Genomic DNA, 288,358 nt, shown 5'->3' with positions numbered 1-288,358 from the left:
CAGGAAAAAGCTTAGACAATTATACCCCTACAATCAAAGTCCCCATCCCCTCATGCATCACTCAAGGCCAATCGCAAAATTCGAGTCTGGAGTGTCCCAGTTCTTCAGTGAACATCTTCATTTTCATCAGGTAGGCTAACAATTAAAGCTCTGACTTTCAGTTGCTATTTTGCACCAGCGTCTGAAGAAAATAAGTTTTTGGTAGCAGCCAAAACATTCTTCTGTTTTGTCTTCTATTAGGTGCAGTTCTGTTCCTTTACTTATCTCCAGGGATACAGCTCTCATTATCTTCTAGCTTGAATATTCTCAGAATTTTTTTCACTTTACAAAGCAGAAAGTTTTGAAGTTTCACAGCTTGCAAAAGTTAAGCTAAGTAAACTTATTTACACTAAGCTAATTCTGAATTAGCAGTTTCTAAACAAGTTCTAAAAAAAGCAGTATACTAAGTCAATAATTTAAGGCTGAGACTCAAAATGGTGGACTGGATTGCTGTTATCTGGACTAGTGATGTCCATTTACCCTTTTTGTACTTATACCAAGGTTATATGAAGTTCTTTCTTAGTCCGAGCTTCACAGCTCAGCAAACTCTTATGTGTTTTTCAAAACTTCTTATTGACCTTTATTTGTATAATTAACCTATTACTTCTTCCTTTTCATATTCATTAAAACAAAAGCAGATTCTCAGAGATTCTCCTGCAAGATGGACAAAAAAAAATTATTTCTTAAAGCTAGTGAAAGAGTAAAAAAGAGTGTCTTTGTGTGTTTGGTTTTTTTTTTTTAATCTGTATGAAGCTAAAATGCCTTAAAATATGTCCAATTTAATTTTTTAAAAAAATTCTGAACATGTAATTGTTAACTGTGTCAAAACTCCTAAGTAAATAATGGCAAATATATATTGTTTCATTAATTTGACTTTGCAATGTCTCAATGATACCTTCAAAAAAACAATCTAAAGAAATTACTTTGTTATTTCTATACAAATATTTTTTACTTTAGTATCTACGTTTAAGGTTCTTCATCCTTGGCAGAAAAAAAATAATAAAACTGAAACAAGTATTTTAGCTTTGTATTCTGCTTAAATGGGACACAGAAAATGGCCACAGTGAGTATAAAAAGTTAGTCTTAAATCTTTCACGATTCTCTTTTGTAGAAGATAAAGAGAAAAAAAGAGAGAAATGAAATACAGAACTGACCTCTAGTTTTATCTATTTCAAGGTTCTCTGGTTCACTCTGGTCTGAAATATCTCTTAAATTTGCAAATTAAGACCTAATGGATCCAGAGATGTTCTCTATAAAGTACAGTAAAGCTCAAATAGCTTTATTCCTGTTATCAATGTCAAATCAAATAATCCACTGAGAGGTGGTATTCGTCTTAGCCAATTCTGTTCTTATTTTTTCAAGCATCTAGTGCATCAATTTGAATTAATTTGCATTCCAACCCAGGTATTGTTCACTGGACTTTATCTCAAAATCAACCATTTTATCTTTTGGATTAGATTAAACTAGAGGGTAATTTATATTTAATTATACCAAATACTATATTTTGGCATCTGTTGCTTTTGGCAAGCCATTAGTCTGGCATAGAGTTATTAGTTGACTTACAACATATTCCTCTGTGCAAAAGTGTCTTGTAATATGCAAAAATAGTTGAAGAGTATTCCCTCACTGAACATGCCAAGACGTCTGTTCCAAATGTCGGCAGTTCCAAAAGTTGCAGCAGGGCTGCAACTTTAGGAAGGGAACTGAACAGAGTCCATGAAAAATCTTTTTTTCTGTTGTCTTTCAACGATTCTAAGTTGTAACTGACATTTCCCACGTCGGCATGAAAACAGATACTTAAATGTATAATATTTGTAAGAGTACTCAGGAAGCACTTATAGGCAGAGTTCACAACCTTTCCACGTTACATTGACCTGTTTAGCATTAGGCTTTCACATCATATATTGACATCATCACATGTTTCTATAATTTCTCAGCCAGTGCTTTCACTTTTTCTCTTGCACAGGAAGAAAAGTGAAAAAAGCCTTATTCGACAACTGCAAGAGAAGGTAGTGTTTATGTTATGCTGCTATAGGGCAAGTTTCCATTTTACGATTTTCATGTAATAACCAAAAAATGAAGCAACCTGTATAAAACGAAAGCTGAGTAAAGAATGAGTGTAAGAAGTTTGCCTAAATATGATAATTGTAATGCTACAGTGACTTGATGCCTTGTGCAATTCTTGCAACTTGTCAAACACATTAATATTAACACTCAGGAGAGGTATACAGATTTAGTCTTGGAATAGCTTTTATAGAGACTAGAGAACAGTGTACCTTTGAGGTTTATAGATGGGTTATTACTTGAATATTAGACTAATTTTGACATTTCTTTGGCTCTGTAAATGTCTGCAGGAGTGGAAATGTCAGCCACATGAAAAGTATGATTCTAAAGAAGCAAAAAATTTTCTAAGTGTCATTCATCTAAGGATAGAACTCTCGCAGTTAGTAGTGAAATAATTTAATCACTCTGATGGTTGCATGAAGTGTTCCTAAGCATCTATACAGGTAACACCATGGTTCCTCATTGCATATGGCTTTTAATAATGATGATTATCACTGTGTTTTTTATATGCAGTTATTTTATTTTATAAAGTGCATTTTTAAACTTTTATTCTAAGGGAGAGATAATGCTTCTTACTTTAATTGAAATTTCTTTAGCTCAATATTTTTAAGATCAACACGTTGAATCAATATCTGCCTCCATATTTAGTAGGGTAGATGTAATTATTTAAACTGCGGTAGAACTTAAAAAATAGTGAAAAAAAGGAAGTATTTCTGTATTAGGAAAATATGTGTCTGGTCTAACTTTATGCCCCATAAACAACTGACAAGGTAAAAGGAGAAAAAAAATAAAGGTTCTTGACTGAGAGAAGATAAAACATTAAAAAGGTTATTGGCATATAATTGGAAAATAATTCCAATTATCTAAATGTCACTCATCTAAAAATTCACATTATCTGAAACAAATTTGTATTTTCCTCATATTTAGGAAAAAACCTGATACTTTTGCATGTAACACCAAATTTAGGTGACCCATGAGCATGTATACATGCACAAGAACTAATGAGAGGATGACGCGAGGGTACAAAGGGACTTCACGACACAACCAATATGATCATCATGAGCCCATTTATTATTAGTTACACAGAAGTATTTATACCTCTTCAACACAATTATGCACTATATCTATGTTACAATTTACAGGATTACGTATTACATCTATGTTTCTATTTGAACAATGAAGAGCATTGCTCAATTATTATTATCTATCACGAGAAAACAGAATCTTATCTTTTTGGCAAAAGTATGCGGTAACGGTCTTACCCATTTGGCAGAAGCAAATGGTTCAGGATGCGGCTTGCAGTTACATAATTGCGGTTATACAGAACTGGGTGCTTTCCTCCCTGCACCTGCATTAGGGAGTTTCTCTCCTCCTGCTGTTTCTACATGCCTGACCTGCAATACACAATGACTATCTTTGAAACACTGGGTTGTTCACATTCGGCTGACCAAAGTCCTGTAAAAACTCATCAACAAAAGGAGATCAAAATAGAGGGAGTCTTGGGAATGAAATAAGAGGCCAGAGGTATGAAAAAGCTCCTAGCATTGTATGTAAACTGAAACTAGTTCTTGTGTGCAGGTTTTCGCATCTAGAAGCTTAAGTGCACAAAGATCACTGTAAACATTTTAAAAGTCAATATGGGAGATCAACAGCTGCCTACCATGCTCACAACAGCCCAGCTGTTATGTTTGTACTCACATATATCCACTCCAAGTGGCAAACTTTGCAACTTCTTAAGAGTATTGAGTCTAAATTAAACTTATCACATGCATCTGGGTAGAGTATCATACAATAACTAGAAAGGCAACTGGCTTGGGACTGACAGCAGTCTTGCATCAGCATTACAGAACTTAGGGCAGGCCAATTTTTCTTGAATTGTTTGAGAGTCCACTGCTAGCTCTAGAATAATCTATAACCTTGAAATGGGTTCAACCTCTATCCGCAGCTGTGTCAGGTATTCCACCTGTGGAATTTGGTGCATTAGAAGTATTTGAATATTCAAACATTTGATATCACACTGCATCCAAGCTTTCTTGATTTCTTAGTCATCAAACTATGCAATAATAAAAACATAATGACAATGTAGAAAACTTCATTAAAAAAACTAGACAGACCCACTGACTATGTTGAAAAGTGTTTTGCAATGATAACAGCTTGTGAATAATGGGGTTACTGTGAATCCAGAAAGATCATTTATACCAAAAAATGTAACCAAAATTCCCATTCTCTTTTGAAGAACATTAAAGCTGATGAAATTATCAACAAAATTAACTACTAGATTTCTGATCCCAGGTAAAATAATCAAGGAAAATACAGGAGTGTCAAAAGCAGAGGAGAGAGAGGATGAAAGTGTGAGAAAAGGGAGCAAGAGAGTGATGGAACAAGGAATTGAGTAAAAAAGGTAGACAAAAACGTTAGATGTGGCAGTGTACTTGACTGAACAAGGACATTGCAACAATCTTATGGACTATCCACCGAGCCTTGCTGATTAGGTCCTGGTCCAAGGACACGATGTAAACAGCAAAAGCTGCTTGATGAGCATAAAAGCAAGAACTGGCAAGAAGCACTTAACTGCAAGAATGCAAACAGTTACCATGTTTGGGGATGCGTGATGTAGTAATAAGAGCCAATTAGCAATGTAGCTATGCATGTGAACAGCTCATGGACAAACTTTATATGCAATTAAATAAGAGCGTATCGCCTGTACAGAAATAAGATAGGTATAAATATAACTTTGTTAGAGCAATAAGGTGGCTTCAACTATGATCATATTGGTATGTCGTTGAGTCTGTTATTCTGGTCCCACAGTTAGACAGTGAAAACTATATTTCCTGAGATTTTTTAATATGTTTGGACGACTAAAAGTTAAGAAGTTTAATCTAGTTTGCATAAGAATTTCTGGTCTTATCTGAACCTCTTTTGTTGGGAAAGTGGGCTAAATACTATATGAAAACCAAGTATATTTGACAACATTTTCAGTATTTCTTAGATTTTTTTTTCACTCATTTTTTGCAGAATCACGGAGTCACAGAATGGTTAGGATTGGAAGGGACCTCTGGAGATCATTTAGTCCAACCCAGCTGCTAAAGCAGGTACATCTAGAATAGATTGCACAGGAATATGTCCAGGCGAGTCTTGAATGTTTCCAGAGAAGAAGACTCCATAGCCTCTCTGGGAAGCCAGTTCCAATGCTCTGGTGCCCTCAAAGTAAAGAAGTTTTTCCTCATATTCAGATGGAAACTCCTTCACTTCAGTCTGTGCTCATTGACTCTCATCTTATCTTTGGGCACCATTGAAAGAAGTCTGGTCACACTCTCTTGACATCCACCCTTGAGATATTTATAAACATTGATGAGATCCCTTCTCAGCATTCTCCAGGCTGAACAGACCCAGCTCTCTCAGTCTCTCTTCATAAGAAAGATGCTCCAGACCCCTAATCACCTTTGTAGCCCACCGCTGGACTCCTTCCGATAATTCCTTATCCTTCTTAAACTGAGGAGCCCAGAACTGGATGCAGTGCTCCAGATACGGCCTCACCAGGGCAGAGTAGAGGGAGATAACCTCCTTTGAGCTGCTGGTCACACTCAGTGCACCCCAGGACACCGTTAGCCTTCTTGGCCACAAGGGGACGTTATTGACTTATGGTCAGCTTGTTGGTGACCAGAACTCCCAAGTGCTTCTCTGCAATGCCGCTTTCCAACAGGTCAGCCCCTAACCTGTACTGGTGCCTGAGGTTGTTCCATCCCATGTGCAGGACCCCACACTTGCCACTGTTAAACTGCATTAGGTTCTTCTCTGCCCAGTCCTCCAGCCTGTCCAGGTCTCGCTGAATGGCAGCACAGCCTTCTGGTGTTTTCAAACTCTGGAGTTTTTCAAACTTTTTCCTTAATAGGAAAACTCAAATATTTATGTCAGAATATTACTCAATTTTCTTACTACTAATAAAAGTGTTGTGGTTGGTTTGAGTTCTGCACTGTGTTTTGGGTCAATTTTTATCTTTGTAACAGGTCACAGCTACCGAAAAAAAGGTAGAGATTAGTTTTACATGTTCTGTGCCTCTCTAAGGGAATGAAGTGCTTAGTGTCAAGCAATGAAGCAGTACATTTCCATGTCTGTTATGAATTAACCTCTCTATTATTCATAAGAAAAATGGATGTTTCACAAGTTTTATTTCTAGGTTTGGTAGATGCTAAAATGCAGCTCTTTATTTCCTGAACCATTGATAAATAAGGTTCTTCCTTCAATGATAATATAAACTGTGACATCAGAGAGTGCTTTATCATCACTGCTGGTAAAAGAAGGAAAACAATTTCATCACATACCGTTACCCATGGATCATTTCCCACTTCAGTGTGGAAACTGCCTGTTAGAAGGCAGGAGATTTCTTTAGGTAATGGAGTTCTGACAGCCACTAAAGGATACTTACTGTAGTGCATCTCTAAGTATTACTGATGATTAGCAATTTTTAATCAATACTTGCACAAATGATCAGTAATATGACTCTGCATTGCACAGCCACAGAGGTGAAACAGTGGAGAATGCCTCAGACCTTTGCTCCGTTGTGCACCTGCTTAGAACCATTATGAGTAGAATTAAAAAAAAAAGAAAAAAAAGAAAAAAAGAAAAAAAAAAAGAGCCTACTTTCAGCTGCTGTAATGTATTAGATTCAGCGGATATGTGTCACGGTTTCTCTTATCTTTCCCCATACGGTTTCTCTTTGTTTCCCCATACAGGCCACAGTCAAGGTTTAATTGAAAGGCAACAATAAACCGTGGCAGATGCTCTCTGTCCCTCCCTCACTCATCCTCCCCTTAGATAGGAAAAAGTGATAAGAAGGAAGGAAGAGACACTTTGCAGTTGGAAAGGTTTTAAAGGCTTTACTAATGCTACTAATAAATAGACAAAATGGTACAAAATATACAAAACCAATCTTGAATGTCCAGGGACAGAGCAGCCTTTAACCCCTCCTGCATGGAGTTGGTGTGTGTCCAGCAGCCATGGAGCTGAGAGCTGGCGTGGCTCCAGCAGCTGCAGGGCAGGCACCCAGAAGTCCTGGGCAGGACTTCGCAGCAAACCGGAACTGGATTCAGGGATGCAGGGTCTCAAGATCACAGGCTTGGGTGGCAGAGTCCTCTTTAGATGCCGGCCATGGTTGAAGACAGCGAGACCCTCCTGATCTCCCTCTTTTATAGGGTGTATGATGTGTAAGGGATGGAACACTCAGTTGATCAGTTTTAGTCACCTGTGCTGTCTGCCCCTCCTTGCAAATACACCCCTGTTGTGATGGGATGTGCGAAATCTTATCAGTCTTCTTGGTTGTTATAGCAATAAATCTAAACATGAGCTGCTTCTGCGTTCCATTGGTCATCTTATCAGTCCTGGAGTGAACAGTGTCTCAAAAATTATGCAGCTAACTTCAGGAAAGTGCAGTTACTTAGAAGAACTTAGCCGAAAGGAAAATTCACTACAAGAGAACTGGTCTTGTTTTTAACAAAACCAGGACAATATGAAAAGATGAATCTCAAAATTCTGGCTTAGAGTTTTGTGTCATCAATAAAATATATATTCTTCAAATTCAAATGATTTACAAGATGTTAGGAAATGTCTGCATTATTTAGGTCTCCCTGGGAAGATAAAGCATTTGACCATCATTTTAATGATGTAATGACATTTCAATCTGTGGCATTGTCCTTTTTTTGTTCACCGCGCTGCTACCAATATAATTATGTGAAGGTATGCAAATAACAAGGTTTCCTGACTCCCCACAGCAAATATAACTTTGGGTTTGCTCATTCCAAAACCTTCATGGGATTCCTTAAAATATCTTCTGTATGCATTTGGGTATTAAAAAAAAAAAAAAAAAAAAAAAAGCAGATGAGTGAAAGCCAGAGATGTTAGTGTGCCACCTAATAGCAAAAAAAAGCTTAGGTAACCTTTAGTGAAAGACACTTGAAACTCCTTAAATTTTAGCTGATAATGTCCCTTTCTTACTTTTGTAATTGCATTAGAGGAATATGGTGACATTTTGGTATAATTTTGTGCTTTGTTTTTACAGCTTTAGAAGTAAATGAGGTAAGAATGGCTTCAGCTGGTGGAAGTCGGTTCAGTTTCACTGTAGCTGGTGCAATGATGCCTACTAGATGAGAATCTAGCTTTTTTTTTTTTTAGGGTTGTATTTTCTTTTACAGTTAAGATTCTTGCTTTGCTCTAGTGTAGTGACTAGTCAGGATTCACAGGCTGAAAATGAAATGTCTCCACTGTTGGCGTACATCCCAGGTTAGAATCAATCCGCTGGAGTACAAGGAGGGTTGGGGTGGCCCTGTCAGTAGTTGCAGCAATTGAGTTGCATAGCTAGTGCAGAAGCAGCCTTGTTCTGTTACAGGCCATCTCAGATCTGCTGTCTCTCCTGTCCTCTGCTGGCCCACAGCTAGTCACTCTGCAGCATGTGCAGGCAAGCAGCTGTAGCTTGCACACAGAGGTGAGATACAGGATCATGTGCACCATGCCAAATCATTCTCACAAGCAAGGTGAGAAGATGGGCTGGAAACTGGCTGTGGAAAGAGATGAGTGAAATGGTGTGTGTCAGGGGAAGGGAGATGAGTTCAACAGCTTTGTTGATGGTCTGGAAGAGGGAGGATACCAGAAGACTATTCAATTTGTGAATGATACTAAATTTAGAGAAAGTACCGAGGACAAGAATATATTTCAGGAGGATTGTAAAATTATGGGCTGACAAGAAAAGAAGACTCAGCTTAGAAACTGTAACATAATGTATCAGAACAAGACACCAAGGAAACACAGGGACTTGTGGTGAAAACCTGGAAAAAAATTGGTACCAGGAGAGATGGGGGGATATAGGGAATGGTGAAGCAGTTACATTACTGACTTGATGAGTCTGAAAATTACAAATGAAGGCCGAATATTATTGCCCTAAATAAGCAACTGCAGACTTCTTTTTTTTTTTTTTTCAAATGAGTTTAAACTCATCTGTCTTTCTATTTGTAAATACACATTCAAATTAAAATCCGTATCTTTAACAGGAACAAAATTCAAGCCTTTCCTCTATTGCAACTTGCAGGAAAATTGTACCTAACCCACACTTCCCTTCATGACTGGTGGGAAAGGAAGATATTTAATTTTGTTTCACCACCACTCCCTCCTTCATCAGTTCCCTGTCTCTCTTGACATCTTCTTGGCCTGCTTGATCACTTCAGAGTATACTATTTACACATCATGATGTGGAAAGACTGGATATTTTGGCACCCGGAATGGGGGAGAGAACACTCACAACCACATGAAATTATCACAAGTAATTAGAAGGATTAAAAATAAGTATTTGAAGCCTATGATACTGCAAGTCCTGGTAGTTCAGTAAGCATTAGTTTATAAACAGAGGTATGAAGTACTACTATTTCAGATTTCTGAAACCACACATCACACCACAGAGCTGGAAGGCAAAGTCTCAGATTAAATATAAGAGAAGATGTAATGTCTTTGAATTACTCATACCTTACATCAGAAAATCAGAGGTCAAAATCTGTTTAAAAAGCCAGACATGAAATATACAACTAAAAATGAAACAGAGCTGTTATTCAGTGGTGGTGAATAAATAATTTAGAGTATTTTATTTTATGTATGAAAAATAATATTTCCACGTAATATAATAATGGATAGTGAAAAAAAAATACCGCAGAACCTTACTTTTCTTTTTCATGTAAAATATTCTGCTATTTTGTGCATATCAGTGATAATTACAGACTATGATTTAAGCATATATATAATGCTATGAGAAATAATCTTTACTTAGTCAATGAGAAAATTTAAACACTAACTCCTTAAAGCTTATATTTGCTACTATATATATGATTTAAAATTATATAAAGTAGAGGCTGTGTTACTCTGTGTTATTATGTTACTTTGATGAATGCATTGCTACTTATTTTTCTTAGAGATTTATCATAAGTATCATTAGAAAACATTGGAGACAGAAGATAATATTTCTTTTTTTTTACCACATGGATTTTCAGCATGCTTCCTTGTAAGAAGAAGAGCTATTTGTCAAATACCTCAGCAGGTGGAAGCTTCAAGAACTTATCTATAATTTTTATAGCCATTTATTCAGTATAATTGGAATCTTGTTGACATTAACTTTGTATCATTTGAATCTTTCTGCTTTACAAACAATTTATTCTTCAAGAGAGATTTGGTATGAACAAATCTGTACCTCTAATGAAGAGCTTCTGTTTCAGCTGGTTCATGCTATTACAGAACTTGTGTGACAAATTGTGATTGTCCTTCTCTACCATCTTTCCTTAAAAAAGAAAATCAATTAACTGGAGAACAAAAGTACAAGTAAATAAACAAAGAAACAAACAAAAAACCACCCCACCCTGTGGGAACAGCAGGACATGTGGTTCCAGCCACTGGGATGATAAAGGAAGATCAATACTAACCTGACCATCCAGATGGTCAAAGAAAAAATAATACTAACATGATTAAGTCAGAGCAATTATTCAAAACATAAGGGGCCATGGATAGGTTGTACAGAAGTATGTTTTTCGTGACTGTAAGGAGTGATAGCCCAGGCTGGTGAGAATGATATCTTGCGCCAGAACACTGCCCCCAAGGATGTCTGATGTATGAATGCTCTTGGACCTGGGCTGTGAATGAGTGGGCTTGAATAATATTTGCATGGGAAAGCGACTGAAAATAGTCACAAGGAATAACATTTTTTGAAAAAAACATCCTGTTTAACCTCTTGGTCCAGGCCTGTATCTCTAAAGCTTTAATTTGAGAAAGGCTAATTAAAGAAGGCTCAGCTTGGCTCAGCTTAGCTCTGCCTGGCTCTGCTCTCACTCCTAACAAGAACTCTGTGTCTGTGCGTCTCTGTCTGTATCTCCGTATGCGTCATTCTCATCACCACACCATCCCTCAGAAACAAAAATCTTATTTTATTTAAAAAAAAAAATGAAGCTTTCATTTACATTTTTTTTTCTTTTCAAAATTTTAAAATCAGACTCCATCACCTAACTGTACTGATTTCTGAAGTACTGACATCTGTAGCTCAATGATACCTGGGATATGCTGGACAATTTTGAAACTCTAGCAGCAAACTAGATTGCAATTTCCGTGTTTAAAAACCTTACTAATGTGAATTCATGTCATTTACTTTGCCTTTTGAATCTAAATTTTCATCATAGAAACTACTGTTCTTCAGGTTATGAATAAGACTGTCAGTTTACCTCCTCTCCCCCTCATTTGTCACTGATCTAATAATTGCAAGTTATTTTTCCTTAATATCTCTTAATTATATTATTTTTCGTCCTTTCTCATGTCCCTGCAGCTGTTGCCTGATAACATATCTGTCAAAGCAGGTGCTCTGCATTAATTTTCAACACAATTTGAGAAATTTCTTTTAGCATAACTTTGTAGGTAGGAAATTACTGATTATTATTGGCACTTGTATAAATCTGTTTCATACTCTTCTTGATGTTCTCCTGTAGTATTTATTATCAGACATTTAGAAAATTTTTTGTAACTTTGTTAGTTTTCCAGATTTATACCTATATGTTAAGATGATAATAGCACCTCTAAAAGAAGACTGCACTTGTCCTTTATATTTTAATGTTCATTAAATAACTTTATGCTAGAGAAAGCAACTCCTACATATCTATTTAGTTCCTTTTAGGTATTCCCACTGCCTTGCACACTGCTGGCAGAATTTTGTAAATAGATTAATTGTATACAATCTTTTGCATTCTAATAAAGTGTTCACATTTGGAATTCCCAGTAGTTAGTTCTATATCTGTTTTTTTCACAGTTGATTAGAAATCCATCAACACTATGCAAGCATTTTCTGCTTGCACATTGTTTGATCCATTAGCAGTACTTTGTCAGCAATATCTCAATTTAATTTCATTTTGAGCAGCATTAATACTATTATCTTTGTGCCTATCCATTAGTTCAGATGTGTTCTTTTACTTTTGCTGCAATTGCTGAAGATTAGAATTTATTTAGGTGATTAGAAGGCAAGACAGCCTGGGGCAGGACCATTTTCTGGGACATCCGAAGGCACTTTATATAGTGATCACATAGGAAGGAAAAAAAGCTCATAGTAAACTGGTTCTAATTTACCTCTATCTGCTAGTCATAGAACACAGCCGTAGCTTCTTGCCGTATAAATTGAATGCTGTTCCAATCCATAGTTTCTTTTCTAAGCACTGATTCCCAGTAGACTACTCATGGAACTAGTAAATCAGCTGGCAAGAAATGAAGAAAGAGACAAAATAATCACTCTGATGAGCATTAAGCATGGGAAACTTTAAAAGACTAGAAAGCATAAATGCATCTACAGCACCCTAGGTAACACAAGGCATTTTACTATTCAGAAGCAAATGTGTACATTCACAAAACTTTGGCCAAAAGCAAAACTTTTTATGTTCATTTACTAATTAAAATGAGGAGCAAGGTACGACTTTTAAGAAATTTCCCTGAAAGGGAAGAAAAATTTAATCTGCTTTGGGCCACTTTCTAAAGAGAGGGAAAAAAGGAAAGGTTCACTGAGGATGCCTTCTGGGATAATTTAGAATACCACTTTTAGATTCTGAATAGACTGATTTTACTTATCATTGTTAATAAAAGCAAGATCTTAAAATGGTAGAATTTTATAATATTCATAATTTTAATGTGTGTGAATAAATAGCGTGAGCATAATATTTAATACTTCTGTCTATAATTTGGCTTTACACTTCTAATATTTACTTACAGATCTTTGATGCGTACAAGCATTCAATTAGACACTGCATGTGTTATTTGGGAATGTCACAAAGAAGGCAAATGTTGGTTGGTTTTGCTTTTTAAGGGCTGAAAGAATCGTGTGCCTTTGAATTCTTGGGAAGAATAAATTTTCTCATAATGAGATCTGTAGTCTCACCACAGCCTTTAAATGTAACAGGGAAATGTAAGATCTGAATTTAAGGGCAGAAACTGACTATATCTATCTGGCTACCTATCTGATGTAGTGATCATTATCCCTAGATGTCACAGACTTAACTCTTAGATCTTTATTATTTCTGCTGTCTTTTAAAAATGTCCTGATATCAGATGAGTAAAATAATCTAAATATCCATTTTCAGGGAAAGTTTTGTTCATTAAACTTGCTGAGGATCATGTCCTGAAAACTGGATAAAACCTTGGATCCTTTCACAAGTGCTAAATATCATGATCTGGGAAAAACCCTTTTGTCAAAAGAAAGACAATGTATCTCTTCTTCCAGTATCTGGATTATCTAAATTCCCAACACTATTTCATTAACTATAAATATACGACATGTTATTAATGTTTATTCACTTAAGACCACCACTACAAAATCTCTGAGCTGTTCAGACATTACCACCTCTTCTAATTGTCCCACAGGAGAACTGAAGGAAATGCCAAAAAAAAAACCAACCCAAAACCCAAAAAACAAAAACGCAAATAATATAAAGAATATTAACCATGTATATGGGTGTTAAAGACTCTTTTTTTTCCCAAATGAACATTAAACATTTTGTTCTGATTACTTAATTCTGTTTGTCAAGTCACATCCGGAACAAAAGAACTAAGAAACTTGTGCAGAAGTCATTGTGAGTTTTTATAATAATGCTTTCACTATCTCAGATCAAAAATTTATGAGCTTGTAGACACCCATTTCTCTCCTGTGCTGTCAGTTCTATGTCCTTAGTCTGGTATCACAAAGTTAAATTGGTTAGCTGAGTGATATAGAAATGAGACATAGTTCTTGTTTGAAAGATTTGTAGACTTAAAATATCTCCAGAAAGAAGTAAGAGGAGGATGATTTCCAAAGACATATTTTATTGATAATCCATTTACTCATCGTTCCATAGCTGGTTTACTCAAGTAGCTTTTTTTTTGAATGTGAGCTTTAAAATAAAGTCTTTTTGTTCATACTCTGAACAGTTCTTCAACTTGAGAGCAGCAAAATCACATAGTACGGTGGTAAAACTTTGAAAAGGTTGCATCTTGATGGTAGCCCTTGGCTTCTTCACTATTACTTACCAAAATAGTGAATAATTGTTTAAGGATTAACATCACTGAAATGCTCATTCATACAGGAAGACAAGCAAATTTCAAGGAGTTTATGGGGCAACTAATGTTCAAGATAGTGAGAAGTTAGCATTTGATCGATAAGGAGTCATGTTACCTTTTAAAGTCAGAAGAGTATTAAGGCATTAGGAACATAAGTGAAACATCACAAATAACTTATAAATATAACCAGGACATATCATTTAAATATTCTATTGGTACTACCAGAAGGGAATTTTAATTGTATGTGTTGGTTTATATCATTATTTCAGAGTTGTGTATATAGCTTCAGTGATTCTAGGATCATACTCTTAAAGAATAGATTGCAGAAGGGAAAGAAAAAAAGGCAGTGTTTATTTTTTTTTTTTTTTCTGTAAAAAAACCCAACTTTGTGTTCAGGACATCCATAGCAATTTCATCTGCAAGTAAGTCTTTTTCAAAGATGAACATATGAAAGCATCTTAATGGCAATTCTGACCAGAACAGGTTAGACTAAGTGTAGCAAATTCACAGATAAGTTTATAGATGTTTATTGTACAGATAGCTGTAGCTATGCTGGTCATCTTTATAAACAGTGGAGACAAACAGGCACTTTGTGGATAGGAAAGATTTCATTTTAGGCTACTAGTTTAGGACAAGACAAATAATCTTATAGAAGCATCGGTTTCTTTTATCTGTGGAGCCTAGAGAGCTAATGCAGAGAGGACAATGCAGAATGTGGAGAACAAAGCTGCAAAATTAAAAAGTATAGAGGTACTTGAACCCTTCCTCACACAGAACTCAGTGACTATACTATGACCATGATTGTCAGATATTATTAAGGAGTTATTAAGAATTTGCTTTAAAACTCTAATAAAGTTTTGATTTTTTCACAAAAGTATTTCATATGTTGCTGCATACGATACAAAAGACAGAGCCTCGGGGAAGTTATTTAAGAAGATTAATAAGCTATTTTAGAACACTACTGCTTATTTTTTGAACTGCTAAATATCATCATATTTCTTATTATTTATTTTGTCCAAAAAATATTGTTTTATTATTTTTTATCTGCACATGTGAAAAGTATTAGCTGTAAACACAGCTTGAGGCTAGTACTATAAAAGAAAACATTTTATTTTCTATTAAAAATTACATGGTTGCATCTTTAGAATATGCAAGCAACTACTTTTCCAATATTTATATCCTTTAGATAAATTAGTGAATCTTAATTTGATCCTCATTTGCTTAGATAATGCCATTTCAAAGTTTAAAAATATATAATTTCTAATTGTTTTTACTTTAAATTTATAGCTAATAGAGCTTAATAAGCATTTAAAGATAACCTCTAAAAATATTAGAGTAGCTGTAGCTGATATGTCTGAATTGTAAAAGCTTAGAAAGGAAATTTTTAACATCACAAATGCCTCCTGGTATCTCTCTTCCAAGCTATTTCTGAGTCTAGATTAAGACCATTTATTAGGGCAATACCATTGATTATTCACATATCTGTGCTTTTCAAACATTGTTTCAGATAACTTTTGTATTTAGTTGCAAAGGAATTTTAACACTGTGTGGCAGTTGCACATCACCCTGAGATCCGAAGCCTTCAATAGGGCAGTTGATGTTTCCTTAGCACCTTTCATGCCCCACTATGCCTGTCCCCACTTACATACCTAGGGTGGTGCTGACAGCCACATCCTCCCCTACCCTGGGGCAAGGTGACTTCACCTCCACACAGCTGGAGGGGCAGGAGAGGTGGGACCCTCTGTCATTCAGCAGGGTGTCCAGAGGTGTCCAGAGAAGCTGAGAAGTTGCTGGACCATGTTGTAATGACGACAGCCAGATTTGACCAGGCTACAAAATGGGGTCCCTGCCAAAGACCCCCTTTGAGTGGTCTTCTCGGAGCAGTGGGTCTGTGAACCGGAGCCCTCCCCTTAGACTGGGATGCCATCTAAGGAGACTTCCTCGGATTGAGAGCACCTCACCTCATTTGGGTAACTGGTCATATATCCTTGAATGAGTCCTTGCCTAACCCAAGTGAGTGATTATTTCTTGTGGGTACCCTAGAGTGAGAGGCATCTGGTTTTGTTTCTTGTAAGTGAATGTGTGCATGTTGTGGATCCTCATTATTCTTAAGTTGTCTAACCCTAATAATCTCCTCAACTGATATCCAAACCTGTATTTTTTGTTGTCAGAGTTCTAAATAATTGTATAAACCCTGTTTATAGTTGGTTTGTTTGCTACACTTTTCCAGCTAGAATAAAGTCTGTTTTGGAACTTGTTGTCCACCTAAAGTTGACTTTTGAGTTGCCTCCATTACACACTGATTTCAGTGGGAGTGGGATTGAGGCCTTCTGAAAAGCGACTATAAAGACCATATAGGTACACTTGGATGACCTTTTTCAAAGTGTTCAAATAGTGACACCTGGCAGTTATAATGAAAATATTTGCTGACCTGTCTTATTTCTTGTGCTCTTTATAGTTTCACAATGAAGCTGATTTTAGTAAATTAAGAATCAGTTCTTAACTCCAAATATATTATGTAATTTAATCCTTACAATAATAATAATGGCAATAACAACAATATTAATAACAATAACAGTAATGATAGATAATTAGTGTCAAAAATTAATAATCTGGTAGTGGATTTTTTACTAAAGGTGTCATTACTTCATGTCCAAACTATCTCACCTGTGCTGGAACAGTATATTGCATTTTTCTTAAGTTCAGCGTGGCAAAATGCACTCCCACACTGGGGATCATATACTTGGCTATTTAACACAACAATCAGTTAAAATACTTGAAGTGTGAATATCACCTCCTTATCATACAATACCAGCTGCTGTAGGAAGACTTTGTATGCTCTGGCACAAAGGATGTTACGAAGTGAAAACTACCGCATTGTCGTTTAACCCGAGTTAGCAATACAACAACAATAGACACTCACTCACCCCCCACCCCATCCCCCCAATAGGGGAAAGAATCAAAAGGGAAGGGATTGAGATAAACAGAGTTGAATAAAATAACAAAATACTACTAGTAAACTAGTAAATATATATATAAAATAGAAAAAAAAATACTCAAGACAATTCCCCACAAACTCTATCCACACTAAGCAGCCAGTCCCAGGAAGTGATACCCCAGTCCTGAACAGCCAAACCAAAAGAGAGAAAAAACGAAAAAGGCAGAAAAGCCCAGAGGCGTCTGCAAAATGGCAAAAGGCCAGAGTAAACGTTCCAACCAAAAACTGCCTCGACTGCACCCCAGAGAGAGAGAGAACATCCCGAAGAGCCAGAAACCGGAAGGCCTGGACTCCTTAAACAATTAGCAGTCAGTTATTGTTCAGTCTGGATGTCAGTCAAGCTCTGCTCCATCCATGCCCTCCTTCCTTGATGCCTCACATCTGTGGGCAGAGCACTAAGGGTGTCCTTGACTCTCAGACCAGAGCAATTAAAAACATTAGCTCTGTGCTATTATCTCTTTTTCTCAAACTAGGTCCAAATAATGAGTGTGCTAGCTATGAAAAAGAAAGATTTCTAACTGCATGAAGAAAATTAAGTCATTTTCAGTCAAATCAGCACAGACACGTTCTATGTCCAGTGACAAAACCAGAAAGGGGCATAAATGTGAGCTGGTCCTTATGAGAGGATTTAAATACATATCTGAATTCAGTTCTAGGCAGTTGTCATAGAAGGGAACATACGGAACAGTGATGAATTGTGATGTCATGGAACTGTATGTTCAAAGCTGCAAGTCACAGAATGGAAAATACTAGATGTGTGCATGTATTGGATTTGATGGCAAGGTTTTGGTAGCATTGGAGCTAAAGGGTTGACTTCTGTGAGAAGCTCCTAGAAGCTTCCCCCATATCTTATGGAGTCAGTGACAGCTGCTTCCAAGATGGACCCATCGCTGGCCAAAGCTGAGTGCATTATCGATGGTGGTAGCATGTCTGTGACAATGTATTTAAGAAGGAGAAAATCTTCTGCCATCATCAGCTAGAAGAGAGGAGGAAGGACATCTGAGAAAGACAACTCTGTAGACACCAAGGTCAGTGAAGAAAGTGGGGGAGAAGGTGCTGCAAGTGCCAGAGCAGAGATTCACCTGCAGACTGTGGTGCAGACTATGGTGAGGCAGGTTGTCCTCCTGCAGCCCATAGAGTTCAGTATGACAAAACTTTTATGTGTCTTAAAGCTCCTCTGCTTTCCTCACTTGCTATGTTTTGCAGGCTGCCGGAGGTGACATGCTGCACAGATATTTCACTTGATGTGGTGCTGCATGACTAAATATCGCTAAGAAAATGTTAGCAGGTCATGTGGTATAGAAGGTCCATTCATCTAGTTTGAGTGGTAATCACCGACAGATTTTGTTTGGAGACATCTTTTGCTAAGCAAAGAGTGTTGTTTGTCTGAAAGCTTTCTAGAACAGAGAGCGCTCCCTAATGTGGGTCTGTACATAATTTTGCTTATAATTAATAATGATAACGGACAAGACAGTAAAATAGAAAGAGAAACAAGATAAACACAATCAAGAATGAGATAAAGCTTTGATAAGCTCGAGTACAATATATAAACAAACCAACAACAAAAAAAAACCCAACAACAACAATAAAAACCAGACCACTAAGAAAGAAGTAACATATAAGAAGAAAAAATTCAGAATGACAGAAATTTTAAAGTTCTTAAATCTTATGCGCATAGAAAGCAGCTAGGGTTCTTGGGACAGGATCATTCAGAAAAATAACAGATGTAATTCTGTAAACTGAAAAAAGTTAAAATATATGAAGTTTGTTCTCTCCCTGTGGACCAAGTCCTTCCTTTTTTGCCTTTTTTGTTTTGAGCAAATCCTTTAAATCTGTCACATAAAAAGTTCTCAGAAGAGCAACTCCTTCAATTCTTGATGTAAGTTTTTGCTCTTGTAGGTTTTTTTCCCTGATGTGTTAGTATTTTTTCTCAGTTCATTCCCTTAGTAGATCTTTGTGTTAAAAGTTTGTCCCTGCAGCTGTTACGTTCCTCTGCTGTTTGGTGTACAACTGTCCTAAGATAAATGGACAGTTGTATACCACTAGAAATAAACAACAGTAAATAATCATTTTGGGATAACAATGGGTTTTAGGTAGCTATACCAAACTTTCGGCCCTTGGAACATAGTAGTCAGTTAAACCAATATCATAAAGTCAGAAAGTATAATCTTAAGAACCTGTGGGATTAAACTATTTTTTTTCAGGACAATTTTAATTGTTTTCTAATAAACTTTTTAAACTATCAGATTATATATATTTTTCTGGAAAAGTATCATTTTTTTTCCTTTAAATGACTAACAGATGGTTCCCCTGTAATAGAAATTGGTTATCCCTGTGAATGGTAAAAGATATAAATTTTTAAGCATCCATCCTTGACAGTTTCACAGAAGTGCTCATATTATGCCTTTCAGAGTTTTTTCAGTGTACACTAAGATATCTCTGTCATTACCATAGACTTCTTAAATAAAGAAATAATACCATATATAGTCTTAGGAATTATTTCTTATTTTTTGTACATTGCAAACACTTCAAGCTACTGGACATTTTCGTGGGTGCCTTTGTTTTCTGTGGGGTTTTTCTGTGTGTTTTTGTTTGTTTGGTTGGTTTTTTGGTTCTGTTTTTTTGTTTCTTTTTTTCTTCAATATAGCTTCATTTACCTAGGGCTTTGCAGTTTTGTTTGGTTATTTTTGTTTGTTTGTTTTAATATTTATATTTAATATTTATTAGTAGTTCAAGCAGGCATTTTTTTAATAATGCTTTGGAAATTATTTACTTTTAAAACCCTAGTTGAGTGATTTATTTCATTTTTTCTTTACTATGTCTTTAATTCATTTGTTTGCAAATGGTAATATAGACAATCCCCTGATTTAAGTAAGATGACATAACTAAACCCCATGCATCCCTACTGAAATAGTGTAGAAAACTAAACAAAACAACTGTATAATAGTAAGCTTATTTCTCCATAAAGTATTTTAAATGTTTTAATGTGAGATGTTGATTAATGAATGTGTAAGCCTTTTGAGAATAAAGCTGAAAACTTAATACTGAGGATAAAGTGCATATGGAAATTCTACATATATCCGTGATCTGTTACATCTCATGGCACAGATTATGTGAACTAGCAGATATTAGACAAGTAGAGCTGGTATAAGGGAAAATCTGTCCAAATCAGTAAACTTGGAAAATTTGTGGAAGAACAAATCCTCCTACACAGTTTTAATTCTAGTACTCAACTTTTGAGTTTTCTCTGTGACCTGAGTACTTCTTTAAATTAATGAAGTGTGATAGACAGATGCCTGTATTTTAGTTATCTGCTTGATTTATACTTAATGTCCCAGAGTAAGCCAATTGGTATTAAAAAAAAAAAAAAAAAAAGCACCACAGCAATGAAATCATTGAAAATACGACAGATTCTATTTCTGGTTTTGATCTGAATTCAGGCTTTCTCAGGAATTATTTACATGACCCAATTAGGTCTAGTTTAAATATTAAGCTGAAACTGCCTCTAGATTCAACTTTTTCTGCTATTTATACATACCTTACTTTTCTCCTTCCCTGTTTCTGTTGTCAAACAAGTGTGTATTCTGGGAATAAGATATTGGTCTACAAAACAGCTGTAAGACCTGAATGAGTCAAAACAGTTTGAAGAGAAAGAGCAGAGGACAATATTCCACGTGGTTTTTTTTCCATCATAAATTCATACATTCTTCTTTTCTATTCTTAAGAATGCAATAAAAGATAAAAAAAAAATCATTCAAATGATAATCCTAGAAAAAAATGAAACAAGATTTTTGACTGTACACCTTATTAAAGACATAGCTTAGGAGGAAGCATTGATTTTGCCAGCAACAGTAAAACCTATATGCAACATTAGAGATTCTTTCCTCAATAATCTTTGCACTGAAAACCAAAAAGGAGAGTGAGAGAAGAGTCTACATAACGCAAGACACTTATGATTCTTCATGGAGTATACCAACACTCCTTTTTTAGATATAGCAAGAACAAAAACTGCATAGAACACGTAAAACAGGAAAAGAATTAGTTACATTTATGTTTACAGAGCTAAAAATATTTCTCTTCAAAGTTGAAACAAAAAATATTATTGAAATGTGCTTAACACATTATGTCATATTAGTTGAACTGTAAAAGCTGCACAATCTTACTCCACAGTAGAAGAAAAGTATTTTATGTTACTGCAGGTTACTGCTGGGTAAAATTGTACACACAGGCAATTACCAAGGACTAGCTGGTCCACGATAATTCCCTACATAGATGTAATGTTCATATGTCAGAACAAGAGGTTTGAGGAAAAACATTGATTTGCTTATTAAACCAAAACAAATTTCCTGTCCCTTGTGTAGGCCTGTTGAAACAATATTCATCAGGCCTTAAAAGATTTTCGTGGTTAAGATTCATCTCAGTGCAAAGCAAACTCACAACTAAGACATTTTCTGAAGTGTTGTATATCCACTGAGGAGAGTGTTACACTAGGCTTTTGATTTGAAGCTATTTGTATAATGGCAAATTAGAGGAGGGAAAGCAGTTTATTGTGGCTTTCAAATGCATTGCAATGGATAATAAATACATTGCTATCAGTGCTCTCTACTAAGGCAAATATGCATCTAACTCTAATAGTATGCTTTACCTTTTATACACTGCCCTGTTATTATGTACAAACCAGACTTAAAAAGAAAAGTTCACCTAGAAGTATGAAATCAATTCTGGAATAATGAGGTAGAGCTTCTGTAAATTTTATGCAATAATGTCCTTCTTTGACCCAACATTTAATAGTAGCCAAAATAAGTACGCTAGTAAGACTTGCCACCCAAATCTGGAACACAGAGGTATCGCAGAATCACAGAATGGTTGGGGTTGGAAAGGATCTCTGGAGATCATCTAGTCCAATCCACCTACTGAAGCAGGTTCACCTAGAGCATATTGCACAGGAGTGCTGTGAGTGGGTTTTGAAGGTCTCCAGAGAAGGAGTCTCCACAGTCTCTCTGGGCAGCCTGTTCCAGTGCTCAGTCACTCTCAAAGTAAAGAAGTTTTTCCTCATATACAGGTAGAGCTTCCCATGTTTCAGATTGTGTCCGTTGCCCTTCATCCTGTCACTGTGCACCACTGAAAGGAGTCTGATCCCACCCTCTTGACACCAGCCCTGAAGATATTTATAAGCACTGATAAGATCCCGTCTCAGCTGTCTCCAGGGTAAACAGACCCAGCTCTCTCAGCCTTTTCTTCTAAGACAGATGCTGCAGTCATCTTTGTAGCCCTCCACTGGGTTCTCACCAGTAGTTCTGTGTCTTTCTTGAACTGGGGAGCCACGAACTGGACACAGTACTCCAGTTGTGTCCTCACTAGGGCAGAGCAGAGAGGAAAGATAACCTCCTTCAGTCTGCTGACTATTCTTTTCCTAATGCACTCGAGGATACCATTTGCCTTCTTGGTCACAAGGACACATTGCTGGCTCATAGTTAACTTATTGTCCACCAGGTCTTTCTCCACAGAGCTGTTTTGCAGCAGGTCAATCCCTAACCCATATTGGTGCATGGCGTTACTTCTCCCTAGGTGCTGGACCCTACATTTGCCCTTGTTGAACTTCATTATGTTTCTCTCTGCCCACCTCTCTAGCCTGTCCAGGCCTTCTGGTCTATCAGACTCTCCTCCCAGTTTTGTGCCATAGACAACCTTGCTGACAGTACACTATGAGGATGTTGTGGAACACGATGTCAAAAGCCTTGCTCAAGTCAAGGTGAAGAACAACCACTGCTTCTCTCTCATCTACCCAGCCAATCATGATATCATAAAAGGCTCTCAGACTGGTCAAGCATCATTTCCCCTTCGTGAATCAATGTTGAATACTCCCAATAACCTTCTTTCCTCAACATGCTTGGAGATGACATCCAGAATGAGTTGTTCTATCACCTTTCCAGGGATGGAGATGACACTGACTGGCCGTAGTTTTCTGGGTCATCCTTCTTGCCCTGTCTGAAGACTGGAGTGACTTTGGCTTTTCTCCAGTCGTCAGGCACCTCTCCTGTTCTCCACAACCTTTCAAAGATGGTGGAGAGTGGCTTAGCCAAAACATCTATCAGCTCTCTCAGCATTTGTGGGTACATTTCATCAGGGCCCATGGATCTGTAGATATTCAGTATGCCTAAACGATCTCTAATACAATCCTCCTCAAACAAGGGAACGTCTTCCTTTCTCCAGACTGTCCCTCTTACCTCCAGGGTCTGGGATTCCTGAGGGCCAGACTGAAATAAAGAAACCATTCAGTAACTGCCTTCTCTGTATCCTCTGTCACCAGGGCTGATGTTTACTTTTCCTAGTCCTATAATCACATAGTTCTTTCCTCCTTTTAGATTCTTACTTTACTCACACTTCCTCTGCTGTTGATTCTGTGATCTTGTTACAATATTGATACTCTTTCCTTCCATCAGACCTTGATCAGTTTTTTCATGTTATTAAAAAATAAAAGAGACTCAACTAGATAAACCACATTGTCCAGTGGATAAACTTCTTACCAATGTCTAGTCTCCAACAGTAGATTTTTAATGGAGATCTGTATAAAACAAAGTAAGCAGTGCTTTAGCATATGCTCAAAGTCTGTAGGGATATACAATGAGAGATTAGAGCTATTACTAAAATGTGGATCCACAGTCAAATGTTAGGTACTTTGTTTAGCAGAAAAGGGGAATAAAACAGCTCCTTATGGAAAACATTTATTAAGTGAATAACCATTTTTTAAGAACAGTATTTTGTTTTCATTCACTTTCAATCTGGTTTTTATTACTATGTCCCTATTTTCACCACTGTCTAACTCTGTTCTTTCATGTTAAAAGGCCTATTTTCCACCATAAAATATTATGTTAGTGTACAGAAATATTTTTCACTTACTTTTAAAATAAATGACTCATTTTCTTACATCAGTTTTTGATAAATTTAAACCTTTAAGTAATGCAAATCCATTTATTTATTCACTGTCATATAAAAAGAATTAAATTATACTGGAGTAAGTTGCTATGACCACTGAATTTTTAGGGTATTCTAATAAGTTTGAAAGAATATATACATGTGGCATTCAAGAACATAATGAAACCATAAAACCATCATAAAAATACAACCAATCTACTGTGTGAATAAACAAGAATAAAAATAACAAAATGGGAAAAAATCCATTGCCGTAAACAGACTTAAGCTTTTTGACACTTATACTATAATGCATCATTGTTGTTGCAAAGCCTGAGACATCAGTAACACCATTTCCCAAATACCTTGTGTTTACAATGTACTTGTATAATCACCATTATACCTGTGATGATAACTTTCGTTTGTTTTTTTTTGTTTTATTTTTGTAGTTTAAAAAAAGGATTCAAAGTGATTTTAGTGGAATCAAGCATTTCACAGAAAATATCTTATTTTGGATTATATGATTGCTAGATATAGTTAAAAATTCTATCGTATTTCAGAATAAAGATGAAACAAAATGGAAATAATTATATTTTTTATTGATTTTTCAGCAGAAATTATTGGAATAAGGCAATTCAATAAACACAGAAAGCATTTAAAACATAGAATGTTAGTAAGAAAATATTTTGCCCTAACAATTCTGCTTACAAAATAAACATTTATTTAAAATACAATGCAATAAGGCATGAATTAATTTGGTCCCGAATTTTTAAATTGGTAAATGTTCTTAAGTTTTATTAAACTCATTTCTGGACTATATTTGTGCTTCAAATATATACAAATAGATATAACGTCTTGGACTTTTTTCCTTTCACTTGTGATCTGAAACATAACCTTATTGCTTACAGAAATCTCCAAGGACTACAGTTTAGGCTTACAAAGCAATCTGCACACAGAAACACCAAAAGTTTCACTTTAGCTAAATGTTTATCTTTTGACTGTTTCAAAATCACCCTCATTATCTGCCTGTTCATTAGAAAGGTGTCACTCAACAGCTGAATCCTCAAGCATGTTGACAGATGTCTACTTTGAAATACCTGCTGTATGGCCAATGCATCAGTGAGATGCTAAATTATGTTGTCGTCTGGAGAGAAGCACTAAGCTGCTGAACTATCTGCAAACACTGGCTGCCTAGTGACCTTTGCATAGAAATAGTGCTTCTACCCACAAACATTTTAAGGTCATGGGATTTATTCCTGTTCCTCACAAAGGCTGACATTTTGCAAAAGCCAGGAGCAACTCTCTACTGATTTTTGTTACCTAGGAAATATCTCCTTTTGGTATCCATTAGTATGGGTCAAACTAATTCAGACTGTAAGGCCATTAGACCTGTTAAAATTTCATAGCAGAAGGTTTTCTAGTGTTGCAGGTGGTGGAGTTGCACCAAGAACATTTTTCCCCTCGTTTTGTTTTATATAGCTGTTCATGAGAATTTATAGTCTGAATATTTTGGTAATCAAATTTCCTCAGTAATAGAATGGCACACAGAAAACTAATATTACCTTTGATGTTTTGCTCCTTGGGCAGTATCATGTTTCTCATGCAAGAAGAGATTGGTCAGAATCAAAATAGATGCTACAGAAAGGCCTGTATGTTGCCTTCTTCCTACTGCTCAGCACAAATCCTTCCCCACCAAACTCTTCCACCCTTTCAGTTTGTGTAAATTCCCTCAAACTTGTGCATAGTTATTAGAACACTGTGGTTTCCTGATGCATTCAGCTTTACAACCTGATGCATTAGATTATTTGGACTTTACTTTTTAATGACACAAATGGAACCTTTGCTTAAAGATCTCAAACACAGCTAAAAAACAGTGAGTCATGTATATAGTAATCCAAAAGAAAAAAGTGTATAGAACTTTTTGAAGTCTATAGAACCTAAACATTGTTTATTATTTTTTCATGTATCTTTGTCACTTTAAAAAATAATGCACCAGCTATTATTGGTGGAAGTTAATGTTGAAATGACAACCCAAGAGTGGTGGAGAAAAAAGCCAGTATTTTGATTTCTCAAAATCAAAATTAAGTTATGATCATAAACTTAAAATACTAACAAATTACTTATTAAAATATACAAATACAGAGAAACATACACACATACATTTGTATGCAAAGCAGTATATTTGAAATCAGCCTATGGCAGACTGCCTGAGAGAAGAGGACTTAATTCTGTAAAATCCTAAGAAAAAAAGCTTTTTTTACATTTTTTCTTTTTTTTCTCCTCATTTTCCTTTTTTTCATTTTTTTTTTTAGCTTATCATTCTCCGTTTTAGTTATTAAGCCAAATAATATGATGAAAGGTATAGAATTTTGTACAGTTAAAATGATTCTAATGAGTCTGACCCTGAGTTTTTTACTGTGTCTGAGTTCTGTAATCTTATTAATGAATTAAACTGTGGACCATAAAATAAACTCGTGCAACTGCAAGTTCATGTAGGGTGCTTTATAACTCACTTTGTAAAGATGAATGTTAACTGGGAGATGAATGTCATTGAATATCCTGGGATTAATATATCTAATATTCATAAAGATCTGATAAAAATGAATCTTGGACCCCACATTAGTCTAAGTGAAATGTGATGCTGAATGCCCAGAAGAAGATCTGACCCTCTGGAGTACAACTAATATAGTTACAAGTAATTTGTTAGGACACTGTATATCCTCAGAGTTGTTAATACATGGACTGAGATCACCTTTAAGCTTAATTAAAAAATATGAAGAGCCTCTTCAATATAAAAAATAAAACTCTCTATAATAAATATCTGTACAGATTTTTGCTGTGCACAAACCCCTCAAATACTTGAATGTTTAAATCTGGAGATTTATCTTGGACAAATTTGATAGATATTTTATCAGTAACCTATCTCTATTCCCTGTGAAATGCACTATTTCAATTTTTGAAATTGAAATGTGGCTGTAAAACACCATTATTAGATTTTGTCAGATAAGCCTTAACATTTCTTCTTTGTATATTTTCTGCATTTCTAGGTAAATTCTGTAATATACATTTGTGGTTCTAAAAATCAAATCTTCTTGGAAGTTGTTATAGAATATTAAGTATTTAAGATGGGTATCTGTACATTTAGACTAAATTAAACTAACATTCAGACTCTGTGGAAGTGGAAGAGCTCTTAAAGTCTTACTTCCTAGAAGTTCTGCATTGCAAAATTCACTTTGTAATGTGTTTTTCCTTTCTAGTAAAGTTATTTATGCAATAAAGTTGTTTGATTTTTTTTTAAATTGATGTTTAGAATAGACCCACATTTGATAACAAGAAAACACTGTACACATACGTATATGCATATTATGGTGTTAAGTATATAAATATGCATATATGTGGCCAAAAATATGGAGAAGTTTTGTTTTGTTTTGTTTTGTTTTGTTTTGTTTTGTTTTGGTTTGGTTTGGTTTGGTTTGGTTTGGTTTGGTTTGGTTGAGGCGCAGAAATTACTTTACAACCTGTGAGGTTATAAAGAAGGTATGTTTATTCAGCGCTGGGCACACGGTTGATAATTCCACCCAAGACATGTGCAGATTTCCAGCAGCTGCGAACTTGGTTAAATGCTGTAAAGTATTACATAGTCATGAACATTCCAGAAACAACTATACATATTCATAACCTGTCCCCAAGAAGGCGGTTCTTATTACAATGAGTTCTGGGAAATCATTTCCATAGTCCTCACCTCCGGCCTGTGCCGTGCAACCTGGTGGTTGTGGGCCGGAGTCTCCTGGATGAAGGCCCACAGTCTTCTTTGCTGTACACTTTTACCTCTGGCCTGGTGTGCTGAGTTGGCCGGGGCTCAAACTGATGAGCTGGTTAGAACTGGCTTATCTCCTGTCCTGTGCCCAAGATTCTCGTTATCTTGTTCACCCAAGGATGCAGCTAGGTTTTTTATCTTTGCAAGGCCTGTGAAGTTGTCAGAGAACTCCTGTTTCTCATACAATAAGTTACACAAAGCTCTAAGCTAGACAATTGCTATGTGGGTTAAGGATTAGCTCTTTCTTTAAGTGTTAGTTAGTTATTAACCCTGTATCATGGTTTGGTTTGGTACGGTTTACTTCTCTGCTCATACTCTAAAAAATGTCAAACCAGACAAGGAGAAGTTTCATTAATTCTGAGACCATAGACACAAATTCTTATGCTACAAATATAGATCTCTAATCTGTGAGAAGATTTAAGAAAAAACAGATGTTCAACTCTGTTGACCAGTTACAATTTCAGAAACTCAATATACTTTACAATGACTCTATTGCAAAGTATTTCTTCTAAAAAGCAGTTGTCACAAGATGGAGTATGTACGTATGGATGGAAATTTTAATATCTTTGGAAAGCATTGATTGGCACATTTAGAAATATTGAGGCCTGTACATCTAAAAATAACACTAATGAGGTCTTTTGGCTATTTTAAGTGTCATCACATAACCAGTAGGTTTTGGTCACCATTCTGCAAACTTCTTTATGCTAATGGAGAACTTCATGAAATTTCCTTGCTTTTTTGTAGACCTGACATGCATGTGGATACAAAATGTCGTCGTCATACATTAAAAGAGGTTTGCTAAGTAACTATTACCTGCTGCAGAAAATGTGATTCAGAACCTTGGAAAGCAATGGAAAAATTATTTCTCATTTTAAGCAATTTTTCCAGAGCATGACTTTAAGTCTGACATACATGAATTCTGGTAGGAAGGGAAGGAAAATTACTTCAGAAGCCTATGATGAAATGAAATTATTTGTATAACATATTACAATATAATATATCATCACATAATGTAATGTAAGAAATTAAACATCTGAATGGGATAAAAGCCTGTTAAAAGTGGAATAAAAGTATTTTTATTATGAGGATTTTTATTAAAGCTAGATAAACTTTAACATGTATATTATGTATTTTCATCTACAAATCATTAATAATATAAATATATTTGCCAAGATATAATCTCACTAAAATGAGGATCAGACTAAAAAAGACACTATCCTTAGTTAATCTACTTTGAATCAAACACAGTGGTTTATAAATACAATGCTAATTTTTGCTTCTTCCGGCTTAATCTTGTTCTGATAATGAAATTTCCTGTTTAGTCCAATAAGGTAGTCATATGCCTCATATCTCCTCTTATCAGCCTGTGCAATTCCTCTTTCTATTTTATATGGTTTCCAGTCTCTTTCTAAAAAGAAGATTCATGCTGAAATTTATTCCTCTTGCTAAATCCTCATTAATTTCCTTCCTTTTAATCCAGAGCCAGTACTGGAAATGTATGACTTGACTCTAATAGAGATTTATTCCTACTGTAGTTGCCAGACCTCTTCTGTTAGCTGTTCCCTATTCTTTATTTTTATCTTCTTCTTTCTGTCTTCTTCCTGCTCATTTATCAGACTTTTTATAACAATTAAATGTTAAAACTCTGTGGTTCAACTACTTCAATCCTGCAGGAATTAGACAGAAAAGAGAAAGCAAGATGGAGTGATTTTAAAACTAAATGGTTAGAGGAGCAATCTTCATACAAATTAAGCTTAGTCTAGCATGACACCTTAGAAGGTAAACTCACACTATCATATATATATTAATTTTGTATCTTGTTTTTCCCGTTTGTACCAACACTCATTGATCCCTTTTTGAGAACGAATCTCAAACAAAGAAGCAAAATGTTCTACTCCATCAATATTTATGCTTAAAAGAAAAACTTTACACTTTTTAAATTGCAGACATAAAAAGAAATTTACAATAGCAGTTGAAGTAAAAGATAAGAGAAGTGTCCTAAAATGCTACAGGGTATGGCAGAGAGCTGGTATGTCTTCACGAGTTCATAAGACCAAGAGAGAAGTGAATCATCAGGAACAAGAAGATTAATAATCACCCACAGGAAATATTATATGAGGAATTTCAGTTATTAGTGGAATTTATATATAAATTTGGCTAAGAATAGGCAGAGAACACAACTATTAATGAAAAGAAATTAAATGCAGAAGCCAAGGACTTTTTTTCTGCTGAAGTTTTTCTGCTATTTGTCTGATAAACACGCTTGGAAACAGACTCCAGAAGCAGCATATCTTAAAAAAGCCAGGGAAAAGTCCAGAAATCTTAATTCCTGACAGAATAAGGAGGAAGATCCCCTTTCTCCTGTCCTCTACATTATTTTAGGGCACATGAGTAGGGTGTCAGCAATAGCTTGAGGACTGATATTAGAGAAAAAATGTGTGCTGACTGAAGACGTTCGTAGTTATTGCTGTAGAGTATTGAAGAGAGACATTTTTGACAACCAAAGTTAAAGTCCATTTATTTAAGCCACTCTATCTTGTTTTCATTCCACCTTTTCCAGCATGAAGGAAAAACAAAATTGGAGGGATAAGCAAAAATGAAGCTAAAAATAGTGCAAAGATTCTGTGGTACTTAAATTGTCTTCCAAGTAGATGATATACAGTACAGAACAACAAAAGAATAGAGCATTGATTTATCTGAGACAGTCTCAAGCAAATCAGCTAGTCCTGTATGTCCTCCTGTAAAGTCAGACCCCAGATGATCTGAACTACAACTGAAAATGACACAGTTAACTTGCAACTATATTCCAAGCAGTGAGTGTAATGCCCAGATGTACTGCATGCATGTTGCATAAGTTCACGTTTCCATGTCTTTGACTATTAAAGATGTATGTTGCATTTCATATTACTTCAGGTTTAAGGTAATTGTTTTGTTCTTGGAACAGCAAAATCACACTAACTGAAGGATTCTCAGTGGGATAGAATTAGTAACTAATGACAAATTAGGGTAATGCAATTACAAAAGTGTTCTTGTTCAGTTGCCTTTGTTTTAATAGCAAACTGAAATTGAACAATGGAAAATAATCTTTATAGCAGTTCATTTTACTCATTTATAAAGCTTTGATGGTTTCTTTCTAATATTGCAACCTCAAATTTGAGAATTTGAAATATCCTGACATCTGACCTACTGATATTTTGCAGTCAGTTCTAGAAAGACAATAAAATGCTGGCAATCACAGACAACATCATTAGTGGTCATTAAAGACTTGCATATCTTAAAACTCACCTTTGATTACTACATAATTTCAGAAATATTTTCACTTTACAGTGAGGCACTGTCAAAAAAATTTTGTTATCTTCCTTTGAAATAAAGTTAAACCAAAGAAAATAAAGAAACATTAAGCTACTAAATTTGTGACACTTTTTCGAGAATCTCTCATTATTTTCTTTGGTATGGTTGTATATACCTGAATCTTTTCCAATTGCCTATCTTCTTCTTAATGGCACATGAAACTGTTTTCTAAAATTACAGCAAAAAAAAATAGTTACAATGTTGTAATAAGAAATAAGTGTATGATGGAAAGAAATTTTGCAACACTGAACATTATTGGAAGCTTGATTATCAAATTACTTTTTTAGTGTAGGAAATGAAAAATACAGTAAAGAGGAAGACAGCATTAGATATTAAAAACTGAGAAACTCCTAATATTAACTGAAGTTTCAGTGCTTCAGGAAACAGGCAAAATCTATGTCTAAAGATTTTAATCTGTAGCCATATACTGAATTGAAATGTTATCAAAAATACATATAATAAATAATATGATGAAAAATAAATACATACACATACAAAGATAAATTCATATTTTTATGGTCAAAAATATCAGTGAATGCTTATCTCTGAGTATTTAAGGTGTCTGTATCAGGTGCAAGATATTTAGCGTTTAAAAACCTGCACACAATGATACAGTAAAAGTGTTATGTAGACACGAGTACTTGTGGTAAAGTACCTGCACAGGCATGAGTGCACACATTCTAAGTTTTTTGCTTTAGATTTCCAAATAAGGATAAGAAAATTAAATACAGTTTTAATTTCTTAAACTAAAAGTTCATTTATTTCATGCACAGTTATTGTTGTACTTAAGTTGTACATTGCTCCCTGTAAAGTTAAGACCATATGTATTCATATAAAACTTTCTCATCAAAAGCAAGAAAATATTTTCTAGAGCTTGTTAAAATCACTGTCAGCATATGATGCCTAAAGACATCACAGGGAAAAACAAACAAACAAACAAACAAACCTGGATAAAAATAAAAGTTATATTAAATGTCAAAGTATGCAAATTAGTTCAGTCTTTTCTCATGTGGATATCTCCAAATGAGGTTTATAAAATACATTTGAAACTTTTGACAAATTTCATTTATTTTCCCGGTACTGTCATGAAATAACATGTCCCCTTGGTTTTAATTAATTTTCCATTAGTCTCTGTGCTTCTAGAACTTTGTTTTCTCCTTCTAGCTTGCAATTTAGGAATATAATATATATGTCTGAGGTTTTGTAATTAAAAATTCTGCACTCAGTCAGCAGTATTTTATTTCTCTAACATTTAAACTGGCCAGCCCAGTGGCATAGAAGAAATGCACTGAATTACTAATTGACAATCTAAAATTTAGAACAGGTGGCAAAATCCCACATTGTGCAACTCTGTACCTAGAAAGCATCTGTCATTTTTTTCATGGGTAAATTAAGATGACAAAATGTATACAAATTTTAACCCATACACTGAGGTTTGCTGACTGTGTATCACAGAATCACAGAATGTTAGGGATTGGAAGGGACCTCAAAAGATCATCTAGTCCAATCCCCTGGCCAGAGCAGGAACACCTAGATGAGGTTACACAGGAAGGCGCCCAGGCGGGTTTTGAATGTCTCCAGAGAAGGTGACTCCACAACCACCCTGGGGAGCCTGTTCCAGTATTCTGTCACTGTCACTGAGAAGAAGTTTCTTCTCAAATTTAAGTGGAACCTCCTGTGTTCCAGATTGAACCCATTACCCCTTGTCTTACTGTTGGTTGTCACTGAGAAGAGCCTGGCTCCATCCTCGTGACACCCACCCTTTATATATTTATAGACAATAATGAGGTCACCCCTCAGTCTCCTCTTCTCCAAACTAAAGAGACCCAGCTCCCTCAGCCTTTCCTCATAAGGAAGATGCTCCACTCCCTTAATCATCTTTGTGTCCCTGCGTTGGACTCTCTCCAGCAGTTCCCTGTCCTTCTTGAACTGAGGGGCCCAGAACTGGACACAATATTCCAGACGCGGTCTCACCAGGGCAGAGTAGAGGGGAAGGAGAACCTCTCTCGACATACTAACCAGCCCCCTTCTAATACACCCCAGGATGCCATTGGCCTTCTTGGCCACAAGGGCACAGTGCTGGCTCAAAGTCATCGTGCTGTCCACCAGGACCCCCAGGTCCCTTTCCCTTATACTGTATCTAACAGGTTGTTCCCCAACTTATACTGGAATCCAGGGTTGTTCCTACCCAGATGCAAGACTCTACACTTACCCTTATTATATTTCATTAAAATTTTCCCTGCCCAACACTCCAGCCTATCCACGTCTCACTGGATGGCAGCACAACCTTCTGGCGTGTCAGCCACTCCTCCCACCTTGTTGTCATCAGCAAACTTGCTAACAGTGCACTTTATTCCCTCATCCAAGTTGTTGATGAATATACTGAATAGCACTGGACCCAGTACTGACCCTTGAGGCACTCCACTAGATACAGGACTCCAACTAGACTCTGCCCCATTGACCATGACTCTCTGGCTTCTTTCCTTCAGCCAGTTCACAGTCCACCTCACTACCCGATTGTACAGACCACACTTCCTCAGTTTAGCTGCAAGGATGCTGTGGGAGATTGTGTCAAATGCTTTACTGAAGTCAAGGTAGACCACATCCACTGCTCTGCCATCCTCTATCCACCTCATTATGTCTTCATAAAAGGCTATGAGGTTGGTTAAGCATGACTTCCCCTTGGTGAAGACATGTTGACTGCCCCTGATGACCCTCTTATCCTTGATATGCTTTGAGAAGGCACCAAGGATAAGTTGTTCCATCACTTTCCCAGGGATGGCGGTGAGGCTGACCGGTCTATAGTTACCCGAGTCCTCCTTCTTGTCCTTTTTGAAGACTGGAGTGACATTTGCTTTCCTCCAGTCCTCAGGCACCTCTTCCATTTCCCAAGACTTAGCAAAGATGATGGAGGGTGTTCTAGCAATGACCTCAGCCAGCTCCCTCAGCACCCACAAGTGCAACCCATCAGGACCCATGGATTTATGGATGTCCAGATTGCTTAATTGCTCCCTAACCCAGTCCTCATCAACCGAGGCAGACTCCTCCATTATCCCGACTTCCTCTGGGGCCTCAGGGGAACAGGGCTTCTCAGGACAGCCTCCAGCAGAGTAGACAGAGACAAAGAAGGTATTTGATAACTCTGCCTTTTCTGTATCTTCTGTTACCAGAGCACCCATCCCATTCATCAGTGGGCCCACATTGCCTCTGGTGTTAGTTTTATCTGCCATGTATTTGAAGAAGCTCTTTCTGTTGTCCTTGACCCCTCTCGCCAGGTTTAACTCTAAGGAGGCCTTAGCTTTCCTAGTTGCCTCCCTACACCCTCTGACAACAACCTTATATTCTTCCCAAGTGGCCAGCCCCTCCTTCCATGATCTGTAAACTCTTCTATTCCACTTGAGCTTACCCAGCAGTTCCCTGTTTAACCACGCAGGTCTCCTGGCTCCCTTCCTTGACTTCCCACGTGTTGGGATGCTGTGATCTTGAGCTTGGTGGAAGCAGTCCCTGAATGCTAACCAACTATCTTGGGCCCCTTTACCTTCAAGCAGGCTTGCCCATGGGATTTCCCCTAGCAATTGTTTGAAAAGGCCAAATTTCACCCTGCGCAAGTCCAGGGTTGCAATTCTGCTTGATATTCTGCTCCTGCCACACAAGATCCTGAACTCCACCATTTCATGGTTGCTGCAATCGAGGCAGCCCTCAACCTTTACTGCTTCAACCAGACCCTCCTTGTTAGTGAGAATGAGATCCAGCAGTGCACCTCTCCTAGTTGGCTCATCCACCATTTGCATCAGAAAATTATAATCAATGCACTGAAGGAACTTCCTAGACTGTGGCTGGCTGGCTGTCTATTTTTTATTGAAAGTAGGAGTTGATAGTGCTATTTTTAAACTTTTTGATTTTATTGTAATTGGTTGTAATTAGCCTTTTCCCCAGAAATAAATACCCATATAGAATGTGTTTACAAAAGATTTTAAAGCTCTTTGTAATATTCTGCTCCTACTGTCTTGAGAAAAATCAGTTTAGTAGATTTGACTTGAAAAGTTGTAATTGGTTTTGTAGCAGTGACTACAGTCCTGGAATGATTTGCAGGCTGGAGTTACCTTTTTTTTTTTTTCTTCTCCTTTGAATATGCTCAATATGTAGATGCAAATAGCAATGCTCACATGTCTTAGTTCTCATGACACTTCAGAAAGGGTAGCATCATCTAGGATGCTGCAAGTCAAGAATGAGGTTAACCCGAATCAGAAGTTGTACTCCCCTGAAATCATTAACACATTTTAAACTTTCTTTGGCAAGGTATTATCCTCAAAATGTGTTAAAGCAGATATAATGTTATTTGAAGTGCTGCCAAGAGCTTGTTCCACATATATTCATGACATTGGAAAGTTGGATTGTAAGCTACTTATTGAAAATGTGACTCTTTGTATCTTGACTTTCTTATTCATCTCAAGGTCTTTTTTTTTCAAGTATCAAAGGATTTTTATGAAGGATGCTGTTTATGGCTGAGCTACTTTTATTTCTTTCAAAACCCTAAATGACTTAATCCTTAAAATCTTTCTCTTGGAATCTGTCAGCACTGGATCAATTTTATGTGCTAGTTTATTTAAATAAAAATAAAAACCTAAAACCCTTATGCAAAGATGAGTCTTTTTGCACTTCATTTTCCTCTGAATTGTTTATTTAAATCATGCCAAATCATTGTAGTGGTGAAATTTACTCCTATGTAAATTCTAAGTTCTATTGTTAGAATAAAAGCTCCTTTGTTCGCTGAGGTGGAGGAGGGAAGGGAGGAGAGCAGGGGGGAGGGTGGGGTGGGTGGAGAAAATAACAACAATAACATCTATCAGCAGAGTTCACAGAATCTGAAAGTTTGGTATTTTCTTAAAACTGACAGATCCTTGCAGCAGCATATAAATACTTTGCTCAGGAACATTTAAAGTCATCTAGTCACTTTTTAACACTTGCTCTTAGCTTTGGATGGTACAAATTCATAGGAATTTCATTTACTTTAGTGATAGAAACGAAAAGAGGCTTTATACTGTACAAAAAGAGGTTGAGGCAGTGAAGAAAGCCTTCCTCATTCAGAACAAAAGAGGACCAGGGAGAAAGCTTACTGCTGTGGTAAGGTTCAGAAAACTAAGAACCAGACTCATCCTGATGTCTCCAGATCAGGAGTAGTCAGCATGGATTCACCAAGGGGAAATCATATTTGATCAGCCTGATAGTCTATATGACTGGCTGAGTAGATGAGGAGAGAGCAGTGGATGTTGTCTACCTTGGCTTCAGCAAGGGTTTTGACACTGTCTCTCACAACATCCTCATAAGCAAGCTGAATAAGTGCAGGTTGAATGAGCGCACAGTGAGATGGATTGAGAACTGACTGGATGACAGAGCTCAGAGGGTTGTGGTCAATGGTGCAGAATCAGTTGGAGGCCTGCAGTTAGTGGTGTTCCCCAGGGTCAGTATTAGGTCCAGTCCTTTTCAACCTGTTCATCAATGACCTGGATGAAGGGACTGTGTGCATCCTCAGCAAGATTGCCGATGATACCAAACTGGAAGGAGTGGCTGATACACCAGAAGGCTGTGCTACTATCAGGCGAGACCTGGACAGGCTGGAGGACTGGGCAGAGAAGAACCTAATGAAGTTTAACAAAAGCAAGTGTAGGGTACTGCACCTAGTGACGGAATAACCCCAGGCATCAGTACAGGTTAGGGGCAGACCTGCTGGAAAGCAGCACTGCTGAGAAGGGCTTGGGAGTTCTGTTCGACAACAGGTTAACCATGAGTCAACAATGTGCCCTTGTGTCCAAGAAAGCCAGTGGTATCCTGGGGTCTAAAACATCTTTCTTGGAGGAGAGACTGAAAGAGCTGGGGCTGTTCAGCCTGGAGAAGAGAAGACTAAGAGGGGATCTTAGCAGTGCTTATTAAATATCTCAGGATGGGTGTCAAGAGGATGGGACCAGAATCTTTTCTGTGTGTCCAATGACAGCGTAAAGTGCAATGGGCACAGACTGAAGCATAGAAGGTTCCTTCTAAACATGAGGAAAAACTTATTTACTTTGAGGGTGCCAGAGCACTGGAACACGCTGCCCAGAGAGGTTGTGGAGCCTCCTTCTCTGGAGACATTCTGTTTAATCTCATTATCAATGATCTAGATGAGGGGATTGAGTGCACCCTTAGTAAGTTTGCAGATGATGCCGAATTAGGTGGGAGTGTTGATCTGCTGGAGGGTAGGATGACCATACAGAGGGATCTGGACCAGCTAGATCGTTGGGCTGAGGCCAATTGTATGAGGTTTAACAATGCCAAGTGCCAGGTCCTGCACCTGGATGATAATAACCCCAGGCAGCAACTCAGGCTTGGGGAAAAGCGGCTGGAAAGCTGCCTGGCAGAGAGGGATCTGGGGATGTTGATTGATAGCTGGCTGAATATGAGCCAGCAGTGTGCCCAGGTGGCCAAAATGGCCAACAGCATCCTGGCTTGTATCAGGAATAGTGTGGTCAGCAGGACTAGAGAAGTGATCGTGCCCCTGTACTCAGCACTGGTGAGGCCCCACCTTGAATCCTGTGTTCAGTTTTGGGCCCCTCATCATAAGAAGGACATTGAAATACTAGAGAGAGTTCAGAGGAGGGCGACGAAGCTGGTGAGGAGTCTGGAGCACAAGTCTGATGAGGAGCAGTTAAGGGAACTTGGGCTGTTTAGCCTGGAGAAAAGGAGGCTGAGAGGAGACCTTATCGCTGTCTACAACTACCCAAAATGAGGTTGTTGCATGGATGGTCTTGGTCTCTTCTCCCAAGTAGCAAGTGATAGGAGAAGAGGAATTGGCCTCGAATTGTGCCAGGGGAGTTTTAGGTTGGATATTAGGAAAAAATTATTCATTGAAAAGGGTTGTCAGGCTGCCCAGGGCAGTGGTGGAGTCACCATCCCTGGAAGTGTTTAAAAAGCATTTGGATGAGGTTGTTAGTGATGTGGTTTCGTGCTAGAGTTAGGTTAGGTTATGGTTGGACTTGATGATCCTGAGGGTCTCTTCCACGCTAAATGATTCCATGATTCTATAACACATTCTTGTGCAATCTCCTCTAGGTGAACCTGCCTTAGCAGGTGGGTTGGACTAGATGATCTCCAGAGGTCCCTTTCAACCCCAGCCACTCTAGGATTCTGTCATTTTGTGATTCTGTGATGTACACAGAGGCAGAAAGAGGGTCAAGGGCACAGGAAATTCCAGTTTGATATTAGAAATATCTCACAGTGATGCTACTCAAAGCACCGAAGGAGATTGCCTAGAGAGACTGAGATTCCCAGTCCTTGGAGATACTGAAACTCCAGCCAGATGAAGCCCCAAGTAACATGTCATTAGTTGGCCCTGCTCTACATGAGTAAGTAGATTCATGTGACCAGAAGTGTCTTTCTACCTAAATGACTGTATGATTCTAGGAACTACGTATATGCTTTATTTCCTGAAATCTGACTGTTCATTTTCAGGGAAGCATCATACAAATCCAATTCTATTCCCTCGCGATATCGAATTTAACAGAATCAAATTTCAGACCTGCTTTCACATGAAAAGGTACTGGTAGATTTGCCTTCAATTTTGAGCAGGGTATATACCAGAGACATTTCCTCAAAGTGTTATTCTAGGGAATCCAGTTAAATCCCAGGTAAAAGTGAAAATAGAATCTAATTAGCATAAGTCTTGCTACTCAGCCAATTGACAAAAATTATATTCTTCCCAAAAGAATGTAAACAATAATTAGCTATCTAAAATCCTCATCAATTTTTGTACTTGTCATTACATAAAGTTTACTTCCACTTTTATTTTAGATCACAAATGGAGATTTTATTTAGCAGTGAATGTTTTCTAAATATAAAAAACTGCAAATATGTTGTAATATTTACTCACAATTGCTATACTTCAACAAAACTATAGTTCAAATGCAGGTATGTATTGAAAAATTAAAAGCTGTAGTGTTAAAAATCCTCTGAGGTGGGTTCTTTTCTAAAGCCATATGCCTACTTCATCATGATTTTCTCTAGTTTCTTAGAAAAGACCTGTAGCTCAGGTCTGTAGCTATGATAGCGACAGAAGATAATCTCCGGGTCAAAGCTGAGATTCCTAGAGAAAAGTTCATCTTGTGGAACTGGTGAACTTTGGATAAATAAAGGAATTCATTCCTATTGCTTGCAGTGATCTCCACTTCTGTGGAGAACAATGTATGAAAAATGGGTAAAGTTCTGTTGTAACTTATCATATATGTCTTTGTTAGTGTATAGATATGTTACTATAGAAGTTATGATGCTATAGACTGTATGTTCTGTCTGAGCTTATCTAGCCAAGAAATTACCTTTGACTGCAAGTATTTTGTTGGAGGGTTACAGCAGGGCTGTATTTAGACTTTGTAATAGAGCCTTCTGCCTCTTTGGTGCTCATGGAACGGCAATGGACAGGGGCTAAAATACAGTAAGTTTATGAAAAGTCTTCAAAAAGTATCTCAGAAGTTTATGACCATGTATTGGTTTAAAGCACTATTTGTCAAAAATATCTCATCAGGGACTTAAGCTAGGAGATGGGCCCAAATTTCTATGTGGAACATTAAACAATCATGTGCTAGAAAGAACAAAGTTTGCAATGCCAAATAACTGAGATAACATTTGGCAATAATAGAGTGTATGCATACTGTATGCTCACTTTTTAATATTTATACTAATAATACATTGTCTTTAACAGTTTGGGTTTTTTTTCCATTTAAAATTGATTCACTAGGATATATTTAGACATAAATCTAAATATCCTTTATATAAATTCAGCTTCTGGATATTTAATTCTCAACTTGAAATAGTTTCAGTAAACAGATTTCCTTAATTCACTCTTTGTTCACAAAAAAGGAAACTCCTAAAATTTGTGAAAGCAGTGTGAGCTGAGATATTGTAGTTGTCTGTACCACACAAATCTCAAATCTCCCCTGTGCCTTGGGGTCATTCTCCCACTGACACATCTTCTTTCCTTGCCCCTCCCAAACCCTCTCTTGCTGCCTTAAAATAAATAGACATATCTGATTTATTCTTTTTTCAGGCAACGACACGAGATAAGAGTATCTAACTTCACAACTTATATACATGATAAGAGATGACAAAATACTCTCAAAGGACATGAAAAGGCCTAGGAGATCACAATATTCCCACCTATACTGAAAGTCTGGCCTCATGAACTCATTCCTCATGGAGGAATGAGCCATAAGCCTACTGATGGGTACAGTGTTTGGACACCAAGAGGCCAAGGACTACAGATTCATCTATGGTGAGGTCACCCCGATCAGGGTTAGAAGCAGGGTCCTATGGCCCAAGAAATGAGTGGGCCCCACAGTGCCAAGGTTGCAGGCATGTGATCAACCATGCCATGAAGGTGGAGAGCAAGAGCTTGAACTCTTCCCTGTCTCAGGGTAAAAGGAGGACCTGTGTATTAGCTTACATACTCCTTCTTCATGTCCTGGAATATCTAATTTAGAAATGCTGCATATATGCAGAAACAGAACATATAGCCAGACCCAGCACATGGACCTGGACCACAACAATGCCTACAGAAGTCAGATTAATATACCTTCCTAGGCACTGATCTTGCAACACATTTGAGGCAAATTTTTGCTTGTCATTTCTCATGATGTTTTTTCCATTTTACAGGATGGCAGAGTGGCTGAGTTCTGACAGGCTCATCTAGAGGCCATCTAGTCCAGCCCCTTGCTCAGAGCAGGGTGGGGCAGATCACGTTGCTCCAGATCGCACCCAGTCCAGTTTTGAATACCTCCAGAAGAGAAGACAACAGGCTCTCCCTGGGCAACCTGTGCTAACATTCAGTAACTCTCACAGTGAAAATATCTTCTCTATTTTCTTATACAGTTCTCCAAAGAATATTTTTGTTGGTGGTGGTCGGTTGTTTTTACACTTTGAGGAAGACGGTTTGACCTTGGGAATACAAAGAATGAAGACCTACTGAGTTTATTTTCCATTGATCTAGATATATGTAGTCATTAACTAAGTTCAAAGCACATGTATGATGGTACAAAATCAAGAAAATCCAAAGCTTCATTTTGAAACCAAAAGGAAATACAGAGTTTTGCTACTTATTGGCCTTAAAAAATTGAGAAAAAATTAGGAAGGATCTGTCACTGAAAATAGTGAAATGCAACATGGCTACAGCATAAGCTGACTATAATGAAAACACTGGAGACATACTATCCAGCTAGAGGGACCCTAGATATGACTCATTATTATAGATCTTTTGACAAATATGTTAAAGTAGAGATCTTACTTTTTTCATAAAGTTAGTTCAGATTTTTAAAGGTAAGAGGGCACCTGAAAATGAAGATAAGCACCTGTTTGGCTTTTCAGAAGTACTTAGATCAAAGTACTTAATAGTTTGGAAAAGTCCTACTTGGAATCTTTTCTATTTGAAAAACTGACCTTCAAGGCATGAAAAATCAGAGTAATCTCAGTCAACCACAAGTCACAAGTCCATTCAGGATGTGGTTTGTGATTATGCTAGTGGACCAAGAACACTTTCCACCTTCCAGTGTCCTGGAATGTCTGGGACATTATGGGGATGGTAAACATCTGGGCTACCACAAGTCATGGTTTCTGAAGGAAGGAAATACAGATGTTCTTCAGTCCTAATGCAAAAAAGCAAAACCCCAGGACTGCCTGATAGTACATCACCCAGTCATGTCAGATAAGTCCTACAAATAAAGAGAGAGAAGAATTTAGAGAAAGATTCTGTTACAAGTGTCAAAGTACAAAACTGAAAAGAGAAAATAGCACAAACTTTGTCTTAGTTTATCTAATCTGTTTATTTATGAAAGTCTTCTTCGGATAGAGAGGTGGACTGCGAACTGGCTGAAGGAAAGAAAGCAGAGAATTGTGGTCAATGGGGCGGAGTCTAGTTGGAGGCCTGTATCAAGTGGAGTGCCTCAAGGGTTGGTACTGGGGCCAGTATTATTCAATATATTCATCAATGACTTGGGTAAGGGAATTGAGTGTAAAGCAGCAAGTTTGCTGATGACACCAAACTGGGAAGAGTGGCTGACGTGCCAGAGGGCTGTGCTGCCATCCAGCGAGATCTGGACAGGCTGGAGAGTTGGGCAGGGAAAATTTTAATGAAATATAATAAGGGTAAGTGTAGAGTCTTGCATCTGGGTAGGAACAACCCCAGGTTCCAGTATAAGTTGGGGAACAACCTGTTAGATACAGTATAGGGGAAAAGGACCTGGAAGTCCTGGTGGACAGCACGATGACCATGAGCCAGCACTGTGCCCTTGTGGCCAAGAAGGCCAATGGCATCCTGGGGTGTATTAGAAGGGGGCTGGTTAGTAGGTCAAGAGAGGTTCTCCTTCCCCTCTACTCTGCCCTGGTGAGACCGCGTCTGGAATATTGTGTCCAGTTCTGGGCCCCTCAGTTCAAGAAGGACACGGAACTGCTAGAGAGAGTCCAACACAGGGCCACAAAGATGATGAAGGGAGTGGAGCATCTTCCTTATGAGGAAAGGCTGAGGGAGCTGGGGCTCTTTAGTTTGGAGAAGAGGAGACTGAGGAGTGACCTCATTAATGTCTATAAATATATAAAGGGTGAGTGTCACGAGGAGGGAGCCAGGCTCTTCTTGGTGACAATCAACTGTAAGACAAGGGATAATGGGTTCAAACTGGAACATAGGAGGTTCCACTTAAATTTGAGAAGAAACTTCTTCTCCGTGAAGGTAGCAGAACACTGGAACAGGCTGTCCGGGAGGGTTGTGGATTCTCCTTCTCTGGAGACATTCAAAACCTACCTGGATGCCTTCCTGTGTAACCTCACCTAGGTGTTCCTGCTCTGGCTGGGGGATTGGACTAGATGATCTTTTGAGGTCCCTTCCAATCCCTAACATTTTGTGATTCTGTGATTCTTGTAATCTCACTGTTGAAGTTCTCAGATCATGTGAGCAACCTGATCCTGATTTAACATCTATGTTGACCAACTGTCATTACACCAGTGTGGGATCAGTATACAGTCCTGAAAACAGGGAAGGTATAACTCTTTATTTCCCTTTGTTTACTCTGGATTTGATGTTAAATTTCCTCCCTGAAGCTGAAATAAAGCCAGTTAGTATTTTAAGCAGGTGCTGATACCCACATACATAAAACTTACACAAACAAAATATTTTTTTCCCCTTAAGGAATGTAAGATCACAGTGCTATTATTTGTTCTTTCCTCTGCACAGAGCAGCCTACCAGCAATTATTTTATGGTTCTCCAAGTCATTATCTGAACAGAAGATGAAAGCAGAAGTGTCCTGTTGATATACTACTGTAAAAAATGAGTTGTTAGTGTTCTGCAACCTTTCTTCGAGATGTACTACTTTACTACTTGTCATAAGTTATGCCAAGAATTTTTTTGTAAATCAAAAGCACTGAAGCAAATTTTAAAAGAAAATCAACAGCAGGGTAGGCAGAACTTTTTACATTGTTTCAGCTGGATGTTTTTTACAAGCTTATCTCAGATTGCTCCTTACTCTTGCAATATTTTTTTAATTATGCACAAAAAGTTGAATGAAGTACTTTTTAAAACTTTAACCAGATTCTGAAACCTTCAGTCCACCCACTCCCAGATATATAATTCTAAATACATACACACGCACATTTTTTTAAAGAACCTGACCTATTACTCCCATGTTCATAGAATCATAGAATCAAATAATTGTTTGGGTTGCAGAGACCTTAAAGAACATGTAGTTCCAACCCCCCTACCATGGGGGGCCACCTTCCACTAGATCAGATTTCTCGAAGTCCCATCCAACCTAGCCCACTTCCAGGGATGGGGCAGGACAGGTTGAAAGAATGCATGCATTAGCTTTGTTTTGATTTGGGTTTTTTAGTTGATATCTGCCCAAATTGCTTGTTGTCACAAGGTTAGTCTTTAGGAAACAGCAACCACTTTTAATTAAGAGTATAATAGTTGGTTAAACATACAAAAGACCCCAACAAAAACAAACAAACCACGCTAAAAACCCACCCAAACAACAACAAAACAATACAAAAAACACAGCAACTCGCAAAACTATATTTACTTTTCGCTTCAGTTGGTTTAGTGAGAAAAGTACAAACCGAGATTATTTTCATCCTTCTCAGCTGAGCTGTTTCCCCATTTTTTTCCTCTTCTGTGTTTTCTTTGCCTTTGGTGTTTTCAAATAACCTCTAAATTGTTCCAATTCATTACAATTACAGAAGTATCTGGCCTCACCTTCTCTGCTGTTTTGTTCTTCAGTTACTTCAGATAAGTGAGTTTTGCAAAATAAGATAACACTTCTAAAAATGCACTTAAAGCTTTCCTGAGTGTTTGTAAAGATAGGTACATTTTTTCACCTAGAAGTGGGTGGGGAGAATTGAACAATTTGCTCTGAAATAAAGATGAATAGCAACTCAGAGAAAATTTTTCTGTGCATTCGAACTATGGTAAAAATTGTTACAATTAAATCCTTAATTTGTAACGACATTAAAAATACATGCAAAATTAAGAATTACGTTTTGATGTGCGGTCTGCTTGGCACTAATCTAAAGAACTTTGCTAACAGTCTTGAATTAAAAATTGGTTTAAAGTACAAAGACAAAATGGAGTTATAATTAGCTGTCATGCTGGATAGAAAGTAAAGCTACACAGCCTGGAAAACAGGATATCTTCAGTACTGCAGTTGTGTAATCAAGTTAGGAGGGTGCCTGAAAGTAAGCCTGATCAGCAGCTGATTAATAGACTAATGGGGAGGACATCCATAGTCATGAATAACCTGAGAGGTTTACATGCACTTACATTGTTATACAATATGTAGATTAATAAAACACATGTATGAATGGATTTAATGTTGCTATAAACACAGGACTTTGGGTGCATGCTTAGTAAGCAGGTAAATTAAATTGGCCAATTAAGACGTGCATGGTAAAAGATAAAAACTAAGAGAAAACTAATAATATGTAAAGTGGACTTTTATTTTGGGGGGCTTAGGCTACTGCATACTGGAAGCACGTTTTATTACACAGGCATCTCTCATGTGACACACTGTCTGACTAAAGAGATCTGTGTTTAGGCTTATCAGAGCTGAGTTATTTTTCTCTCTGGAAAAGGTGAGATTAGAAACATGCAACCCAAGTGGATCTGTACTGGCAACCCCAATCTGAGCTGAAATTGTAGCCTGATGTTGCTGTTGCACTAAAAGGGATGTGACTGCCAGTGGCAAAGGCAGACCATACTTAGAGCATTTTTTTATCACTGTATCTTACTTGTTGTATTATGTGTTCATTCAGCTCTTTTAAGATCTGCTTTGTCACTAGAGTGGAAACTTAGGGAGAAATGTCAACTGTCTATGCTTTCTGATGAGAACTTTAATTTTAGGGATAAAACAGGTAACTGCAGAAACAATACAAGGTTGCCAAAAAGTTTATGAACAAATATTAATACAGTAAAGCGTCACAGAAGTAGTAATTAATTTATTTAAAGGACTAGAAAATATTATGTTGAGTTCGTCAGTCCTTTACCTTATGACACATAAAGGCCTTCTCTGCTCAGCGGAAACCCCATGTTGCAGGAGCAAATAAATATAATTCCCTGATCACAGAATCGCAGAATCACAGAATGTGAGGGATTGGAAGTGACCTCAAAAGACTGTCTGGCTCAATTACCCTGCTGGAGCAGGAACACCCAGATGAGGTTACACAGGAAGGCGTCCAGGCGGGCTTTGAATGTCTCCAGAGAAGGAGACTCCACAACCTCCCTGGGCAGCCTGTTCCAGTGCTCTGGCACCCTCACTGTGAAGAAGTTTCTTCTCATATTTAAGTGGAACCTCTTTTGTTCCAGTTTGTACCCATTGCCCCTTGTCCTATCATTGGTTGTCAAATGATGCTTTGTCCCAAGTTCTGCATTGATTAGAGTGGCCTGGGGGCTGCTCTAACCCATGCCAGCTGATTATGGTCCCTAAGGAGCCATTTGTTATCTGTAGATAGCTGGAGCAAAATACACACATTTTTTCCATTTGATAAACAGGGAACTGCAAATCGTGGTGAAATATCCAGCTACCGCTCTTCTCTGGCTTTTTACCTGTTCAAGAGATAGTTGCTCTTTTCACTCCCTCTTTTAAAACATACAAGCACATAGACACACATATATGCGCTATAATTATATAAAACAAATGAAAAAGTTCCACAGGTTGATTGCCGATTATTCTTCATACACTTAATAGCAGTAACCAATGCCAAAACTTGAAACCTAGTGGCTTTGAATCATCACCAAATTACAATTTCAAATAGAAGCAGACACTCTTCAGAAATCTGACAGACGATTCAAGAAAGATGAATTATTTTTGCAAGTAACATTATATGCAGAAAGCAATTATTAAAATCCTCTGTATTTGTATAGTATAGCCAGTCAAATTATCTGACAAGCTGGAAAACTTCTGTCATATTCTTTTATATAAAATCTTCCAGAGCACTGAAATTTATTTCAGAATAACTTGTCAGGTATGAGTAATGGATAACAGTGGGCAAAACCTGATTTCCCAAATCAACATGATAAAGTCAGGCCTTTCTTCATCAGCTATAATAGGAAATTTTCAGTTTCAAACCTTGTTTTCAAAATAATAAAGGTGAATGAACTATTAGTGCAAATATGTCTAATTTGAGAGCTAGAACACTTATTTACATATATATTCTATTATAGTTTCAGAACTGGAATTTGTTATAAAATAATTTAAAAAACCCAGACTGGTCCTCCAAACTCAATATAATAAACCAAAACCAAATAATTTGCCCCAAAATGTTTGATTGCAATAGTGAGTAGTATCAACCAAGACCCCAGATCAGAGCTACTGCCACTTGAACCTCCTCATATATCATGTGTATTTTTTAGTGTATTTATTGTTTTGGGAATATGAGGCTCTACATAAAAGTAATTCTCATACTGAAGCAATGACTCAAAGATGTAAGGAATTGCCTAACAATCAGTCAGGTAAAGCAGTCCACTCTATCTAATAAGTGTTTGCATAACTAAGAAAAGGAAAGAATCATCATCAGAAAAAAAATATTAAACCATTATATACTTGGGAAGGTGAAGACCAGATTAAAAGTACAAAAGAGTGAAGGACTAATTCAGTCTGGACTCATATGAAGATACACAAGGTCAGATAAGCTCTAGGATGGAAGTTTCTGCCAGGACAGGGAATGGCAGGTTTTTTCAGCAGGTACCTAAAGTTCGCTATGGAAAATTATTCCATTATCAGGGGAGAACTCTTCTGGAATTTTCTAAATACATTCTCTGTAGTAAATTTAACAAATAACTTTATAGTAAATAAGTTTCTTTAATAAATATTAAGGAATATCTAAATGGTAAAAAGAACAACTTAAAAACCCCAACCAACCAATACTAATAAAATTTATTTTTATTCAAATAGCCTTCAATGATAGCTTGACCTTAACATTAAACTATTAAGCCAATAAAAACATCACTCAAAAATAACTAAAAAATTTGTTTTTCTTCTGAATTCATTTAAATGCCCAACTAAAATAAACTAACAAAAACATACTGTATAATTACTGCTAATAAGATAGTTCTTGCTTCTCCCAGCCAGAAACTGAGATTTCTAGACTTCCAGTTTAATTACAAGGACAGGACTAAAGATACTTTTTCCATCTCTTTTTGGAGTTAAAAGAGAACCATTGAATATTATACTATCGTGTGCAGGCTCCGTAATGAGGACTGTACATACCTGAGGATTATCTGGAAATAAAGAGATGAATATACATTAATTTAACCCTCAAATAACAAATAGTGGCATGATTCATTAAAAGAAAATAGAATTCTCCTAAGTAGATGGAGACTGCATGGCAACCTACATACTAGCAAATAGTTTATTTTCTATTTTTTCCATTAGATATCTCACTACTTAACTTATATGTCCTGAGACCATCATGGCAATGTTCCTCTGCTTTTAGATAATAGGCTTTCTGGCTCTTTTGCTTTGTTAAAAACCAATGGACAGCTGGGCAGACTGGTGACATTGAAGATAGGGTTACAGCATCCCTGAGAGGCCATGCTTATGCATGTGAAAGGGATGACCATTTGGACATGACTGATACTTCCAGACCAGCCACTCCAGAGACATGAACAGCAGATGCAGCTGTCTCAAATTTTCAAGGTGGTTCTCTGGCAAAGTACTTCTGCTTCAGCTTTTGCTTCAGAATCATGGACAACCACGCCCAGTTCCTCTGCCAGGAGATGATTTTTTCCAGCGTTGCTGACAAGCTCTGAGGTGGCTCTACAGCCACTTTGGTCTTTTTACAGGAGACATGACAGGCTGTCACCCATCTTCTGGCATGCTGGACCCAAAAACATTTCAGACTTCTGGAAATGGCTCACTTTAAAACTTTAAAAGTGAACAAGTTTACTGAAAAAATGTATGTTTTCATTATCATTAACAATCTGGAGGGAATGAGCAGATATCACATGCATTCAGCACAATCATTTGATCAGAAACATTACAAGTTGCCAGGAGATCTTGCAGTAATAAACTCTGAAAAACTAGTACACATAATCCAGAATAGTAACAAAGAACATACTTATTTTGAAAGCTATGGCTGCCAGTGGTTTTTTCGGATGGGAAATAAGATAGTGATATGCATAATTACCATTAAAGTAAATAATCTCTGTTTAATTCAAATTTTTATTTCACAAAACTGCTGCTGTCAGAGAAATAATTAACATTAGTTACTTTAGACAGTAGGGGTTCTTAATTTATTTTTACTTTTTCAAAACATTTTATGGTATAATGCAACAAGATACTAGGTGAAAAGAGCCATCTGTCTCTCCATCATCCCATCCAACCCTTGCTTCTTTTCCACAATTTATTTTATCAGTTTTCCAATAGGTTGTTTCTTTTCACCATAAAAATATATGTACATATTTACTGAAAACGTTTGCTGGGAGCTGTATTTTTTTAAGTGTGAAAAAATAATATTTTTTCTTCTACAATTGGAGAGGCTCGGTGCACTGGTACACAAATATATTACATTATCAAATGCAGGTATGGTGAAATTATTCATTAAGGAAATAACACGTTAAACCTCGCGATAACTTTCTTTTATAGGACTGAAATAGAAAATGATATGCTAATTTTCATTCTAAGTTATTTCATTATGTTTCATGCAGAAAAGAAAATTTCTCTTTTTAAACCTGCACAGAGATCTTGATTCTTATATTATATTCATTTTGCTTCAGTAGCATAGTGGATCTTGATTCATATGTTATACTCATTTTGCTTCAATTGAAATCTTGATTAAACTTCATGAGAAAATTCAATCCACATTTCTTTCCAACCTTGCCCACCCATTGATAGAAACTGCATTTGAAAGTTAAAGGGTTTGTCACCTGACCGAAAGCTTCCTCCTCTGTAAGAAAGACATCATATTGAAAACCATAGAGTTATCTTGACTCATTTTCTTAGGACTCACTTCCTTGTTAATAACAGAGTATTTCTTAGCTAGAACTCAATGTATTAGACAAGATATTACAGTCCTCTGTGTTTGTGCATAGCATTTTTTGCACACAATTGGGCCAGTTACAAAGAGCAAAAATTGTTTCATCCTGTAAGATCTTAGTTATCATAAGTATTAGGTAATAAAATCCTCTAAATATCTGACCATGTGCTGATGGGCACGACGGCCAGATCTCCCGCTTTCCTCAGGTCCACGTGTCAGTGGGACTCACTGCCTGCCTTCATACAGGTCATACAGCCTACCTGTTCCCACATCCAAGAGAACGGCAATCCTAGAAGAAGTAAGGTTCATGGCAATGACTATCAAACAAAGATTTAAGCCCTCATTTTTACTCACCACTAATTTTTTTGGCAACCCAAAGAGTTTCATTTTGTTCAGTGAGCTGGAAGAGCAACTTCTGGTGCACGAAAATCCTTCCCAGTCCCAGTCTGTTCCCCAGCCACATGAACACCACTGTGTGACAGGGTTGCCAAAACATCAGCATCACTTTAGAACTCTCCACAACCTTGGCCTTTATCTTTTTATTTGACTTAGTAAGTTTGTTTTTGTCTACCTTGACTGAAACTGCAACTGTTGGATGTAAAACAGAGAAGCCTGGGGAGGAGGAAAGAGGGCTTCTGGGACATGTACCACCAGCACGTGGGGCTTACTGTAATACGAGATCACAGGGATTGTGACTAAGGGCATTGAAAAAGGATTTGGCATTCACATGTAAATCAGGAATATAAATAAATGCTTTAGATAGAATAAAAATATAAATCTTCATACCTCAGAGCATAAGCCGGTCATTGCCACTTCTGTCACATGAAACTGCCTATGCAAGAAAATCTATCAACAGCCAGGTCGGCAGTTTGCTGTGCCTTTCTCCACAGGATCAGTCACTGTCAGGCTCACGCCACCGTGCCAGACGCAACACTGACGTGATTCAAAGATGTAATTTTTTCATTTTGATGTTCCCTCTATTTAGACATAATAAGGTCTCTGATCCTGTTTGCTAAAATCTCCCTCTTGTTAAATTTAAGTAAGTGTTCATTAAATTGTGTTACAATATCACTCTAAAATTGCCTAAATCTGCTTGTACCCAAATTTATATTTAGGCCCCTAGAGATGCTCAACCGATTACACATTCTGTTGAGACACGACTTTGTACCCTTTTTTCTGCATGACTGTTTTACTTGCAGAAGTTACATGACAGCACTTCCAGCACAGAATGGGAGCTGTACCAGCTCCAGAATCCCTGGCAGAGGGCACCTCTGCCTCCAGGAATGGGCAGAGAGGCACCTCACAGCCACCTCACCCCAGGTACAAGAAGAACATGAGCTTTGGTAAAACCGCAGTCATGGCGTATGATTCTTACTAAGGATCCAGAAATTAGAATGAAACAAATTCTCAGCTGCTGTAGATTGATATGCATCTAGCTATACATCTTAAAAACAGCAGGGGATCAGCTTTCACTTCTCTCTAACCCTTCTGAGTTTAAATTGTGTGTAAACTGGACTGTTGTCTTTTTTCTTGAAGGAAGTTTAGTTCTTATTATACAGACGCTAAGGTCTATAAACTTTTATTATTTTCTGTTTGTGTTGCAATAAAACATCAAATCTTTTAGTCAGGGATTGGAGTTCTGTTATGCTGTGCACTCTGCATACAAGTGCACACATGCACACACACAAGCACACATGAACTTTCTGTGTACATATATAACAAAAATTCTTAAATAATTTACTTTTCAAATTGGTACCAAAAAAAGCATTTGATAAACTGAATACTCATTTGTGATATACTTGCAAAAAATCTCAGCCATTTGTAGAAAAACCCATCCAGACAACCAGGTACATACAAATATGTCACTGCCAAACCTTACACCTTGATCTGGATTATATAGACCCATGTTCTATTTAGCTAGCAAAAGCAGACTTTCAAAATTACTTCATGCAGAATCTCCTGGCCACTGGAAGAGCTCAGAAAATAAAATAAAATAAAATAATATAAAATAAAATAAAATAAAATAAAATAAAATAAAATAAAATTCCTATATTTGCTGCTAGTATCTGTCACAGTTTTAGAACCTATTAGTGTTTAAGTCCATGAGTAAATATTTAAACATTCTTTTTTTCTTTTAAAAAGTGCTAAATGAAGGTGAAAGTGCTCTGCTTTATAATCATAAAAGTTAAATATTTATTGGGTAAATATTTAAATTTTTCCACCCCAAGAAGAGCGATCTGGGAGCATTCTATTTTAATCAGCTATTTCAACCAACTAAAGCATCAAACTATTTTATAATCCAAATATTCTCATAAGAGATCACACTGATATTCTCATATTAGATGTTTAGGCTAACAAACTGCACAAGAAACTCTTAAAAAAGCAGTTGTATTAACCTTTACCAGCTATGAACTTATCTACTGTTTTTATATGTCCTGCAAATAGCAAAACAGCATTATCGATCTATTTGAAAAATAGCGTTAAGTGGAACTGGACAAAAGGAAACCTTAGCTGGGTTAAACAATCAAAACAATAGAAGAAAATAACAAAATATCTGCCTCAAGTAATATATAGAATGAACTAGTTGTCCATAAACAATATTAATATTTCGTGTATCAATGGTGCTTAGTTGCTCACAGAGTAAATGTTCTTGTTTTATCTAGGCATTAAAAACTTCAAAAAACCTCAGCAAGGAAGAGTTTTCATGTGAATTGCAAGAGGTTGTCTTTAATATTTGACAGCCATATTATTATGTAAGTCAGAGGTGCCATTCAGTTATCTAAATGTTAATGCGTTAAAGTTATTTGACGTACTCTAGTGCAATCAGCTTGGTCATCATATGACATTCTAGAAGGGTGAGGGTCTCTCTTGGGTCATCTTTTATCATGCATGTATCTTAGACCTTGCTGGGTTGGCAGCTACATTCCACCCACGGTTTGATGTGGTAATCTCCTGATGGTTTAACATTTTAATTTCTGAGACTTTTTTTGCATTTTTCTACTACCATCATGTGCTTTCATAATTTACAGGTCATTAAACAAGTACTAGGAAATAAGAAAAAAGAATATGGTGTGAACTGTGGGGTTGTCATATTCAGGGACAGGAATTAGACTCGATGATCCTTGTGGATCCCTTCCAACTCAGGATATTCTATGATTCTAATATACAGTTACACAAATAAATCTTGTCCATTGTGATCAATCAAGTTGAACACGGCTGATGTAGTTTGGCTGTATTTTATATCATGGCCAGAGTTTCCTTATAAAAAAAGATGTGATAGGTGGCATAAAGTTCTTTAACATCCCAGGGACTAAGCTCTTTCAACTGTTTTTCCGCTGAACCTCTTCCACCTTTGAGGATTTCAAAGAAGAATCTGTAATGCATTTAAATCAAGAGCTGATGAATCCATTGCTTAGATATCTCTTGGAGAGATTTGTGGAGATATTAAAAATGAAGGAAGCTGCAATATTATTGGGCGTGGAAGCTGTTAACAGAACTAACTGTCCAAGGCCAGAGGAACACATTCAGACTGCGTTTTTAACCACAGATAAACTACTGTAACTAGTAGGATGGAGAGAAGTCATCCACTGACAACACTGTAATTTCCCTTTAATGATCAGCAGTTTCTTTGAAAATTCAGTGAACTGTGAATTAAATGTATGTCATCTTTTCTATTGAGGAGGCTTTAGTTAATTATACATCAGTGTCAAATTCTGGTAAAGACATAAGGCTTTCTAGGGCCTAGGCACTGCAGTATTCTGGTAAATAGATATTGAACTATAGACTGACATAGGTTTATGGAATAAGTTTTCAAATGGCTAAGTAAGAAGGGATGCTGAATTTCTCTGGTTGGTCATTTCAGCCAATAAACTCTAAGGCCATGTGAGAATCAGAGGACTCTCTGTCACTCTCTGTCAGCCTGCTATTTATTTTCTGTTCCCATAAAGGAGACTACACAGTACACTATCTGCTTAGTGCTGGGCAATCTGGGTAAATGATATAGAAAGTAGACTTGTCTCCTTGGTTTCCACTGACCTCATGTATATTCACATGTGGGAGGAGAATTAAAAAAAGAAAAAAGAGGTTGAGCATGAGGTTATTCTGTTTGCTCTTTAATGCTATATGTGTGTCATATAGGATCCCTAAGGTTGCATACTACCTGGGAGGGAAGTAACATAAGACACTCTATTTCACATCAACGATAAAAAAACATACAAAAATGATATCAGCAAAAATTGATATAATCCATTATCAAGCAGTAATGCTGCAGGGCTAGTATCTGTGGTAGGATTACAATATTCTCTTGTTTAAAAGATGTCAACAATGATCTGTCTTTTAAGGAAACTATTAAAAGGTATTTGTTGTTTCTTATGGGGTTTTTTTTAAATGATTTTCTGCAATAAAATTGTTACCGAAGTTCAGATCTAAATTTTGAAGAATATACATGAGAATTCAAAACTTCCAAGCTACATCTATTTCCTACTGCCTGCAGAACTCATTGACATGTCTGCTTATGCACAGTTTATACAGACATATTTTCAGATGCATGGTATATTTGGCAATGAATCTGACTTACAGTTTTTCATAACAGAGTCTTCAGGGCTTTTTTTGTCCTTTTGCAGACTTTCTTTTTCTGTTATTATACTTGAGAAAGGAGCTTTAGGACATCATGTCAAAATGGAAAAAAAAAAAATGCTCGGAAAAGTCAAGCTAGTTCCAGCAGTGGTAATGGAATTCTAATTAGTGGTTTATGAAAGCCTCTAATTCTGTTGATGTGAAAAACAAATCAGGCATAAATTCACCAGATTTCAGAGAACTAGGTTGCAATGTAGATGATGAGAGGGAATACAATCCTGGTGCACCTTTCCTTCCTACCTAATCTTGGCCCTCATCTCTATATTGAAAGAACTGTTGACAGCCACAGTACATCAGTCAAAGAAGCAACAACCACATTTCTCTGTTCTGTGACCAGGCTGCTGTCCTGACTCCAGTGGTAGTGTTGATGGACAGAGTTATTCCATGCCCAACACCATTGGATCCTTTTTTCTTCTGGATTGTCATTTTCTGTTTACTACTACCTCAGGATCAGTTCCTTTGCTTATGAGCAGAGTAGCAAACCAATGATTAAATGAATGACCGAAATGTCACTGAAAAGAGATATTAGTGATAGAATTCCCCATTCTCTGTGTTTTTTAAGATTCCAGAGATGCATTTTGAATTTTCTAGGAACACACTGTATAATTCAGACCCAAAAGCAGATATGAATAGGTGAGACCTCTACATTCATGTTGAATTAGGCTTGAAAAATAAGAAAAGGGCCATTTGCAAAACTTAAATGCACAGAATTGGACAGCTCTAGAAAAAAATTTTATGTAGTATGCTATCACTACATATGTATTTAGGTCTGTGCTTAAGGCTAGGGAGCCCCTCAAAAGCTTTGCCTCTCCCTTATTTTCTGGATGGCAGATAGTAATAATGGCTTGCCAGACGTCTGTTTGTAATTTTAGGTAACTACCAAGTAAATAACAAGACTACATTTTTTTTTTAAGTACAGACGCGTCGTTTCAGTCAGTGTAATAGTTTCATATCGTCGTACGTGAAGTTCTTAACAAGAAACAGTTTAGCATTTGAATACAACATACTGTACCACATTGCACAAGTTACTTGTTTAAAGAGCTGTCAGCGTAATGGATATAGGTGTAGATTATTAGAACAAGATGTCAGAGGTATAAAGTAGGACCAAAGTGATAAGAAGTATATCTGCAAAAGCTGATGAAATATGGAATTAACCTAGTAGAAAAATAGATTAGGAGAAACTGTGTAATCTTTTCAAGAATGTTCTCTTTTTTTGTATACCTGTAGGGCAAAAGTTTTGCATTATAAATTCAAATAACATTTATATTTAGCATCACATATGCAACTTACTGAGAGTGAAATATGAACCTAGACAGACATGAAGAGTGAATAGTTTTTAAAAATTTATTTAATTAACCTGAAACATAACCTCTTTTGTAACCAGATATCTTAGCTGGGCCTAATCCTTTTTCATCTATTATAAAGTTAATGTAAGTTTTATCAAATGTTAGGCTAGTATTCTTTTAAACAATCTGAGTAGTTTTGCAAATGTCTAAGACCATAGTGTATATTATTTAAGGGAAATCAAATGCTAACTCTTTGCACAAAAGAAATGAAAAGGATTCAAACATATTTCCATTTCTTGCAGCGTTTTGTAGCAGCTACTGAATAATACGTCTATGATTTAAGCAAATAGTTCAGTCAATCCCAGGAGAAAAGGCCTTAAAGTTTGGATGTAATTTACATACAGAGCTGCAGAAATCTATTTGACTCTGCATATTTTCCTGCGGTGTGAAATGTTACTTTTTCTTTTGATAAAGGCAATAAAAATAATTGCTTAGTGCTTTAAGCAAAATAGTGAAATATTATCGACTAGAATACCATAATATATTACACTGTAATATATTTACAATATACTATATGGAATTATATATCATGCTATCTACTATATAAAATGTAGTAGATATAATATTTTACTATTAATACATAGTATCATGCTGCATACTGAATACTACTGCCAAATATTTGAGGAAGGTTAGAGAAGAAGGAATGACAAACTCTAATGAAGGTGATTGTACCAGCTACACCAGATTACTTCCTGTTGCTCAAAGTTGATTTTGCTCTGTGTATCTCAGTTTATTTACAAATTAATTTATTGAACTAACCTTGGCCACAGATAGTTTCTTCTTAGTGTACCCTAGAAAACATCTCACCTCAGGGAATGGAACAGGTAATATTTGCAAATGGGAGGAATTTGTTGCCAAGGTGCAATTTGTTCTTATTCCTATTAAGTTTTATTTACATCCTCAGACTCACATTTTCTCCTCCATTTTGTCTTTCTATCTCCTTTCTCCCTGAGTGCACCATAAAGATGGTTTTATAAAGCGACAACAAATAATAAACAAAATATATTCTTTCCAGGTCACATTTAGATCATTAAATACTCACTGACTAGGAGAAAAATTGCTTGACCTTTGGCTACTAGTTCTCACTTATTATTTCATAGTATCTCCTCTTTCAAGTTAGATAGAAATAACAGAATGTATCCTCTATAGACAAATGTGTTTTATGTATTTTCAGATTCTCAGCTGTAAAATAAATAGCAGGAAGTTCAAATGTATTTTCTAGGGTGACTTTGAGCCTTTGTTTAAAATGAATTCTGGATTTCTTTATTCCTTTTTTTGCACCAAAGGCTGAGATGAGCCTGATAATATGTCTGGAGTATAGAGCCAAGGAACAGGAACATTGCTGCTGGCAAGTGACATTTGTTTACTATTAAGGTTAGCTGAGAAAGAGATTTTCAATATTAGTGTCTCTCCTTAAGGTATAAAGTATCATAATATTTTTTCTTCTGATGTACGACAGTACAGTAGGGTATATATTTTTTTTCCTACTGCCTGAGAGTTGGTAAACTATACATCATAAAACCAGAGATAAGCTAGTATATGCTTAATTTTGAGTAAAACACTCACATATTTGCAACTTACCACTGTGTGTTCATAATGTGAGCTTTGACTCAAAATTAACATATAGTATCTGTACCCCTGCCATCCTTTAATAATGTTTTGGTTTGTTTTGCTTTTTTGTTTTGTGATTTGTTTTGTTTTGGTTTGTTTTTCTCTAGTAACTGTAGAAATTCTAGAAACAGAGATGCATTACTGACTTGCAAACATATCTTCTTATGTGCTTGCATTCTCTACCTGATCTCTGTCACAGGTTTTATTCTAAAGCCCATTAGCCTTAGTCTGGTGTAGGATTATTTATTTATAGCATCACATGATGAATACATTCTTGCTTGGCTAGACCAAAATCCCAGCCCTTGTTTCCAAAATTCACATCAGCAATTAAGTTTGCAATTCCTGCTTTATTTTTTAAATGTTATCTTTCAAGATAATGAAGGATGAGCTTTCAAATTTGCCCAGATTTTGCAAGCAGAACAAGAGGAAATTAGAAGAAGAGGAAATATTTAGAGACAGCTATGCTACATGTAAGATTAAAAGGAAAACATCCACTAGGAAGCAACAGTGTTTGAAAATATAGCTTTATTTTTAGATTACATTTTCCTTCCTGCAAGCAGCCTGGTGACCTCTGTTCTTACTTCCAAGGTCTGCTGTGGGGCAGTGAACAACACTTCTGATAACAGGAAAAAGGTTCTGACTGCAAGCAAGCAAAGCTGTCAGCTGAACTACTACCTTGATCATCTCCCTCTTGCCTTGTACCATGACATGCTACTTTGGCTTTTGCTCTTATATATTTGAAAACTGGGAAACAGTACTGAGAAAAAAAATTTTTTGGTGCTGCTTTTTAAGAGAATATTGGCAGCACATACTGCACTGCTAACAACAGAATCTCTACAATCTATGCTGCCACAGTTTTTTTCTGTTTTCTAGCTCTTACTACAATAAGCCAGTTTAAATGAAAAGTGAATATTATAGTCATGTCGCAATAATATTTTTGTTTATATGTTTACATGTTTGCGCACTACAATGGCATTTGATGGTACTACTTCACAAAACAAGCAGATTCTTTTTTGACATATGGGCTTTTTCTAGCCTAGCCTCACAAAGTGTTTTTCATAGTTTCATTCTGTATAAGAAATTGTGAATCTTAATGGTATTAAGAAACTTGAAATTCCATTAGAAGTCACACTGAGCGCTGCAGGGAAAAAATGCATTTTTCAAAATAAAGTTGTCTTTTTGGGGGGTTGAGAGGCAAGCATGGATTTTTTTTTTTTTTTTTTTTTTTTTGCTTAAATTTTTTTTTGGTGATAGAAAGTTACAAAATCATCATGCCTGCTCCAACCACAAAATGCTTTTAAGTGAAGAAACATAAAATATTTTGCCTTTGATGTAGGGAATGTGAGGCAAAAGAAAAGCACAGCAGAGGCAAGAAAACAAGACACCATAGGGCTTGAATCGTTTTACATAATGTATATATTTATAATATATGTAAAATTTACATGACTGTGTTTTGCTGAGGTGTTGAAGAAATGTTAACAATTAAATTCTAAAGAGAGACAATGTTATGTCCTTTGCAAGCTTTTATGAAAGCTGTGAACTTTTCACCTTCTTCAGATAGACCTAGGAGGCTGTTGTACTGTTGGTTCTTACAATCTCTCACACTAACTTCTCCTTAAAGATCCTCAAAATCAATTCTTTGCCTGTCTCTGTTCTGCACTGAATCAGTTCTGATACAGGAACTAAGAAATTTGCTTTCGTGATTTCTGCTAGATCATCCATTATCCTGTGCATGTTCCTGGATGTCCACTAAAAACTCTTTCACTTTTTAAAGACACAGCTGTAATGTGGGAAAGGGTGATACGCAATTCCAATGAGCCCAATGATGAATGCAGCACCCACTGAACCATCTGTTTTTCTTTCCTACCCATCATAACAGTCACCTGCTACCACAAGAATCCATTTTCTTCAGATGGGTTCAGGCACTGAGAAAGGCTGCAGATCCTGGAAAATAAGTTCTTCCAGCCTTCATCCTCCTCCTCAGTGCTATACCTGTAGTGTCACTAAAACTGCTTCAGTAATTTGATTCTAAGGAATTATTTTAGCTGGTGAATGCATAAATCCTAAGAACTTCATGTTCTTGCATAAAGAAGATTCTCTCACACATTACAAAAATCTTAAAATGCAATACAGATACATAAGACAATAAAATTTTTTAGATCTTAAAGAGAAATACTTGTCAATTTATTAAATATGTGCTACTTTTATCAGCGTTGTACCAGTACAAAGATCTCTTTTATTTCCACTGTTCTTGCTGATATATTCATCACCTTGCAAGGAATCTGTTTTAGCCTCCCTTCTCTTGCCCTGAATGTCAAGATGGCTGGAATAACTTTTCAAATAAAGAAACTGAGTGAGAATTCTTGAGCACTGGCATCCTGAGCTGGCTGTCCTGTCTTGCTTCGCTTAGGGTGACACTGATTAAGACTTTAGTTAACCTTCACCAGTACTTTTCATTGGAAAGCACTTCCAAAGAGCAACGTCAGCTGGTCTCAGAATATGCCCACAGGCAAGGTCAAGTCCCCAGGGAAACAACTATTTGCAAACTACATTAGGAAAAGAAAGCTATTATTATAGAATGTAGGAGAGCTAAAGGAGTGGTGTCATATTCAAAAATGTAAACTTCTTACCCATAAATAAATTATCCAGAATGTTTTTATTAACAGATCCCCTTTCATGTAACATACAAACTCACATGCACTTCAGGGATGATTATTTTAACATTTTTCTTTTAAACAATGACTTTTAGAAATATGTGTCTAAAACAACATTCACAGAGAAAAACAGCGTCTATGGTCTACATTAAAAAATCAAGAACAAGCACTACTATTGTACAAGCAACAAAAGATTTCCATTGACACCTTCTTGATGGTTTTAATCTCTCATTCACATAGAAGGCCAGGCATAAAAACTTTATATCCCAGAATTGTTATTCCAGTGCATTTCTGGGGAACAAATCCTGAATTACAAGTGAAATGCTAGGCTAAGTTCCCACAGTACATATATCAGTTAGCACTTGTCACAGAATCACAGAATCACAGAATCACAGAATGTTAGGGATTGGAAGGGACCTCAAAAGATCATCTAGTCCAATTCCCCTGCCAGAGCAGGAACACTTAGGTGAGGTTACACAGGAAGGCGTCCAGGCGGGTTTTGAATATCTCTAGAGAAGAAGACTCACCCCCAGTATTGAATGTCATAGCCTGATGAGAGTGGGTTTCAGCTCGTAATTGTTCCATATGAAGTTTTCTCATTATTATCCTCAGTTTTCATAAATCTCTTTCAATGTTTCTTGGATCTACATAGTCATCAGAGAATGCAATTCGCTGACAAGTCACTACCAACATTGTGAGAAAGTGAGAAGTAGAGACAAATACACATGGACAGCATAAAATACTTCTTTTTAATATTCTTTTCTACTGTTTAAAGAACTGTGGCTAAGGACAGTCTTTTAATTTTATAATTCAAAAATCTCTTGCAGTATTTTCAACCAGATAAAAAAACCAAAGACCAGCATTTTTTATTTTCACTTTAGTTGAAAATCTTGCATTAGAGGAGATGCAATTTAATTGCATCTTTTATATATTGGAATAGAGGAGGTGATGCCCGTATGTCCTGGTTTTGGCTGGATAGAGTTAATTTTCTTTCAAGTAGCTCATATAGTGCTGGTTTTTGGATTTAATATGAGAATAATGTTCATTGTTGTTAAATAGTCATGGACTTTTCAGCTTCTCATATTGGCCTGCCAACAAGAAGGTGGGGAATACACAAAAGGCTGGGAGGAGACACATCCAGGACAGCTGACCCCAACTGACCCAAGGCATATTGCACACCATATGACATCGTACTCAGTATATAAAGCTGGGAGAAGAAGAGGGAAGTGTGTGTGTGTGGATGGGGGGCTGTTGGGATTGATGGTGTTTGTCTTCCCAAGTGACCATTGCATGTGATGGAGCCCTGCTTTCCTGGAAATGGCTGAACACCTGCCTACAGATTGGAAGCAGTGAATAAATTCCTTGTTTTACTTTGCTTGCATGCACGGCTTTTGCTTTACCTATTAAACTGTCTTTACCTCAATACATGAGTTTTCTCACTTTTGCCCTTCCAGTTGTCTTCCCCATCCCACTGTGGGGGGAAGTGAGCAAGTGGCTGTGTGGTGCCTAGTTGTTGGCTTGGGTTAAACCACAACACTGTAGGAGATAGCTGAAGTAAAACATGTTCTGTGTGGAGGCAAATTGAGCTGGTGGTTAAAGAGAAAAAATGAAGCAAGATATCGAATTCCAGCCCTGCTAGTTTTTCCCATATTTTGGTCAATTTATTTACTCTGCCTGTGACTGCCATATAGTAGATAGGCTGTTCTAGACAGTACTCATCTCATACTGTATGTCTGCATATGTGTGCATTTTTCTACTACTGCAACAGGTTCGTTGTCTAAGTTGGAATCTCTTGTCACCACTAAGATAATAATGTAGATGGTTTGAATTTTCTGTCAGACTATAGGCAATAAAACAAACAAACAACAAAAATCTGGAAAGAATGATGTATTGAACAAGGAATACATGGCCTAGGGAAATGCACTGTTAAAGTTGTTAAACCATGAGATATACTAATCTCCTTAGCTCTGTATGTATATCAACTGTACTGCAAGCTATTTACATTGTACCAGATAGTTTGTGCTTCTGTTGTAGTAGTTTCTTAGATGAATGACGGACTGTTAAGAATATAAATTAAACAAAACCAAAACCAGATAGAACCTTGAAACTTGATAGAGTATTAAATATCTATTTTAAAGTCTTTTGTTCATTGACCTTATGTTACCGAGTATATCCTAAAGAGATGTAGATATTTGACAGCCTGTTATTACATATTGCTCTGATGATTTTCAACAGGCCTTTCTCTTAGCTTTTAAGACACTTTTCCTTTTATTTCAGCTTATATAATTTTATATTATGTAGAAACAATGCCATAAAATTTAATATATGAAATATATTCATAAGCTGACTCAGTCAAGAATTTACAGCAAGATGACAATATTTACAAATTATAGCGAAAAAAACCCCAATGCTCTGTGATATGCTTTTTTTGGTCATTGTCATAGCTCTATTTTAATAGCTACTGGTGAGAGAGAGCCTGGTATCTAGAACCTACATAAAGAAAAAAGGTAGTAGCCCTTTGACTAGCACTATTCCCTACATCTCATGTGGCAAGACCACTTATAATACAGAGAAGATCCTACTTTAAAGAAAATAAAAACTTAGAGATCTGACCACAGTCAAAACAAAAGGCAGAACATTACTCCACTCTACCATTCGGTCTCACACAGATGTATGGCAAATCTAGTAGAAAACAAAAGCAAAAAAAAATCTCTGAAATCTAATGATTACTGAATCTCTTTTGATTGCTTTTGTTGACATATTATCTTTTTATATAGCCTAGTTAGATATTTACATAAGATATGATTACTCTACAATAAATGAAATTTTGCTTTTTTGAGTAACAAATAAATTAGTACTAGTAGCACCTCGAACAGCAATAAGGAGAAATACTGGCAGGTACATTTCAAGATATCTGAATAAAATTGTCTGTTTAATGATATTTATATTGTTAAAGGTGTGATTTTTAAAATATCTAGTCAATTTACTTTTTCACTTTATGGATAAAAACTTCATTCATGGAGAGGAATAAGCCCAAGCACCAGTATATGCTGGGGGTGATCCAGCTGGAAAGCAGCTTTGTAGAAAATGACCTGAGGGTCCTGGCGGACATCAAGTTGAATGTGTGCCAGCAATGTGCCCTTGCTGCAGGAAGGGCCAGTGGAATTCTGGCTGCATTAGGCAAAGCATTGCTGGCAAGATGAGAGAAGTGATCCTTCCCCTTCTCCTCAGAACTGGAGATGTCAGATAAAGGGCCAGAAATGTAATTAAGGGACTGAAGATCTCTTCCATGAGGAAAGACTGAGAAAGCTGGGACTATTCAGCCTGGAGAAGACTCAGGGAGAGATCTTATCCATGTACATAAATGCCTGAAGGAAGGGTGTACAGAAGGCTCTTTCCAGTGATGCCCCATGACAGAGTAAGAGGCAATGGGCACAAACTGATACATCCGATATTTCTCTTAAACATCAGGAAACACTTTTTAACTGTGAGGGTGACGGAGCATTGACAGAGGTTGCCCAAAGAGATTGTAGAGTTTCTATGAATTGAGACATTAAAAAGCTGTCTGGACATAGTCCTGGGTAACCATTTTAGGTGGCCCTGCTTGAGCAGGGATGTTGGACCAGACGACCTCTAGAACTGCCTTTCAATCTCAGTCATCCTGTGATCCTGTGAACTGAATGTCTAGGAATTTTGTTCAGAATTGTGAACAGGTATCTTCTCCCTGAAGTCTTGCTTATCCTGTCTCAGGGAAGATAACTGAGTTCTGGGGCCATATTCTTAAGGCTTTAAGAGGTATTATTTTCTTGTCTCATGTTACTGTCTCTGGAGTAGAGCCAGGTACCATCTGACATTTGTCTCCTGAAACAAGAACGAACAGTTTTGAGTGAGATGTCTCAGTTGTCAGCAGGAGGTAAGTAGCTAGAATGCTGTAAGGCTGGTGACCTACGCTGATGAATAGAGAGCATCTCACACAGATTTCTTGAATATTAGCACCCCAGGCTGGAAATTTGAGGGTGGTAGGAGAACTATAACTTCCCACCAAATGTACTGTACTTACTGTGTTGCATGCTCAGGAGAGGCTGTATTGCATCATTGCTCTGCCTCTACTGGTTGTTAATTACAACTGCAGAGCTGTGCTTAGCTGAGATATGTAGCTCCTATTTTTTTAATTTTCTCTAGAAATGCCTTCAAAAACTGTACGAAAGGTCATATTGCTGTTTTTCTCTCCACTAACAGAAGGAGAAACCATCAGCTCCTGCTCCTCCTTTACACCTTACCGCTCAGCTCCATGGGCAGACCCAGTCACTGTCAGACACAGTTTTCATTGCAGCCTCCTTGCTGACAGCCTGTCAGGCCGTGTGTCTTCTTTCTGGGGCCTGAGCAGAAGTTGTCAGCCTTGACTTTCTTATTCTTTTAATTGAGCATGTAATAAGAGTCTCCAGGCTGAATGTATCCATATATGACTGCTGTATCTGGCCTTGCAGAATTATGTCCTGTAGAAGCAGTGGTATGCATGCTTCCTCCCAGCTTTCATCTGGGATTAGAACTGCAGAGAATTGCTATGTGACAAGTGATGTTTGGTCAGCTAGAATGGATCATGCTGTGCTTGGGAGACCTGTGCACCAAAGACGGGGGAAAGTATTTTTTTTCCCCAGGAATTCAGCCCAAGGGCACTGAAATGCACACAGTTTGGTGGGACACAGTTCAGTGCGATGGCAATACGAGAGCTGTTCTGGCTGATAGTGCAGGGGATTACTCACAGACCTGATCTATGATGAGTTTACCAATGATACAACAACCACCTAATGAAAAAGCAATCTCTATTGCAGGAACCTTTTCGAGTCACCACTAGTTACATGATTACGAGCATAACACTGGTGTCAAAAAATAAGGACATTCCTAGATGAAGTAAAAAAGGCTATCATGAGCAATAAGGTGTGTTTACTGCATACATATTTAGTTTTTAAGGATATTAAAGTATACTACAGAAAACTAAGGTGAATCTGATAATGGAGAAATGACTGTTAATCACTAGCAAGTGCCACAGTGGGCAAGCAGATATTATAAAAACACAGCATTGTTATCATAATATGCATGATTTGTCTCATTTAAAAACATTTCATTTTTCATATGTAGCACTTAACCATTCTAGAAAACTGAATAACAAGCATTTACTAATGCTTTCCTAGTTAGATTCTAACTAAATAGGCCTACTTGTAATCATAAAATAAGACTGTCAAGGCAACTGTGGGCACTTAAAGATCTTGCCATTTCAAAGGAATGCTACTATTTTGCAGAGGGAAGGTACATACTAGAGATTTCATGCTATGTTTAATTTACAGATTGAAATACTTTATTCAGGCAAACAGACAGCTAGATATCAGCTTGAATCTAAAATTACCGTTAGCTTGTTTATACAAAAGAAATAATTGAAAATATATGTGCTTAATAACATGATCCCAAATAAACACTTCATATGAACTGAAAAATAGCTGTACGAGATTATCATAAAAACAAATTTTATAACAAATTTTTATGAAAACAGTTTTCTTAACAAAGAAAATTCCTGTTTTATAGTCTTCTTCTTTTCTATGAATTTTGCATTTTTATTCCCATTATGTGTTCTGGGAATTAATCATAAATCCATCATGCTATGTTCTGTAAAAATAAGTGAACTTTACCAAACTGTAATGCAAAGCAATATATGACATATTTTTAAAAGCTTTTCTACACTTAACTGCTACTTTATAGTAGAATTTTATCTGTAAGACACCTGAAACAGCACTTTTATTTTTATGGCATGAATTAATGAAAAATTGCTTTGAATCAGACATGCACGTATTATGAACTTGAACATCAAAGAGAAAAAATCATAGCAACACAACACTAATATTTCAAATGTGAGTTACTAGTTTACAGATCATGACACTAAACAGTCCATTTAAATATTAATTTCATGGGGAGTTCTTGCTGTGCAAGGATAAGGCCCTGTATGTTTTGCAGGAAAAACACAGTAGCTGCTGAAGAACTTCCTGACCTTATCTGTAAATATCAAATTATTTTGCAGGTAAAATTTTTGAATTTCTGTGGTGGGGGGACCATGACTGAGTGGTCACTCTTTTTGAGATCTTGTAAACCTCTCTTTCTAGTGCCACTGAATGTAGCGGAAAAATATGTTATACCTTATAAGGAGTGTTTACTAATATTTTCAATTAGAAAAGACAGCCGTTATGTCTTGGAGCTGCAATTACTGAAAAACTCTGAATGTTTTATTACTAAGAGTGAATTAAATATTAACATCCTGTAGTGCCTTTTAAAAACACTGTTTTCACAACCAGTGTGTGATTAAGCCAAAACTAACAACCCCCTCTTTGTTTACCCATGGGGGCCATGCAACAAAACAAACAAACAAAACCCAACCCAAACCAAACAAAAAAAGCAAAACACACAAACACAAACCCAAAACTAAACCGATAAAGAAAAAAACAAAACACAAGCCAGTATATATTTTCTTTTAGATTTGCTACTTTGCATGGAACATTAATGTTAATAAATATACAATATTATTTTATCTAGATAAGGAATATTTATATGTGAAATAGATTTAAATATATTAGAACCCAGTAAATTTTCAATCCTGCTATCTAAAAAATAAAATATAGTAAGCCTAACAGTTACTGTTGGTTAGAAGAATGACTCTGTGGTAACTAAAAATAGCAGCAAATAGGATTAATTAACCGGCTGAAGATACTAAGAAGGAACCACAAATTACACTTAAAATACATACATATGATGTTCCCTTTGAGCTAAACAATTGGCAGGAGATATTTTGTAAGAATGTAGATATGTTATTATAACCCACGTTTTGTGTTTACTTTTATGACACCTATCTTGTTTACTTCAATTATTACCCATCTAGTTAGATTAAAATGTTCTGGGTTCTAATTTGCTGATAAATGAAGACATGCAGTCAAATCTATACTACACCAAATAGTCCAAGGTCTATTTTTCTATTTATTCAAGTATCACTCTATGCATAAAATAATAGGAAAATGCTATTATTTCTGATAAAAAGAAGGACCATCTCCTGAAATAAGTATATTAAATACAGATACCTAATGTTACTTACAATAACATTATTTGCTAAATAAAAGATAGAATCTCCTTTCTTTTATGATGCTGTCCATTTATATAAAGGCTTCCGTCTTCAAAGGGATTCATAGATATTAATGAAGCAAGGTAGTCCAAACTTCACTATTTTCTCCCTGTTGTACAACTGGAGTGCAAAGCTTCATGGCTTTTTTCAAGGTCATACTTTTAAGGGTGGGATAGATAATCTTGTGCTCCTCAGAGCTCAATACAGACACTTTTGTTTTCAGAGAAGTATGCTGAAAGTTTATTAATTATTTAAATAATTTATAAACAGGTGTCCATCACTGTATTTATATTATGTAGTGTGGGATGTTTTAACAAGCTTTACTTTTTTAATCCAAAAGATTTTATGATGGCTGTTTTCACTTAAATTAACATTGGCATTATAAACTGCTTGCAAGGCACTTCTTTTCAAAACAAAAAATCATCAGTCCACAGATTCCAAAAAGATCACATTATCTTTGAAATAATAATTTCTTGCAAATATCAAAAAAAGCTAGAAGACCCAAAGACCATGTTGTATTAAAAAGTATAACATACAAAGGTTACCAAGTCCTACTTGGTATCTGTTAGTTTGTTGAATAATATATGTATTACTTTAATAGTTCTTTTTATGCTGTTATCACTAAGTTCTTGATGACAAATGCATGCTGGTGAAATCTGATGTAACGTATTGACAATTATTCTTCAATTTTCTTGGACTTCAGAAGGATTTTGTGTAGCTGTTTCTCTTCTGCAGATTTAAGAGTCTTTCATTGATGCCCACTGCCTCAGATAATCTGAAGGCATGAGTCCTGATGTTTCCTAAAAGCCAGTTAACTAGCTGGAAGAAGTACACTTCAAGTGTACAAAAAGAAATAAAAAGAAGGAACTAACTACACCACTGTCTCTGTGTCAGAGATGCTATAAACTCTCTTCTCATCAGCAGCCTGGTGTCTACCTCTTACTGTTCTAAAAGAAACTGAAAGCTCTAATATTTGTTATTGTTGTTGTTGTTCCTTGAAAAATCTTGTGAAATCTTCAATATTTTTGTGAAATGGTTTGGATATTTTCCCAACATTAGGGAGAGTGGTGTTTCTGAACTCTGGACTGGTTTTCAGTATTTGACATAATACAAAGAAAATGCTAAAGTCTAAAGAATTTTAGCTCTGACGACACAGCTCATTGGTATGCATATGTGTGTAGGTATGTGCACATTTACTCACTTGCTTATGGAGAATTTTACTGTGTATTTACCACCTTATTTAAGAAAGACTTTAAGTATGATTTATTTAGTGTTATTTACAGAAAATGTTGGCAAAATAAGAATTTCATCATAAATGGAAATTAGAAATTCATATGAAATTCAATAAGATTTTATGTCAGTGTTTGAAGGAAAGGTATGCATCTCCTTACAATGCAGTAGTGAAGTTTGATTCCATTCTTAACAATGTCAAGATCAAAGAATAAGGGATTTGGGCAACATATCCAACAGTGCCAGTTCTCGTCAGAAATTATTTTTCAGACAGCCCTTCAAGGATGAGCATGGCTTCTTAGCAAAGCACAGTCTATGAGCACCTTTGAGTTTTTTATTCTACTTCTTATAGTTGCATCTTTAGCACTTTCTTTACAGAAATCCATTAAATCCTTTCCATGACCACCAAAAAGCCCCAAAGAAGGTTCCGAAGAGTAAATTTAAAGGGAAGATCCCTTCTTTTCCTTAATCTTTTAAGCATGTCCTTGTTCTTTACAAAGCACTGAAACTCTTTCAGTACCTTCATACCTGCACCTTTTGATTCAGCTCTAATTTCTGTAGGATTTTTCATTTGTATTCCTTCTTGATAATGCACAATTTCATTCAATGATCAGAAACACTGTGGATTCATTATACTTTTAGCTGCAGAATTAGGAGCTTGATTTGATAAAATTATGCAGCATTTCTTAGTGCTCGCTCCAGAGAATGTGCATTGCACCCCAGAGGTTAGGGCATATGCTTTTTCAGCAATAAGTTTTCTGACTCAGCAAATATTTTTTTGTTACAATGAACATTCTTACCCTGTGACATCACGACTTACACAACTACAACTCTGCCTTGAGTGTAAACTGTTACAATTACTTCTCAAGGTAATTAATTTTATTTCAAAAGGATATTTTATTATCAGTCAGTCCTCTACTGACCTGAAATAGTTACACCTTCTGATTTTATCCCACACTGGTGCTTCAGGATTCCTGGCATCTAAGTCTAAATCTGTGTACTCTAATCTACACAGCTGATTCTTCACAGAAATTCCATCTGTTTTGTCATTTACATGCTTTTTCCCTTGTACGTCATTGCCATGAATAATGGTGCTGTAAATTTATTTTGACTGTTAGTACATTTCATGTTAAGTTGTGTACTTTGCTTATTACATATTTTTCATCTACACAACAGTGGATGTATTGGAAAACATTTTCCCAAAACCTAACTAAATAATACTTATGTGCTAAATGATGAGTACATAAATAATTATAAGCCTTTTGTAGCTAGCACCCACACAAAGTTTTAAAAATGAAGCAGTGTACATGTCACTGTTTATTTTCGAATGTACTTAAGAAAAAATATATTTGCCATGGAAAATGTGTCAATGCATAGTAAATTTGTTCCATCAGCACTCAGTAATATCTATAAATAACCACACTCGCCAAGATATTATGTGCATTTCTACATATTTTTACTGTTTAAAAAAATCAATATATTGTTGTCAGTTTTAAACCTTTTAATACTTTTTTTAAAAATAGTTTTTCTCACTTTATTTTATAAAGTGTTTATTAGTAGGGAGGTGAAAGGTCATACATTGGAATAATCAAAAAAGGGACTGCATAATGTTGTTTGATGTCTCAGCGCACTTCGGTGCCCCCGTTATTTTGTACCCATGGAAATGCAGCAAGTAATAGAAAATGCTACTTCACTCACTATGGATCTGTATATTTAGGTTCAGGTAATGAATATATGATCAGTCTTCCTACAGATGAAAATGGGCATTTGCATCTTCAGAGAGATGTAATTATTGTGTGCTACAAATCTGCAAATAGATGTGTATTCAACAAAATCCATTTCTTTTTTTTCCCTTTAGTATCCTTTACATAATAAAATTCTTTAAAAGTTCTTTGAATGAAATAATGTGCTAGTCACGCAGGCATTTATACCCTCACCCCTCTTTTTTAATTAGTCTGTGAAATAAGGGTTTTACCTAGCTTTTTCCCTCCTGTTGCTTTTAAAAATTCTAAGGAACAGGGAAAGAAAATAATTATTCTCTTGGAAGAAAATGAAGGGAGGAGACCTTTCTCTCCATCAAGACACACATAAAATTAACAAGGAAATAGAAATTAAAGGAAATGATTGAATAGTTAGGTTTGTATACTTCCAGTTTGTCCTGGTCTGGGTACCCTTTTAGTTTTATTCAGTTAGTATGCGAATAACTCTCATATGAATAGAGTGCATTTCATCATTCAATGAAAATGTCCATTTTGGCGATCTAATGTATTATAATAAATACCATCATACAAGTTTTGTCCCGTATGGTTACTACATTCCATGTTGATAAAAATGGAGTTCACTGGGACTCGTAACTGCTGATAGATCTGTTGATTTAAGTGACACAAAAAGATTGACACTGACATATCTATCACAGGAAGGGAAAGCCTCTTGAGATGCAAAGGGTTTGAGTTACAGAGAAGTCCATGGAAGGATTCCTCTTGAATCCAGTGCAATTTAGGTCAGACCCTTGAAAAGGAGGAGTCAGAATATTCACTTTAAAGTAACTAGCTAGACTGAGAGGTTCCAAAGTAGTAAACATAACAATTCAAAGTCTTCTCATGACCCATGTGATACTTCAATCTCCTCTCCATCCACAACACAGGATATTGTCATCCATATCACTTATCAGGAACAGTCCAGTATCATTCCGTTACCTTGTTCTGTCCTTTCTAAAGGTAACCTATTGTCGTAAACCACACTGTATTGGCAAATACACTAACATATACACAACATGCATACCCTGGATCCTCAGCCTGATTAGTCTACCAGATGCAGGCAGTGTGTCTTAATCTGAACAATTTCTGACTGCAGACCTCCAGGATATAAAAAAAAAAAAAAAAAATTGTTCCTAAAAATGAAGTAAAGCTCTAGAGGGGGAAGCAGGGAAGGAACTGCAGAATTCTGCACATAGAAAGGAAAGATTGTTCTAAGAAAATAAGCTTTAAAAGTCAATATCTGCTGGACATTTATATTTACAACTACCATTTATGCCAAGAAACTTATATATTAAATGTTTTAGCACACCATGTTAGGTTTCCATGTCTTTATAATGTTCTTAGACATTTATGATAAACATTTTCTGAACTTCACAGTCTAGGATCTAGCTTTGATTCTCCACACTGAAAGATGAGAAAAGCGATGACTGTTACCATTGCTTTCGATGGGAGCAGATATAAGTGTAATTTTGAAAGCCGCTTTAATCTGAAACTCAAGTCTACAAAGGCACAGAATTCCAGATACTTTTCTCAGATCCAAACTCTACGCACATAGTCTTTTGTCTGGGGAAAAACAAAAAGTCCTCTGTGTGGGGGTCATTTACCTAAATACTGGTGTCTGGTGCCATATTCTATGCGGTGGGCTATTCTACCTAATTCTCAAATGTCTCTTCCAAAAAACATATACCTTCTGTAGAAGTTGTGACATTCCCATCAGGCGACATGGGTATTTTAGATACCTTATGATGTGTAAAGTGACCTTATAATCTTCTGTTTGGACAACTTAAACTCACCCTTTTTATCTGAGAATTTGTTTATCCATCATAATCAAGTTCTTATTTATCCTGTCAGGATGGTAAGCACCTGTTTAATTTTGAGTGGTGTAATCAGACCTCGTCTTGTAGAGATATAGTAGGCACTACTAAGGATGAAGAACAAAAGTATTCAAGTAGCAGCCACTGTACTAGGCTCTAAATGCCCTACTTCTATTCCCATAATAATAATAATAAATAATTTCTACAATTTAGAACAGCATTTTCTTGAGGCCTGGAGCAGATCGTAGGTACAATGTTTTCAGAGAATATGTTCCACGCTGTGCACAGAGCATTACTTCTTGACAGAAGTATTACTAATTTGCAGAGAAAATAACCATGATCATCTTTTGCTGTTCTCACTCATGATAATGTAACTATTTTAAATATATTACTTGATCTTCCCAAGCAAACATCTCACCTTTTCTTATGCAAATTTTATTTAAAATGCCTAGAATGTGCACAAGTCCTTTAGTGCCATCACTTGACCGTAAGCAAAAACCTACTGCAGAGGAGATTTTATAGCATTTCTACACATTGTACACCCTTTAGTATTAAGTCCTGTTGGGCTTGCCAAAAAGAAGGGATAGTGATGACAGTGGTCACATCCCCAGGGTAAAGAAGTACAGTTTGTTTTGGACACCAGACTCCATGGCTCACAAGCAGATGTTGACACCAGCCGACAGCAGTTCAAAAGGCATTTTCAGTTTAAGGAAGTAAGAGAGATCACGATAATGCAACACAGCAGAATTTCTTTAGTAACACAAAGTACGAGAATCCACCTTTCACCTTGAACAAAATTCCAGAATAAAATTAAAAAAAAAAAAGTATAGGAATAACTTCATAACAATTTTCCCATTCAAAAATCATATTCAGTATGTACGTTAAACTTCAGTTGTAGAAGGTCACATCAGAACAGTCAGAAACTACCAACAATGAAATTGGTTACAATATCTAATTCACTGTTACATAAAATGTATTTAAGGTATAATAGCTAAGGAATGCATGTAATTTTAAGAGGCCCCCAATTGCAATCCCCAATAGCAATCACTGAGACTGAACATATGCAGTATAATGTCTCATATCTGTTGCATTTACTGTAGAGTGCAAGAGCTTTTTCTGTGCATTGAGAGGCCCTGGTTTAGCAAGAAAGTCAGACTGTCATATAATTATAATAAATTAAATCATGAATGCCAATCAGAAGAAATATTCCTTTTGATTTTCATTGGCTGTGTTTTGCATGCTGAGCTCACTTTTCAGTGCAGATTCAGCACTGTCTTCATTTTCAGATCCTTTTGCCTCATTTTTTGAGTATATTACTTTTTTTTTATAAATGCGTATAGCTATGGCAGTGATGCAAAGTAGGATGAATATCACAACTGCTATCACACCTAGGAGAAGAAAAGAGAAAAATGTCAAGAGAAAGCATAGACAAATAATAACTCATGGGCCAGTGAGCAGGACAAAGTAGGAACGACTCTATTGCATAACAGACAGGATTGCAGGGAAGCCTGAGAAATAAGAAACTGTAGCTGCTTTCAAACTAGAAACAACACTGTAGTATAAGCCTCGTGGTGATTGCTTTGAAATTTTGCACACTAATTACACACACACCCACCAAAAAAAAATCCACAGAATACTACAAATTTTGAAACTTTTGAATGGAAAACCAGTAGGGCCTTAGAGTATTGTATCCTTCACCATCAGATGCTAGCTCTCTGCCAGGGTGGGAACAAAAGCCACTTCAGGGATGAGGATCTGTTCTTCAGGGAGTTGCCTGCCAGACAATGAGACAGCAAAGGGCACTATTCTGACTTCCTCCTTTTACCCAACATCTATCGGTATTGGAAAAAGTAGTCCCCGACTCCTCAGTCACTCAAGTCATTCAGGACCCTTCCCCATGCCACATGTCATCAGGAGGGAAAGGGACATGTGTCCAATCATCAGCTTTCACCAGCCAATCAGCTCTCCTATTACTGCTCCAGGTCTGGGGAAGGAATCTGGAAAGCAGAGGCAGAGCAGAATAGGGTGAGGACAAAGGTACCAATGTGGAATTCGGAACTAGGTCTTCTATCAGCTCTGCCTGTGTACAGCACAAAGTCCAAGCTTCGGACCCTTTGAAGTAAAAATTATTTCACAGAATTATTCCCATTTATATCCAGCACTCCACACAAATTAGTTCAGAACACAGATGACTGATTCTGACTAAACAATGTAGTTAATGAGGAAAGTTTATAAAAGAAAGTGTAGAACAGTTCATCATAGGGGTTCCAGTGGCAACTGGCCAGTGTTTATCACCACCTGTTATCAGGTCAAATGTTTATTCTGCCTCATAGAAGAAAATCCCAGCTTGGTTTGACTGCCTTTGGAACATCATAATGAAATTAAGAGGTTTCCACGATCTCCATTAGCTAGTGCTCACATTTCTGTAACTGCATAACTGCAAAGAATGGGCTCACTTCATGTTCAGAGTGAAATAATACAATAGGTCTCACTCCTTCCCTTTTGGTTTGTGGCACTTGTTCTGACATCCCAGTGTGGTTTTGCTTTGCATGGCTACATGACCTTAGGTTCATAAGTAAAAAAGGTCCCTGCCTACACACATGGTAGTGAGCAAGCTTCTTTTTCCAACAGCTTTAATGGCCCCATCTGGAAGGGTGAAATCATCATCAGTACAGCCACCTGCATTATAGCTGATCAATTACAGAGCAAAGGGGCAGGAGCATAAGCTTTATACAGGGTACTAATCAGGTACCATATGTGGCACATATCTAACATATAAGACACTAAATGGAATGAGCACTTAGTTTTAGAGGCGACTATCTAAGATTTATTGAACTGTTACCAGGCAATGCTGCTCCTAGCACAGCAGATTAGGAATAGTAAGGAAAGAGATACTTCCCACAGAGACAAGCAGAACCTTACAGGCTTCCAACCCATCTCCTCTCTCCTCATTCATCCTCTCATGATGGTGTCTTGCCCTCAAGTTCATGAATCAGAGGTTGGGCAGGAGAGGAATTTGAGGAGAAATGAAACAGAAGGGAAGTTGAAAATGCCTGTTGGAGAGGCAGAAAGCAAGACTAGGCTGTAGGGACGAAAAATGCACTGAACAGTCTGGGAAAGAGTTGCAATGCAGTGGCTCAACTGTACTAGATGAAGGAAGAATCTGCTGTATAACTTGGCTGCTATTGCAAGAAAAATGAAAATATGTAGTCCCTTAGCACTCTAAATTTTAAAAAACCAGACCATCTTAAATTCAGAACTTGACATTTTTCTCATTCTCTAATATGAGCAGCCATCCTTAAAAACAGGTATATAAACTTTTTTTTTGTGGTGTTTCCTTTGCTGGAACAGAATCTATAATGTGATTAAATCTGTTTATTTAAGGTAAATAAGAAACAGGCATTATTTCTTTCACAATACATGCCCCTTTTAAGGGCTTGTCTATAAACTTGCCTTATCTGAAGCAACTGAATTCGTACAGTTCTCAGTTTTACTCATTTAAGGGTACTTACTTTAAACTATTTCTAAGTGTTGTATAGCTTGCTTTATTTTGACTTTTAAACAACAATAGTTAAGCAATAGAAAAATTATGAGTGCATATTCTCAAATGCGTTTAATAACAATAAAATTCTCAGGTTATGATTATCTTAAAAAGACTGCAACTATTATAACTCGAAGATAAAAAATGACTTTGTTTTTAGCACTAAAAAAACCCCACCCACACTAAATGACATAGCACATAAAGTGATCTTTTTATACAGATACTTATATAAAATCATACTAATTTTTTGAAACAGCAAACTAATTTTTGGCAAGCTTCGAACTCAGAAAAGAACTCAGAAACTGTGTTTTTAATTTCTGACCTCACTGAATTCAGTGGTAAAATTCTCAGAATTTGTATGTATAAAAATATACAGACATAAGTGTTGCTTTACAAGCAAGAAGCTTCCATGTTTTATTACCTCTTATTATAGTTTCTTTAGCAGTACTGTGTTCAAGATCATTGACCATGCAGTGTGCTGTTAGCAGGCACTGACCATAGCAGATACCATTATTCAAATGCCAGACACACAAATAACTTCAGGTTCTTATCTTAACTCCACCTTGCATGGACTTAAATGCTTTTTTTTTCTCAGTGACAAGCCTTTGTAGCTTTATTCTTCTAAATCTCACTATGTAATTTGTCTGCTGAGGTTTTTAAAACCCATAGAAAGGAAACATATTCATAATTTTAAAAATGGAGGGAATGATCTTTCTCTCCCTCTGCCCTCTTTCGGTTGAAGTAACTAATGGAAATGGAAACAGTGAACTGTATTATAAAAATATTATCTTCATGAGTGAAAACAAGCTTCCTTTCCTCATTTCCTCCCAAGAGAAGAAATACCACCAGAAATTTTCACAGGGGTAGATTCTCACAAGAGACAATACTATACCTTGAAAAAAAAAAAATGAACTGAAATAGCCATACACTTGTGCCAATACTGGTGACAGGCACTGACATTCTCCTGAGAGTCCTCAATCCCAAACGCTCCCTATTAAGAGTCACTTGGGTACTCTCCATTCCTGCTAAATAGGCAGAATTGGTAGGCTTCCCCACTACAATGGAGATAGATCTTGGCTTAAGTGATAGTCTGTCCAAGGGTAAACTGCTTTCCAAATGTGAAACCAGAATGAAACTTCCCTTAGTCTGCCGAAGGATCGATTCACGTGGTGTTAGACCCCATTTTCTCAAGAAAAATCTGTGTTGCTCAGATCTATTAAAAAAGACTTTGAACTTGACTGTGTAGCAAAATGTAATTTTTTGGCATAGTCAAAGAAAAAAAGATTGTTCTTTCTTAATTATATCCTATTTGTCATAACATATCCAAGTACTTTTTTAAGTCATAGACACTAGCAACAGGCAAGCTGGAAATCTGTTTTAAGTATCTTGTGTTTCAGCAAAATGTTCCAATGTATTGAAACATGGGTGGCATAAATTTATGTAAAAAAATATGAGTGCTATTGAATGTGTTTCAGAACAATGCTTGATTTTTGTCTTTCTACCACTTTTAATAAAACAAAGTCTTTTTACTAGTTTCCTTATACATACAAAACTAAAGTGACTTCACTTCAGCATTGAAAGCCTCAACAGTTATTAGAAAAAAAACGTTCCCATGGAGTTGTTACAGTCCCTATTACCTCCAATAATTGCAGAGTCACTTCGGATTGCATTAGCTAAGGGCTCTCCCTCATCTATTGGTCCAGAGTGATCTGCAGCAGCAAAAAAAAAAGTGACAGACAAATAAAAGAGTTTTCACAAAATTCTCACATGCTCATGTACTGCATGTTACAGTGGCAGTAATGTGGGTCCGTATCCATGCAAAGAAGAACAGTGATCTAAATGATACTTGACAGAGAAAAAGAGAAAAATGTGAACATTCAGAGAAAAAAACAATTTTTCAAACTACTCCTGAGATGTTAAACCATATGGAAACAAAACGAAACAAAACAGAACGAAAAACAAAGAAAGAAAACAAAACAAAACAAAACCAACCAAAAACCCCACAAACAAACATGAACAAATTAAAAAAGCCAACCAAAACAAACCAGTTGTGATTCAGGTCATGAGTACTCTATTTAGATTTTGCTTCAGAGATCAGAACAAGTGATAACCATATGCTACCTGCAAATGAATGTGTTGTTTCACTTGATGTTGAGTCAGCTCCACTTAAAGTACCACAGTTGGATTCAGTGAAGCGTCCCTTTACAATGACGGGGGCTGAGCTGCTGTGGTGCAGTGCAGCCTTCAAAGGAGCAATATGGTTGAACTGCACTGAAGAGAGACATCCAATAAACCCCTGAGAGTTTGCTTTCATAGTCTCCTCATCTACATCACTGTTTTCTGTTAATCAAAAGGAACAGAGCACAATTAATCATAGTGCAAATGTACGAAATAAAGTGACAGAAGAATAAATGAATAATTAACCTGTGTTCCTCTGAGTATATTTGAGTTACAGCAACACATGTAGATTCACTGAATTCCTTTCTTGTCTGGCTTTAATGAAAAGACAGTCAGATACATTCAACCCTTTATTTTTTTTCAACAGGTGACAGTTGCTAGTCTGCTGAGGGAAATGCTTTTTACTTACTATAACAAGTTCCAAAGCAAAAAGATTCAAATGTAACTAAAATATTTAAATTAAAATGTAATATTTTTTCATTCTGAAAAAAGATAAGGCTGAAGCATGCACTCATGAAAAATACATCCTTAATTAGATTTCTTCTCATAAATATATGTGTTGTTTGTTTATATTCTTTCCACAGATTCATATGTTTAGTCTATCCTACCACCATCAAGTCTGTCAAAACAAAACTTTCTGAAGACCTCACTAATGGACTAGTCTGGAGATGAAAAACAGTTTATTTACTCTGACAGTTCTAAATTAAACAAAAATTTAGGACTACTAATTATTCAAACAGGATTCTTAGGGGAAGTAAGTTTCCAAGTTTTGTGCAAATGAAGTGGGAATTTCATTTCATTCATTTCCACCTCCAACTTATTCTAGAACCTATGAATGAAATGTCATCTTTACAATGGCTACCATAACAATTTTAAATACCTATGTACAATGCACTCCTAAATACAATTAGGTTAACAGTGAAAATAAGGTTAATGTGTTTTGGTAGAATGTTTCAAAATAGCACAGCAGCATTTTTCTCAACTACTCTCTGCTTATTGCAGTGATGATGTATTATTAGACAGATGGATGACAGCCAAAAGTCTGTGCACCTGCACTGGTGAACTACATAAAATGTTGGATGTTTAACTGCCGCTGTTCTCTCTGTACTATACAATGCTTCTGATGATTGTCTCACTGCACTGAAGGACCTGCTAGATCTAAAAGTATTAAGAAAAAGATTAACCTGAGATGGCAAGAAAGAAAAATGTCCAAAATCCCTTGTGATAAATATATATATTTCTAAGTAGGATCAAAAACTTCGAGTGAAGTATTTCCTATTATTTTCTAGTTTTCTATACAAACTATTCGGTAAACATTGCATGTGTATAATGCAAAAGGAAATTATATATATTAAAATCCTTAGAGTTCACTTGACTCCTTAATTAGAAAATACTGTTGGGATAAAGTAAATTTTTTTATTAGATCAAGCAAACTTGCTAGTAAAACTGATAAGGTTTAGGGAAGAAAAACCCTTCTCCGCTTTAGTGCTTAAGTCAGATTTAAATGACTGAACATATCATACACAGACATACAAACAAGTTGTTTATCAGAGACTGTGCTTTATAGTAAACTACAGTTATGCATCCTTAAGCCTTTTTATAGCAATTCATTTGCTAAGTGTACATATATTTTTTCAGCAAAGACAAAATTACTCCACCTACAATGCTTTCTTTAAAAATAACTCTAAAAACAAAACACAACTCAGTAACTCTCTTGATTGAATTCTACCTCAACTGTCTTTGTGAAGTAATACTGGAAGTCAGCAGACATACAGCTTGTAGCAGGAGATATTAAGATAACAACTGTCCAGTCAAAAAACTAGATTTCACTTTTCTGCTTTTATGGTGTTGAAGATTTCAGAATTTTTTGTATTCCTGTACAATCTTAACTTGTCCTAAAATTACACAAGTTCGTGATATGTTGGGTGAGCAATGGGTTGACAGGTCAGGCTGAAAGGGTTAGAGTAAACAGGGTTGCATCAGGCTGTGGCCAGTTACCAGTGTCTTCTCCAAGGCTCAATTTTAGAGCTAGTGCTCTTCAGTGTTTTTATAAATGATCTGGATGCAAAAGTCAAATGCACATTAAGTAAGTTTGCTGATGATAGTAAATGAGGAGGAACTGTAGACTACCTCAAGGGTAGAGAAAACATACAGAGAGGTCTGGATAGACTAGAGAGCTGGGCAATCACCAGACGCATGCAATTTAACGAGAACAATTGCCAGATTTTCCACCTGAGATGAGGTAATTCCAGTTATGCATACAAATTGAGGGGTGACAGCCTGGAGAGTAGCCACATGGAAAGAAAGCTAGTAGTTTGGGCAGATGACAAGTTGCATATGAGTCAACAGTGTGCCCTGACAACCAAAAAGGCCAACTGTGTCCTGAGATCCATCAAGCACAGCATTGCCAGCTGGTTGAGGGAGGTGTTTGTCCCACTCTACTCTGCACTGGTGCAGCCTCACCTCATGTACTGTGTGCAGTTCTGTACTCCTCCATATAAGAAGGACATTAGACCACTAGAGTGTTTGCAGAGGAGGGCAACCAAGATGGTGAAAGGTCTCAAGGGCAAGGCTTATGAGAAGTGGCTGGGGTCATTTGCTTTGTTCAGCTTATTGAACAGAAGGCTGAGAGATGACCTCATCACAGTCCACAACCTCCTCAAAGTGGACAGTGAAGGAGAAGGTTATGATCTCTTCTTTCTGGTCACCATCAATAGGACACAAGAAAATGGAATGAAGCTGTCTCAGAGGAAATTCAGATTGGATGTTAGGTAAAGTTTCTTCACTGAGAGTCTTGTCAGTCACTGGAACAGGTTGCCCAGGGAAGTGGTCACTGCACCAGGCCTGTAAGACATTCTTCAAGGAATGTCTGGATGACACTCTCACTCATATGGTTTAGTGTTAAGTAGTCCTGTGAGGAGGAGGGAGTGGGACTCGATGATCCTTAAGGGTCTCTTCCAACTCAAGATATTATGATACTATGATTGTATGTTTTTATGAATATGCTCAGTAGAAAAAAATTAATGTGCATTTGACTTTCACAGTTAAATTACCAGCTGGAGGTACTAACAACATGCTTAGAATGCACTGCCACACAATCTCACATTTTTGCAACAAGCCTGTGTTGGAATGAAAATTTTATTATGGACAGGCTTTTTGCATTAAAAGTGCTTATTGCAGTTAAAACTAATTATATCTATACACTCACTGATTTCAGTTGAATCAAATATGGCTATTTGGTAGTATTTTTTTCCCCCATGGTTAATATGTGACCACGTAAGTGCTGCTACACTGTTGGTTCGTTTGTTTTAATATAAAGAAATACAACATTATTTTACTGAAGTTTACTTATGATTCAGATTGAAGTGACTAGGAGGAGATAAATTACTGAAAAGTATGTCATTAAACAATATTTTTTCAGATTTTTGTGCACAAAGGGATACCATTTAAAAATATTCCAAAACAGTCTAGGTCCCTTTTCCTTAATTTGTCATTTGTATCAGCAGTTACTGCTGAAAAGACGCAATTAAAGAAAGAAATCTGTTTAACAGGAAGTAACAGATAGTTTTATTATGAAGACTTTTTGCTGCTATTTCAGCAATACAAGTCCAGTAATCAGAAGTCACAAATGGGTATTATTTGTGGAGCTGTCATTTGTCACACTGCTGAGATTTAGTAGAAAAAAATTCTAAAATAAAACATCAGAAGGCAAATATTTTGCCAACAGAATTGTTTCATCAAACTAAAGCATCTCCATTAAATCCACGAATATTGATTTTTTAAATACTGGTATTAATACTGGTATTAATACAACTATAATTACTAGAGCTCTTAAGAAAACTATGCAATTATTAATAATACTCAAATATGTTCCCATAAAGACAAAAATAAATTGTTCAATCTTATAATTTCAGAGACAAATAAACCAATAGAAGAAGACAATTTCGCTAGAAATAGAAATAAATAGTTTGAATACACAGAAATATCGTTTCAAATGTGGGTGCAAAATATTTTACTCTTTTAACTTAGGCCTCCTTATTAAGAGTCTAGTGAAAATTTGTTTTTATTTATTACTGAAATAACCAATTTCTACATTGTTGGAGATGTCCATATTTGGTGTGATGTCTTTGTTTAAGTGAGTTAGCTTAAAATCACACATTCTCTTAAGTTGGTGAAAGCCTATCTTCACCTCAGTTACCATGGAAAGATTAACAACTCTTATTGAAGAAAAAATCACCCACAGCTCCCCACCCCCATGCTGTGGAAGGCTATGAAGCTTTAGCCTCAGGAAATACGGCTTTCCTTAGCAGAAGTAATTACTTCCTCAGTGGGTTGCTGTAAAAAGAGAGGTTTCTACAGCCTTCTCACAGTGTGGGGTGTTTTGAGAGAAAGCTAACTTCTTAGAAGGAAAACAAAAACCCAAGGAGCCCTTTGGCTTGTATCTTGTGAACTCTGTCGCTGAGTGTGCAGCTTGTCTTCCCTCACAACCTTCACATATTTTTCTGAGTCCCAATGGCCTAGCTCCCTATTTTGTCACAGTGTTGCATAACATAAATTCAGAAGTCTTTAAATTGAAAGGCTTAGGTTCTGGGAAGTGAGGAAGAACATGGATTTTTTTTTTTTTTTAATTTTTTACTAGTTCAGCAATTCTCAGATTTGTTTCCAACAAAAAGAGCTAAGCTATGTACAACTCCAGAAGAGTTCAGAGAAGTACTTCTCCAGCTGAAGATAGTTCCTAGAAAATCCATAGCTTTCTAGCCTGCTTTAAAATTTGTGAGTCTTTCCCGAACAATGTTTCAAAGTACAATATGTATTTCATATTCTGTTACCTCTTCTTCTCTTTAGACCGCTTCAGTGCAGCAGCAGTCATTACTTTTTTCCACTGTCTTCACAAAGCCTCCCTCCATCTCTAAACATGACTTCACATGAATCGGGACCCAAAGCACTCAGACTTACAAAACAAACAGAAACTCTTCAATAGTGTCTCCCCTTTGAAAGCAAGAGATGTATAACATATGTTTTCTTCAGGACGGATCCTGTAAATTGAGCCAAATTGGGCAGAGTGCCCCCACAGGTCATTGCAACTCTATGCTTCACACTATTGTGAAGATGCAAAGCCATCATATAACTGAAGAAATTTCTACCTCTTCACTTCTATAACAGTGAGGTTTCTTTGGAAGAGACAACATTGGTCCTGATCAAAAGAGACTATTTGCCTAAAAATGTGCATTTCATTACATTGCATCAAATAGATTTTTAAGTAAATTGATGCAAGCTTTGGTATGGAATTTCATAACAGAGAAAGCAAAACCTTTAGTTCTGTACTGGTCATTGGAGTACGGCACTTATGTGAGCATGACTGCAATAGGCTACTACGCTTCAAAACATTACAAATTCCCAATTCAACTTTATTATCGATTTGTGGGATTTTGAAATATTTCAAACAATTTTCTTCTAGTAGTTTATATTTCAACTAATATTGCTTTAGAGTTAGGCTTAAACAATCATTCTCTTTTCCATTCTCTGTGCAATTCTACACACCAGCTTTTTTCTGGACTGTGAGTTCTATAAAGGAAATCTATATTTCAAAGATTATGTACATCTCTGTTTAGAGGTCCTTAGTTATTTTTCCAGTAAGAAAACAGGTCACCTACACTGTGAGTTTTCCAAACAATCACAAGTAAACAACAACTAGGATTTCTTTTTAAACACTGTAAATATGATCTTTAATGTTCATTATTTGATACGTTTTAAGCTACATAGCATTTGGTTACCATAATTATGAAAACAATTATCACTTTATGTATGTTATTATATTTTATATATATATATATATATATATATATATAAAGTTGGGATTGTTCATCCTGGAGAAGAGAAGGCTCCAGGAAGACCTTATTGCAGCCTTGCAATATATAAAGGTAGCTTATAAGAAAGACAGAGAGAGATCTTTTACAAGCCTCTGTATGACTGGACAAGGGGTAAGAATTTTAAATTGAAAGAGGTTAGACTTAGGTTCAACATAAGGAGTTTTGTTTGTTTTGGTTTTTTTTTTGGTGAGTCACTGGAGCAGGTTTCCTCAAAAAGCTGTGGATGCCTCATCATTGGAAGTGTTCAAGGTCAGATTGTAGGAGGTTTTGAGCAATATGATCTAGTGAAAGATGTCCCTGCCCATGGCACAGGCATTGGAACTAGGTGATATTTTAAGGTCCCTTCCAACTGAAAACATTCTGTGATTCTATATTCTTAGACATCAGATTATTAAATTAATTACATTTGAAATATCACATTCAAAACTCTCTCAATTCATTCCCCTGCATATTTAATTTTCTAAACAATGATAGGTCAGAAATCATCTTAATTATACTTCTCTACTGTGACATTGAGATTAAGATTTCATTAAGTCCTCTTTTCTAGTCAAGATTATATATAGGAGAGGGTATATTTGGAACTGAGTTTTGTACACATTTGTATGTGCATGCATGCACACATATGTGTGATAGAGTTTAATTTTTACTCAGAAGAAAGTAGAAAATTAATTTCATACACATTTTGTTTTGGATTTACATTGTTTGAATGTAGATAGAGGTCAGACAGAAACTGATGGAGACTTACTGCCTCCCACCCAGTTGCATAATGGAATATTTCAGATAATGCTTTGCTTGACAGTAGAAGATTCTTTAGGAACCCATGACAGTGTTTTTTGCTGTCATAAACAGGACAGTTTTTCTGGGTCTGTTACAATGGCAAAAACATTGATTTACCCAACCTGTTATTTCCAAAGGTACTATACAAAGAGTGATAGATATATGGATTCTGGAGGGGCACTTCAGGTACGTAGTACTAAAATTCCTCTAAACTAAACCACATACAACTGAACATGAAGAAAACATTTCTTCAAATTTCTGGTTTAGGGTAGGCATTATATAAATATGAAAATAGCTCCTATAAGCGTGGGAGAGTGAGATTAAAAAAATATTGTCTATCCTAAGTTGAGATGAAAACTAAATTTCTTCTGTCACCTATCAGAGTTTTTTTAATTTATTTCTAAAAAAAGCCTTTCTTAACGCTTTAGCATACTTAAAGAGACTTTTAAAGAATGGGAAACAACTACTCTTTTGCAGGTCATTTACTGGCATTTAGAAGCACCAAAGAGTTAGAGGGGTAAGCAGTTCATTTCCCAAATCTGGTTTTAGAATATGGTTCATAATTTCCATTAAAATTTACTTGTATTAAACAGAATTAAAGAATTAAAAATAATTGTTTTCAGTAATGTGTTCCATATGAAATTATAAATATTTAAGATTTATAAAAGATATCATCATTTTTTCAATAATCTGTACTTTGATAAACTTATTTATTCTACACTTAACTCAAGACCACTGTTGGAAGAGTGAAAGTGATCAGTCTAACTACAAAATGGTGAAAATTCAGTATAGCCTTATTCATAAACTATATCACAAACTACACCAGCTCTGTTCTCATATTGTTGTAACAGAAAGTGCTACTAGAGGAAGAATGTGAAATGGACGTTTATTTCATATGGGAATGTAGCAACACCAACTTTAAATTACTGTAAAAGAAAGAGAAACATCCTTTAACTTTTCACAAGCACTGCATCCTCCTCTATCATTGAGTTTTCTCAATGTGACAAGCACAAAAATTATAAGATCTTGTGAATTTACTTAAGGCTATTTTTTTTTAACAAAATTGATGAAATGGTAATTCTAGGTACATAAATTCCATTGAGATCATTGGTAAAGAGAAACAGACAGTTTTTGGTGAATCATCACTAGCTAAATATTTTGTCATAGCTTAATTTGTTTTCAAAAAGTAACTCCAACAAAGTTTTGTTGATATCACTTTGTCCCTAACTGTTTACGTCAAAATCTAGTTACAGAAATTTTTTCAAATATGGTACACAATTAATAGTGTTATATGATATTTATGTATTATTTCATAGTGATTTTCTTTCTGAGAGTAAAAAAAAAAATAAAAAAGTGGTGTTTCATAATGCTTGATTGTAAAATGAGAGTGAGAATTGTGAAATTATTTTTAATGGAACCTGGCTGATCATTTTTTAGGAAATACTTACCATAATTGCATTTGTTTCTACCTTGATTTTGAATCAGTGCCTAATTAAATCCAAGACAACAAATGTCTTTCAATGAAATTAGGGTTATTACTTTTTATGTGCCGTGACAACATTTTGATCTATGATTTAGACAACCTTCTTGTGTTCCACTTACCTAAAATCTTGCCAAGTGTGAGAGACTTGATTGCATTGAATTCTGTGCCTGAAGACAGAACAAACTTCATTCGTTCATTCTGGTTAACCTGCAGAATGGTGCAGCGAAGAACAAAGTAGAATAATGGGAGAGATATTAGCCAAAGTTTGCAAAAAAATCAGATAATACCAAGGTTAAAAATAAAAGCAGCTGAGGAAGGCATTTGTTAATTACATCATAGAAACTAATCAGGAAATAGATGATCAGCTTCCTCAGATGACTGATGATAGCTGTGACACTTAAGTATTCCACTTAATGAGCCTTTATTTAACTATCGGTTTGGTTGACTCATTCTTTTCCATCTATAAGACTAACAAAAATTCTAAACCTTCAAAAACATGAAAAAGTCTCTACTAATTAAAAAAAGGCACTCAACATTTAGTTCATAAATATCAAATATTATGCTGTAAATGTCCTACCTTCCAGGGTACCTCTAGAACTACTTGCCTTCAAGCCTTGTGCCTATACATAATTAAGCACGCTCAGCTCTAGCCTCAAAATATTAACTTGTTGCCGACAGGTTTTTTTAATTTTAAGTTTAAAAATTTAGACTTCTTTATATGTTAGTATCTAGTATTAGCAAAAGAAATATTACTGTTTTATCATCAAATTTTCCCCCAAAAATAACAAAAATATTTTCCTTAATAGTCATGTTCCTTTGATGTAAAAGGGAACAAAGAAAATTAGACAAATAGGCTTAAATTATTATCCAGATGGTAATGTGTTTGTACTGTAGCTTCATATGTAATTTTAAATGAAAAACAAAATGCAGGACCCAACCCAGATGACATCAGTCATATACATTTCAAAAATCATAACAATTTAATCGTCAAAATATTAATCGTATTATCATGTAAAATATTGAGGAGGTATTGACCTTTTGAAAGAAACAAGATGAACACCAAAGTGATTGTTTAATACAGACTTTCACTGTGCCTCATGAGTCTGATAACATTTAACTTTATTTACTTGAAATATTAAAACACAGTTTATTTGGGGTAATCACGTTGTAATAATTTTCTTCATTTTGCTTTGGATCCTCTATTTTTATTATAATCTACCTTTTTTTTTCTTTTCTTTTTTTTGTCTGAATTACCTCTACAAAGAGTATTTCCTCCTCTCTGTTAATCTTCACATGTTGCAGTAGTCCATCAGCCATGTTTTTGATATTGATGCTGAAGATGTCAGGATCTTGATGGCTATCTAGCTTGTACCTGATTTGTAAAGTTCCTGCAAGGAGAAATAGAGCAAAAGGTATAGTACATTACATACACAACGGGCAGCGTAGATCATATACGATGCCTCCTGCTTCACCGGTGTGTTTGAAGAGCAAAACGGATGTATGATTTATTTAAGTAATTAACTACAAGAAGTTGACATAAGTGAGAAATGAAAGAAGGCAACAGGATATGTAGTAGCAATGTTAGAAGTAGGATGCAGTGGCAAAGATAGCCACAAACTGTCACAAATCTGAATAATTAGTTAAAATTTGTGATTAAATTTTAGTAAGTACCTTTATAATTAATCTGAGAAAGATTCAATCTGGTAGCTCATAACAATGTGACTTAGCAAATAAAACCAGTACCTTACAAGTACTGTTCCTGGTTAATGTTCACACTGTGTGAACCTGCAAATCTCAGACCAACTGACAATCAATACGGTGCAGTTAACAGTTTCTAGCTCACTTTCCATTTCTTGTTTTTAACTCCCAGCATACTGTCTATACACATATCGTCACACAGAGAGCCTTTCATAGCAGAACACAAAGGCAGCCTGGTTTCCCTCTGAGAGATTCTCTCCCAGCTGTAGATGGACTACAGCTTTCTACTCATCCTTTGGAAAGCAACACTCAGGCCAGACCCAGGACAGTCATGAGTAAAATGTGTTTCACCTTACATGATGGGAAGTATACTACAGTTATTCTAAACCCAAATCTGTATTTGGGAAAGCACAGAAACTTCTCTGAGTTCAGAACCACTGTGACTGCAAAGAGTCTTTGATAAACTCAAAGACTTAACTCACTCTGTGGGCTTTTTTAATGAAAACAAACAAACAAACAAAAACCCGCAAAACACCAGCAATTATCTAGTCAGAGAAGAAAGAATGAAAAAGAAAGATCCAACTAACGTCTAATGTTGAGCTTAAATAGAAATATCAGGTACAGTATATGTATTTTCATAGGTATATAAGTAGCTTATGAAATTAGTTGAAAGAAATGACATCTGATTAATTTGAAAAATGGATAATGTACTTTCAAATGTAGCTTATTTCATTATTATCATTAGGATGGCAATTAGTATGCCATGCGAGTAGCAGACAGATCAGATACATTTTGAGTTTACTTTCAAAGGTTTTTTTTAAATTAATTCAAAACATTTAACTACATTTCTAAAAGCCTTCCAGAAATAGCTTTGCCAACATGATTTAAAAACAAAACAAAACAGAACAAACAAACAAAACCACAACCAACCAACCAAAAAACAGTCATAAAAGTTGAAGTTACAGTAGGTGAAATGTTTTTCATGTGGAAAGCATTGCTTGGTGTAGCTGAAAAATGAATATATACTATTTAAAGCAACAATAAGACAATGCTTAGTTTGTAATTCAGGCCTGGGAATCAGAGTGAATCTGAGTTGGCAGCTATGACCTATCCCGACACTTACCGTTTCTCGCAAGAATGACTGAGAGGTACTCTTTGTAGAAGGAGCTGACATAAAGCAGTAAGCTTGGTGTCCGTGTTGTTCGGAAGGCAAATGTAATTGCTTCCCTGTTCAGTGTCATGTCAGCATAGAAGGAAGAAGCATGGGAACTAGCATTTCTAGCTACGGTGTAGTATTCTTGAAAATTGTAAGTCACAGAAGTGCCAGTCCCAAAATAGGCAGAGATCTCTGAAACAAAAAGCAATTCAGTTTTTAAATATCATGCAAAGCAAGACTAAAGCTCCAGAGAACAGAAAAAAATGTATTCTTAACTGTTGTGATAAAGCTGAAAAAGAAATGTAAGTGGAACTAGTATTTAGACCTATAGAGAAAAATAAGATCCAATCTGGGCTAGAGCAAAAGCCCAGTCAGACTTGTGTCTCAAATATCCGTTGCATGAAGAAATGCTGCTTTTGTCTAATATTAAACGTGCTTTCTGCTTTCTTCCTGTTTATCCTTGTCCTCAAGTCCAATATATCCTTTCTTGTATGTGTACTGCTCCTACAGAGAAAAGGGTGCAGCAGTTTGAAACCTAACATATTGGTTAAGCTTGGCCATACCTGAAACACATATGTGGGAAAAGAGACTGGTCAGGTGAGAGAAAGAAAAGGACACTACAAACTGGTTTATTATCTTCTTGTGGATGAATTGCTTATAAAGGGCCTCTGTATCTCTGAGATATGTCACAGCCATTTTCTGCTAAAAGTAACTGTCTTAGACTATCCTGTTTTCACAGACAATTTCCACATTTCAGGAAAAAAAAACTCTAGAAATTTCTGTAATCTGGTTCAGTATCTTTGACAGAAGGTAACTGAAAGTTATTACTATAGGTCATCTCACGATTCCAGCAACAAGTGCCACTCTGCCCTGCAGACAAACAAACACGGAGTGTGACCATTAGTCTCTTCTGTTCGCACAGGAGGAGGAAAGTGTCATACCTTACTCAGTGGCATTAGCTCGACAATGATAGATATGATGGACTTTACACAAGTCCTTGTAGTGGCAATGGTGACTGGCTGGATGTGCTCACTAATTTAGAGGAGCATGAAGTTTTTGCATTTAAGCCACTGAGTTCTTTGCAGGATGCCTTTAGTACATGGAGGAAGCAAATAATTTTTAGGAGATCAGAATTACCAAAAGTTCTAGATAAACTTCTATCGTTAAAATTCAAACGACAGCTTGTGATCATCTCTGGTATGATACCATCACCAAAGAACTCCTTTAAAATGGCTGAAAACATGCACTCAGTCCTGTCTGATAATCTCGCTTTCTTCTTACATTAAAAAGAAGCTTAAAGTTCATGTGCTTCTTGGTTTGTTTTCTAAATTTATTCTTAATTTTGCTATTAAGACTTGAAAGACAACAAATACAAAAGTTTATTCATAAAGATTTGGTTCCTAGCTTTAGTATAATGCAAAAAAAAATCAAAATAATTGTGCAACATTAAAGAAAAGATGCTGATCCTCTCAGAGAATATGATTTCTACTTTAAATAGTATAAGTTGAACATATCTCTGGAAGACAGTGTTTAACAAAACTTACAGTTACTGAACAAATTCAACTGAATATTTCCCTATGTTAAGTAAAGCACAAGTATTTTGCAAGCATTTAAACATATCTTTAAAGGGCTGTAAAGACCTTGATCTGGACTGTATTGTCCTGGTCCCGTTTTCAATAATTGATGAAGCTAAAAGACATTCTTACCTTTCTTACAGAATGGTCCAGCATAGGCAGAGAAAGTGCAGTCACAGGAGAATCCACTGTATTTCTCTCTACATTTTCCATCATTGTGACATAGGTTACCATAGCTGCTACAATGTCCAGGACAGCCTGGTTCAACTCCTGGAGTTACCTTTGCTCTCTCTTCCAGGTCAAGAGCCATTCCATTCAACTGTAACGAACGGATACATCCCAAAAATCCTTTCTGCCTGGATGCCGTCCCACCTGAAATAAATCCATCTGAGCATTTAAAAATTTAAAAGAATTACAGTGTAAAAACTTCCTTATTTTTTACAGCCTCTGAACAGTCTTCTATGAATTTCCAAGATACAAGCTTATGCACTTGAAAATTTTAATTAATAGCTTTAAAAGCATATCTGATTTCTTTTTTTGTCAAGTAATTAGAGTGAGCTCTTGAAGCTTTTAATGGGAACCAAGGATTTTGCACAGTAAGACATCAAGCAATAATGCATATTTCTGTTCATTCAGAAAGCAGTAACACGCAGAAATTAAGTGTTTGTTTTGGTTTGGTTTTTTTGTGTTTTGTTTTTTTTAATTTTTTTTTTTTGTATAGAGGAGGAGAGGAGAGGAGAGGAGAGGAGAGGAGAGGAGAGGGGAGAGGAGAGGAGAGGAGAGGGGAGGGGAGAGGAGAGGAGAGGAGAGGAGAGGAGAGGGGAGAGGAGAGGAGAGGAGAGGAGAGGAGAGGAGAGGAGAGGAGAGGAGAGGGGAGGGGAGGGGAGAGGAGAGGGGAGGGGAGAGGAGAGGGGAGGGGAGGGGAGAGGAGAGGAGAGGAGTGGAGAGGAGAGGAGAGGAGGGGAGGGGAGGGGAGGGGAGGGGAGGGGAGGGGAGGGGAGGGGAGGGGAAAGGAGAGGAGAGGGTGAGAGGAGAGGAGAGGAGAGGAGAGGGGAGAGGAGAGGAGAGGGGAGAGGAGAGGAGAGGGGAGAGGAGGGGAGAGGGGAGAGGAGAGGAGAGGAGAGGGGAGAGGAGAGGAGAGGGGAGAGGAGAGGAGAGAAGAGGAGAGGAGAGGGGAGGAGAGGAGAGGGGAGAGGAGAGGAGAGGGGAGGAGAGGAGAGGAGAGGAGAGGAGGGGAGGGGAGGGGAAGGGGAGGGGAGGGGAGAGGAGAGGAGAGGAGAGGAGAGGAGAGAAGCGAAGCGAAGTGAAGTGAAGCGAAGAGAAGAGAAGAAGAAAAGAGTGTTTTAATCTGAAGAGATCACAGTCCTAGTATGTTATTAACTGACTGATGGTTAACTATGACAGGTATGCTGTATATAAGCTGATCTCTGCAGAGTGCCTCTGCTGGTGTTAGGCCACCATATCTTTCATTTTTCTCTAAATCCTTTCGCTGGCTTGAGTAGACAAGCCTGAGTCTGTATGAGTGGGTTGTCAGTGGAAGTAGTCAAACAGTGTTTCATTACTCCCTCCACTGAAGAAAATTATATTTAACTGAAGAGATTAAAATTTCTAATAAATAATTGGGAGTTATAAATAGTTGCATTATGCTAAGGACTGGTTTAATTCTAACCCAAAATAACTAGAGACTGTATTGACCAACATGACATTATTGCAGCTGCAGAAACATATTACTTAGAAAAAATACCTTGCTGCAGTTATAACAAACCCTTACAAATTATATTCAGGAAATGTGTGACACAAGTGATTCAAATTAATCACTATCATTTATCATGTAGCACTTCAAAAACACTGTTTTGACTGAATAAAATTAAACAAATGCCATTTTTATTAGTTCTGCTCCAAATTGTTTCAAAATAATTGTACAAACTCATAAAGGACTTCAAGGTACACAGTACTATAGTGAAAGCTATTTCCTTTTACTCCAAGGACCTTCAAGAATTTTCATGGAGGAAAAAAACCAACAATGTCAGAAGCAAAATAACAGAATCACTCTTCTAACACAATCATTCACCTGAACATTGTCTGAAGAAAACAAGCTAGACAGCTTGCTTGTAGATAAATCAAATTGTCAGCTCCAAACAGAATCGCAGAATCACAGAATCACAGAACCACAGAATCACAGAATCAGAGAATGTTAGGGATTGGAAGGGACCTCAAAGGATCATCTAGTTCAATCCCCCTGCCAGAGCAGGAACACCTAGGTGAGGCTACATAGGAAGGTGTCTAGGCGGGTTTTGAATGTCTCCAGAGAAGGAGACTCCACAACCTCCCTGGGCAGCCTGTTCCAGTGTTCTGTTACCCTCACTGTGAAGAAGTTTCTTCTCATATTTAAGTGGAACCTCTTGTGTTCCAGATTGAACCCATTACCCCTTGTCCTATCATTGTTTGTCACTGAGAAGAGCCTGGCTCCATCCTCGTGACACTCACCCTTTGCATATTTATAAACATTAATGAGGTCACCCCTCAGTCTCCTCCAAGCTAAAGAGACCCAGCTCCCTCAGCCTTTCCTCATACAGGAGATGTTCTGCTCCTTTAATCATCCTTGTTGCCCTACACTGGACTCTCTCCAGCAGTTTCGTGTCCTTCTTGAACTGAGGGGCCCAGAACTGGACACAATAATCCAGATCTGGCCTTACCAGGGCAGAGTAGAGGGAAAGGAGAACCTCTCTCGACCTGCTAACCACTTCCTTTCTAATACACCCCAGGATGCCATTGGCCTTCTTGGCCACAAGGGCACAGTGCTGGCTCATGGTCATCCCACTGTCCACCAGGACCCCCGGGTCCCTTTCTGCTATACTGCTCTCTGATAGGTCATTCCCCAACCTATACTGGAACCTGGGGTTGTTCCTACCCAGATGCAAGACTCTGCAATTTCTCTTGTTATATTTCATTAAATTTTTCCCAGCTTACAGGAGATGGATGTGTACAAATTCAGTAGAATTTGTCATATTATGTGATAAAATATCACTCTGTTCAACGAATGGTAAATTACTTCATAAAAAATTCCCAGAAAGTGAAACTGTCAATACAGGTTAGTACAGTAGTAGATTGTTTGGGAGAAGTGTTAGAAGAAGCAGAGATCAATTAATAGTCAAAATCATTAGAAAAATGATTACACTTGATATTATCATAAACACCTGTAGAATTAGACTGTGTTTTAGTTTTGCTTCACAGATTAGTCCATGTAAATTCAAACTGATCTAATTTCAACTGTTCATATAATAGCAGTTATATGTTAAGTTAGAGGACAGCAATATAATTTATTGTGGTATAGTAATCAGAAATCTCCTAGTCCTTAATAGTTATAGTCCATTAGTGTAAATATAAATTAATTTTAAGACTTGTCATAACTCCACTATAGCTAATACCTTGGATATCTTCTTTGTTATAGAATCCTCTTCCATGATTTAATCAAAATATAAAATTCTTCAATGTTTGGTTTAGGGTCCATCTTCTACTTTTGATGCCTTTTTAAGCACAGGTCAGAATTCTGATCCCAGAATACAAGGGTTCCCTCCCGTTTAACATTTTCATAAGGATTCACAGTTTCTGTGGCTACAGTTTCAGAACACTATTCCTCACAACTGTTCTCCTCCTTCACATACAGCAATTAAAACATATATTCATTTAATACAGTGTGTCTCACAACATCTGGATAAAGTTCTGTATAAAAGTAGGGCAGACTTTACTTGCTGTTATACTATATCCCATACACATACACCAGAAACTAATAAATTAATAATATGATGATATTACAGTAAGACCACTATAATGTAAATCACATAGTTCTACATAGGTCTATGTAACAGCTAAATTAACTTTTTTTTTCTTGTTCCATTTCTGCTTTCCCAGTGTTTTATTGAAATACATTAATGTTGTATTTGCTAAAGTACAAAGGCAGAAATATTCCATTAAATCTCTTCTGCTGAAGCTTTCACAATTTAAACAGAACAGATCTGGATTTTTCATTGTAGTGTGAAAGCAAATAATTGCTTCTTGTTTCCAATACTAAGTAAACACGGTCTGATTATTTCATTAAATGTGTTAGCAAAAGGCAGAGGAGGAGATCACAGATTCATAGAATCACAAAATGGTTTGGATTGGAAGGAACCTTTAAAGATTATCTAGTTCAACCCCACTGCCATAGCCAGGGACATCTTTCATTAGACCAGGTTGTGCAAAGCCCTCTCCAACCTGACCTTTAACACCTCCGATGCTGGAACATTCACAACTTTTCTGGGCAACCTGAGAAGTTGTGGATGAAGAGAGACAACAAAATTTCCCTGAAATTACAGAAGTAACACATCTTCCTTTAGCAGATGACATTCTCTTAAAAAAAAAAAGGTGCATATGGAGATCCTTTCATTGCTCTTCAAACAAGTCTCAGAAGAAGACATTTATGATTGAAAACTTGTTCAGTAGTAACTATAGGCTAAGGCACCAAATTTGTAATCTCAAAGTAGAGCTACATCTCCATGGATTTTTCATGAAGGCTCTCACCTCATGCAAACTGTTTTCAGAAGACCTAGTTGCCATGTCATCTTTTTTCTTCCTTTTTAATTTTTTTTCCCTTTTCATGTTTTTGTGATGATAACTAGGAAAGATTTTGTTAAATGAGTGCATACCTACAAAAAGCTGGCTGTTGAGCTGCAAGCGAATATGCCCATCAGGTGGAGCACTGTGAGACCTTTGAGGAAGCTGATCTACTTGTAAGGATGCCTCTTTGATGTTTCGTTCAGCCTTCACATAATGCCACTGGTTATCATTTAAGGAAGCGAGTGATTGCACTGTTACTTCACTAGGTCCATTTCCAACATCGAATGAAAAAATCACTTCAGATGGAGCTAGAAAGATGAGAATAATAAAGGACATTCAAATTATTTCATAGTTAATTGGGTGACAAAATCATTAAGTGGCAGAACAAGGTACTTCAAGGCCTAGCCTACTAGTTCATGAGATAAGACTGATAATTTTAGGAGAAAAGTTTACTTCATTGGGCTATCCCCAAAGTCCATTCTTTTCACTCACTGGCAGTGAGAACAATGATTTGCCAACAGCCTGAAAATCAAACTGTTTAGGAACCCCTAGAAATCATAGTAGTCAAGAGACAAAGAAATGTATTGTCTTTGTTGTATTTCAGTTTGGATTAAAAATATCTCCTGCTTACGTGCTAATTGATTACTATTGTCAACCATATTTAATTATCACCACTATAACCCAATCAACATCTTCTACGGTCTATTCACACATCTCCACAAAGATCAGAGGGCAAATGTTGATGTAGTTTATAACACTATGTGTATAGTAAATATAATTGGATCATTAGTTAAGCAACTTTCACCTTACATGGTTTTATAGTTTGCTTAGAAAATCATAACTGAATCTTTTCAGGTCAAAGTAATAAGACGAGGAAAATGCCAGAAATTGAAGATCTGAAAATTATTAATATTCTCTCTGAAACTGCTTCTTCCACTTATTTAAGGACAATCATGTATGAAAATAAATAATCCCTAAACAAGGGATTAGTAGCATTTTGAATTATTAAGGATTTGATTAAAGGACTAGAGGTCTGAGAAGTTTCCATGACTCCAAGAGAAAGATTCTCATTCATGTCATTGAACTCTGAGGGAAAAGCAAAACAAACAGAAGTAGTCAAGGAAAATAAATCAACTTGAAACAACATTTTCAAGATATGAATTTACTGATTAAAAACCCATATATTTTTATTTGCTTTTCACTTTTAAAAGATATATTGGACATTTTATAACATTCAGATCCACTTTGGCCAGCCTTTAGCCTGAGTAATGCCACATGCTTCAATCCCTTAAGCCCTGAATCTGATTGCTATAAAGTATTTTTCTATGACAGTTGAACTTGTGAGAGAAAAGTAAAATGATAAAACCACAAAGCATTTGTCTTTCCAAATAAAATAAGGCATTCTATGCAATTTTTAAATAGAATACCCTTTGTAACAAATTATATCTTCTGCTTAAAATTCACCAGTGTTTTATAAAATAATAATAAACAACTGATGTCTAAAACCAGTTCCTCAGTAAAATGAATTTTAGGCTAAATTTGTTTCATTTGGACAAAGTTGAGAGCTCAGTACCCACAGTAGGAGAACAAAAGCAACAGAAACTCCATGTGATTTAGCAAAGAGAATTTCTGCTGAATGTTACCTTCTGTAGGGAGGTCTTTGTAATCCTCTGGATACTGTTGGAATGAAGCCTGAAAACACAAATTCTGCTTTGAACTCACTGAATGTGCCTATTAAACAGCATATCAGAATGAGAGATCTGTTAATTAATATTACTGTTTAGATTTTAAAGGCAAGAAAACATGTAATAAAGATTTTGAAATAACCACTGAAATAACGAATTATGTTAGTACCACTAAAAACTGATATAATCTTGGAAAAAAGGAAACCAACCCCAGAAGTTCCAGAGATGAAGGCCTAGATAACAAGAATGACTATATAGCCATCCATTGGAGTGCCTAAAGATTGACCAGAATATGTCAAAAAACTGAAAAAATAATCACTAAATGTTCTATAATATTTTAAATAATTCTGCTTAAATCAATGACACTACAAATTTGGAAGAAATTTGGCAATTAAAAACACAGTGGTCAATTTACCTGTAGGAGATATGCCACAGGACACAGAGAGATGCTGATTGAGTTCTAAAATTTGTCCTCTTGCAACAAAGGACAGAGGAAAAGATCGCTTCGGTCATTTCCTAGGTAGCAGGGGAGGGTACATCCAGGAGTTCTTTTCTGGTGCAAAAATAATTCATGGGCCCTATCTACCTTGGTATTACTAAAAAAAATTTCCAAACATTGCAGGGACTTTCGTGGCCCTAATGCATTCAAACATAGTCACAGCACAGCTATAGATTGGCAAAGTGGAGCAGAAGATGCAGCTGATGGCAATCATGGAAAACGGTCAGTGGCTGCCCTGGTTACAATGACTAACAGAAAGCACAGTCACTGAGTACCATCCAAAGTATTGTGGCTGAGCATCACACAAAGAAGAAGAAAGTGATTATCGAGTAATATGCTACAGAAAACAAACCCCAAACACTTTCCATAAAGCAACTGAATTCCACTTATCCTGGACAATAAGATGTGAATTTGGGCAGACAAAAACCAAGAGCAGTGGCATATTGGACTCTTCAGAACTATTTCCAAAGCAACCGCAGAAGACCATCCAAATTGACACACTATAGTGTTCCCAATCCTACCTTAAATTTCTGTTAAACTCGTTGCTTCTAAATAGGAAACAATCCTTCAGTGAGCACTCAGATCATATAAAATAGTTACTGAGACTTTCAGCTAGAGGATGTAACCTGGGGTCATATAAGTATTTAATAGAACGTACTACTCAAAGTTCAATAAGCATTGTTGATTTCAATAACTACTTCTGCAGAAGATTACAGGAACTCAGACAAAAATTCAAAGACTTAAGGTTTTTATAATTCTGTGGAAAAAACAGAAGATCAAGTATCTTCTTCAAGACAATTTACTTCCTTTGTGTTTTAAAATAAGTTAGGATGCACACCTCCATTTTTGCAATAGCTTTCTAGAATATAATACACAGATGCACTGCAGTGTTTATAACCTCATAAAACAAACAGCACTAAATCTCACATTTCCTGTTAAGATTCTTGATCTGACACATTTGTTTTGGCATAGTTAGACTTAACATTCTAAAAGTCATTCTTTCATTAAAAAAAAGAATTAGATATAAAGCTTGAGAACAATCAATAAAATGTTAAGAAAAATTATTGAGTTTGCAAGTACGGAATGCCAAATACTAATGACATAATGAGTTTTAAACCATTTTGAACACATCCTGATCTTAAACAGTGACATCTGACATTCTCATTATTGTTATTTATTACACAAATCAAACAAAGACATTGATTTATGTGGAAATATTAACAGAATATGAAGTGTATGTCGGTGATTTACATTCATGTCTATTGTAGGAGTATATGATGATGAAATCTCAATGATTCTATAAAATATGAAATGCTCAAGGTGATTTTTTTTTTTTTTTTGAAAAAGGTACTTGTGAATGCAATGCATGTTGCTTATTTCTGACCAATATTACCCCCAGTGCAAACAAACAGGCTCCATTACAAACAATCCCACATATGACATTCAACAAAGAGTAGGTCTCTCTATTGAATGAATTAGGAAGTTCCTGGAAGTGAAGAAATATCTCTATGTACTACAAGATAATGAGATTAATTTTTTTTTATGCTAAAAATACAGACTAATTCAGCCTTTCACTTTCTTTCATGCCTCACTAATCACAAGTCATACAAAAAACCATAAATATACAGTAGTTTGGATTCTTGTGAATAAATGGCACAAGTGATATGAATTTTTCTGCAAATTATTATTCTGAAAAAAGAGTTATGGTGTTGTGCCAATTGTCTAAATAAATCTAGTTTGCAGAAGCATTATTTTAAAATGTCCATGATTTAACTGTTTATGTTGAAATTGGAAAATAATTTGTCACCCAAGAATATCACCATTGCTTCGGAGACTCTCCAGTGAAGTGCTGACACAGTACGCTGTGTTGTGTGGCAGTGAGGTTATAATGTGCTTTCAGCTGTTCACAGAACTTTAACAGAAGGTAGTGCATATTCTTGATAAACATGGTAAAAACACTGTTGAAAACAGGGTATCTTTCAAATACAGCACTACTGTTTGAGATAACACAAACAAAATTGATTAAGCATTACTCACTATTTTGTAATTAAACTGCCTACAGTAGAACACAGTAGGTGTTTTCCTGTTTGTTTCAACAACCTAAGATTAGTACTGGCCAAAAAACTAAGCAGGCTGAATATTTTACTTTTTAAGGAAAAAAAAATCTATATTAATAGTTTGTAATATGCCATACATATTATATATATATATATATTTATTTTTACTCTTCTCTGGAAGATATTTGAGTGTGATAACACAATGGATTTGCAATAAAATTAGGAACTGCCTAATCCCAAGCAAAAAGAGATCTAAAGAGCTCTCAGAGCCACCTGTCAAGTATAAGACTTTTCAGCTGATGTGACATTTGAAATGAATCCAAAAGCTTTTTGAAACAATCCTCATCATTTTAAATATTCTCCCTTTTAATAAAGAACAACATAACACTGAAACATTTAGTCAATTAAGATAAAGCTTTCATTCTACATTACTCATCTTACTGAATTTAGTGAGATATTTAATTTTCTCTTGTGCAACAAAAATTTATTCATGTACAGAAGTCTAAAGACTTGGGTATATACACAGAAAATTAAAAACAAACAAAAAACCAAAACCACAAACAGGAAAAATAATTATGAGAATGTGTGACTAAGCTAGGATATTGTGCCACAAAATCTGAGTCACACATTGTGACTAAGTGAATCTCTCAGCAGTCACATGTTATACCTGGCCTTAAAATTTGGAAGGAGAGAATTTGGTAATAGGGGTGCAGTGATCAAGGGAAGGAGGAACAGTCTGAGCAGTTAGAGGCTGGTTGCTGTGCTCTTATATTAAGAGCACTCTGGGGCAGAAATTATCTTCGAATGGATATATGTGTCGTCTCAGTGCTAGGATTTTTGAGAGAATGATAAAGGTCCAATAGCAGCAGTAACAGTAATAAAACCAGAGAACAGTTTTAAAATATTCCCCCTTTAAGTTAATTGTAAATTAATCCAACTGAAAGCCATAATAATAATTAATAATAATAATAATAATAACCATCATTCATGTTACTTACAGTACAACTCTATCCTTATGAAGTCTTGAATTCCCAGGTTTTCTAAAAACACTCCTGAGGAAGCAGTAGTTTTAAAGAAAAATGAGACATCTGCACTGAGCTCTCCATGGAAGGTGGGGAAATGCAGGTAGGATGTCTCTGTGTTGAAAGATGCTGAATTCCAAAATGTTCCTGGTTGTCAAAATGAAAGATTAAGTGATAGATACAATGTGATCGAATACTGACAGTGTATGTTTTATAAACCATTAAGCAGAGGGAAGTGCCCAGGTCTAGAAAGGGGTTGCAAAGTTCAAAGAGTCTGACTTCCACAGAAGTTTCCCGCTTAGTCTACAAAACAAAAAGTGGGGGTTCTTGGAGGCACAGAAAAGTGGTTCATCAAGAGTAATTAAGGTCCTCAGTTCAAATAAACAAAAATCAATTAATGGGAAATAAATGCCTTTCCTCCCAGCTAGACAGTCTATTTAGGGTCTGATGTATCCTTTTATGAAGTAAACAAACATAGCAGCTTCGAATTAAGTACTATATCTACATTAGCTAGTACAAACTATAACTGTAACAGTTGCTTTGTGTATTTCTCACAAAACAGTCTTGTTATTGTTGTAGTCCAGTGAATTTTTACCAGATGTAGGATACAGCTCCTAGTAATTACTATGGAAGGAATTAAAAAAAAAAAAAATCATCTTTTATGAAGGTATCTTCTCATGTCATAGATGGCACTTTAGAAATGCATATGCATTCTTACTTACATGATAAATCTAATGTAAGTCATTTTTATGCAAAAAAAGTTTACGAGATCAAATATAGACATTTTGCTGGTTGGATTTTTCTTTAAGCTAGCATTTAATAATAATTTGTTATTTTTTGTTCTTTATTATTAAAATCCTCATGTAAATTCTCTCATGATACTCTCTTCTAATATGAACATAATCTGCATTTATGGTGTTCAACTAGAAGTACCTTGTTATTATTGCCGAATACTTACAGATGTATCTATATTTCTTTACTAAGCTATATTGCTTTCTAAATCAAATGAGACATTCAATATTTTCTTATCTAATTGAACAAGGCTGTTGCACATTCCACTGACAATGCTGTGATCTGGGTCTAAATACTACATAGAACTTTTTTTTTTTCTCCAGGCATTCTTTGTTTTTAAGGGTGGAAGGGAGGAAGGAAGGAAGGGAGGAAGGAAGGAAGGGAGGAAGGGAGGAAGGAAGGAAGGAAGGAAGGAAGGAAGGAAGGAAGGAAGGAAGGAAGGAAGGAAGGAAGGAAGGAAGGAAGGAAGGAAGGAAGGAAGGAAGGAAGGAAGGAAGGAAGGAAGGAAGGAAAAAGAATTCTGTATTATTTATTGTCATTATTGCAAATTTCTCTCTTATCTGCAAAATTGAACTCTATAACACAGTGTACACAGAGGCCTGGTCCACAGCCTAATGAAGTAAAGTCAAAGTCCATTCACTCATTCCTCCTTTTTAGCAGAGTTTTAATCATGGTTTGGATCTCACACCTAGAAAAGCAGCATGGCAGAATATTCATATGTATTCTGGCAATTGCTTGCCTTGACATTCAACACTTGGGAGTACTGCCAGCCATCACAAGTTAGAGCAGCCATCAGGACAACTTTAATGTAGTAGGGCAGAGCTGTGAACAGATGGCTTAGGTTGGGAGACGAAAGCACAGTTTTGCACCTTGCTCTCCTCTGCTGTCTGTTGGGCTCCGCGAATTTATCACCCTGTGCAAAGTGCTGTCAGCCAAAGGCAATGACCTTACATTTTGTGGTCAGTTTTAAGCCCATGATGCTCAACTGTTTCAGGTCATGGCTCCCACAGAGCAAACTTAACCACAGTTATGATGCAAGTATATAACAGCTGCTTAGAAAACAATGGGCTGGCTGTTACCAGTAATTCGAACACAATAGGATGTTTAATACCAGTAATTTATACAAAATCGGTAAAACACTGTGAGCAATTAGAAGACAATAGCAGTAGTAACAGTCTAGTAGAGTAATGATACAATTAGCTTCAATGAAGCATTTGAATGAACTTTGTAAATCAGAATGGAGTCTTTGGGAGAGGGCAGGGATAGGAAGTTTTATTCTTCCACTCTTCATTTCCTGTCTTATCTAGCTGTTCTTTTTCTCAGCTCTGAAAATTGTGTGATTTATGAATGTTAAGCTACTGTATCAATAAAGCAGGTTAAATACATATTTAGCTAAAGTATACTACAGAGTATCTTATGCTGTCATAAATCAGGGTGGGAAAATAATTTCTTCACTTTACAGTATCTCGTTCACAGTCTCCTACTTAGTTTCTGGAACTGTCAAACACCATGTCGTTAGAAAATCAATAGTATTTAGCATTTTATCTGACTAGTAACACTGCTGTCTTCCTATAGGTAAAAAAAAAAGAAAAAAAGAAAAAAAGAAAAAAAAAGAAAAAAAGAAAAAAGAAATTTTGTTTGTTATAAATAAAGCAGTGGCATATTTATATTGCAAAAAATACTTTAGTTTTTGGCATACATCAACTAGTCTTACCAACTTGTAAAGCGAAATAGGGACAAATGAGTACAAGACAAATAAATTAGCTATTTTAATGTTGCAAAGATAGTAAAAGTGACTCTCAAAACGAACGTGCAACAGCAAATTGTAACTCTTCAAGTTTTTAATCAAAACTGAAATTTGTTTGTTATTTATATCAATTCTTCTTGATATCTCTAAGTGTTGCATAATTCATTCTTAAAGTGGAAACTCCAGCAGGTGTAGTGAGTGCTGAGGCAGAGAAAATAAAGATTCTTATGTTGCTGAACCATAATTTCTGTACTTTTTTTTTTAACTAGTTTCCACTCTCCCACAAAAAAACCCCAAATCTCTAATTGACATGACATAAAATACTACCCATCTGTTACAGACTGACATATTGACGGTATGCTGCTGTTAGCCCGTAGGTTCTAGTTGTGTTGTCAAAGCAGCTGTAGTCTTTGTGAAGATGACATTTAATGCGTCTTCCATGTTTCCCATATCGTCCTGTAGAGGGATTTTGTGAAAGACTCAAAAGGTACAAAGAGAGCTTCCAGAACAGAGCACTCTTGTCTGTGAGAGTCAGCCTCTGGTCTCTGGTCTTGGACATGATCTTGGAATTTAACTGGAATGTCACTGTGATCAGATTATAAGCACACAGCAGTAGCTGTGGAGAAGATTAATACTGTAGAAAGCATGCTCATTGTAAATTGTAGATTCTATCAGCATGTGTGATCTGTGCCACTGGGTTATCTGATGTTAGTTAAACTACCAGTAGGCAATCAGGGTTTTGCTTTTTGTCTTGGGTTTGCTCCTTCCTAACTGGCCTCTTCAACTGATCTTTAAATTGTATGATCATCTATTATTTGCATTCTAATTGTTTTGTTTGTTTATTCTGTTTGGGTTGTTTTTTTGGTTTTAGGTTTTGGTATTTTTGTTTTGGTGTGTGTGTATTGGGGGAATGGGTGGGTGGTGGGGTGGTGGTGCTTCACTTTATCGTCGTGCAAAACCGAGCAGGAAAATTATCACTACCTATTACATGTTTTAGTTGTATTTATTTTTTTCCATATTTGCCCCATATTTCTGTCAGTTTTGCTACATGCAAAAATTTCCCTTCATCCAGCACAGCAGAGAGGAGACCAAAATAACTGAGAAGTGTAAAAATTGCTTCTTCTAAAGCTATCCTCCTAACGTTATGATGTGTGACCAGCTGGCAACTGTTTACCTCTGAGAATTTGTGGAGTTCAGCTGCCCCATCTGTATCACTTCTTCCAGCTCTGCTACACTGTATCTTATTATAAATTTCATAGAGTAAAATACCAGAAGGGAAAACTGTGACCATCTAGTGCAACCTCTGACATGCCACAGACGCTATAAATTCCCTGAATAATTTTTTGTTTGAAAAAGAGCGTTTATTCTAGGAAAAATATTCAATAAATTCAATTAAAAATTGTCCATTTATGGAAAATTCACAAATGTTCTTATTGTCAATATATATATTTATGAATATGCATACACTCAGCCCATTGGCCTAGCTTCAAATCCTGACCACTGGATATTTTTCTAGTTTTCTCTCCTGCCTTCAAGAACATTATTTGAAAGTTCTGCATGAAACTGCATTTAATGTGAGCATATCACATGAGATTTTACCTAAGTTAAACAAAGAGGTTAAGCTTAAGAGTCTTTCACTAAAAAATGCATCTCTTAACTTCTTTAATGCAATTCTTCAATGTTACATCATTTTTATATACTTTAAAAGTGTAACCACAGGCATATTAAACTTCACGATTATGCACTAAGCAGTAAAGCGGAACAAAATAATGTTTGCTAAACTGATGTTTGGACAAAAATAAATTAATATTGTTAAGCTAGATAGGAGGAAGAAGTGGACACTCAATTTAGAGATACTTTTGTTGTTAATAGTCAAAGACGTGACCTGATTTCTCAGTCTACTGCAGGTAGGTGAAACAGGTTTTTTTGTCTTAGGTATTACTGATGATCTCACAAGAGAGTTTAGACTTCATCTATTTTGTCTAGTGTGAAACTTAGTGAGTAGAACTCAGAAACTGTTACAACTCATGGCTTTTTACATTTTCTTGAAAATTGAACTTCAAAAAAAATTTCGTTATAGAAAAATCTGCTGATACATAAAGATTATTTCAAAAAATAACAGAATCACAGAATCACAGAATGTTAGGGATTGGAAGGGACCTCGAAAGATCATCTAGTCCAATCCCCCTGCCAGGGCAGGAACACCTAGGTGAGGTTACACAGGAAGGTGTCCAGGCGGGTTTTGAATATCTCCAGAGAAGGAAAATCCACAACCTCCCTGGGCAGCCTGTTCCAGTGTTCCGTCAACCTGACTGAGAAGTTTCTTCTCAAATTTGAGTGGAACCTCTTGTGTTCCAGCTTGAACCCATTACCCCTTGCCTTACTGTTGGTTGTCACCGAGAAGAGCCTGGCTCCATCCTCGTGATACCCACCCTTTATATATTTATAAACATTGATGAGGTCACCCCTCAGTCTCCTCTTCTCCAAGCTAAAGAGACCCAGCTCCCTCAGCCTTTCCTCATAAGGGAGATGCTCCACTCCCTTAATCATCTTTGTGGCCCTGCGTTGGACTCTCTCCAGCGGTTCCCTGTCCTTCTTGAACTGAGGGGCCCAGAACTGGACACAATATTCCAGAGGAGGTCTCACCAGGGCAGAATAGAGGGGAAGGAGAACCTCTCTCGACCTACGAACCACCCCCCTTCTAATATGCCCCAGGATGCCATTGGCCTTCTTGGCCACAAGGGCACAGTGCTGGCTCATGGTCATCCCGCTGTCCACCAGGACCCCCGGGTCCCTTTCTGCTATACTGCTCTCTGATAGGTCATTCCCCAACCTATACTGGAACCTGGGGTTGTTCCTGCCCAGATGCAAGACTCTACATTTTCCCTTGTTATATTTCATTAAATTTTTCCCTGCCCAACTCTCTAGCCTGTCCAGATCTCGCTGGATGGCAGCACAGCCCTCTGGCGTGTCAGCCACTCCTCCCAGCTTGGTGTCATCAGCAAACTTGCTGATAGTACACTCAATTCCCTCATCCAAGTCATTGATGAATATATTGAATAGTATTGGTCCCAGAACTGACCCTTGAGGCACTCCACTAGATACAGGTCTCCAGCCAGACTCCGCCCCATTGACCATGACTCTCTGGCTTCTCTCCTTCAGCCAGTTTGCAGTCCACCTCACTACCTGATCATCCAGTCCACACTTCCTCAGTTTTGCCGTGAGGATGCTGTGCGAGACGGTGTCAAATGCTTTGCTGAAGTCAAGGTAGACCACATCCACTGCTCTGCCATCGTGAATCGACCTTGTTACGTCTTCATAAAAGGCTATGAGGTTGGTCAAACACGACTTCCCCTTGGTGAAGCCATGTTGACTGTCCCTGATGACCCTCTTATCCTTGATATGTCTTAAGATGGCACCAACGATAAGGTGTTCCATCCCTTTCCCAGGGATGGAGGTGAGTTGCCCGGGTCTTCCTTCTTGCCCTTTTTGAAGACCGGAGCGACATTTGCTTTCCTCCAGTCCTCAGGCACCTCTCCCGTTTCCCAAGACTTGGCAAAGATGATGGAGAGCAGTCCAGCAATGACTTCAGTCAGCTCCCTCAGCACCCGCGGGTGCATCCCATCTGGACCCATGGATTTATGGATGTCCAGATTGCTTAACTGGTCCCTAACCCAGTCCTCATCAACTGAGGCAAACTCCTCCATTGCCCTGCCTTCCTCTGGGGCCTCAGGGGTACGGGGCTCCTCAGGACAGCCTCTGGCAGAGTAGGCAGAGACAAAGAAGGCATTCAGTAATTCTGCCTTCTCTGTGTCTTCTGTCACCAGGGCACCCACCCCATTCATCAGTGGGCCTACATTACCTCTGGTGTTAGTTTTATCTGCCATGTATTTGAAGAAGCTCTTCCTGTTGTCCTTGATCCCTCTTGCCAGGTTTAACTCTAAGGAGGCCTTAGCTTTCCTAGTTGCCTCCCTACATCCTCTGACAACAGCCTTATATTCTTCCCAAGTGGCCAGCCCCTCCTTCCATGATTTGTAAACCCTCCTCTTCTACTTGAGTTTGCCCAGCAGTTCCCTGTTTAACCACGCAGGTCTCCTGGCTCCCTTCCTTGACTTCCTGCGCGTCGGGATGCACTGATTTTGAGCTTGGTAGAAGCAGTCCCTGAATGTTAACCAACTATCTTGGGCCCCTTTACCTTCAAGCAGCCTTGCCCACAGGATTTCCTCCAGCAATTGTTTGAAAAGGCCAAAGTCGGCCCTGCTGAAGTCCAGTAATAGTTCTAGTAATATAATTTAATACAAACATATATAATCTACTGTATATGATATATCCTGTAATATATATTTTTATACTTATAAATACATAGAATAACATTGATAATAGCATAATATATGATATATGATATAAAATATATGCTACAGGATATGTAACATATTATATGATTCTTCATATTTATATATTTTATGTATATTATAATTAATATTTTACTCAACACCTTGCATTTTGTTTTCTATGTTAAAATTCTATGATTTTACATTAATTTTTCCTTCAGAAATTCTGTATTGTTTTCTCAAATTTCAGTTCCTCCCTTCCTGAAAGCATGCAAACTTTAACTATCTTTGTATGTAAATGCTGAGAGATATTGCATTATTACTGCTGTTATTAAACTACCAAAATGTATGCTGCTTTTGAAGTTTTTTGCTATATTATTACCATTAACAGTTATATTATGAATACTCTTTTTGCTGAGATTATTTCAGTCCCAAATTGCTTCTTTCTGAAGTGAAAATCTATAATGTAGTCTGATATTACAGAAATATTTCTCTGGCATTCAGACTCTAACCTCTTGTGCTTGTCCTCATGATATTTTAAAGCTGTTTATCACAGCTTGTCTAGAAATACTGTGATCATTTAACATCACTGTGAAATTTTGCAGCAATTCAATAAGTCAGACAAAGAAAACATCAAATAAAGGCAGGGAGGTCAATGGGTGTCAGAACTGTCTGTAAGTTTTAATGATTCACCCAGGGAAGATAGTTGGTTTCCATGTTTTAAGATCTGTGGTAATTGGGGTCAGGTTATGTAATTAATAGTAGCTTTGAACTTGATGAGTAGCAAAATTGAAATTCTTCCCACTTATAAGTACTACGGGACCTATAAATACTTCTGTTTCATTGTTGTTGTTGTCCCTGGTTTCATTGTCTGTGAAGACACTGGACGCTTGCTGCATCATAGGCTGTATAAGCATGGCCAATCAATTGAGAGAGGTGGTTATCCCCTCTACTCACACTTGTGAGACAACATCTACATATTGTTTCTAATTTTAATCCCTCCAGTACACTAAATAAATAGGAGTGAGTATGAGGGGAGGCCACCAGGATGTTTGGGTCTGAAGCACTTTTCCTGCCCTTCAGGTTGAGGGACCATGGCTAGTTCAGCCTGGACGAGGGATTGCATTGTGGGGGACCTGACAGCGGCCCCTGAAACCTAAGAAGAAATCATAAGAAAGCAGAACCAGGTTCTCTGCATTGGTGTAAGGTATATCAAAGACAATGGCTGTAAGTCGAAAAAACAGAGTTTCAGGCTTGATCTAAGCAAAAAGAAATTCTCAATGAGGACAGCCAAGCAGCAGAGCAGGCTGCCTAGAGAAGCAGTGCAGGCTCCATTCTTGGAGTGTTTTAAGCCCCAATTCGACAAAGCCCTGAGAAACCTGGTCTGAGCTCAAAGCTGATCCTGCTGTAAAGAGGAGACCTCTTTAGGTCCTTTCCACTCTGAATTATACCACAATCCTATATCATAACCCCATGATTTAACAGTTCTTTGATAGGTAGAATAAATCATCAGCTTGCAATCAGATATCAGACAAGTGAAAAGGAAGCACCCAACAGTTTTTCCATGTCTTATAAATTTTCATAAGAAAATTAGGATGCACTGCTGCACCACACATCTGTTAACAAATCTTCCATGCATAATTATACTGACAAGTCACAGGAATGAAAGTAGAGATGACATAAAAATAAATTCATGCTGATTTATAGTTTTTTTATCTATGCAGTCTCCTGAGTGAACCTAAAAGTATAGATCTGTACCTCTTTGAAATACAAAACCAACATCATATGATGAAGAAGAAGATGATGAAAAAGAAAATCACATAACAAATAGAAATAGTAATATGTAACTATTTTAAACAATAGTGAAGTTCATGAAAACTCATAGTGTAGCATCTGATGTAAAGAAATCAAGCTTATTGAATATTTGAATCCCTCACACAACTCTAGACAAAATCCTACCCATTCAGCTCTTCAGTTAAGATGAAATATTTAGGATGATCTATAACATTGCTTCTCCTGTCTTTTGCTTACAAAATTCTGTGGCAGCAGCCATAGAATTTTGTGCAATAGCTTACTACTGAACATAAACCAGATCTGTTTTCTTTGCTAATGAAGACAGAAATTAATGAAATCAGAAATGTCATCACAAATCTTCAATAAGGTATCAGTTTTTCTCTAGTTTTCTCATTACCTTTAAATGATTTCTTCATAGATGATAGTTTTCTGCTTACTACATACATATTCAAGATGTACAAGCTTTATATTTTGAATTACTGTATAATTTTCCAAATTTTAAATTCTTGTGTGGAGTTGAAACGTTGCTCATTTATATTGCATATACTGCATTAATCTTCCATAGTATAGTTTTCCAAGTTGCACACTCAGAATGGTTAATATACATAAGGTTTGGTGATGAAGGCATGCATATCTAATGAATGGTATGTTTCTCCTGAGATATGGTAACCAGCTATGAATTCACCTTCATGTAATTCTTTATTACATGAAGTAAATTCAAATTGCATAAAAATACTGAATTTTGTACTCAAAATATCTGTTTGAAAACTATACTATTTCTGTATAGTGTGTCATCAAAAGTATATCTTTACCACTCTACCCTGGTTTGCACCGGCTCATAACATTTTATCTTTTTCCTTTCTAATTACTCAAAGAACTGGATGAAATTTTTACAAAAGTGTATCTTAGGCTGTTTAGCAAAAAACATGTAAAATTTAGTGCAGTCAAAACCCATTGTTGCTTAGCAAAACTCTGGAGTTATTACTTACTGTCACCACGGCAAAGCAAAGGCCCCAGTTTGTAAGCTGCTTCAGAATTTGGTCTGCCAGTATCTGTGATCACAATTTCAGTCACTGGTAAATGCTCCTTGTAGGAGAGGAATCCAGTATCATTAGTCCTGAAAAGGTAAAATGAAAACCACAGCTCTCCTAAATTTTTCTGATAAACATTTCATTACCATTGACACATTGCTGTATAAAAGGAAATAATTAAATTCTGAAAAAAAAGTGCTTTATAAGCCTATGGGTAGTATAAGCAACTGTGATTACAAACATATGCTTTGGTATTGATATTGTGATCATTTGACAGAAGTGAAACAATTTCACAGGAAGTAGGCAGTTTTATAGTTGTGCTTGTCTGAATAAGCAAGTGAAAATTCTTTTCTATATAAATGGCTGCCTAAGCTAAAACATTTGCCATTGTGAGGAATTCTATATTGCTGATAAAATAGCATATATATACTGGTCTGTCTCTTCATTATTCAATATTAAAAGGCTTATTATAACTTTCAAATAAGTCTAACTTTATTTTTCCTTTTTCACCTTGACAAAAGCTAAACCAATCAAATAGAAAAATATGAAGTCATGCTGAGTGAGGAAGAAAAGAAGTATATGCCACAAATATGTAAATTGCAGAAAAGGAAATATGCAACCTTGCACTCAAATAATGCACCCAGGGCTTGTGAACTTAGACCAAGTTCCTTGTTTAAAATCTCCATTAACTTAGTGTCAGAAATGAATTTCTAAATTTCATAAACACCAGTTTTGGCCCTAAAATTGCTTCAGTCACTCAGGACCATTCTGGAAAATTCGATCTGTCCATTCAATTCTTTTGTAGTTGAATCTTCTCTTAAATGGACAAAGCAAATAGCTCAGAGACAACAGTGCAAACTCGAAGAGGGGAGGTAATAGGGAATTTACCCTGTTTAGAGATTAAAGGCAAGACACACACCCAGCAAGCAAGCCGTATTTCTCTGGGAATGTGGTTGGGCTTAGTGGCCCTCTCTCTCAGTACATCATGCACTGGAACTGAGACAATGAGAAGATATTCCATCCTTGTGCTGAGTGAAATGAGTGATTTTTATTTCTCTCCTCCCCATTCTCTTTACTAGCATGACCATCTTTACCTTGTGTACAATTTCTGTTTACCTGTTTTGGAGCACAGTGCACACATGTACATTTGTTTCAGGAAAACTTTTCTTAAATAAGAAATGTAAAGTATTTTATTTTTAAATGTTATTTTTTGATGAGGTGAGTTATTACACATTTCTAACTTAAAACTGAAAAAAAGCGTGGTGGAGTACTGGAACAAGCTCGCCAGGCATGGTCCCAAGGCTGACAGTATTTAAGAAGAGACTGGACAATGCCTTCAGACACATGGTGTGAGCTGTGGGTTTGTCCTACGCAGGGCCAGGAGCTGGTCTCAATAATCCTTGTGGCTCTCTTCCAACTCAGGACATTCTATGACGCTAAAACTCTTGAAACACTGAAAGTGTTTGCTTCATTAAAACTGTGCTGCAAACAAGGGGAAAATGAAGAGAAACTAACTTACGTCTTCTGCACAGATGATTTACATTTTTGTAGACCTTTAGAAACAGATTTTAAAAGAAAAAGTCTTTTTTATTTTAGATTTTTAGAGACAAAGATTTTGTTGAGTCAATCAAGGAGTTTTAGAGCTAAATCTATGTCTAATCTATGAAATATAATAGATTTCACTATGACCATAGAATATAAAAACCTTATTTTCAAAACCGCATTGTATGTAACTATGGTTTTCTGTGCTCAGAAAACATCTCAAACAAGTACATCTCCCTACTTTTCCCACCCTATGAACTGTATTGACTTAGCTGATTCAAACCAGTAACCTCTAGGGAACTGACTGTAACATTAAGTACAACTACCAAAGCAAGTGTAAACACAGCCTTCATAACATTGGAGTTACTGGGATGTCTCCACTTAAAATTAAAATGTTAGAAGTGAATACACATATAACTATAAAACAAGAGGAATTATATTTTCAATGTAATATATGCATCAACATATGCAATTTACTCAGAGTGGTTATAACCAAGACATGCATGTCATCCGCTATCTACTTTACTTACAAGTGTGCTACCATTATAAATTAAACTATGTCTGTGAGCATGGATTAACTGAATGACAAAAATGAGCAAGAATGTATTACATATGCCAGTAACTACTCAAAATCCTATCTTAAAATGAATTTGTCTTTTTGCTGTTGAGAAAGAAAATTTGTTTATATTGTTGTACTGCACAAAAATGAGGAAATTCCTAGAGTGCTGTGTATTTGTTTGATCTCTTTGTTGGCATGAGCACAGCCAATATCACTCTGTGAGTTTTACTGCAGATGCAAATTCTTTTCCTACAGAAGCTTTTGAAGCTTGTGAAGAATTGTTCATTGACTAACTCTATTGTTTTTTCATTTCTGTATGGTAACAGAACAAGCATTTCCAACCAAAATCACTAGTCATTCCATTGAAAGGTGGATATCTAGCTTGAGGAGAAAATAATGTATTGGTTCATTTTGTCCTCATGAAGGTGTTCCTAAGTACTTTTCTTGCATTTTTCTATTTTCAAAAAACAGATGTGTATACATTTATTACTATGCACAGATTAACCTACTCACTGAATCAGATTTATATAAGTTAAATATATTTTAAATGTTTAGAAGTTTAAAACTCTATTTAACAGAAAAGCCATCATTTGAAAAAATTCCTGTCTGCTTTATAAAGTCCTATACTGCACTGGAGCTTTTGTTGAGAAAGTTATATCTGATCCTGTTAAGTGAAAAGTGAGGTTCAGACTTGACATTGTAACAGGGGCTCATATCTTACATTACTTATTTGAATGGGATGATAAGTAATACCAGAGAATTTCAGGTACAAGCAGAAGATCTACATTTTAGAAATCCTTCTGTCCCCTTAGAATAGGATTCCATATCAGCGCTTTGTTCCACTGAGAGCAAGGTTGGTCAGTTCTAATTATCTCACTTTTAAATGACAAAAAAAAAAGGGATAAAAAGTCTAAACTTAAAAGTGTGGTTAAAAATTATGCTAAAAAACATGTGGCTTTTTCCCAGAACCTTTAATTTTTGCTTTAGTTATTTTCAGTATTTTAAAACTAATATCTGAAGTTGTACTAAAGACCAGAGCTAATGTCTTAATATATAACATGCAATACACTACAAAACTACAAAGTATCTGTATAAAATTAAACCCTCTCCAGAATGGAGAGTGAAAGAATTAGCAATAATGCTTAATGTATATAGTTATAATTTTGTGAGCAAATGTGTTCTGTATTAAAGAAGCAAGTGACACTATGGTGTTCTAAATGTGCTAAGGCCTATATATTTTCTTTATTTACTTTCCAGGAAAAAGTATTTTGAATAAGCAACAGTAAAAAGTCACCATTCATCTCTGTCTGCATCACAGTTGCAGTAATGCTGGGAATCAATGCAGGTCCCCTCTAATCCACAAGCACATTTTTGTACAGCAGGCAAGGAACCTCCCCAGTAAGTCTGTGTTTCATTGGTTCTTCCAATCCACCAGCTCAGTGGCATCCCATCTAAAAGGCAGGTTAGAGAAAATCAGTGCGCAGTTTTCTCTCTTACTTCTCCCCATTTTTCTCATCCAAAGAAGTTTTCATAAGTTTAAGCAGAGAAAAATAACTTCTCAAAACGAAAACCTTTAACAACAATTAAAACAAAACAAAACAAACCACCTGCCTTTACTTGAAAAGTAATTATTCATTTTAATACTTCTGAATCAGGTATTAAATGACTGTCATAGGTTTTTGCTTACATTAGTGGAAAAGGGAACTCACAGTCCCTAGCTCAGCCAGCCATGATATTAGAATCATTTATCTTAAGCAGTCCATTTATGTGATTCATTTTAAAATGGTCCATGAAAAAGGAAATATCATCACCCTAAAAATCAAGGTAGTTTATATTCCCAAGTAAAGATCAATTTGAGATCATGTAACTACCAGTAATACAAGGAGAAGAGTACAGAAAAGCTATGCAGAAATGGTCTTATCCTGCTACCAAGAGTATTACAGAATACTACTGCTCGTGTGACAAATATGAAGCAGCTGAATAGTGGTGTTAATCAGAAATGCCCAAAGACAGCTGTTAGGTTGTGGGCAGCAGATTCAGAATTTATATAATCAGAGTCAGCAAAAATCATATTCATGATGCTCCCATGAGAAAATTGATGTATCTAGTGAGCAGAAGTGAGGTTTCACAGGATTATTACATCTCTGTCTGATGCATCCAGTCAGTATTGTTTGTAGCAAAATGATAAAACTGGATGTTTTCTTAATGTTACAGTACTGCAGATTAAGCTTAAAGATGCTATAAAGAAAGCACAGCAACAGAAAATATATAGAACAGATAAAAGCTAAAAGATATGAAGCATAAAGATAAACCATCTCAAATGAGACAGAAGGGTGATAGGTGCAATGCATGAAAGTCAAGGCATGAGAAGAAATCAAGTACTGCTAAATTATAGAGTTTCTTATAGATGTACTTCTTTTTGCTGTTGTTAAGAGTTCCAAGTTTTCAGAAGCAGGCCCACACAAAGAAGGTGGAATTTATCCCAGTCTCAACTTCACTTACAACAGCCACTGCTTATTAAACCTCACTGTTAGATAAGACCTCTGTTACCCTGACAGTCTCTCAGATCGTAAACATATTGACTGCATTCACTACCACACAACTGTCAGCCCAGCAGGCCAAAAAACGGTGCGAGCAGTTTCTGGAAAAGTCAAACTTGCATAATGGCATCAATGTCCAATATCAGTGTTTGTGTTTGCAAGCCATCACAGGAGGAAGAAAACCTAGAGACAGTTTATAAATAATTTATCAGACAACACTTTAAAAAACTTCCAACAACTAAGACTGTAAAAAGACAAATATTTCTGCTGTTTCAACAGCATGCCTTAGCTTTATATTTTAGTCTTGAATTAATATTCCCAGTCTTTCACTAGGGACATTGGGGTATGTTTAAAAGCTGGTCTCAGTTATTTGTTCATACAGTAGGGTGAGGAGAGAGTATTTACTGAAATGCTGCAAGTTCATACTGATTAGCCCAGATAGTTATCCCTGCTTTGGCAGAAAACATTGCCTAAGTGAAATAAAGCTATTAAATAAAATGGCTAGGGGTTTCTTCATAATGACCACATAAATCTATTAACAGGTGACTTCTTTAATGGCATCGTTTGGAAATGCTATCCAGGCCAATTAAATATAAAGTATTCTTAAAATACTGTCACATAAGAATTACTATGTGAGTGCATGTTCCAAAAACTATTTCAAGTTGCCATCATCAAATTTAATACTTCTCAGGCAGAGCTAGTGAAGATTACAGACAGCAGATACGGGAGGGATTAAATTGTGCAGACAATTTGTTAAAGTACCTATTTGCACTTCACATTCTGATATTTCATTGTGGTCTTAATAAATTAAACAGAACAAACTTGTTTCAGTAAAATGTTATTTGAATTTTGTTTCAATATCAGGTATGCTTCAGTTATGAGCTGTTTGTGATTGATTGCTTTTTGTTTGTTTTGTAATTTTGACTGTAAAGTCATTCAAAGAAACATGCATAAATATCATCAAGTGAATACTTAAATGTGATCTTAAACAGAAAAAGCTGGTGAAGACTATCTTCAAATGCTGATTAGATGAAATAACAACTAAGTTGGCCTGTCCAAAATTTCAAATTAGATCATTTTATCTTCCTAAACTTCCCTCAAATTTTTGTATTCCAAACAGAGTTCTTATTTAGCTCTCTGAATTCTTCTAAATAGGCCGATCATCCTGTAAAATTTAAATACAATTGACACTTATAATTGCAACATCCTTACAAAAATTTGTAATGAAATCTCTAAAGTTCATGGTGCTATGTCACAGTGGGACACTAAAATTTAGGATGCATACCTACTGGAGCAAGCTGGAAATGTTATGTTTCACATAAAAATACATGAGAAATATATTTCCAAAGCTCTCAAAAACATAGAACCAGATTTTTTTGTAACAGTTTTACATCTGAAATTACTACTCTTCAGAGAGAAAAAGTAAAATGTTCTGTCATCTATCCATCCTTTTCAATGGAAAGGTATATCATGAAGAAAAAAGATATGAAAACAAAAGAGAATCCCTAATTCCTCCTTCTCCCCCTGCCTGTACGTCCCCCCCCCGCCCCCCGCCATGTCTCTAATATCCAGAAGATAACAGAAAGAAGTATTGCATAGGGTGGAATGACCTTAAATTTTTCAAAAGATACTAGAATTCTCCCTTTCCATGATATGAGCAAGTTCTAAATTCATACTTGTGGAAAGAAAAACATGATAAATCAGAGGATATTTGAAAAACTTATTCTCACAGACTCGGAGACAAAAGCCCAGGGCTCACATTTTGCTCTGTTCAAAGACTGAAAGTATTTACCAGACTAAAAACATTTTAGCATATATTCACGATACACTGCCTGTTGTCAGTTTAGATAAATCCCATTTTTAACTAGGGCTTATCTATGAAATGCAAGTTTTGCTTAAAAGTAAATGGATTGACTGCTTCTGAGACTGCACAGATGTCCTTGAGAAAGCAATACTGATGTGGTTAATTCTGTAAATAGCTCTGCATTACAGTGCTGTGCTGAGCTGTTTATCTGGTCTACACAATTTAAAAGCGATTCAGTCATGCCTTTTCCAGTTACAACCACTACAGTGATCACTGTGTAAATATAACCCTGATCTTCTACCACTCATCAAACCTGTAGGATGCCTATATGCCCCATGACTTTGGAAGGAGTGGCTGATACTCAAGAGTCACATGCTGCTGCCCAGAGTGTCTTTGACAGGCTGAAGATAATGGCTGACAGGAACCTCATGAAGTTCAACAAGAGGAATGGCAAAGACCTGTATGTGGGGAGGAATGGCCACAGGCATATGCTGGGGGCCACCTAGATGGAAAGCAGTTTGGTAGAAGAGGCCCTGGGGGTCCTGACTGATACAACGTTGAACACGAATCAGCAACGTGGACTTACTGCAGAGAAGGCTACTGTTATCCTGGACTGCATTAGGAGGTTGAGCCTTACCAGCAGATTGAGGGAGGTCATCCTTCCCCTCCATTCAGCACAGGTGAGGCTGAATCTGGAAAATTGTGTCCAGTTCAGGGCTGCCCATTACCGAAGAAAGATGGAAATACTAGAGAAATTCCAAGGAAGTGCCACAGAGATGATTAAGCGGCTGAAGCATCTCTCCTATGAGGAAAGGCTGGGAGAGCAAGAACTGTTGAGCATGTAAAACAGAAGGATCACGGGGATCTTATCAATGTATATAAGAACCTGAAGGGAGATTGTAAAGATGACTGAGACAGTTTCATTCCAGTGGTGTCCAGTGACAGGACAAGAGCCAATGAGTACAAACAGAAACATGGAACATTCTTCCTGAACATGAGGAAACATTTTTTAACTGTGAGGGTGGCTGAGCACTGGTACAGGGCCCGAAGAGGTTATGGAGTCTCTTTTTCTGGAGACATTCAAAACCTGCCTGGATGAATTGTGTGCTATCTGCTCTCAGTGAACCTGTTTTAGCAGAGGGGTTGGACTGGATGATCTCCAGAGATCCCTTCCAACCCCATCCATTCTGTGTTTCCGCCATTCTAAGATTGTGAAAACTCATACTGTTTGCTGCTGATACAGTTCAGATGCTGAAAACTATACTTATTACAGTGGATACTTGAAGTGCACTAATCACTAAGTTCCCTGAAAAAAAGTACCAGCACATATACTTTGAAAAAAACACACTTTTTTTTTCCTTTTTCTTGTTGGTGAGACCTATCCCTTCAAAAGTGCAGAGCATAAAAGAGTATCTTTTTCTTCTGCCAGGAACTTTATCTGGTTTTAATCTTGCTATGACTGAATGGGTCAAAAAGAATCTGTTCTTATTAGGTCACCCAACATGGTTACTGCCTTTGAATTAAAAATGGGCACAACTAAATCCTGGAATGTAAAAGTCTGATTTTTATCTTAAGGAAGTGATTTAATTAAGAATGCCATAGAAGATAAGACAAAGTTTATACTATTTGACCTCTAAACAGTTATGAAAATGTAGCTGTACCTGCTTTCAAACAGAGATGGAAACATAAACCTTAAACACAACTGTTCCCGTTTTTAAGCAGCCTCACTGCAGAATCCAGGACTGAGCATCATGAGATCCTAGCTTTCTCTTACCTCAAAGCTCTCTCTTTAAGAACAGCCTAAAACCCACTCCTCAGAGGAACGACAATTTGTACTTTGTACAGTCCATGGTAGTGTTTAAACAAAGAATGACTTTACAAAATCCGTAGAACTCACAAATAACTTTCCCATGCCTATTTATTACTAACATTCAGAAACCTAAATTTTAGATAGCTTAGCACAATTGACTGTTTACACTCTTTCAGCTTTCTAGAAAAACCTGCATTTCTGTGCAATCTCATTATATCACAAAAAAAAAAAACAAGTCCTGCTTGCCTAAGTCTTTCCCACTCTTCTTCTCTGACATAATTTTTTTCATGGTTTCTAGCTTGATCACTTTGCTGAAACTGGTGACTTGAGAAGGTGGGATTAATTGGTGTTGTGTTTTTTTGTTTGTTTGTTTGGGTTTTTTTTCACTTAGTCTGTGTGACTGTTAACAGCCTAAAGATATGAAATAGCTAGAAAGCACAATCTTGAAACCCTCTGATTGGTCTAAACCAAGCTTTTGAACACCTAACTGTAACTTTAATTTGGAGTCCATAGGTAAAAGGGAGCTTCAGTGGGACATCTTAAGCAGTAGGTTCATCTTTTATGCTGCACAGATGGTTTTGAGTAGATATTTTGTTAAGAGTGAATTCTAGTCTAAGAAGTCTAGCGATGTCCCTGACATAATTAACGAGAAAGAATATGCAAGGAAAGAGTTTAGAGATAGAATCAAATTCTATTGCACTCAGAGGCCTGCTCTCTACTTTGTAGAAAAGAATGTCAAGAAATCAGTTTGAGCAGTTTCAAGAGTTTCTGGTAGACAAGTCAAACAATTCAAATTAGTTTTTCAAAAGACAGTAAAAAATGAGATTTTTATTTCCACAGGAGTACTTAGGAAGGATATTCATGATGAATTCTCCTAACAGCACCTCTGTGTCAGTGAAAGTTAAGGTTTAGGTAGACTACATAACTTCATTTTTCTTTAAGTATGTCAGAGGATCTCCATTATTTTTTCTCTTGAAAGAATTATGCTTTTGTCAGTAAACCACATTTTAAGGTTTTGTTTGTTTGTTTGTTCTATGAATGCTTATATTGAACAGTGGAAATTTAATGCTATCAATGCTTTTTGTCAAACACTCAGAATATGCACCTTAGAGTGTTCAAAAACATTCAGTGATAAACTTCTGATATCTATGCAATAGTTTGTGTTCTTTTAAGGAGATATTTCCTCAGTCATTCCTTCATTAAAATGTAAAATTCCCTGGAAGGTAGACCAACAGGAGTTCTGTTAATAATAATCTCTGTTAGTTTAAAAGACTTATGAGAAAAATCAATCTTGAGAGCACTTAATTCTGTGAATGAAGACCATTACAAAATAACATTTGTGATATTCTGGTTCAGATATCTCTTGGCAACTTAGAGGACTCTGAGTACTAGAAATTGGAAGTAGTTCAAACCCCATAGTAGCAAAATGCCATAACCTTGATAGAAATAAATACCTTTAGCAGCCAATAAAAAAAAATGCACTGTGCAACATAATAAGATTTTTCTGCTTTACTTACCTGCCTTATCTAAAAGCCTTGACTTTTTGCAGTGGTAAGCAAGCTCCTGCTCACAGTGCTCTGCATGGTTAATTGTATCCTGAAGCTGGTCTAGGCTGGCAGAGTACTTGAAAAACACAGCGTGAGGGTTCTCTCGATTAGCAGTTTTGACTCTGGTTAGGTTAGTGTTGTTATGCTGTATAATCGTCCATGTTGTATCTTTCAAAAGATGTGAAAAATAATAAAGAATGAGAAGTAGTTGCATAAGTCGTTAATGGAACAAGAACGTATGATGAAATCAACCTAAGTGACTTCTTTGATCCCAAAAAGTTCTTTTGGGCATATGAAAGAGAAACATAAATAACTGAGCAAAAATGAAAACAATTAAACATTGTTTCTATTTAGAAATACATTATCATACCATAGCTGTAACAGCTATTCAGCTTGTTATGATTATTGAATAAGAAAAGTTTAAGTGATGACACCCAAATAATTATCTTTGAAATAAGATATGGTTCACCTGGTAAATTGCAATGAAATAATAGAAAGAAATAATGCTTACTATTCTTACTTTTCCCAGGCTTAAGTTGTTTATAAAATAACATTACATTACATATATCAGTATAATTTGAATTAATTTATTATGTATGAGATATTGGCCTACAGCCTTCTTCTATGATATAAAGACGCGAAAGTAGCTTTCAAATACTGTACTTACTATAAACTCAGATTACATTAAGGTGAGTTATTCTAGCCATCTAAAATCAAATAGTAGTCATTATTAGAAGTATTATTCAAAACATGTACTTAGTCAAGGACTAAGAACCACAGCTTGCAATGTTCAATAGAAAGTTTCTTCTAGACACCTGACATAATGTTAATTTATGGCAGTCACCATGGCATGCCCACATGACTCAGCCTGTAATATGATGAAATACTAGTTCAGAACTGAGAGCTACATTTCCCTAAAAAGCACATACTAGCCTTAAGTTGACTTTTAGCTTGGATACTGCTGGGTAAGGAAGCTACATACTTCATTGCATTGTGTGCCTTATGATTTGCGTTAAGTGGGGGCATGCAAAATATTGCCAAAATATTTATTGCAGAAGCATGTGAACTGTGTCTGCAAGATGTGGGGTTTTTTTCCATGAATCACTAGTATATATTCAGTATTCCAAAAAAGATTTGTAGAAAAACGTGTTCCAAGGTAATGCTCTTGTAATAAAAGAGCAGAAGAGACTTGCATATAAATATAATTCAAATGGATGAATACTAAACAATATATTACATGTTTATAAAAGGCATGTGCTACGATGTGTAGTCTGCTGTGAAACAGACTTGTCCCAACTTGGAGACATGTTGCTTACACTAAGTAACAAAGCAGTTCAATATCTTTCCAGTTATATTGATACTTCAGAAATATCCTATCGTAAATAGTCTTACTTTAACTTCCTACAGCAATTATGGGAAGTATTTTTCATTCTAAAAACTTAGTACAATGCAAAACCACACATATCGAGAACTAAAACTCATTCTGCAATACTTATATGAATGTATTACTTTAAAAGCTACTAGAGGCCACAGGCTATGTACTATGTATTTACTTTCAGACTACAAAAAATTATTTTCCTGTCCACTGAGACACAAGAAGCATGACACTGGCTGGTACCATAGCACAGAAATGCATTTGTCACTCTGTCTTATAGTTTGTATACACAGAAATGCAACATCAAACACTCTGCTTAGGAGCACAGAGATTACTCCCTCCATGTTCTTCAAAATATAAATTGCTCTAAATATTGGTGTGTGGTTAAGGCTCATATATTCTGCTGTTTTCTACTGTTGCCAAGGCCCTTCACCTATGAATAGGGAAACACTGAGCTTATTCTGTTGCAATTTCCACTTGCAAAGCCTGTAATACTGTGACCCCTACAACTAAAATCCAATTCAAGGCAAGGGTGAGCAGGCTCCCAGTTAAAGCCTGTCTGGGTCAGTCAGGTTAATTTTAGGTTCACGTTCTTTGTATTCTTGTATCTTAATAGTCAATATAATCTGAGTAGATACGAGAAATATTTTTTCTGATTTGTAGTATTTATGATAATATTTCTGATGTTCTAATAGTAGTATTTCTAACTATTTAACAAAGTTGTATTTTATTTCCCTAGCTTCCTACAGGTCACACACAGCTGACATTATAAGATATTTATAGGGAGGAAAGTACTACTTGTCACTTAAGGACAAGTATTAATCAGAAAACCTAAAGGAAATAAGAAGGTGAGACTCTTATTAAAAAAAAAATATATATATATATAAAAATATGTCTATTTGTGCAACTTTTTTATCATTGGTTACCAGTTTCTTGGTCAAAATATAGTATTTTATTAAGTACCTGTTCAAGGTGTCAAAAAGCAGATGGCTGGAAATATAGCAAACAGAATACTTTTTGTACATACACTTACACACAGACACAAACGTATCTAAAGTTATTGTGAACATAAAAATTAAGACAAACAAGACAGCCATCAGATTCATTATCACACTCCCAAACTAAAAAAAAAAAAGCAGGTCACTGCAAAGTTTGGTAATCTTAACTGGCAATGTGCACTGCAGGTTTTTTGTTCTGAAACTGACCTCTAAGAATAAAACCAGGGAAAGGCATGTCCCTCCCAGCTGCCTGAAAATAAAGCCTCATGACTGTCGAAAACAAGGCAGTGCTGCAAGAAATGTGGGCATCTGCCTTCTCTACCTCTGGTGGGAAAAGGGAATACTAGTCACGATGAAACCGGGAACAAAACAAATATAGAAGATTCACCCTGTCAGACTGCATCTTGAGATGATGAACTGATCTATGAGGTTTGTTTAATGTAGTAAATAAGGACTGACTGAGGTAAATGGCAACAGCTGTCCATGGACACACAAGGATAAATCACACACTACATCTTGGAGGGTTATACCCACTTTAAAAAATTGTCATATTTCTGCTATGATTCTTTGGTCTCCTTTAGTCTCATAGGACACAAGGATATTTCTTTTTAAAGGCCTGTGCTAGTCCAAAGTGTGCCCATTGTGAGCTTGTTGAAAAGCAGACTAACATTGAAGTCCGATATTTAAAAATTCTAAGTGATATAAATGGTCAGATTCAGAGAACCGGGTTAAGAGGAGGAGCCAGGGAGCCTGAAATTGAGGCTGTGAGAGTCCTACTGGTTGCATTTCCATTCTCCAAAAGATCTACTTGCATTTTGAAAAGTGAAGCTTAATTTCTATTTTCCTCATATGAAAGGCCAGTTGTGAACTATAATTTTTTCAGAAGGCTATGGGGAAAAATCAGTAATTCTGTCATAAAACATAACTTATTTTCTCATTTCCTTAAATATCCTCAAGAGGCTGTAACTTCAATGAAAACAAAGCCACTCCCCAAAAATGAACTATTATGACATTGTCTCCATATGGAACACATGTCCCTTTTATGCAAAGTACAACAGGAATGCAGCGTTAGCTTCACAGCCTGAATCCTGTTATTATTCTAATTTCCTTCCCTAATTCTTTGCCCAGTATTCTGAGCTAAAGAGTCACCTTCATTTTGTTGTGCATGTGTACATTAAATTTATGAGCTACGGAGACTTCTTTCTTGATAACTCATGTTTCAATATAATAAGCATACAGACAGACCCAGTTACGAGTTAAGGAAGTTTATCAACTCACCTGTCATATTACAGTATACAAGAAATGGTCCCAAGGGGCCACTTCCATCTGAATCAATATTGTAAAAACCTGAAGTGTTCCCTCTGTGCTTATAGGCCTCACACGATTGCTCATAGATGGCTGTAAAAGAACACATTCTGTCACAAATGTTATGGCATAATTTTATATTTTATTCAGAGAATTTTAAAAAAAGTCTGTGGAGCCTGTCAACAGGGAAAAGAAGTTTTGTGCGTTCACTGCTAAAGAACACAAAAGAAATCACACGATCAAAACCATACTTTCATTTGAATTTGTAAAGCACATTTCATTTTACTTATCGGGCAGATGACAGGTGGCATTTTCAAGCATTTTCTTCCATATTTCCAGCTGCAAACTTCAGGGAGTATACTGTGAAATGTGGGTGAGTAAATGCTTGTAAAACTGCCGAGAAATGTGAATGCCAAGGGTATTACCTGGATCCTGGCAATCAGATTTTGAGAAAAAAAATACTAACTACCTCAACCAAATCAGATTGTTGTTGTTGTTATTATTACATACAATAGAAGGTAGGCAGTATTTCTAGCCACTTTGATTGTCTCCTGGCATTTTTTGTCTTTCACACTTCTTATTTTCTTCCCTTTTTAAATAGAAGAGGAAATGATATGTCAGAGAATACAGTAAAAGAACTAAATAAGCAAAGACAAAATGACAGTTCCTTGGTCCCGTATCATGTATACTTTCTATCAGTCAAGGCCTAAAGCAAGTCTGTGATCACTACTTTATGATCAAAAACCTGATGAAAGGGACTTATCAATCTGCCTCTATACTTAAGCAGACAGGAACCACTGATGGTAATGCCACAGCTAGACCACATTGGCCTAACTTCTTTAACCATTATATTGCTATTGAGCAGTCATGCTGTTCTGGTTTTTCTTTTCAAAATTAGACTGTGTGCTCTATCAGTTATTATCAAATCTTGAAAACACTCTGCCAAAAAGAAAGAGGCATTAGACTCAGAAAAAAAGAAAAAAAAAGCAAAAAAAAAGCGCTATACTATTGAAAACAGAATTCCACAATAATTTTTAACAATGTAGAAGATTTTGAACTATAATAATTCAGTTTATTTAAATTTAGGGAAAAACAAACAAACAAACCAACCAACAACAACAGCAACAACAAAACCAACAAACAAACAAACAAACAAAAACAAAAAAATGATACTAGTACAGTAATCCAAAATAGGTGCTGTTTAAGAAAAAAAATAAATAGTTTTTGGAAGATTGTGATCTCTGTGGTTTTTTGTCTGATGTTTACTGACATTATATGGCAACACCTATTAAAAAAATAAACAATTCATTCAGATTGCTTACTCTATGATATATTCAGAAAGCACCATCTGTGTAATTTTCAAATGGAATTTTGTGGTTCCTTACAGAAAATAATCTTAATTAAATTTAAACGTGACAAAAGAGATTCAATTATTTATTAATTCTTTCATGAACATGGTAGTTTGTATACTAATATTTTGAGATCAGTAACTTATTTCTAGGTTTATAACAAAAAGAATGTTTCTTTGAGAATTCAAGAGTCACTTTTTTTCTTTTGAAATTACACAGAATTATGATAACATGGTCAAAAATTAAACATAGTTCTTGATTTAAAATAATTGTTAAAATCACTAAAATCAAGTCCTAAGGGTCTTCCATTTTCTATCCAAAATTACAGCATTTTATTAATCATAAAAAACCATCCTGCAAGGCTTTTATATGTATTTTTGACAATGAATACAAATTCAGTAATACTTTTCATATTACAACATCTCTCACAGACTCTTAATCATTAGGAAACCATGGTCTCCATCTGTGTTCATAGATATAATCAGCTGATTCAACATATAATTTTTCAAATTATAATGTATGAAATCACCTTCATCTTAACTTTGGGCTCGTCATAGAGAGGTCTGCTGCCTCCCTGGGGCCAGGGTTAAAGACATAAAAAGGAAACTTGGTTAGGCCCTTAGAGTATTATCCCCTAATAATTTTTTCAGGTAAGCGGTGATGAAGCTGAAAAGGGAAAACTTAAGGCAATGAAGAACGGCTTCAAGGCCTCCAGATGACTTATCAAGGGATCAAGAGCACAAGTAGTGTTCTCCTCCATCCCCACTGTTGTAGAGTATGACAAAGAAAGATGCAGGAAGACCCACCAGATCAATACCTGCCTGTGGTACTGGTATCATCAGCAGAATTTTACTTTTTTTGATCATGAGTCAGCTTGCATGGCATCTGGCCTGCTAGTAACAAATACGACGCACTTGTCTGAAAAGGGAAAAAGGATCCTGGGTGGCAGGAGTTGTCAGGGCTCATTGAGAGGGCTTTAAACTAGATTTGAAAGGGGAAGGGGAGGAAACCAGGTGTGGCAGAGGCAAACCAAAGTGCAGCATGACAGCATTTAAGGGAAGGGGTGCTAAGTGAGGCCCTTCGGTCTGCCGTCCTGGTGGAGGTAGGGGTTGGAGAGCCATGCTGTAGAAGAAACACAAGGGTTATTGATGTGTTAGAAACCATGGAAGCTCTTGAGGAAGGCCACAAAGGAATTAGGGCTTCTCACCGGCAAAAGGTGGCAAAATCAATGGCCCAGTTGAAGTGCATCTATAGGAATGTGCGCAGCATGGGCAACAAACAGGAGGAGCTGGAAGCCATTGTGAGGCAGAAAAACTACAATGTAGTTGCCATCACAGAAACATAGTGGGATAACTGTCACAACTGGAGTGCCGCGTTAGATGGCTATAGACTCTTCAGAAGGAATAGGCAAGGAATGAGAGGAGGAGGGGTTCTCATGTATGTTAGGGAGTATTTTGATTGTCTGGAGCATGATGAGGGTGATGATAAGATTGAGAGTCTATTGGTGACAGTCAAGGGGAAGGGCAACAAGGTGGACATCCTGGTGGGAGTCTGTTACAGACCACCCAAGCAGGATGAAGAGGCAGATGAAATTTTTTGCAGGCAGCTGGGAGAAGTGTCTTGATTGCTAACCCTTAGTTCTTGTGGGGGACTTCAACCTACCAGATATCTGCTGTAAATAAAACACAGCAGAGAGGAAGCAGTCTAGGAGGCTCCTGGAGTGTGTGGAAGACAACTTCCTGAAACAGCTGGTCAGTGAGCATACTAGGGAAGGCCCCACTGAACCTATTGTTTGTAAATAGAAAAGGATTAGTGGGTAATGTATCAGTTGGAGTTTACCTTGGGCATAGTGATCATAAAATGATTGAGTTTTCTATTATTGGAGAAATAAGGAGGGTGGTCACCAGAACTGCTACTTTGGGCTTCCAAAGGGCAGACTTTGATCTGTTTAGGAGACTGGGTGGCAGAGTCCTTGGGAGGCAGTCCTGAAGGGCAAAGGAGTCCAGGAAGGCTAGTTGCTCTTCAAGAAAGAAATCTTAGAGGTACAGGAGCGGGCTGTCCCCACGTGCTGAAAGATGAGCCAGCAGGGAAGAGTGCTGGCCTGGTTGAATAGAGAGCTTCGTCTGGAACTCAGGAATAAAAGGAGAATTTATAACCTTCGGAAGAAGGGGCAGGCTACTCAAGAGGACTATAAGGATGCCATGAGGTTATGCAGGGAGAAAATTATAAGGCCCAAAGCTCAACTAGAGCTGAGCCTGCCCACTGCTCTAAGAGGGAACAAAAAATGCTTCTATAAATACATCAGCAACAAAACGAGGGCTAAGGAGAATCTCTACACTCTGGTGGATGCAGGTAGAAACACAGTGACTGAAGATGAACGAAAGATAGAGGTACTAAATGCCTTCTTTGCTTCAATTTTCAATTGTAAGACCAGTTGTGCTTCAGGTACATACCCCCCTGAGCTGGAAGACAGGGACAGGGAGGAGAATGAAGCCCAAATAATCCAAGGTGACATGGTTAGTGACCTGCTACACCACTTACCCACCCATAAGTCTATGGAGCCAGATGGGATACATCCAAGTGTGTTGAGGGAGCTAGTGGAGGTGATCACTAAGCCACTTTCCATTATCTATCAGGAATCCTGGCTAACTGGGGAGGTCCCAATTGATTGGAAATTGTCAAACACAAAAAGAAGGACCAGAAGGAGGATCCAGGTAATTATAGGCCTGTCAATCTGAGCTCGGTGCTGGGGAAAGTCATGGACCAGATTATCCTGAGTGCCATTACACGGCACATACAGGACAATCAAGCGATCAGGCCCAGTCAGCATGGGTTTATGAAAGGCAGGTCCTGCTTGACCAACCTGTTCTCCTTCTATGGCAAGGTGACCTGCTTAGTAGATGAGGGAAAAACTGTGGATGTTGTGCACTTAGACTTCAGTAAAGCCTTTGACACTGTATCCCATGGCATTCTCCTGGAGAAGCTGGCAGCTCATGGCCTGGATGAGTGTACTCTTCGATGGATAAAGAACTATCTGGATGGACAAGCCCAAAGAGTTGCAGTGAACGGAGCCAAAACCAGTTGGCGGCTGGTCACGAGTGATGTTCCCCAGGGTTCAGTATTGGGGCCAGTTCTATTTAATATCTTTATCAATCAATTAGATGGGGGGATCGGGTGCACCCTTAATAAGTCTGCAGATGACAACAAATTGGGTGGGAATGTTGATTTGCTTGAGGGTAGCAAGGGTCTAGAGAGGGATCTTGACTGGCTGGATTTTTGGGCTGAGGCCAATTATATGAGGTTTAACAAGGCCAAGTGTCAGGTCCTGCACTTGGATAACAACAACCACATGTATTGCTATGGGCTCAAGGAAGAGTGGCTGGAAAGCTGCCTGGTGGAAAAGGGAAGGAGCCAGCAGTGTACCTAGGTAGCCAAAAAGGCCAGGAGCATCCTGGTGTACATCAAGAATAGTGTGGACTAGGGAAGTGATCGTCCAACTGTACTGAACACTGAAGAGGGTGCACCTTGAACACTGTGTTCAGTTTTGGGTCCCTCACTATAAAAAAGACATTGAGGTGCTGGAGAGAGTTCAGAGAAAGGCAACAAAACTGGTGAATGGTCTAGAGAACAAGACTTATGAGGAGCGGCTGAGGGAACTGGGGCTGTTCAGCCTGCAGAAAAAGAGGCTAAGAGGAGACCTTATCACTGTCTACAACTACCTGAAAGGAGGTTGTAGCATGGATGCTGTATGTCTTTTGTCCCAAGTAGCAAGTGATAGAACAAGATGAAATGGCCTCAAGTTGCACCAGAGAAGATTCAGATTGGATATTAGGGAAAAGTTCTTCAAAAAGAGGGTTGTCAGGCATTGGAACAGGCTGCCCAGGGAAGTGGTGGAGTCACCATCCCTGGAGGTGTTTAAAAGGCGTATAGACAAGGTTCTTAGGGGCATGGTTTAGTGCTAGAGTTAGGTTAGTTTATAGCTGGACTCGATGATCCTGAGTGTCTCTTCCAACCAAAATGATTTTATGAATCTACAATTCTATATTATACACTGTGGTATAAGTATACACTGTATTATTGCCATCCTTTCTTTGTAACAAGAATTTTCCTAAAATTGTTATTTATACCACTGTGTTCTTTACAATTAAGGCATTACAAGAAGAGTCATCACTGCTGTTGACTCTATAAAGGCAAGATTTAATAGGCAGACTTCTAAAATCAGTGATTTCTGAAAAAATCCCATGTGTGTATACATATGTTCTTTTCATAAAACCTAACGTTGACAACTAGGATCGTGTAGATATTTTAAGGAAAATTTGCAAGGACAGAATTTTTATCTGATCATTAGGATAGTCTTTGGAATTTAAAAAAATTATTTGTAAAGTTTCATCAGAACTTCTAGTGATTAGATGCATGTAATGAGACCAGAATAATGATTTATTCTGCTTCCAGAACATACTTAAAGTAATACAAATGTAGAGCATCTCCTTAGAAATTAGTTAAATTACATTCAACTAGGGTTTGTTGTTTTGTTTGTTTGTTTGTTTTCTTTTAATTTTTCCTAATCTCCCTGATTCAGTAAAGTACATAAACACATGTTTAGGGCTTAGCACTGTGCACATTGCCTTTCACATGTATGCAGTCCCCTTGTCTTAGAAAAAAATAAGTTATTAATTGTTGTAATGACTTAAGATTAATTAAACACATTTCTAAATTTTTTGCTGATTAAGAAAGTGTAATTATATGGATGGAGGAGGATATTACTGACTATCTTGTGTAAATTAGGAAAAACGTGAAACAGAAATAGATAAACATTTGAACTTTCAAGGAGTTTTTACTGCTACATATTTTGAATTTTCAAGGCCTTTCCTTGAACCAACTCATGAATATTTACATGACTGAAAAATCTTCCAATGTGAATTACCAATACAAATGTATATTTTTGTGGTGAAAAAAAATCAATCAAAAAGAAAAGAATAGTCAGAAAACTGCTTAGACTTACGATAGTGGCAAGTAGCTCCCTTGTAACCTGTATTGGCACAGTTGCAGTAGAAGCTGTTCCATGACTGTGAGCATTCACCACCATGTTCACAATAATTAGGCAAACACCTAAAAAGAAAAAGAAAGAGCATGTTCACTCTCTTTTCTGTTCATTTATATGTCACTTGTACTTATCAAAGGATGTAAAATCATGGAAAAGAAGTATAATAACATGAAGGAAGCCTTCAAGCCCATTGGGGAAATGTCAGTTACTGGAAAATTAAGAGAATTTCCCTTCATCTTCCCCAATATTCCTATTGACTATAATCAATATATTAATTATGCAATAAGCCTGTAAGAATAGAAATAAAGTGTAAGATGTATAATTCTTACCATTCAACTCTCTGCAATTCAATACAGATTGATAAATGAAAGATTTACATGCTGATAGTTCACTGGCAAGTTTTGCAACTGATAGGATTTCTTCAACAACGTGTCACAATAAAGCAAAGCAGCATCACAACAGATTTCTTTCTGTTTTTCTAAAAAAATAGAAAAATAAAACCAAACCAAACCAAACAAACAACAACAACAAAAAGCAAACAAAAAAGAAAACAAAACCAACCAAACAAACACAAAACCCACTACCACATAACAAATAAAACTGTCCATAGTACCCGAGAACTATTTCTTATTCTAAAATCATGGTTACTTCCTATTCTAGAAAGAGTAAAATATTCAGTATGCCAGTTTGTCGGTTCCGTAAAAGAGGTAACTATCAGAAAAGCCAGTTTTCATTCTGGTCTTATGAGTAGAAACTTGAATTTGCCTGTAACTGTTTAACGGTTAAGACCGAAGCAGTTCACCTAAGTATAAAATATTGCATGAGGTGAAAAGAAGATGATAATAAACAAACAAACAAACAAACAAAAACCCCACACCTGAAAATATATTGAAACAGAGTGTCACATTTTAACCAATTATTTACCAGCTCTTCACCTTAGAAATTAGTTAACATTCTAATTGCAGTGAGTGCACATGTATATGCATGTATCTGTGATAGAGCTTAGAAAGTACGAGAAGGCTTTATTTTTCATATTAGCCACAGGAAAAAGAAAACAGGCCCGCTAATATTCATGGGGTCTTGAAATACCTTTTAATTCATTGAAGAAATCTTAGGAGTGCTTAAATTAAGATTGTAGAAAGTCCAGCAGTTCATACATCTGCCCTATGAATAATTCAGGAGTTTTGTACATTCACTCCTCCTGACTCTCAGAGCATTTTATCTTCCTTTCATGTTTACAAACAAAGATAAGCAGAGGTTTTCAGAGAAGGGAAGAAAAAAAAAAAAAAAGAGGCAGGTAAAGTAAGTAAAGTGATATAGCTCACCTATTTTCAAAGAAATAAGTGACATTTTTCCAGCGAAACAGCTGATCTTGTTTCTATTATCTCACAGAATGTATTTCTAAGACAAGTCTGTAGGTGATGTATGTGTCACTGAGCTTTGGTTTGGAACATAAAAATGAATTTTAGGCACCAGGTTTATGATTATTTTGATAGAAAATACTTTGAAGGAATTCCATAAATGTGCATAGTAATAACTCTTAGGATAAATGTTTGATTTTGTTTTCTAGGAGTATCATCAGTTGTTATAAATATATGTCTCCTCTAACATAGCTGCCATTTGGGACTTTCAGTGTATCCTCTGACAGCTGCTCTGCTTGCATGTATTTTAGTCAAAGTTTTTCTTGTCTTATTCCATTCTGTCAAAGACATCATTATCCCTAAATTGCAAGTGATTTACCTGGTCTTTGTTTGTATTGACTCCCTGTCCATATTAATAATCTTCCAAACAGTATTCATAAGATGAAAAGCTTAGATTAAATAGATGATGCTTGAACCAAATTTCATAGAAGTTAAAACAATTCAAAGTGTAATTTAAATATTTCAACATTGAACCTTACATCTTCCCCCTGTTTCAGAATGTATAACAGAACGTAGCCACTCAGAATGTATAACAGAAAGTAGCCACTAACTACATCAAAATGAAGCTATAATTACATTATATGCTACAACCCTACTCAAAGCAAATTAGGAACATTGCTTTCTCTGGTGAAACTAATCTTACAATGAAAAATATTTCTAATATTATTAAAAATATTTCCAATACTTCACCTGTAAAAGGCAATTTTTGGATTCATCACCATTATCTGCTTAAACCAGGAAAAAAAAAGCAGCTGATTAAGCATTTATCATAAATTACTTGATAATATACTTTAAAGTGTGTGATATCTGAAAATGATATATGATTTAAAATCAAGGCAGCAAGCTAATAATAATCATAAGCTAATATTCAAAAGGGAACACTGATCCAGAACATGAATATACTTTTGCTAAAGAAGGAAAAATAAGAACTTCTTGTGCCAATCATCTGCTAAATACATGTTTTGTGCACTATCTACGTATAATGGTTCCAAACAATGGATAGAAGACATTTTGAAAAGAATAACTAACTGCTGCAATTTTAACTATTTTTCTTTCTTCAGTCTTGAATTTAAAAAAAAAAGTGGGGAAGGAGAAGGGGGAGAAAAATATTTGAAAATTATGTAAGTGTTAGTGTCTTGTCTTTTTTTTAACATATAAAAATATTTATTCTGGTTTTTGTAAAACACACTGCTGCCAGGACACCAAAGGCAATAACTCCTGGTAAGCAATTGTATGTTTCTGTGTAGGGTTTGATGTAATTTTGGCAGATTCATCTGGTACTGTCTTCTCAGAGACTATAAATGTGCTAACTTTGCAAGGCATTTAGAATGACATTGTGTCCTTTAAAGTTACTTTTTGAATGGTTTATGTATAATTAGTAGTTATTAATACTAATAGTTATATACTGGTAAAGGAGCTGAGAGAAAAGATATTAAGGAGAAACATATGATGAGAATTATTTGCATGCCCAAAAGGTATATGACCAATGAAATAATATAAAGATATTATAGCAGCATGGGAAGAACAATGACTGAAAAGAGTTATAATAATTTAAGCAGAGGAGGAGGAATTTGAAATTTTATGGAACTGAGAAAATAGTAAATAAGAAAATGTTAGGGATTTTTTTTTTTGTTTAAATAGAACAGGTTAATAAATTATGTCTCAATGAATGAAAGAGTGATTAACCACCACCTGTCAAACAGGATTGCAAATCTGATAAAGCATACTCTATATATGTTAAATGTGTGTGTGTGTATATATATATATGAGATAAACAAGGGACTCAATAAAATTATTTTGTTTTTTACTGTTGCATATAAACTCAGATCACTATGCAAACAACAATTTTAATTTGCGTTCATGCACTTTAAATGTGCAAAACTAGTACTTTTAGTGGTCCACTGTTTTTACTACAAAAGCCATCAATAATTCCAGAATTTCAGTCATGCTTCATTGTTTGTAACTGGAGTTGCAAAGATTCCCATAAAAACTATACGACAAAGTAGTCATTTGTTTGCCCTCATCTGTAGGAAGGATCCCCACCATCAGTGTCGAAAATGCTGATTACTTTAGCTTAGGGCAAGCAAAGACAGGTAGAAATTTTGGTAGGAAGAAAATATTTTCTCTCAAATGGTGTGGTGCACAAGATGATACAAACTACATATTAGGAGTTGTTTAATACATGTAAATGATTCTAATGTTGGCAAAAAGTGTGTATCTTATCATCTGGGATTTATGATGAGGTGTAGAATTAATTTGATAAAGAAAAACATGAAGTTTATTCCAGATGATGACCTGCAGATATCAAATAGAATGAGACTGTGTGAGGGAACTAGAAAGAAACAGTCCCTGGAGCAAGCTAGCACAAGACCAGGAAGGCTTTTTAATAAGTCTGTTTTGAAATAAAAGATACTGTGTATAATGCAATTTATGAAAATGAGTGGATTAAATTTCTATTTTGAAAGTTAGGAAGGGATATGGTAAGCATGCTGAGAACTGAAAACTAAACCTGGCAGAGCTAGTGCAAGGAAGGTGCAAAGGTGCAATTGTCAAGAAACAAGAAGACACAAATTAACATTAGCAAATTTGAGAGAAAACAAACCCAAACAAACAAAAACCTTCCATAAAGACATTTTTTAAATTTGGTATCACTGATTATGTGAAACTACACATAATTTTGATGAACTATGAGAGCAACAGAACCAAAAAAAAAAAAAAAGGGTTAAATCGGTGCCAGAAAATAATAAAAGCACTTTGAGGAAGACTGGCTGGGAAGTTTGAGTGGCTTACACAAGTCCATACTGAAAACAAACAAACCAACCAAACACACGGATGGCAGCGGTATTAATGTAAAATACGGATGCTAACTATCTTCATATGGTACAAAAAATCAGCAAGATAAAAATATGAGAAAGGACTATCTAAAAATCTAACATCTTTGGTGCAGCGCTTAAAAGCAACAACAACAACAAAAGGCTATCAAAAGGGTAGGGTGCAGTTCTGAATAAAGTGAACTTGCACTTAGTAAGTGAAAATTTTTATGAGATTTCGAATACTGTAAACAATGCTGGGTTCCAATATAATGAGATTCAGACTTATTTTATAAATATTTATACGCACAATCTTCTTTTTAAAACCCACTTGTACACATTTACTTATAAAGGCCATTCAAAAGCTGAAAAGAATTGGAATAGCTACATGTAAAATCGTACCATCTTCCTTTAAAAATTTTGCTAAAATGTCTCTGCATTCATAGAGGAAGAGATGGCTCCCAAACGACAGCTCCGAGATGGGTGTTTTAAGAGGTTCTCAGTTAGACTGTACATTGAAAAATTCCCGGTAGATCACAGGCAATAATTGGCATCAATTATATTATGAACCAATTTCGTGATGTTTTCTACTCATAATGTTAATTAGATCTCCTTTAATGTGTTGGACTAAAGAATATGAAGATTCCCACATTACATTCTTTGGACCTGATTCTCTTCCTGATTCTGCCTCTATACTGCAAGCAAAAAACCCCAAGCAGTGTGGTGGAAATGGAGTAAATTCAACTCCAGAACTGAAAAAAACCAGAAGTGCTTAAGAAGCTGGGAGGAAGTGTCATGAGGTCTCTAAGGAAGGAGATGGTGAAAGAGGTTTGAAAAGTGAGAAAATGAGTCTATTGGAGTAGGGTGGGAGACAGCTAAAAAGAAACATAAATGTGTGCTGCATCCCAAATACAAATCCCTAACAAGTTCTATGGCAGAGTTTTGGCTGAGACCAGATTCTGTTTAGTCATATGTCTATCACACTTACTGCCTACTGCAAAGTCAGGATTAACTTAGTAAGGGCTAAATTAGCATGAAGTAATAGCATATTCAACTGTGTTTGTTCTTAAAATATGATAGATGTAGAAAGGATAACATTTTAGGCAGATTTCTAGCCTCCTTTTGGAGGTTTCTCTCCAGTAAGGACTGCTATTATTTTTGTCTCTGATCTACAAGTCATTGTGACTTTCTTAAAAATAATAACCTGAATAGATGTACACTGTGTCATATCTATGAATAGAAAGCAGGTCACAGAAATATGTCTGTGTGACTGAACCTGAAATTGGTTATGGTCTTGAAGCAGATCTTTGCCTGCACTACAAAAGGACATTTTTTTTCAGATAAAAAGGCAACTTTTGAGGATTAGAAATTTAGGGGTGGGAGAGAAGTGTTTACAAGCCCATCTTCCAGCTGCTTGTTGTGTCATTTCATGACATCCTTTCAGCTTGGTACAAGGTAACCATTTCTGGAATAAAGCAGATTTTGCACAGATGCCTGTGATTATGTTCTCCTGAATCTACAGAAGAAAACTTGTCCTTCCATTGCCTGTTTGTGTGTCTGGTCCTTGTCTTCTCAGAAGCCTTTCCCATTCTGCAACACTACTTTTGGCTCATCCTCGGCATTCTCCACACTGAACTCCAGCAATATCTTTCTGTCAAGCATTTTGGTCTATTTCAGGAAAGGTCTTTCTGCCCAGCCACTGAAACTAGTCTCTCTCTTTTAGATAGATGCTAATACTATCTACTGAAGTTTATGAGATTAGTTCTGACCAGAGCCTAAAAAAGACTCCTCAGTCACTGTAATTAATATTGTCAATTGTGCTTCTGGACAGGTAGACTATAGGAAGCAGCAATAACTTGTAAAGAACATAGCATTCCAAAGAGTGAATGGGACTAAATGTCACAGGAGGGGGTTCATGTATATAGCTTTACTTGAAAAGAAATCAAGATATTTAAAATTTGTTGGAAACATCAATAACTTTAATCACAGTTACTATAGTTTTATTTGCAGTGCATACAAATCTAATTGCTGTGCTATGTATGCTGCATTTATTCTAGATTTTAGAATTCTTACAAAAGAAACAACACGCCACTTTTTAAGCACCCTGTTGTTTGTCATCAAGTCAGTATTAGAAATAAAAACATTCAAATAAATAAATAAATTAGTAAATATTGTTTTCTTACCTGTCTATAATGCCACATAAATCTATCTGAAGGTCACTGAAATTGCCAAAAACATTTTTCTGAACTGAGATCATATCCACTGCTTTGTTACCAACGGAAATGAGTCGCATGCATCCTTGAAAACCAGCAAATGAGGTGTTACACTCAGAAATGTTTCCATTGCTAGGGCAGCCTGAAAGAAGCATAAAACCTGGAGCTGAAAAACAAATTATTGAAAAAATTATATATTCCAAAAGTCGACTGAACTTTGATAATCTCCAGGTATTGTAAACTTTGTGGGTGGAAGATTTGAGTCAGGAGCTCTTCTGATTAGGCATGGTGGTGCAACTGTAAAGAAATACTTCTGTGCAGCCTTACTGTTTTTAAAGCATATGCAAAAGCATCATTCAAAATTTGCATAACAGAAACCCAAGCAGCAGTTCCAAAGCAATGGTTGGAATCAAGATGCAAACAGACTGACTGACTGACCTTAGTCACTAAATATTAGGTTACAACTGAAGGCAGACATGATTTGGACAAGTTTTAAGTCACAACTAAAGTCAAACAACACAAAGATTAGTTACTAAGTACAGTGGTTTAAATTTATCAAGCAGTCCATAAGATTCCAGAAAGTACTGAAGACAGTTTCTTGATGCATGTAATCAATGACGCAACTGGGAGAAATGCTCTGTTGCACCTGCTACTTGTACAGAAGGAAGAAATGGTTGAAAATGTGAAAGTCAAGAAAGTCTTAGTAATAGCAAACATGAGGCAGTGGAGTTAATGATCCACAAAGAAGAGAGCAAGGAAAAAAAAGCAGAATTACAATCCCAGACTTCAGAAGATCCAATGCTGGTCTGTTCAGGATCTGTTTTGAGAGTCCCATTTGAAATTACTTTGGAGAGCAAAAGGGCCGGATATTTTTCAACAAAAAAACTCTTTGGAGCAAAAGAAAAGTCCATATTGATATCAAAACGGTTAAGCAAGTGTGGCAGAAGGCCTGTAAACATAAACACTGAGCTCTTGAGTACGTGCAAACACAAAAAGAAAGTACACAAAAGGTGGAAGTAGGGACATGCAAAGACATTACCCGCATGTCTAGGAAAGCAGTTGGGAAATCCAGGACCTCAAGTAGAGTTAAAACTATCAAGGAAGAAGAAGCTTAACAAAAAGGTTTCTATAGGTACCAACAGCAGCAAAAGGAAGGGCAAGGACATTATGGGTGCACTACTCCACACAGCAGGGAACCTAATGACAAGGGTCTTGGGAAGAACTGATTTGTACAAGGCCTTTTTCCTTCTGTCTTCACTGGTAAAACTAATCCTTAGGTTTCCCATGCCCTAGCAGAGTACAAAGAAGGGAAGCAGGACTCACAAAAAAAAAAAAAAGAAGAAAGAGTCCAAGGGGCACCCGAGAGTGCTGCAGGAGCTGGCCAAAGTCAACAATTGCCATGGTCATTGTGAAGACATTACCATTTTAATCCTCAAAAAGTCTCGGTAATTTGGTGAGCTTCTTGATGAATGGAAAACGTGTATGTTAAACCCATCTTCAGAAAAGGCAAGAAGGAGGACACATGAAACTTGAGGCAAATCAGCCTTACCACAGTGGCAAGTTCATGGAGCAAATCCTCCTAGAAGACATTTCTAAACATGTGAAGGACAAGAAGATAACTGGGTAACTTCAGCTTCAAGGCTAAATCATGCCTGACCAAGCTCTTTGTTTTCCTTGCTGAGGTGATGGTCACTGAGGACAAAGGGAGAACAGCGGGCATTGGATACCTTGACTTTAGCAAAGCCTCTGACAGTTTTCTGTATTGTACCTATCACTAGATTGACAAGATATGGCTGGGATAAGCAAACAATTAATGATGCAAAGTCCAGGTGATGGTCAGTGAACAGAGGGTCCTTCAGAGAGCAGTACTGAGAACTATGTCATTTAATGTCTTCATTAGTGAACTGGATGATGGGACAGAGTGCACTTCAGCAAAGCTATGACTGATATCAAATTGGAGGCAGGGGTCAAATGTTGGAGAGTAGGGCTGCAACTCAGAAGGACCTGGGCAGGCTGGAGAAACAGGCTGAAAGGTATGCAATGAAGTTCAGTAAGAACAAATTTAAGGTCTTTAATTTGAGATGGAACAAGTCCGTGCAACTATGAGTGGATAACTGCCTAGATCCATAGAGAAAGGCCTGAGGTCCTGGTGGCCAATAGGTGTACCATGAGCCAGGAATGTGCCCTTGTACCACAGAAGCATTCTGGGCTATATTGTCAAGAGTGCATTTACCAGATGTGGGGAAGCTGTCCTTCCCTCTATGTGGCACTTGTGAGACCATATTTGGAGTGCTGTATTTCTGGATTCCCCAGTAGAGGAAAGATATCTGCATCCCGGAGTGAGTCCAGAGGAGGCCTCCAAGCTGGTCAGGGAGCTGCATGCACAGGGAACATGAAGAGAGACTGAGAGAGCTGGACCAGTCAGTCTTGAGAAGATAAGGCCATCTGATGAGATGAAACAGAGAAAATGGAGCCAGATATTTTTCCAGAATTGCACAGAGAAGAAGCAAAGGACAGAAGTGAAAACCAGTAAATTCTGGTCAAACAAGTGTTTTTACCATGAGGGTGGTCAATATGAAAATAGTTTGACAAAAAGGAGTTATGAGATTTCTATCCTTGGAGCTGTTCAAAGTTTGAGTGGTCACAGCCCTGTACCTCCTGATCTGATCAGACTAGTTTAGAACAGAGGGTTGAGCTAGATAATGTCTGAATGTCCTACCTGTGAATTACATTCTGTAAGTATTTATATTGTGGTTTATCTGTTGTGTTATTGATCCTAAAATGCTTTGTTCACTGATTGACAATTAAACATTGTTTATAAATAAATAAATTGTTTTGATCCTGATTTGATTTAAATCACATCCATTGAGCTATTTTTCCCATTGGCAGCTGAACACTGCATAAAAAATACACTTAAATGTTTTTTTAATTTGGCTTTCTTCCAAAGGCTGATATTGCTTCCGGAATGATGCAGAAGGGCCATTCTTTGATCTTAGTTAAACAATACTGCATTGTGGTTCACAACATTCAAAGACCTTCTTGTTTCATGATGTTAGGAAGCAGTGACTTTTAAGACACTTCTCTAATCCACAGAGCTATTGGGTGTTTTCTGAAGTCCTGAAAAGACAGTGCGGAGGTTTACTATACAGGAAAGCAATATGACAGTGGACACTAGTAAATCTATTCAAATGAGTGAATAACAACATAAATAGTATAGGTATGTTTTTAAGAAGTGTATGATAGAAAATAAACTAAAACTGAACTGAACTAAGTAAATAAATTCCCAGTGTGTTTTACTCTGGTGAAGAACCAAACTGTTCAAAACTGTTATTACCTTTCTAAAGGAAAATGTTTATTATCTAGAACTCCTTTAATAATGAAATTTACCCTATGTACTTACTGCAATATTAAATAATCATTTTTTGCCCTTATAGTTCCAATGAGTTATTATTTCACAAACTGAGGTAGCATATCCTTGATGACAGCATGACTAGAAATTGTGCTGCCATAATGCTAATGTGCTTTCATGTTTATTACACATTTTCCCAGCTAAGCATACACATTTCTTGCATGCTTTGTATTCATTAAAACAAGTAAACTAACCACCATGTCCCCAGGACACCTCTCCTGGAAGGCTGATATTCATGCCTTAACAACCAGAATACAGAAACAGGGTAAATATTCATACAAACTTAGAAAGTAAAAATGCATTGTCTGCATTTTTATAGTGGTACATGACTTTAAATTTTAATAAACAATTTTCTAAATTCAGAAACTTGCTAATAGTTTTCCCCAAGTTTGTACAACATGCACAAGCTGCCAATTTGAGCTATAAAACAGAAACCAGAGAAGTTGAGGGATGGATATGCAGTCAGTACTTTAAATGTTCCTGGCATTAATTTGCCCCCTCCACTCCCCAAAAGAAAAATAGAAATGTCCTTGTAAAACTTAATTGAATATGCGGCTTTTAATAACTACTCACATCCTTCCTGATCTGTTCACCTGTGCCATCAACCATGCAATGGTGCAAATCACCTAATCAGAGATGTACAAACCTGAGCAACATGGATGGCGGGGAGTGGCGGCGGGGGAGGGTGGAAACTGGGGGAAAGGGGCAAGAAGGAAATAAAAAAATCTGGCTATTCAAGGCCAATATTCTGTATCATCTGTATCATCAATCAAGTCAAGTGGTATTTTAGTAGAGAAGGCTAGATGTCAGTTGTGAACAGTCACATGGATGCTTATGTAGCAGTTCCTATATTTATGGTCTGCTTGTGAGCATGATACCAGAAAATGATGTTCTGGAAAGACACCAAGGATTTAGAGTGATAATTTATTCTATCCAACACTGTAAAATTTTAAGGAAACACAAACTCAAAAACATCATAGCAGCGCCTGAAAAACAGATCCTTTGAAAGATATCCAAGCTAGGTAAAGAAGACTTAAGGCAAGCCAAATCATTCTTGTCGTTTGATTAGATGTGTCAGGAAAACTTGATGTTTAATTATGGAATATTGCCAGCATAATTAAGCAACATATTTCACCTCCGAAGTAGAAAGCATCTCCTGAATAAATTTGCAGAGGTATGGAAGCATGAGCAGATGAGGTCACATCATTGTCCACTATTACACTGATACGATTCCTTTTGGCAGAGAAGGACACAGAATGCCACTGGCCATTATTTAATCCAGCACCTGGCAGGAAAATAAAAAGCAAAATGAAGTATAGTGGTCCATTATTTGTGATACTACCTGAATGTTATAGACTAAAAAAGAGGAGAGACTGGTAAACCAATCATAGCCCACATGAAAACTCCAAGTGATAATAAAAAGAAAAAAAGAAAAGAGAACACAAATGTCTTTTGTGAAAACAGAACCTTTGTCCTTTCCTTTGCTTCACATCTTGGGGTGATGTATACTTCAGTGAATAAGCCTTACTGTTGTAATACTCCAGATTATCAGTAATATATCCATTTAATGTAGTGACTGTGAAAAGTATACTCCTAATCTGAGGAGGTTATCGTTAAGATGTTGTAATGGCTGATACAGTATTTTACATGTAATACACATTTTTACTGCATATTACAAAGGATTTCTTCATCTTTTAAAATCAAAGGTAGTCATCATATTTCAATCCAGTAAAATAGCAAAATCCTGTAGGTGATAAAAGCTTCAGCAACCTTCATGTCTGTGTCATAAGATTATTTTTATTTCAGTTGTTTTTTTTACTGGAAATGTATGGGAAAATCTTCTGAGAGTTTAGCCTCTAACACCAATTTGTAAGGTGCCACAAAGCAATAAACCTAAATCCCTGATATTGGAAAGCATCTATATAAGTATTATTAAATACATTTTATACAGGGCAGTATGTAGGTATATTATTATCTTTAAGAAGTGCTTGCAGTCAATCATGTTCTTGAGTGTTCTTCAGAACAGAGGTACTTCTTTTGGTGAAGAACACAGAATACAACCTTTGAATTATGTAAAATCTTTTCAGAACTGCAGAGTGTGTATGATTTGTGATCTGTGATTTCCCTCTTGAAATTTCAGGCATTAATATATTCCTCTCTAGAATGTGTTGTATATTCTAGAGAAATACTTTGCCAATTGATTGATTAGTTCAAACTAAAGGAAAAGAAATAAAAATAGAAAGATAAAAAGGTTCAAATAGCTAAATTACAGCATAACTAGGATCCATATATTTTTAACTACCACAGTCTGAACACAAGATCCTCATATTGTCGAGAGTCAAGTCTTAAAATCACATTATAAATTCAGATAAGTTATCGTCTAGAAAATATCTCTAATATATTTAGTATAATACCAGTCTCATACACCTTTTCTGTTATTTGTTGCCTTAAATCAACCACTATATTACAGACTGCGTAACAAAGAAACCTTCAACCTTTTGATTTATCCCCAGCCTCAGTAGAATTGTGTAAAGGTGTGGCTAACAGATTTTCTTATCTTTGTGTTGCACTTTCAGGAGCAATTCCCTTTTCTAATATAGTGGCAGAGAGCATAGGGCTGTAGTCACAGGTTTTCTGATACCATTCTGGCCATTATTTATTTTGTTTGTGATCTTGTATGAGAACTGGCATTTGAGTTTGCTAACAGGAGTAGTACAGTTGCAGGCGTAGTAAATAATCAGCATTAAAGCTATCACAATATTTTATACTGTTGTAAAAATCCATATTAATGACATTTAGAGAGATGGACTTCTTACTAAAATAAAAATCGGAAACCTTATTCCATACAATATAAAACAGTGCTACTGCTATTACACATGACTATGAAAAGGTCATCTGTAGAGCGGTAATCTTTTGGTAACAAGGATTTACATAGCCCTACAGGCAGTACAGAGGGAGTGACTAGAGTTTCCCTGTATTTTCAAGATGTCCAACTGCTGAAGATGTCCCTCAGTACTGATGACAATTAATATAACTTACAGCAGCATTCAAACTGATGTACTTTATCTTAGGGCTGGCAAACTTTTGAGCTGAGGATCAAGACAATACTTTAAAGCCTCAAAATCTTGGCTTTCAGCTTGGTATTTCAGCTAGATAATATGATGTGTAATACGCATTAAAAAAACAGAATTGAAAAAGCATTAGAAAAATATTATTGCTGCCTTGCAATATGATGGGCATAGATGAGTCACAGCATAAAATGAACTTTCTACACTTAATGGGTACTATTATTTATCTCTCCTACTTTTAAAATACTATTTTACATCAAGAACTCAACAAATACATCAAAAGTTTTACTCATTTCAAATAAAAAACAACAAAGGATTACAATCAAAGGAAGCATTCTGAGGTCTTTTATACAACTGTGAACCTCAGTGAACTATATATACTCCTTCATCAAAGAGGTAGTAGGTATGTTAAACAAAGAATATGAATAATGCAATTTTTGTATCACAGAAAATTAAGTCTGAGGAAGTTTTTTTTTCCCAGTTCCCAGTAACACAATTAGTTTTCTTCTATAAATTATTGCAGAATTATCCTTCAATAAGAAACCAAATTATGAAATCTATATAGTCAAAACTCCACTTCTCACACTGTGTTTTTAAGATTTTTTAAAAATGAATTATTTCCCTACTTACTTATTTCCCTCTTTCTAGCCTCCATCCCCAGCTAGAAAATCTCCAGCTTCTTTCACCTCATCTCTAAGATTAAGCAGAGTTTCTTTATTTTTAGATCTTTAGATCTTTAGATCTTTAGATCTTTAGATCTTCAGGTGAATGATGTTTTCCTCAATCACATCTCTGCAATATGCTATATTTTCCTGTAGGACTCATAGAATTGTTTGGGCTGGAAGGCACCTTTAAAGATCATCTAGTCCAATATCCCAGTCATGTGCAGAGACTTGTTTTACTAGATCAGGTTGCTCAAAACCGCATACAACTTGAACATTTCCAGGGGTGGGACATCTAAGTCCAACCTCACTTTAAAATACATACCCCTTGTTCTTTCACTAAAGACCCTGGGGAAAAAATCTCACACCATCTTTATTATAAGCCTCCTTTTGCATATTGAAAGGTTACAATAAGTTCTCTCTAAAGCCTTCTCTTCTCCAGGCCGAACAACCCCAACTCTCTCAGCCTTTCTTCATAGAAGAGGAGCTCCAGCCCTCTGATCATTTTCATGGCCCTGCTCTGGACCCACTCTAAGAAGTCCATGTTTTTCTTGTGTTGGGAACCCCAGCGCTGGATGCAGAACTCCAGAAGGGGTCTCAGCAGAGCGGAGTAGAAGAAAAGAATCACTTCTCTTGACCTACTGGCCAAGCTCTTTTTTATGGAACCCAGAATACGATTTGCTTTATGGACTGCAAGCACACATTGCCAGCTTATATCCATTTTTTCATCCCTCAGTATCCCCAAGTCCTTCTTGGCAGGGCTACTCTCACTCCGTTCAACCTGCAGTCTGTATTGATATTGGTGATTGCCTCATCCCAGGTGAAGGACCTTGCACTTGGCTTTGTTGAACTTTGTGAGGTTCTCATGGGCCCATTCCTCAAGCCTGCCAAGTTCCCTCTGGATGACATCCATTTTCTCTAGTGAATCAACTGTGCCATTCAGCTTGGTGTCATCACCAAACTTACTGAGGATGTACTCAATCCCATCATCTATGTCGTTACTGAAGATATTAAATCTAACGATAAACTCTGTAATTTCATTTCAATTGTTGCAAGGATAATTGCTTTTAATTCTTAGTTTTGTATCCTGCTTCAGTAACTTCTTGTTCTGGTGAGAAAACCATATTCCAAATATTGCAATATTCATCTGTCAAGGTAGGTAACAGAATGCCCTAACATAAAAACCAAGATTAAGTGATTGACTGAAGTAGAAAAATTTTTTGCTTGCTGGAAAATCAGTTGTATGAATGTTGCACTTTTTGGTTTCTTTATTGTAGTTCATACTGACCTGCTAAATTATTTTGGGATGGATATTTTACCTCTTTTTCATACAGGCTGGCATATTAGACATACTAAATGATGTTCATCTAGAACACTCCTGAGAAAATACCTCAGTGTAGCTGTTGTGTTGACAACCTTGAATAGGTGATGATTTTCTTGTGTGAAGCCATGGAGTGCTGCAACGCATAAACTGTGGAGACCAATGAACTGCTAATATTTCCATTCCATCTGAAAATTATATTGTCTGATGCACTACCAGGAGGGTTAAAAATGCTTTACCAGAAACAAGTGAGGAAAACCTACCAATTAGACTTTAGTGCATAATAAGGTAGCTATTGAACAAGATATCCATTTATTCTCATTAGTAGCGCTTCCATCATTTTAGTATCTAAGTACTAAAAAAAAGGTCTGTGGGAGGTCTTGCAGAAGAATGACATCCAACCTTAGGCACACATATATAAAAAGGCAACACATATAGGTCATTGGGAGGTCGTTAAGAAACAAACAATCGTTTCGAGAAAGTAATTTATAGATTAGTCTGAAGTATAATGATCAAATGCAATGATTGTTAACATCACTTGATTAAAAACTTCATAGAAATTAAAAACTGCATGAAAATTAAAAGCTGCATTGAAATACAAGGTTATATGAAGAGACTGAGTAATAAGACCTCAAACATTTATACATATTGTAATTCAATTTGGTTCTCATCATTCTAAACAAATTAACTTTGTGTTAATTTCTTTTTTTTTCAATTTATGTTATTTCTTTGTGAATATTTGATGACCAGCTTGCAAAGGAGGCTACAGAGGAAAGACATTCAGCAACCATTGTGTAAAAAAGGGTATAATTATAACTTAATCAGTCATGAATTAACATGCCATTCTCTGCATTTTTTATGGTTGAAGAAATCTTTAAAAAACTTATTATAATGAATTTAAGAACTGCATACAATGAAATATGCTCTAAATTAATTATCAAATGTCACGTGTGTGTGTATGTGTGTGTAAGTCAGGTCATAAGTCCTCGCTGGTAGGCAAATAAACCTGTCTAGCCATCCATAATTTCATTTCTCCATCTCCAAACGCAGACTTGAATTGCTTCAGTGAGTGTGATAATAAACATTTCATAAACTCAAGAATAATTTCCCCATATGGTTTTGTTATGATAAACTCTGTCTCAGAAGAGGATATTTTTGCAGTAGTTTCTGTCTTCACAAAGACGAGCATAATTCCTCCTGTTAGACTTTATGAAGAGTAAGCTTAACATGGTATGATAACATTGCATTTTGTTTCAGCAGAGAGTGTCAAGATTTCTTTTAGGGTGTTTCAGCTAATGTTACATATTGTGTTACAACTTTGAAAATGAATACATTGGTCTCTGTGCAAGTCTACGGTTAATGTTAAACATGCCACCACCTTTAGCTGCTCTGATAAAATGACGCTACATGACAATAGTTACTTTAACATACAGTATTTAATTGAACTGCAATTGAAATAGCTCCTAAAAAGCCAAATTCATCACTGTTAACTACATGCCACTGACATTGTTACTAAGGAACTGACATTTTTAAATGGTGAGCCTAGGGATACCTTTTGTCATTAAAAAGTTACTCTTTGTCCATCAGTTATTTTAGATTATACGAAATACCAGGGCTGATCCCATTAATACCCACAGAAACATGATCAAAATATTTATTTAAGTTTCAGCATTATCTGTGGTCATTACTGGGTTACAGTCCTTTCCTGAAAAATCAACTGGTTTACTTTAATTATTAATTATTTAATTATTAATTATTTAATTATTAATTATTTAATTTTACTTTTAATTATTATCAACCTGTAGAAACATAATTAGCTTCAGATTAATGTTTAATTTATTAGTTTTTCATCTTTTTTTCCCCTGTTCCCCTCAAAGTGATTTTCATTTTGTATCAGGAATTGAAGTAAGCAATCAATCTAAAAGAAGCAGGGGCACAGCACTAAAACTAAGGAGGCCTCATCTCCAAATCCTGTTTCTTTGCTCTGTTTGGCTCTGCTTTGCTCTCTTTTTCTGTTTTATACTAACAAGCAGATGATTTGTGAGCATTTGGATAAGTGATTCCTTTTTGTGTGTTTGTACTGATCATAATATTTTCCAAAAATGTCCCCATATTTCACGTAAGTTTTTAATTCTCTGAGGTCAGAAAGGTATTCGAGGGCTTCAGTTTGGACAGAATCACAGACTGGTTGGGGTTGGATGGGACCTCTGGAGATCATCTAGTCCAACCCACCTGCTAAAGCAGCTTCACCTACAGTAGGTATCACAGGAATGCATCCAAGTAAGTTTTTGATGTCTCCAGAGAAGGAGACTCCACAACATCTCTGGGTAGCCTGTTCCAGTGCCCTGTTATGCTCAAAGTAAAGAAGTTTCTCCTCATGTTTTGATGGAGCCTCCTATACTTCAGTCTGTGCCCGTTACCTCTCATCCTATCATCAGGCACCACTGAGAAGAGTCTGGTCCCATCCTCTTGACACTCATCCTTGAGATATTAATAAGTATAAAGATCCTCTCTCAGCCTCCTCTTCTCCAGGCTGAAGAGAACCAGCTCTCTTTCCTTGTAAAAAAAAAAGAGGATTCAGACCCCTAATAAACTTTGTAGCCCTCTGCTGGACTCTCTTCAGTAAGTCCTTGTCTGTCTTGAAGTGGGGAGCCCAGAACTGGACTCAGTACTCCAGATGCAGCCTCACCAGGGCAGAGTAGAAAGAGACAACCACCTCCCTAGACCTGCTGGCCACATTCTTCCTAATGCACCCCAGGATACCATTGGCCTTCTTGGCCACAAGGGCACATTGCTGGCTCATGGTCAGCCTGTTGTCCAGCAAGACTCCCAAGTCCTTCTCTGCAATGCTGCTTTCCAGCAGGTCTGCCCCTAACCTGTACCGATGCCTGAGGTTATTCCTCTTTAGGTGAAGCACCCTATACTTACCTCTGTTGAATTTCATCAGGTTCCTCTCCTGCCCTGTTCTCCAGCCTGTCCAGACCTCACTGAATGTCAGCATAGTTCTGTGGTGTATCAACACTTCCTCCCAGTTTTGTATCATCAGCAAACCTGCTGAAGGTACAGCATCTTCATTCAGGTCACTGATTAATATGTTAAACAAGACTGGACCACTGGGAAACACCACAAGCTAAAGGCCTCCAACTAGACTCCGCACTGCTGATCACAACACTCTGAGCTCTGCCATCCAGCTAGTTCTCAATCCATCTCACTGTTCCATCCTGCAACTCACACTTCCTGAGCTTACCTAAGAGTGTCAAAAGCCTTGCTGAAGTCAAGGTAGCCAACATCCACTACCTTCCCCTCATCTACCTAGCCAATCATATCATCACAGAAGGCTATTAGATTGGTCAAATGTGGTTTCCCCTTGGTGAATCCATACTGACTACTCTTGATAACCTTTCCTCAACTGTTTTGGAGATGAACAGTATGAGCTGTTCCATCACCTTCACAGGAATAGAGGCAAGACTGATGGGCCTGTAGTTACTTGGGTCATCCTTCTTGCTCTATTTGAAGACTGAAGTGACATTGGTTTTCTTCTAGTCCTCAGGCACCTCTCCTTTTCTCCATAACCTTTCAGAGATGATGGAGAACAGCTTAGCAATAACATCTGCCAGCTATCTCAGCACTCATGGGTGCATCCCTTTGGGGCCCATGAATTTGTGGGTGTTGAGTATGTCTAAATGATCTCTAACCTGATCTTCTTCAACCAAGGGAAAGTCTTTCTTTCTCCAGACTTTCCTTCTTGCCTCCAGGGCCTGGGATTCCTGAGGGCTGGTCTTAGCAGTAAACACCGAATCAAAGAAGGCATACAGTAACTCTATTTTCTCTGCAACCTGCATCACCAGGGCACCCACCTCATTCAGCAGCAGAACTGCATTTTCCCTGACCTTCCTTTTCTGTTGATGTACTTAAAGAAGCTCTTGTTGTCCATGGTGTCCCTTGCCAGATTTAATTCCAAGTGGACCTCAGACTTTGTCATCTCATCCCTGCATATTCTAACAGTGATTTTATATTCCTCTCAAGTGGCCTGTCCCTTTACCCACTTTACGTAAACATCTTTCTTGCATTTGAGTTTTGACAGAAGCTCCTTACTCATCCATGCTGGCCTCCTAGTCCCTTTACTTGATTTCTTGCTCATAGGGATGCACTGGTTTTGAGCTCAGAGGAAGGGATGCTTGAATATTAGCCAGCTCTCTTGGACCCTCCTACCTTCTAGAGTCCTAACTCATAGGATTCCTCAAAGTAGGACCTTGAAGAGACCAAAACTAGTCTTCCTGAAGTCCACGACTGTAATCCTACTTGTCGCTTTTCTTCCTCTACGCACAATCCTGAACTCCATCATCTCACGGTCACTGCAGAAGAGGCCCCCAACCTTCACATCGCCTATCAGTCCTTCTTGGTCTGTTAGGACAAGGTCCAGTATCACATCTCTCCTCATTGGCTCCTTGACCACCTGGGTCAAAAAGTTATTATTAATGCTCTGCAGTAAACCTCCTGGACTGTGTGTGCCTAGTTGTGTTGTCTTCCCAGCAGATGTCAGGGGAATTGAACTTCTCCATATGAACCAGGGCCTGTGATCTTGAGGCTACTTTCAGTTATCTGTAGAAGGCCTTATCAACTTCCTCTTCCTGATCAGGTAGTCTGTAGTAAACACCCATGATGGTGTCCCCCTTGTTAGCCTTTCCCTTAATTGTTACCCATAAGGACTTGACTCATTCTTCATTTCCCCTTAGGCAGAGCTTGATACATTCCAGTTGCTCTCTCAAATAAAGTGCATCTCCTCCACCTCACCTTACTGGCTTGTCTTCCGTAAAATGTACATAGCCATCCATGACGGCATTCCAGGCATGCAAGCTGTCCCACCAAGTCTCTGTGTCTGTGATGGGATCATGGCCCTGTGACCACACACTATTCTCCATGCAGCATACATTTGTGTACAGGCCCTTCAGAGAAGTAATTGAGCACACAAATTTCCCCAGAGGGGTGCAGAAGGAACCACCATAGCCATACATAGCCTTGAGATGGTTTGTCTTCTGGTTGTCTTCTTGGGAGACAGCTAACGGATATTTGTTCCTGCTCTGATTGTCCTGTCTTATTTACTAGTTAGGTGTGATTCCATGAGCATTGTCATTTCAGACCCTGTGCCCCAAGCCCTTCATTTTAAACCTCCCCTCATATCTATGATAATTATTTTATTCTTAATTTTTTATTGCAGTAACTGCTTAACTTACTTACTGTATTTTTAATTGCTCAAAACAAACTAGCATTAAACAACATCATTAAGCTCCCTATATTCTGGCTTGAAAACTCCCCTGAAATATTCCTATCACTCCAACGAATATGCTCTATATAAGATTAAATTATTCACACATTCAAATCCTTAAATTTTTTCTAAGTACCAATGCAAAATGAAGTTTTCTTACTTGTTAATCACCTGTTAATTCAGTTTACACGTTACATTACTGGAACCAACTTGGCTTCTTTTTCACCAATAGTAGTCCTGCTGTATGAGTATGAAATACATGATTACGTACAGTTGCAAATATATCTAGAACGAACTGATGCTTTGGATATCATTGTGTTTTATGCATCCAAATTAGCCACTGCTTCTCTGATGTATTCCTCTGGCTAGTGGTCTCTGGTTATCTTCCTTGTCCATAAAGAAACTGCTCCAATCCTAGCCTTATTTCCTCATCTTCATATATTCTTTGGAATCCCATTTATCTACCTAATATGTGTAGTCCTGTTTTTCCTGCCTGAGGACTCATTCTGAAATAACCATTTTATCTATCTACAAGAAAGAAGAAAAATTCAATTTGTTTATATAAAGCATGGGAAACTTTGGGGTGGCTGTGATGTATGGAGTGTCAGCATTGTATACTACCAATGAAGCACTGCTAGGTGAAGGTATTGAAATTATCACATGAGGATGTTACTGCTTCTCACAATTTTTTTAAAAGTTGTGAAAGATGGAGATGTTGTGAGCTCTGTCCTGCTTTCATATTTCATGAAAGGAGGAGATTCCTGGCTGGCCCAGCAGTCTTGCTGTTCTCAAGCTGTTCTCTTGCTGTTCACATCAAGCGCTAATGGCACTCAGATAACTGAAGGGCCTCTTTATGAAGGAAGGAGTCCTTTTGCTCCCAGACTGAGTGGAAGTGAAATCTGGGAGCTGTTTCTCAGGATCCCAGTTGTATACTCTCTAATATGACTGTACCTTACTATATTTGCCTCATCCTCTTGTCCTCATATATATATTTTTACAAGGAAATTACTTCGAAAAACACTAGAGAGCATGCTTTCTGGAAATCTCAGCTTCACCCTGAGGGCTTCCTGGCAGTGCACACTACCAAAAGTAGATGATCCAGTGTCAATTTTTTTGTCCTCATTATGTATGTGTGTATATATATATATAAAATGTAAACTCGGAATTGCCCCAGCTTTGTGGAACACGACCTGTCCTCTGTCCAAATTTAATTGACAGCTCTGTAATTGAGACCTCTAAAAATAACATAGTATTTATAATAGTATTTATAGAGTGCACTGTCAGCAAATTTACCGATGACACCAAGCTGGGAGGAGTCACGGATACGCCAGAAGGATGTGTTGCCATCCAGTGAGAGCTAGACAGGCTGGAGAGTTGGGTGGCGAAAAAATTAATGAAATATAACAAGGGCAAGTGTAGAGTCTTGCATCTGGGCAGAAACAACCCCACGTTCCTGTATAAGTTGGGGAACGACCTGCTGGAGAGCAGTGCAGGGGAAAGGGATCTCGGGGTCTTGGTGGACAGCAGGATGACCATGAGCCAGCACTGCGCCCTTGTGGCCAGGAAGGCCACTGGCATCCTGGGGTGTATTAGAAGGAGAGTGGTTAGCAGGTCGAGAGAGGTTTTCCTTCCCCTCTACTCTGCCCTGGTGAGACCACATCTGGAATATTGTGTTCAGTTCTGGGCCCCTCAGTTCAAGAAAGACAGGGAACTGCTGGAGAGAGTCAAGCGCAGAGCCACAAAGATGCTGAAGGGAGTGGAGCATCTCCCTTATGAGGAAAGGCTGAGGGAGCTGGGTCTCTTTAGCTTGGAGAACAAGAGACTGAGGGGTGACCTTATTAATGTTTATAAATATGTAAATGGTGAGTGTCACGAGGATGGAGCCAGGCTCCTCTCCGTGACAACCAATGATAGTACAAGGGGCAATGGGTACAAACCAGAACACAGGAGGTTCCACTTAAATTTGAGAAGAAACTTCTTATCAGTGAGAGTAACAGAGCACTGGAACAGGCTGCCCAGGGAGGTTTTGGAGTCTTCTTCTCTGGAAACGTTTAAAACCTGCCTGGACGCCTTCCTGTGTAACCTCATCTAGGTGTTCCTGCTCCGGCAGGGGGATTGGACTAGACGATCTTTTGAGATCCCTTCCAACCCCTAACATTCTGCAATTCTGTGATTCTGTGATAACTTTATGGGAAAATGAGTTACTTGATGCTTCGCGACGCTCTGACAAATAGTGTAAAACATCTTAATGGTTTAGCTCGACAGAACAAGAAATTATCTTGTTTACATTTCACAACTGAAAAAGTTGTTTAGATATCTAAAACTTCCCAGATTTTACACATGAGATACTATGTGTATATAAAGCTAAGGAGTCAACTTTGTAGCCTGTATTATTGCAAGTCATTTTTACTAAATTATGGTGGAAAATAAAAAAAAAAGAAAAAAGCATAGAAACGTGTTTGTGAGAAAAGAAGGTATTTAGAAACTTTTGGGATTAAAATTCGCACAAAGCAAGCATAGTTACCCACATACTAGTCATAGAACTAAACCAAGAATGTAATCACTAATTTAAATGACTTTACATTTACCTATTTTTTTATACACAGTAATCCTGGATTTTTTTTCTTGATTTCTGTTACCTGCAATGATGTCACTCAGTGCTTTTCCTGCTTTATGAAGACTGATTTTAACTTTTCCGTCACTCAGATATAAGAAGAATCCACCTGAAGCCTCGTGTAGTTTGCTATATAATAGAAGTCCCTCCTTGTTCCAGGTGCGAAACTGGAAACTGATGAATAAGTCATCTTGCCCTGATGTGCCTGGCAGTATCAGGTAACTACTGGAGTTCAGAAATGTAACAGGAATCACCTGTGGCTCTAAACATGAGAAGGACAGGTTTCCCTAGAAAGAAATGAAACAAATACAACATTAGGAAGTTTTGGAGAAAAACAGCGATGAGAAATTTTGTGTGGAAACTACAGAGTTTCAAAGCATTGTGCATAGAACCTAATATTTGTAATATTTTAATATGTTAGTCTAAAAATCAAGTATGAATACATAAGAATGTCACCAGTTTGAGAAATGATTGCCGAATTGTTTGAACAGAACAAACATATCTGCCTGAGAAAAGAGTGGCAAGGACTTTCCAGCAAATGAGGTAAGATTCTGACTTATATGTGTGATTTAACGGTCCTCCAGGAGTTAGACAGACCTGCTTTATTTCTGTTCTGGCTCAGCCTCAGGAACCATTAGGGAGTTGACAAATTTCTGAATGTCAGATAAAATGCCACTGAATGCAAGGTTTGGTACAAATACTTACATAGTTCTAAATGGTTGTATGCAGAGAAAAATGTTGAGCTTGGATACTGATTGTTTAAGGCAGTGCTAAATTTGAGAAAACAGCGTTTTGCCAGGCCAAGAAGCAGTCTTTCCAAATCAATGCATCTGGAGATGTGCACTGACCCCAGTATTTGTTTTTACAAATCATCAGAGAAAATTCCACACACAAACTCTTGCTACTTACAAATGTGAAACATGTTCTTCATAAATAGGAAGGAATTAGGTTTTCAAGAAGGTCCATATACACCAGATCATGAGTTATATTTAGGCACCTAGCCTTTATTTTATGCTTAACTGCTTCTGAAATCACTGGTTCTTAGGTACTTAGATAAACTTGTGGATTAATTCATTGACAAACCGTGAGTTTACCCTGCATCTGTCATTGTACTGGGTGATATAGATGAGAACGGAATAGGAATAACACATCTTTTGCATCTGCGTCAGAGTTAGTTAATACTTTATGACTACTGATAGTGATACAATATGCACTTTGAACTAATGACTGGCTGACACAATTTGAACTATGAATAATTTGTTCTGTACAGATGATTACTAAAAGATCAATGTCTTTAGAATTTAAAATGCATTTAACTCATGTTAAACACAAACAGCTTTTAGACTTTTGAACATACATAAAGCTTTGACCTTATAGTAAAAAGCTAAATAAAAAAAAAAAAAGAAAAATACTCACTAGCCCCTGGCAAGGCAAGATGTTAAAGTTTATCTGTTTCTATTTTCTTCAAGGAAAACATATAAATAGATAAAAGCTCTGTGTTATGACCTCAGCTGTAGAGAAATGAATAGTCAACTGAACTAACCCATAGTGAAAAGGAAGCCATCAGGTTAATAAATCTTGTTAGATGCTAAAAGCTTACCATCTGCAGCTTCCTCCTCCACATTATCTGGACAGCTGACTGATACTGTATCAGACCAGGAAAGTGGCTATTTCACAAGGATTTTATACTAACATAGATACTTTCTGGTATGTTTACATAGTAAAACATCTCCTGAATAGTTTTGAAAGTAGCACAACAGTTTAAATTACTTGAGATTAAGATGATGAAGTTTCCCATGACAATAATTTCAGCATTCCTCTTTCACTAGTCCACACATAGCCTCCTATAACTGCCCTCTCATCAATATCCATCATCATTATGGACAGGATATTATATAGAAGTATCAGTTTAGTTCATTCTGGAATACTTCAGTTGAGCTTCACTAGAGAAAAGATGTCTGTCATCCATTTTTTCTGGGTCAGAGGACCAAATTTGCTTGTTCATAGTCTGAACTGAAATCCAAATAAAAAGATTTGGATCTTGAAAGCTTGTCTTATTTTGTTAATTATTTTGAACTGATTGTTTGCATTATTACTCTGCATTTCATGCTGCTAAATAAATAAATATTGCAAATAGAGAGAGGTCTTGTACTACCGAAGAGAAAAAAAACCAAAACCAAAACAAAAACAACAACAACAACAACAACAAAAAGGCTTAGTAAACTTTATAGACAACCTCTGTAACACAGAAAGTTGGTTCATTATTGGAACCATTTCTGTAAATGGTAGGGATTTGGCTAATACAACTGTTGGCCACATCACAATAAATGCATTAAACCCACCAGTGTGAAGTACAGCTCTTCAGACAAGGGGCAGTATAGATCGACAAACAGAACTTATCTATCAAAATTATAATGCTCTGGAGAAAACAGAGTGGATCACTGTCATCGGCAATAGAAGGCTTTTAAAATTTACTGCTGGTTTTCTTACTAGTCAGGTACAGAAGTCAAAGCCAGAGCTTCAATGAATTCAGATACATCTTGTTTTACTCACTGGTTTTTGTATGTGCAGAACAGTGAGATACCACAGAACAGTGAGATACCACAGAACAGTGAGAAATCCAACACATCCAAATACCACATAAAGAACTGAGGAATAAAATGCATTCTGTATTCTCTACTGGATAATTCTGTACAGCAGCAAATATAAAATATCCCAATTAGGTGGTTCCTTGTTTTTTCTTTCATTAAACAATGTAGATTTTACTGGAACTGTGTGTTAATGGATTGCATTTGAAAGCAGCTGTGGTCTTTTTCTTTTCTGTATTTTACTTATTTTTTTCTCTCTTAACTATGAATCTCTTACCACAAAGTAGATCTGAGATTTATGCCTCCTGGCCAGGTCAATAATGTTCACTCCATTATAATAAATATTTTCAAAACACCCATGAAAGTTCTTGCGTGACAATGTCCCTGATTTTCCAGGCACTGGGATCCCTCCAAAGCTGAGCTTAGAAAGAGAAGAGAAATCAATGGTACTATTAAATAATTTTCTAAGGAAAGAAGTTGCCAATAACTTAAGAGCAGATGTCAAAGACATAATGAATCTGCTATTTCTTGGCTATTTCCTTGAATCACATCTATGTATTGAAAGAACAGACTGACAAAAATGAGGCTATATCAAGTCGTATGTGTGCACTAAAATATTCTGAAATGTTAGCTTTATTCTTCTTCTGAGGGTGCCTATTAGCAGTTGCTTAGTACAGAGTCTTTTTAGTTTTCACAGTCCATTACAGCTGCAAAAGCAAGGAGAAGGAGGAGAAGGACCAGTGCATGCATACCACACTGGACAGTGCAGAAAGGGAGAGGAGAATTCACTAACAACTTCTTTAGGAAATTTGAGCCTGACTTCTCCACTGTATGCAAATCATAACCACCATAACAGAGAACAAAAGTGCATCTAACTAAATTATTTTAAGGTAGATTCAAATAAATGAAAGGAGATCCTTTTTCTCTCTCAAAATGCTTAGCCTGTGCAGTTCTTTGATGTGATGCTGTAGGCTTACCTGGGTTCGGAAAGACATTGGAATATTTAATAAAAATCCATTGAGAGCTATTAAATTTAAGAATATCACTGTCTCAATAAGTCCCTGAGGCAGAAACTGTTAGAAAACAGTAGATTACTTTAGGAAAGCATTGCTACAGGGTGACCTGAGTTATACTCTGGTCTATGCTTCCATCCTTGGGCACCATGAGAAACAAGATGACAGTTTAAGTGAACTTTTAAACTCACTCATTCCAAAGGTATTCTGTCTGACATTGTAGAAAAGGTCAGTTTATACTATTTATCTCTTAAACTGAAATGTCAGAATATTTAAAATAATTTTATGAAAATAATCATGTTTCATTACCTTATTAAATTGATAACTTTTTATAGTCAGAATTGCAATTCTAAATACAGTGGTTCACATGTTTTTTGGAAGTTTTAGCCTTTTTTTCCAGCTTTTGCTTTCCTTTCTACATTGTATTTGTAACACATACTTCAAACTACAGTATGTGTGAGAAAAAATCAATTTGCAATACTGGTTGATTTAGTAAAATAAGTTTATTTGCTGATCAGTTGAAACTAACATTTGTTGCTCCTTTTTTCTCTCTCTTTTTTTTTTTTTGTTTTTAATTATTATGATCCTCCAAGCCTTGGCATTGTAGCTTAGATTCAGAAATTTTAAGTTGAATCAGGAGTTTAATCTTGCGAACCTTATTTTTGAAATGGGATAATGCAGACATGGAACAGCATGAAATCTTACTCTAAAATGCTTAAAATCTCAAATGGGTAAAATAATGGGTTCAAGATACTCTGCTCTATCACTTATTGTCTCATCCAACAAACAGGACGGGGCTAAATGTAAAGCAGCCAGTCATCACATTACAATGGTGAAATAGTGGTATTTTTAACCATAAGTGGGAAACTGTCAGAACAAATTACATCTCTTCCTTTTTATCAATCTACAATTCATGTGAGAAAGATTTTTTCACAGTACATTTACCAGATTTAACAGGAATTTAAGTCCTAATCTAAACATTTCAAAAAAGGTTTTATGCTGATTTATCATAATTTTCATCAAGCCATAAAATAATAGCTTTGAGTTGGGGCTCATTCCTTATGTTTACATACTGTTTATCACATTTGCAGCACTACTGAAACAAAGACATTAAAATAATGAATTCTGAGATGAAAAAAATGGTATTTTGAAAATTTTGAGTTGTGAGTCTAGAGGAGCATTAGTAATCTCAGAACATCTCTTCCTCTTTGATTCATTCGTTTTGGAGACAGAAAATCCCTAAAGTCTTTAGCACTTCAAACTTCCTTAAGTTCTGTGTCCTTTGCTTGTTTCACTGCATTTACATAACAAAATTAATAAATGTAATAAAGGAAAGGTAATTTTCACACCTTATAATCAAGGTCCAAATAATTGAATTCTCCTTTTGCATGAAAATGATGAGTGTGTTTATCCACTGTAAAGTTTACTTGATTGTTAAAGTGCTCAATGAGAACAGAATGCCAGTGTTGATCATCCAAAAGGCTGCCCAGTGTAATATTAATTTGGGCATTAGAAGGATGAGTTTTAGTATCACCTTGAAAGAAGAAAAATAAAAACTATTAATTCCATGGGAAAATATAATTATCCAAATAAAAACTGCTAGTTTATCATACTGCATACAATAAAATCCACTTAACAGATTAAAAAAAAAAAGTTTTAGTCTCTAATAATACCTCGTAACTATGTTAGACTTTATGAGACTATAGCTGTTACCTAAATTAATGAGAAGACACAGCTTCCCTTTAATTAATTCCAGGGTGATGTGGTCTCCATTTTGTCCTTCTCTGTGGAGGAGAATTCCATCACTTTGCATTGTCTTAAACTTCAGAGAAATCACATCTTTCTGTGCACTCATGTGTTTTTGATTAAATGTGTAAATTAGATAACTTTTCCCATCAAAGCCAACCACCTCGGACCCTAGAAGTAAAGAAATGAAAGATAATGTATAGTGCTATGTCTACAAGAAACAGTTGCATGTTACTTCAATATGATATGAAGTCCCACCACTAACGTCTATAGATTCACCTGTGCCAAGTAAAATATAGCTTATTTCTGCTATTCATATTCTTCCCCAAATATTAAGACTGTCCTGTTTTAATTATGATGTTATCACTAGAAAATAAAGCAAGGTGAGTAGAAGAGATCTGGCTTCTATTCCAATCTAGTACTAATCTCACATGCTGAAAGGTCTTTCTTGCCTTTGAGCCATTAAGTACTTCAACCATGTCTGTTCTTGCTATATTCTTAGGGTAAGAATCTCTATTAATTCATCTGCAATTAATTATAGTTAACAATATAAAGAAGAGAAAAATCATATCCATTACATTTACCTGTTTTTCAGGGCCTTCATGCAGACATTAGATTTAAGCCACTACTAAAATCAATCTGAATATATGTACAGTAGTTCAAAACAATACCATGGATATTATTCTAGGAAATAAAACCTGCCAACTGTGAGTAGGGCGTTGTTCTCTTTTCTCTCTCTTTTTTTTTTTGCCCTGGCATCATAAATATATTACTAGTTTAATTAAGCTGCATTACAGTTTTAGTACTGGAATACAGGACTTTGATCATCGGTTTTCTAGTATGGGCATCACAGAATCTCGGAATTGTTGAGGCTGCCATGCACATCTGCAGATCATCCTGTCCAACTTCCTCAGTCAAGCTAGAGTCAGGTCCAGCAGGTTTCTCAGGGCTATGTCCAATCATGTTTTGAGTATTTCCAGGGTTAAGGCTACACGTCTCTGAGCAACTCATGCCAGTTTTCAGCCATCCTCACAGGAAAAAAATGTATTTCAGTTCATGCCCATTGCCTCTTGTTCTGTCACTGGACACCACTGAAAAGATTCTGGCTCTGTCTTCTTTACACCCTTCCATCAAGTATTAATACACATCAGTAAAATTCCCTGTGAGCCCCAGTCCCAACCCTCAGCCTTTCCTGATATGGCAGACACTCTAGTCCCTTAATTTTGTGGCCTTTTGTTGTATTCACTCCTGTATGTCCATGTCTTTCTTGTAGTAGGGATCCCAGAACTGGACTGAGAAATTCAGATGTATCTCATTATCATGGATCAGTAGAAAGAAAGGATATAACCTTCCTCAGCCTGCTGGCAATACTCTTCCCAAAAATAGCCCAGTATGCTGTTGTCCTTCTGTGTTGCAACTGCATGTTGTCAGTTTATGGTCAATCTGATGTCTACAAGAACCCTCATGTCTTTTTCTTCAAAGTCACAGTCATCCCACCCCCTCTCCGGTTTGTACTGGTAAATCCTTGGTGGGATTATTCTGCCACATGTGCAAGATTTATACTTCCTTTTGTTGAACAGCATGACATTCCTGTCAGCTCATTTCTCCAGCATGTCTGGGTCCCTCTAAATGACATCAAAACTGTCTGGTGAGTCAGTCAGTCCTCTAAATTTTTATTGGCTGTAGACTTGCTTAACATACACTCTGCCTTATCATCCAGGTCATTAATGAAGATGTTAAACAGCATTGAAAGCAGTATCAACCCATGGGTTACACCACAAGAGAACAGACTCAGCTTGACTTCGTGCCACTGGCCACGACTCCCTCAGTCAGGTAGTTCAGTCTTTTTTCAGTCCACTTCATTATACACTTAAATAGTCTGTGCTTACAGGTTTTCTGCAAGGATGTTATGGGAGAAAGCATAGAAATTCTTGCTAAATTCAAGATAAATAACACCAAACACTCCCTTTCACTCACCAAGCCATTTATATTACTGTAGAAAGTATTAGTTTGGTCAGGCATGATTTCCCCTTCATAAAACCAGGTTGACTATTGCAAATAATCTTCTCATCCTTCCTGTGTTTGGAAATGGTTTCTAGGATTATTTTCCCCTTCATCTTCCCAGGGGTTGAAATGAGGCTGATTAGTTTGCAGTTCCTTCTTGCATTTGTTGATTGTAAGAGTGATTTTTTTTTGTCCAGTCTTTAGGAATGCCTTCCAGTTGCTACTACCTTTCAAATGTGTCCTCAAAATTACCATGGCTAATCCCCTTAGCATTCTCATCCCAATAGGCCCATGGAATTATACGTGTCCAACTTGTTCAAATGTTATATAGCCTGACCTTTCTCCACTTAAGGTGTCCCTTGTTCTAGTCTTTCTTGTGGGTCTGAGATTCCTGAATGCAAATCCTATCAGCAAAGATCAGGGAGAAGAGGGCATTGAGTATCTTGGACATAGCCATGTCTTTTGCCCTTAGGTTCCCTGTGCCGCTGAGCAGTGAGCCTGTGTTTTTCCTAGTCTCCCTTTTGCTCCTGATATACTTGCGGAAGCCTTTCTTTTCATCATTCATGATGTTTAGCAGTTTCAAATCCAGGTGGTTGGGTTTCCCTAACCATATCCCTGCATGCTCCGATAACGTTTCTGTATTCTTCCTGGGTCATCTGACTTTGCTTCCATTTCTTGTATGCTTTATTTTTATTCCTAAGCTCAGGTAGGAGCTCCTTGTTTGTCTGTGCAGACCATCTGCTACTTTTGCTTGATTTCCTGTTTGTTGACCTTTCTTGAGCTTGGATGAAATAATTCTTGAAAGTCAACCCATTCTAGTGGATCCCAACTTCCATTTCACTCTTACAGTCAGTTCCCTGAGCATGAAAAAGCCTCCTTTTCTGATGGCCAGGGCTATGTTTCTGCTATTTGTCTTGTTCCCTTCTCTCAGGATCCTGAACATCACAGTCTCATGGTTGTTGCAGTCAAGGCTGCACCAACTTTCATGTTTACCATCAGTTCTTCCTTGTTTGTAAGTATGGGGGCCAATATTATGTCTTCTTTTCAGATTCTTCATCACCTGTGTTGGGAATTTATCATCAAAGAGTTCCAAAAAACTCCTGGATTGTTTATGCCCAGCTATGTTGTCCCACCGGCAGACACTAGGAAGATTAAAGCCCACAATAAGGACCAAATCCTGTGAAACTAAGCCTTCTTTCATTTGTCTGAAGAAGTCCTTATCCATTTCTCCCATATCAGGCAGCCTTTAGCAGACATCCACCACAACACCTTTGGTCTGTCCTCTTATCCTGATCTACAGACTCTGAGCTGTCCCATCATCTGTCCCTAGGCAGAGCTTCATGCATCCCTCCTGCTTGCTCATGTTAATGTTGACTATCATTCCTCATTGTCCTGGATGGTCCTTTCTAAACAGTCTCTAACCATCCATTGCACTGCTGCAGTCATGTGAGCTATTCCACCACGTGTCTGTGGTCATGGTGAGATCAAGTATTTCAAATGCATGAAGACATCAATTTCTTCTGTGTGTTTCACACATCATATGTGTTAGCACACAGGCACTTCAGAAAGGCATCCACTTGTTGTGATTTCTCAGAAAAAAAAGAAAAGGACTGTCCCTGTCATGTTGTCCTCACAGTGGCACTTCCTTATTTGTGTGATGGCACTTGATATGGTCAAGTGCTTGAACTTCAGTCCTGGTTTGTTGTTTCCATGGTCTCTCTTGTCCATGCTGCCCTGAAGTCTTTCTCAAACCATTTTGGGCCACCATCTACCTTGCACATCATTCCTAGTTTTGAGCTCTCCTCACCAGGTTTGCCAGCCTGTTGGAAAAGATACTTTTAACCTACATGATCAGATGGGACTCACCTCAAGAGACATCTTCATAACACAGAATCATACAATAGTTGAGGTTGGAATGGACTTTTTAAAGATCATTTAATTACAATATCCCTGCCATGGTCAGGGATATCTTTCACTGGATCAGATTGCTCAAAGAGTCCATACAACTTGACCTTGAACATTTCCAATGAGAGGTCATCCACAACTTCTCAGGGAGACCTGATGATTCTGAGGGTTTCTTCCAACTGAAATGACACTATGATTCTGTGATTCTATGTCACCATCGTCATCATTAAAAAAAAATTCCTTGTGTCCAATCTAAATATAATTTCTTTCAGTTTAAAACCATTACTGTCCTGTCACTACAGTGTCTGGAAAAAAATTCTCTCTCCATCTTTATTATAAGCCCCCTTTAATTATTGAAAGGCTACAATAAGATCCCCCCAGAGCCTTGTCTTCTCCAGGCTGAACAATTGCAGCTCTCTCAGCCTTTCTTCATAGGACAGGTATTTCAGCCCTCTGGTCACTTTTGTGGCTCTCCTCTGGACCTTCTCTAACAGGTCCATGTCTTTCCTGTGATGAGGACCCCAGAACGAGACGCAGTACTTCAGCTAATGTTTCATGAGAGTAGAGTAGAAGAATCATCTCACTTGACCTGCTTTATTCTGTACTATAACAGACAAAATAATAAACTCCTAAGTTTTACAGATGAAGTAAGAGTAATACCAAGGAATTTGTATTATGACATGGCTGTATGCTTTCTGACTTACATTCATACTTCTCATGACTGCTAAAAGTTGGGTACAGTTTACAGCTCCATGACAGTACTCCAGTAAAATCTATTTTCTTTTAATGACAGTGTTTTACCTAATTTATATAAAGGTCACATGTTTTCATTTTAATTGGGAAAAAGAAAGGAGGAGAGGGAGGGGGAGAAGGAGAGGGAAATGGAGAGGGAAAGGGAGAGGGAAAGGGAGAGGGAGAGGAGCCAACTGATTTTATCCCCATAATATAAAAGAATATCTATCAAAATCAATACAGATTGAACAAGACACACACAAAGGAACCGTTAACACTATAAAAAGCTCATAGACTATTCACAGTTCATAACAAAGGAAAAGGTAATTACCCTTGAAAGATACATTTGTGAAATACACGAAGATGTAAAGGACACTGATTAAAATATGGAGTTATTTTTCAACTGACTGGTTGACCTCTTGCAGGTCAACAGAAAATTATTATCTATTTACTAATTTTATTTAATTTCACTAAAAATATTTCTCCATATTGTCAGCATGGAAATGAACTCAGTTCAAATTAACCATAGTACTTGAAGTTACTCATTTATATTCCATTTTCAGAAGCTCTTGTCAAGTGAGTGCAGCTTTATTTTTAAATATAGTTTTTTATCTTTTTCACATGTTTGTAATGTACTTCTTACTTATGAAGAATTCATTTACCAAATGTACAATGAACAAATATGACATTCTACCTAAAAAGGAATCCTAGCTTGACTATTTTACTTCATTATGTTACTGAATTAATGTGGACAGTAAAAGAATTAATCAATATTAAATCTAAATAATGAATATGAAGTTTAACAGCTTCATTAAAAACTTAAATAATAGAACTCATACACTGTTATGTATCTATCAAACCAGCAAGCTAGATATATTCTTCTTAGATACTGATACCAGCAGGGTTTTTTGATTGGGAACATACTCTTCTTATTAGTTATGGAGACAAGAGCATAAACAATGTTTATCACAGCTCTCCAAAATTTCTTTCACTATTCTGCAGCACTAGCTCCTAAGAAGTAAAATCTACTCTGTCCAAATTTGAAAAATAAACAAAATCAAGCCTTTTCCCTACCACCATGCATGAATGAAGATTGAGAAAGGACTGCAGATATTAATCAAAATTCTTATAACATTTCACACACATTTTGTCTTCACCATCTGTGCATTACCACTAGAAATAAATTGAAAGAGTTATGAGAGGTAAAGCTTGGGTGCCCTACAACATTATCAGGATAGAAAGAATGATCCCAAATACCCAGGGTGCCACAACATTTTCCTTTTTCATATTTACCAACTACTCTCAGCTTCTAATAGTCCCTAGGCTTGAACATCAGTCTCTACGGGTTTTCTTTACTATTATAAACAAGGAAAATAAAAAAAATAAAAATAAAAAAAAATAAAAAAAGTTGATTTGCTTTCTGAACACTTTTTTTTCTTCTTCTTTTCTTTTTTCCTGTTCTTCACAATTCACAATGTATCTTTCTCAAATTAATTCAATCTAAATCATAGGTATACTGCGAGAATACCTTTGGAAGTGATGAAATGCCTCTGAGAAACTAGAAATTCTGGAAGCCTCTTCACACATCATAGATCAAGAGTTCTAGCGATCTTGAATAGAAGTTTTAGTTGCACTATCTTTCTTTGAAAAACAATTTTATTTTTGTTGATCTTTAAATTAGTTAATCGTATGTTCTATAAGGAAAAAAAAAAACTTAAAACAGTGCAAACTGTTTGGCTTTTTTTTTTTTTTTTTAGATATCCTTAGCCCTGACCAATTTTATTAAAATTTATAAACTGCTCTCTGGCCCTTCCTAGTTTTGGGGAAAGCAGACATGAAAAGGTTCACAGGGTTCAGAAAAATTAGGTAAATTACATCTTAGGTATTGCTTTAAGCAAAGTCTTTTGGGGAAAATAAAATTGTTCATAATCCAACATATTTAAAATGAGCTTTTTTAAAAATCACATTCACATCAAGCCCTTAAAAATGCATTATCCCTGTTATGGAGAGAATGGGAAGTGCATTCTTTGACAGACGTAACTGTGCCATCAATTTTATGCATTCCAACCAGGAAGGGAATGCTCAAAAAACCTCAACACATTTAACAGTGTTAGAGGACTCTGGAAGATGGTTTGCAAATCGCAGTATCTATGGTGCTTGTTGTTAGGATCTACATCTCATGACATTTTAATGAACAATGTGCATTTAGTTCCCAGTTATTTTTCTCCTACAATTTCATACACTTTTCATTTTTACATTTAAAACTATCTTTCTGTATGAAAAAGCTGTTTTGTTTTGTTTTCTAGTTTTAGCCTACTGTTTTTTAGAGGATGGAATGAGAAAGATGGTGTTGTAAGGAAGGGAGAAAAGAATAAACTAGAGAGACTTCTAATTTCCTTTTTTTTACTGCCAGGGGATAGCTTAACCTGAGCTCTGTTTTATACAGCTTAGCTGTCACAATCTGACATTTCAGGAACAAGACATAGGAAATGTCTGTAGAGATTAATCAGTCTCTTTTCCATGCACTAAATAGGAAGAACTACCAAGCAAAGGCTGAATGAGATCTTTTTTGGCATCACAGAGTGTTTGTTCCATAGTCATGACAAAGCAGATTTTGTCTGTAGACAAAAAAAAAAAAAAAAAAAAAAGACTGTAGAACAGATGTAAGAACACCGAGGAATATAATAGAGGTAGCAGAGTGATGAAGGAGAAGAACTAAACACGAAGAATAGAGAGGATCTCTTATAGTGTTTCAAATAACTCCTTAACTTACTATCCTTATTTAGTCTTTCTATTCCATAAGTGCTAAGAGGCAAAAATGGAAGGATTTCTTCTAGATGCATAAAATATGATAGTCCTTGGCCTAAAAAGTTTATAGCAAAAAAGGAGGCCAGTGTAAAAAAAAAAAAAAAAAAAAGGAAACAAACCTCATAATAACCTGGTTTATCATATGAATACCTATGACCGACATTACCAAACTTCATTGAAACTGTAATTAAAGGGGAAATATTAGTTCTGAGGATAAGAGCCTAAGTTATTCAGAGCAGGTATTTGGCTGGAAAATAACAGAGCAGCAACTTGAAAGTAGTGACAACAGTTGTCCTGTAAGTATTACTACTTTACTAAGATAGTAAAGACTTTTGGATGTAGAAGACAGGCAATTTTCCAGTATCACTTTATGGAATACTGATATCAGATTTATATATTCTTGCAGTTTTAGTTTTAGTTCTGTAATTTACAACTGATAAGACTGAAGGAAGAAATTACTTCATTTGCACTTGAATACAGAACACAGTCCACATATTTGGTTATAAATGGAGAGTTGTTTACTCTTACAATATAAGATCCAGTGAGCTCTCTCTGAAGGGATGAATGAAAAATGGGAAATCTGGAAGGTGTGAATTAAAGTTAAAATAGGTATCACTAGCATTTCTACTTTTTTAAATTTTCTGGTCCCACCTGGAAAAGTACCTAGCAATTCAGAAACAGCCAGGCATAATTACTGTAACAATAACTACATGTCCTGCATGTGTCTGATAAACAGAGGAAAAGACTAGAGAGAAATCATCTTTCAAATTATAAAATGTATTTTACAACTCTAAAACTATCATCACGTGGTTTGTCTTCAACAGCAACCACTGAATTGAACTCCTAAAAGCACATGGTAATTGTAGATGTTCAAAAGAAAAAAAATGATAAACAGTCTGCAATTCATTTGGAATGGAAGCATTCACAAATAGAAAAAAGCCCAAGCATTTCAAGAACCCACAACATCATTAATGTTAAGAATATTTTAACCAGCTTAAAATTTTTCTATATTTTTAATACAATCACATTCTTTAGGTACTGCATTACAGTGGATAATGGACGAAGTAAATATTCCTTTCAAATTCAGCCTAATCTTAGAATGATTTATTTCCATAATCTACCTATAGGATTGACCCTGTACCAATTAACTAAAATACAGAAAAATACATAATCTTCCTCAAAAGTTGTTACACAGAACATATTTTAACTGTTTAACTGCTTATTCTATATACTTTTTATTTTTAATCTTTTCGTCCTTTAGACTTGTCGATTTTTTCATTGGCAGCATGGCAATAAGAATGCCAAAAAAGAGAGGCATAAGGTATCTTGCAAGGTGTAATAGATAAAATGACAGTAGTGAATATAGATAATTAAAATCTAGATTTTAAACCTGTTCAAGAGAGCTCTTCAGTGTGGAAATGTTTGAGAACAAGACACTTTGTAAGGATTTAAACAAGCTGAAGCTGATTCACTTTCAGTGAAGCTTAGAGGCAAGAAAGAAAGCATTCTCATCAAGTACCACAGAGATAAGATTTCGAATGGGAGACTCAGATGAGCTTTCAGCTGGGAATGATAAAGTCATCGTTCAGCCTCCATTTTTAACTTTTAGTAGTCCTGGTACTTAAAACAGTGGAGAGTAAGTTGAACCTTGGCAATATTTCTCTGTTACAGCAGTAGTATTAGATTGTTCCAGGAATCATAAGTCATGAAACCATTCTCCAGGCAGATGTCACTGAGGAATTCTGTGTTTTTAGCTTCTCACACCTTTCTCCTGGCATGAGCAGTCTGTTTTCTGGGATGGGGCAGTTTACCTAATTTCTGAGGTGACCCTATCTCCTGCAGCCATGTTGAAATTTCCAATATCCTTATGTCATGACCTTGGATACTAACAAATGGAAGTAGAAGCGAGATATACGGACACCATGCAGAAGACAGCAGCTGTGTAAAGCACTACTTAAGCACGGAAGTTGAAAAAAAAAATCCTACAAAAAACAACAGATAAAAGTACTTAAAATAAACAATTAAAGAGGTTGCTTAAAAAAACTCTGTTTCCCTCATGGAAAAAAAGATTTGGAGAACAAAAAATGCAGTGAACAACTTGCTAAGAGGAATATTTTTTAAAAATGTCCAGGGATTAAGAACTGTTACAGGAAGACAACAGGAAGATTTACATTATCCAGCAGATCAATACAACCGTAACACTTATGTATTTATCTTCCAGATGTTTATGTCAGTTATTAGTGATTTATTAATGACAAAAAATATTCAAAAGTACTCCTTAAAGACATAACAACTTTGAAATATCCTTCAGTTGTGTATTTGTGAGTCTGCCTCTTTGTACTCTTATTGGGTCAGATTGAAGACAGTATATATTTAAAATGATAAACATTTTCCACATTTCATCCTTCAAGTAGAAAGTATACTATGTCAAGATGCAGTATATAAGACTATTAAAAAAAAAAAAAAGTTCATAGTAAATCATTTATTGGATTATGCCCACATCATTCATTCTAACACAGAGGAAACTGGAAAATAAGCATCACATATTGTTAGATGATGAAGACATAGTGAAGTCTGCACATAAACTTATTGAATCAGTTTTTGTCAAGATTAAATATAAGCTTAGAAATATCTGCTTTCAAGTGCAATTTAGACAGCGAGAGACAGTGATGAATAGTTGTTTCATTTAGCTGATTCAGCAAAACACTTACCATATGTGCATCCATACACTTCAATGCGCATTCCAATTCTGCCATTCGGATTCCAGTCCAAAGGCACAAAACGGAGAAATCTTGCTTTAATGGAATGCTGAAGCTTATAGTATACAACACTGTCTGCATTTGTGTTTCCAGAAAAGGCCTAGAAGAAAATTAAAAATAGATAAGCCACATCCATACTGAATACAGAAATATATGGAGGTATTGCTGATCTTTTCATTTTACACTCTCATCTGGAAAACAGTCAAGTGCAGGAAGACAATGCAATTGTCAATGAATTCCACAGGAAGAATTTTTCAGTCAATCTTGATTATTCTGGATCAAGTGCTAACTCATCTATGCACTTAGTATTGACACCACACTTATTGAAAAACCTCACACCTTCTAAAATTTAAGTGAATGAAACATTTCAAAACCAAACAATCCTCTCACAAAATGTATAGAACATTCTGGTTTTTCATGAGAGTGACCTCTGTGATTTCCTCTTCCTGAAATTTTAGAGAAATTTCATTGCAAACCTGTGTTCTGAATGTGTAGTGTGCTGAATCTGAAAAGTTCTTATACTGACAGATCATGATGTTGAAAGACTATGATTTCCAACTCAAAAAACCAGATTATTATAAAATAATTTTAATTCCATGTTCTGTAGAAAAAGAAAAATCTAAATTTCAACTTTTTTTTTTCCCCCAAGTGTAAGAATATAAAGTATTATCATAGATTTTTTTGGTTTTCTGTGCTTAACTGAAGACCACTTTCCCTTTTTGTTACACAAAGAAAACATGAAGAAATATAAAGAAATGTAAAGAAGAACATAAAATATTTAAAGAGCTGTAATTATGAACCTTAGCATCGTAAAGCACAGAGAATATATTCTGACTTTGTTGATGTGAGTTTTTTTCTCATTGCCTCTTTGTGATATGTGAAGAAGAAATAATTTGTTCAACCATTTTAGATATAAATATCTGATAAATTAGAAAGAAACGGCTCTTTGAAACATTTAGAAGAGTAGAATTAAAAAGATTACACATTTTGCACATTTCTGAATATATGGACAGTAACCATAAGCCACAGATATTGCAACTTTAGAAGTCTGTAGAAACCAACCTCTTTAGGTATGCTGTTTCTCCTTCCATAAGTTTTTGAACCAGAGCTGAACTTCATTGCATTCATTATTTACCCTCCTATATGTGAATCTTTGCACCTTCCCTCTCCTGTACTGGTAAAATTTTAATAGGCCCTAATCCCTGAACATTCAGTAAGAAAAAAAAAAGGAGAGGAAGAGGAAAAGGAAAACACATAGTGAATGGGATCATTGCAACTAACCTATTAAGCTAGTAATAAAAAATGAGACTTAGTGGCTCTGATTGTCCACACCACTTTCAGCTTCTTGCTTTATTATTTCACTGTCGCAGAGGGTGAAGGTCGAAACATTCTAAAACAAACAATGGAGAACAGCTACTGTTTGGGGGGTGAGATCATTCTGACCTCTTGTCCCTTCAAATCCTTATTTGCAGTCTATAATAAATACAGTTGCCAATGAAAGTGCCAATTATTTTGTTGACTGAAGCAGAACCCAGGCCTCAGAAGTTTAAGTACTGTGAACAAATGAAGCGTTGGACTAAGATTTAATTTTTTTCTAAAATCACTATCAGAGGGCAGCCACCTCATGTAAATTAGTTGTTAAGTTTTGAGTACAGAATATATATTGCTTGATTTTTTCTGCAGGGTATATTTAAGCTATGTGTTCTTAATTTATAATTAGGTTTTTGACTTCAGTAACAACCTAAAAGTAATTCAAGCTACTCCTTAAAGCATTCAGAATGGTCAGTTTAGAAATCAATATTTAGCTGTCATTTTACAAAGCTTTTATCTGACAAGAACACATTTTAAAGTGTATCAACTGAGTTGATTATCAAATGGGTCTTTACTGTTTGATATTAAAAACTGTAAAGGTTAAAATACATAGTTTGGGATTTTTCAGTATTAACCCGTTTCACAAGAAAGAGAGAGAAGAGGCAATCAGACAGCTTTTCCTCCAGACTACAAATACTAAAGGCATAGTCGAAGCCTACAAAAGTAGTTTGTAGGCTTTTTAGAGGAGAAACATATTTAATATGACAGATACATTCCTGTCTTTACAGTAGAATTCAATTACTGTCTCATGGTCCAATCCAGCAATTGTTTAAACACAAAGTAATTATAACCATATAATGAGCTTCCTTCCTCCCAACCCTGCCTTCTTCACGCTGTTCAGATCACTTCCTTCTTGTGCCAAATCACTAGAAGGGAAAATGCCATTATTCTAGATTATGCAGAGTCCTCACAGCCTACACAGGCATCTGAGACTGTGTCTCAGATGTCAAAGACTCTGTGTTGACCCACAGTTAATATGGATGTTATACATAATGAGCATTGTTTGCATAAATATTAGTAAGGTTATAAAGCTAACCGATCCCATATAACTGCCTACTGAATCTTAGTTGATGCTTTTACAGATACTATATTATACTGCTTTTTAATAACATGAAGATATATCATCTTCCTCAAAGAATGCAGTTTTTGAAACATGGGAATACTGTAATTGCAGTTTAGCTTCAAATGGTAGCAAGAACACGCAGGAGTACAGATGTCTAAGTAGATAGCTCTTCACAGCCTATTTTACTCCACAAAGGAAAAGTACCCTGGGCTGTACTAAAGCCAGAAATGAGGGTTTACTCTAAAACTTGTTTTAAACCTCCTACTCAATTTCTAACCCTGTAGTTTCTTTACATCATGCTATTTTAACACTACTTTAAAGACAGAATTATTCAGTTCATTGTGGCAGAAGAAGTCACGCATGTACTCTGGACTGTATTAGTAGAGTTAAATCCTGTGTATATAAGGCCATCACCAAGCTCAGAATGATTCTGAAGGTAAGCTTACACCAACATAAGGTAAAAAGGTAGTTCTTAGTTTCCCTCTCCATCCTCTATCCAGAAAGCAAATGTGATTTTAAACCAGGGGTAACACCAACGTCATGTCCAAAACAACCTCAGCAAGTTAAAAAGTCCCCCATAAGTAAATCTGTATAGGAGACACGTACTGTGTATACTGAGCCATACTTTAGATCACCTAGAACAGATGACACTTACTTACGAATACAAATTTTACTGTACATTATACTATATATCTACTGTAAAACAAACTATAGGACTAAATAATATGCACGATGTTTTTATATGTATTGTGTACCTATTTTAATGAATAGCATTATATTTATTACAAATATTTCTTCATGTTAAATACAAATATTACCATGTTAAATAAGTATACTTAGATGCAAATTCTCATTCCATGTTTAGTGACAAGAAATGAAACAAGACCTCAACCTGGATAATTTTGTCAGAAGAGGAAGTTTAGCAGTGAGGTACTAGTGTACCTCAAGAAGGGTCTGAGCTTTATGGTGTGCTTTATGAATTCTACCACCAAAACAAGCAAAAGCAGTTAACAAAATCAGTGTGAAGTAACTAAGAGCTGTTCTTACAAAATACTTGTATTTGTTGCATAATGGTGGTCATGCTTTGGAGAGACTGTCAAGTCAAACTCTCAAGTCAAGTCTTTCTGCTTATGACACACACCAAAACTGCAGTTGGTATTAGTGCCAGTGGTCATCAGGAATGGAATAGATGTCCCAGCAGGCTACCAGCAATTTATTCACCTTGTAGCATCATTCAAATGAATACTGCTTCTGGATTAACCCAATGTGAGCTCTTCTGAGAACTAAGGGAGTTCAAAATAAATTATTGTCTCCCATAACTTCAAAGCTATACTCAAGTTGTCCCAGTTTTGTTAAAAACAAATTTCTCTTTAAGTGAATTTCCCTGTCAGCTAAAGTCTTCTTACTAACTGCAGTTTTCCTGAAAGTTAGATACATGTTTTGGTAGACAGCAATGGAATGCAAGGTCATTCATAATGATGCACCTCACAAGATGTGCAAGCAGGAGGTGAACTGAAAACTGACTGACTGAATATTCCATCCCATTCATGTGATACTTCATATAAAGTGGGAGATCATGAGGATCTCGTCCCTTTTCCTTATGGCCAACATTGGGAGAGGACCTTGGAGTTGTCCCTGCGAACTGAGGCCTAGTGACAGACTGAATCCAGCTCCAGTTGTCTGCAGAGTCCAGTCCAGGACTTCAGGTGCCAGCCCTACATCTGCTGGAGCAGTTGCCGGGACTTTCAAGATTGGTTTTGTATATTTTATATTATTTTCTCTATTTTTATTGGTAGCATTAGTAAAATATTTTTAATTTTTCCAACTCTCTTCTCTTGGTCCTTCTTTCCCCCCCAGTCGCCTGTCCTTAGGGGAAAAGGGGGAGAGGGAGGGACGAACCGGGGAAAGGGGGGTGAGAGGGGGTTAACGATACATCTGCCACGGATTTATTGTCACCCTGCAATCAAACCACGACAAAGTTCATACAGTAGTTTAATTATTTATGTTTAGGTAACAAAAAAGTGTCTATTCATAGTATAATTAACATAATGTCAATTAGATATTCACTGCACAATAATCCAAATATTCAGACTTTTCCTTCTTATCCCATTACCACTGTGAGAAGTTACTGTTAGCCTTTTGAAGTCGGTCCTGTAAGTCAAAAGATGTGAACTGTTTGGTTAAAGTGAAAAAATTAACACGGCAGTCCTTTACTCTGACCAGGAAACAGATGACAGCCTCCTTTACTTGATCTCCAGATTGGAATTATGGTCTGGAGAAAATGTTTGCATAAATAAAATGATCGAAGTTTGTTAGGGCTTTAGTGGTTATAATTCATGATTTATGCAAAAACTGACATATCTGTTGGCTAGAAAATATTAGCAGTAGTATCTTAGTGAGGAGCCCTGTACCATAAGTTACTCACTGTATTTTTCACCAAGACTCGTCTATGAATTGTTTGAAGATATATTTGAATTGTACTAGAATAATCTTAACTTGACAAAAATGGCAGTTGTACGTATTCGTAAATTTACTGATCATAACCTCTTTTGTAAATAAGGATGACATATATTAACGATAACACGATTAATATAGATCAGATAGAAAAAAAACCTGGCTAGAAAACAGTAATAAATTCTTGTTCCAGTCAATGTCCATTGCTTGTAACACGTTCTGCTATTTCTATAGGAGCATAGTTAATCTGAAAAGTTCTGATGCATTTACATCACCTGCAGGTTGTGCACATTGTCTGAGCAATGATATGGACAAAAGAAAAATATTGATATCAGACCAGCTAGGGCAATAATATTATTTCCAAGCAAAACAGTGGAGGCATCTTAAAATCACTGCCATGTTGCAACCATGACTAATTAGTGTCAGATATATTGATGTTATGCACAATATGTTATGTTTGCCCTTTCATTCAGAGGTTCCCTCAGTCTATCATCTTCCTTAATTACACTGGAATTTGAGCTTGTTTGCTTTTTTGTTTGCTTGTTAGATGTGGTTTTTTTTTTTCTTTTTCTTTTTTGTTTGCAGAATTCTGATTTCACAATTTAATATTATAAAGTTGAGTGATATGATTAACAAAGTACAATTTCATTTGAACACAATGCTATTTGAAAAAAAAACAAACAATAATTTTTAAAAATCCTCTGAAAGAAGAGATTTCAAAGACTACTTCATCTATAATTATATTTTTCACTTATTGTTTTTGCAGTCCATTAAGAATGTTTTAAGGAATACCATTCAACACTAAGTTTAAAATATTTCTTAGTTCATTGTGCTGTAGAATTTGGCATTAAAGTGTAATTTATTCTACTTTTAGATCAAGAGTTCAGAATTGGAACCTTATGCCTTTTCATACTGAAAATACTACTGTTTTTTCTTGTAGAAAATCATTTCACTTACCAAGAGAAATACAAACCTCTCATTTAATTATATAGACATCTCTGAGTGCTATTAAAATTATGGATGGTTAAAAAATGGACTATTGAGTGTTCCTCAGAATGTTTCAAAACACTATTTGTTTTCAAACTGAATTACTAATAATTTTAAACATTATGAACAAGAAATGTAGAAAAGGAATTTATTTAATTAAATATTACATTGTACATAGTTATCTTATACAGCTTGCCTTCATGAGAAATTGCTAAACTGTATCCTGTTCATTACAGAATACCTCAAAATAAATTATTCTCATGCATTCTCAGGAAGATAAAAGTTATCTTTTGAAGAAATAAAACTCTAGGTATCATACATAGCTATCTATTTCAAATTATCCAGTATCCAGAACATTCCTCTGAAACATTCCAGAACAAGATATCAATTCCCACCTGTAATATCTCTTACTGTTTATGGCAGCACATTAGGGGGAATTCTTTACTGCATTAAAGTAGTTCATGGACCAGTATGACTGTGACCAAATCCTTTTTGCTAACTACTGTTATTTCTTCTTTGATTTAAAACTATACCTCCTTATATTAATGTTTATATTACCTACCTCATAGCCATGTCCTGTTACATGGTCCTGTCATTTGCCTATTCAAGCTTAACATATTTGAGGTAATTTTGTTTTGTTTTGTTTTGTTTTTTTAATAATGACAAATTGTAACACCGTAGAAGTGTTAAGGATGTTTTCCAGCTTTTAAACATCCAAAAATTCCCAAAAATCACAGCATAAAAATCAACAGATAGTAAGAGATGCAAGAAATACATCATACAATTAAAATGGTAAGCAAGAAAATTGGTATGATTAGTGGGATTCCTCTACAACATATAGCAAGTATACTCATATTCTCTACAAATTTATAAAACTAACTTGTTCCTTTTGCAGTTCCCTTTTTTGAGCATTGTTGGAAATGAACTTCTTCCCAAAGATTTGCAAACTAGATCTATCTTCCACCTAAAAGTGCTAAACCACAGCTAAACACAAAAACCAAAATGAGCCAAGTTTTTAAACTTCAAACAAAATAACGCAATCAGCAAGCCATGATATACCTTCAACAAATAACTAGATTGCATTTTATGCCATATGATTTTTCATTCTACTTCTGTACTTCTGTACTTCTGTACTTCTGCTGATAATATCCTCCTAAAAATATCAATTGGGCACTTATGTAAGTAGTGAAACTATGTTTCGCTTACAATATTAACTATAAAGGAGACACATTATCTTGAAGCAGTCCGAATGAAAAGTGTTTGAAACAAACACTTTAGAAAACAGAAAGAAGTAAAGAAACAGCAACTACCAAAATTAATGAGGCTTCGATAAATATCAAAACACTTGAAAAAAAGTAGTTGTCAGTATTCCCAATTCTGAGATAGGACAATTTAGGTAAAAACAAGTGAAACGTTGAGCACACTGTAAAATAGCAGGTCAAACATCTGTATAAAGCTGTATCTCTTACCTCCTAGACTTAAATCACTGCTATTTCTTCTTTGGCAGTGGCAACATGGAAGCAGGATGACTGTTGGCCCTGTAATTTTTATTGAAGTTTATCACAAGATTCAATATAAGTAGAAGGTGAAATTCAGAAACCACTTTTTAGTCAAAAATATCTCTGTAGACTCTTTGTGCTAGGTTTTCTCTCAGCAATCTCATTTCTTTGCTCTGTAAACCAGGTTTAATAATGCAAATTATAAGGAACATATTAATATTATAATATGCACATAATTTTGAACATGTTATTCCACTGTAGTAAAATGACCCAGAAATTAAATGGACAGGCTGCATATTGTTGTTAGTGACATCCTTCTTATATAAAATTCCTTAACTGTGACTTTTCGACAGACTTTTTTCACTCCATCACTTCTACCAACAGTGATGCACCAAATCTCTAAACAGAGCTGAATGTCTAAATAGAATATACAAAAGAACCATGAGGTTGCTAGATAGAGTTTTCTAATACTTGTGGCTATAAAAGTCACTAGTTACTCTGACCAGATAAAAAAAACCCACTTACCTATTGTACACTACTGTGGTAAGAGCATAGACTCCACTGGTGGCTTTAATTCTGCCGTATTTGAAAACAGGCTGAACAGTTGGACCCAGAGGGTAATGACCAGTGGCAAAAAATTTGTGTAGAGCCCATGAACAAGTGGTGGACACCAGGAGTCAATATGGACAAAATCCTGTTTAATATCTTCATTAATAATCTGGATGATGGGACAGAGTACTCCCTCTCCATGTTTCCTGGCATCATCAAAACTTGGAGACGCATCTGATACACCATAGTGTTGTGCTGCCATCCTCAACAGTATGGAGAAAGGGACCAATAGGAATCTCATGACGTTCAGCACAGGGAAGCACAAAGTCACCAACTTAAATGTGAGCCAGCAAAGCATCATTATTGCAAAGAAGTTTATTGGTATCCTCCGCTGAATTAGAGAAAGTATTGCCGACAGGTGGTGCTAGGGGATCCTTCCCATTTATTCAGCAGTGGTGAGGCCACACCTGGAGTACTGTGTTCAGTTGTGGGCTTCCCAGTACAAGAGATAAATGGATGACATACTGGAGATAGTCCAGGAAAAGGCCAAAAAGGTGATGAAGGGGCTGGATCTACACCCATAGAATCAAAGGCTGAGAAAGCTGTTCAGCGTACAGGAGGCTCAGGGGCGCTATTATCAATGTATATAAATACTTGAAAGGAGGACAAAAAGATGGAGCCAGGCTTTTTCCAGTGGTGTCCCGTGATAGGACAAGAGACAGTGGGCACAAACTCAGACAGGAATTTCTGTTTGAACATAAGGAAAACTTTTTACTGTAAAGAAACCTAAGAGGTTGTGGAGTCACCAGTGTTGAAGATCTTCAAAAGCCATCTGGACATGTTCCTGCACAACCAGCTCTAGGTGACTCAGCTTAATCAGAGGTATCAGACCAGATAAGCTGTGATTCTGTGATATTTGGTTTCATATTGTAAAATGGAGTTTTTGTGTGGACTATTTTTGAGCCAGGTGGTGGGAGGCAAAAAAGCGGAGTTCGTAATCTAACACCAGACTAAAATTGCAGTGGAACCTCTGTGAGGCTCAAGCCTCCAGGTCCACCTCCTCCATGTTGTGGGAACTAACACTGTTAACATCTCCAATGCAATGCAACAGAGTGTACCAAAAACTTGACACACAAATGATCCCTCAGAGATATACATTCCTTTGAATAGTCTCTGAATATTAAGTTAATGCTTGCACATGTGAAGTATTCCCTTTTCAGTCTTCTATTCTCCATTCTCTTCCCTGTGCCCAAACTTTTGCTTTGCTTCTGTAAAAATGCTGGGCCTATCTTTCCTCTTCAGACTTTTTATTTCAATCTTGATCTTAAAGCTAAAAGATCTGGATTTTCTGCTGGGTGCCACTGGTGAAGGCAGTGCAGTTTTGCAGCACTTCTGTCATCTTTACCAATTTTTCTTCCTGGGAAGCAGTAAACCATGAATCACAGCTGGCTTGGAGACCGTGCCTGGTGATCATTTGTTATAACCACAAACTGTTTTTAAAGCCGTCCATCAGAGTCAGTCAGAAACAGGATATTGAGGAAAACTCTACCAATATGATTTCAGTCTGTATCTTTCCGGTATGTCTTCACATTGGCTGAGTGCTTTGTTCACTGGAATATATTATCATGTTTCTTTCTCTTTTTTGCCTTTCACTGTGTAAGTGGAATATCAACACACCTTTACAGAAGAGAACAGCTACAGAAGTAGGAAATTAAGGGAAGACGAGGCTGCATTTACCAGGTAATTTTTTAAAAGTGACAACTGACATTTGTGAATGGACCCAGGACTAGAGAGCCTTTCTGTTTTGTTGTTTGCTTTGGGTTTTTTGGTGTGATTGTTGTTGTTGTGGGTTTTTTAAATTATTATTATTTTCAAGAAACAAAGTGTGCAACAGTTTGCTTTCATATTACTATAGAAGAGGGAAATGTTAGTATCTAAAAAGTAAGCAAGCGACAAAACTTTGTGATTGCTTTTTGGTTTGTTCTTTTGTTGTTGTTGTTTGGGGTTTGTTTGTTGTTTGTTTTTTTGGTTTGTTTCTTTTGTTTTTTCAGCAGTAGAAGTTGAATAGCCTATTTATTCAATGGCATTGCAGAGGCGTGTGGGTATGGTACCCATCTAGGCTCCTGAATAGCTGTTACTAGCCAGTAGATGTATACCACCAGTTAGCCACGCTCCTTTGGAAATGTGGTTAATAAAAAGTGTCTTTTTTTTTGTGTGTGTGTTCAGCAAATCTGAACTAAAAAGGTACTTTGTTGTCTACGTGTCACAGTCTAGGGACTAATGTATGCATTGAAAATATCTTAATGTAAATCACCAGAGATAACTACTTCTTTGATTTCTTTCATTTACCTTATTTCCTGTTTCATTCATCCATAGGCAGCAATAAATTGTATGTGAAGTAACTTGTTGCCATAGGAGGGAGCCCTTGTATTAACACAATTGGACACAACATTGATGTTTGCTAATCCTCCCTTTTAAAAATATCATAATGACTATTCTTTAATAATTCCCAATACATAATTATGAAGCTACTATGCTTTATTTATCAATACTTACGCAAATGTACCTCACAAGTATTCCCTGAAAACTGAAAAACTGAATGTGTTTCACAATAGTATTACTGGAATTCTAAACAGTCATTATCCTCAACAGATTTCAAAGATTAGCTAATTCTTTGTCTGAAATGAATATACATAATGCTTTTAAAAATATGGATCTGTAGTCCATGAATTTGGATTCTTATATTCTAAATGTAACTGTGATGATCTCCAAGGGTAACAACTAGTTTTTAATGAAAGTGTTATGATGATTTTTTTTTTTAATAAATCCATTTTAAACCATCTGTAAGAAATGAACACAATGAATTTTGAATCTGGGCTACAGTGTAACTGTCCTTTGTACTTTCACATTAGTTTGAAGTTTAATCGTTACTGTCCTGGGTAAATAAATGCTTTTATTAATGGTATTTAATGTTGAGTATCAAATCAAATATATTTACACACTGAGAAGTAATAAGCTCCATAAATATTATGAAGTGTTCACAAGGAGCAGTAAACTATTTAACCTGTTTATTCCACATATTTACTTGTTACAAGTTGTAAAATTTGGGGGATTTTGTATTTCTCATTATATGAAATTGAGGCAGGAATTTGTGATTATACTCCCACAGCACATAACATAGCATAGTGCAGACACTACCAGAAAGAAATAATACAGAAAGATAATTCAGGTAATTTACAGCTAGAATAGCTATGATGCAACAGTAGTGTATATTGAAATGTCAAAACAGTACATGGAAATGATGTTTGCTCAAAGCAATATAAAAAAAACCACCTCTCTTCATATAGGAATATCACATTCCTTTGCATACAATTTCACACTTTGCTCTGAAATGAAATTAAATGACCAGAAAGAAAGGAAGGAAACCTCATTAACTTAGAAATGTCAAAGCAAATGCTTTGTAGCTTTTATGTCCTGAGGGTCATAGACAATAAAAGAGTTCAGTAAAAAAGCTTCCTACTAAATGTATTTTTGTGGCTTTTCATATAAAAAGTCTCACCGTTACTAACTTCAGAGAAATGCCTGTATACGAATTCTTCTGTAAATCACCATTATGGACTCACAGTAGTGTATAACGCACCAAGTTAACATAATGATAATCAGTTTCTTATCTTGCTACAACTTCCAAATTAGTCAAATATTTCACTCCTCTCACTAAAAGTTTCTGTGGCACATTATAACTTTTGTTTTTAAATACTACTTACCATTCTGCTTATTAAGAAAACCTTTCATAAGAAAGCAGCTTCCATGTTGTTTGCATTACTCTGTTGAAGACACTATTAAATGAAACCCCAGAGAAACCCACTGTAGAGATTAAACTTTTCAGATAGACTTTAGGCCTTGTAGACAAGGCCTAAAGATTTTTCTGTATACTAATTCTGCATTAAATTTTAGCATAAATGTTCAGCAAATGAATATTAAGTTTGCATTCAAAAGTAGTTATCAGTGACTAGGATAAACTAAATCTAATGTGTAAAATATTTCCTGTTAAGAAGATCTGGAGTACAAAATCAGAGATTCAGTTTTCCAGAAATGTCAGCATTCATGGTACCCACACTAAAAATAGTTGGGACAACAGGATAATACTCCAAATTCAAGTTTCCCGATGACACTTTCTAACTATCCCTCACCTAGTTAATCAAACTTCTAGCTGACCTCTTTTATGCTGCAGTTACAAACCTGCATTGAAATAGATTAAGACTACTCAATAGGCTTTTATAGAAACATAAGGCAAAGCCAAATCAGAGCTATACCTAACTGATACAGGTATTGAAATGATCATACAGATAAAAATAAATGTTAAAACTTATCACTTGCCTAATGTAACCAAATACAAAGGATTAAGGAGATGAAAACTATCATCTTCCCCAAAAACTATGAATTTCAATATGAAATTTTTTTCAACAGATTTTGTATTTACAACAGGTTTACTATGTCTATGCAAGGCTTTTATTTTCATCAAGTACTCTTCTATACTGTAGGCAGCAAGACTACACCACTTTGGGATGATAAACATGGCTAGATTGATATATGAGGCATTTGGTGTTCAGATTAAAAACTTGAGTCCTGGAGTCAAATGTTATGTGAGAATTCAGTGGTCCATAGGCATTCATAAGTCAAATTAGATGGACTTCTAGTTTTCATGCTTTCAGATAAAAAAAATAAAACATGCATTTTTGGCTATCTTCATTATCTTTACAGTTTCAATGAGAAGTTGCAAAACTGTCAGGTTGAAAACACTATTATTTTCTTTTTGGACAATTAAATAAATAAACAAACCAATATACAAAAACCAAAAAGCCAATTTAAGTTAGGTATCAGGAGACTATGAAAAATTTGTTCTGATTATGAATAAGGAAAGGGTACTGTGTGCAATAATACATTTCATATTCTATGTTTCTCTGATTTACTTCCTGCCATGCTTCGTCTTTTTGTTTGATCTAATAAAATCAACCTAGTGAACATGACACCCAAAAACACCTGGAGTGTAAGAGACAGAGACATCATGGAACAAAGTCATGTACCATTCACAAGTGCAGAACTTATTCATGAGGATACAAAATAAAAATAAAGTTCTGTGTTCAAAATCTGAGACAAGCAGTAAAAGTAGCCCAAAGTGGTGAGCTGTTAGCATTAATAAGAAATATATCGGCACTGAAGGTGTTAAGAGCATGACACAGTTTTGTAGTGATTCTATCTGGAGCCCAGATGGAAATGCAGAGCAGTAGAAAAGAGATCTAGAAATTTGAATTAAACAAAGCAAGGAAAGATTTTAGAAAAAAAGCAGTCTGCACCAGTGGGATGAAATGGTATAAACTTTAGTGAAAGGTCACTTGACCTCTCAGGAACAATTTTACTGTAGCCTATTTTAGCAGAACAGACTCATTTATTCAGGGAGGTGGGTGAGAAGGAAGAAGAAAGAATTTTCTAAGTTTGGGAAAAGATCTGAAAGCATCTGGAAGAGTATGATAGTTTTGTCTGGGACAGAATTTATTTTCTTCATAGAAGCTTGTATGGGAATATGTTTTGGATTTGTTTTAAAAATGGTATGACAATACAGAGGTGTTTTGGTTACCGCCGAGCAGTGCTTACACAATGTCAAGGTCTTTTTTGCTCCTCCTACTGCCCCACCAGCAAGTAAGCTGTGGGTGTAAAGAAGTTTAGAGGAGACACAGCTGGGACAGCTGACCCCAACTGACCAAAGGGTTATCCCACACCATACAACGTCATGCTCATCAATAAATAAGGGAGAAGACGAAGGATAAGGGGATATATTTGGAGTGATGACATTTGTCTTCCCAAGTAACCTTTATGTGTGATGGAGCTCTATTTTCTTGGAAATGGCTCTAAACAACTGCCTGCCAATGGGGAGTAGTGAATTAATTCCTTGGTTTGCTCTGCTTATGTGTGTAGATTTTGCTTTACCTATTAAACTGTCTTTATCTCAACCCACAAATTTACTCACTTCTACTCATCTGATTCTTCCCTGCATCCCACTGTGAGGGAGTAAGCAAGTAGCTGTGTAGTGCTTAGTTGCTGTGTGGGGTCAAAGCAGGACAAAGGGACATTCTCAATCCAGGCTTCAGTGAATACTTGAAAGTTTCATACCATCGGTTCCAATTATATTTCTTTCCAGACTTACCACTAGTATCTTAATATGTTTATCCTACATGGTGCACATAGGATAAAACACAGAACAATGCACAAACACAATTATTTGTTTATAAGAAACAGAAAATAAAAATAATTTGTGTCTTCTGTTCTTTTTAAGAAAGAAAATCCACAGCAGGAGAGACTTAACTATATTTAATAACTAGCGTACTTACAGGCATACCACTGCTCTAGTAGTCATCTGATGCCTCAGAAATGTAATGCAGAGATCCCATAATGAGGATATCTGCAAAGCCTGCAGTGTAAACATTGTAGATCACTTCGGAACATTTACTAGAGTGATCTTTTGTACCCAGGGAATGTGTCCTAAAAGCCAGAGTAGGACTTTTTAACTAGTGAATAGCATAACATCAAGTTCCTAGGTATTTGTCACATGGAAATTTTGTGCCTGACACGGGATCGAGTATTAGTCTAACCAACAGATTCAGCTACCTTAAGCAACAAAATAATGGCAGGCACCTTCTCTTTGAAACAAGGAATTTTTTGCTCCCAAAAACCATTGTCATCATTGACTAAATCAAGGATCAAGCTAATTATAAAAGGACACTGCTTCTGCTCAGCAAATTAACATCTTGGCATCAGAAGTGATGTCAAAATAAGTACAAGAAAAGGACACGATGATTTAATAGAGTATCAATTGTATATTTTTAGATCTGTCAAAATATAGAAATCATTCTTCAGCTATCAAACTAGATTTCTAATTATCTTCATATAATAAACAGTGACTAACACATTTCTAATACTTTTTAAAGTGAAAATGTCATTTGTATTGTATTTAAAATATTAATAAATGCCGTACTTTGTAAATTTATTTTTTTCACACCATAAGGTAAGAAGCAACTGAAAAAATATATTTATAAACAATATCACATAGTTTAGTAAATATCTTTAAAGTGTGTTACCCATAAACATTTGGAATATATACACATTAAATAAAAAAAACAAGCAAGTAGCACACAATGCAATAATGGATAGATAAGACTTCATCACAAGAATGAATTTAGTAATTATTAAGACATCTATTCACATAACTCTTAAAATAAGTTACCATTTTCAAAATACTTTTGTTATTTTAAGTTACATAGGATAATTTAAAATGTGGGTTCTCTTAAGACACATGTAAGTGAGTATTTCTTTATTTATTCTAAAATATTATTAACTGAAACATGTAACCGAAAAATCAAAATTAAAGAACTTTGAATTTTTCAGCTTCTACTTTCAGTACCTGTGCTTACTTGGTTTGTTATTAAGTCTGTGTGAAGTTTTAAATCTCATTATGTCTGTGTGAAATCCTATCCTACAGGGAATCTTGTCAGAGCAATAATCACAAGGAATACACAAGATTTCTTCAGACCACTGTTATGATCACGTAAGCCCCTTTTAGATATGCTGCCTGCCAGTCTGCATGTTTTTTTCTCATTAGTTGTTAAAGAGATTTAAATTGGCACATCTCATAGAAGGAAGTCCATTCTAGAAGTTGCAAGTCTACATACTGGTCAACTTTTAGCATAGACAGGACTGTAAACCGGGAGTCTTACTCATCTTGCAAAAGAGGTAGAAGACACAGAATGGAAACTGAGAAGAAAACAGTTCTACAACAAGCAATACAAAAATTCTAGGACCATAATTAAGAGTGGGGATGACTGAAGCTGATAAATTAGCGTGAAGCACAAACGTACCAATTTCATTATTCTGCAGTTTGTTATTTACAGATAAAGGTTACAGAAGTTGCTTTCTGAACACGGACCATCTGTGATTATGAGCTGTATCATTTGTTGTTGGCATGACTGGATATTTTGACAGTGCTAAACAATAAAAAATAGCTTTTATTTTAGACTGAATTCACAAATTTGCATGTGTAATTAAAAGGAAAGAAAAAAAAAATCCAATAGAAGGAATACAACATGATCTCCACTTGTATGCTTTGCTTTCCCTTCTGTAACCCTTAACAGATAGTGCCCCAAAACAACTACTCCTCACCAGCATATTAGAGAAATAAATTAATTATTTCGGTCCAACAGTTGCTGTTAAGATCTGAGGTGGCTCTAACAGCTTTTTTCTGTTAAAGATCAAGACAGAAAATTCTGCAGCAGAAGTCTGTCCCCATCTGCACACATCTGTGCATGTACATGTGTGTAACACAACAGATGCTTAAGAGTATCATTAAAAATGGCAATAGTATAGTTTATTATCAAAATAGTTTTAACAAATGGAAGTATATAGTTGTTAGTCATTTGTAAAAAGAGAAAATATCTATTGCCTGCAAAGGATCTTGTAACTGACTCCAGTATAACCTCTTTTTACCATTTAGTTTAAATTGCTGAATGCTTGTCTCTAACTTTGGAGAAACTCCATGAAATCCCTACTTAGAGCTACTCTGCAGAATGTTGAGAACATCTTTAAGCACTAACTACAAAAAAAAAAAAATCCATAGAATCTTACTAGACATTGTAATAATCTTCCATGAAGTTTGTATTAATAGCTAGTTCCCTAGCACAGCAGAATTTAGCTGCTGTTGCATTACAGGTCTACTACGTGTTACCTTAGAGATATAAAAATAAAGAAAGCTTTTAGCAAGGTTTCTGCTGTTTTAGCAGTGTTTCTTCTAGAGACAGACCTTTCTATACCCCCCAAAAAATGTGCTCTCACCTGAGGTTGTAACCACAGAAGGCTTGCCTGCTACCTAATTTTTCTGCCTTTTTTTTTTTTTTCCCCCCTCAGGCTCTTTCTCTCACCAGAACCTCCTATAAAGTCTCCTGAGAGCTTGTATTCTTAGTAAGTCACTTTCTAGACCTTACTGGATTGAGGATCATCATTCAGAAATTGCACCTCTCTTCAAATTCTACTCTGTTTAGGACTATGGTTTTACAGCATAGTTTTTATCATCTTCACAAAAACATAAATTATCTCATCCAGCTTGTTCTGAGTTGTCTGACAGAAGTCATAGCTTTTCTAATCACTCAGCCGAACCTACAAGCAGTATTATAAATCTAAAGATTAATTTGATTCTTGATATTTCTACAGTTTTCTCCAGCTATGGCCTGTGAAACTGAAATCCAGCTCCAGCTCAGCAAACCTAAATTATTGGAAAACTCACCAGAACTGTGCAAGCAGGAAAACAAGGCTTTAAGCTGCTCATGGAGAGATCCTCACTAGTTGCCTCAAGTCACATGAATATATCTTCAACTTGGATGGCAGTCAGTGTCTTATCATTGGAGAACACTGCAGTCATAATAACCAGTTGCACTTCAGTAGACCACTTCAGCGTGGTTTTTAGGTGTGCTTCTCTTTGCAGGCCTTACAGTGTGTCCACTCTTGTGCTGACAAAGATTTGCTCTACACTATTACATGAGCTTTGTTCCCATGTTGTTCATCTTCAGCCAGGCAAGCAGACAGGAGTATATGACCTACAAGCTACAAACATATCCAGACAAAAATGTTTCCTACACAAGTAAACTGTACTTCAAATATGAACCCCTGATCTTACTATGGAAAATATAGGGGAGTTTGGTCAAAAATACAGGTTGTTATGAATGGAATTGCAATCCATATCACCAAAAAACTGTTAGAATTGGCGTATTCCCTCAGAAAGTCCTGAAATGCAACTGTATTAGAGGCATCCTTGGCATGTTAAAAATAACTGTCCATAGATGATGAAAATGAAGTCTGAAAAATAATGATAGGCACTGTCAGCGAGTCAAAGTGGGACAAACAGAAACTTTCTTTGAAGGTGCATTGATTCTGGAGTGTAAAAACGGAAAACACCAATAACACCCTACTTGTTAAATCCAGAATAGTTAAAATCCTAAGTGACCATGTTTGCTCAACTATAGCGTTTGCTCAACTATAGCATTGCTTCATAATTCCAAAGATTTTATCCAAACTGACTGCTTTTTTTTTTTAACAAAACAAATATCTGACTCACATGAAGAAAAGGCTAAACCAACACTTTGAAATCATTCCTTTGAGGACAAAATTTTCAGTTAAAATATTGAAGTATAAATTTTCATTAGAGACATTAGGGAAAAAGAAATGAACATGTTAAATGAAAGAAAGAAAATGTGGAAAATGTGCCATAACAAACGAATAATGCAAGTTAGAACAACTGCAGTGTGCTTTAACCAGACTAAGAAAAAACATGCAAGATTAATCAACTATTCAAGCCTCCTTAAATAAAATCAGTTTATGAGGAAATCAGCTGTGGATACCTAGTGCAATTAAGAATATAACTGTTTGTTATTTTTTCACTCCAGCAAACTAGAATTTGTCAGTCTTAAGTAGTCCTCATCTTCATACTTTCAGAAAGATAGTTTGTGCTTTTGTAGGTTTGGTTTTTTGTTTTCTTTTTCTCCTTTTGATCTCTTTTATTCTATTTTTTTAAATGCATTTATTTATATTTCTTATTTTTACAGTCTGTTTCTTAACTGTGTGCTTTTCCATTACTTTTGAAAGGGAAAAAAAGTATATAACATGAACAAAATAAAAGCATCTTAATTGCATGTTTTTGCATTTGTCTTTTGTCTTTTTTTTATTTTAAGGCATTTTTAAGATTGTGTTTCAAATAGGCTGCTTTTGGAGAGGTTTTTGAAAATATGGATGTGAAATAATGGAAAGTAAGATGAAGTCACACAGGCAAATGTTCACGTTTCATATTATTCCTGGAAATTTTAAACATATTAAAACATCTGAGTTAGCTCAATCTTCAGTAAAAAGGTGTATGACTAATTTTCTTTTTTACAGTGTCCAAAGGACATCTATTTCTCTACACCAAAGTTGTTTGTATTTTAATTTGAGGTTAACTGATTTGATTGAACTATCCTTAACAAAAAACAGAAAAAAAATTTGTGGACTCAACTTCTCATAATTAATAAAGTTATGAATTAACCCAAAGTACAGTTGTGCTATTGAGATTCTCTCACCTTCAACTATAAACAAGTATTTATTATTATTATCGCATTGCAATTTTTAATATTATGAACAATATATTTACACATAGTTTTTAATATATTCATGTTATATTTTTATATATACACATTTTCATTATTGCTTTGTAATTTTCAGTCACCAGAGACCATACATCTTTTCCAGTCTTGCTACCACTATTAGCTCTGATTTTTCCTGCTGGCATTCATGAAAGTATCTTTAAGCTTTCAGCTTCTTCTGTCTGCATCACCAGAGGCAATGTAGCTCATGTTCCTAAGGCTCACCGTCACAAATAGAATTGAAGGGGTCATGGTTGTTCAAAAGATTATAGGAAAATAATTCTGACAGTAGATTTTTTTTTTTTTGTTTTACATCTTAGCTCTTTATTCTAAGGAAGATAATAACTGTGCTTGATATCTGGGCCTAACAAAAGTACATCTGCTCTTTATTTCTGAAGATAATGATCTTCTGGCCTTACTAAGCACAAGTTACTACAGGTTCTTTACTGTTTCAAAATAATTTCTTTTCTATGTAAGACATTTTCTATGCAAGATTTCTCAGCTGGAATAATATTTGCCTTTTGAGTATGACCTAGCAGAATGCAAATGCAATTTCAACCCTACACGACACTTTTTAACCAAACTGTAATGCATAATCCATATGAACAACTAAATCTGTCTTCAAACAAATTATAATACCATTATGATAAATATTGTCTAAACAGATAAGAGCTACAGAAAATAACACAATGTGATTATCCATTATTCAAACATCCAGAATGCAGTATCAAGAATGTATTTGCCCTATGATACAAGCCCTTGGTGCAGTTAATTGAAAGAAAGAACAATTTAATTTTTCTGTATTTGGGAATACCATCAAACATTGAATATTTATTTGGTTGTAGTGATCATCCCTAATTATTGGAACCAGCAAGGCTTTTTTTTTAATTTGATGGAATAAATATATGACCTTTTATATAAAATACATTTATTTTAGTGACAATACTGACAATTTTCTTCATCTCTATATTTGTATAATAATCAGACAGTTCTTTTCTGAATGCATTATGTGCAAGGAACAGACAGGCATGCTACAGTATAACATGCATCCCTCATTTAGCCTTCCAAGAAGAGCTTTAAGCAGCCTACTCAGAACTAGCACAACCAAAGGGTTGAGTTCTGTTGAGTCATGAACAGGGTACATGACTCCCACTCTGCTGTAAAGGTAGAGGGAGAGAGACCTCCTTTGTCTTCATGCCACTTTGCTTACAGATTTCTGTTGCGTCCACACTTGATATTCTCTTTTCCAGGCCAAAGAATCCCAGGCTATTCAGTTATTTCTTTCATACCATCTGTCCCCTTTTTAATCTTTTAAATCATCATTCTCTGAATCTTCTCCAGTTCTATTATACCAATTTTGAAATGGGTGATCAGACCTACACTGAAGACATGAACAAAACACATATTTATACAGTGGGGTAATGAGGTTTACTGTCTCATTCTCTAATTTCTTAATAGCTATAACAATCCATTTGCATCTTTGTTCCTTTGTTGAGGACTGAGCTGATATTTAGAAACTGTTTCTAGCCTCAAGGTCGTGCTGTGTAGTAGCATACATATAGTTATTTAACATGGAAGAATGAAAGGGTTTTCGGGGAGGGGTAGTAGTTTTTATATTTGTTTGTTTGGTTGGTTTGTGTGTGTGTTTGGTTTTGTTTTGTTTTCCATGTACCTTATGTTAGTAATGAAGCTTATAAATGCCCCAGACCAAAATCTAAGCTATAACTCAATCTAGAAGTGGTTGTTGGTTTGGGTTTTTTTTCTGCTTTATTTAATGTTTATGGTAAAAAAAAAAAAAAAGTAAGAAGAAATGAATACTTTTTTTTTTTTACAATATCAGAAAAAAATTAAAATTATAAGATCATGTACAAGACACCATGGACAAATTTAGAAGGTCTAGAAACTGAACAGAACAATTTGTTAACTATTTCATGTGGTTTTAGTTATGTGTTTGATACTGCAATACAGTTTTCTACCTGTGATAAAGACATCCTTTCAGTCAAGTTTTAGTTTTGTTTGTTTGCTTTGGACAAGGATGTTATCTTTCTCTTGCAGAAAAAGTCATACTGTTATTTGTTTAATCTAACTAAAAAAAAAAAGTTTAAAATATTTTTTTTCAGGAACAAGCTTTCAAAATTACAGATATATTTTTCAAGGTGAGTATTTTGAGATGAAGTTTTTATGTCTGTGAGAGACAGAAAATAGTGAACATATAAGAATACCTGTACAATTTCATCATTTTCATTGTTGGAATCTTTTCAAATATGGGTGTAAACTAAAGAAGAATACCATCTTTGTTAATTTATATGACATTTGAAGATGAACCTGTGACAGTTCAACATTAAGAATGTAGATGAGGAATAGGAATGTATGACAGCTCCACAGTTTGTGCAATGTTACAATCATCCTGCTTCCATTGAAATTAAATAAAAGCATGTCTTTATTTATTTCCACATCATGTCAATATTTTCCTTTTTCCCTTTTGTCAAATAGTAGGAGGTAGAGAGATGGAAAAGAGAAAGAAGAGAAGAAGAATTGGTAAAGTAAACTTCAGGAATCATTCAAAACCTTCATTTCATTGGATGATAGGCTAATTCAGCTTGGAAAGGTCACTCAGTCCAAATTCTTGCTTAAAACAAGGTCATCTGTTTGGCTTTATATTTAGTTAGAATTTTAAGTCTGTGTTCATGACTTTTAAAGATATTTAAATGGTTAAGCTGTTCCTACTTGGATGGTTTGAGTATCTCGAGGGAATATCTTGAGGTACGCTTATAATTTTTAACTAAGCAACTACTGCAGAGATTCAGAATTACTTTTCAAATATAACCATTTTTCTGTGCCTTTTTAACGTTTTTTGTATTAGCTGTCAGAGATTTCCAGGAAAGATCTCTTTCCTTCCCTTTTCTGACTTGTACAGCAGGTTAGAAAGAAATGAGAAAAGCAGAGTGCATAATTAGACAATCTTCCAGTTTATGTCAGCTTATTAAGGGTTTGATTCTTCCCATATGTGAAGTATATAATTTCTTGATGAAGTCAGTTATATGAGGCACTACCTTTGGTGATAATGCCTCAGACACCACATGAAGTAGATCAGAGGTTAACAGAGTAATTTCACTTCATAGTACAGAAAATCTGTTTGAAAACAGATGAAGTATAGATATCATATAATTTCAAAAATCATATGCAGTGGGGTTTTTTTGGTTTTGTTTGTTTGTTTTTCAAAAATAGAAGTTATGCTATTTGTCTGTTACAAGCTAATCAGCTTTGGGTGGTACTTCGAGGACCCCATTTTGTTTGTCAGCTTCCTGGAAATAAAAATGAGTTCTTAATCCAATTTTATTTGGAATTTATGACCTTCAATTCCAAAATGTAATTTAGAAACAAGGAAAAAAATTGAGGGAATTTAAATATATTTAATTAATATGTACTGACATATTAATAATATGTAACATTAATAAATTGTGTTATCTTTCTAATTTTAAGATTTAAAATAACAATAATTAAAAATACATAAAATATATTACTTACTCACCAATTTCTGCCTGATATTTATCTTTGTTTTACCACCTCAACCTCCACAATCCAGGTGCTCCAGTTTTGAAACCACATTGTGCCATTGTATGCTCACAAAATACAAATGCCAGAACTAGCTCACTTAATTTGCAACACACTAAGTATCTTGTAAACCACTACCAGCCTCATTGCATCAAAGTGCTTTGTGTCTTTGGAAAATGGAGACAGATTTGGCATTACTTCAGGTATCCACAAAACAGCATGAAAAAGATATCAGTAGAAATTCTTAATAAAAGAAAAACTGTTTGTTTTCACTACTTGGACATATACAAAAGCTAATAAATGTTACATGTAAACATACAGACCTTCACCTACAGTCTGGCACTAGCTGAACTGCCTAAGACTTGATCAAATCACAGAAGAATTTTGTCATTCATCAAATCACAATGCACACAATCTGAAAACAGACTAAACTCTTTAACCACATCCTTTTTTTGAATTGGTTCATCTGACTGGTGAACTGGTACACTGCTTAATACTAAATCAACAAGCAGGAGGTGAAAATTATCACCTTCTTGAGGGAAGAAAAATGACTGAGGATAATTTGTATCCTTTTCCTTATTATGAGTTAAGTTTTTTAAGCATCAATACCGAAGCAAGAATCATTACCCTCTTTCTGCAATTTTTGTGAATTTGTAGTGGCTGAGCTGAAGACACACAGAATAAAATAGGTAACATCTGACGCTATAGTCTATTTTGCTTAATTGTTTGGGTTTAACCTTCAGAACTGAGAGCTCTCAAATCAGCATATCATACTAACAATGTCAGATGACATTTTTAAATTATGTAAATGAACTGGGAACTTAATCAAGCTGAAAAAAAAAATGACTGGAAACTTTACATCAAGATCCTGATAATGCTTTTCAAGATTTTATTTACATTATTTTTTGTATTGTTCACCTAATATAAGTCTATATAAGAGTAGTGCCTTATATTATATATGTGTAATATAATATAATTATAATATACAATTATAGTTGTGCATTATATGAAATATTGTGTTAGATATAATATAATGTATATGGATGTGTAAATATCTATAATGCTACGTTACTTATAGCACTTTCAATGATTGCTTTTGGCGGTCGTCACCCCCTCATTTGAGAGCTTTATTATCTTGTAATTCCATGTCAGAACTTTTCAAAAGACTTTCTTAAAAATAAATAAGGAAATCACTGCTTTCTCACCAATCTATCTATTCTGTTTTAACCACTGAAACTCATTTCTCAAGACAGTAAAAAGTAACTGCAACAAAATTCTTTCAAGAATGCTTTTAACTTGTTTTTGTCAACAACCCCTTTAAGAATTACAGGTAACTCTAGCAATGTATTTTTCTACAAAACAGATTTTTAAAATATGATTTGATTTTTTTTTAAATCCCTGAAAATCCCTTTAGTCATGATAATAAATTAAGAAATGGTATTGATATTAAAATTAAGGTTGTTTGATGATACTTTATTTCTGAATATACAGTTTCTGAGTAAAAGATTATCGTCCATCCCTTTTGACAAATTCTAGATGTCGAAAGGGGCTGTTAAATTACATCCAGCTTCCCATCAAATAATAGACAGAGTAGATTCACTACTTTCAAATGGCAGACTGTCTTTTCAGTTTGGTTGTTGCTGTTTCGGTTTGTTGTCTTGTTTGGTTGGTTTGGTTTGGTTTATTTTCTTCTATTGGCTAGATTCAATTATAGTAGACTTAAGTAGGCTATTAAGGAACACAAAAACTCACTATGCTCAAAAATATCATATAGGCAAATTTCTAGAATTTTACCCTCATAAATTTGACATGTGGTTAATTTTCTTATTACAGAATTTTGAACAAAATATTCATTTCTCTAGTTTAGGGAGAAATCAGGCGAATAAATACTGTTTATTCACCAGATGCAGATGCAAATATAAGGAAGGTCTCTAGAGGTAATTTCAGATAAAATAGTGTCCGAGTAAAATTAAAATATAAACCTACTGGGTTCCTTTGTGAAATTTTTGAGGATGCGTTTTGTCAAAATATTTTGACAAAATGAAACAAAACCAAATTGTACTGGAAATCTGATGAATAATAATCTCTCAGTTGTATTGCTGGATTTTCTAGTATTTGTGGCATTTTTGGGGGAGAGGTTGAAGGAAGATGTTCCTAGAAAGGAGACAGATAAGAAGAGAAAGACACGTAAACTGCAAATATGATGATAAAACAGGAATGGAAGAAGTAGGAAAACATAAGAAGACTTTTTAAGATATTTTAAATTTAAGCAGTAAAGAAAAATTACAGTTATTAGTAATCAAAATCTTTAATAACAAGTTCTAATATTTAAATTTATTATTTAAAAAACATTAAAATGTACATGACAATATTTCTTTTCTTAAAGCTAGACCTATAAATTATACTTTTAAGCACTGAGTGTTAAAAATTCCATTTCCATCATTTCTTTGTTTCATTATGGATCTAAGGGTTTTCACACAATGGCAGCTACAGTTCTATCATATCTCAAAATCTTTCCAGTGATCAGCAACCCTCAGCATGGAAATATCACAGAATCACGGAATGTTATGGATTGGAAGGGATCTCAAAAGATCATCTAGTCCAATCCCCCTGCCAGAGCAGGAACACCTAGATGAGGTACCACAGGAAGGCATCCAGGCGGGTTTTGAATGTTTCCAGAGAAGGAGACTCTACAACGTCCCTGGGCAGCCTGTTCCAGTGTTCTGTTGCCCTCACTGTGAAGAAGTTTCTTCTCATATTTAAGTGGAACCTCTTGTGTTCCAGATTGAACTGATTGCCCCTTGTCCTAACATTGGTTGTCACCAAGAAGAGCCTGGATCCATCCTCGTGACGCTCACCATTTACATATTTATAAACATTAATTAGGTCACCCCTCAGTCTCCTCCAAGCTAAAGAGACTCATTTCCCTCAGCCTTTCCTTATACGGGAGGTGCTCCACTCCCTTAACCATCTCTGTGGCTCTGCGCTGGACTCTCTCCAGCCGTTCCCTGTCTTTCTTGAACTGAGGGACCCAGAACTGGACACAATAATCCAGGTGTGGTCTCACCAGGACAGAGTAAAGGAGAAGGAGAACCTCTCTCAACCTACTAAACACCCCCTTTCTAATACACCCCAGGATGCCATTGGCCTTCCTGGCCACAAAGGCACAGTGCTGGCTCATGGTCATCCTGCTGTGCACCAGGATGCCCAGGTCCTTTTCCCCTACATTGCTCTCCAACAGGTTGTTCACCAACTTATACTGGAACCTGGAGTTGTTCCTGTCCAGATGTAAGACTCTAAACTTGCTCATGTTATATTTCATTAAATTTTTCCCTGCCTAACTCTCCAGCCTGTCCAGGTCTCGCTGGATGGCAGCACAGCCTTCTGGCATGTCAGCCACTCCTCCCAGCTTGGTGTCATCAGCAAACTTGCTGACAGTGCACTCTAGTCCCTCATCCAAGCTATTGATAAATATATTGAATAATACTGGCCCCAGTATTGACCCTTGAGGCACTCCACTAGATATAAACCTTCAACTAGACTCTGCCCCATTGACCACAACTCTCTGGCTTCTTTCCTTCAGCCACTTCACACTCCACCTCACTACCCGATCGTCCAGACCATAATTCATCAGTTTAGCTGCAAGGATGCTGTGGGAGACTGGGTCAAATGCTTTACTGAAGTCAAGGTAGACCACATCCACTGCTTTGCCATCATCTATCCACCTGGTTATGTCCTCATAAAAGATGATGAGATTGGTTAAGCATGACTTCCTCTTGGTGAAGCCATGTTGACTGCCCCTAATGACCTTATCCTTGATATGCCTTGAGAGAACACCAAGGATAAGTTGTTCCATCAGCTTTCCAGGTATGGAGGTGAGGCTGACCAGTCTATAGTTACCCGGGTCCTCCTTCTTGCCCTTTTTGAAGACTAGAGTGACATTTGCTTTCCTTCAGTCCTCAGGCACCTCCCCCATTTCCGACGACTTACCAAAGATGACGGAGAGTGGCCTGGCAATGACTTCAGCCAGCTCCCTCAGCACCCACAAGTGCAACCCATCAAGACCCATGGATTTATGGATATCCACATTGCTTAATTGCTCCCTAACCTAGTCCTTATCAACTGAGGCAAACTCCTCTATTGTCCTGACTTCCTCTGGGGCCTCAGGGGTACAGGGCTGCTCAGGACAGCCTCTGGCAGAGTAGACAGAGACAAAGAAGGCATTCAGTAACTCTGCCTTCTCTGTATCTTCTGTTACCAGAGCACCCACCGCATTCATTGGTGGGCCTACATTGCCCCTGGTGTTAGTTTTATCTGCCATGTGTTTGAAAAAGCTCTTTCTGTTATCCTTTACCCCTCTCACCAGGTTTAGTTCTAAGGAGGCCTTAGCTTTCCTAGTTGCCTCCCTACACCCTCTGACAACAGCCTGATCTTCTTCCCAAGTGGCCAGCCCCTCCTTCCATTATATGTAAACTCTTCTCTTTCACTTGAGCTTGCCCAGCAGTTCCCTGTTTAACCACGCAGGTCTCCTGGCTCCCTTCCTTGACTTCCTACGTGTGGGGATGCTCTGATCTTGAGCTTGGTAGAAGCAGTCCCTGAATGCTAAACAACTATCTTGGGCCTCTTTAACTTCAAGTATCCCTGTCCATGGGATTTCCCCTAGCAATTGTTTGAAAACACCAAAGTTCACCCTGCTGAAGTCCAGGGTTGCGATTCTGCTTGGTATTCTGCTCCTGTCACATGAGATCCTGAACTCCACCATCTCATGGTCACTGCAATCAAGGCAGCCCTCAAACTTTACTCCTTCAATCAGACCCTCCTTGTTAGTGAGAATGAGATCCAGCAGCGCACCTCTCCTAGTCGGCTCCTCCACCATTTGCATCAGAAAGTTATCGTCAATGCACTGGAGGAACCTCCTAGACTGAGGCTGGCTGGCTGAGTAGTCCTTCCAGCAAACATCAGGGTACTTAAAATCCCCCATGATAACAAGGGCCTGTAACTGCGAGACTGCCCTCAGCTGCCTGTAGAAGGCCTCGTCAACTTCCTCACCCTGATCTGGTGGCCTGTAATAGACACCCACGACAGTATCACCCCTGCCAACCTGCCTCTTAATTCTCACCCACAGACTCTCAACTCACTCCTCATCTGGCCCTGGACAGTGCTCAGTATATTGTAGTTGCGCTCTCATCTAATGAGCAACTCCACCGCCTTGCCTGGCTGGGCTGCCTTTCCTGAGGAGGACACAGCCGTCCATGACCACATTCCAGCTGTGTGAGCTGTCCCATCATGTCTCTGTAATTGCCACCTGATCATAACCTCCTGACTGAACACAGGTTTCTAACTCCTGCTTATTCCCCATGCTCGTGCGTTGGTATACAGGCATATTTAGGAGTGAGCTGACCACATCGATTTCACCCTAGGAGGATGGGAGGCCTCCCAGTCTTCATCTATTCTAGAGTGCTGCCCCATTGGTGCAAGCCCCCATCCTCCTTCGAATCTAGTTTAAAGCTCTCCAAATGAGCCCTGCTAATTCCAGCATCCTTTTGCCCCTATGAGATAAAGCTTTCCCACGTATCACTGTCTGGACTGATGCCTTATAAAACCAGTTGTTATCAAAGAATCCAAAGCCCTGCCTGTAGCACCAGTCTTGTAGCCAATCATTTATGGACTGAACTCATCTATTCCATCCCACATCATCACCAGAAAAATGGAAGGAAGGAAGAGAAAATCACTTGAGCCCCAGACTCTTTCACCAACCATCACAAGGCCTTGAAATCTTCATTCCCCTCAGACTACGGGATGCAGTTTCCTTCCCATCTGTCTGGAAGATCAGCAGTGGGTAGTAGTCCATTGGGTGCACCAGGTTGGAGAGTGCCCTGGTGATATCCCTGATTTGGGCTCCAGGTAGACTATGTACTTCCCTATGATGAGGGTCAACTCTGCATATTGGGCCCTCTGTCCCTCTCAGAAGGGAATCGCCTACTACAATTGCCCTTCTTTCTTTCTTGTCAGAGGCAGTCTTGATATGTGGAGTCAACTGCCTCTTCCTGTGTGACCTTGTAGGCTGAAAGACTGAAAGACTGATGTTAAAAAAATAGTTTTTCTGAAGTACTGGAACATATGGGCAGAAGCAATACTGAAGCTATTGTAATGAATTTCAGGTAGAAATTAACATGTTATGTGATGAAATTCAGGCAAAGATAGTAGATCTATGGAAAAATTATCAGAAAAGGCAACTCTGATAGAAACGTCATTTATTTAAAAAGAAGTCATAATTTATCTTTTGCAAAATAAGAATTTCAGGAATCTAGTGAAAAAATAGATTTCATGCTGATGAGGAAGTGACTTCAACTTTTTCACATTAGAGTGGCTTTTAAATGTCTAAATAAGTGTGGGGTTTGTGTTTTGTTTTGTTTTTGTTTTTTGTTTTCTTATGACAAAACTGCAAAAGTTTTGTGAGTCCACATGTTTACAATGTTATGGTTCAAAGTGATCAACAAATCACAACAGTGAAAATACTAGTGCACCCACTGTAGAACTTCTGATAACTCTCACATTCAAATTTTTATAAGAACTACATTCCGTAAAGTGGATTAAAGCAAACTAAACTGTACATATGAGAACAACTGAACATACAAAGCTTTCGGTCTGCACACTGTGTACAACTAGTGCCTTATATGTAGTTGTTTTAATATACTGTATTAAATGCCCTATAGGAAGAGTATACATCACACCATTTTTTTCAAAATATTGTCAACGATATTGTTAGGGTCTGGGAAGAAAAGAAGATTCTCCAGAATCCTAACAAAAATGATAGAAATCTAATTTATTTCCTCCTATGAAGTAAAAGTTGTTGTTACCAAAATCAGAGAGATAAATCATGTCTCTTAAGAGCTGTGATATAAGTTAAGTTGTCAGTACAAACTACAGTGAAGAATGAGGAAGAACTGGTCAATAATGAATCATGAAGAGTAATTATAAGATATATGAACTCCACTGTAGTCTTAATAATGAACAAATACTCTTGACATGTTAAAGCATCTTAGTACGTGAAGTTAATCTGCAACAGTGTCAAATACAAAAATCCTAGATAAAACATTGGCATTATTGTACTTGTATTAAAATAAACAAACAAATAAATAATTTACTTTTAAGAAAGCTATTCCTGCTGACCGTTTAATTAAAAGAGTTATTTCTCTGTACTTCATCTAAGATATATTTGCAATATTCCAGAACGGTTTTGTTGCTATTCGCAACTAACATTGGTTCCAAAAGACTGCAGTGCTGACTCTTACCAATAAACCAAAGGCACAGTATTAAAATAAGTCCAAGTATGTAGATAGTAATTGCATCTTTTTAATTACTATTGTGTATTTGCAACTGCATGTATTTCATAGACATTTCTGTTGGAAAGGAAAAACTAGGCTAGTGAGGAGATGGTGGATGACATTTTGCATTACAGTCATTAGCTTATATATAGACTAGAAACTCGATTTCAGTGCCTGTCGAATCAAGGACAATCCTTTTCTACTGGATATATACTATCCCTGATGAATCCGTTGTCCCAGAATGACGGTGTCACAGCAAAAGGAACTAAACTGAAGTGCTTACAAAACACCTTAGCTCCTTGTATATGGCAACTCCAGAAAAATATTGCTATTTTTCAGGGAAAAATCAAGTTTTTATTCAAAAATATGAGATGAGGCTTTACAAGGATGTAATGTCTGTTCTGATGCTCAACCCTGCAGATCCTGAAACAACAGTTCAGATGTGTGATATGTTTTGTCCTGTGAAGTTTTGTGTCAGTCTTGGGTTTGGCTGAGATAGAGTTAATTTTCACAGGAAGCTGAGAGAGGACGCAGCCAGGACAGCTGACCCAAATTAGCTAAAGGGATATTCAATATCCGATGATGTCATGCCCAGTATATAACCAGGGGAGCTGGATGGGGAAAGGAATCACTGCTTTCAGGCAGGCTGGGAATCAAGTTCCATGTCATGAACAATTGCATTGTGTTTCCTTTGCTTTGTTATTAATTTATTGTTGTTATTGTTACTGCTTATCTATTCCCTTTTACTGTCCTGTTAAACTGCTTCTAACCTAATCTATGAGTTCTACTCTTCCTGATTGTCCTCCCTACTGCACTTGGGGAGCAGGGAGGCAGGGGAGTTCATGAGTGGCCACATGTTCCTAGTTGCCAGCGAGGGCTAAACCATGACAGTGTCCAAGAAGTGTCCTGACAACACTTCTTAATTCTGGCAACAGTTCTTGGAAATAATTCTGTGACTGCATAAGAGTCCAGGATTCCAGAATAGTTAATTATGTTTTCAGTACTAGATAGGCTTGAACATAGACATTAATATGTAGATGTAGAAAATAAGCTATGTTTTAGGAGGAATGGGCTGCTCTTTTCACCAACACTGAAGAAAATGCGCAAAAATGAGGAGCCTAATTTACAGTCTCTAGTCAAGTATCTCTAATTGGGTGAGATTAACCCTAGCCAGGGACAGCAGAAAGCCATATCTGCTCCTAGAATTTCTGCCCCAGAGAATGGAGGTACCATAATTCCTCCAAAAAGTGAAAAATCACACTTTTACATAGAAAAGTTACATATTCTATCTATTTTTTTCGTCAGAAATGAACAGACAGATTTATTTGAAAATCTTTCTCCATTCCCAGCCTCAGAGTGAGACAGTCGTCTGGCATATAAAATTTTAGACAAAATAACTCAAGTTTGGCAGATGTAACCTTAGCGTAGACATGAGCTGTCTAAATAAACCTTATTTACAGCCCACACTGCAAACACAATCTGTGTTTTAGGAAAAGAAAAAGAAGGCATATGTAATTTTGCCTGGGATACACAGTATACTGCAGCATATAATCTGAGAAAATAAACAAGAGCTATCAGAGCTTTCCCAGTAGAATTCTAGGAGCAAACTGATCCTATAATATAAGGTGCAAACAAAATCAAAGGCAGGCCACAAAGAGAAAACAGGATATAAAGTACAGTGCAGACAGTTTCCACCTTGACTGCAGTTGAAGAATAGCTGTTGTTTCGCAGTATATCACTTTTATTGTAGAACTCTCTCAGCTTCTAGCACATCTCTGAGGAATACTTTGAATGAGTACTCAAGTAAATCAACAAAAATTAACTATAACTCTATAAAAGTGCCTTTTACAGATTTACAATTATTTCCATAACATTTAAGTCATTGCCCTCATTGCAATTGTATCTGTCAGGAGCCAAATTAATCCATATATTGAAATCATCACTCTTTGGTGCACTGGACCCAGAATAGAGATGTTAAACCTGTGTATGAATTGAGATACTCAAGACAATAAGAAATGGAAAAAGCAGATTTTCACCTCTAGGCGACCAGTTCAAATTAATTCCAACTCAGAAATGACCAAATAACACTAGCTAAAGACTACCTGATGACCTATGTCAAAGATTTTGTTGATCTTGTTCTAGTTCGTAGTGAAAAGGTACGGCATTCTGTACATGACAAAACAGTTTGGTAGCTTTTCTTGTGCTTTGAGCCTCACCACCTTTCATCTCAGTTTGGAAACTGCACTATAATGTCCTCTGATGGAGATGATTTTCCTAGGCTAGGAATTATAAGTTCTGCTAGAATGAAACTAGATTCTTTACTTAGTCTGTGCTCTGTTGCAACAATGTTAGTAAAAAAATGAATTATTCCTTTTCCTGAATACAAAGGACATCACAAGCATATGCTGTTACAGTACTTACAATATCTTGGTGAAAAGACTGCTAAAGCTAACAACCTTCAAAAAAAAGTGAACTTAAAAAACTAGAATAGGATGTAGAAGTTCTGCTATACATTTCTATTTCTGTTTTCATCCAGCTTTCGCCAGATCACCACAAGGAAGTTGACGAGGTCCTCTACAGGCAGCTGAGAGCAGCCTCGCAATTACAGGCCCTTGTTATCGTGGGGGATTTTAAGTACCCTGATGTTTGCTGGAAGGACTACTCAGCCAGCCAGCCTCAGTCTAGGAGGTTCCTCCAGTGCATTGACGATAACTTTCTGACGCAAATGGTGGAGGAGCCGACTAGGAGAGGTGCGCTGCTGGATCTCATTCTCACTAACAAGGAGGGTCTGGTTGAAGCAGTAAAGGTGGAGGGCTGTCTTGGCTGCAGCGACCGTGAGATGGTCGAGTTCAGAATCTCCTGTGGTGCGAGCAGAATACCAAGCAGAATTGCAACCCTGAACTTCAGCAGGGTCAACTTTGGCATTTTCAAACAATTGATGGGGGAAATCCCGTGGGCAAGGCTGCTTGAAGGTAAAGGGGCCCAAGATAGCTGATTAACATTCAGGGACTGCTTCTACCAAGCTCAAGATCAGAGCATCCCGACACGTAGGAAGTCAAGGAAGGGAGTCAGGAGACCTGCGTGTTTAAACAGGGAACTGCTGGGTAAACTCAAGTGGAAGAGGAGATTTTACAGATCATGGAAGGAGGGGCTGGCCACTTGGGAAGAATATAAGGCTGTTGTCAGAGGGTGTAGGGAGGCAACTAGGAAAGCTAAGGCCTCCTTAGAGTTAAACCTGGCAAGAGGGATCAAGGACAACAGAAAGTGCTTTTTCAAACACATGGCAGATAAAACTAACACTGGAGGCAATGTAGGCCCACCAATGAATGGGGTGGGTGCCGTGGTAACAGAAGATACAGAGAAGGCAGAGTTACTGAATGCCTTCTTTGTCTCTGTCTACTCTGCCAGAGGCTGTCCTGAGCAGCCCCGTACCCCTGAGGCCCCAGAGGATGGTAGGGCAATGGAGGAGTTTGCCTTGGTTGATGAGGATTGGGTTAGGGAGCATTTAAGCAATCTGGACATCCCTAAATCCATGGGTCCAGATGGGATGCACCTGCGGGTGCTGAGGGAGCTGGCTGAAGTCATTGCTGGACTGCTAACCATCATCTTTGCCAAGTCTTGGGAGATGGGAGAGGTGCCTGAGGACTGAAGGAAAGCAAATGTCACTCCAGTCTTCAAAAAGGGCAAGAAGGAAGACCCGGGTAACTATAGACTGGTCAGCCTCACCTCCATCCCTGGAAAGCTGATTGAACACCTTATCCTTGGTGCCATCTTAAGACATATCAAGGATAAGAGGGTCATCAGGGGCAGTCAACATGGCTTCACCAAGGGGAAGTTGTGCTTAACCAACCTCATAGCCTTTTATGAAGACATAACAAGGTGGATTGATGATGGCAGAGCGGTGGATGTGGTCTGCCTTGACTTCAGTAAAGCATTTGACACCGTCTCCCACAGCATCCTCACGGCTAAACTGAGGAAGTGTGGACTGGATGATCAGGTAGTGAGGTGGACCGCAAACTGGCTGAAGGAGAGAAGCCAGATAGCCATGGTCAATGGGGTGGAGTCTGGTTGGAGGCCTCTGTCTAGTGGAGTGTCTCAAGGGTCAGTTCTGGGGCCACTATTATTCAACATATTCAACAACGACTTGGATAAGGGAATTGAGTGTGCTATCAGCAAGTTTGCTGATGACACCAAGCTGGGAGGAGTGGCTGACACGCCAGAGGGCTGTGCTGCCATCCAGCGAGACCTGGACAGGCTGGAGAGTTGGGCAGGGAAAATTTTAATTAAATGTAACAAGGGAAAATGTAGAGTCTTACATCTGGGCAGGAACAACTCCAGGTTTCAGTATAGGTTGGGGAATGACCTATTAGAGAGCAGTGTAGGGGAAAGGGACCTGGGGGTCCTGGTGGACAGCACGATGACCATGAGCCAGCACTGTGCCCTTTTCGCCAAGAAGGCCAATGGCATCCTGGGGCATATTAGAAGGGGAGTGGTTAGTAGGTCAAGAGAGGTTTTCTTTCCTCTCTACTCTGCCCTGGTGAGACCACATCTGGAATATTGTGTCCAGTTCTGGGTCCCTCAGTTCAAGAAGGACAGGGAACTGCTGGAGAGCGTCCAGTGCGGAGCCACGTAGATGATGAAGGGAGTGGAGCATCTCCCTTATGAGGAAAGGCTGAGGGAGCTGGGTCTCTTTAGCTTGGAGAAGAGGAGACTGAGGGGTGACCTCGTTAATGTTTATAAATATGCAAAGGGTGAGTGTCAGGAGGATAGAGCCAGGCTCTTCTCAGTGATGACCAATGATAAGACAAGGGGCAATGAATGCAAACTGGAATACAGGAGATTCCGCTTATATATGAGAAGAAACATCTTCACAGTGAGGGTGATGGAGCACTGGAACAGGCTGCCCAGGGAGGTTGTGGAGTCTCCTTCTCTGGAGACATTCAAAACCCACCTGGACGCCTTCCTGTGTAGCCTCATCTAGATGTTCTTGCTCCAGCAGGAGGATTGGGCTGGATGATCTTTTGAGGTCCCTTCCAGTCCCTAACATTCTGTGATTCTATGAACTTATGTACAATGGTAATAATGCAGATTCATTTTCTTTGTTTTGTGTAAATATGAAAAATACACGTAAGAAACTCTTTCTTATATAAGTTAATATTGAAAACAAAAAATATAATTCCTTTTTTTTTTCATTTAGGTTAGTGAAATTCAGTTAACTAGAACCTAAAAAATTTACACAAAATATATGTCACTTAGGATAATTCTCTGCCATATTTAAAGTTGACAACCTTGAAATAAAATGCCTTGACTTGTCTTTTCTTTTTTTTTTTCTTTTTTTTTTTTTAATCTAAGCATTGCTAGTCACTCAGATGAGAACTTTGCTATTCTTCCATTCAACATAATCAGTGTTTTCAGGTTAAAAGTATCTTCTGCTTCACTATCTAATTGAAAATCACTCCCTTCTCTATTCAGCATTACTTTTTTGGGAAGATTATTGTAGCCTCCTTATTGACACTTCACCATTGTTTATAGAAGTTGCATCCAAAGAACCACTTTCATTACAGTTTTGGACTCACTTATTGCTCATTTTGGTTTCGAATATTTGTATACTTCATTCTTCATGTCAGTATATACCAGATTCATATTATTAAGTGTATCATCAGAGAAACATCATTTACACCAAGAAAAAGATCTTTTTAGCTAACATCAAGAACAACTTTGATATTATGATCCCATGGAAGATACTTTCGCTATATTTTGATCAGCTCAAGTTTAATTTCAATTTCTCTCATATCGGTGTGCCTGAAACAAAATACTTTTATTACTCCATGGATACTGAATTTCTTCATTCTCCTTTTTAATTTCTTTTGTCCTAAGTGAGTTTCAGGATTTGGTAAAATTGATCTTGGTCTATAAGACAGCAGAAGTAGTACTATATGACACCCCACATTATCAGTTATCCAGTGGTGTTATAAGAAGTCATAGATACAGCTTAAATGCTAGCCTGATCAAAAGAAATTTAAGTGGCTCATAAAGCTCTTGAGCAGTGGAATGTTGTTTATAGCAAAACTTTCCCTATGCCACTCTCATATATAATACCTTTTATTTTCCATTAGTGTCTTTTGAGAATTAAAATGGCTTTACTAAAAAGGGTTTTACTAGAGTTTCTTTTTAAACAGCACTCTGTAGGATGGTGTATTTATGCAGTAATTTGGTGCTTCTGATAATTTATTATCAGAAATTAAGTCAAATAATTTACATCACCTTCCAAGAGCATCACAGTAATGTAATGGTAATTTCTTCCCTCCCCCTGCAGAATTCTACATTACGAGGTATTAAATCTGCTAAGGAAGCAGTGCACTGATTTGTAGAAAGTGTTCAGAAGAGGAGTATTATGTCTTCAAGTACGTGAATATACCTGAAATGTAACTATTTCTAGTGGCAGAGTTCTGTTTTTCTCAGTTTCTTAATGAGACAAGACAAAGCCTTTTAATTTCACTGTCCGATCTAAAATATAGCTACATGAAGTAGAAACAGTTGCTTTTCATGAAATCAAATAAATTTATGCATACAATTTGTGAATCATCATTAATCGAATATGTTTAAAAGAGACAAGAGAATTCAGGAGTGACTCTAAAAGATGTACGCATTCATCTGAGAATCAGAGGTCATACTGGGGCTGATCAGGGCTGACCATGATTATGCTAAACTATAATAAACAAACAATGCTGAAACTGTGATCATACCCACAAAAACCCCCTTGTTTCATTTCAACAGACCAACCTTACTGTTGCTGTTCATTACTTTGTGACATTGTTCACAGAAATGAAAATGGGTGCAGATAATTCAGAAGGTTACTAGTTTGTTCTCAACATGACACCAATTTGTGTGCATGAATGACTTCCCAGAAATCCATGATATCCACTCAAGCAGCTGATCCCATTGGAGTGGCAAGCAAAAGACAACTAGGTGCTGGCTGCTGCAATCCTACCTGTCCTTCTCCAACAACACCTTTCTTTTTTGGTGTATGAATAGCAAAGACACAATGGAAACAAATGCCTACTGAACCAAAATCATCATTGACAAAATGTTGAAACTGTTAGTTACCTCAGGATTTTCTTTTTGTAAGTAGCACAATGAAAATAATTGAATTTATTTTAAGATTCCAGAAATGTTTATAAGTGCAAATATCTGCTAATAGAATAATTGCTGATGGTGCAATATACATTTCTTGCAAGGATGCTAAAAAATAAATTGTTATTAAATGCAAATATTTCATAGGAAACTGATTTTGAATGCTGAAATACTGGAAATGTTCCAAAGCATGAAAGTCATTTATTTCAAAGACATTTATTAGCTGGAAATATGTTATAGTTGTTTTAAGCGTCAGATATTTTTCTTTATTATTGTTAACAGTTACAAAATGTCTTTCTACTGGTAAGTCTGAAAAAGGTTAAATTTGGTTTTAGTGGAATGTTTCTTCGGGAAAAAAAAATCCTCTCTATGTAAGATTACTAGTTTTTAGTTGATTTGACCTTACATCACATATAAAATATAAATAAAATTATTTTTTGTAAACTGTTTTTTTTTCCAAATATTTAATATATTGAAGTTTGTTAAACTTACTGAGTTTGAATGTATTTGACATCAACCAATTTAATGTCTATATCTAGCCTGAAATACATTCTAGTTGCAGGACTACATTTGTGGAGAAATAGTTTCATAGCAAAGTGGGTTTGAGCTCTTCACAGAAATTGATCATTTTCTTGCTTGGTGATCTTTAGTGCAAGTGAAAGACCAAATTATTAGCCTGGGAGTAAATCAAATCCTCTGTCTGCTCAAACCGTGGTATACACTTTATTAGGCAAAATATAGTTTTCTTGGTGCTTGTTTATGTGGTTAACATATAAAAGACATAGTACACGCATACACAAATATTATCCTGTTGCTAATCAAATTTTAGCCTTTGTTTAATTGTTCCAAAACTTAATTTCTGGAATCACTCATACCTATTATGTTCTTCCATTCAAGATTTTATGTCTTTGTGTAGGACTAATAGATTAAATCTACCAAATAAGATGCTGGAGAAATCCATGAAGTTTTCAATGACTTGAGTAAATATGCTTGACCAGAGTACCTAAGGAACATGCAAAGAATGAGAATCCCCACTAAAACAAATAGGGATTTGTTGTTGTTGTTGTTTTGTTTGTTTGTTTTGTGTGTGTTTGTTTTGTTCTTTGTTTGGGAATTTTGTTTTTGTTTTTGGTTGGTTGGTTGGTTGGTTTGTTTTCTTTTGTCTCTATTCTCTTTGGAAGCCATAGGAAGAAAAAAGATGGGTGAAAATGTCTTTTAAGTTTCAAGTTTTATTTTTACCAGACACATACGTAGCAAAACATATTCTTCCTTTTTTTCCTCTTCCAAAATCCTGATGAAATTCCACTACTCTGATTATTTACATTATACCTTAACTGATGTACTACACTCATTTTCATCTTCTTAAAAGGATTTTGACACCAACGGAATGAGTACGACGTTCTAATTTCAAGGTGAGAGGATATTAAAGGCAATAAAATGATGCATAATAAATGTTCCCGCACCATGAAAATACATCCACAAAATCAAAATTTGTAACTGCATCAAGTCTTGCAATGTTTATAAATACTGTATATGAGATATAGTAACAGAATATGTGTTGATGTAATGCCATATATACTGATATATAATAATGGCAACAGAACATTCGTGCAAGAACTAAAAAAGCCCTACATTTTTTAAACATAAATCACAATTCATCACAGATGCTTCACATCAAATTAAAGCCCAAAGCAAGTTTTACAGCAACAAAACCAAAAATTCCAAAAGACTTAATAATATCTTGATAAATCCTTTAAAAAATAGGTCCTGTAAATAAGTCCACCCTGTACAAAGGATTTATAACTGTAGGCTATTCAAACTACCTTTAGGAGGTAAAAAAGATTAACCCGAGCTAAATTCTACCCCACAGCACTGATTAACAACCTCTGCAGTCTGAAATAACTTATAGCTACAAAAGCAATGTTTGGTTCTCTTTTTCTAGGAAGACTGTTTCATCTGCGTGACAGCTCCACACACCCTGATGAGGTCCAAAACTTTTAATAGGATGGTTGATGGGTCTTCAGCACCTTTTGTGCCCCACTGTGCCTGTCCTCACAGACACACCTTGGTTGGCTCAGACTATCATGTCTCTCCACGCCAGGGCACAGTGACTCTTTGGATTCACCTCCCCAGTGCCTTGGGAGCAGGAGGGACAGGACCCTTGGTCAATCGACTGGGCCAAGGAGGTGCCCAAGCCCAGAGAAGCTGAGAAGCTTCTGGACCATTCTTGTAATGACCACAGCCAGATCTGATCAGGCAATTAAACAGGGCCTTTGCTGAAGTCTACCTTTGAGTGGTCTTCTGGAGCAGCGGGACTGTGAACAGAGCCCTCCTCTTAGATCAAGGATGCCATCTAAGGAGAATTCCCAGGTTTGAGAGCCCTCACCTTCTCCTTGGTGAGTTATTATTTTCTTTTGGATATATTCTTGAGTGAGCCCCTCCCTACCCCAGGAAAGTGATTTTTACTTCTGGGTACTCTTGAGTGAAAGAGGTGCCTTCTGTTTGTGAGTGCATGCACCTTCCTGTGTGGTTGTACAGTAGTAATATCGCCAACTGGTATACTGAACTTGCAGCTTATTAAATGTTGCCAGAGTGCTGAATAACTTTGGATAAACCCCATTTCTAGCTGACTCTCTGCTAAACAGTGTTGGTTAGAATAAAGTCTGTTTGGAGATTGTTACATGCCTAAATTGAGTTCTGGGATGCCTCTGTGACACATCTTACTAAGTCCAGCTTCCATCCCTCTTACTCTATTTTCTCTATACCTGCGAGCATTATTTCTTCTATAGTTGTGATCAGCACAAAGGAATTATCATTAACATAAAAGACTAGACATATATTGAGTGTGTTCTAAAGATAAGCTTACAAGTGTCTCAGGGGTGACTTAAGGCGCTCTGATATTCTAGACTAAGGTATTAGTCTCTGAGCTGAGAAATCAATTTATGTTCTAAGCCATAAAGCATCTGTGACTGTTCTAATTGTATACTAGTTAATGACAAAAAAGTACACTCTTTCTTCATATAAATAGCATTTTGTGAGTACATTTACAATATCTATTTTCATTAAAATTCCATTTGACTAATTTCTGAAAGTTTTGGAGGTCTGCTCAGGATGTGACCATTGTACGTTTGGCAGTTTCAGAAAATTTAGCATCAATCATTTCATGTCACATCTCCATTGCCAGTCTGGAGTTTTAAATATGTGTAATGGCAAGTGAAGGGGAGAAAGACTGTACAAAGGAAGGTTTGGCTCAACTTCTTGACCTTGTAAATGCTGATGGAAGTGTCTTCCTTGGTTTCAATGGTAGAATACTATGCTTACAGGCAGCAGCTTCAGAAAGCTGTATTCCTTTAGCCGTTTCCCCTAGTGCAAATTTGATGATGCAAATTTCCATGAATAAAAGAAACTCCAGGTGATTTAATTCAGATGGCGTAGTCAGGAAAAAAAGTAGATTCTGATAATAAGTTACTTAAATTAATCAGTCTATGAAATCTAATAGAATCTAACAAGATCAGTGAATCTAAGGAATGGAAAGACAGGTTATAAAATGATGTAATAAACAAGGGGTAGTCTAAATGAGTCGATAAGGTATCTATTAATTTTTATGTTTCCTAATACATAAATCTATTACTATCTCTCATGTGAAGTTCCGTTAGAAACTCAAATCAGGGTGTGAGAATGCTCACTAAGGAACTAACAAACATACTTCCACCCAAACCAGGAGGAAAGACTGTGGAAAAAGAGTATGGTTCTGAGTTTGACAATTATAATTTTCTCTGTCAAACTGATGTCGATGTCCAGGTTGAATGGAGCATTAAGGTACATTTGTATTTCAAAATAGCTCTGAAAACAAATATGACATAACTGACATGTTGGATACTGGGAGAGGGTGAAAGAACATTTGGGGTTTTTTTCAGTCTTGAAGTTGATTGCTGAAATGATCTTACCTGAAGAGGTTAATAATTATCTTGGACATGACTAATACCTTTGCTTTGCTCAACAATAAATACAACATTCTTGACAGAGAGATCCCACTGGTATTCAGGAATTACCTAAACCAAAGATAACATCTCTGTTTTATCTGACCTAATTGTAAACTCTAGCAACTTGTTTTATTATGTACTGTGAAGTCAAAAACATATTTTGAAAACAAATTTGAGCAATTAAGTAATAACACCTAGACTAGGTATAACACCTCTTGTTTGACTGTTTTTAGGTTATCCAAGCAAGTGAACAGTGTTTTCGTTGCTGGGTCACCCAGGCTAGTTCTACTGGAGCCAGCCAAAGCCTGGAATCTTAAAAAAACCATAGGTACATGTACAACACATAATCAGTGCTACTGCTGACCTTTTATTTTTCCTCACATCATCAGTGAATATTTTTAGAGCCTAGTTTGCATAAGTTTAATCTTGCCCGTGTCTTTGCTTTAACTATAATACCCTGGATCACCAATTTATCCTAGAAGGATTCAATGCAATTTTTATTCAATTATAAACTTATAATTTACAAATATTAGTTCTGTTCTGAACATCTACTACAGCTTTATTACAATGGCCATTCATTACAGAAATCTAACATCATAAAATTATATTCATTTAGTCTCTATTTTATTATATTACACTATTTTTCTGTTTTCTTTTTGCTGCATTGACACATATCAAGCAATTTTCAGTTTAAATATTTAATATGAAATTTTAAGTAGCTAAAATTCTAAGTCTAAGTTAGCCTTCTTTTTTTCTTTCTAACCACTATTGAAACTATTTTTTGGCAGAAAAAAACAATACAGTATATGTTCATCTATGAATAAAATTATCTTTTTATTATTAAACTACCAAATGTAATAACTAATTAAATGCTGACTGGACTTTCACCAAAGTTGATAAGACAGTTCTATAATCCTATATCCTAACTGCATTAATACAATTTCTGTCTAGGGTGGTATCAATTGCTTATAGTGACCAGAGAGAAAGAAAAGTTCCAAAACGTGAGATTGAAGCCTAACAATGATAATTCTGCTTATCATCAAATATAGAAGTGTCTTTAGAGGAGTTACACATTATTAGAAATAAAGATTGTTAAAGAATATAATATTTTCAGAAGCAACAAGACATAACAATTATAGTCCATCAAAAAATTTTATTCTTGGAGAAGAGTATAATGTTCTGAAGATAACCACTGCTAGAGCTTGCTGATGTTAGAACACTAAAAATTTTTGACCATGTCAAACAAAGTTTTTCAAACTCTTCTAATGAATGCATACAAACAATCACAGGACCTAGAAGTAAGCAGTCTTTTCAAGTCGAGGAATGCAACTTCTCCAGCACAATGGGACACCGGTCTACGTGAAACTACAATTTCTTTTGTAAAGCAGGAAATACTTATCAATGTTTGTGTAGTCATGCAAATCAGGCAAAATATATATTTTTACATCTAGCTCCAGTGTCCTCAGTGACTTGATTTAAAGTAACAAACCAAAAATTTTGTAGTATATATGAATTATTTTTTAAATTATCAATATTAATGATCTCCTATTGTTCATGATACAGAATCTAATGTCTGTGTATATATCTAATACACGGTAGGAAGAAACTGCAAATATTATGGGATTACTTACAACAGTAGTAACAGAAAGATATCTTATGAAGAACCTCAACAACTCAACCTCTACCAAAGTGTTTAGGTTTGCATAACATCATGTCAACCAGTTTCAGAACAACTCCTGATTTGTCGTTTATTATTAATTGATAGTTACACTCCCTTAATAATGTCTTAGTTTCAGAAAAATCATTTATTATTTATTTTGTTGAGAGTTTGAAAATGTCTAATTTTTAAATATATTTATTTCCAGTAAAAAATATTCGTTTCTTTATAATGACACAAAATCATGTTAAAATCTGTACTCCTTTTCTCACACATGAGGTTCTTCCACATATTGCTATCAGAAGCAGTTTTTAATTAGTCAGTGGCATGAAAGAAGAAATCTTTTCCATCTAATTAAATAAATGGGGTTAACTACCATGATACAGGTTCATGTAGCACTGGATTCAATTAATTTGAACTCAATGGAAGTAAGCCAAACACTCGACACCCAAAAAAATGTGAGAGGCCTCACAGTCTGGCTCTGAATAGCACATTCAATACACACATTTTCTGCCTGTTTCTGGTAAGGAACAGAAAGAAAATTGAAAAAAGAAAGTCGTTTCACAATGAATAATAAATACCTTCATAATAAATACCTTCTTAACACATGTTCCATACTATCCTTCTTGTGGGATACATGTGGTCCCAATCACACAGTGTTTCTGGTTTCTAGTTTACACTGGGTTCTTTCTCTAAGTAATTACCTGTTCAGTTCAAAACCACTTGGGCCTTTTTCTAAGGCTAGGACTGTAACTCTGCCTTTATTCAAACAATTTTCCTAAATGTAAATGGACAACCAACTACAAAGACATTAAATAGGATAATTCTGTGGTTGATGACAAGCACAAGGTTGGATGAGGATGCTTGTAGGTGGTGTGTCACAGTTTATTTTTTTCTGGTGTATTTTCACTGTCTCCAAAGTATTACTATTGCCTATATAGAGGAAAGCAAAATAGAAAAAGAAACTTCTAGCAAAATGTACCCAGATTAAAAATTATCTTTATTTTGAAGATCATAAGTATCTGAATACATTAATATTCATGGAGGGAACCATGCATGTAGCCTCATATTTCAGTATTACTCTATTGAGAATGTCAAAAGATAGAAAATTAACAAATATATGAATTAAAGACTGTAAAGAATTATCATCATCATCTTCCTGAGAATGCTGATACTTTAGTCTGCATTGTCAGCTTTTTCTGAATGACAAGAAGAATGAGAGAGACAGATGGAGAAAGGCAGGGAGGCATCAAAAGGGAGAGGGAGGGGCAGAGAGAACTTATTCCTTGAAAAAGCCAGGCTTAAGGAACAGTTCAGGAAATGAGCTTTGGCTCTAGAAGCATGAATATCACTGTATCCTTCTTAATTTAATAGTTTACATTTTTACATTTTCAATAAGTACATAACAGGATTTCAGCCTTGAACATCCAGTTGACCCAGCCAAGTGTCTTAAAAATTACTAGCTACCCAACATGTCTGCATGTAAATGGCAGATAATGGCATCTTCCAACTACTGACTGAACGTTGAGGGGAAAAAAACATAATAAGAATCGAATTTTCATCCTCCTGAATGAATAAATAGCACCTACAATGGGAAAAAGTACACAACACATCATGAAAAAGGACAAAAAAAAAAAAGGAAGTTCTAAAACTTGTATTAATGACAATAACAGTCATGTATCTTTCTTCCCAGTCATATCCTGTGATTGAACCCCATCACTCAAGCATGTTTCATAAATAAGTGACTGTTTATGACCTTCTGTTTTGAACTTGGAGCCTGTACGCAATCCCTACAAGTACCTTAATGATTTGAGGAGACTCAACAGAGAAGTGAAGTGGTCTTGGTTCCAAGCAGCACATTTTCTCATTGAGATACAGATTGTCAGAAGGTTTTCATAGAAGATTAGAATCATAGAATGGTTTGGGTTGGAAGGGACCTTAAAGATTATCTAGTTCCAACCATCCTGCCATGGGCAGGAACACCTTCCACTAGATCAGGTTGCTCAAAGCCCCATCCAGCCTGGCCTTGACCACTTCCAGGCATGGGACATCTACATCTTCTCTGGACAATGTTTCTGTGCCTCACGACTCTCATGGTGAATTTCTTTCTCGTTTCAAATCGAAATCTACCCTCTTTCAGTTTAAAGCTATTATCCCTTGTCCTATCACAACACGCTGCTGTAAAAATCCCTTTCCAGCTGTCTTGTAAGCCCCGTTTAAGTACTGGAAGGCAGCTACAAGGTCCTGCTGATGCCTTTTTTTCTCTAGGCTGAACAAGCCCAGCTCTCAGCCTGTCTTCATAGGAGAGGTGCTCCAGCCCTCTGATAATCCTTGCGGCCCTCTTCTGGACTTGCTTTAATGGGTCTATGTCCTTGTTATGTTGGGGGGCCCAAAGCTGAATGCAGTACTCTAGGTGGGGTCTCATGAGAGTGGAGGGGCAGAATCACCTCTCTAGACCTGCTGGCCATTGTTTCTTTTGATGCAGCCCAGGACTGGGTTGACTCTCTGGGCTGCAAGTGCACATTGCTGGCTCATGTTGAACTTCTCATCAACCAACACCTCCAAGTCCTTCTCCTCAGGGCTGCTCTCAATCCATTCTCTGTCCAGCCTGTATTAGTGCTTGGGATTGCCCCGACCCATGTGCAGCACCTTGCACTTCCTTGTTGAGGTTCACATGGGCCCACCTCTCAAGTCTGTCAGCCCTCTGGGTTGCACCCCTTCCCTTCAGCATGCCAACCACACCACAGAGCTTGGTGTTGTCAGCAAACTTGCTGAGTGTGCATTCAATCTGTGGGCTCCTTTTTTGTGTTTGAGTTTGTCCAGGAGCTCCTCACTCATCCATGTTGCATGGATGCTTCCTGGAATTTCTGCCTCACTTTCTCTTTGTTGGAATGCATTGCTGCTGAACTTAGAGGAGCTGATCCTTTAATATTAAGCAGCTTTCTTGGGCACTTCTTCCCTCCAGGGCTTTATCCCATGGTACTCTACCAAGCGGATCACTGAAAAGGCTGAAGTGTGCTCTCCTGAAGTCTAGGGTAGTGAGCTTGCTGTGTGTCCTTCTCACTGACCTAAGGACCTTGAACTTCACCATTTCATGGTCACTGCAGCTAAGGCTGCTCTTGAGCTTCACATTCCCCACCAGTCCCTCCTTTTTGGTGAGAACAAGGTCCAGCATAACACCTCTCCTCATTGGCTTCTTTATCACTTGGAGAAAGAAGTTATCATCGACAAATTCCAGGAACCTCCAAGATTGCTTATGCCCTGCTGTATTATCCCTCCAAAAGGTATCAGGGTGATTGAAGCCCCCCATGAGGACCAGGGCCTGTGAACGTGAGGCTGCTCCTATCTGTCTATAGAGGGCCTCATCTGCTCAGTCTTCCTGGTCAGATGAGCTGTGGCAGACCTCCATCATAATGTCAGCTATCCTTGCCCTCCCATTAATGCTGACCCAGAAGTTCCCAATCAGCTCCTCATCCATCTCCAGGTGGAGCTCTATGCATTCTAGCTGGTCATTGACACATAGGGCTACATCCTCTCCTCATCTCTCCTGAGTGTTCTTCCTATGAACCTGTATTCTTTCCATTCCACCACTCCCCACTCCAGTCATAGCAGCCATCCCACCTTGTTATGCCAGTAAGATCATAGCTGTGCAGGCATGCACAAGTCTTTACCTCCTCTTGTTTATTGTCCATGCTCTGTGCATTTACACAGAGGCACTTAAGTTGGGCCCCCAATTAAGCTGACTTACTGGCTGGAATGGCTGGCATTGCCTAGTCAGTTAAAATAAATATGTCCAAAAAAAACACAAGTAGGAAAAAAGATCAGGAACAAATTCTGAACTACCTCTAAAAGAAAAGATGAAAATATTTCTGTTGCAATTGATGAAAATAAATATTCTGAGCTATGTTCATATACTATTAACTCTTGTTTGTTAATATCTAGTTTGTAAAGAAAATCAAGGAAACATAGTTTGATTATGGTATCTACCATGTTACATTTACTTCTACAACAGCAAAAATCTTGGCTTACACAATGTAAAAATCCTCTTTTTGAGACATAAACTGAATATTTGAGTGTGCTGGTTTTATAGAGTGTAAGTAATTTATCATATCTGATCAAGGTATTCAACATCTGCTGTCACTAAGAGGAAAACATTCTTTCCACAATTTTTTTCTTTCAGTAACAGTGCTATGATTTTCATCTCCATGTCACCTTTTAAATGTAATGAATGTTTATTTTCTCTAGCAATATTTTTTGGGTTTTAGTTGTTACAGTATTGAGTATGTTACCTGTTGCATCAGGAACATACTAAAGGAGGACAACCACAATTAATTTAAAGTGAATTTACACATGATTAAAAACAATTTAGCCTTTTCAAAATCTGTGTAACGTGTATTTATTCACAGCTAAATACTTTGACCCAGCAGAAAATTTAGCAAGACTATAAAGCTAAAATGAACAAGTGACCTATGAGGTGTTTCAGGGAATCTTTCATTATAAACTGTTCCTGAAAGCCATTAGGTTCCTGATCTAAGCAAAGTCTTTACTTCGCTACCTTTGAAAAAATAAAATACAGTAGCATTATAAAAACTGTAATTAGAAGTTCCATATTTGGTGTCTTTAGCTTTTTCTTCTTGCCAAGTTATATTCATGAAGAGTTCAACATTTACTTGCATTTAGCCTGTACAGGTAGATGAGATTTCCCCCCCCTAAATTCCTCTGTAGAATAAATAACTTAAAACTTCTGTAATATAAACTACACAGAATAACACTTTTAAGTACTTCTTCTCCCAAAGCAATCTGATTTATTTTATAGACATCAAAATGAAATAATACTGTGCAATGTTTTTTTTCTAACCCAGAAAGGGGTGGGCAGGGGAATTAATTACAATTTGGTAGGATCTATCATCTGCAAAGACCTTCGTTATTACTTAGTTTCCTTCAAACTTTCTCTATTGTCATAATGATTTCAAGGATAAATATATAAATAAAAACTCTTTTGCTATAGAACAGTCTTGGATTAGCACATGATCAAACAAAAATTACCTAGGTACTCAGCTGGTGCGGCTGAAACACTTTTTGATACAGATGTTTAACTGTGCTAGTGCTGACTCAGTTTATGGTTCCAGCTTGCAAACACATAAGCAATTATGCACACTCTGCTAACTTGAGTTTATATATTGATTTCATGTGAACAATATTATTAACATCAAGACCTCCTAAGGCAGATAGGCAAGTCACAACCAACCATGTCATATCATTTCCAGAACAATAACCCTCATGAAATAATCCCTAATGAGTTTAAATATTTCTTTGGAAGAGAAAAGCCTTCCTCTCAGCTTACACTGCTATACAAAAGAAGGGAAACTACTCTTAGAGGAAGGCATGCAGGTGATCAGTACATGCAAAATTATCTCAAAAAATTAAATTACACACAGCAGAGAAACTGGCAGAAACTTTGCAAAGATTACAACCATAGATCTGAATAAGATCATAAAAAATAAGGAAACAAAAATATTAAAAGAAGAGTTCATAAATACCTGGAAATACAGTAATTAAAAACCCAAAACAACTAGATAGAAGAAAATGTAATAACTGATTTCCTGCATTGAGAAAGAACAGATTAGCAGATGTCTAAATAAAATACTAAATAAAATAAATTAATTAATTAATTAAATAAGTGTACAGACTAGATAAAAATAAGCACAGCCGAAGGTTTTATTACTGTGATGAAGTTTCAACCTTGTACCTTATTGTACCCTCATGTATGTAAATATAAAGTTCTCCCCATAATTACTAATGATCTTGAATGGCTTGTGGAACTGTAGGGTGTAAATAGGCCCATATACCAATAAACCTAACCAAACTCCTAATGTGAAGCATGTATGATAGGCCATAATTATTTTTCTGGTGCTACAGAAATAAGTAAAAGAAGCTGTATCAGTTCCTAAGTCCCTAAGCCGTCCGATAGAATAAGAAAGACAATACTGAATTGGATGGCCTTTATACTAGACCTTATTTACTAGGAACAAAAAAAAAGAAACCAAACCAAAACAAAAGAGAAATAGAATTAGAGAAGAAAAATATATCTTAAAAGCCATTGCTCTTTTTTTTTAGACCAATATAAAACTAACTGAAATGAAATAAATACATGGAGATCTTAGCGGAAAACCTATTCCTGGAGCCTGATCAGAATGCATTCTCCTTTTTTTTTCTGATTTTTATGAAAAATTATACATATACATTTTTATTAACTTATTCTGAGCCAACTTTCAGGGGTTTTTTGTTCTGTTCTCCTGCCCTTCCATTCTATCTTAAGTAGATGCTATCTCCTTTTAGTTTGTACATTTTCATACATTTATAGATAGTGAAAAAAAGCTCTTCTCAGCTTTTCTTGCTAGAATCAAAAAATCAAAATATTTTTGTCTTCTGTCAAGTTTTAAGCTCTCCATTTCTTTGATGATATTCTTAGCTGTTCCAGTTTGCACTCTTCTGTAACATGAGTAAGTAGGATAGTATTAAATGTGCCAAGAGGAGTTTTACTCATGACTCCTATCCAAGCATTTCTTTTTCCATTCAAAAATTTTACCTCGTACATATATAAGCTTTAACCATGTTAGTAGTTGGCAGACATCTCCCAGGTATGAAATGTAAGCCTTGATGTTCTTTCAAATTATGATACTATTGATGGGTGCTTTATTCTTACTGCTGCAATACTTGATGTTTTCCAGTTTTGTTTATAAGCTACTCTGTTTTTTGATGTGTGGATAACACAAATTAATAACATTAAAATTGATTCATACACATCTAGATTTTTCACCACCATGGCAATTACAAACTACTAAACAAATATAGTATCAAGATTAACCCTCAAATAGACTTTGATCTAACCTGTACCTTCCTCCTTATTTTCTTCTCCCACAAGTTAGAGATAGAAATTTATTTAGTCAGTTATTTGAGTTAGTTCAGAACTTCTCCTGCTGACTAATGAGTTGTGAAAACATAGGAAAGGTCAAATGAAAGTATTTTTTATTTATCATTGCTTTGTTTGATAGAGCCACGATTTGTTCTGCAGTATAGAACAGAAATACATATATAATGAAACAAATCAATTTTGATAACAGAATAGATAAATAGAATGCGCTTACCTATATGTGACAAAGAATTTGAAAATGAACATATGGATCTGCAATCAATCTCCTGTTTATTGTTTTTCACTATCTTTTTGTTATGATGGAGGAAAATGCCATACTTGTACTCCCATGAATAGGAAAGCCACAAAAAAATAAAGCCTTCTTTAGCATTTGTTGGAGCAAAGAAATATTAGCCTTGATAATAATGTTTTCAAGAAAAAATGTACTCTGAAAAAAGTTTACCATTACCAACTACACTCAAAAATACGAGAAGCAAACAGTCTCCAAAGACTAAGGATTTCAGCGGTTTCTTTGAAGCCTGAACATGAGCAAGAAATATAGCACTGTGTCACATGGAGTCCTTTTTGAACATTGATTAGTGCATCTTCATGTAAAGGTTGCATTTGCCAAAGTGAGAGTCATAAAATCTTTGACCACTGTATAAGCTGTCTACAGTATAATGAGCTAATGAGGTCAGGAAAGTGGTACACAACCCACAGTGCTAAAACTAAAAACCAAAAATACTGAGTAGAATGTGACTTAGTCTAGTAGGGTAGGAAAAGATGCACATGGACAGGAGACAGATTTCTTACACCATAGAATCAGAGAATATCCAAAGTTGGAAGGGACCCAGAAGGATCATTGAGTCTAACTTCTCCTGCTGCATAGGACAAGCCCAAAATTAACACCATGTGTTGAGGGCACATATCTGGATTAATGGATCCAGAGAGGAGGAATGGATAGAGGTGAGGAGCAGGTTTTACTATTCTTTTAGCCTATAGACAGGTTTTTGCACCAATGCTTTGTCACAGCCATTCAAATTTTGACATTTTGCTGGATCAGCCACGTTAGGTCAATGAACAGCTCTGGCCAAGTATTTTCCATTATGCCTTACAATACAAGTATACGATTGGATTTCAGACAGGCAATTCGTAAATGCAACTGTCAAAGACATTTTTCTTGCCACTGAAAGTAAATTTTTATTTCCTGACTTAAATGACACCTCTGACCTACCCATTACACTCTCTTGATGGTGTTCTGCATTGAACCACTTGTTCGCCACTTGCCACATCTGAGCAACTCTAAAATATTGGCACTGAAGGGTGCTACTAACAGCTCTGCCTATTTTACTCTTGTTGAACAAGACAGAGAGTGAACAAATAGTTATGTTTCCTCCTTGTGTCTCGGGAGTTCTGTGTCCTCTGACGGTTTAAACCATGAGATCTGCCAACCGTCTATAGATTTTTTGTGCAAGACACTTGTAGCAAAGAAGGATTTAGCTTTATATAGAGACTTGCATAAGTCTCTTAGTCCACTTGTTAATTTTTTCACATCATAATAAGAATTAAATTAACTTTAGGTGCAATTCAGCAACACAATAAATACAGATAAACAGAACCAGGGAAAAATTAGTATTCTTTTCATTCTAAATGCATTAAAAATGGAAAGGAAAATTACAATCTGCATTACTCTTCATTCTACAAATATTCAAGAACTAAAAGATGTATAAGGAACAGATGAAAACATTTACATAGATGGGAAAAGACAAGAATCAGGGGGATGTAATAAAAATCTATCAATATGTTCAAGACAATACTATTAATGGAATACTGGAAGTTCTTCATGGTCTCAAACCAAAGAAATAAAATGTTATGGAATTTAAGGGAAGAAAAACTTTAAATCCACATATGGCAAGTAATACACATGAACCAAAAACTGGTGATGGTCTTGAAATGCCCCTAAGAAACAAACAAAAACTGTGGATTAGTGGTTTGAGCCCATGAGGTCTAAGGTGTCTGGAATTCCAGAGAGTCATAGTTCCAATTTATTTCTACCTTGTGGAAAGCTTCTTACTCGCTATGGCTGAGAGTTAAAAAAAAAAAAGAAAAAAATTATAAGAGCATAATTTCAACAGATTTCATGGGGTCTTATGCTCCTATATCACTTAGCTCTTTTCTTCATGCCATTTGTAGTATGATTTAACTGAGATATTCTTACATTCCAGGGCCTGAAGAATTATTTTCTTTTTATATTTATTTTGAAATTTAGATTAAGGTCTTAATAAGAACAAGAAATTAACTAAAGTTGTTTATTTCCATTTTTTAAAAATAGTACTATAACACCAATGAAAAGGCAAGTTTTGTGCAAAGTCTTACAGCTAAAGACCAGGAATCATACAGTATGTAGAATTTGGATTTCCTGCTGGATTTAAAGATTCATGCATACTAAAATGGCTATATATCTTAACCTTGGATAAATAAGACAAAACGAAATTGAACACCTCATCTTCAGCAAAGATAAGAAAACAATAAACTTGGGTTCTATTTATGTCCTGTTATTTACAACAGCTCACTGCTCTGCTTTTCATAAAGTGTTAATAAATCTGATTACTCAAATGGCTTGAATGTAAAACATTTTCAAAATGAAAAAAGCATAATTTTGCCTTTTTTGTTGTCTACTTCAGAATTTCATGTTTCAGTTCAAGTCTGATATTTCTCAAAAAACGATAAAAAGTAAAACATAAAACTTTTAAAGTATACATTTATTTACCAGAATTTTAATCTTACTTCTGTGTAGAATCTGATCAGCAAGTTTGTTCTTTGTCTTTGACACTGTTTTGAGCAAGCTTTTCAATTCAAGATATTTTTAAAAGTAGTATTGAAGAAATGTTCCTAATAATAAGATAGAAAAGTTTGGCTTACCATGACTGAACAGAAACCAAATTGCTGAACAAAAGTCAAGCTATAATATGACAGCTTTTCTAGTAATTTTTAAGATTTCTTAAAAATCTGTCTTCCTTTTAATATGCTTATATCACAGCTATATACTATCAGTTTTAAGTGGTGATCGTTGGTCTTGGAATAAAAATGCCGATGTGAACTGCTCGTGGATTTCTCCAAAACTATTTGAGGTTTTGCACATTTTAATCATCATCCACAAATACGACTGACTCATACAGATCCAAGGAAAAGGAGAAAAACCATGTAAACAGAGAAGACAGAGCCTTTCAGTCACAAAAGATCAATGCAGAATTCTTCATGTGATTGCACATTTGTCCTCCATAACGTAGTAGGGGGTTTTTTATTATTTCCTTTTTATATCTGAGGATTTAAGACCAATACAAAGGGTTCATAAAAAACACTGTTCAACACTGTTGAAGGTAATATGCTAACTCAGCTTACAGACTAAATGAGTGGCAAACAATTTATTTGGCTGGATAGTGGACAGAAAATAAAGCAGTTTTTCTTATGCCAAAACTCTTCTTCTAACACATATGTCTGTCCCTTGTTCCTTCTCAACATTAAAAGATATTATTTTCTGTGGGATAATTCCATCAAAACAAGGACCAAACTAATGAAGACTGGAGAGATTTCCATACAATTATTAGCTAGCCAGAAATTATTATTTTCCAGTAGTCTATTTTGAAGAACTGTAGTTTCAGTCACCAAATTAGAACATAAAATTTCTTTCACATTATATTGTCTGGCATCAGAAAGTTGCGAATCTTGCAAAGCCAAAGCCAAATATGGTAACTTAGCCCAAGATCAGCTTTTAACAATAAGAAAATACTGTTGCCAGTTGCTTCTCTATTGTAACATTTTTCATAATAGTAAGTTTTCAAGATAGTTAATTTTTGTTTCAAAAGGCAAAATCTTTTGAAGTGACAAAAAGGAACTGTTAATATTGATCTAAACTAGTACGCCTTTTAGAATTAATTTTGGAAAAAGCATATAATGATGCTTTTCACCATAAAGAATATGACAGTAGATACAGTCTTTAATAGTAAAATGAATTGTTCTAGGGGTACCCAGCCCCCTGAGGGACAGGGAGCAAAACAAAGCCCCCGTAATTCAACAGGAAATTGTTAGCGACCTGCTACACCACTGAGACATGCACAAGTCTATGGGGCCACATGGGAACTACCCAGGAGTTCTGAGGGAGCTGACAGGAGTTCTGAGGGAGATATTCAACGGCCACCACCTACTCTGTGTCTCAGAACACAATGGGGTTTGATGGACAGCAGGGAGGAGAAACCAGATTTTCTCTGTCTAGTTTCTCATCTGATACCTGTCATCTTCAGTACAGTAAACCTGGATTTCTCACAGGTTTTTCTCTACTATCTCTTTTTTACTTTCAGGTTCCTGTGTATAGCTTTTTTCCACATTCTCTTTTTCACAAAGTGTCTCTAAATTGTGCATTTTATCCTTGCAGCCTTTTCCCTCTAGTATGCTTTGTCCTCCACTCAAATCTTATGTCAACTCCCCAACTGTCTTCTATTGCATTTCCAGTCCTAAGATCTTTCCTATGAAGTCACAGCAAAAAGTGTGTTTCAATATAACCATTCAAAGACATTGTACATTTTCACCATGCCAGGATCTTTATTTTTCACACACTTATGTTGCCAACATTAAGGAAAAAAAACCAAAACCAAAAACAACAAAAGAAACCACCCCTTCTCTGTGTCACAGATAAACCCTCCTATTTTCTGCTTTTTGTTTTTGATTTCTGTAGTCTTTCTTTACTTATGTTTTAAGACATTATTGTTCTTCCACTATTTGAACTGTTAATCAGAAGGGACCAAAATTCTTTGAAAAAAATTACTGTCCGCTCATATCACACAGTCCCTCATAGACTTTGCAAAAATACATTTAAAACCAAGCCATGAAATCCCTGAATATAACAAAGTTATGGAACAGATAAATAACAACTCTACCTCTCTTCTGTAAGAAAAAAGACCTTGTTGCTTTCTTTTCATGATCCATGCTCTTGCCAAGGACAAGCCCAACTTGTACTGTTCCATTTTCTATTCTCTATTTAGCTTAGTAACCTTAAAAATGTAACGTATTTTGGGAAATAGAAATTCTGATGGCATACATCTAATAAAATATTGATATCTATATGTTTTCATAACTGAATGGAAAGGTCAGAAAGAATAAGAACACTGAGTTTTTAACATAGTGCATATAGATCTACATTTCTATGGACAATCTGACATGGCTAAAGTTTATCACCTCAAATAGAACAATATGAATAAATCAATTTGATTTTCTCAAGAGGTCAGAAGTGGGGTGATAAGAAAAACAAACAACAGTATTTCAGTAGGTTTCTTACCTTTGACAATTGTGTTCAACATCATTAATCTATTCTCATGACATTTTGCATATTTCAGCTATTTCTTAAAAACCCTTTAATTCCACGAATTTTACTCTTTTTTTTTTACATAGACATTATTTTATGTTTCTTTTGCTAGACACTATATTTGCCACATGATTCAGTTGCAGGAGTATATTTTGGAAATCAATTAATAATAATAAGTAGTAGTAAAAGATTTTATATGATGTGTATACATCAGCAGTTTTCTGATGATATTAGTATTTCTCTGAAACAGTTTTCAACACCCTTCCCACTGTATCAGCCAAAGTATTAGAAACTTTTCATATACTTATGCTAGTAATTTAAAATTCTATGGAAAATATGACTTTAAAAAAATCTGAATTGTAGAATTCTTGTACACTACTGCAAACATACATACTAACTTTCTGCAATCTAGCAAGCAAAGATTCCTAACAGCCTCGTGATCTTTAACTTTTACCTCAGTAATGTGAGTCCAGGTAAATTCACTTTAGTTTACACGAAAATTTTTTAAAAAGAATTAAAAGAGATTTTTTTTCTCTCATCATATTTTAGTTTAAAATATCACCTTTCACTTAAAAAAAACCCCATTATATATAGCCAACATCAGTGAAAGATACCAATGTCCAAATCAAAGACATTAGACAATCGATATGTTGTGAACTACACTGGAAGACAGTGAGGGAACAGAGCATATACTGACAACTGAAACAGCATTACTGCATTATTGTTTTCTTTTCTAACCAGAGGGAGCTTCCAGGACTTAAAAAAAACAAAAAACAAAAAACAAAACAAAACAAACCCCAAACAAACAAACAAAAAAACCCCAAAACAACCAACCAAACAAAACCAAGCAAAAACCAAACAACAAAAAAACCCCAACAAGTCAGACAGTGAACAATAGGACAAAGAATTAATTATTCTGTATCGTCCTCAAAAGTGGACTCTATCCTCTCCAGTAGCAGTAATGCTTTTTCCTTTCTCTTTCAGTTTTATTTCTTAATTCACTTCCCTCTATCCCAGATGTGTTCTAGTAAAGTATCTTCCTTAAAACAGATTTAAACTTTTCCCTCTATGCTACTGTCCATATTTCCATATTTGTTTTTGTGGTGCTGCTTCCATCTCGTGGTTGTGAGTAGTTAAATTACATATTGCTTAACATGGTACTTTTACACAATATTTAATTACATTAGCACTTAGAAAATAAGTGACGTATTCAACCTTAGCACATAAATCATTAATCAAAAATACATATTTTCCTTAATAGTTACGTACTTCTTACAGTAGAACTCAGCTCAACTCAACAAATATTTCATATTTCGATTTTCACTGAAATTGTTTCCTTTTCATTGTTTCCTTAGTGAGATGCAGAAAACCGAGGAAAGGGAAGGTGACAATGAATTTATCAAAATGGTTATTTTAAAAATAATCCATTAGAAATTCCCAATAATAAAATGGGTTTTTCATACAAGATTCACCCGTCATATGAGGCTTAAAGATATGTGTTTCTAGAAATATATCATTCTTTAACAAAGGTAAAATAGTAATTTACAAACATGAAGAAAAATTCTATGCTCGCTCTACCTTACAGCTATGACTAGAAATTAAAACTTGGTTTTTGCTTTTCCACAAAAACCATACAATCCCTTAACTAAGAACTTATCACAAAAGCCTACAACTACCCAATTCAGAGGCAGGATATTATGTAGTTAAGCTGCTATCAACTTTTCCTAAAATATTCCTGCCAGTAACTTTAATAAATAATAAATGGTGGGATAGGAGCAAAAATCTGCACAGACAGCTATTTAAAAAACATGACTATTCAAATACTATGGGGTCCCATAAGGACTTCTACAGCCTAAACTCAGAAAGGTGAATGCCATAGTAAGCCAGACCTGTCCACCAAGTAAAATAAAACTTTACCTAACAAGTAAAATTAAAACTTAGCCACTTTGCATGGGAAATTCTTAGAGTTACTGAAGTCTACACAAAAATATATGTTCTCAATTCTTTTTTTTTTTTTTCATAGCTGAAAAGATTCAAAGATGTCAATTGGAGTTTCAGTGTGTCCATGGGATTTAAATAAAATAACTGTGATCTTCACCTGAAAAAAATGGGGGCAAATTAATAGATACAGGAAATAAATAATTGGATAAAAGAAATACATATCCTTAAAATAAGTTAAATTCCATAAGGTAGAATGTTTCATGGAACTTTTCTGATATTTTAATGCAGTTCTGGAAATAAAAAAAACCCATACAATTCCAGTTAATTTTCATGTGGCTAACTATATAAAGAAATAGGGGAAAGGGCACTTTGAGGTACATTAAGGAATTTCCTGTCAGTAATATTTTAGTTTGGGTTAGTGACCTTCAAAAAATCAAGTGATTTAAGAGGTGGGAAAGAAAAAGGTGTTCATGGAATTTTCAAAGTATAGAACTGATCTCATAGAAATCTGTACTAGATATAAGTAGTGCTGCTATAATTGCTTAATCATCCATATTCTAACAGTGTTTAGAATTTGATGCCTAGCCATTATCTATGATCTTAACTACATAAACAAATGACAAGGCAGAGGTTAACCAGGTTTCCAGTGAATACTTAGACATGAGTTCAGAGTGCAGTGTGCTATTGCAAACTGAACAGCTCATGCAGGACCATACAGCAGGGTGGCAATTGCCTATTTCATGTCAGATCACACAGTACAAGAAATAATAGGGACTTGTGTTTGTGGAACAGAATGGCTACAGAAGCATAATGGCAGATTTTACTCCTACAATAGCTTGGTACATGAACTAGATCAAAAAGCAAACATATATTTACTACAGCAAAGGACAAAACCAAACCAAACCAAACCAAACAACCAATCATAATTTTAAAACATTAGTGATGCACAACAATTCCTATTCAAACTGAAAACTATCATCCAACCATGTAAGAGAAGGTTATTAATCATGGTACCTGTTTTATAGAAATACAGATACAGAGAAAGAGCAGAAACAGATGAAGACTGGATTGAAACTGCTGAAATACTACAGAAAAAAAAAATCAGATTCCTACAAGCTGAAATAGCAATTTGGGCATCTAAGTGTACTTTGGAGCTATCAGGTTCAAGCAAGTCAGCAACACTTAGATCCCAGAATTTCTATTTCTACTTTTAAGAATCTATAATGTCAATGTTTAAAAAGTTTTCCAAAGGAATTTTAAGTATCTAAAAGGGAAATGTGAAGACAATACAAATATGACTATGCTGTAAAGATGACATACCATCACAATGGCATGATCATCACAATACCAGGATTAAGGCTATATATACTGAAAATAAACATGAGGTTTTCTCTGAAGTTCAATGACCAAATTTTTTACAAAAATTAGGGCTTTCTCTTTGGTTAACTTTAAATTTTGGGGATTACACTACACATAGACCAAATATATGTATAATAGAAAGATGTTTCCAAGCACATCCATTTCTGAAAGCATTTTTGCTACACCTACGAGAGTGGCTGGGGTAAACAAGAGAGAAGCTGAATGTGGGGTCTGTTACTATTTAATAGTTCAGATGTCCTTGAGCAGACCAAACACATCCTGTATATGAAGATGAACTGTTTTCTTTGAAGACAGCTTGATTTCCCCAAGTTATCTGCAATGTTCACAATCTGTCTATCGTGGAAAATAAGGACAATATTTTCCTATCCATATCACAATTTTTTACACCCATCAAGTGATATGTGTTCAAGTACAAAATTCTCAAATAAGTATGAGAATATGATCAATATTATATCAGAGAGGCAAAGAACTAAAGCTTTTTTTTTTTCTAGTTGTAGTACTTCCTACAGTATTTTCCACAAAGTGGATGTTGTAATGTTAATGGCTTTAAGATAAGCCATGAGCAGAAACAACATATAATAACATCTACCACAGTGACTTAATTTCATGGAAAAACAGTATGCCACCATCACCATATTTAGATTAGAGATAAACAAAGGTCTAAATAAAATAATGAGACAGGGAATTAACTAACTAACACTTAAAGAACTAACGCTTAAAGAACTAAGGAGCTAACACTGAGAGAGCTAACCCTTAACCCACATCACAGTTGTCTAGCCTTGCTTAGCTTAGTGTAACTTCTTGTATGAGAAACAGGAGCTCACTGATGACTTCACAGACCTTGCAAAGATTAAAAAACAAAAGCCTTGGGTGCATCCTTGGGTGAACTAGATAACAGAAACTTGGGCACAGGACAGGAGATATGCCAGTTATAACCAGCTCATCAGTTTGAGTCCCAGCCAACTCAGCACACCAGGCCAAAGGTAAAGGTGTACAGCGAAGAAGACTCTGGTTCATGATCATTGTGCAGGCGCAACCAGGAGGGGCCGGAGGTGGAGACTATGGAAATGATTTCCCGGAACTCATTGTAATCAGAACTGCCTTCTCCGGGACAGGTTATGAATATGTATGAATATGTATAGGTGTTCCTAGAACTTTCATGAATATGTATCACTTTACAACATTTAACCAAGCTCACAGCTACTGGAAATTTGCATACATCTTTGGTGGAATTATTCCCCTGTGTGTCCAGCACTGTAAATACATACCTTCTTTACAATCTCAAATGTTGTAAGGTCATTTCTGTGCCTCGATAATTACCTTCATGAAAAACTACTATTGATATTTATAAAACCAGCTGCCTCTTCCAGGATTTGTGCATACTAGAAGTGCAAAGTCATGCTCAGGTTTTTATTGCACAAACTCACTAACTAAGCATCCAGAGAAAGGCAGAAGAAATGAACTAGCTACTTGCTGTTTCTCGTATATTACACAAATATAGCAAGTTGTAGTTCCTTTTCTATTGCTTTCTCTAAAGAAAGAAGAAAGAAGGTTAGTCCCAGAGTCCAAATCTGGTGCTAAGTTAACAGTGTACAGGGGCAGCAGTCTTTAAAGCAAGAAAGTATCATCCTAACACATTAAAATTTGGTTCCCAAAACTCATGCTCATCTGGGCAATTTAATGACTGCAGTACTAACATGACCATTAAAACTAACCTGTGAATGTCTACTTCTAGTAGAACATTTAATTCTAATTGTTGTTGAACCTGCGTATTTTGAAAGCATCTTGCTGTCCTTAGCTAAATATAGTTTCTTTAACTGTGTGCATGTAACTTTTTTTTTTCCCCCACACATGAGCTGCCATTTCTTTAATGTTTATTCACACAGTTTATCTAGATTTTACTTAGAACACTGCATTATTTGGTGGTTTCAATCTTCCTTTTAGCTTATATTAAATACTCTGGGACAGGTTAATCTTGATGCATGCATTCATCTCTTCACCTACTATAAGTTATTTTATACAGAGCATTAACCATTGTGACTGCTAAATTAATCTTATTAGATTGCTGTTTCAGTGTCTAAAAATAGCAGTGTGGTCAGATTTCATTTTAAACAAAATTGCATGTGGATAGCCAAAAACTTAAAAGTTAAGTTCAGAAATGTTAATATTTTAGATAAACATAATAATGTCTTTGTCATAAATGGAAACTTGTGCAGGCAGCGAGTTTCACAAAAGCTTCACATAATAGACCAATGCATTTATTATTCCTTCCAAGATTTCTTGTACCTCTGATTTTCTTCATACTTAATTTTTGTTTTTTTCCCTTCAAGCTCCTTTTACCCCAAGTTAGAGTATTCTCCTCCTTTAGCTTCTTCTGCCTCTTCCTACATCCCCCAGCACTTTTTTCCATTCAACTGTTTAACTTTTTGAGTTCTAACTACACAGTCGTAAGCTTCTTCCCCATGTAGTGAGCAAAACATTGTTTGAGTAATATTGCTTAACAACAATCTTCCCATGTCTGCCTCAATTATAGACATGTAAGATTTATTTTTATATAAATTCTCTTGATTAGAATTTTTAACAGTCTGTTCCCTATGGTGGAATACATCTTTGCATTTGTGAGTGTGCATGTATACAGACCAAAACAGTGTTTTGGTTGGAAGGAATACAAAGATGTCAGGTTTTGTGTAATTTTATAACATTTTACCAGGTAACCAAAGAGCTTTGAAAATGTTATTCAATGTGCTATTTCTGATAATTACAAAAGATAAGTGACTGCTGTGGAAACAAAGAGGATGGGCAAAAAATCAGACGTTACTAGAAATATTCAGAAGATTAACTGTACTGAGATGCCTAGATTTAATTTTCCCTAGAACTGTGCTGATGTTAAAACTGATCACTCATAATCTTCTTTAAATTAAATTATTTTAACCATTTTCATATCTCATTTGTTTTCCCTACCCACATTTTTCTAGTTCACAGGGTAATGTAAATATATCCACCACAATATCATGAATTTAGTACAGAATTATTCTGGAAAATTAATTTCAAAGTCAATATCTTGAACTTTTATTCAGGAGGCGCTGATCTTAACACTTATGGTCAGTTAGTTGAGGAATTTAAACATAGCATTGTGATCTGTGTACATATTCAAAACAGCCCAGCATATGTCCGTGAACGGTAGCAAACAATAAAAATCACGAAGCGTCTTCAAAAGCACTGTCTACAAATAATTTGTAAATAGTAAATTCATTTGTGTTAACCACACTCTTAACAGAACATTCTAAAGCAGAAAATGCAAACGTTCATTGAATAAATTATTAATTACAAATTACACACCTGTCTGTATTCTCCTCCTTGCATCAAAAAATGTAACAGATTAAGCACACATCTCAGATGTCTGAATTCAAGAAATGCTTCAGTATCCAAGTCTTTTTCATTGAAACTTATCTCTATTATCTCAGATTGAATTTTAGATTCTTGTTTGAACCCATCTTGCACGCATTAAATGGAAGATAATAATGCCCATGTCCAGTGCTCATCTCTTACCCAGAAACATGTCCTGGCCCTCCCCCAAAACACACACAACAAAGATCCCTTATATTACATTAAGTTGTGAAATAGGCCAATTATGCTACACAGAATGTAAAATTGTTTCCTTGCCGTTACTATATTCAGTAACAGAAAAACATTGTTACAATAGACAGCTAATACCACGTGGATATGCACCATTATATATACTGTCTAAAGGCTTCCAGAAAAAAAAAAATAGTATTTTTTAAATGTATATACATATGGAACTATTTTTGTCTGGTTCACTGTAATTATGATAATGGTGAAACAAGGATGAAAATATGTCAACACAAAAAACTACAGAAGTTTATGTAATATTGTTCTTCACACTCTATAAAATGAAGTAATTTTATATTTATCTTTATATTTATTTTACATGCAAACTTTCAAATGTGAAGGTCTTTCAATTATCATCCTAAACTGGCATAACATAGCTGATTTGAAGTCTCCTCTCTCACTTTTGGATCCTGAGAACCTTTAATGTAATTCAACAACACCAGAAAATTTACTTCTGGCCTGCACAGATTTTGATAATCACCAGTTTTCACTGTTCTCTTCCCGATTCCCATCTTTCTAATCTGTGGCTCTTAGTTTTGTGAATTATATTTGTATACCTTATGTTTTGGATCCTAGTGGTGCCACGACAGCTTTTGTTGTTCTAATAATGAACCTTCGGGAAATAGAACATTTCCAAGACAAGACAGTTTGATGCCAGTGATACATTTTACGGTTTTGGGATACACATTTGGTTTTGTTTGGTTGGTTTTTTGTTTGTCTGGGTTTTATTTTTGTTGGTGGTGGTTGGTTGTTTTGGGTTTTGTTTGGTTTTGGTTTGGTTTGGTTTGTGTTTTTTAATTATTATTTATTTAAAACACACGCTCTGCATAGGATGCAAGGGATCTTTAATTTACATAATTAAGTAAAACACAGTTTGCTTGTCATTTATGTTATTATCCTTCACAAGCAAGAATTCAAAAATTTAAAGCTTCAAATATATTTTTTAACCACTTTAAACATACTGGTGCACTTTTGAGTTTTTACTCATAATTATGCAATCTGACAAACTCCGATGTTTTTCACTTTGACTATATTACAGACCAACAGAGGTCAATTGCAGCTGGTATATGTCCTTGCATTATATAGTTGAGTCAAGTAGTTAAAAGTGTTCTGTTGGGAGTTTTTTGGCTGAAAATGCAAGACAAGTGAATGATGAATAAGCTATGACAAGTATAGGCACACCAGAATCAACTGTGTGGAAGTCATCACCATCTGCTCTGCTTTAATTCATAGATAAAGAGGTTCTTCATTTCCTGCTAGTAGCAACAGAAAAAGTGACATGCCAGTCTATGTACTGAAGTCACAACTTTTAGAATCTGTACCTAAGGAAATTGTAGTGAGATGGAGTACCTATTTAAATCATCTTTGTCTTGGTATACTGAAAGAGTAGAAATTGGTTTGGTTCTAAGAAGGAATTAACAGAAGTCCTGCAAAGTAATATGTAGGTTTAGCCTTTTATTTTTACTATGAAACAGATAATGATCAAGAGCAGTGACTGATTTTTCTCCAATGAGGAACATAATAGCTTCTAGCAAACACATGAATCTCTTAGACTGAGGAAGAACCACCAGCTTCAAGGAAACTGTGAAGCAGCTCCATAGTCTTAAAACATATAATGTGACTATCACAGAATACTTGTTAATTGGTATTCCTTAATCTGGAACTTTCCATAATGATGAGTCATTTTACAGCATGGGAAGTTTCCGATAAACTCTTAACATCCTAAATCCTTTAAAGAGGAAGTTGGGAATACATGTAGCAATTCATGCACAACAAATCACTCAACATTCATACATTTTTATTACATATCATTAGAATAGTAACTGTTAAATGGAACTACTTCTATGCAAACTCACAAGATTGAGTAAATTATGATAAAACAGACTTTCAGCTTTAGCTTCAGCTAAGGTAAATAAAATGGAAGACAAACCTCAGAATTTAAATAAACATACAAACATGCATAGACATAAACATGCTTCTACATTGCAAAGATTAGCCTTTTAAAGAGATGTTGTAAAAATGGACAGAATTACCCCAAATTTTAGCTAACATTGTAGAAATATTTGTTTTAATTCCATTACTTTGCATAGAAATTTTAGAAGAAATATTCAGAACAAATAAAACTGAAAATTGGATCATAGTTATAGAATGAATGAATCGTTATTCTCTCAGGGGAAAAACAAAACAATACAAAAAACACTCCCACAAAAAAAGCCCAAACCCAACCAAACAAAAAACAAACAAAACAAACACACACACACAAGAAAAATCAACAAACAACAATACAGCAAAACAAGAAAGCAACAAAACCTAAGGCTGAGTTTCTGTGTATTTCCCTCCCTGTATCAAAGAAGAAATAGCCAACTTTTAATTGAAGACAAATTGTATTTATTTTCTTCAAAACTCCTTCTAATGAATGGCATTGTGATGCATTTCCCCACGAGCTTTGTCATTCATGCTTTCACTGAAACTATCAGCCGTGGGAAACCTGCCATTCAAACTGTAAATTTCTCTCCTTCTCCTCTTTGCTACTTTTTTTGAAAAATGATGGAGAATATAATCTCTGCTACCTTATTGCTCTCCCTTTAAAAGAAACATTTAATTAGTAATGTTAAGGAGAGAGTACACATCATAAAAACATTTGTGATACGAAACTATGAAATTAGTTAAAGCTAAAGAATGCATTAGTTAAAAGGTCTAATATATGTAGCCCGAAATAGTTAAAATAAACTATCAGTTACATATGAGAGTCGTCATAGGTAAAATACAGGTGATGATGTCTAGAATGCAAATTGCTAGGAAGAAGTAATTCAGTACCACCATTAAAGGTTATATTTAAAGATGTAAAAATTTTCTTAGGTCTTCTTGAACCAAACCTTAAGTTTACCATATATATTTATATATTATGATGCTTTACTGTATGCTGCCTGAAGTTTGAAAGAAAAAAAGTGAAAAGAGTTGCCTGTTCCAGAGTGAAAATCTGGTAGCTTAACATACACACGGATATACAACCATTGCTCATTTTAGCAGTAAAAAGAAAAAGAAGTATGCAAACGTTGGGCTTTGGAGATTTGGCTTTACTGCACCAGAGATTATACCATAAGGAACGGAAAAATTAGAAATAGATTGAAGAACACACACATAAATACACACAACATTCCTTGTTCAAACACATTTACAATAACATTAAAGTAAATCTAAAATTGACCTGAATTAATCTCTTTCCAAGATTAAACTAGTCCTCAAAAACAAATATTTCTGTCTGAAAGTATGTATTTTGTCTTTAATAACAAATAGTCGACCTGAGACTTACGTCTTGACAAGAACTGTACCCGTTTTTGTAAATATGTTAATATTGATCCTAGGAATTTCTGCCTGAAAAATCTTAAGGTAAGCGTCAAGAACAGCACATACAATACTTATAGACAACTTTAGAAAAGATAGTGATAGTCAAGTAACTGAGGAAATAAATAAAAATGAGCACAAATAGATTTTTTTGTTATACTAAGAAAAGAACTGAACTATTTATATCATATTTAGCAGCCACAGAGAGGAGATTCAAATCACCTGACTTTGGAATATCTACATCAAAACACAGCACCTATAGACAATGGAGCATTTTATAGACAGGGAACGGATAAGATGGTTTTATATCATTCATTTCAACCTAACGAAGACATCTAAGGTCAGAAGAACCAGCCTTAGAAAAGACTACCTGACTAAAAAGAAAGTTTTTATAACTACATCATTTGCATATACCTAGATAGTCCTCTTTGCATCTCAGTTTCAGTGAGTGAAAAAACTGTGATCAGCTCCACTGATGACAGGAGCTTCAGAACCTTAAGTTAAGATAAGCCATAAGATGACAAAGACAATTCAAAATTAACTCTTGAAAAGGAAAATAAAAAGTAGGGAACTGTGAAACTGTACAGAATATCTTTTCTACTTAAGTTTAGATGAGTGGTCACAAAGGGCAAATCCTTACATACAGTGAAGAATTCTGAAGCACTTCTATCAACACAGGGCCCTCAAAACTGGGCATCTTCTATCTCTCTAGTGCATCATATTAGTAAAAAAAAAAAAAAAAAAGGAAAAATGTTATTTCTGGTAAGCAATCTTGTAAAATGATAATGACTCAGTTAAAAAGATAGAAATAACACTGTGTGGATCATAAAATGTGGGATGTTCTTGGCTGAAATGAACTAGGACACTTCATTTAAGAAGGCTTAACATAAACAGATAACGGTCAGAGAAAATCAATAAAATAAATAGAGATTTAAGACTTTCATTCCAAGACTACATCTATGCATTACTCTAGAAAAGAGCAAATATATTCCCCTAGAAGCAGAACTCCTAAATAAAGATACATAAAAAAGATCAATAGACTATCCTTGAATTTGATGGTTTACATCAGTGCCTGCAAGCCATAGCTTCAATCTGCAGTGCTATCATTAAAATAATATTTTTTTATTAAGTTTAAGATAATGGAATTGAAGCTTTATTTTTCCCCTCCTACAGATTTAAATGCCTCCTTACCCCTACATCTGCATCAGCATTTAACAATATTTTGGAACTTTTGTTTGATACTTTAATGGTGGCAATATTCAAGAAATAACTATATCATTGTTTGAAATACCAATATGGGATTTCAAAGGAGCCTTAATTGAAGAGATCAAGCAGCTATACCACTCAGATTTATTTTATCAGTCTGTCTGAAGATGGGCAAAGACAACATTATTGCAGCTTATGCTCATTTAACATTTGGAGGATTGTTTTTCTTTTCTCACTCCCCACAGCCATATGGATTAGAAAAACATTTATTTCTCTTTGTTATGAAAACACTATCTTAAACACGAAGTATGTAGCAAATTCAAAAATAAGGATAATTATGCAACAAGTAAGCCACTGCATAATCTCATTATACCATAGATGGCATTTGACAATGAGAGTGACAGGAATATTTTGAATTAAAAGTCAACAAAATTAAAATGCATAAAATGAAATACATTTTAACATAATGTTTAACTGCATCAAGAAATAACTGAAGCGTAAAGCTTAGTGAAATTTAAAAATTAATCAGCTCTTTGTACGGACAGAACGATACAACTAACTTGACAGGATAAAATCATAGACAAGTGTCAATATTCCTCCTTTAGTCAAAGCTGCTAATCATTGAGATCAAGGAAAGATGCAACCCTGGTCTAGAGCTGTATCATTCAATTTTTCTTGTGGATTTTGGACCTTGTTGTCTAGTAATGCATGTCCTTCACTCTCAATAAAAATCCATGTGAATAGAAAGTGATGAGCATAGCAAGGCTAATTAATATTAGCTACAAAGCTAGCAGAAGATAAGTGGGTTGGAACACCAGAAACCAGACTCTGAATTAGATTATCAAATTAAATACTGCTTAATACTTATTCGTTGTTAAATAAACTGTTTGGGGTTTTTTTGTGTTTTGTTTTGTTTTCTGGTTATGACTTTTATTTCTTTGTGTTGCTTATTTTTACAATCAGATTAAATGTTCCAGAAAAAAATTAAGTATTATTTTTTTCCTCATTAAAAATCCAAGTTTAGTACATAGAGATCAACACTTGGGAAAACAACTTAACCGTATATAGCAAAACAAAAGAAATTTTACACTACATTTTTAGTCCTCAAAATAGCTTCCTGAGACTTAATGGAATAATGCTGAGCCTAGGTTTTTGATGTTTTCTTGCTTTTTATAGCTTTCCATGTTGTGAAAAGCTAAATTACTTTGTATATTTGATTATCTAAACACTTACAGTGTCGTTCTTTATATTCCACTGTTTTGCTTATATTTTCAACAATGTATAGCACAAGTATTTTAAGTATTCTGCAGAAACTTAATTCTCATTATTGAAATAACATACCCAAATGCTTTCTTCTTGACGATACTGCTTCCAGTTTCGTCCACTATCACTAAACATCAGAAGGTAGCTTGTTACCCAGTCGGAGCTCCCGTAACCACCTTGAGTAGCAACAGCAGTAATCTCAGTTCTTTCACCAAGATCAATTTGAAGCCATTGATATTTACTGGACACAAGTGGAGACCAGCCACCAGCACCTTAAAAAGAATGAAAAAGATTGAAATGTGTTCCAGAAAGAAGCAAATTAACACAAAACTTGTATGTGCAAAAATCCATTAATCCATTTGAGCAACCAGATCTAGTGAAATATGTCCTTGTTCAAGGCAGGAGTTTGAAACTAGATGGTCTTTAAAGGTCCTTTCTGATCCAAATAGTCCTAATCCAAGATTTAGTTGCACCAAAGCAGTGTTGATATCATTTAGCAATTATTTGAAAAGTTGATACAGATTAAATGATATATGTAACCCATTATAACTATTAAATCTATGGATTTATTAACTCCTGTTTTCTGTCTCTATCTTATAAAATTAATTTTACAGGGTAATTCTTATCCAATTAGACAAAGGTCTTATAGTAAAAAACTTAGAATGTTGTTTATTTGTTTTATATGTATCAATTTCATTTTATACAGACTAGAAGATCTCCTGAGGTCCTGTCTAACCTGGATCATTCTGCATGATTCTGTTCTGTGACATCTGGATATAGAGATTTGTATATAAAGCAGAAAAGCACAGTTAAATTATAAATTTACATGTGCCTCTTAAAGCAACCAACTAATTTGTAGGCAAAATGGTAAGAAAGAGTGAGTTATACACATGCAGTTTCAGTCAGGAGACAGAGCAGTTTGCAAAGATAAAGTTTAGCCTTTAACGTATAGCTATATATAAAACTCCTACAATATTTTAACTAATCAGGAAGACATGTTGAATTTAAGAAAGACATATCAATTCAGTTTTCTCTTGTCTTCCTTGGTTTACCTTTATTTACTCGGATCAGCCTATTGCTTTGTCTGTAAAGTTGGATGGAAAAGACCAAGGGTATGTTGCAAATAAACTCATAAGAAAAAATGTTTTGTGAAAATATTTTGAAAAATTTGCAAGTATTCAGACACATTTAGCACCCAGTATATCAGAGAATGGAGTGACAACAGATGACAAAAAATCCATTTTGTAAGCATAGATTTGGACCTGATTCAGGCAAAGTCACAAAATGTAAGAGGCACCTTGAAAAGTTCTTAAAGCATACAGACACAGAACAAGAAGAACAGATATATCTAGTTCCCACAACAATCAATAAACATCATATTATGTGGAAATAGAAAACTGCAATCCAATCTTATGCTTGTATAGACTTCAAGATGCATAACATTTCATAAATAAAACGTCACATATGGTTTAATTCTGTTCAGGGTCATGAGTCAAGTTCTTGACTTTACCTCCCTCAGGAAAAAAATAAAAGCAAAAAAGAATTGTTACTTAGGAATTTATAGATGCCATTTAAAATAAAATGGTGGAATATCTTATACTTGTTTATAAGCCACAAAAAGTGGGGTTCATTCTACAGAGCCAGGTAAGTGGAAAGAGCTGAGAGAAATCCATAAAGCCACACATGTATAACAATTCCTTTGTCCACACATTCATGAACTAATTAAAATGTAACAGATTTAAATCTATGGCTGGACTTAAAGACTGTGTAGGGGTTTTTTTGTTGTTTTTTTGGCTCTTTATCTAAATCAGTAATTAGAACTTAATGTAACTACTTGCAGATATTTTGCATTAAATAGCATCGAGTTTCTCCTTTTATTAATTTCTTCATAACACGAGACATCAGATCCAAGATGTATCTATAGCATTTTCTACACCTGAATTTTCTGTTGTTTCTTTATGAACCTGTTTGCCATGGAAACTGTACCTGAGTAGGGATTTGAATCTTCACTTAATCGTAATTAGTCATATAATTATTTGGCAAGGTAATTTAAAAACAACTACCGTTAATCCCACTGTGACATAAAGGCAACCATTGCATCCTACCCATACTCTTTTCCAACATATTTAGAATGTTTCAAAAAAATAAAACAGTTCTGAAGGAATATCCACATCACATAACTCAAAAAAACCCAATATTTGCATATATAAGTTGACAAAATGGGCAAGAACTAGCAGTTTCTGGAAACAGATTACTTCAAAATTTGAACTGTCTCTAATAATTGTGAGTTCTGACACATTATACATTCTTCATTAAGTGAACACAACTGACCACACCTAACAGAAGAAATATAGATGAGTCACTGAAAATGAAGAACAGGAAGTAAAAAAAAGAGCATCTCCCTAAGATAGGTATTCAATGAAAATAAATATAATGTAAAAATGGCATTCTGTGGTTAAAGGAAGCGATGTAATTACATAGACTTTCTATTGTCAATCTTTTTTCATTGGGAATGTGTGTTTGTGGATAGTGGTTAGTAATTTAAATTAAATTTCCTACTTGGTGTATTTTACTTCCCAAATCCACAGGTTAAGTCAAATGAAATAAAAACAGATTTAGAAAAGTCCGTTGTCAACTACTATTGTCTGAATTAACCAACTGGTTATTTATTATATTAAGAACACAACTCAGCATAACAGTGAAAACACACCCACTTCCCAATACAGCCAGGGACAAGCTCAGTCATGTTCACTTACATTTTCTTATTGAAAAGGGTATCACTAAGTGAAAAAGTGTCTATTTCTTTAAAATAAAATATTAAACTTTTGTTCCATGTTTATTTTCAATTTCTTGTGCTGTAATAGTCCATTATTCTTTAAGAAGAATCTGTTCTAGCAGTACTTCCAGGTACTCATCAACAACATAAACCCATGAAGACATTTAGAGATAGTTACACAAGAATTAGCAAATTTTGCTAACGTATATATATATAAATTTTTTTAAAAAGACTTCAGATACTTTATTTCGCACTGAGGGAAATAAACTTTTTTATTTCCGCTTCCCACCCCTCCCCCCGCCGCCTCCTGCCCCAAAAGCAGACAGGTAAACGAACCATTAGAAATAGCTCTGAGTAAGATACTAAAAGTATTTCTGTAGTCCTCAGTGAGGCCATGTGAGTCTCCTTTCCAGACCAGTCATTGGTCTCCCACACAGAAGCTTTCGGTTTCTCTATGTCTTTTCATGATTTTGTTTTCACTGATCTTTCTAAAACAGCATTAATGCTCTCCAGTCACTGCCCTGCCCAGTCTCCTATGGGACCTCCCCTGATGCCCTGCCCATGATCTCAGGACCCCATTTTGACTCAGCCAGCCTGTCCTGCTCTCTGACATACACCTTCAATGTTTCCACTTAGTTTCTGAAGTGAAAGAGCCTTACTACACAACTCCTCACAAAATGCTTTATATGATATTACACCTTGCATCACCAATATATTTCTAATAATGTATTTGTTACTGCAAAGCCAAGATTGCAAAACAGACCATACCACAGGTTTGGTCTCTGGGGAGGTACCACTGAGATCTCAATGTTTTCTCAAGCAGTCCTCTCAGAGAAATGTGTCTCATTCAGCCTCTCCCCTGAAAGCAGGTTCATGCATAACATGCATATTTCCAGGTAAAATACAAGGTCTAAAAATTATTAATGCAAGATAAAGATGACAGTGAATTTAAGACAATCTCTAAACCACTTGTAAAAATCCCTCATCCTCCTTTTAGGTAAATTCAGTTCTTCATGAAGGTCTCCTCTTTCCTATTGAGAAGTTTCATCCTTGAAATTCCCATATAGTAACTTCCCTTTGCACTACACTTACCTTCACACAGCCTTCTCTGCTATATCTCACCTTCTCCCACCTATACTGGTAGCATTTGCTCAGTGCCAACAGGTCTTAAGGAGAATATAGCATACAACCCAACAGGAAGCTTTTCTCCCTGCAAGGGAGAATAAATATATAAAGAGCGAGTGTCACGAGGATGGAGCCAGGCTCTCCTCAGTGACAACCGACAGTAAGACAAGGGGTAATGGGTTCAAACTGGAACACAAGAGGTTCCACTTAAATTTGAGAAGAAACCTCTTCTCAGTGAGGGTAACAGAACACTGGAACAGGCTGCCTAGGGACGTTGTGGAGTCTCCTTCTCTGGAGACATCCAAAACCCGCCTGGATGCCTTCCTGTGGTACCTCATCTAGGTGTTCCTGCTCTGGCAGGGGGATTGGACTAGATGATCTTTTGAGGTCCCTTCCAATCCCTAACATTCTGTGATTCTGTGATTCTGTGATTTGGGGCAGGTTTGCTGGGTCCCTTGGTTGGACAGGGAATCATGATACTCCTTACAACCCAGCAGTCTTGACAGCCACAGCCATGCCATCTGGTACTGTGGAAATCAACAAAGGAAAAAACAATTCACCATTCCTGCAGCTCTTTTTGAATAATGTAGATCCTGCATTAAAATGAGAGGCCAAACAGCCAGAATAAGGTTGGGCTGAAGTGCCAAAAGGCCTATTCCTTCAAAGCCAGTAAGCCACACAGAAAATAGTAGGATTGTGAAAACTATACAAAATGATGAATCATTGTGAATACAGAAAAATACCAAGTGAATTTATTTGTCTCATAATCATTGTTATACACCAACATACGATTCATCGTTTCCTGAGCAAGTCATACAACTAGTATTGATAATTAAAAACTAGAGTGGATTGCAATACTTCTGTGAAAAACAGCATTTTTAATTAAAACAACTACATGAAATTTTGTCATTAAAAAAACCTTTGATTTTTCATCAAAAAAAGCAAATTCTTGTGTTATTTTTTTTGGTTTTGAGGTCTGCCACAAGATCTACAAAACCTGATCAAATCAGTCTATGAAAAAGTTGTGCTGTTCACTCAATTCAAGCAGAGGCTTGAATATTTGCCAAGAGATTCATCCTTTGACACCTTCCTATTTTAACTAAGTTAAAATTAAATCACTGATTAAATCTCACATGCTCACAATTACTTTCTATAAATGCTCCACTAGTATTTCACATGCTCTGCAGAGGAGGTCAAACAAGATTTTCCTCAGAAGTACTACTTCAGGAGTAGTAAGTGACACTGTCTTCTCTGTGATTTCAATGGCTGCACCTTAATTGCTCTGTTGCAGCCTCTACAGGCTTATCTTTATGTATATATTGTTTTATCTTTTTGTGGCTGTGCAGAGGGGTATGGCAGCACCAGACAACCATGAAAACTTTGTGAACACCCAGCCTAGAAGGTTAAATATAGGACTTTGTACCTACAAGCTGGACAGTCCATATCCATGGCATATGCTCTATCTGTGGCGCACATCACACAAGATCAAACTACTCGACTTTCACCACCAAATTGTCAGTTCATACAGTAACACTTCCAGGTATAGCATGATCCTGCAGTGCTGTGGTATCCCCAGCTTTCTCAGAATATTGTGTCACTGTGGTAGGTTTGGTGACAATTTTGAACTTTTCAGTTGAAAGGGAGGGTTGGACTGTAGCCAACAGGAGTCATCAGGCAGACAGTGCTGATAACACAATTTTTGAAGTCCATCTGCAAAAAAACATTTTCACATTCTGACTGCAGAGCTTTGTTCAGAATGAAGTGATAGAGCAAGTTAGAAAGCTGCACACAAAAAATGTCTGAAAAGCCAAGTCTCTGTTATGGCAGCACTAACTGCTGACAGCTGAGGGAGGCACTTCTGGCTTTAGTACTACATTTTCCAGAAGTTTTTGCAAGGCACACCACCACATAGCATGTTCCCCCTTATCATAATACACTACATGCCATGGAAAGAAGAGAAAGATGCAGATACACAGGCTTCTAATGCCAGAGATAGTTGATTTGAGGGATTACAATGAAGATGCACTCCCAGAATCCCTCTGCCAGCCCTCTGCTGACTGAAGCCATGTAAAATCCATACAGAATAGACACGCAGCAGAAGCAGCAAGATGTCTCCTACAGCCTGTGTGAAGCCACAGCCTGGCATTGATCACCATTCAGCAGCTGCAACGTTTCCTGCAGCATTGCACCACTCTGATTCACATGATGTTTTCAGCTGTCAAGGGCTCTTCAGGAGCTTTCCTGTCTGACTGATCAGAAGCCAGCTGTCCTCCTGGCATCTGACTGCTACCTGCATCATCATGGAGATGAAGCATTTGCCCAGTTCTGCAGGAAACACTATTAGAGCATGTTAACTCCTCAGCCAGCACTTTATAGTCTTTCTTACAGTGTGTCCTGTCCTTGCAACAAGATTAATGTAAGTACCAAATTGTAGCTGGCAGAATCTTTTCTGTTGTAGCATACTCCAGGCATGGTGATGCATAGAATTGAAGGTGTAATGGATGTCAAAAGGAACTTGTTGAAAACGAAAAAGCTTGTCAGATGTTCATGCTGAGCGGTGTGGAAGTTTCTGGGAAATCTAGGGAGGTCCTCAAGAGCGTCTATGGGGATGCACATATTGTGTTCGTTAACCAAGACTGAGCCAAAATGTATAAACACAGAAGGCTAAACTGTAATTTACAGGAAGAACATAACTTAAAATCCTAAAATTTCTGAATGACTGACTTTACAGTCTTCACCTTAATTCTGTAACTTTTTTTTCTTTGCCAGTGTTATTTATATAAAGCATACATTTTCTTCAATTACTTCTCGCTGTATTTTCTAAGAGATACTGATGAAACATCTTTCCTTGTGAACTAACAGCAAATCAGAGAAATCATTTTCACAAGGGAAACAGCCTATATCTAGTTATACTATTTTTTGAACTTTGTCTCAGGGGGTGTTTAACTCTCTTATTTTCCACTGTCTCTTGCTAATACTGAGATTAGTTGCATGCACTATACCAAAGATCTACATTCAGACTGCAAAAGCATGCAAGTTTCATGTTTCATTTCTGTAAAAGAAACCAAGCGTTACAGAGTTCTGTTATATGAAGAATATACTGAATTGGACTTGCACACACAGATAAAAAAAATCTTTAGATTCTATTTAATATTAGATCTTCCTATTTTAATTGGTTTTAGTCTAAATATTTGAAAAAAAAGTTTGTACTTATACCATATAATTCTCTTAAAGTACATTAATTTGCTTAACACATCTAGCAACCACATACTTTTTCTGAAGTACTAAGTCTTTCTTTTAACTCATGGATCTTCGTTTTTCAACCTCATTTTAGTAGCAACACGGCAGCTTGCCTGGATGGCTTATGAGTTGAGTGCCTATAGTTACTGGGAGGCTGGTTTCATCCAGCCTAGCAGAGATTAAATCAAATTTTAAAGCTTGATCAGTGACTTTTACATACTAATTGATAGATTCTTTCATTTTATGTAATATTCATAAATAATCCAAATATTAAATGATGGGAAAATTTCCTAAACTCTTGATATTTTTAATGAATTAAAATTGTTTGATTTGGGCTAGATTTAAAATCTAAGCAATCATGCATCTTTCACATATCATTGAATCAAATTTTGCCTTGTTGTGGTGCACAGATAGACCTTATTTCTCAAGTATTAAGCTGATAGACATTTGACTCAGTGGAAACTGCAGCAGTCCTTATTTCCTGATATGAGAATAATTATAACAAGGACAAGAGTCTATCTGTGCAGAAGTGGGGTACACCTCAATGATGGGACCTCCTGACAACTGAGACCCCTACTGGATGCTCAGCACATGTGCTCAGGAGTCACACGTATCATGCAATCACATGTACAGTGTAGACATGGCAATAGCTAGAGCTCGTCATGGAGGTGGAGACTATAAAATCCCATGAAGGATGCTTCACAAGTGGAATTCCCCCACCAGTCTCCAGGAGAAGAAGACAAAGGTCCTGCAAGACATTGATGCATCCATGGTGGTGACTATCTTGCTGGCATCACTCTCTCTCTCTTTCTCTCCCTCCTTCTCTTAAACCAAGTTAAAAGTTATAATACATTTTTGATACCTTCCCAACATTTGGCCTCAATTGTGCTTTAATTCCAGCCTCAGCAATCACCTTAATCACAGTCCTCCAGATTGTGACAATTGTGAATATTCATGATTCTTGATTTCTGTTTTTACAATGTGTGTGGCAATTGCACGTCCCCCTGAGATCGGAGACTTCAATGGGGCAGTTGATGTCTCTTTTAGCACCTTTTGTGTCCCACTGTGCCTGATGGGTGGTGGCGCTTAACTATTGATTATCGAAAACTGCATAGCAACACCGCACCACTAACAAGTGCCGTCCCAAATATATCCTCAGTGGTGATTGCAATACAAGCAGCAGCCCATCCATGGATGGCCACCTTAGATGTCAAAAATATGTTTTTCATGATTCCCCTAAGGGAGGAAGACAAAGCACAATCCGCTTTTACCTGGGAAGGGAAACAATACACCTTTAATCGGCTTCCTCAGACGTACAAGCACTCTCCTACCATTGCCCACAATACCCTTGCTCCACTCATTGACACTGTGAAAGTGCCCTTGGGCATTCGCATATATCAACATATAAATGACATCTTAGTGGGTGGAGACAATAAGGAACAGGTTGGGCAAGTAGCAGAGACTATCTGGAACCTATTGACACAGAATAGATTGGATATTCCACCTTCCAAGTGCCAAGGTCCTGGGCAGGAAGTTAAATTCCTAGAGGCTTGGTGAATAGTGGGAGCCATAGCACTGCTTGATGATGCCCTAGCTACTATAGAAAAGCAGCAGACCCCAAACAGCAAAGCAGAATTGCAACAGCTATTGGGCACATTAGGGTACTGGAGAAAGCATATCCCAGGATTTTCAGTGATTGCCCACCCCCTATATGACCTATTCTGAAAAAACAGGAGATGGGATTGGACCTTACAGCATACAGAGGCCCTTAATGTTCTAAAAGATGAACTTAAAACACTACCAGAAATTGGGCCCACTGCACCCACAAGACACGTTAAGGGCAGAATGGGGGTTTGCAGAACATGCTTCCTATTGCGCCATATCCCAAAGGAGGCCAAAAGGGCCAGCCAGACCCTTGTCGTTTTCTTCCACTGCATTCGAGGAAACTGAACAATGATATTCAGAGTGGGAAAAGGGACTCGTCTCACTCGCGCAAGCAGTTAAGGAGGTAAAGAGACTGCGTACGTCACAGGATGTTATTGTGCAAGGCCCTTTTCCTCTGCTAAACTCAATCCTCAAAGGGTCACCCCCCACGAGGGGGTGGCACAGAAAGCAACAGTACGGAAGTGTTTTGCCTACCTGGAGGGAGCTAGTCAGCTGTTGCCATTGAAAGAGGGTTCTGTCAAAATTTCAAAACTCCAACAACCTGTGAATGTGGATCCGGTCCTGCTGAGCCTGCCTTATAAGCCCTCCCCAATTAAAGAAGCACCCGAGTTAACCCAGGACACACAAGGAATCTGGTTTACGGATGCACCAGCCCATTGAGTAGGGACAAAGTGGCAGTATAAGGCAGCAGCATTGAATGTTGCCACTGGAAAAACAATAACAGAGGAGGGGGAAGGTAGTGCTCGAGAAGGGGAGTTGCGTGCTCTCTTATTAGCAGCAACAGGAGGAGTCTCCACGATTTACACTGATTCTTATGCAATTTATAAGGGTGCAACTGAATGGATATGTCAATGGGAATCCAATCGGTGGGAAGTGGGTCGCACCAGAGTGTGGAGAGCCGAAGATTAGCAGAGACTATTAGAGATGGGCAGGTCATGGCCCTTGAGTGTGGGCTGGGTAAAAGAACATGCAAAAGATGGAACCCCAGCTGCCAAATGGAACCAACAGGCTGACCATCTAGCCCAAATAAGAGTGGCTAAAGGCATACGAGAGGAGTGGGCATGGTTAGCTGAATGGCTACACATTAAGCGAGGCCACTCTGGGAAAGCACATCTGTATTATTAATGCCAGTCTCGGGGATGGCCAGTGTCCATGGGAACATGTGAAGCAATCCTTACAGCCTGTCCACAGTGCCGGATAAGACTTAAAGCTGATCACCCAAATCAGGTCCTGGCCCAACATATCAGACAGGGCAAGGCCCTCTGGAGTACCTGGCAAGTTGACTATGTTGGGCCACTAAAACCCTCTCATGGAAAGAAATACATCCTGGTGGGAGTAGAGGTGATATCAGGACTATCAATGGCTACAGCTGTCAGCGCTGCCACTGGAGACCAAACAGTGCGAGCACTGTGTGAGTGGTTTAGTGTTCTACCCACCCCTGAGAATATCCAAAGTGATAATGGCACACATATTTCAGCTGCCATGGTTCAGGATTGGGCTAGAGGGAAAGGTATTAAGTGGGTTTTTCATACACCATATTACTCCCAAGCCAATGGGATCGTGGAACGGACCAATGGTTTGATTAAAAAACATGCTGATATCTTGTGACACAGCTGGGACACACGGTTGGCACAAGCTGTCCTCATCATCAATAACTGCTGGGGGAGCTATGGAAGCCCCAGCATCAGGGTATTTTGCCCCAAGAGACTGCTAACAGGCAGTGACTCTATAACAGACAAAGGAAAAGACCAGCACCCAAGAACACAAGGGGGCCAGCCTGTCATGGTGAATCTACCTTCCATTGGTATTGTGCCCAAGACTTTAGCAAAACCTAGAGGGTTATATCCTTGGGAGGCCCTTGATGAAAATGGGAATACCCCCTACATTAGTGTCCGGTGGATAGTCCCAGACTTCTAGCTCCAAAAGCTCAGTTCCAAGGGACCGAGATCCGTCTTTGTGTTCTCGTGCAGGACAAAAGGAAGATGACAATCCTGATTGCTTCTACCAAGGGACATATGGATGGAGTGGAAGAAGCTCCAGCTGAGACTGGGCGGTGGTTAGAGTCAGTCTTTGGAATGAGGGTCACACCAGGGTGACACCAACAGGCCACTCAGGAGGCAAGCCTGCAGCTGGAAACACTAATGAACTCTATGCATGACATCACATAAGTTCACTAAATCATCAGCAACATGAACACATAAGGACTGTCCAAAGCCGGGCCATATTGCACTTGATCCTATTGAAGGAAAAAGGTGTATACAGGAAGCCATATCTACATCCTGAGCATCTGGGTGCCATTACAAGAACCACTATGAGGACAAATAACAGAGGGCTCAGGGGCAATTGTTGCTGTACTGGCAACCAACTGCTGAAAAACACCTTCAATGCATTTGTTCTCCATATAAGGATGACTAACCAGCCTCCTCCAATATTTGATAATAACTGTAATTGTTGTAATTTGCACTATTCTATTGTTTATTGGTAGGTTGATTTGTAATGATAATGTATAACAGGAAAATGACACATAAGGTATGATGATCCACAGTGAGCATTAAAACTCACCAACAGAGTGCCCCCTTTTAACTTTGGATGCAAGAGGTGACTGCACCACCACTCCAAATAGCCTGTCAGATCATGACTGTGGTCACAAGGTGGATTGTGTGGCAGTTGCACATCCCCATAAGATCCGGAGCCTTCAATGGTGCAGATGATGGGTCTTTTAGAACCTTTTGTGCCTCACTGTGCCTGTCCCCACGTAAACACCTAGGGTAATACGAAGGTGCTGATAGTCACCTTCGCCTCTACCCCGGGGCAGGGTGACTTCACCTCCACCAGCTGGTGAGGCAGGAGGGGTGGGATCCTAGGTCAATTGACAGGGTCCTTAACGGGACCCTGAGTTGACTGACAGGGTTGTTAGCAGAGGAGGTGCCCAGAGTAGCTGCAAAGCTTCTGGACCATGTTGTAATGCCCACAGCCAGATCTGACCAGACTATAGAACGGGGTTCCTGCCAAAGGCCTCCTTTTGGAGTGATCTTCTTGGAGCAGTGGGTCTGTGAACTGGACCCCTCTCCTTAGACTGGGACACCATCTAAGGAGACTTCCCCGGATTGAGAGTGCCTCATTTCCTCATTTGGATGAGTGGTTATTGACCGGATATATCCTTGAATGAGTCCTTGCTTAACAAGGCAAGCATAAGTCCTTGCCTAACCCAGGTGAGTGATTATTCCTTGTGGGTACCCTGGAGTCAGAGGGGTCTGGTTTTGTTTCATGCAAGCGTGTGCATGCACGCTGTGAATCCTCATAATTCTTATTTTGCTGTACACCAGTAATCTCCTCAACTGATATCTGAATCTGTATTTTATGTTGTTGGAGTGCTAACTAATTGTATAAACACGGTTTCTAGTCAGCTCATTGGCTGCACTTTTCTGGCTAGAATAAAGGCTGTTTTGGAACTTGTTGTCCACCTAAAACTGACTTTGGGGTGCCACCGTAACACAGTGTTATAACATTCATTTTCAAGTCAGTTAAGTGACAATATATTGGGATTTCCTTACACTCTCCCTCCAAGTGATGCACAATGCTTTTCTGCAGAAGTTATACAAGAGGGTGTTCTCTATTAAAGCAGTCAGCTTACAGTTTACTCAACAACTTCTTAGTCACTTCATTTGCTAAACTACAAACAAGATTATAGTCTTGTAATCTGTCTTGGATTTAGACACTAAATTGACAGGAGAAGGATTGTTTTCCTTCAGATTGCCTACATTTCTAGAAGATTTTCATTCTTGTGCACTTTGCACACATTTTAAATTCTATTAAACTGTTTTCCTTGCTTCTGGAGGTTAAATATCCTCTACTTTCCTCCATGCTCCCCAATATAATTACATCATAACACTGAACGTGTATTATTTCCTCATCCTGGCTCCTGTCTTCTAGGATGTCCTTTTTAAGGGCATGCATCTTCATAATTCCTTAGCTTCACAAGGGTGACGATACCGTTATCATTAAGACATTGAAAATAGAAAAAATTAGCAAAGGTAACAAATAGCTACAAAAGGACAAAACCAGAAATGACTGGAGAAAAAGGCCCAAAACCTCAAATCCATGACAGAAAATACCTGAGTATTCTTATAGTGGATTTGGAGGATTATATCAGTTTTAAAACTGAACCTTGCTGGCACACAATTTATTAGGTGATGCTTAAGTTTTACAACAAAACTATAGAGAATAGAAACTGGTATGAAGATTCCCTCTTTATATGAACAGCATCTTCTTACTTCTTTGTCCTGCTCTATGACTACTGTTGCCTGTGTTGTTATGTAAAACACAACACAGTTCACACTCATATGTACATTCATACCAGCTTCTTCATATGCAGTTCATTGTACCATTTAGCCAGCATCGACATTTGTGCCACTTTCAAACTCAGTCTATTTTTTGCATACTTAATCATAATGACTGCAATCAATGCACGTAAGTAAAAATCCGGATTTAAACTAACACCCATCGTAAAGGATGCTTTTCTTTGATTAACGAAGTTGCCTATTTCCCATATGGATCATTTAACAGAAGCTGATTTTAATTTGAAGTCAATAAAGTTCCACCAGGGATAAATTTGGCTGCACATTTTACAGAGCAGAATTTCCACATGCAAGTAATCAGCTGAGGCTTCCCAGGCTTAGAAAAGTCAAATTAAGTGTTTTACAGCATCCAAAATCCTAAAATACCAAACTATAAAGTTATTTCCTTTCTCAATCTTAAAAGCAAAGCATTCTCTTTCACAAATAGAAAATTTCAAAGCTGTAGGCTTACATTTCAGTAAATAATGCAAGGGTTTTGTTCTCTAAAAGTTTATTGACTAATGACAGGCATGAGGGGTAGGAGGAATATCTGATGAATGGTGTTGATGTACTGCTACCAGGCAAGAACCCTCTTGGCCCCTTGGAAAAGTCTCTGGAGTAACAGAACTGTGGAAGAGGATTAATGTCTTCTAGATTTTAGTTCTCCTGTGCTTGAATAAGGCAATCCAAGAAACAGGGATCATGCAATTAGAATCTCCCATTTATACATCAGCAAAGTGCAAGAAAAGTAATTATCTGGAAGAACCCAAATAGCCAAAGATGCCAAACAGTCTAAATCACAACCCTGCCAGTTTTTCGGAAATGCTATGCAAAAGCTATTGTAGCAATGTTGTTCTAAGTCATATCTCAGTGATGAAAGTCAAGAATGTAAGCATCAAAATTTCAAACTATGGAGGAACTGTGGAAAGTAAAATTGAGAAAAGAACAAGGGACTTTGAGCTATGAATAAAAATATTGGACACAGAATCATCTTGGAACACAGTCAGGAGGAGATAGAGAGAGACTGCTAGATCAGAAGTCAGCTGTGCAGCCAGTGTTCCATGTATAAAATTTCTGCACCTTTATTAACTGTATCATCTTTTGCTTTCGATCTAAGCAAAATTCTATTTTTTTCCCATGAGATTATTTTCAGGAATAAAAACTCTTTCTCCTACTCACATATTACCTATATTTAAAATTACCAGATAAAATACACCATCCTAACACCTAAAAAGACAAAAAGGCATTCAACACAGTAAAACTCAGCTCTTCAAAAAGAGTCATCACTACCTGAAGAAAGGTCCATGTCTAACTGGACCCAGACAGAAAAACCTTGTTGTTTTCATCTCTGCAGTCTCTCTCCTTATTTTAAGCTAGTGAGTTTAGTAGATGTATTGTGTTCAGCTAAATTGTAAGAACAAAGAAATACATCTTTATTTAGAGATTACTAAAATAGTGATGTGAATAGTCGGGGAATCTAAGACTTCTAGCAGGCAACTACTTTCTGCATGAGTCATGTTAGTCACTTGAAGGAGCCTAAAGCAGTTGCAACCTGCCACTTTAACAGTGTATAAAAACACTCTATGGCTGTCCTTCAGAACAGTGTCATGGTACACTATCTTTGCATAACGGGATTCTGTAAGAAACCATTCAATGTCTCCATCACTTCCTACCTATTTTAGTAGTGTTTAAATAACATTAGTTGAATCTAGGAAACTAAATTCTAGCTGAAGGTGTCGTAACTACTAAGAACAACTGGTAAAACGAAATCATACTCCCAGCTTTATGCATAACTCCTTAGCTTTTTTCTGGTCCTGTCTTCATTTGTTGCAAAATGCCAGACATAAGGTAAATTTGATATAAGTACTGAGGTCTCAATAACAGAAACACAGAATGACATCAAGGATTCAAAACAAGATTTCCCCTTCAAATAAGTCTTCTGAATGGTGCCGTCTTTTAGGAAAACAAAACTTACCTCCAACAAATTCAGATTTTGTTTGGCTGTATAAACTCTGAAGGTCTTGAGTAGCATCCATTCTTTCCTAACAGATGAACTAACATTTTCTGGATGTTACGGGAGCTGTTGGCCAGGTTCCAGAAAATACTGTGAGAGAACAACTAAGAGATGCATTGCCAAAGGCCTGATATTTGGAAAAAAGCTACACACTAAAAAAAAAAAAAAAAAAAAAAAAAAAAAAGGCAGAAATCACACTCAAAAGAATATTTCGAGATGCACTGTTTGAATAAAGACTGAAAAGTCCCACATGGATAACATTTGATTCTGAAAGCTATTCTTGCTGTCAAGAAATGAATGAAGAAGTCTTGCTTCTTAAACACTGAAGAATGAGAGGAATTTATCTCAGTAATTTCCAGGAATAAGTATAGAAATAACAGCTATTTTTTAGCTTATCCAAGTAAGGAAGCTGTATTTTCCCAGCACTATTTCATAGATGGCATGCAGACCTTTCTCAAATCACAACTACTAAAAAATTTCAGGGACTTCAGTCAGACAGATTCTGTTATAAGCAAGGTGCATGGAGCAGCTACTTCAGTGGTCTAAAAGGCAGAACAAGCTTAATTCTGTAGGAAGGTCTACCATGTTTAAGATATTCTGAACCTGAGTATCAATGAAGTAAACAGCTGTAATCTTAGAAGAGAAAGAGCAATTACATCTATTTTTTTAGCTGTCAGAATATTTAATATGTGCCTTAAATTTCAGAATTGTGGCAGGTATTATTAAATGAATGCTAGGTTTTAATAATCATTAGTGACAAGCAGCAGTTACTATGTCAAGAGAGGTTTCAGAGGCATTTTGGATCTATTTCATTGTGACAGAAAGGCACTAGGAAATGGTATTAATAATGTCAACATTTGATCTAGCTTCATGGAGCCAGTTAGAAGAAAGTAACTACCTTTATTTTACCCCTCTTCTTCTGCATTAACAGTAATTTAGGTGAGTGAGTTAACCCCATTTTTCCTTCAATTTTCAGAAGTCTTTGAAGACATTTCTTCTCAATCAAACATTACACAAATATATCCAGGGAGGTATATTATAAACGTGACAGCCATAGTTTATCAAAAGGAGAACTTACTGGCAATGATTCAAAGGCTTATCAAAGTCAGTAGCTGTTCTTCAGATTTTTCATCACCATCATACCCCAAAGTGCTATGAACCAGCAGTCTACACTAGGCAACATGTGTCGTATGCGTTGGAAAGCTGAAGTTTGAATCAAAAACTTTTGTATAATTAATACTATATTTTACTATTTGAAAGTAGACCACATTTTCATTTAGATAAGATTTTTTTTAGTAATATTATAATGAAGTTGTAATTGTGTAGGATACACTCTGAGATTGAGACACTCCTGTCGTATTAAAAAGGGAGTTTTTTCCTCCAGCATAAGGTACTAGAAAAATATCCTTCCAAAAGATTTCAGCTGTGAAAGGAGTTCATGTCCTTCACAGACAATGCTTCTCAGGAGAAAGTGTTTTGGAAGAGTGCCAGTTCATTATTTACATTATTCTTGGCCGTTACCATCCACTTTTATTTGATGATCATAAGCAAACTATATATCTTACTAGAAACTAGGAATTTCACCTAGCTTGCAGGTGTGCCCCTTTTTGGTGCGTATTTTTACAATAATCCAAGGCTGAAACTAAACTAGGATTTAATTTGGGAGGTTGTTTCGCTCTTAGAAAAATGCGCTCTTGTACTGTCATTTTTTCTTCCTCTAGTCTTGAGTATGTCTGGGTTTAGGATGCTGTATTAGTAAATCCTGTGTGTGAAGCCTGGACCATTACTTTTCATCACTAGTCTTCTATTTTTTTAATCATTATAATTTTTCCCTTTTTTTCTTGTGTACATCTCATCATTGTCTGAGGAGATAATTTTGTTCATAGGTAGATGATGCATGGAAAACTTCATGGAGAAAACAAAAATAACAAGATCTCATTGCCACCATATTTCATTACACTGATGAGTTTAAGCAGACTTCTCACTTAGTATTCTGTGCTGATGTAATTTCTACTTGCGTATACCACATTCTGTTAACAAATACAAACCAAATGGAGTGGAAATGGAAAATATGTATTTATTGTATCAATATTTGTTACAACAAAATGAAAGAATAGCATAACTAACTCCAATAAACTGTTCAGCACAGTTTGATAAAGCAGCACAACTTCTCTCAGGCTAATAAATTTTTACATGCTCTTTACACAGCAGCTGCTTTTAGTGAACCACCTATATTTGTTTTTCTTGTTCAGTGATCTTACTCAACACATTACTTGGCAATTAAAAGCTAGCACTGATGACTAGCCATAGCTTTAATGGCCAAAAATTTGCATTTTTTTACATTGACAAAGATGTTTTTACACTTCAACTCCTGCAACTCATTCACTTGTAAAAATTTTAATCTATTTCTTTCTTTCTGGTTGTTTTCCTTTCATTCACTCAGATATTAAACAATCAGACAAAATCAAACTATCAAACCATATCAAACCTGCTTCACTTCTACTAGTGTGCCATTCCAATATTTACTGACTATGGTCACAGAATTAAAAGAAAAGGAATCAAAAAGAAAAGGAAAGCAAGCTTAAAACCTTTTGTACTGACTGGCTGGCCTCATTATATGTGACACAGGAAGACTGTGAATATTTTAAATATATGCCACTCTGACAGTGTTTTGATGATATTTTCCAGAGTAACTAAATTTAATTGCTTAAGTCAGGGTATGGTCTTCAGTGATGTGAATTAAACTGAAAAATACAAATATGTGTACCCAGATTATATTTCTCTGATCCAGACATTAATTTATTATTTGTGTTGCTGTATCCTCGAACATAAATCCACCACTGGCATTTTAATAGGAAACACTGATATTTGTTAAGAGCAGATTGACACAAGTATGGACTAAAAAAAAAAATAACCATACTGAAAAAAAAAAAAAAGTAGAAGAATGTTTCAGATACTCTTATATTTCCCTTGTAGAATTGCATACTGCTTTGGAGAGTGTTAAACAGGGATATCAGTGAACTGAAAAAAGAATGGCAACTCACTTTTAAAAATATAAACTGAATCTTCTGGAAATTCTGTTTCAGCCCTGGAGATGCTGATTCACTGATTTTGGCACAAATTTTAGTACATACAATACAGTGCATTTAGTACAGTAAAGCAAACAGATAAATTATTGGCATCTGCAGTCTCTAAGCAAAAATACTCAAAGTGTGTATGTTTAAAATGGAAGAGTTCTATTTTATTTCCATTGTTGTGGGTATCAATTACTACATCCAGGAGTAGGGGAACACTGGCCAACTCCATCTGCTATTGTCCTTCACACAGATCTGACATGTACAAAGGGAAAATTATTTGATAAGTAAGAGAACAAGTGCAGTGTCACCCTTTTGGTGCTTAAAGTGTATTTGTGCTTACATGCAAAAGAATATACTACAGTGGACTGACAGACGTCTAGTTTGAATCTACTTTGGCTTTGTGTAAGCTAGTCTGCTTCAAGTGAAGTATGTGTGTACATGTGAAGTTTCATTTGAGTACATGAACATTTGTGAGCTACTTGACATAGCAAACACATAAAAGGATTAGGTCAAACTGTTGATCGCAATGTCCCTACATAAACATTACTTCCCTAATTTGGTGTTGCAGTTATGACTCCCAGAATTCTGCTCACTTATGTAATTAGATGTCATATGATATTTAGAAAATGCACACAATAATTAAAATATTTGTCAGTCTACTAACATTTTTCAGTAATTCCAAGGCTACATAGCAATTTATTCGATTGTAACTATAGACACACTATGCCAGATCCTCAGCTAGGAAGTTAGTATAACTCTCCTTAAGCCACTGTATTTAGTTTTCAGTCATATTTTCCATATTGACCTGAATGTTAAAATGCTGATATAGCAACTTAGAATGGAGTTTTCAGAAAGCTATGCTTTAATCAATCTGTTTGCTCATTTGCCTCCCACATTTTAATATTCCTGTTCTTATAAAATAATTTTAAATAAACTACACTATTTATCTTCAAACCCAAGGGAATTTATGGTGTTGTGTAATAGCTATGTTTTCCAGAATTCATGCATTCTGGTGTCAATACTTCACCACAGAATTTGGAAAAAAGCCCTCCCCAGTAAGAAGAGGTTTGAACACTTTAAATTAGAAAAGGACAAACAGCGTTCACTCCTAACTCAGTTTTGTTGGCAAAAAGACTGAGTGTAACTGTGATGGCTAGAAAAATAGCATAGGGAAAACGCAATTAAGTTAGACTAATAGAATTTTATGACCAGCAAATATAATCACATCTGGCTTGATTGTCAGAAAAAGAAGATAGCATCTTTGATGGTTAAATGCTTAAATAATAGGTAGCACAAATATAAATATTAAGAGATTAAGAGGGTTTTTTTATTCTTCTATGCAACTTTGGGGAAAAATTTATTAATTGTAGTACTTAAAACTAAAGAAAAAGCGCAGTTCCATTCACTTCAATTGTGTCCTTGAAACAAAGCTTAATTTTTCAGCAATTTGGATTTTTTTTTCCAGAGTATTATGACATTAGTCCTCATTTGCGATTTTCAAAAATGTCATTATAATGTTTATGAAACTAAATCAGCCAACCTCAACAAGCAAATGAGAAATTCAGGGACTTTGTATTTTCATCAGTTTTATGACAACTGGTGTGTAACAAATGTACAGCTAAGCTGTATTATTTAGAAAGCTATGTTTAACTCTCGCACTGAAAATTGTGCATTTACGCATATGCAGATCTCATCTTTTTAGAGTGTCACAGCTTCTTACTTTTAATGACAGCCATTATGGATAGCAGACTTACTGGAATCAGGCTACATAATATATGTCAAAATACATAAATTATAGTAGTTGTTGTGTACAAATGTTTCCATAGATTTCAGAAAAGTAATATTCCTGTTAAAAGCCTTCATGAATTGAACAGTGCAGATTCTGTGGGCTACTATGATTCCAACTTAATTTTTTCTTCAGAAATGTTATATTACTTAGAATACTGCAGAGAATATTTTAAAAGAACGTGGTCAAAATTACACCAATGCAGCACAACTTAATAATGCTTATGTGGTCTCTTCTTGCTTATAAGAATTAATTTTGTAAGCTGACACTTCTTTAGCTTGAGTCCAATAAATAAGAAGTTAGTATGATATCAGCAATTATCCATTAAAATAATTGTATTTTTTAGGAATAAGCTCACTGTATTGGTAAATTATTTTCAATCTCTTGTAACATATGGGTAAATAAAATGCTAATTAGTAAAATAAAAACTATTTTTAGGACAAAATAAAAGGCAAGACATAGATATAACAACAAATAGAATATGACTAGACAGTATTCGTTCTTTGTTTACCTATATATTTAAGCATTATTAATTTGAAACTACAAACTAATGTCTGACAGCACTGTTGTTTCGGTTCTGCTGTCTATATGCAAACATTCATATGGCACCTTACCTAACTCTATATCCTGAAATTATTACTAGATGGATATTGAATAAGGAATAGGATGGTTCTCGCTGCTTTTATATCTAAGAGGTTTCATGGCTGTCTTGTTTTCTCAAATGTGTTATTAAACAGTAGGCTGCTTTGAGTTGAAATTTTGGCTTTTTGTATTTTAAAGATTTATTGAAGTAGATTATTATGTTAAACATCATATAGATATGTGTGCACAGCATATATATATACATACATCATATATCTACACACATCATATATATACATACATATATATATGAAAAAGAGAAGGTGGCAGTACCCACCAGAAGAGCAGATATATATACACACACACATCCCTTAAAGACCTTAAATTTTAACAGTGTATTACTTATTTGATTTATGAGTGCCAGGTGGATAATAAATATACATTACTAACTGGTTTGCAAATATATTTATGAACTCAAGATCTCATTTCTACTTACTCCTAGGTAGTCCGAAGAGCTTTAGTCGAAGAATCGAGGCCAAATCCGTTAAAAACTGTCCAAAGAATAATGCCTCAATCTCTGCCTCTAAGAGAGGTGTGTTTAGAACTTTAAACTTCTGAGACATGATGTAGATAACACATTTCCCCACATGATAACATTATGTTTTTTTGTTTTGCAGATTTATGTCCTCATGAGGAAATTTCGTCTACTTAAGCAGATGAATGAAGATCTAGTAAGGTAAAAATTTCTTCACAGTGAAAACAAATATGTAGATAATATTGATATTTCTTATTAAATAAGTAAATGATAGTGAATCTGATAATTAATAATTAAAGGAGTATAGTTTATTAATTATTCATTAATATTAGCATTTTTTTGGTTACAAATTGTGAAAAGAAATATTCTTTATTGTGTGACCAGTCTTTTCTTTTACTCAGCTATAACAAAATCACAAGCCAAACAACAGGAAGCTCTTTTCCAATCACTATGATTTAAACTTTTATCAGAACATTAGTTTTATAGCTGTGCAACAATAATGATGTTGCCCAAGTGTGGAAGATGTCAAATAATGGAGCTTCTTTGGGAGGTTATATACTGCCTATCAAGGGTAACCCCCTAGTTTTATATCCTAATAAAAGACCAAAATAGAAGCTGAAGCTTTACCAAAACATAGAGCAGACTTCAACAAGTATGCCAACAAGTGAAAAGGAATGCAGATATAGCACATAAAATTTAGATGGGAAGGTCAACCTGTTCTTAACAGCTGATAATCACATTTAACTGGGATTCTCAGCAAAAAGATCATCTCCAACAGAAATAAACCTGCTCTCCTAGTCAGACCAGAATACTATAGCAATGCAGCAGATGTTACATTAAAAAAGGGTGTGAAAAAAAGCCAAATTTCCCACAAAGGTGTTTGTTGGAAAGTAGTGTATTAAGGTCTTCTGTCCAACATCTCTCGTCTCCTGCTTAACACAGGCAGTCACAAAATAACACAAAACACCAGATTGCCCAAGTTTTTCCAGCTCTAAAATTTTATACATGTTTTGCATACCTAAGCATCATGGAAGGGCTTCCCTTCTGGAGGGTAATCAAGACTTTTGGAGAGCCATTAACATGTAACTACTTCACAAATAAAAGAACTGTGTTCTGTTCTCTCACACTAGTACAAACAATATTCATGGTATCATAGCCTTATTGAGGGATAAAGGGGAGGAAATTAAACTTGTTGCTTTTGTAAGCTACACTAATATAGAATTACTTTGTGTCATTCTAAAATGGCTAAACAAAATTTATAAATATATGCTTCTGTTACTAAAATAATATCTTAAGTGGCAGCGTACTGATATTTTAGAGGTACAAGTATAACCTCTAGAAAATACACAAGTATTATGGTGGTTGTTTTGTTTTTTAATTCAGTATCTGACAGTCTACACTATGAACCATCAGAGAAATTAGACATCTGGTAACTAAAATTCCACTTTTAATTCCTACTCCTTTAGTAATTTACACTAATAAGTACATTTTGATTTACCAAATTGGCTGATAGACAAATGGGCTTGGAATGGGCTACCAATCAATCACAAACCTGCCTTCAGCTGATCATATTAATGGAGTCTTTTACAGCCAGATGTCAGCTCTGAGCACTGATTACCCAGCCATAGCCTGCCAAGAGCTGACATGTCCTTCCTCCCTTATTAAGTTACATGAAATGGAAAAGATACAGATCTGGGTTTAAAATCCACTGATCTGTAAAAAAAATGCAAGAACAATTACATTATAGGAAATCTTGGTAGCATGGTTTATTATTAAGGTTGTCTACTACTTCCAATTACAATTCCCTGTTTCCAAGTACTTCAAATCCCGTCAGACCTACAACCAGAAATATTTAACTGTTTCTGGATTGTTTTTTCTCTCTTTTTCCCTTTATTTTAATCTGACAAGAGCCGTTAGCAATTCTAAGCTTTAGATCAGGATTTTGCTAGTTATTATGTCATGAATATGTGTCAAGACTATGCTTTTTTTTTTCCCTTTCCTTATCAGCTACTATATTTGGCTGACTTATGAGCTGTTGCAAATGAATGTTCAAGATTTGTTATACAGTAACCCTGAAAGGTCTGCCTGCACTGATCCACTCTAGTACTGGTGCTGCTGAGATTTATGGGCTAACACCAAGTACCAGGTTGGAAATGAGGAAATTTATTTTGCAGCTCATTTCTATCTAATTTATTAGGTGATGGGAAGGCAGAAGATTCAGTATGGAAAGACAAGAGTTTGATCAAAGATGAGAAGTATAGATCGGGACAAAGAACTCTACTGCGACTTGAACTGGACCTCAGTTAAAGAGGTTTAATACAACCGCACAAGTTTAGCCAATAATACTACATAAATACTTAATGTGTGATAAATATACGAAGAAAATCTTTAAGTGAGCTGAAAGTAGGGGATGGTAATGAATGACTCTCAGAGAGAATAAATTATGATCTTAGTAAAAGCATGTTCTCTGATTGATGGGTCATATTTTTTTCATAAATATTGATGCTGTAAGGCAAAAAAGATCAAGCGTGTTGCATAAATGAAGGACAGATACTGCCAGTAGGCAACTTTTATGACATGGATGAAGATACTAAGATACAATCTGCTCTGCTTTTGATTTAGTGAAAAGCCAAAGGCTCATCAGTACCAAAATCTGAATAGTTGCCAGTAACATTCAATTTCTTTCGGGATTTTGGGGCGAAGACTTTCCTTTGATAACTGTTTTCATATTAGGATATTCTTTACCTGCAAGGGTTAGTTCTTACATGTGACGGTCAACCAGGTGCAGTGACTTCATGTGTGGTTTGAATATCTGGTAGTTCAACTGTGAAATTGAGTCCAGGCAGTCTAGAACCTGGATTAAAGGCCAGGACATTTGTAACTATGTAAGCCGAAATGGCCTTAGCAAGTAGGAAGAGACAAAAATGATAATGCCTTTGTCTCTTCTGATCTTAGAAATTATGTAAAGATTAGAGAAATGAGTGGAAAAGGCAGATGAAAGGACTTGAGAGCTACTGCACATGGTACCTAACCAGAAACTGAGCTGGGAATCTTGCCTTCTGTAAAGCAAAATTAGAAAATTTATAAAATTCTTCATGCCTGTCACTATGTATGCCCTCCCAGAAGGAAGCTCCAGCTGCCTCAGATCCTGGCACTAGGTCAAACAGTCCAGTAGTATTCATACTGACATTCCTGGTTTTATAGGTATATTTGCCAAAAATTCCAGTTCAGTTGTAACTTTGCCAAATCCTTCCTGGTTTCTTTTCTATTCCCATTCCCAAGAAATGATGAATACCTGAGGGAAAACTGCTTAACAGGGGCTCACAAATTCTCACTCTGGCTGAAAATACTGTCTTTGGGACTAAAGTCAAACACATAGATCAGTCAAGTGCATGAATCTGGCAATAAGTTTCTAGGATTCCTGGGAAAGATGGGCACAGACAGCTTATCTGGATTTGTGAGAGGAAAAATATCTTGCTTGTTTTTAAGAAATGAGAACAGAGCCACAGTGGTTTTTGTGCTCTCTCATTTCAGCGTGAAGAATCCTATGCACAAATGTGGACCCTTAACCATCTCTACTCAAAATAGCCTGATTAGATTACTCTGTGTTCCTATGTACACACACTAGAAAACTTCAAGGCACTAACTATGGATATATAATTAGTTTTATATGACAAATACTCATATAGCAACAAAAATGAGAGATTCTTTGTTGCAGTTCCAAATAGAAGATGAGGTGAGTTTTTTTGATTGTTTTCTTTTGTCTTTTAGTATCAGGAAATAATAATATGAAATTACTTTTTTTTTTTGTAATACTTATATCACCACCAGTTCCATGTCATAAAAAATTAAATGCTGAGAGCTTTTCCATATTTCTACAGGCTAGAAAAATAATCAAGCCTTCTTAGTTCTCAAAAAGGCAAAATAATCCCTTGAGGAAACACAGCCAACAATGTAATGAGTTGTGAAATCTATGAGTTTAATGGGTCATTAAATTTTTGCCTGAGGTGCTCTTTCATGACTACTCTTCTAAGCTTACCAATTTCAGGGTTGACTTTTTACTAAATGTAGACAGCTGGCCTTCTGCAGTGAATTAGTAGTTAGTCCTCTGAGTATATACAGAAACTTCTTAGTGGAGACAGTGATTTCCCTACAAAATACATCTTAAAACTATTACTGTTATAATTACTAGACAAGGAAAAAAAGTAACTTAGAAAATTAGTCAGGAATGGTCAAATAAATAATTCTCAATTTACGGAAAGACCCTTAGACCAAAATATGGCTGCAGTGCTAGAGGGCAACTGCAGAAAGCCAAATATTATAGAAAACCAAGCTATTGAGCTATTACTTTAAAATACAAGAAGCTTGATTCATCATTGAAAATCAATAGCAAACCCAAAATCTGTTCTGGCTTCCTATGTTTTAGATTACATATGAGGCACACATAGTTCATGCTCAAAGTACTTTTAATCATCTTTCTACTGAATATTTGCATTTAGCAGAAAGGAAATGCATATGGTGATGAAAGCGTTAAGCTTTGTAAACATAAGTCAGAATACTTACGTTTTAGTAATTAAAAATAGTTTATTTATAATAGCTCTACTTAGAAAAACAGTAAAGCCACGAATTTTTAAGGAAATGGGAGACAGTTTCCAGTACCAGTTTCACTCAGGAACAATTAGTTTTGAAAGAGGAAGATATGTCTTTTTTTGCCAAGCAGTAGTCACTTCAGAATGCAAAAGTCTTTTTAGCAATGTAAAGTATCCTACATTTATTATTAGGTTGGTGCAAAAGGAATTGCCGTTTTTGTATTGTTGAAATTTGCCATTTGATATTGGAATATATCCTTAAATAAATGTGGTTGTGTTATACATAATCGTAATGCACTTTTCTCACTTGATTGTTTTGCTACTGACTTACTACTTGCTGTCTATTTTATATTTATTTTAGACTATGGAATTGATCTCAGACAAAAAGCAAATTTGAGCAATTTTCTTATTTGAGTTCAAAATGAGTCATAAAGCAGCAGAGACAGCTCACAACACCAGCAACGCATTTGATCCAGGAACTGCTAATGAATGTACAGTGCAGTGGTGGTTCAAGAAGTTTCTCAAAGGAGACGAGAGCCTTAAAGATGAAGAGTGTAGTGACCAACTGTTGGAAGTTGACAACAACCAAGAACAATCACCAAAGCTGTTCCTCTTACAACTCCACCAGAAATTGCCAAAGAACTCGATGTTGACCATTCTACAGTTGTTCAGCTTTTGAAGCAAATTGGAAAGGTGAAAAATCTCGATAAATGCGTGCCTCATGAACTGACCGAAAATCAAAGAAATTGTAATTTTGAAGTGTCTTCTTCTCTTGTTCTATTCAACAACAATGAACCATTTCTCGATCGGATTGTGACATGCAATGAAAAGTGGATTTTATATGACAACCGATGATGTCCATCTCAGTGATTAGACCAAGAAGAAGCTCCAAAGTACTTCCCAAAGCCAGACTTGCACCTAAATAAAGGTCACAGTCTCTTTTTGGTAGTCTGGTGCCTGTCTGATCCACTAACGCTTTCCGAATCCTGGTGAATTCATTCCATCTGAGAAGTATGGCTCAGGAAATCGATGAGGTGCACCAAAATCTGCAATGCCTGCAGCCGGCATCAGTCAACAGAAAGGGCCCAATTCTTCTCCATGACAATGCCTGATCGCATGTCGCACAACCAACGCTTCAAAAGTTGAACGAAATGGGCTACAAAGTTTTGCCTCATCTGCCGTATTCACTGACTACCATTTCTTCAAGGATCTTGAGAACTTTTTGCTGAGAAATGCTTCTGCAACCAGCAGGATGCAGAAACTATTTTCCAAGAGTTCTTAGAATCCTGAAGCACAGATTTTTATGCTACAGGAATAAACAAACTTCTTCCTCATTAGCAAAAATTTGTTGATTGTAATGGTTCCTATTTTGATTAATAAAGATATGTTTGAGCCTAATTATAATGACTTAAAATTCATGGTCCAAAACCGCAATTACTTTTGCACTAACCTAGCAAAAAGCCAAAAGGATATTCTGCATTTAATAAGGTGACAAGACACTGAAGACCTAGAGACATAAAATGGTATCCTAACAAAGGACTAAACAAAACAACACTGCATATATTGCTGAGAATTATTATAATTAAGGAAGCTAAAATGTCTCTTTAAGCTCTCATGACTCATATTTATAAGATGACTTGAATCTTTTGGATATAAAAATTGTAAAGGTACATTGAAATACATGTAACTGATGCATTGAATATCTTATGATTTTTTTTTTTTCAAGAGCTGGAACAAAATGAGAAAAAACCCCCAATTATTTCCAATAAATAGTGATATATTTTCCAGTTCTTTCTCATTCCCAGACAGTCTTGATTTTGGTTTGATTTAAGATATTTTACAATTTTTAAGTATGTGAATTTAGGATTAATCCTTACTTGAATATGATTCAATTATTACCCCTTTTTTGGTTTTGTGCTTAACTGAAAAACCAATGATTTTATAAATGCTCTTAAACTGCATACAACCTCTTTCAGAAGTACAGGCATACAACAAACTCAGACAAAGGGCTGTACTTGCCAGATGTAAATCTATTTGTCCCTCTCAACAACAGCAAAAGTAAAGATCCCATTTCACCCCTTGTTCTATATTTAGAAAACAGGTACACTTCAACATGAGGCAGCTTAATCCCATTCAAAATGTTAGCAGTTGAAATATCAAGAGCTGTTTGAAAACTGATTTATCATTTAGCCTGCCAGTCTGGTTTTGACAATTTATGCTTTACAATCAATAGACCCTTTTGATTTCCATCAGAACAACATCCATTTTTCCATAGCTCAAGGATTTGATATCAAAGACAGACTTTGGCAGCTTCATTTCTAAAAATAATTAGCAGAACTTTTACACATCACTCACAAAACACTGAAAATATTTGGATGAACTCTGCTTTATATGGTTGTTTATATATTTTTTATCAAATTATTATAATTATTCTTTGACATTTACTTTTAAAAATTGAGAATTTTCAATGGATTTTCACAGTATTACTGAAATTTAACAACTATCATCAGAAATGATGCTTAAAGCTCTTCACATCAAAGGGTTCTGGATTGTGCATGTGTTAAAATTCTCACACTTGTGTCTCTCTTGTTGCAGCTGGGAACACTGGAAGGCTCAGTTGTGGATATTTTTAAATCAATGCCTGATCAATGACCCTAATTATCCACTTAATATTACATCTGCATTTCAAAATTTTATTAGCTATACTTGTAGCATACTGCCCATGCTTGCAGGATTTTCAGCACTGTATATATTTTGTTATATTTGAGAAGTTTTAAAATAAGAGACCATTTCAATTTATCATCAAAAAGTGAATGTTGATAAAGTCAGTAAAAATACTTCTTTTATTACAATACCCAATATTCTTGGACACTATTAAGTAAAACAATTTTTTTTCAGTCTTCAGGTTAGTTTTTCAAAGACTAAACTGTGCATGCAGTAAAAAAACTTCTCTGGCAGAAATTTAAACAGCCTTAACTAAGTCTTTCCTGGAGATTTAGTTACTAGTTTCTTATGACCTTTTTTAAATTTTTTTTAATCGTTTTTCTCAAAAATCTTGGGTAATGGACTCAAAGTTCCATTTTGGATTTCAAACCTTTAAAAGTCTTGAAGATTCCTATTGAATTTTCAGTTTTACTATGTTATTCTGAGAATGACTAATTAGGTCTGAAAACAACAGATAACCTCTCTTGAGATGGATTTGTTAACGTAGCTAACAAATCATATTGTGACAAAGTTTAAAAAGTAGATGAAAATAAAATGCACATTTTGCATGTATAATGCCACTACCTAATATGTATGTCTATTTAAATTATTAATTTTACATCTATCTTTAATGTTTACATCTATCTTTAAGTATTTAATTATTTAAAAAATTAAAAATAAAATTTCATTAATGGATATTTCATTTCTATTCATTTGTGTAGCAAAAGCACGAGTTAAAGTTACCTTCCACCAGTTACTCCTACCTTAGATAGTAGTCATTTTAACACGAGGAGTCTGTTACTTCCCAGAGACATATGTTTCATGACAGTCTAATTTATTTTCAGCTCGTATGCAGTATTTTCTGAAGTGCCTTAGTATAGGATTTTCTGCATCTTTGAGGTATCTAAAGATTTAAATTAGAATGTAGTATAATAAATGTAACGTAATATTATAAAGGTTATGATATTATTTAGCTGAATGACCTTTCTATCTGACACTGAGTGAAATAGTGACTCAGATACTCACGAGATTGCCAATATTTTGTAGGGCTTTAAGACTAACTTAGCCTAGTAATTCTGAGCTCTCCAGCCAGTTGAGCTGGCGTGACAGTACTGTCCCAGTAGGATCATAATACAGAAAAGCACATCTTGTATGCCAGCAAACGGAGCACTAACAGGACAAGGATAAATATTTTAAAGGAGATGGCAAGAGAGATCCTTTGTCAAATTAAAATCTCTGAGCTAAATGTAGGGGTGTCACAGGAAGAATGGTTTATGTTTTTATATTACTTTCCTTTAGAATTGAAAACTAGGATTTCTTAAAAAATTGGAATTTAAGACACTGAAACTCATTTTACACTACAATTGAAATTACTCATAGAATTTCCCACCCTTTTTTAATTTAGGAAATTGTCAAAAATCTTTGATCTTGGCCCATCTAGCAATAGGTGAATAATTTTGAGTGCTTTTGATTTTTCAACAACAACAAAAAAATCCAACCCCACTGCTGCCTCAAACATGCAAGGAAAAAACTGAGGAAAATTGATGTATCAGCATTTTGAACTATTTTTCCACCTCTCAAAATATTAAAGGAGATATTATCTTAAATGATTTATTACTGAAAAGCAGTCTTGGGAGTAAAATTCTGTTGTAACTCTCTAAAATTCATCAAGTTGATTCAAATTTTGCTTAAAATTCAGCTTTTATCTAAGATTTCAAAAATATATTATTTAAAACTATCTAAACCAAAAATATCAATAAGGATAGATCAAGATTTGTATTTTTATTATATTGAGTTTAACAAAGGTGATAGCATACTTGAGTTGTAACAAATTTGCTTTCTGAAGTAAATTTCTATTTGATCTTGCTCTCAACCCATTCAAATTTACTTCTAATAGTATTTGAATATTCTAGTTCTACACAACTAATTATAAAAATTTTTCTCACTTTTTTCTCTTCCCATAGCCCTATTTCAGTAGAAAAACTGTACCAAACCATTTCAATTATAAAATACTCTTATTAAAATTTCCTTCCTTCTGTGCATTTCACCATAATTTGAATTTCCTGTTCCTCAGATGTTATCACACATGAAATAGCTCTGGTTTAACCTTTCGTTATGCTTTGTTATGTTTGAATGAATTTTGACGACAAAATTAGAATTCATTTTCTGTAAATGACTGCATGAATATTCTTAAATTGTCATAAATGTTCATGAATGCACAATGCGCTGTAAATATTTACAAAATCTGTAAATATTTTATCCTATATACTTAGTCTACTTCGGAGTAATCTTTCGTTTTCTTTCTTTCTCTCTTTCTCTTTCTTTCTCTCTTTCTCTCTTTCTCTCTTTCTCTCTTTCTCTCTCTCTTTCTCTCTTTCTCTCTTTCTCTCTTTTCTCTCTCCTTCCTTCCTTCCTTCCTTTCTTCCTTCCTTTCTTCCTTCCTTTCTTTCTTCCTTTCTTCCTTCCTTTCTTTCTTCCTTTCTTTCTTTCTCTCTCTCTTTCTTTCTCTCTTTCTTTCTCTCTTTCCTTCTCTCTTTCTCTCTTTCTCTCTTTCTTTCTTTCCTTCTTTCCTTCTTTCTTTCCTTCTTTCTTTCCTTCTTTCCTTCTTTCTTTCCTTCTTTCCTTCTTTCTTTCCTTCTTTCCTTCTTTCTTTCCTTTCCTTCTTTCTTTCCTTCTCTCTTTCTCTCTTTCTCTCTCTTTCTTTCTCTTTCTTTCTCTCTCTTTCTTTGTCTTACTTTCTCTCTTTCTTTGTCTTTCTTTCTCTCTTTCTTTTTCTTTCTCCCTTTCTCTCTCTCTTTCTCTCTTTCTCTCTCTCTTTCTCTTTCTCTCTTTCTCTCTTTCTCTCTTTCTCTCTCTCTTTCTCCCTTCCTTCCTTCCTTCCTCCGCACCATTCCTTTCCGCACCCCTCCGCACCTTTCCTTTCCGCACCTTTCCTTTCCCTACCTTTTCCCTTCCTTTTCACTCCCTCCCTCCCTCTCCCTCTCTCTCTCCTTTCCTCACTGCCTCCCTCCCTCTCTCCCATCCTCCCTTCCTTTTCTTTTCTTTCTTTCTCCCATACACCCTTTTACACTCACACCACACATACACACATAAACTCAAAACAATGCAAAATAAAACTGACAAAAGACCTTTCTTATTGTGTGAAAAATATTGTTTGTTTCTTTGATATTTTCAATAACTACTGATAGGTAGGAATCATTTATCTAATTTGACCTGCTTCGTGTGAGTGCTCAAAAAATGTTTGATCTATAGTGTTTTATACCAATTAAAAAAAAATGAAGTTTACAGTATCATATTGAATAAACTACCCTTTAAATGTTTTTTGAACTTTAAAAAGTGCAATAAGGTGTATTTGATACACACTGGCTAGGGTAAAGGTTAATGAAAAAGACAAGCTTCATATACACACCAAAAGTAAACAGATTTGGTAGTTGTTAATACATTCAAATTTCCAGGCTGCTTCTGAAAACCTGGGAATATAAGCTGGCAGCACAATTAAAATACACGTCTTTCTTCATCCTCAGGGAAAGACAAAGTTTTAAGGCAGATTTTTTGGTTACTTAAAAACTTTTGTATTCAATTTTCTTCTGTCATATTCTAATCAAGTAGTTGTGTGTGAATACAGGGCAAAATAATCACAGCCAAAAACCTGTCCAACTCATTTAGCTGCCCACATATCTGTGCTTTTCCATGGTTACGTGTACTCTTGTAAGGCAACTTTATTCTGCATTTTTACCTGTAATGTTGCAAAAGTTTGTTAATCCAAAAGAAGTCTCACATTTTGGGGTATAATGCTTCACAGTCCCATTAACAACTCTTTTTTTGTAGGATTGGAATGATGAATGAGAGGACTTTGTGCGTGTTCAACCAGCGTGAAATACTGATCCCCCTGCAGACAAAACTGGAAGAGCCCAACCTCAACAATGATACAACCTTCTTTCTGTCTGGCAGAGGGCTCTTCCACAGATCACAGTTGGGAGATGTCAAGAAACCATTGGTATTTGCAGATAGAACAAACTGCCTGTAGTGCCAAACTTCAGCTGACTAGTCATTGTGAACATTATTGGCAAACTGTGGACAAAAGCACAGCCTTGATGGGCAACGTCAGATATTAGTACTTATAGTTCCTATGATTAGTTCTAGCGGGTATTTTGTTCCTTTCTTTGGGATACCCCATTTCTCTCTATAAAGAAACATATATTACCTAACTCTTGTTTGGGAAAAAACAAAAGAAAAACAAAAAGAACTCTCATTTGAACCAAATTCCTACATTTAAGAGATAAAAGTCCTTAAAAGTTTCTATCTTTCTGTACCACATGGCTTTTTCAGGCTTTTTGCAGAGTGTAACCAGGATATACTTTGTTTTTTCTTGTTTGTTTTTCTTGTAGTTTTTTGGTTGGTTGGTTGTTTTGTTTTGTTTGTTTGGGGGTTGTTTTTTTTTGTTGTTGGTTGTTGGTTTTGTTTCTTTTACCGTCTTGTGGAAAGACACACAAAAAAAAGCACCTCCCCTAAACATTTTTTGTATCACCTATTCACAGTGGTAGAGCTGGCATAGAAAAACGGCCTAGTTTTCCAACTAGCCTTTCAGGATCCAGAATTTTACCACACAGTTCCGTGGTAAAGTATATAGCTATAGGGACAGTAAGAACTTTCTTCTATTTGTACATACAAAAATTTCATTCTTTTTGCTAGAGAACATGCTAATAGTGAATTGCTAATTCAGCTCAACTCCCACATTAGTTTCAGTCACAACTTCATAACATTCATGTTTTCATCTAGAAACTATATAACTCACCCAGTTAAGGCACTTATTTTAATAAGTAAATTGATTACCATATCTCTGCATAACTGCTTTGCCACGATTATTTACCATTTACCAGCCTTCATGTCATTCATGTATTTCATCATAAATTATTTGTGTTTTCTTATAATCAACAAAAGTATGGAACAGAGTTGGCCTTAGAGTTTCCCCTGAACTTCTGTGGATACACCGTTATACAGTAACGATAAATGCTTGTCAGTATCAACCAGCTAGATCTTAATCAATTTAATTTGGACTGTATTGATATTGTGCTACTATTTAAAATTAGAAAGTCATACAACGTTAGGCCCAAAGTCAAATTCCACATATATTAAATCCCTGTATTTAGGTCTACTAACCTCAGATAATTAAAACAGAGTTTCGTAAGTTCTATTTTTCCATTAAAAATATGACTGCTATTAGTGTGTGGGTTTTGTGGGGGTTTGTTTTGTTTTGTTTTATTTTTCCTTAATTCTTGTTATTTTAGGAGTTGGCAGGAGTATTCATTGGCTGTGCTTCAGTATTGAATATTTGCAAAGCTTCAGGAAACCAATGCACCAACAATAATTAAAAGTTTGAAGAACATTTAATAAATATTTCCTAGAGGTTATCACTATCCTTAGCTGTTAATGGACTGAAAAAAACTAATTAGTCATAATGTAGTTCAACCATGTTATCCTTTTCTTTTACAAACAGAACAGAAACATGGTCAGAGTTAGCTGTTTCACTAATCTCTTTCTGCTATTACCATTTTTATTATGTCTTCCTTTAAACTCTATACTGTACCTGTTTTAAGCTGTAACTTTCTCTCCCCAATCCCTTTACCTTTTCCTATTAATTTTCTACATTTAGTAAATATAAAGATGTATGGTTAAAGAACTTCTCCCCTCTTCAGTGAAACCACTCATATTCCTGATAATTTTTTTGCTAACTTGTACCTTTTCTTTGCCATTTGAAAGAGTGTAGGTTTATATATGGATTTGTTTTATTTATTTACTAATGAATGTCAAAAATTTGATTTCTCAGTAATGTGTGTAAAAACACTGTACTTTTTCCTTTCTAAATTGTGTTCATTTTTCCCTAATTTTGGCATTTTAATAACCAAATATATTATTGGACTGGGATTGTAATCTGCTTGCCTAAGTTAAATGTTAGGTCACAATCACTCCCGAATACTATCTTTGGTTAAATGAATGATTCAGTTTTCTTCAGAATATTATCTACACTAAAGGCAAACCGTTTATAATTATCAGAGGATTTATTCTGAAATGGTAACTATGTGTTCATTGCTTTCGTGAGATCACTGACAACACAGCAATCCAAGTCATTTTCTCCTAATAACAGATCTTTTTGACAGTCCATATAGTTTAACAATTGTTTCTTGTGTGACTAAACCCATCTGTTTATAACCGTGTATGTATAATGACTTGCTTTGTTCCTCTCAAATAAAAATTTCATGCATATGTACCTGCAAATATAGTCAGGTTTTCAGTTGAAAATTCACAGGAAAGAATTGAATACAGATTCAGAACAGAAATGGTATGCATTCTATAATGAGTACTGAGTCTCTACTTTCAACCCCAAATATATATATGTGTGTGTGTGTTAAGGCTAATTTATTTGAGATTAATTTATTGGAGGCAAATTTTTCATCTCACCTCATCTACACAGTTCTATAGAATTATGACTGAATGAACAAAAATATACCTAGCCAAAGAGTCTGGTCATAAGCTATTAAACTAACAAAATATTTGAACATGAAAAATAAGTAAGACATTCAAATCCATACTTTGTTGTGTACTGTGAACCTGAGGTACACAGAATAAGAAGGCAGAGACATAGCAATCTTCTAATTAGGCAGTCTGCTGCTTTGTATCTACATGAGATGGACATATACCAGACATAAAGGTATGAGAATTTATAATGTGCACATACACTATAGGGCAATGTGAATGAAATGATAAATCTAAAAAAAATGCCTGCTAACAGGTCACAACTTCATACCACAAGAAAAGAGCCAAATGGAAAAAAGTTTTTAAATGTACATTTTTGGCAAGATCAATGTACTGTTTGATGACAAATCATGTTAGCTAAGATTCTAAGAGCACATATTACTTCAAATTAAGGCAAGTCCTTCCAAAATACCTACTTCTCTTTATTATCATCATTCAAACCAGAAGTTCATGCTTATCAAATTTGCACACTAGTATAATGAAATAGATTGGGATATTCCTTCTTCACTGTAGAGTTTCTGACTATTGGTACCTAGCAAATGTTTCAGTAAACCATGAATATCCAAGAATGGAAATGGTTTTGGCAGTGCAATGTATTCTTAAGGTTCAATTAACATACTTACATACTTTAAATTGCATACAATTATATACATTGATATAAATTATAATAATTAAATATATTAGTAGAGCTGGCTGTATTTGAATAGCTGTAAATAACCGGCATAGTTTACACTATCTGTATTAACACTGAATTTTTAAGATTAGATTTTTACCTAAGACATAGTATTTTAGAGAGATCTCCCAGGACTGCACTTTTGAATCAGTTTAGTTTTTGCTTCCTCATGGGTAATAATTAATCAGAAGTTGGTGTCCACAGAAACTCCTTCTTCCATAAACCAGCATAGCACCTCCAGCCACTGCATGCTCATGTTGTCACACAGCTTACCAATAGGTGGGACACTGAGCATCATAACTTCCTAGAACTTAAACTACACTGTGGATCATGGTTTTGGTTTACAAACACCAGACAAAGTTGATTTGAAACAGTAGCATACGCTCTTGGATATCTAAACTGACTTCTTTTCAACCCAGAGCTTAGCTGTTTGCAAGGCCATAGTTTCAAAACAGAGTATTATTTTAGGTATGTCAACAAGTGGGATTTTGTTTACCAGTAACATCATATTGCCACATTTTAATAAAATCCTTCCTAAATATACTAATTCCTCCTCAGCATTAGCACGGTGATGTTAAGAGCAAGAACCTTTCTAGAATATTGGGTAAAAAAAGAAGAAAAAGTTTCTGTTAAGTGTGTTAGTGACAGGAATGACTGAGCTCCTGGATATTTGCCTAATGAGCCTAATAGTTGAGATTTCTCAGTATTTCAAAATTAATTTTTATCTTTTTAATGGACTTACATGTATTTTTTAACATGACGTTTGAACATAATTACTTATTACAAATAGACCACAAACAAAGCACAAAATCTAATATGATATGTCTTGAGAGATTAAATTCTTTTTGACAGATTTTACATAATATAACAGATACTGTCAAAAAGCTTCACAATAGACGTCCTTCACACAGAAAGCAAAATAAAACTGTTATCATTAGGAACAGAAAACACACGTTTACACTAATTAGAATAAATTCATAATTTCTCATTCCTTCAGTATCCATGACACAAATATTTGAGTTACCACTAAACTTCAGCTAAAATGGGTAACCTCCACATCAGAAAAGATAAAAATAATGATGTTATCAAAGTTTAACTGCATTTAACAAAAAGTGTCCCTTAATTGACCAAAAAGAGTGAAGATATATGTTTAATTACTACATCAAAGAAAATTAGAAATTATACAGAGATTTCAGAAGATTTATGTAGTGGTATAATATAAATAACAACCTAACAGAAAATTTCCTTCATTTTAGTAAAAATTTGGACCATATGCCAGTTATGTAGTTTGCCACAGTGTCAGTGAATAAGCATAATAAAATACTAGACTCAATGAAGAAATAAAATTACAATAACCAAGACTTTAAATTGCCAGGGAAAAAATAAAACAATTTCTCAAAAATATTTCCTTAACACTTGGTCCTGTGTTTCCAAATAGAATCTGCACTTGTCCTTATTTTCTTAGAGAGGGACATAAAATGACAGTGATATGTTTCCACTTCTTCTATTTGTTCTCTAAGAGAAAGTATATTATTTATGTCATTATTATCTTATTAAGAAACAAAATGAATTTAAATTTTGTTTTAGGAGTACACGCAAATATATCTCCAAAGCTGTCTACATCTTATGCTGGAAAATCACATGAAGATTTTGGTTTCAGTCAGGATGACTCCTTTGCACTAAAACCAGTAAAATGTTCACAAGTGTCTGAACATATAATTTTTACCACAAAAAAACTTAGTGTACATGGCAAAGTTGATTCTGTGAGACTGTTTTACCTGTCCAGTCTCCTTAAAACAAATGTAACGCTCTTTAGCTCAAATAACCCAGAATATGTTTACTATGTGACCTTTAAACATTGTGCACAGGTACAAAAATGCTCAAAAAAACCATGTAAAAATAGATAACATGAATCAACCAATAAAAGCACTCACCCTCTCTCCTATTAAGCCTTGCAAATCCAGGGCTGTGACTACTAGACAGCTCTGATGAACTGCTGAATGATGACTGAGGCAAAGCAGACACCAACTGATCATCACAATTATCTGCCAGAGAAAAATAGCACATTCATGTTAACATGATAAACACCATTTACTGGAACTGTAACCAAAGAGACTGCTAGAAAAATATTTGAATCAACCTTATATCTGAGAGCAGTATATCTCTAAATATTTCCTCTTGCTTTGTTATATGTAAAGGTATCAGTACTGAAGCAGCTTTTTTTTTTCTTTACCCGATGTTTCATGAGACTACCAGGGTATAATTTGTTACATTCTTCAAACGGCTGTGCTTGCCCACTTCTTATGTAACTTTCATGCTGATAAATGGCTCACAGCTCACTATCATTTGCATGAATAGCAAATGACACCTTCTAGTCCTGGTTGTAGCTTCATGCTACAACCTTGGCACATGATCTTTATTTTCTTTAAACCTGATGCCAGGACAGCTCTGTGAAAACGCATTTAATGTGCAATCACATTAAAGAGAGATATTTTTTAAAAACAAAATAAAACCAAACCAAACCAAACAACAACAAACCAAAAAAAACCCCACAACCAAACCAGCACAACTCATTCCTTTCAAGCACTGTAAGAATGACAAAATGGAAAATCTTTTGCTTTGTAAATGGTATGCGTGTTTGATAAAAACACAGCACAAAATCATTACCATGAAGTTATTAGTATACAAGCCCTAACATCATACAGAATGAAACCTGAGTGTTTCAGAAAAAGGACACTTAACTGCAGTTCACAATCAATGGTGCATAACCAAGCAAATGCTAATCAATAATTTGGATGTTAAATGCCTCTCCAGCTCAATTACTATACTGGGCATGTGTTCATTCTCCATTTAAATTTGAAAAATATAAATTGAGATCCAATATCTGTTCTAGTTTTAGCTGACAAAAAGACTGAATTTAGAAAAACTATAAGCAAGTCTTTCCATAGCTATACTGTGCTGGTATCTGTTGTTTAGAAAATGAGGGGAAATCATGTAAACTATTAGTCTTTATGAAATGGTTCTTTTTAGGATAAACACATTCACTGAATGCAAATGATAAGTCACAGGTAAATTGCCTTCTACGCTTCTCTTTTTCTACCAGATTTCCACTATCAAAATCACGACTATTAATTAATACAAAATCTTTTCCTGACTCAGTGATAATTAAGTGTTTCTGCTGAATAACGTTTCTAATTAGCAGCAAGACTTTTATACGAATGCCTCAAAGAGTTTTTTTTATCACCTTCAAAAATTTTTTTAAAAGCTAGTTCATTTGGTTCTTTAAGCAAAACTCTTCCCAAAGTGAAGGCTTCATATTAACCATGACTGCTTCATGTAGAAGTTCTCTAAAATCTCACAAATAATAACCAGTCACTACAAACAAGAGGATATATTTTGTGTTCATTATAAGCTCATGTGTACCATACTCCAACAAGTTTGGAGTACCTCACTCATGTGAAAGGAAAAAATAAAATTATAATTTACTTTCATAAGTTTTTTTCCCGCTCTAGGCTTCTATAATACAAATTACAAAATTTTATAACTACCTTTTATTGTCTAACCGCAAGCTCATTTTTCACTTCATTATGCACAGATTAGATTTAGAATAATGAAACAGGATGGGACAAATTGTCTACTTGTAAGAACAGAAGAAGAAAAAAGGTGTAGGGGATCTGGTGGCATTAACAGAGACATGGTGGGACAGCTCACATGACTGGAATGTGGTCATGGATGGCTATGTCCTTTTCAGGAAAGACAGGCCAGCCAAGCGTGGTGGTGGAGTTGCTCTTTACGTGAGAGAGCAACTACAATGTATAGAGTACTGTCCAGGTGTGGTTGAGGAGCAAGTTGAGAGTCTGTGGGTGAGAATTAAGGGGCAGGCTGGCAGGGGTGACACTGTTGTGGGAGTCTATTACAGGCCACCAGATCAGGGTGAGGATGTTGATGAGGCCTTCTACGGGCAGCTGAGCGTGGCCTCACAGTCACAGGCTCTGGTTGTTATGGGGGATTTTAACTACCCTGATGTTTGCTGGAAGGACTACTCAGCCAGCCAGCCTCAGTCTAGGAGGTTCCTCCAGTGCATTGACGATAACTTTCTGATACAAATGGTGGAGGAGCCGACTAGGAGAGGTGCGCTGCTGGATCTCGTCCTCGCTAACAAGGAGGGTCTGGTCAAAGCAGTAAAGGTGGGGGGCTGCCTTGGTTGCAGTGACCATGAGATGGTGGAGTTCAGAATCTCCTGTGGTGGGAGCAGAATACCGAGCAGAATTGCAACCCTGGACTTCAGCAGGGTCAACTTTGGCCTTTTCAAACAATTGCTGGAGGAAATCCCATGGGCAAGGCTGCTTGAAGGTAAAGGGGCCCAAGATAGTTGGTTAACATTCAGGGACTGCTTCTACCAAGCTCAAAATCAGTTCATCCCGACGTGCAGGAAGTCAAGGAAGGGAGCCAGGAGACCTGCGTGGTTAAACAGGGAACTGCTGGGCAAACTCAAGTGGAAGAGGAAGGTTTACAAGTCATGGAAGGAGGGGCTGGCCACTTGGGAAGAATATAAGGCTGTTGTTAGAGGATGTAGAGAGGCAGCTAGGAAAGCTAAGGCCTCCTTAGAGTTAAACCTGGCGAGAGGGGTCAAGGACAACAGGAAGAGCTTCTTCAAATACATGGCAGATAAAACTAACACCAGAGGCAATGTAGGCCCACTGATGAACGGGGTGGGTGCTCTGGTGACAGAAGATACAGAGAAGGCAGAATTACTGAATGTGTCTGTCTTTGTGTCTGTCTACTCTGCCAGAGGCTGTCCTGAGGAGCCCCGTACCCCTGAGGCCCCAGAGGAAGGCAGGGCAATGGAGGAGTTTGCCTCAGTTGATGAGGACTGGGTTAGGGACCAGTTAAGCAATCTGGACATCCATAAATCCATGGGTCCAGATGGGATGCACCCGCGGGTGCTGAGGGAGCTGGCTGAAGTCATTGCTGGACCGCTCTCCATCATCTTTGCCAAGTCTTGGGAAATGGGAGAGGTGCCTGAGGACTGGAGGAAAGCAAATGTCGCTCCGGTCTTCAAAAAGGGCAAGAAGGAGGACCCGGGCAACTATAGACTGGTCAGCCTCACCTCCATCCCTGGGAAAGTGATGGAACACCTTATCCTTGGTGCCATCTTAAGACATATCAAGGATAAGAGGGTCATCAGGGACAGTCAACATGGCTTCACCAAGGGGAAGTCGTGTTTGACCAACCTCATAGCCTTTTATGAAGACGTAACAAGGTGGATTGACGATGGCAGAGCAGTGGATGTGGTCTACGTTGACTTCAGCAAAGCATTTGACACCGTCCCCCACTGCATCCTCACAGCAAAACTGAGGAAGTGTGGACTGGATGATCGGGTAGTGAGGTGGACCACAAACTGGCTGAAGGAGAGAAGCCAGAGAGTCGTGGTCAATGGGGCGGAGTCTGGTTGGAGGCCTGTATCTAGTGGAGTGCCTCAAGGGTCAGTTCTGGGACCAATACTGTTCAATATATTCATCAATGACTTGCATGAGGGAATTGAGTGCACTATCAGCAAGTTTGCTGATGACACCAAGCTGGGAGGAGTGGCTGACACGCCAGAGGGCTGTGCTGCCATCCAGCGAGATCTGAACAGGCTAGAGAGTTGGGCGGGGAAAAATTTAATGAAATATAACACGGGAAAATGTAGAGTCTTGCATCTGGGCAGGAACAACCCCAGGTTCCAGTACAGGTTGGGGAATGACCTATTAGAGAGCAGTGTAGGGGAAAGGGACCTGGGGGTCCTGGTGGACAGCAGGATGACCATGAGCCAGCACTGTGCCCTTGTGGCCAAGAAGGCCAATGGCATCCTGGGGTGTATTAGAAGGGGGGTGGTTAGCAGGTCGAGAGAGGTTTTCCTTCCCCTCTACTCTGCCCTGGGGAGACCTCATCTGGAATATTGTGTCCAGTTCTGGGCCCCTCAGTTCAAGAAGGACAGGGAACTGCTGGAGAGAGCCCAGCGCAGGGCCACAGAGATGATTAAGGGAGTGGAGCATCTCCCTTATGAGGAAAGGCTGAGGGAGCTGGGTCTCTTTAGCTTGGAGAAGAGGAGACTGAGGGGTGACCTTATCAATGTTTATAAATATATAAAGGGTGGGTGTCACGAGGATGGAGCCAGGTTCTTCTCGGTGACAACCAATGATAAGACAAGGGGTAATGGGTTCAAGCTGGAACACAAGAGGTTCCACTTAAATGTGAGAAGAAACTTCTTCTCAGTGAGGGTGACAGAACACTGGAACAGGCTGCCCAGGGAGGTTGTGGATTCTCCTTCTCTGGAGGCATTCAAAACCCCCCTGGACGCCTTCCTGTGTAACCTCACCTAGGTGTTCCTGCTCCGGCAGGGGGATTGGACTAGATGATCTTTTGAGGTCCCTTCCAATCCCTAACATTCTGTGATTCTGCGATTCTGTGAAACTAGAGTATATCTTATAAGCAAATGCATTTCACTGGTAAGTCTTAGAAAAGGATCTCATTAGTGAAAGGTTTCTTTACAGCACAGAAAATAAAGAGAATGTCTTAGTCATAAACTACACCAGAAAGAGAAGAGTATGATGCTGCTGTGTTTCACACAGAGAGCTACTTACACTGCTGATGCAAGGGAACACTTCAAGTGCCACTAATCCTTTTTCTGCTCTCAAAGACTACATCATTAGACTAGGTACCAACTAGAGAACTAAGAGGAGAGAACAGAGAGGAATTTTCCCCCCTATCTGTCGATGTGATGTAGAATCACAGAATTGCAGAATGGTTTCAGTTGGAAAAAACCTTTAAGGGTCATGTAGTCCAACCCCCCTGCAAAAAGCAGGGACATCTTCAACTAGACCAGGTTGCTCGAAGGCCCATCTAGCCTGATCTTGAATGTTTCCAGGGACAGGGTATCCACCACCTCTGCAAAACCTGTTCACGTATTTCACCACCCTCAATGTAAAAGGCTTCTTCCTCATGTCTAGCCTAAATCTACTCTCTTTCAGTTTAATACAATTAAACCTTGTCCTATTGCAGCAGGGTCGATTAAAAAGTCTGTCCCTATCTTTTTTTGTAAGCCTCCTTTAAGTACTGAAAGGCCACAAGAAGGTGTCCCCAGAGCCTTCTTTTCTCCAGGCTGAACAACCACAACTCCCTCTGCTTTTCTTCATAGGAGAGGTGTTCCATCTTTCATTTTTGTGGCCATCCTCTGGATCCTCTCCAACAGGTCCATGTCTTTCCTGTACTGAGGACTCCAGAATTCAATGCAATAGAACTTCTCATCTCTTTCATATGACTCACATTTTCAACTTTACTCTTCTGGTGAAGGCTGGCATGTGTTATGAAATCAAACACCAGCAATACAACCATGTGATTAATACTTAAAAGCACTAGCAGATAAACAACAGATGCAATATTTTTACAACATCCTTGGGTCTGTCTAAGTCTTCACCACTTCTTAATTCAGAAGGAAAAACAAAGCAAACCCAAAATTTCCACTGGACGGATGAGATAGCTGTCTTCATATTATTCACTTCTGCTGACTACACTTCTTACGTTTTTTCCTCCTAATGTACAAGATAGAAAGAAATCAAGAGTAATGCATTTTTCTGCCTAAGTGGTCTAATACCTGTATTTCTGTGAAACTCATATATTGCTTTCAGATATTCCCAGGAGAACTCATTGAGCACCTATATAGTATTTATCCTATAATAATTTATTTCAGTCTCAATTTATAATAGGAAGGTACATAAACAGTTGAACATGTACAAGATGTTATCAAAAATCCAACACTGCAGGTCTTTTTTTTTTTTTTTTGCCTTTACACAGTAATGATTAAAGAGAAGTGAGGAATGTATCACAGATATACTCTGAATAATATTTTACAACAGCTGCTGTGTTTTATTTCAGGAAAATAACTTCATATCAACTTAATTTTATTGCTTAGCACATGTTGCTTAAAATATGTTCTTGTTGCAGCTTACGATGTGCAACACAATTCAAAATTTAGTAAGATTCCAGAATTAAATCCAAAACGCTTTGTAGAAATTGACAGGAACCAGATGGTCAGTATTGACTTGTTTCTTATATTTAATAAAAGCAAATGAAAACATAATCTGTACAGCATGACAATTCTACATGGTTTCACTACAGTGGAAGACATGCAAATACTGAATCCAGTGTTTTCCCACATGAAACTGTGAGTTCTCTTCAACACCCTTTCTTGGTACAGACATCAATGTTGAAGATGCTTTACGTCTTTCCAAGGATACTTCACATAGCCCCTCCAGGCTAAATGAATACTTAAACAGTCCATTCTTACGTAAGTGTTTAAACAAAGAATTTTAGTTATAAGCTATGCATCATATAGCTTATATTACATTTTTTTTTCCTTTTTAAAAAATAGCTAAGAATACCAGAATATGTATTTAATTGCATGATGCTGCTATAGAGACCTTTTGGTGAATCAAATCAAACTCAGGCCTATAGAATCCTTGTACAGCAACTGTACAATGAGAAGAGTATGGAATACCTGTGAAACGCTAGGGTTGGCTAATACAGTACAGTGACATGAGCTATAACAGTTGCTATTTAAAAACAATGTCTGAAATTAGTCATATTCAATAGGACAGAAAGGCATTACTCTGGGAATAAGAGGTGAAAAGCTGAAGTGCAACTGGTAAAAAAAAGAAATTAAAAAACCCAAACAAAAACGCAAGAATGTGCACATGGGAGGAAGGATATATAAACAAAAATATATTACCTGTTTCATCACCAAATGAAAAAAGTTATTCAAGTTAGATAAGGCACACCTTTCTATATACCATAATTCCAGTGCAGATTTAATCAAATTTATAAAGAAACTGAGGCATTTTATAGGAAGAAAACTATAAGTGTTGCATGTAAAAAGTATGCCTATCATTCTCTTCCAACTTCAAATACTATCTCATTATGCAAATTCAGAGTAAACCAAGAAATTATTCATGCAGTGGTACCATAATTTACATAGATCATGCCATATGATCCAAACCAGATGGAGTTCAAATTGGATATCATGTAGTAAAGCAGTTTGCACAGTAGTGTTTATAACACTATAGTTGATCAAATGAATTTTGTGCCTTCGATCAAAGCAGCAACTTGCTAAAATAAAAATAGTAATAGAAATAGAATGGTGGGACAATCTGAGGTTTATTTCTTCAGGATGCATAAGTGTATATTTTCATTTCCATGCAGTGATGAAAAAACAAAGTCATTTACAGGCAGAAATCTTTTTTTTAATTTTGCAACTTCCAGAATACATGACACTGATTTTAGTTTCAATGTAACAGGCAGGCTGCTGTTTGTCATCTAAATTTTCAGCTTTGTCCATAGTATAGACTCACAAATTTTCATGCATTTGTAAAAGAGAAAATTTACTCTGAATAAGCAAATGTCAGAGTTCAGTATTTAGTTACTATAAATTGACATTCAGTAAGTACTCTGTTCATAATTATCTAAAAAGTACATGTTCTGTATTGGGACATTCCCTTTATTCAAGACATATCTTAATTCAAACTAAAACGTCCTAACACAAGAGCATACACAAACTAACATATTACAATTTCACTTATTTAATTTTAAATGAAATTAATACCAGCTATTATATTGTTCTATACACATCTTCCTTAAAATTTTGTTTACTCAAAACTTTCTCAACCGACAAGAACTACCAATTTCTTAAGAAACTATTGAACTTCTGGTAAACCAGGACATAAGTAGCAAAGAAAGAAAAAATATCATAATGAGTGACTTCCATAAAAAATCTATGAAGTTCTTCAGCTTTATCAATTAATCAAGGAAAATATTGTGTCTAATGAGCAGAGTAAAACCAACAAAAATAAATCAAAACCAGTTTAGCAATCTTTCCTCAACTGGGGAAAAATAAACACCTAATCATCAGACAAGTAGACTAGCTAGGGAAAACTGGAAATTCAGTTTTAGTGGAACAAAATAGAAGAAATAGTAACTCCGAGAGTCTCTAAGAAGTTTATTAATCTTCGTCTTTCCCATCCAGGTGAAATTGCAATGCTGAGGAAGGATCAACTTTGCTGCCATTAATACATCCTGATTTGAATAAATGAATATCTGTGACCAAAAACTTCATGAAAAGCAGTGAGGCTCTTAAAAATGAGAGACATATATTGTATCAACAGGACTGGTACTTGCTAAAACCTCAAAAAAAGGTGTCACAAAATCTACCCTCGAATAGGTGCTTTTTAAATCTATGATTCAGTCATGTGGACTTCCAAGTGTTCCTTCTCCTATTACTGCAAAGACCAAATATGCTCAAGCCTATGTACTGTTTTCAACAGAATATATGTAATTTACCCTAGGAGTGAGCACATATCTCACTTTACTTAATAGAGCCTTTAAATATGTTAATTGTAGTAATTTAGTCTTCAGTCAATGCGCCAGCTTGTAATTAGTTTCAAAAGATTCATTGAATTCAATGAGATTCATGTGACGTAGATAAAAAGACATGTGCCCCTCTCCTTTTGCTGAGAGGTATCGAACATTATGCTGATCCTTATTATGTGAACACTTCATCAGTGAGGATAAGAGAAATTAGAAGTCAGGTTGATAAGATTTACAGACAATTAGATCAGGTTAGTTTCAGGCCTTCTAGCTACACAATATGCAGTGTCACAATATGCAATGTCACTTAATCGTAAGAAACCAGCCCATGTTTGCTTCTGCTGCTATGTGCTTCCCCTTGAACTTGTTTCCCGACCAAGGATAAGCCAATTTTGTTCAGAGGATAAAAACTTCTTCATATTTGGTTTATTGATGCCTGTCTGTAGTTAAGAGTTTAAAAACAACGAACTGGAAAAGTTGCACTGTTTCATGCATGCCTCTGTGAGCACCTTGAAGCAGTTCTTAGTCACTAGTGTTGCCCTTTTCATTCCTCAGTTCATTTTATGGAATATTTTTAGGTATTTCCACATATTCCTTTTTGAACTGCATATAGGAGCCATAGAAGCTGACAGTCCTTTGCTTTGCTTAGGTTTTGTAGCCCTTTTCGGTTGCATACTACTTTGAAAAAGTTCAAGTTTAAATTTTTTTGGTGATTGGCCCAGGCTAATTTTGTATGTTTGTTTGTTTAAACACAAGTTTTTATCAGCAGATTTCAGCTATTTCTTAGAGGAAGGTGGAGAGAGAAGAAGGGGAGCTGGTTGTCCAAGATTAAAAAAGAAAAAAAAAATACACATATTACACATAATGCCACATATTTCTTATAAAAGAGAGTCAAACATTCTAAAACATCAGTAAAATCTGAAATTTGTGGGATCTTATGGGCCTTTTCTTAGTTGTATAAACTCAAACTAATATTGTTTGTTTAATATTTCTACTATTAAAACACCTTTCATTGTGTATTTTTTTGCCACTGAGTTTTGGTGAACATCTTGCCTCAGAATAAAGGTTGAAAAAGATTTTGATATTAAAATGTAGTAATATCCTAAATGCTAATAACAATGATCTTATGAATAAAATGTCTCATACAGTAAGTGTAATGGATTTTTTCTGTGAAAAGCAGTGAAATACTAATGTAATTTGTAATGTAAGCTGAAATTATCTTATGTATGAATGATAGTAAAATGACAAGATATTTACAGAGAATAAAGCAGAAATTATAGATAATAAAGGAACTAAAAAAGTTACTTAAAATTTATAAATTAAATATTTTATAGTGATCAAGGAGAGAAAACTTTTATTTTCAGCATTCATGTGCAATATCTGAAAACTAATTTTGTAACAGCAGGAATAGTCCTTTGTCATGAAATATATTCTACGTTTCCTTACTGGTTTATCACATTTTATTACACTATTTTTTTTTTTTTTCTTCCCAGCTGGGATAACAGAAACAGAGAAACACAGTTTAGTAAACTTTTCTTGATATCAATAAAAGCAAAGTTGGAGTACTTCCAATTCCCATTATAGTAGTATGTAGAAACCATTTTTCTTTATCCTAAACTATTACAGCAAATGACGACAGAATTCACACAAAAGGGGGACGGGTTTTTTGGTTTGTTTGTTCCAATTATAGTTTTAAGTTTGATTTGTTAAATCAAACTTTGTTCAAAGGGAGAAGTTGTCCATTGGATTATGTTTCGTCCAAGAAAAAAAAAAATCTTCTTAAAATTAGAAAGGTAACGAACACTTCCTTTTTATTCAAGGGAAAATTTATACCAAAGTGTTTCAGAGAGAAATAAGCAATGTAATTCAGTGCCTAAAAAACTAGTAGTAGTAGTAGTAGTAGTAGTAGTAGTAGTAATAAATCAAACCAGACCTCTGGGAATTAAACTGAAAGAAGGAAAGTCATATTCAGTAAATCTCATCAACTGTCACTGAGATAGCCATCTATATAATCACATTATACAAAGCAATCTTAAACAAACCACATATAAAAAGTTCTTCATGTTTGGAGAGATTCTATCCACTCTAACAATAATATAGATAAAAAGAGAAATTCAGATTTTTTTTTCCTTTAAAAAAAAAAAAAAGGCATTTGTAAGATTCATCTTAGAACCAAAATTTTATGAACTGTCTTTTCCTGGATGTTAATCACTTTATTCAGTCTCTCCAAAGAGAGCTTTATAAATGACTGACATTTGTCTCAGTCTGCAAGACTTCACCCACAGAGAAAACATTGCAACATTGAATCCCCTTAACTTCACTTTCTGTGCCAGCTTTACAGATATGTCCTACCACTGATTCCCAGCCCAAGATTTTCTGCAAGGAACATGATATTATATATAATTATATATTTAATAATATTATATAGTAATTTTTTAGTAAAACTGAAATAACAAACCACTCACTGAATGTGTGTTATTAGTGCTTAATAATGTGTCATTAATGTATCTATAGTTCTGTTTATATGTTAAGAGATAACATGCTTGCAGAAGAAAACAATACTTGCTGTTAAAAAGTATTCAGAGGGGAAGGCGAGGGAAAGGTGGTTAGGGTAAAATTATTATAGGTAAGAATGTCTAAGCTCTAAAAGTGTCCTGATTTTACTACTTTTATCAATACTTACTTTTGCACTACTGTCACTTTACTGGCATAGCAAAACACTCCCTTGCAAGAGGACTACTGAAGAGGACTACAAGGATGCCGTGAAGTTATGCAGGGAGAAAATTAAAGAGCCAAAGCTCAACTAGAGCTGAGCCTGCCTACTGCTCTAAGAGGGAACAAAAAATGCTTCTATAAATACGTCAGCAGCAAGAGGAGAGCTACTGAGACTCTCCTCCCTCTGGTGGATGTGGGTGGAAACACAGTGACAGAGGACAAGGGAAAGGCTGAGGTACTAGATGCCTTCTTTGCCTGTCTTTAATAGTAAGACCAGTTGTGCTCCAGGTACACAACCCCGTGAACCAGAAGACAGGGATGAGGAGCAAAACAAAGCCTGGATAACCCAGGGGGAAATGGTTAGTGACCTGCTACACCACTTAGACACACACAGGTCTATGGGGCCAGATGGGATCCACCTGAGGGTACTGAGGGAGCTGGTGGAGATGATCACCAAACCATTTTCAATTATTTGTCAGCAGTCTTGGCTAACCGGTGAGGTCCTAGTTTACTAGAAGTTGGCAAACATGATGCCCATCTACAAGAAGGGCCAGAAGGAGAATCTGGGGAATTACAGGCCTGTCAGTCTGACCTCGGTGCTGGGGAAGGTGATGGAACAGATCTTCTTAAGTGCCATCACACTGCACGTACAGGACAAGCTGGCGATCAGGCCCAGTCAGTGTGGGTTTATGAAAGGCAGGTCCTGCTTGACCAGCCTGTTGTCTTTCTATGACAATGTGACCTGCTAATTGGATGAGGGGAAGGCTGCGGATGTTGTGTACTTAGCCAAAATGAGTCTATGATTCTAAGAGAACAGTAAGAGTTCATAAAGTAACTTACCGTACCTAATCCCCTGAAACAAAATTATTGATTAGGAGACCAATGCAGCTGGGTCATTCTCCATCATGTTGGGTTTGAGACAATAATTTTCAGGCATTGCATTTCAGCTAAATTAAGATAATTTTACAACATCTCTGACAATGTCACTTGCAGTTGTTTAATGAGACTATAACAAAAGTGGTTATCTTTTCAACTACAAAGCACTCGACATCCATTGCCAAAGCTGAGGCTTCAGAGAAAGGAACAATAACGTCAAAATCCTTCTGGCAGGTATGACAGGGGTATAATTGAGGAGCAATTCATTTGTATGAAAGATAAAAAACCAAGACAGAAGCTCCCAGGTGAACCAGTGTTAGGCACAGTACTACTAACATTGATTCTCTGGTCAAAGACAGGAGGAGAACTACTTAGTACTCTGGCTGTTGACCATCACCTCCAAAAGCACAGTGGTATCTCTGCTCTGCTTGAAAACATCTTGCACAATAAATTAAATTCAGAAGTTCTGAGAATGCTGAGATCAGTACAGATAAAATCCTTGATATGTCACTCTAGGAAAAGAAGAAACAAGAAAGTGCATATATTTATTAATTAAAAGGTTTAAAGGGTTAATAACAAATTGTCTCCACTTACAGACTACAAAAATGTCCAAGAAACAGAACAGAAATCACATAATTCATTCATGCATACACACAATCTAATTGTATTTTGCAATGTTGTTAATTCACCTTTTTCCTTATAATTTTATAAATTCAAATATCATTACTGTTAGGAAATAATATGTTTTTTTCAGATATTTGATTTCAAAGGTAAGATATTAAGCCTAGGTTCAGCTGTAAGCCTCTGGATCTTGTTATCCTGTCTCCATACAAAAGAAAAAATCCTGTCTTCATTAACAGTTATTTCAAGTGCAAGTTTACAAAGATGATGATCAAGTCATTTCTCCAGTTCTCCAATAAGGCAAATTCCTTTACCCTTATTCTGTGAGTCTTATTTTCCAGCTCCCACATCACTTTACAGGCTTACTTTCAAGAGTCAATATTTCTATATATTTCTTGAAGGAAAGCTGCCAGCATAGACATCAGCAGCAGCAGTCAGTGATGTGTTCTGAAAGAAAACTGATTCCTAAATTCTACTCATTATTTCCTTTGTTATTAGGTTGGTGCAAAAATAATTGTAGTCTTGGACTGTGAATTTTAAATCATTAAAACTAGGCTCAAATGCATCTTTATTAATCAAAATAGAACTCATTACAATTAGCACATTTTTGCCAATAAGAAATAAGCTTGTTTATTCCTGTAGCATAAAAATCTGTGCTTCAGGATTCTACGAACTCTTGGAAAACAGTTTCTGCATCCTGCTGGTTGTGGATGTGTTTCTCAGCAAAAAGTTGTCAAGATGCTTGAAAAAGTGATAGTCAGTTGGTGAGAGGTCAGGTGAATATGGCAGATGAGGCAAAACTTTGTAGCCCAATTCGTTCAACTGTTGAAGTGTTGGTTGTGTGACATGCAACCAGGCGTTGTCATGGAGAAGAATTGGGCCCTTTCTGTTGACCGATGCTGGCTGCAGGCATTGCAGTTTTCAGTGCATCTCATTGATTTGCTGAGCCACACTTCTCAGATGGAATGGTTTCACGGGGATTCAGAAAGCTGTAGTGGATTGGACAGGCACTAGACCACCAGAGACCGTGACCTTTTTTTAGGTGCAAGTCTGGCTTTGGGAAGTGCTTTGGAGCTTCTTCTTTGTCTATACCACTGAGATAGACATCATCCGTTGTCATGTAAAATCCACTTTTCATTGTATGTCACAATCCAATCGAGAAATGGTTCATTGTTGTTGTAATAGAACAAGAGAAGATGACACTTCAAAGTTTCAATTTCTTTCATTTTTTCGGTCAGATCATGAGGCCCATACTTATCGAGCTTTTTCAACTTTCCAATTTGCTTCAAAAGCTGAACAACTGTAGAATGGTCAACATCGAGTTCTTTGGCAGCTTCTTGTGTAGTTGTTAAGAGGATCAGCTTCAAAGATTGCTCTCGGTTATTCATTGTCATCTTCCAACAGCCAGCCACTATGCTTCTCATCTTCAAGGCTCTTGTCTCTTTTGAGAAACTTCTTGAACCACCACTGCACTGTACATTCATTAGCAGTTCCTGGGTCAAATGCATTGTTGATGTTGCCAGTTGTCTCTGCTGCTTTATGACCCATTTTGAATTTGAATAAGAAAATTGCTCAAATTTTCTTTTTGTCTAAGATCAATTCCATAGTCTAAAATAAATATAAAATGAACAGCAAGTAATAAGTCAGTAGTAAAAAAAAACAAGTGAGAAAAATGCATTAAAATGCTGTATAACATAACCACATTTATTTAAGGATGTATCAAATGACAAATTTCAACAATACAAAAACCACAATTCCTTTTGCACCAACCTACTACAACTTTCATATATTGTATTTGTCAAATATTTGCCTATGGCATTACACAGGTTACATTTTGAAGAAATTTTCCATAATGACGTCTTAAGCTTTTCTTAGGTCAGTACTTCTTGGGATACTTTCCCAGTTAATGAGCATCACCTGATGTGGTGGATCCCAAATGTACTACCCAATCTACATTTATCTAGATAAGAAACATGGTGTTCTGTATTGTGAATATCTAAACAGACAATTCAGACCATCCTCTAATGACTAGCTACATATATATTATTATTATAGTTGTTATTGCTATTATTGTTATTATAACTGCTGTTGTTATTGTTATTATTATTAACAGCATCTGGAAATATCATTTTCACCCTAGTATATATCACTGACAAAACAGGACTGGATGAAGTACCTGACTTTGAGTCATCCTTCTAACCAAAGCTCAGTCTATTGATACCTC

The 288,358-nt window shown here is 36.3% G+C and overlaps 1 protein-coding gene across 1 annotated transcript; it reads right to left on the bottom strand.

Annotated features, from left to right (window-relative positions):
• Positions 1-73,206: 73,206 nt before the first annotated feature.
• On the bottom strand, positions 73,207-279,293 carry CNTNAP4 (contactin associated protein family member 4). Its single transcript, XM_065655702.1, has 23 exons — positions 279,284-279,293; positions 273,456-273,566; positions 235,964-236,157; positions 168,008-168,155; positions 157,815-158,018; positions 157,451-157,635; positions 152,526-152,787; positions 140,705-140,854; positions 136,131-136,302; positions 129,675-129,781; positions 123,297-123,416; positions 119,616-119,813; positions 113,239-113,395; positions 109,802-109,929; positions 100,125-100,295; positions 94,975-95,193; positions 90,422-90,661; positions 88,683-88,907; positions 87,116-87,249; positions 85,981-86,068; positions 77,675-77,893; positions 77,191-77,262; positions 73,207-73,400 (listed from the first exon to the last, which is right to left on the bottom strand). The coding sequence occupies exons 1-23, from the start codon at positions 279,291-279,293 to the stop codon at positions 73,207-73,209; spliced, it is 3,708 nt and encodes a 1,235-aa protein (XP_065511774.1).
• Positions 279,294-288,358: the final 9,065 nt, after the last annotated feature.

The sequence above is a fragment of the Caloenas nicobarica genome, chromosome Z, assembly GCF_036013445.1.
Source record: "Caloenas nicobarica isolate bCalNic1 chromosome Z, bCalNic1.hap1, whole genome shotgun sequence".
NCBI lineage: Eukaryota > Metazoa > Chordata > Aves > Columbiformes > Columbidae > Caloenas > Caloenas nicobarica.
This window is presented reverse-complemented; position numbering and strand designations above follow the sequence as displayed.

What these genes read in the sequence shown, in the direction of transcription:
- CNTNAP4 (XM_065655702.1), bottom strand. An exon ending in TTTGCTTTGCCGTGGTGACA is followed by an intron (nt 100,296 to 109,801) that starts GTAAGTAATAAC and finishes TTTGACAACCAG; the next exon opens with GAACATTTTGGAATTCAGCA. An exon ending in CATAAGGATAGAGTTGTACT is followed by an intron (nt 95,194 to 100,124) that starts GTAAGTAACATG and finishes TCATCTTTCTAG; the next exon opens with CTCCATCTGAAGTGATTTTT.